This window comes from Dryobates pubescens, chromosome 3 (assembly GCF_014839835.1).
Source record: "Dryobates pubescens isolate bDryPub1 chromosome 3, bDryPub1.pri, whole genome shotgun sequence".
Taxonomy (NCBI): domain Eukaryota; kingdom Metazoa; phylum Chordata; class Aves; order Piciformes; family Picidae; genus Dryobates; species Dryobates pubescens.
This window is the reverse complement of record NC_071614.1, coordinates 33023437-33311794: the sequence shown is the minus strand read 5'-3', so window position 1 is coordinate 33311794 and position 288358 is coordinate 33023437. Positions and strand designations below refer to the sequence as shown.

At 40.2% G+C, this 288358-nt stretch overlaps 1 protein-coding gene across 4 annotated transcripts; it reads left to right on the top strand.

The window, feature by feature from the left end:
* Nucleotides 1-50170: 50170 nt before the first annotated feature.
* Nucleotides 50171-275456, top strand: RUNX2 (RUNX family transcription factor 2). 4 transcript variants are annotated; one of them, XM_054179929.1, is made up of 8 exons: nt 50171-50259; nt 50473-50592; nt 113143-113432; nt 120600-120756; nt 126428-126532; nt 169468-169641; nt 178067-178228; nt 274774-275456. In XM_054179929.1, exons 2-8 carry the CDS (start codon nt 50535-50537, stop codon nt 275454-275456), a joined length of 1629 nt encoding a protein of 542 aa, XP_054035904.1. In that variant the 5' UTR covers nt 50171-50259; nt 50473-50534. The 4 variants fall into 4 exon arrangements, with proteins under 4 accessions (XP_054035904.1, XP_054035906.1, XP_054035907.1 ...); XM_054179931.1 differs by lacking the exon at nt 169468-169641; XM_054179932.1 differs by lacking the exons at nt 169468-169641; nt 274774-275456 and adding an exon at nt 204343-204821.
* The last annotated feature ends 12902 nt before the right edge of the window (nt 275457-288358 follow it).

Sequence of the window (288358 nt, the reverse complement as noted above, 5' to 3'; positions counted from 1 at the left end):
ATCTGTGATGTTTTTATTACGAAACAAAAATCCAAACACACACACACAGAGGTTTTGTTATGAAGTCTCACTGAAATTCACTTAAAACAACAATACATGAAACTCAGATACAGCATTTCTAAGCCAAATCTTGCTATTTAAATAAGTAGCAAAGAATAAACCAGTATTTAAAAAAAAAAACACAAAACAGTTACTTCTTTTGCTCCTCATAAGAGAGTTAAGCTGTAAAAATACCTGTAGATATAATAAAATACCTAAAAATGTATTTAAAGCTATTTTCCACTGTGATCAGCTAGTTTCAAAGTGAAAATAAACGACACTATCATGTGACAGACCAGCATGAGACACGTAGCTTTAATATTGATTTGAAATAGCCATTTTCAAGGAACAGTTGAAAAAACAGGGGCTAAACGTTCAATGTTTGAAGTAAGTACTGCTAGAAATGGCAAAAAAAGTGTCAATGGAAATTCAGCCACCACACAGACTCTTCATTTTCCAACATCAATATACTGAAGAGAAGGTCTCAACTTCAATACTCACATTCAAAAATTATGTTAACAGCACAGAAACCTATGCATTTTAAATTTCTGTATTTGTTAAATTTGTTTTACTTTCTCTGCAGTACATTGCCCAGGCAGGAAAATAAAATTGGTAACCTCTCAGTGCTTTAATTTATGTTGCCACAATTCAAATCACAGCAAGTAAGATTTCACAGAGTCAGCACTGAAGTAAGACCTGTAGACACTAAATGAAACATGTATTTAAAGAGAAGAGGAAAAAGGAGATACCGTGCACAAGGTAAACTTTAAAATTAAATGAAAAATACATGCCCTTATAAATCAGGCTAAAAGTATTAATTACAGTACGTTTGACTATGAAACTCACTACCCAATGATTTTTAAATTGTAGCATCTCAGAAGAAATTTGAGTTAACAATAACAGAGTAACTTCTACAAGGAACTACTACTCTACAGAGAATTAACCTACAAAAAAACTTTTTATTCTTCACAGTAGTCTCTTATATTCCAGTGTCACACCTGATGATTAATTTTTTTCTGTCTTTTCTTCCAAGAATTTTCTGTCCTGCAATGATTCCACATCAGTAAAATGTTCCCAATCCATGCCACCATGGACACGTGGGACATTCAATTAGGAAAAGGTACAAAGCTAGTTCCAAACCACCTCCCTACCAAATAGAAGTACATTCACTTTACACCACAGTTGGATAAAAACAGTCCTACTAATAGATATCACAGCTCTAGCTTTCCATCGTTTCTTCACGTGGATGTCATGAAGGGTTCTCAATTTGGTATCTGTGACTTCTGTCCCTGCTGACACCCTAGTCCAGCTCGATAGGATCAAGTCACAGTGGAACATTAAGACCTTCTGGGGCCTGATACCCATTCTGCAGATGCAAGGCAAACCTCTGGGACATAAGAGTTATCCCTCTGGCTGTGGTCCATGCTATGCAGTTCAGTCCCCCAGATGCCATGAGGGGACTGAAAAAAACGTGGCATTTTGAACCAAGTCCATACTATGTTTAACTTTTATCAGGAAGAATCGGGTAGAATTCCCATGTCTCCCTTCCTACTCTTGTTTTTTGGTAGGAAACAGATGCCCACTTCTCCAGAAGAGGCATTTTTGAGCACATGTTGATTTAAAGCTAAATATGTTGTACACTATCATGCTAAATACAGTTACAGAGTAATTTAGGTTGGAAGGGACCTCTGATAGCCATTCAGTTTAAATTGCCACAGGGGATGGTAAACTATGTAGGTTGTATAAAAGACTAGGTAGTCTTCAAAAGCTTACAGGACTTTATTGCTCTCTGAACCTTAGGTGGATTTCAGTGTGCAAATCTCAACCCACATGGATTAAATTTTGCCTGACACTGAGATTAATTTTTCATCAATGCAATCAGAATCATCCAATGGAACTTTTAAAGGCCATCTAGTCCAGTCCCCTAATCCGTAAGTTCACATACACTGAAATTTCCATTTTTCTGCCCCAAGCATTATGAATGCCATCAATGGAAACCTACTTATCTGCACAGTCCTGTGTCCTACCACTGAAAATGAACATCAGCTATAAAATGCCAGACGCAAATGCTGTGCCTTCATTTCCAATAGAGCATAACAACAATTTGTACATTCCAAAGTCCATCTGTCTTGATCCCTACTAGCAAACCATATGAAATCCATTTTCCAGCTAAATTCCTTAAGCCTCTATTCTGGCTTGTTCTCTTTCTCAATGTTTTCCAAGTGCTGATGAAACTACTGAACATTTCTATCACTTCAGGATATCACACTGGTATTTCAACCTTTCAGCAAAAGTTTTTCCCATCATTTACCTTCACCTTCAAATTCAAATTTTCTTTGCTTAACACTCACAGTATAACTATGCCTCTGCAAAAACTTGCAACTCATTTCCTCCTGCTCAGTACCTTCTTTCTTTCCTATTCTTTCGTCAGTAATAATATTTTTCATCGCTTCCTTCCCCCAGCCATTCTGTATTCACCATTTACACACAGACTCCTGCACAATACTCTGAGTTCCAACAAACTGTTCATGAAAATAGAGTTTATTTTTATTTTGGAAGGGCATGTTACAATAAGAACTGAGAAATCACAACCTCACATCTATGGAGTGTTATACTTCCCATGAGTGACATATTTACTTATAGTTCCTTTGACAGGTGACTGAATTTTCGCCTATTTTGTCAGCTTGGACAGTAATATTTCTAAACCAAGGCATGTCATATTTTTAACAGAATGTCATAGCCTATAAAGGTACAACATAAAAATTAGGTGTAATTAGGTCTTTGTAGCTAGCCACAACAGAGAATGTAAGTGACAGGAGCCCAGAATAATGATGTCTGCTGAAGCTGAACAAGAACAGTAAAAATTACTGAATAGTTAGCACCTCTGAAGGATAGTGTTGCTTACAGAGAACAATACAAACAAACTCAGCCATCCTTTGGGATGTATATTTTTACCATGCTGAAACTCCAAATATCAGGTTTATCAGACAGTGTGGACAATTTTTACTAGTTAAAATGACTATACATGATTGCAATGAACAATTCAGAAGTTGTAAAATGGGGTGTTTCATCAAAACAATGATGCAATGTCAAGATTTTCAAGTTTATTTCCTTTTCAAATTTTATTCTGTGACCCAGAACTAATTGCAAAGGATGATCCTCACCTCAATGAAGAGGTTTATATATAAAAAATACGTTAAACTGAAAGCCCTACATTATATTCCACAAAGAACATCCTACCCTAAATGTGGAGGTGTTCACATCTGCCCTTCTTTGAAGGGTAAGCAAGTCAGACACCAAGAAAGTGAGGTGCCCCAGACTACCCAAGTCCATTTTAGTAAAGAAGAGAGCATGCAGATCATATACATATATATGGGCAGCAAAAGAAGACTCTACTGCTATATTAAATAACAGTGCAATATTATTATGAAACTTTCTAATCGTTTTAAAGGTATGTCTGATGATGCTGCAGAAAGATGGATGAACAAAGCCATACTGCAATACATACTCCTTCACATAAGCATTTAATGAATTTTGCTGTACCGTAATAAATTCAAGCAAGCCTACAACACTGTCAAAAAGCTTTAGAAATGTGAAAACCAACCTTTATAGACCAGAAAAGTGTTAATATAATGAGAGCAAGTAACTGCAGGAAGAGATTTGAAACTCAGAAGTTACATATAAATGAGCAGCATGGCTCATAATGACAGTATCTAGCTATTCAATGACCACCCAAGTACAGGGATGTTTAGAAGCGAGTAACGGATTTCCTACAACAATCTCTCTGACCACACAGACTGCATGGAAGGGGAAAAAAAAAGAAAAAAAAAAGTAAAATACTTGGGAAAACAGTCAAACTATTTGAACAAACAGAAGTTTATACATGTGTTTTATTACAAAATTCTAATTGATTATATTGAAGAGCCTGAAATATGAATAGAATAAGAAAGCCATACGTAACAGTAAAATGAGGAAAATCAAACCATTTCCCACTTTTTAATGAAATCTTGACTGAAAGGATTGAAATGCTATAATGAAATTTACTTACAAATTAAATTCAAAACTGTAACTATTAAATGCATTCTTCTATATGTCAAGCAGATCAGCCTCAAAATACACTGAAATAACTACTCCAATAGAAGTACTGTATGCAGGACATACAAGCTTGAAAATCTATTACACAAGATGCCAAAAATAGCATCTTTAAGTAAGTCTTCCTACTGTAGTAACACCCTGAACACTTAAATGGATCATAGAATCACAGAATGGTTTGTGTTGGAAGGGACCTTCCAACATCATCTAATCCAACCACCCTTGCAGTAAGCCAGGACATCTTCAACTAGATCAGGATGTTCAGAACCCTGTCCAAATTGGCCTTGTATCTTTCCAGGCATAGGGCTGGCTTTCTTGGCTGAGGAACTACACTTGTTAGCACAAACAAATCATAGCCCAAAAACCAGCAACGAAAGTTTAGGATTAAACATAACAGGAAAAAAACCATGAAAGAAGACCGATAAAAACAGATGGAAAATGTCTTGTTACCTTATCAACAGTTGTCACTAGGCATTACAGCTAGACTGGTGAAAGACTGGGTTGAAGGCTGGACTGGATGATGTTTGAGTTCTCTTCCAATCAGATACATTGTGTAATATTCTATGAACTCTGTGTATAAATATGCATGATCTTCATCTTGACTTTTTGCTGGTTTCTAGCACTTGAAATTACATCCTTTTTTACTGCAAATCTTGGAACATTTCTGCTCCTCCACCTAAATTTCCTTCATTATGTAAAAATAAGTTTCTTGGAGAATCAGTTTTGCTGACTTTAATCACACTTGATCTTCCCTCATCTGCATGGGACTTACATCTTAACGGCCAATACTATGTATCAATCTTCATTTCTTCAGTGTTGTTAAAATTACACCTTTAAATACAAGCTTTTATGACCTTAAATAAAAGGGAAGGGATGCACAAAGATATCATAGATAAAAACTGTCTTATACATACTGTAAATAATGAAGACCTTTTTAATAAGCTAAGCTTCCATATTTTAAAAAGGGTATTATAGGTTTCCAAAGTATGGTACTACATATACACAGAAGAAACACACAAAAACTGGAGTTTACTAATATTTTATGCATGCACACATGACATGGCTTTTTTTTGCAATCTGGAAGTTAGAACTACATTAATTTTCTTCTCCAGCTGTATATATTTCCATCACACTAACTACAGGCAAACACTTAAAAATATATTTCCAGTTTAGAAGTGTTTTGCGAACACATGGAAATTCCTTGTTTTACCTGCTCTGCACAGTGAAATACACGAGTAATACAGTTCTGCTACTACAGATCACATATTTACTTGAACGGCCAAGTCCCTCAGAAAATACATAGAGATACCTTTTCCTGTCAGCATTGTCTCTGTGCTTCTAAATGTTAAAAGAATGAAGCTACAATGAAATAACCCTGTATTTTCCTTCACAAAAGAACAAAATCAAAATATTCAGAATGCAAGTGTTAAAAAAAGACCTCAACGTTTTGAAAATACAAGTATTCAGCTTCCAGCCAAAGTGCATGAATATACTGGAACTCACCAGCACTTCATTTCTAATTTTTTACAGAAATGAACTTTCCATCATTCATTTCTTACTTTTAATTTCCTCAAGTCTCCCTATGCTGACTCATTTCATTGGCTACAAAAAGCAGAATATCAAGACTGCTAAGTCATGATTTTCACTTAAAGCAGGTTTTCATACTCATCTACATTTTGTGGCAAGCTTGCTGAAACTAAAAACTATTATCTCAGATAACTGAAGTGTTTGCTTAATTCAATAATCAAAATAGTTTTCAGCCTGAGTTGGCCATAAAACTTTTAACTCCTATCTAATACTTTCTGGGGACAAAAAAAAAAACCAGAGAGATCTGTCATCGAGAACTACATATTCAAAATCAAGCATTAATATACAATTCATCAACAAGATTTATGTCTTCAGGAGGATACTTTTTAGGAAAGAAAAATCTTTCACTTTGGGAGATCTTCTCTGTCTTGAAGATCATCACAAAGAACTGGATCTAAGAGGTATTGCCATCAGCAATTGACCAACATACTCAACTGTTCAGCATCACAAGGGGAAAAACTAACGACCTGTGGTGCAGTATTATCCACTTAAAATAAATTCCAGTCTTGAGCACGCCACAGCATCATAAAAATAAAAGTAGCACTCTTTATTATCTCAAAATACCCATGCGAACAGAAAGCTTGAAAGTGCTTACAGGGTGGTTTCCAAATATCCTGATGGAGGTTATTTACAGGTTAGTTAAGACTTTATTGAATGCCAAAATTTAAGGAATAGGAAAAAGTAAATAACTGAAATTTAGCAATGGCTTTCCAGATAATGATCCAAGAATGGAAATTTTGAATAATGCTTTAAATACCAACATGTTGATATGTATAAAATATAATGGTCTCTAACAGCCAGTACAAAAAGAATGGAAAAACATAATCAAGCTATGCTAAATAAAGCCTCCTGAGTTAGCAAAACAGATTTTATGTAGCCTTCAAAGGGAAGCATTGCAAGAAAGGATCTTTTATTCAGATTTTGTCAAATAAATTCTGTCTGGTTAGAAAGCAAATTCAATCATGCTTAAAATAGTTTTGCCATAACGTTCTAGCAACTTCTTGATGCAATACGTGCATAATATACACAGTTCTAGAAGGTCTCTGTTAAGAACTGATTATCACAAACATGAATTTTCATCCAAATATTAAGAATATTAACCATTTATGACAAGAGAACACCACATCCCCAGAGGATATTACAATATGTTGAAAGATGAAAGGCACCTGGTTTGAACAACTGTCAGTTCATAGAATCAATAAGGTTGACAAAGACCTCAAAGATCATCAAGTCCAATCTGCCACCCAAGACCTCATGACTACTAAACCATGGCACCAAGTGCCACGTTCAATCTCCTTTTGAACACCTCCAGGGATGGTGACTCCACCACCTCCCTGGGCAGCCCATTCCAATGATGAATGACTCTCTCGGTGAAAAACTTTCTCCTCGCCTCAAGCCTAAACTTCCCCTGGCACAGCTTGAGACTGTGTCTTCTTGTTCTGGTGCAGGTTGCCAACTCCCTCCTGGCTACAATCTCCCTTCAGAGAGTTGTAGACAGCAATAAGGTCTCCCCTGAGCCTCCTCTTCTCCAGCTAAACAATCCCAGCTCCCTCAGCCTCTCCTCATAGGGCTTGTGCTCAAGGCCTCTCACCAGCCTCATTGCCCTTCTCTGGACACGTTCAAGTGTCTCGATGTCCTTCTTAAACTGAGGGGCCCAGAACTGGACACAGTACTCAAGGTGTGGCCTAACCAATGCAGAGTACAGGGGCACAATGACTTCCCTGCTTCTGCTGGCCACACTATTCTTGATACAGGCCAGGATGTCATTGGCCTTCTTGGCCACCTGGGCACACTGCTAGCTCGTGTTTAGGCGGCTGTCAATCAGCATCCCCAGGTCCCTTTCTGCCTGGTTGCTCTCCAGCCACTCCGACCCCAGCCTGTAGTGCTGCCTGGGGTTGTTGTGGCCAAAGTGCAGCACCCGGCACTTGGACTTGTATCCTCACCCGCCCCCTTCAGACCAAGTTTAAAGCCCTCCTAATGAGCTCTGCCAACTCGAAAGCTAGTACCCTCTTGCCCTTTCCAGATAAATTCGCCCCATCAAGGTCCAGTAGGTCAGGTGCAGTTAAAGTTGCCCCTTGATCAAAGAACCCCAAATTCCATTGCTGGCACCATCCCTTGAGCCAATTGTTGATGGTGTGGGCTCTCCTACTCCTCTCAGTGTACACCCCTGCCACTGAGGGAACTGAGCAGAACACCATTTGAGCTCTCGCCCCATCAATCAATTGACCGAGGGCTTTGAATTCCTTTTTAATCATCCTGGTGCCCTTCTTATCAATCTCATTGCTTCTAGCTTGGATTACCAGCATCTTCACTTGTGCTTTTCACCTGATAAGGAGCATCCTAGTCAGTGATGCAGTGAAGATTCAGCAGTCATTATTTCTTTCCCTGTTCTACCCATCTGAAAGAATTAGGGCTATGGATTTCAGTTAGACTCTGGGTCAGGCTCTTCTGAACCAGCCTTTGCAAAGCAAGGAGCCTGCTGCTTTAGAAGAATTTGTTGTAGCCATTCTTGGTGGCCACCTAGAGATTGCTGACAAGAGCAGAAAAATAAATAAGTACTATGAAAACTGCAACAGGAACATGGAAAAGCAGTACCTACTACATTCAGGACTGAAATAGTAAAATGGCCAGGGACTTGTAGAGGTACTAATTAAAGGTAGTTTTCTGAAGTTGGAAAGTGAGAGAGATGACAAACACCCGTGGACAGACACAAGACAACAATATTGTTTCTTTAAAAACTCATTATTCTTGGTATGCATTTCTTGAAAAAAGTTCACCAGAATAAACCTTTACTCTAAGCATCCTATGAGGTAATAAGAACAAGTGCATTTCATTGTTTGGCACAAAGCTTTAAATGAGAGATTCAGACTTGGCAGTATGACATCAAACATCTGAAGGTTTGAAGATAATGCACAAAATCCTGTGAGAGAGGAAAGCCACATATCAAGCTTACCAACATTAATACCATAAACGACTTCAAAAAAAGGCCTGATGTCCAAGTATGTTAGTCAGATGATATTAATGAGTGCCAAGTTGCTGCAGCTTTCCGGGGCAATGTCTTCACAAAACAGAAGCAGCAATTAGTACCAGTTCATTCATCACTGCACAAGGAGATAAATCAAGGTTACAGAGGTAAGCTTCATTGTAGTATTGCCAAACTCTTAATGCTTCATTTTGAAATACCAATGTAGTTCATAAAATGGTTTACATGACTACATGAAATTCCTCAGAGGTCCAATTTCACTTCAAAAAAAAAAAAAAAAAAAAGTAAAAGTAGCTTATTTCACACATGAAGAGCAGAAACTAATGCTGAGAAAAAACTAACTTTTATGAAAAACCTTCTGCTCATTGTATATCCTGAACACTTAATCCAGTCACAGCATAACTAACGTTGGAAGAGACCCCAAGGATCATCAAGTCCAACCTGTCTCGACAGACCTCACGACTAGACCATGGCACCAAGTGCCACGTCCAATCTCCCCTTGAACACCTCCAGGGACGGTGACTCCACCACCTCCCTGGGCAGCCCATTCCAATGACGAATGACTCGCTCAGTGAAGAACCTTCTCTTCACCTCCAGTCTAAACCTCCCCTGGCGCAGCTTGAGACTGTGTCCTCTTGTTCTGGTGCTGGTTGCCTGGGAGAAGAGACCAATCCCCTCCTGTTTACAATTACCTTTCAGGTAGTTGTAGAGGGCAATGAGGTCACCCCTGATCCTTCTCTTCTCCAGGCTAAATAATCCCAGCTCCCTCAGCCTCTCCTCATAGGGCTTATGCTCAAGGCCTCTCACCAGCCTTGTTGCCCTTCTCTGGACACGCTCAAGTGTCTCAATGTCCTTCTTAAACTGAGGGGCCCAGAACTGGAATCAATTAGAATCAATTAGTCAGTTAGAAAGTTGCTTGATGTCACTGTCATCTAAAGTAAAGTAAGTGGAATACTGTGCAATACAAGTGAATAATGTTAGCTTACTAAAAAATTCAGCCAAATTCCATGAGGCCATGCAGTGATAAGACAGTATCTTTAGTTGTATTTGGGGGAGTAGCTGGGCACTGAACGGCTTTACATGGCGTGGGTCAAAGGTTTGACTTTGTGGTTACAGCTGTACTTTTTCATATGCACATGGGGTTTAAGGAAAAGCTTACAAAAGGTAAATTTTCTTATGCTAATTGCATTTTGAAAATAAACATTGAGCTTTAGGAGCACAGTAGGTATTTTTAGGGAATTTATATAATAAGAAGGTAAGTGGAATATTTAAAGTATTAGGCTTTTATTCTTGGCTTAATGGCAATATCCTCCAGTTTTTAAAAATATATGTCTCCAGTGCTGATGTGACTTGTATAATTAAAAACATCTACAAGACAACCCACAGACCAAGCCTAACAGTCATACTGCACTTTCTTCACAAGGTCTATAAAGACTAAGAGCACTTTCATGCATGGATGTCAGAGTATATTACCACAGGTATAGCATACTAAATGTAAGGTTTATGATACTTCATTTTATGAAAGGAGAAATAAAGCCACGTCACCATTAACACATATAGGATGTTTTACACTTGCACTGCTCAAAGCCAGCTGGACGTGAGTCAGTTCTGGTTCAAAAAACACTCACCTGCATTATCACCACTGAGTCAGGACTAGGATATTATGCCCCACAGAAAAGTGAAATAACTCAAATAGGATTGTACAGCTTATCAGTCACAGACACAGGGGGTAAAAACCAACCAAATGTTTTGCTTCAACTCTGAAGTTCTAGTTGATTTATTCATCACACACTAAATAGACCAATTGTTGTTAGCAGACTGTCTTATAGAAAAGACATAAAATTCATTAACTTCTGCAATCACTCTTCCTACCCAAAGAGGAGGGATTTTATAACTATTAAAGGTCATGCTGTATGTGCAGGAAATAGAGACTTACAGAAGTGCAAGACCTGCTACAAGCTACTACTTAACGTTTAGATGGGTTGAAAGAGCAGCTGGATAAACTCATGGAAGAAACATTCATTGAGAGCTACTAAAAACAAAGACACCTCTAGCTCAGGAAGTCTGAACTACACATAGCTAAAGGTTAGGAAAGCATCCTGTGAAAGTATCCCTCTACATTTCCCATTTTCTCATGCTCCTTCCTTAAAATCAACTGTTGGCAAGTACTAGAGAGAATATATAACAGGTTAAGTGAACCTTCGGTCTGATCACAGTACCCTGCGAGTGCCCTGGAATAATGTTTTACATTTCTAATCCTCCCTGTTAAGGGAGCATTAAAATCTATTATCAAGATCTCAAGCTGCACCAGGGGAGGTTTAGGCTAGATGTTAGGAAGAAGTTCTTCATAGAAAGAGTGATTGGCCATTGAAATAGGCTGCCCAGGGAGGTGGTGGAGTCACCATCACTGGAGGTGTTTACGAAGAAACTGGATGGGGTGCTTGGTGCCATGGCCATGGTTTAGTTGATTAGATAGTGTTGGATGATAGGTTGGACTCGATGATCTCAAAGGTCTTTTCCAACCTGGTTAATTCTAGTCTATTCTACATTTTTTCTCACAAGGATTCCTTAATATAAGCTAGCTGATAAGCTATCCCATTCTTGAGTAATTGGTAATGCATAGCATTACACTACTCAGCGGTATTTCTTAAAAGGCTTAATTCAGTTTAGTTTAGCATACTCAATCTCATGGATCATTGTGTTTTGTCTTTTTATTTGGCATTTCCCTTGTTTTAAACAAATGATGGAAGAACTGAAGCCAAGTTTTAAATCTGAGTAACATACATTGTCCACATTTATGGCAAATGAATATGGGTAAAATTTGGAGTTTGAATTTGGATTTCATCATCTGCCAAGAAATATTTGGTCTCTCAGTTTACAATGGCCCACTACCCAAATAAACTGAGGCAAGGGAACTGCAACCCTAGATAAGGTTCTCCTCTCAAATGTGCTAGAACACTGATTTTTTAATTACTGCATTATATATTATGATCAAAGTGTTTAAATCTGAGCACAGAAACAGAGCCTTCCCTTCTCCAAATGAAATCTTCATTTTATACTCATTACTTTAGCTAAATCTTTACTGAGTATTTGAATGAAGAATCTAGCAAGCTATACAAAGAATGATTGTTAAAGGTGTTTTGGAAGTAGGCAAAAACCTCGTAAACCAGCATCAAAAAAACCTTCCGTACTGTAATCCTACTTGTTAAAATGCTTTCAAACTTTTTATACTACAGAATCCTCTGTTTACTAAATAAAGTTCTCTAAATGTCAAGGATAAAGTATATTATAGCTTTGTATATTTGATAGCTACACCAGATCCAGCCTAGTTTCAATGCTAGTTACTGAAACATGCAATACTACTCAAGTGAATCATATCTTATTAATTTGAGTCAAAGGAATTGATCAATTCCTATAGACTAAAGAAAATGGCCTTTGAGGATTACAAATGTCTTTGCTAGCTCAAATTCCCAAATCTACAATGCTTACAGACACAATCTTTTTTTCCTCAGATACATGGGAAGAAAATGAAACAGAAATTAAAAACAAGAACCACAACCCAAACAAACAAACAAAAAAAACCCCCAACAACCAACTACCAAAACACAACGAAAGCTCCTTGATGTCTGTAAAAGGTGTGCCAGCAGGTCACAACAGTTAGGGTTAGAACACCCACTCATTGAAGTCACACGTCGCTGACTACCAGGAAAGAATTGTGGTGTGGTATCAATGACAGGAAGAGATCTCAAACTGACACCTTTCCTTCAGTGCCCGATCCTATGCATCAGCCTGGGTCAAGAGAGAAGCAACAGCACTACTCTCTGGAAATGACCAAGATGCTGATAGGCAGGGACGAGAGAGATAAAGGTAGGCTGAATAAGCATTGCATTGAGAGCATGACACTTTGCAGGTCTGAAAACTTTTGCAGAATCCAAAGTGAATAAGTTCCAAGGCCAACAGGTCACTGCATTTGCTGTCCAGTTTTGGCATAGAGAACTTAAACAGACTTCTTCACATCAAATACAAATATCCTTCCAAATACTATAAAAACTGTTAATAAAGGATAGGCTAGCACCCCATTGTATCAATATGATACTAAAAAGTGAGAAATTGAAAACTAAAATCTGATTTACATTTAATCCATCTTAAATTCTTTCTCCTTGCTCTCCATACTTGTGGAATGGGTTATGCCAACTACAACAGGAGCTTGAGTTGATGTGACTGACCTCGTTTAGCCTTTCGCTTGTGCTTACATGAACCTGCAAAACAGCAGTCTATCCTCTCACATGGCATCAACGTGTCTACAATCTTAAAATTACTTTTAAAATAAGACAAAATAATTTGAGCCATAAGAAAGCAGCTATTATTTCTGAGTGCACCATTCTCTCCAAATGTCAAATTGAATTAACTCCTAGTAAAAATAACTAACAAGATATATAAAGCTGATGAGAAACACCACTATGGGCAAAGAAAAAAGTTTAAGCTTCAACATGTACTTGTGATCTGCCACTCCAGAATACTTTCTTTCAACCAAAGCTTTAAAGCTCACATATCAGTTAAATATTCATGTGTAACTGAGATTTTTACATTACTTTTAAAACACTGAATACTATAATACCACAAAAATTAAGATAAAAATAGGGTTCCTTGTTACTACATTTATTTTCACGTCAGTTTCAGTTTATTAGCAGCTATCTTCCCTTTGCTCTTATCTGCAAATCGCTATTTTCCATCTCTATTTTCCCTCCTCAGATCCTCTTTAGAAACTGGGAAATTCTTTACCAAGGTGAAAGAATGTAACAATAAGAGGAAAAAACATGTTTTGCAGAAATCCATAGAGGTCCCTCTGTTGCTCTTGGTAGGACTACAGCAACACCATTGCTTAAAAAAGCAAACGTCTGAAAAAGAATAAAAGCCTATTTTCCATGGGACTTACATTATTCCAGAACTAAGCTGACTCTAAATTATTGAGGCTTTATACTCACTAACTTACCTGTGCAGTTCTTAGTCTTAACCACATTTCTTAACCTTCACTTAGATAATAATTTCCAAATCTGATTTTACATATGCTACTTGTTTTCAGACTGTCTTTTGGATTCAAGGATTCTCCCCACCACCCTGAATCTCTAAGGAAGCTTGCATGGACAATCCCAGATGTCAGTGAACTTCTTCACACCTATTTCTACATTGCTAGTTTCAACACTAGTGAAGTGGAAAAACACACAATATCCTTTACATATCTTACAGAAACATATCCAAGACACTAGGCACCATTCAAGTATATATACAAGCATATCATCATGATCAAGGTACCTACAGTGATAGGATCCACTGAAGTTTGCCATTTACCCTGAAGAAAGTAAAACAGGCAAGAGAGCTGAAAATTAAATAAACAGTGGAAACAAAATGAAAGAAAAGATAAGCATATACATGCTATTTATCGTTTGATAACTTCCAAAGGTTTCTCTCAATTTTTGTGGTTCAAGTGAGAGTTCATTAGCATCCCAAGATTTAGGACTTGTATTTGTACATATTTATTTATTTTCCTTTTCCCTCTGAACACCTTTCCTCTAACTCAAATATTTAATACTGCTTATGTGAACCAGACGGGTATTTTAACTTTGCTTTTATCACTAGGGCTCACACACTGGGAATGTTCTTTCTCTCTTGGCCACAATCTGTTGTGATCATCACTTGCTTAGCCAGTAAGCACAGTACTAACTGATTTAAATGTATGATTCATATAGAAATAAACATTGTCTTCCAAAAGATCACTTATCCTGACACTATAATTAACTAGGTTTAAATATCCATAAAGAAGTACATAAAAGTGAAAACTGACACATTATATATTACTTGTTAACAGTCAACAGCTTTACTAGTACTAATCCTACTTCCAGCTACTGCTAACTTCCTATATTCTCCTAAGTTTGAGTGCAAAGGAAACCTCAAAATGCAGAGCTTTCCAGGCATGTGCTCATGATAGATCATTATACAGTCACAACTGGGAAGGATGGGAGTATGAACCAGGAACAAGATTCTGGTTTAAAATCCAGAAGTCAAGCTCTCTTAGAGGGATGTATGAAAAAAAAAATGGGCCACTTCTTAAACTTCTTTTTCTTAAAGAAAAGTCCTAAGGCAATAAAGATGTTAACGTTTATAAAATCACCAGCTCTATTCCTGCCTAGTTTTTCTGGTCAGAACTTCCAATGTAACATATGCTGCCCTTCATTATCATTTGTTGGTACAAGTTAGTTAATATTTCTACAAGTGGGAAAGAATAGCTTCAAAAAAGTTACAGAACGCCCCCTTCACTTTATCTCCGTACCAATAACTATAAAATTAGTGAGTTTTCACCTTGTAGGATTGTCAGTCAGATCACATCATACCTGCACAACCATAGAAAACAAAACTGCCAGTCAGAAGCACTACGTAAAAGCATTTCAGCAATTTTTTTTTGTTTTATTTTTTAACTATTCCACACCTAGGTACTAGACAGTGCCTGACCACAAACCCGCCAAGTGGTGCAATTATTCATACTATTGGTAATAATCACGTCTGCATAGTTGCAGCATAAACCTGTAATTACACAGGCAGGATATCCCCAAGGCTTGGGAAACAGCATTAGTTTTACATTATGAACTTAACAAGCCAAAACTTATGCATGATCTAAAAAAAAATTTAAAAAAAAAAAATCAAGGAAAGCTTAAACCCTGCCAATTATAACTGAAAGACTAAGCATATGTTGAGGACAGAAAGAAGAATGTGAAGGCAATGCTCACATTTTTTTTTTTCCCCCCCAAGGATAAAAGGCTACAGAGACATGCAGTGGGATACAGACCTGGAGAGAAGAGTGATCTAGGAAGGCTGGCTGATTTTTTTCACCTGCTAAAGGTTCAAAAATGGTCCATCATAACGAGCAAAAAAATCAAGCAAAGGAAATTGCAAGCCTATTTGGATGAGCAAGCAGCTCCTAACTCAAACATAAAAAGGAAGCATAAAGTGGAAGCAGGAGCAGGTAATCCAGGAGCAGCAGAGACATTATGCAAGCAACAGGAAAGCTAAAGCCCATCTGAGCCATCTGGTGACAAAATGGGCATGGTCTGAAATACAGGAAATTTTACTTACACATCAGAAAAAAAAAAAAAAAGATCCGTTTACTGTGAGGGTGGCCAATCACTGGAACAGGTTGCCAAGAGATATTTATGTAGTCTCCATCCTTGGAGGTACTAAAAAACACAACTGGATGCAGTCCTGAGCAACTTGCTCTAGCTGACACTAACTTGACAGGGCTGGTTGGGTTACATTCCTTCCAAGTTCAATTTTTCTGTGATCCCACACAGACATGCTATAAAAGTTGTGGTGTTCTTTTTTTTTCTTCCAATAGTGATTAATTATACTGTGTATATCCTCTATATGGGACCATAATGATTGCTTCTATGAAGTTCTCATAAATTTAGCAAATAGTAGTTAGGGTGATTAAACACCTTAATTTGTATCCACAAGTTCAACCGTGGAATATACCTTCAGTTACAAAGCCCTTTAAAGCACTGAAATTTTGCAGCAAAACACACAACTACAGAAGAACGCAATCCGTTCAGATTCATAGCTATGCATAGAAAGTTACAGTTAAGAAAGTTGACAAGACAATAAAACAACATTTCTCTGCCAACAGACAGGTGTTTGTGTATGCACACATTAACAGAAAATAGGTTTTGATTTAGGGATATTTTGAAAAGAAAATCTACCAACGGAAGCATTTACAGGAATAAGGAATAATAGAACAAAAATGGCTCAAATTGATAAAGAATGAAAAAAGTGCTGTAAGTGAGGGAGACTAACAATTAGGAACTCAGGAACATTGATGCACATTTTCTGTATTCCTTAATAATTTACGCAATAATGCTTATAAATAATAATAATAAACCAGGTTGGAAGAGACCTTCAAGATCATCACGCCCAACCCCTCAACCAATCCAACCCACCTAAACAACTAAACCATGGCACCAAGCACCCCATCAAGTCTCCTCCTGAACACCTCCAATGATGGCGACTCCACCACCTCCCCCGGCAGCCCATTCCAATGGGCAATCACTCTCTCTGTATAGAACTTCTTCCTCACATCCAACCTGAACCTCCCCTGGCACAGCCTGAGACTGTGTCCTCTTGTTCTGGTACTGGCTGCCTGGGAGAAGAGACCATCATCCGTCTGTCCACAACCTCCCTTCAGGTAGTTGTAGAGAGCAATAAGGTCCCCCCTGAGTCTCCTCCTCTCCAGGCTAAGCAACCCCAGCTCCCTCAGCCTCTCCTCATAGGGCTTATGTTCCAAACCCCTCACCAACTTCGTTGCCCTTCTCTGGACTTCTTCCAGCAAGTCAACATCCTTCCTAAACTGAGGGGCCCAGAACTGGACACAGGACACAAGGTGTGGCCTAACCAGTGCAGTGTACAGGGGCACAATGACCTCCCTGCTCCTGCTGGCCACACTGTTCTTGATGCAGGCCAGGATGTCATTGGCCCTCTTGGCTGCCTGGGCACACTGCAGGCTCATGTTCAGCCTACCGTCGACCAGCACCCCCAGGTCCCTCTCCACCTGGCTGCTCTCCAGCCACTCTGACTCCAGCCTGTAGCACTGCATGGGGTTGCTGTGGCCAATGTGCAGAACCCGGCACTTGGATGTGTTAAATCTCATGCCGTTGGACTCTGCCCATCTGCCCAGCCTGTCGAGGTCCCTCTGCAGAGCCTCTCTACCCTCCAGCAGATCAACTCCTGCCCCCAGCTTGGTGTCATTGCCAATTTACTGATGATCAACTCAATGCCCTCATCCAGATCATCAATAAAGATGTTAAAGAGCACAGGGCCCAGCACTGATCCTTGGGGCACACCACTAGTGACTGGCTGCCAGCTGGATATGGCACCATTTACCACCACTCGCTGGGCTCGGCCCTCCAGCTAGTTCCTAACTCAATGCAGTGTGCTCCTATCCAAACATGGGCTGACAGCTTGGTCAGGAGTTTGCTATGGGGAACGGTGTCAAAGGCCTTGCTGAGGTCCAGGTAGACCACATCCACCAGGCGGGTCACCTGATCATAAAAGGAGATCAGGTTGGTCGGGCAGGACCTGCCCTTCCTAAACCCATGCTGGCTGGGCCTGATCCCTTGGCCATCCTCTAAGTGCTGTGTGACTGCACTGAAGATGACCTGTTCCATAATCTTTCCTGGCACTGAGGTCAGGCTGACAGGCCTATAATTCCCTGGTTCATCCAACCAGCCCTTCTTGTGGATGGGCACCACGATGGCCAGCTTCCAGTCTTCTGGGACCTCTCCAATGAGCCAGGACTGCTGAAAAATGATGGAGTGGCTTAGCCACCTAATCTGCCAGCTCCTTCAGCACCCTAGGATGGATCCCATCTGGTCCCATGGACTTGTAGGGATCCAAGCGGCTGAGGAGAGCTCCAACCTCCTGCTCATGGAACATAGGGAAACTATGCTGCTCCCTGGCTCTTTCTGCCAGCTCTGCAGGCCAGCTGTCTGGAAGATGTTCTGTCCTGCTGGTAAAAATTGAGGCAAAGAAGGTGTTAAGTACCTCTGCCTTTTCCTCATCCTTTGATACAACGTTTCCCTCTATGTCCACCAAGGAGTGGAGGTTGTCCCTGCCCTTCCTCTTGCTATTCATGTATTTATAGAAGGACTTTTTGTTGTCCTTCATAGCAGAGGCCAGTTTAAGCTCCAAATGTGCTTTTGCCTCCCTAATTTTCTTCCTACGTGATCTAGCAACATCCTTAAACATTCCGTGGGTTGCCTCACCTTTCTTCCAAAGGTGATACACCCTCTTTTTTTCCCTTAGCTCTAGTAAAAGTTCATTACCCATCCAGGCTGGCCGTCTGCCCAGGCAGCTCATCTTCCGGCACATTGGCACAGCCTGTTCCTGCGCCTTCATCAGTTCTTCCTTGAAGCAGGTCCAGCCCTCCTGGACCCCTTTATTTTTAAGGGCTTTATCCCAAGGAACCCTCTGAGTTAGTTCTTTGAGTAACCTGAAGTCTGCCCTCCGGAAGTCCAGAGTGAAGGTCTTCTTGCTGCCCCTCTTAGCTTGACCAAATACTGAAAATTCAATTATCTCGTGGTCACTGACCCCTAAACATCTTCCAACCACTACATTATTATTATCCTGAAGTCTGCGGCATGGGCAGACAGGGCAGATCTGACAGGCAAACCCAGAAACAGCAGCCCTCACAAGTTCTAGCTATCTAGTTTCTGATCTCTGCATCCACAAGAGGAGGATGAGGTTGAAGAATTATGGGCTAGATGAGCAGTGAGGTGGGTTGAAAGTTGTCTAAATGGCTGGGCCCAAAAGGTGGTGATCACTGGAACAAAGTCTAGCTGGAGGTCAGTGAAAAGCAGTGATCCAGACTGCATCTGACTGCTCAAAATCTTCCTTAATGGTCACCTGACTGACAATACAGATGAGCTCATTTTCACTCAGGCCCTTGGGTTACTGATTAACAAATCCTCTGAGCAGGCAGTAGGTAGATGTTAGGCATCATTTTGCTAGTGGTCAAGCCCATAGTACTCTCCTACTCATGCAATCAACAAGTGATAGTAGGAGAAAATAAAACCTGAAGCTGTGTTTGAAAGCAGAATTCGTGAGTAAGTACTCCTTGACTGACAGCAACTTTAATTTTGCTTGGTTCTCTAAACACATTTTAGTCCTCAACCAGCAAATGACCATTGCTCTGATGCAGTATGACAAAATTAATGTTTCATGAACACTTCAGTGGATCAGTGATTGGTAGATTAGTGATGCACAGGAACATCAAAACAGCACTTATCCGTGGTGGTGGAGCAAAAACTGAACCAAAGCAGCCTATTCAAAAGAGATGGAGATAAACAGATGATTAGTTTACAGCAAAAAAATTATCTAGATAGTTCAAAGATTAAAAAACCTAAATATCCTTTATCTTCCTCGGCAAGACTTGAAGTAATACACTTGTCTTCAAGAAAGGCCTATAAAGCCAACTACTTTATATACATGCAGTAGATATCAAGCAATAAGAGATATACCTTTCAGATATTTAAATGGTGCTCTGAGGTTTTGAGTGGTGTAATTCCATCAATAAGACATCAAGATTTATCAACAACCTCTGACACAGAGGAAAAAAATTGCAACATATTTAGTGTCATCTCACCTTATAGCCAGAAAACACCTTTACATAGCATATCTCTGTTTAAACAGCAGCACCTTCAAAAGCCACCACACACAGATGAACATAAAAATGTAGGCCTGTATCATTATGTGACATAATTATATGTCTGATGGTACATAAAAACTGTCCTGTTATCTTTATTGGATTCCTCTCCAAAACTTGCAATAACTAAGAAGTATTTCATGTGATAATTCACGCATAATAACCAAAGGTTACTACATGCCCTCCAATTCCTGAAGTTCAGCAGGATCCTTTAATAACACTGGTGTAACTACATTGTTATATACAGAAAAATGCTTTCATATTTCAGAAGAAATACATGATTAAAAAATGCATTCCTTCTCTTCTAAGGTGAAACAACTGTAATGATCAGAGGACTGTGAGTTTACAAAATAACTACACAACCCTATAGAATATTTCAGCAAAACCACAGAATGTTCCTAGGTCTAAATGCAAGACAGTATGTCCGATACGATTCCAAGAGGTAGAAAGAGAAAATGATCTGGAATTAACTCTTCTTTCAAAACCCGAGAAATTAGTATTTGATTTAGCATTTAAAAGATCACAAAACTATGACTTTAAAAATTAGCTTATTTTTAAACTTCATTATATTTGCCATTGAATTAAAGAAAGTACTATCTTTAACAATATATACATAACTTCCTCAATTTCTGCTTAGAGCTCAGGTACCTAGTCCACTGTAAAAGCAGACGACAACTAAATCAACATAACAGTCTAAAAGCTCTATTTATAATTATGGAGACATATCACAGTTCACAGCTCCTTTAAAGCTCAGCTCCTCCTCAAGTTTTACCATAAGATACATGGTTTGATCAGAGATGACCACAATCAGTTGAATTTTAATACAAATTGACAAATGCCACTCTGTATTTACGGGAAGATATGATGCTGTACTTCACTACAGATTTGCAGAGAAATTCACGCGTAGGATTTGGAATTGTGCTTCAAAACCAAAATCATTATGAAATCTTCAAGGGTGTGTTTCAGTACCACACATGTTGTATTTATACTTAACACCATTTATAAAACCAGATCAAAAACATTTCCAAGGGAAACCAACTTCTATAAAATGGATTTTATAAGAATTTCATTCTCACGAAATTACATAGGGAACATACAAAAAACCTGCAAAAGAACAAATTGGTCTTAGACTAGTTTTTGTTATATTTTTTTAAACCACTGTATTGATACATGAGTAGTTTCTGTTCATAGTCTGATGTTCTCCTATGCACTATAAACTGAAAATAAAACTGTTGAAGGAGCATAATTTAAGATTTAATTTTTTTTTTTAATATATATTAACTTCTTTACATTCTGTTGGGAAATTCATATCACTTCAAATCTTTAGACAGTATTGAGAGAAAAATTACTAATAATGAGTTTAAAGTATCTTCAGTATTGCTGGAAGGAAAACATACAGCAATCCTTAAGGTATTTGCTACCAAGGTTATTTTTTTTAAAGCGCTGAAGAGTTTTGAGATGTGACATGCCAAAGTGACTACTAAACAACTAAATACTAACCTACTACCACTTCCCAGCACTAAAATATCATCACAAAACCCTTCCTTTGTTATCACTTAAGTCAATATGGAAATACTCAGGAGGAAAAGACTATAAACACAGGAAGCCATTAAATGACTACCAGAGCCTACCGGAAAGGAAAGAGAAAAAAAGAAAAACAAAACAAAACACACAAAAAACACCACCAAAACAAAATAACACAAAAACACACAAACCAACCAGAAAAACCCAAACCCAAAAAAACCACACACAACAATTTTAAGCCTACAAATATAAATTTTAAGCTTTCCAAATGTTATGCTGCAACGTTTTACACTAAATACAAATACGTTTCAAAGCGGCTTGTAAGTGATTTGGAAAACACTAGAGTAATCCAAAGTTTCAGGTAGGCAATTTTTTCCTTATCTTCTCATTCCATTAGATGTCTGAGTGACTGTGAACATAAAAAATACTCCAGGTAAATCACAAAGAAACCTAACCAACTGCAGGTTTTTTTTCACTTCTAAGAAAAGTTTCTCCCTGAAGTTTCTATATTCAATTTTTAACTTCTTTTGTAAATGATTACAGATTGGTTCACTTCGCTGATCTGCAGAAATGCTGCTGCTACAGCTATGGTATAATGGCTTCTTATGGAACCGGACACTGGCTAATTTCATAAAAATGCAGAAATAGTGGTTTAGTAGACAAAGTCCTTCTTATTAAGATGGAAATAGCCAAATACAGTAGGCGTCTTGCAAAACTCTGTCCTAAACTCCAGAATGTGAAAATTTCTCTCCTGGGAATTTTCACAATTTAGGCATAAGAACAAAGAAATACATTTTGATTTCAAAAATAAAAATAAAAATCAAATCCCACTAGAGTTAACCTAATTATAAAAAAGAAGAAGAAAAAAAAATAATCAAAAAACCACACCAACCAAAACTCAGAGCAGGCACCAAGAACTTCAAATAACACTACGAACAAGGTGCTGGTCCACACCTTTTAAATACTTGTGAATATGAACTTCAACTATTAAAAACTTGAAGAAAATAAAACCAAGATTTCAAAGCGGATTTTCAAAGGGCCTTAGGGTCAATATTGAGCTTTTATGGGGCCACCAAGCTCTGCCTCTGCATGTATGTGTGTGGCACAGAGGAAGGTATCAGAGAGGAATCTGGAACTAAATAGATTCAAGATATCTTTAAATACTTATTTATGATCTCCAACTTCTAAGAAGTTGGGACTGTTGATACAGAGGGGAGAAAAATGCTGGCTTCTGAGATGAAGTGGGATGGGCTATGATCAAAAGATTTTTAGGTTAAATATAAATATTTAATATTACCTTCCTTAAATTAACAAGTTTCACCTACGAATTCAGAAAACCAAAAGGAAAAACATTAACCTCAACCAGCAATACCATACTGGGACAAAATGCAAAGATAAAGGAGTGTGCTTTTCCTTTGAAAGCAAATCTTTCTTAGCCTGGTCTCAAAATATCAAAGGTTAAAAAGTATTTCTGGGTATGCATGTATACAACTATCAAATATAAACCTCAGCAGTTTATACCATTCTTTACATAAATGATTAATTTTTTTTCCTTGCCAAATTTTGCATTCAAACCCTACTGCATGGGTCATTTGATGTATCTATTCTAAAATTACCAATGCCATCTCTTGATAATGGTCCAAGGGTACAAATACCATGAGTATAAACTATCATTTTGTACTACGCAGTTATTGCAGTTAACATTTTTGCAACATCTTAATAGCAAAGAAATGATTTGTGGCTGTGACTGTTTGGCTTATTTGAAAAAAAAAATATTTGAAGGAAACCTAAATGTGTTCAGTCTTGAGAAAAGAAGGCTTAGAGGAGACCTTATCCCCCTGTTCAAGTAATTAAAGGGTGGCAACAAAGAAGATGATGACTACTGATTGCAATGAGTCACATATGAAAGAGGAGGGGTAATGGCTAGTAGTTATTCCTGGGAAGATTTTAGTTAGAGGAGGAAAATTTTTCCCAGTGAGAACAATCAGCCACCGGAATTTTTTCCCCAGGGAAGTGGTGGAATCCCCAACACTGGGAAATTTTAATATTCAGCATGACAGGGTGCTGGGCCACCTTGTCTAGACCACAGTTTTGCCAAGAAAGGTTGGATAAAATGATCTTTGAGGTCCCTTCCAACCTGGTATTCTATGCTTCTATGAAAAGGGAATTAGATGATCTTGCTGAATCCTGTTGAGACCCAAGACTTCCTTCTTTCCAGGCTTCCCTCAAGCATACATTTTTCCTTAAGGTCATGGTCAATAACTGGCATCCAAAGGTTTGTCTCTTAAGTAACTTGCACTTCACACAATATTGCAGAAAGAATGCATATCAGGTATTAACACAATCATATGTCCTTCTGTTGTCAGAGTTAAATGACTTAAAACCAACGGAAAATTCCAACATTATTACAAAAATAGCACCTTCAGCAGGATTCTATTTTTGATGACAAAAGACTGTACAGAGATATTGTCTCAGCCCTCCATGCAAACAAAGACCTGGGGAAGTAATGGAGTAAAAGCCATAGCCCATACACATGTACAAGGGAATCAGATTGGGCCCTAAGTGTAGTTTTGAAGGCATTCATCAGGCACATAGAAGTACAAAAGTGTACAAACTAGAAGAGGTAACAAGGTGCTAGACATGAAGTAGCAACAGAAGTATGAATATTTTAGTAATGGAGCAGGAGAAAGTGACATTATAGATCTTATTTCTGAAAAGACTTAGCACTATTTTTTTCTTTTCCTTCTCTGAATGATGTGACCCTCATTCATAAGATCATTTGCTAGTAATATCTAAAAAGCAGTTCCATTTATTCACCTGAAATGTTACCTGAGTTTTATTCAAACCAAGACCTACTGGATATTTTTAGTATTGGATGCTACTACTGAAAGATACTATTATTGTTCCCTTGTTACTGTTTACGAGCTAATTCCTTACCAACCGTAAGGGCATTCATTGACAAATAGACTAAGGGACAGATGGACAACTCTGAAATTCTAAATCACAAAAAAACCCCCAAAAAATAAAAAAGGGCAACAGAAGTCTTTTCCAATGCTTTCATAATTAATTTTAAATAGTGAAAGATTACCACAGCAACAGCATCCCTACTATAATATGGTCCTGTTATCCAGGTCTGAACCTCAGAGTGCTACGGCATTAATAAGGAGCCAAAATTTGCAATGTAAGTCACATAAATTAAACAAGCACCAAGCACATCACAGAATAAAAACTCAAATGAAGAGAATAACTCAAATTGATTGAAGCACTCTCTTTTCAGTGCAATATCTATGGCAGTATTAATTACCCACACTGCTCTTAAAGGAGGTGAACATCAACTTCATGGCAAAACTATCTCAAAAAAAATTTATAATTTGTCATCAGTGAAAAATTAAATTATAACTCGAAGACTACTCCAAATTGATTCCACTTCAAACAAACAGTTCTGTTTGCAGTTTGGTGGTATTTAACCACAGAAAAGTTCATGTTTCAGAGATCATGCTGACAAGCATGAGAATTTCTGACTACCTATTTCCTGGTTATTTCCAAAACTTTAGTGTTCTCTAGATTACTCTGCAACTTGCTCATACATTCAGACTCAAGATTAGCACTGATCTACACCTTCAACAGTTTCAGCCTAGTTTTCTAAGATAGCAAAGATAAACATGTTTGTCTATCATTGTCTAACATTTGGTCTATCTGCCAGACTCTCCGTAATGACTTGTAAGCCATAAGCTTGTTAACATTTTACAAAAGGAAAAGACCCAAATAAAATTAAGCCCTTTTATAGGTTAGGTTAAAACTAACAAATCGACAGGTAGGCAAAGAAGAGATCCAATAACAGAACTCCAAAGATGAGGGGAGGAGGCTGGCATTGCTCTTTTTTACCTTATCTAAATGTTTTGGCTCACCTGCCCAAAGTTTGGTAGATAAATGTTAGATATCTGTATTTACATTAATTGTTCTACAATCTCAGCAGAGAAGATAAAGCAACTCAAGGTACTCACTTTTTAAGATATACAAATGATCTAGTAGAGGATTTCTCCCCCTTGTCATAGATCAGAGAGCAAAATGTAGAGGTATTCATTGCATTTGAGTTTAATACATATTTTACCTCATCTTACTTTAACCAGTAACCACCACTAAACAAATGCTAGTGCCTCATCCAGTTCGAATACAGCATCAGAATGCATCCTCGTGATTGTACAAACCAAAAATGGAACAATTTAAATTAATTCCATGCCATATCCTATCTGAAGCCTATTTTTTGGTCACCAACAAATGTGTTTATTCACATGAACAAAAAATGGAAAACAAGAAAAAGAAGAAAGAAAGATTGATAACTAACTTGCAGTATTAGTGAATGCAATTGTGATAGAAACTTTAAAGCTTCATGGAAATTTATAAGAGTTCAGTGCAAACCTAACCATGAATTTCACAGATACGTAAGTCACACTTCTATTGGTGCATTCTGTTACTGTGATATGGTTTGAAGTATGTGATGATCCATATAAAAGAAACATTACTTAGATTTAACTACATAAAATGGATCCAGAGAATGTAAACAAAGTTTCCTTTATTGTAACCACAGTTTGATTCTATTAAACCCAGAAGCAATATACACAGGCATACAGCTGAATAATTTACTTTGTCTTTGGAATTCCTGCACCACCTTGACCCCAAGGACCTTTCATGCAGTTCTACTTCTGAGACAACTTAAACTCACTTGCAAAAAAAGTAATTCTTTTTTTCGCCCCTAAGATCTTTGTTCAGAATTTTGAGGAATGCTGCAACTGAGACCTCCTCATGGCATTCTAGTCTTGCCTTTTGCTGAAGAATGAAGCAACTCTGGCTGTTCTCAGAGCTCCCTTCTCCACCTCTCATTTTTTACCTTCTCCTTTTCCTCCCCTCACATTTTATTTACCGCTCTTCCTCTCCATCCAGCCTTTCTTTCAACTGCTCCTGTCCTGTATCCTCTCTCACACACTGCTTCATCTACACAGGTCTACACACTGGTTGCAGGTTGGGAGACTGGAAAACCTGAAGATGTGATCAGTTTAACCCCAGCCAGTAGCTTCCCTCCAGTCTACACTGCCCCCACAAGGGGATACCATCCCAGTACCATCCAACATGAGAGAGTAAAGTCATATAACATGATGTGGATTACCTATAAAATAGGAGTCAATTTAAACAAAACACAGTTTGATATAGATCTCAAAGTAAAACTATATATTTCAGAGAAAAAAACCCACACTGCACCTGAAAAATGAACACCGCTCGAAGACAACACTGAAAAGAAATGAAGATTTAGATTAAATATTCCATTTAATAGGAGTGTCCACTACAATAAGAAGCCAAAAATGTCTAATGAAATCACCAGAACTAAGAGTGGAAAGTTATTTCACTTCCCTATGCCTCATTTTTGATACAGATATTAAAATCATATGTCCAATCTCAGGATCCATTTTTTAAATATAAAAGCAGCAAGTTACCGCCTAGAAAAATATACCAAAAGACAGAGAGAATCCAATTTGTCTACCTTCATGGGGAAAAAAGGAAGAAAAAGGAAAAAAAGGGGAAAAAAAAAACATCTTCAAGGTAAATGAGATGCAGTCTCAGTCCCAGTGAAAGCATTTTCTGGAGGAAGATACAGCAAATAATGGAGGCAGCTCAAGAAGCTGGAAAACAATAGCAGACACAAATTTAATACAACTACATCTGAATTGATTGTATCCATCATAACTTGTATTATCAACTTTTCATGGTTCAATCCAATCTGTACTACATTTTCCAAGAAAAGCTTTAGTCCAACACTCAATAACATTTTTGGTGGAAGTATGTGGCAGTTTAGGCTGGGTGCCTCCTGTTCCTGCCACCTAAGTTGCACCTCCGGTGTCCCGAGGGTCCAGCCCAGTGGGTGGACACAGGAAATAGCGTACTTCATACCCATAATGTTCTGTGCTCTATAAATCTATTGGCAAAGTCTTTCTCTTCCTCTTTCTTCCGTCTCTGCTCCCGTGGGAGATGCTCCCTATCGGGTAATGGTGGGGGAGTATCTCAAGGCCTCTTAGGCCTGGCTATGCCTAATGCTAGGAGGAGAAGCGGGAAGGGCGGTCTCAGTTCTTGGCCAGCCTGAGACTAGCCTAGCAGGGAGCAGGGGGAGAAAGAGCCCTGGGGGTCTTGGGTATACCCTCAGGTGGGGAGAAGGAAAGTGTTGGGAGGCTTTTGGGTGTGCTGTAAGGGACTCTGTATGCTTTGGGTTTCTTTAGTCAGTATGCTTGTAGCTTTCTGTAAAACACTAATTGTTTTTCCATTTAATCTTTCCATCACTTCTGCAATCCATTTGAGAGCATGTCATTCTTCTGCCCCTTGCAGGGGCAAAAGAAGATCTGCCTGGCCTCGAATGGGGAAAAAGTACATTTTAACAGGGATAAAAGGTTAAGCCATGCAAGCTAAAACAACCTTTTGGCTTAATACATAAACTGAAGGTGTGTCCAGTGGCTGAGGTAGAGAACAGAAGGAAGCCCAGAATACCAATGGATTAATTACAAGACATTCAGAATTAATGCAATATTGAAGTTCAAGAAAGTGAAATACACTATTTCTTGAGGAAATCAAATTGTACTGAGGAAATATGTATTGGCTTACCAAGCATATGCAAAGGAAGCACCTCATAAATATGGCAACTAAATGAAAAGTTGGTAATAAGGTCTCCTTTCTGTTGAGAAATAAAGATGATGCAGACTGACAATAGGAAGAACTAGGAGGATACTGCACAAGTGAAAAAAAAACCTGCTGCAAAGGTATCCTTTGACTGCAGTCACTGCAATGTAAACAATATTTCTAAACTGGAAACAGACTGCTTAAAAATCATACAAAACCCCAGCAACCAAGTTAGTTGTATCTCTATTATTACATAATAATTTCATCATTCTGGCAGATATAACAATCTGAAGGAAACATAATTTTTATTATTTGCTTTTACTTTGAAGAATAAGACTAAAGAATGTTTTTTCATATATATCTTACATAAGCAACTGTTTACTTAGTTTAAGTTTCACTGTCAAGCAAAACCATTGAACACATTTAGTCAGAAAACATTAGTGATAAAATTCAGAAGTTCCCATTAAATACAGAAGGAACTGGATGAGGCTTAAACTAAATTAAGCAAGAATTAAACCTAACAAATTAAGTTAAGCTATCTAAAAAAACTCACCAACATTTATTCTTCAAAAAGTAGTTACTCTCCTTTGCAGAACTCATTTTTAAATCTTTCTTACTTTTTAAATGTTAATGTTCATGCCTATAAAGCTCAATGAATTTGGACTCATTAGAAAAAGTGCTGAGCATTTGAAATTTGCCACAAAAACAATGTGAAGGGCCAGAGCTCCATACCTACAAAAGTCTCACCACATCTCAGTAGATGACCAAATATGTAATTATCTACCAAACTTCAGATATCCTCAACTGAAAAATGTTACTTTTGTTTATATTTCTTCTATTACATTAATTTTTGTTGCTTTGACACTGTAATTGCAGTTATTACTCCAGCATCTCTTCTATACTACACTACCCTAGGATAATCACTGGTTTAAATGTCAGTGGACCAAACTCTTCATTCATTCCAATATTTATTTCACATGTTAATACTTTTTAAATTAAATCATTCCCCCTAAACTGACATCACAGATTTAACAGTTACTTCCTGATTAGGGAGAAGATGAATAACTCAGACCTTTCAGATAGGTATGAGAAATTTTTCAAAGTATACCTCTTGAACACCAAAATCACAACAGTTAAAAAATTATGAACCAGATTTAGACACAGAAGTTTTATCATATAATTATGATGCTGATCATTTAGAACTATCCAAAATGTCCTCAGCATTTTTAAACAGCTAAGCAAAGTTATTTTTAAAATCAAACATATGTGCTTTTTTCTGTTTATGTCTTCGGAAAGAACATTCCGTATAATGAAAAACATGACTGAATTTTTCACAGTACATCACTATAAAACCCTATAATTGACTTTTTGGGTTGGTTTACTCTATATCTATTTTTGTCCATGTAGAAAACAGCAATGATGTGGTGAAAAGACCAAAATGTAGGTCCCATTGCAGGATAAGGCTCCATCCTGATTAGTGAAGAAGTATCATGTTTTCTCTGGGACACATGCCATTTTGCAAAAGGGAATTCAGTCCACATGAACTGCCTTCTCGGGGGGGGGGGAGGGGGGGGGGGATTTTAAAAATCAGTCCTTCTAAGCAGCAGAGAATCTAAAGATTGCTCTCAGCTTTAGTTAAGAATGACTCAGGGCCTTTCCATTAGAAGAATACAACTTTTACAATAAAGTTTTCCTGATATTAATTTATTTTTCAGTAACACCCTTCAAAACTTAAAGCTAAGATTTGCTTGTATTATTTTAGTTCAATCTGAAGTGACAAAATGTTAAACATCAATTTTTTACACTTTCCCAGGAGAAATAAACTTTTGGAAAAGAACACAAACAGGGGTGGCATGAATATATTTACCATTTCAATTGTTACTGAGGTGATTATACAAATAATTCGGTAAATTTGAAATAGTAAGTCAGTAACCCAATACCTGAACTAAAACAGTTTCTTAAGCGTTATCCACCCACAAATATTTTATTTACTATTCTCATTTCTCTTTGAATGTCCTTTAAACTTTTATCACAGATTATTTGCATGTCCCAATCACAGAGTGTAAGGAAACTGAAGACAAATTTCTAAAGGAGTTCATATGCCAAAGGAGAAGAAAAAAAATCTACTTCTTTCAGAATTAATTAAAATAAATCATACAACATTAAACTTTGACTTATAAGTTTGAAGAAAATACTGTTATCTTGCAAATTGCTCAACAGCAATATATGCCACAATTGCTCTGAGGTATATCCTAAAGAAATTGAAGATGACATCTAAATCACAAGCTTGGGAAACAGGGAACATATCATCTGCAATAAAAAGGAAAGGATAAGTTTGAGAGGAGAGGTAAGTTATTTCCTTAGCTCAGAGACCAAGTTAAACTGCAGCTGCAGTAACTGACTAGACTAAACTAGAATTAACCAGGTTGGTTAATTCTGCCATCTGCCCAGCCTGTCACGGTCTCTCTGCAGATCTCTCTACCCTCTAACTGATCAACACCTGCCCCCAGCTTGCTGTCATCTGCAAATTTACTGATGATGGACTCAATGCCCTCATCCAGATCATCAATAAAGATATTAGAGAGCATGGGGCCCAGCACTGATCCCTGGGGGACACCAATACTGACTGGCCTCCAGCTGGATGTGGCACCATTCACCACCACTCTCTAGGCTCAGCCCTCCAGCCAGTTCCTAACCCAGCACACAGTGCTGCTGTCCAAGCCACGAGCTGACAGCTTGGCCAGGAGTTTGCTGTGGGGGACAACGTCAAAGGCCTTGCTGAGGTCCACCAGGTGGGTCACCTGATCATAGAAGGAGATCCGGTTGGTCAGGCAGGACCTGCCCTTCCTAAATCCATGCTGGCTGGGCCTGATCCCTTGGCCATCCTCTAAGTGCTGTGTGACTGCACTGAAGATGACCTGTTCCATAATCTTGCCTGGCACTGAGGTCAGGCTGACAGGTCTGTAATTCCCTGGCTCATCCAACTAGCCATTCTTGTGGATGGGTACCACGTTGGCCAGCTTCCAGTCCTCTGGGATGTCTCCAGTGAGCCAGGACTGATGAAAAATGATGGAGAGCGGCTTGGCCAGCACATCTGCCAGCTCTCTCAGCACGCTAGGATGGATCCCATCTGGTCCCATGGACTTGTGGGGATCCAAGTGGCTAAGGAAGTCTTTAACTACTTCCTCCTGGGTCACAGGGGAACTATACTGCTCCCTGCCTCCATCTGCCAGCTCAGGAAGCCAATTGTCCGGAAGACAACCTATCCTGCTATTAAAATTTGAGGCAAACAAGGTGTTAAGTACCTCTGCCTTTTCCTCATCTTCTGTTACTATCTTCCCCTCTGTGTCCACCAAGGAGTGGAGGTTGTGGTTGCCACTCCTCTTGCTATTAATGTATTTGTAGAAGGATTTTTTGTTGTCCTTCACAGCTGTGGCCAGTCTAAGCTCTAAATGGGCTTTTTCCTAATTTTTTTGTGTGCATGACTTAGCAACATCCTTAAACATTTCACGGGTTACCTCTCTTTCCTTCCAAAGACGATACACCCTCTTTTTTTCCCCTTAATTCACCCAGAAGCTCCTTGCCCATTCAGGCTGGCCATCTGCCCCGGCAGCTCATCTTCCAGCACATTGGCACAGCCTCTTCCTGCACCTTCAAGAATTCTTTCTTGAAGTAGTTCCAGCCCTCCTGGACCCCTCTGTTTTTAAGGGCTGTTTCCCAAGGTACCTTCTGAGATAGTTCCTTAAGTAACCTGAAGTCCGCCCTCCAGAAGTCCAGACTAAAGGTTTTGTTTCTGCCCCTAGATTCGGCCAATATTTCAAAGAATCTAGGGTCTGATCTCAAAATGTAAAGTTCTAATAACACAGTTGGAAATAAAATGTTATTGTCTGCTGGGGTGAGATCTCCTTCATGGCCTGCTCATACAAATGTGGTCTCTACAAGAGATTACCCTACCTGAGCCACACCTCACTGAGTTGTTTCCACAAGTAAAGATGCTGATTTACGAAAGTGAATGCAGGATCTGTTTCAAAGATGAAACATGATGAATGTTGTTAAAGTCCTAGGACTGGCTGATGTTCATTTTTTAATTACTGAAGGAAAAAGGAAAGCTGATAAAGCTTGCCCTATCAAAATTAAATAATCTGATATTAAGGTCCAGTTACACAGCCTAGAACAGAAACTTTGACAGCAGTAACAACAGTATTCCACACCACTCTCAGAACAATTTTCAAGTACTTTAAAAACCTGACAAACTGCACAAGAAATAAGCAAAGGGCAGCCTTAGAAAAGACAAAATGGAAGACTAAAATTTCCCTTACCAATTTTATAAGCGTAACATCCACCAAAATTAAGTACACTTATTATTTAAAAAGGAAAGATGAACTCGGTGGTCTCTCAGTATCCCTCTACAGAACTGCTTGCAGTGTTAAGAAACAAGGCTTATTCCACTGCACTGACCAGCCATCTATCACATCTATACCTCTCAATTTTATCAAATTTTGCTGAAATAGGCCAATGAAATTTGTAGGTAATAGTGATGCAGGTTTTGTGAAAATAAACTGTGCTCTGAACTCTTACTTTAGTTGTGATCCAGTTCCCTTGCCAAATAAAAGCAGTAAAGACTACAGCTGGAGCTTCTGGACAAGAGAAAGGTAGGACTCAAATATCAAGAAAAATAAGTTCATTAAATAATTTGTTCCATGGTTTTATAACCAAATTCTTACATGGACAAGAATTATCTGTTAGTACTCAAATGTGTCTTGGAACCTTGAAAGCTAATATTCAAACATGTTTTGAAAGAAATACAAACCTCATGATCTGAGGTTTAAAATTTTATTTTGGTAATAAAGATTACAACGAGACCTTCTTAGAAAGCTGATTATCCCATATATCTACTGCAAAGTTTCTTTCATCTTTCTCTAAAACATGTGGTGATGCCCATAATGCAACACAATAACTCAGGTTAAAGTTGAATTAAAGAATTCCTAAATTCCTGTTATACATAACTTATGAAATATGCTTGCATTTCAGAAACTTAAATCACTAACTGCTGGTCGGGTATCCTGGTGGTTCTTTTTCCCCATACGAGCAGGCTGTAGCACAGCTGTCCTCTCTCTCAGTTCTTATACTTTCTTCTTAAGTAACCAATTCTGGCCACTGCTAGAGACAAAATACTGAAATACATGAACAAGAAGCTCAATGTGGGTTTCTTACATAACAAGCCATAAATTCCTCCTGATTAAACATGCTGTTTACATTTTAACAAAGCTATTTTCTAGCTACTTCTTGGGGGGGGGGGGGGGGGGGGGAATGTGCAATATATTCATGTGACTTTTTTTGAAACTATTAATCATGCCACACACATTCCTATGTCATGCTACTTGTTTTGCTCAGTCTTTATTCCAGTTTTTTTCACAGTATGCCTAGCTACAGCGTTTTCAGTTCTACATGCTATCACAATTGTCACACTGTTACAGCAGTTAAGCAAGCAATAAAACGTAATGGCATTTTTGCAAAATCCAAATTAATTTACTATGAAAGAGAGGGTTATGTTTGTTATTACTTTGGCTATTACAGTAACATCAGACACTTGAAAGGTCCATAAAGGCTACACATTAAAATAAATCTTATTTTTCCTTTAAAACAAGACAATTATAACAATTTCATTGCAAATGTCCTCCACAGTCACACTGCAATACCACTTTCCACTTTCACAGAACTGCCAAACATACAGATAAGCAGGCATGTACGTTGCAGAGGCTAACCCACAAAAGGTTGTCATACAACCTACCCTCTCACCCTACCCTCCCCTCCAGCCCTGCAATGTAATTTCTCAAAATAAAAAAAAATACATTTGAAAATTGCTGATCTGAATTGTGTCAATTAAAAAAAAATTACACAAAAAAAGAAAAATTGATAGATCACCTTAAGTTTTTTGAGAATCAGGGCTGTTCAAGGGCGGGAGGGAGAAGAAGAGAAGTCTACAGCTAAGGTGAAAACTAGAAAATAATAGCTCAGTTGTCTTATCACTCTGATAGAGGTCTAGACTTCTGAATAATCACATGGTAACGCACAAATCAGGCCACAAAACTGCTACCTCACAAAACTCTTTAATGGATTAGAAAGAGGAAAGGGAAGTTAGGAATTTTTACCTACAACCTCTGGAAATAATCAATATTCAGGGAAAACAGGCCCGAGTTTTATGCAACCATTAAAGAACCACTTACAATATGTGTGGTCTTTCTATAATCCAAAAACACAGTAACAACACTTTTGAACAGAGTTCTGAATATACTTTGGATGTCATTAGATACATTTGCACCAATCAATCTTTAAAAAAGAAGTTCTGATTTACTAGCTTATTGTGTTGAAACACTGGAAAAAGAAAACATTAAGTCTTTGAATATAATCATCATAAATCTGTGACGATATAAGGATAAATCAGTCCAGATGGCAGCATGATAACATTTTGTGTTTCTAATCTATGAAAAGATATATAGTATAAAGTTCACCCTCGGGCATATACAAAAGTGTGGCTGAAATTTAAGATGATATATGCTGGATGCAAAACTAAAATGAAAAAAAAAAAATCTCAAGTGTTTAATAACAGATACACACATAACAGTTTCAATATATTTTGGCTATCATGTTATTACAAATTATCATCTACACTGTTAAATTATGAAGCTTTCTTATTATAAAGCATACTTTAAGGTTTAATTTTGTTCATACCTATGGACAAAGCAGAACCAAATTTATGCCCAAAGGCTTTCATCAAAGCATACTTCTAGGAAATAAAGTAGGATAATAGTAATTACACAAGTGAATCTCTACCAAAATCCAGTCATTTTAGATAATAGAATTTTAGTAGCCTTGATACCATGAGTATTCACATAGCTTTTAATGTAGCTATTTCCTTCAGAACAGGACTACAGGATTAAATGCAGATTATTAAAACCAGCATTTTTCAGACTTTTTAAGTGGTAAGCCCTTTCCTGTTTGAATCCTCACTTTTATGATACACACAGCTATTGAACCTAGCCGTACAGCTTTCAGTAAGCCAATTCTTCCACAGGACTAGGCAAAAGTACTAAAAGGATCAAAACTGGAACACAAAGTATTGTCAGAGAACTAGGCTTAAAAACATTAACAGAATTAACCAGACATTATTGACAGTCAGCTGAATATGAGCCAGAAACATACTTGGGTGGCCAAGAAGGCCAACAGTATCCTGGCCTGTATCAAGAATGGTGTAACAAGCAGGACCAAGGAAGTGATTGTCCTGCTATAGCCAGCACTGATGAGACCACACCTTAAGAACTGTGTTCGGTTTTAGAACCCTCATTACAAGAAAGACACAGAGCTGCTGAAGTGGGTCGACAGAAGGACGACAAGGCTGGTGAAGGGTCTGGTGAAGAGGTCATCTAAGGAACAGCTGAAAGAACTGGGGGTTTTTAGCCTGGAGAAAAAGAGGCCTAGGGGAGACATCATAGCTCTCCACAACTACCTGAAAAGAAGCAGGAGCCAGGCGGGTGCTGGTCTCTCCCCTCAAGTAACAAAGAAATAGGATGAGAAGAGATGGCCTCAAGTTGCACCATGGCTGGACTTGATTATATTAAAAGTCATGTTCAACCAAACTGACTCTAAATGGTGAGGTTTGGTGGGGGGCGAGGAGGGATGATCAGGAATACAGAGAAGAGAAGGATGTGAAAAAGACTCAAGATTTATGACCCTGTTAAAGGCAAAAAATATCTTATTGTTTTAAAAATTCAGATTTAAATATTAATGCTTGGACAACCAATATGTTACAAATCAAATGAATGCTACTGAGGTTATATGTTTTTGGAAAATACTTCTAAAGTAGTACAACCTATTTACCCTTAAAAGCAATTCAAGTTATTAAATTTTGCTTCCTGATTTTTGTATCAGTTGTTCATTCACACAGTAACATCAAATCTTCGTGAAGATTTGGTGATAATTTTCCCCATAGAAACACGCTGCTACACAGTATGCAGGCACTATATACAAAACCTTCAGAACAGGGATCTGTTCAGAGATCAAGTAGTCTCTACAGAGGCTAGTGCTGAATTCTTAGGGAAAGCCCCTACTCAGTTCAACAGACCTAAAGTTTAGCCTAAAATTATGACTAGAAAACTATGTTTTATAGCTATAGATAAAATTCACTTTCATGATATTTCTTTTTAAGCTACTACAATTTTTGGCTTCTAGTACCTTGTGGCAATGAATTTATCAATTTAACAATGCAGCATTAAAAAAACTAGTTCTGTGTTCATGTTAAGCCTGTCATCTGATAACTTAATTAGGTGCCATTAATAAATAATTGTTCCCATTCACTTTCTCTGCATTGCTCAATCCTAGATCTCTATCACATTCTCCTCCCAGTTGTCTCTTTCCAGGCTTTAGCATCTTGTCAATTTACTTTCTCCTTGTACAAAATTCAATTATTTTCTAATTCTAGACTATTTTTATCATAGGATAAGCACAACAGCAGAGCTACTAGTAATGCAGTTTTCCTCATATACTCTCAACTACTTTAAACTCTAAACTTGTGACAGCTACTAAGCCTCAACTACTAAGCTTTACAAGTAATTAACTGCGAATCTCAGATCCTCTTTTTCTATGAACGCAAACAGCACAAAATAATAGTAAGAAACAGTTCACACACATCACTTAGGGTTTATCAGCAACAGGTTACACCTATTTTATCAACCACTAAATTCCATCTTTAGGCGGCTCTATACAATCAGGATTGGATTTCAGTACCCTAAAGAACTATGCCATTAGCAAGCTTTCTTACTTCTCCCAAGATTCTTGGTAGATCTCACAAGCTATTTGCTCTTGTGTGAAAATAAACTGTTCCTACCCTTAATTTTGCATCTTTTATTTAGCTGGTATCTTGTAAAAAGATCTCTTCTTTATATCCTCCAACATTTTGTGTACATTCTGAGTCCTGTACTGTGTCCAGCCCAAGGCAGCCAGAGAAATGTTGGAAGAGATCCAAAATAGGGCCACAAAAACGAGGGCTGTAACACCTCCCCTATGTGTACAGGCTAAGAGTCAGGGTTGTTCACCCTGCAGAAGAGAAAGCTCTAGGGAGACTTTATTATGGCCTTGCAGCAGTTAAAAGGAGCCTACAAGAATGATGGGGACATTATTTTTAGCAGGATCTATTGCAAGAGGAGAAGTTAAAGGTTTTAAACTAAAAGAGGGTGGATTTAAACTAGATATATGGAAGAATTTATTTGATGAAGGTGGTAAAACACTTGCCTAAGTTGCTCAGAGAGGTGGTGGATGCTCCATCCCTGGAAACACTCCATGACAGGTTGGATGAGGCTCTGAGCAACCTGATCTAGTTGAAGATGTTGCTGCTCACTGCAGGGGGATTGTATATTATGACCTTCCAACCCAAAACACACTATGATTCTGCAAAGCTACTGAAACTACTAAAAAGCCACTAAGCAATTTAAGACTAGAACTACTGAGGTTCCACATTGTGTTGAAACAATTTGCAATACTGACATTTAATTGATAATCACTCAAGCTAGACATTCAGTCATTCTTCTAAGAAACTTTATTTTTAATCAATAGTTATAGTCATCAAATAAATACTTATGTTGTTCTGCATGTGGAACAAGCAGTAATAAACTACATTGAGCACTGTTTGAATAAATTAAGTAGCAATACTTGAAAATAATAAACATTTTTGCTCTTCACATTTTTTTTATTCACAGAAAGTAAAAAGGAGCTACAGATGAATACAGGATACAAAAAAAATAAAAGGGTAATCAGCTCTCACATGATGACTGAATTTTGTGTTAAGCCAGGAGTGATCTAAATTGAAGTTACACAAACAGAAAACTAATGCCACTGGCAAACAGCCTCATTCTGTAAGGAACTATTTGAGAATCACTGGTTAAAGAAAAAGACGCTGAGCTTTGACAACGAAAGATATGGAAGATGACATCAACTTCTTTCAGCAAATGAGATCAGCGTGCCAGCTAGCTGACAAATTAGCTTCTAAAAACCACTAACAGTAGCTTACAAAGTCACAGCTGTTATCCTGCTTTGAACAACAAAATGTTGATCTCAGTTGAAATGTCTAGTTTTACAGAAGATCTGTAAGCACCCTGGTTATTTTTTCTTCTTAAAAAACAAAGCAGTAAGTTATACTGAGAAGAGCACAAGGGACAGGCAATGACTGTACTCTGATGACTCCATGGTGATGTTTAAGACAGAAATGCAACACTTGCTTATGCTCTGCATCCTCCATAAATTAGAAAAAAAAAAAAAATCCTAAAATTACAGGCTCTGTAGCCAAATAAATTTGCAAATGTACCATAGTCATTAGCAATTTCTTTAGCTAGCTCAAGCAGTTCCAAATGTATTAACTTTGATAGCTAGAAGAAATGCATCACAATACTTGCAGGAGATTTCACAAAGGAAGTTAAATCAATTAGAAAGATACTAATATTCTGCTAAACAAATAATCTACAATGATGATGAGTGGACAAAACAAACAAAAAAAAGTCATAATATTGTTTAGCACTAAGTAGTGTAAATCTTCACTGTTACAGTAAAATACCAGGCAGTTTTCTCTATTTCTCAGAGTTATAGGGAACTAAAACCTCTATTGAACACAACATAAAGAAGCTCAGTCTTAATGTTGGTACTTCTATGACTTTCATCATTGGCATCTGAACATCCCTCAAATGATATAAATGCCTCTTGACAGTAAATCAGTGCCCTAAACAGAAGCATCATTCTGGTTCTTAATCTGCATATGGTTTATTTCCAATACAGCCCCTGTGTGTAAAATATGTTAAATAATCAAGAAGTCAGTGTTGGCATCAAAGCTGCCAAAATAATCACTTAAATTTATTTTTTTAAGCAAGATACAAACTGTTGAGATGGACACACCAGCTTATTTCACCTTGCAGGTCACGTGCAAGTCATCTGCAAGTTATCCAACCACCTACATGGCCAAATGTGTCAGGAGTTTAGGCCACATGAAGATTCTGGTATTCAGGTAAAGGAAACTTGTAGCCTCAATTTATTACTTCCAATACTGTGATGAAATCACTTGGTCTCCATGAAGCTATCCATTGTGATCTACAGAAAGTTGCATATGTTCTTGGTTGTAAAAGTGGAGAAACTGAGTTCCAAATGGTTAATTTTGTGTTTGGCAAACACATACAATGAAGCTTATCTATGTACAAGAATAAACAAACATCACACTAGATCAGAACAAAACCCTGTTGAACTACACCCCCTTTTAGGAACCGATCAATAGTCAGTCATTCCTTATATAAAACATGGTATTTAATTTGCAGAAGTTCAGTCGTCATTGACTAGATGAGCTGTTTAAACTTAAAGATGCATTTTTACAGAAAGTACACCCTAGTTCTGCAGTGAAGAGTGATTTATAAGTTGAGGGGGTTAATTTGTCTAATTTTTAAAAATTTTTATTTTCTCTACTTCCATCTATGTAACTGACAGAGACAACACCCCATTTCTCCCAAGAACACTGTAAGAAAAAGAATAATTAAATATCTGCTAAATACTCTCCCAGTGTGATGTGCCACAAAAGAGCACATGAATGTTAGTAATTCTTCATAGTAGACTTTGAACAGTGTGCAGGAAAGATGGCAGAAAGCCATATAATGAGCAATGAGTGATAGAAAAATCACTGAATAACAAACTATGAAGTGAGCAGTATTCGTTCCATGCAAAGAATGAGTCAGGAGTTCTAAGGACTTAAAAAAAAAAAAAAAAGCCATCAATTAACTGCTATAATGTACCACATCAAATGAAGCTGCACTAGGGATCACTGGAAACCTTAATTCTAGCATTTCCTTGCTGGTTTCATCAATTTATTCATCCAGTGTAGAGTTTAGCTAAACATTTTTTTGGAAGATGAACACAGCTTTAAGAACAAAACAAGCAAACATATAAAAACCTCAAACTATCTGTCAGGAATGGTTGTATTTCAAATTATGTATATTTCACCTACAGGCCATGTTGTAGAAAATCTTTGCTATTTTAGTTGCATATCTGGGATGCTACTGGATGTTAGGAAGAAGTTCTTAATAGAAAGAGTGATTGGCCATTGGAAGGGGCTGTCCCAGTGATGGTGACTCCACCACCTCCCTGAAGTGTTTAAGAAGAAACTGGTTGAGGCACTTGGTGCCATGGTTTAGTTGATTAGAAGGTATTGGGTGACAGGTTGGACTTGATGATCTCAAAGGTCTTTTCCAACCTGGTTAATTCTATTCTATTCTGTCATATGTCACACCTAGGAAGAGTTGCTAATGAAAGTTGAAAAGAAAATCACTCAAAGAATTAATGTTCTGCAAAAGCCATGAATCCTATTCATGATCCATGTCTGGGTATAATAATGTCATGTAATGAACATCTGACTGAGTTTATTTCAGTTATTACAAAGGAAAAATAAGCTTGAATTACTGTAGCTCCTACACACAGATAAAACAGATATTTTCTACCCACATCAGAAAACGAGAAGACTGAATTGCATTCAGTTATGAATTGGATTTGTTCTTCGATTAAAAGAGAAGAAAAATAAATCACACTGAAGCTAAATGACAAACCAAATGCTATTCCATTGTAATTTTGTCCAAAAGACAACTAAATTTGTTATTTCTGCTACGCTTTGATCATTATGTTTAGCTTGTAAAGATGCCACTTACTACTGCAAATACTCCATTTCTGAACAGACTGGTGTCATTTTTCCTGAAACTGAAATATAAACATTCTGCTGCGAAGCTGCTTCAAACCCACACTGGGCAAAACTGGACTTGAAACACAAGAAAACATTAAAATTTTCATAGAAAATAAAAATAATTTAAAAGACTTTGAAGAAAGGACAAGAATTACAAATTCTGTAGAACAAGCAGGATAAAAATGGCAAAATAAAATTGCATATTCTGTCTTACTTCCAAATCCTAACAGTTGCTGACGTTTCCTTTTAAACTAAGAAAAGACACAGTCTACCTATACAGAAAGACACAAAACATGAAAGTGGAAGGTTATCTCATTTTACACTTTACAGACAATACAGTTACTACTAAGGCCCCCAAACTTAAAGTCCATGCCATGAGCATGAATTCTGGCTCACGAAAAGACACACTCCCTTTTGCATTGAGGCTTTTGGCAAAGCCGCAAACTGCCCAGAGAACTGCTTGATCTTACATAATGGTCTCGTAGCATCGATCTGTACATCCCTGTGGGTTCCCCAAATACATGAAGAAGTCTAGCTGCAGGGATCTCTTCTGGCAGCATGATTATAAAGTATGAAATCCAAAGGAGATCAACATCACAAATGATGTAGCTCTTGTAATCAGCCTCCCCTAATGTATTTTCGAAGAAAGTGTTAGGAATTAATCTATAATGTAGATGACACACTCCTAAAACACAACTTTCTTTAAAATACCAAGCTTATAACATACAAAGATATTTTATCATTCCACATGAATAATAACTGATCACTATGTGCTTTGACATATAAGTACACAAAACAGATTTGTTTGATTCTTGAACTGGTTTTCAGACAGTGGTAACACCTTGAGTCTAAAGTCTTTTCTGGTCCAGAATAACTAAAACAAAACAAAGCTCAAAACCAAAAACAACCCAACACTCCAGAAGTAGAACATTCTCAGGAAAGGAATTTATAAGACACTAGAGAAAAATGTTTGGTTTTCATCTGACTCTGTTGCTGAATTATCTAACAAAGCTAGTTTTTAGTGCCCATAATCCAATTTCAACTGCTGTCAAGGAATTTGGCTGCACACTTCCAAAAGCAATTCAGGTACTAAGTGTCTATTCATTGCTAGGGCCTGCCCTTATGTGATGTAATCAGTAGGCAATACCCAATAGTCTCCAGGCTGTCCATCACCATCTTTTTATATCAAAATGCAAAATTTCATCCCGTTTACCACCTTGCAACACATACAGACAAGCAGCAGAGACAGAACCTGCATTTCCCCTTTAAATGGAAATGTGACCATTCACTCTGATGTTAGGTTGGGTCTCCATGTCAAAAGTACCCTGGTTATTCAACTGTCAATATTCCACAGAGCTAGCTGGCTTGTTGTGTTTACTTGACACTTCCCTCATGGAGCTTACAAGTATACTCAGTGGTGTATCTTCTTAAACTATCATTTATCCATCTAAACAGAACAGAAATAAATGGTTAAAGTAAAAAAAAGAAACCTGACTATTAATAAAATAAAAATAAATCAAATAACATATATACTGTCTTACCCACACAGCACATTTCCTCAGAGCTTGCATTATTTACCTTAGACTTTATAGGTCTGGATTCTGACAACCAAACCACAGTGTCTCTCTAAAAGACTAGCTCTGCTTCCTCACGTTTGGAGCTGTAAGGTTAGAGGAGGAGGAGATATGAATAGTAGGAATGATTATCAGTTTTAGTATTTTCTTCATTACTACTGTCTACTTATTAAGATTTTTACTCAGAGCATGACAAAAAGTATCTTAAAAAGATTTGACATCTTATCTGAGCATGGTCTATAAAAACTGCCTGCTTTCCCCTCCAGATAGCAGAAATCAACCAACCTCACTGAAGTGTGATTCTCTTCTATTATCTTTTAGGCATATCTACTCAGGACATTTTAAGTGTTATGCAGAGGCAGCCCAACTCACTCCAAATGAGCCTGTCATCACATTGAACACAACTGCTAGGCAGCTTCCAGTATCTGAACTGGCTGTTACAGAACAAACTGGATTTTATGTTAATTGGGAGACTGGCAGGGGCAATTTTCTCCTACATGCTGTCACCATGAAAAGGCATGTAAATCTTTGTTCTTCATCCTATTTCAGGATCTTCATTTCTCCTTAACTTCAGTATACTTCTCTACAAAATGGGAGGCAAACTGTTAAAAAAGAAACTCAATAAAAGGAACAAGATTTTCTTTTTAACTCCCTCCTCATTGCAATTTTATTCCTTTATTATCCTCTTTTCAGCTCTCTCATGAATGAATTTCAGATTTCTTCAACAAAAATCCACAACACAATTTTAATTACAATGGGAAGCTGTGGAAAGAAAATAGATCTGGGTATTAGATACTTTTTTTAAATTAAAAAAACACAAGACAGATAAATGGGAGAAAAGAAAAACACCTCATTTTACTTTTTTTCCCTTTTAAACTGTTTGGAGGACTGTGGATCTCAAACTTACGTAAACATCATTAACAGCACAGAAATATTCCAACTGGCACTCACTGCATAGGGAAATGTTAGGGGGGGGGGGGGTTGCTGGTTTGTTGGGGTTTTGTTGCTGCTGGTTTGGGTTGTTTTTATTTGTTTAAAAAACAAACAAACAAAAACAGCTAGAGAAGCAACTGTGATGACCACACATCACGCTCCAGTCCAAGTAGATACCCAGATCAGCCAACTGTAGGCATAACTAGCACTCCTTACACCAGAATAGTCGAAGAAATGTAATAGAATTATAACTCACTACTCTCCCTTCTCCAAGGAGGTTCTTTGTGTATAATGAACTGTAATAAAAATGAATGATTCAGAGTTTTTCCCCTCCCTCATGTTCATACTTTTCTTAAATGGCTAGCTGCATATGTTTAATTGTATGGTCCTCAGGGCAGTGACTATTTCCTTAATTGTCTGTAAAGTCCATTGCTATTAACAACTGGACTATGCAAAGTAATGTAATAAAACCTGAGTAATGTTTCACTTAGAAACAGTCATGCATTAATTATGCCAGATAATCAGGAAAATACAGAAATAGGCAAAAACCCATGACATTATGAATTCATAACTTTAAAGCATCACTACCCAACGAATGGTTTATGATGTTCCATTTCAGTATTAGATTTAATTTCTCTTGGGGAATTTAAGAAACATCTGTTCCGAAAGTTATGGAATCAGTATTGTTTACTCAGAAATTCTACAGGGTGCAAGCCCCTTCTATGCTGTCAGTTAAACATACAGTATTTTAAATACCCATCATAGAGCCAACTGTTGAAGCAGGCACTTTGAATGCAAAGAATATGCTACACATTAACATATGCACGAAATATACTTTCCAGGAGTTATAGCATAAATCAAATGCAGATTCTAAATTCAGTATTTAATAACTATGCAATTAAAAACAAACAAAAACCCCAACATTTTGTTTTTATTACTTACTGAACTAATTTCATGTCTTGAATCTATATTGCTGCAGACTTACACAAGCACAGAAGCTACTGAAACTGGTATAATTTTAAAACCAGAAGCACATTTTTATTGCTGAACTATGCCCTTGAAAATGGGCTCAAAATGAAAATACCGACACCAAACCTGAAAAGTGTGCATCCCCTGCTTTAGTATTTTTAAAAATCTGTTCTCCAACCTTGACTGAGGCTTGCAAGTAGCGAGTCTGTATTTTTCCAGTGTCAATGTTGTGCAAAAGCTTTACAAACATAGATCTAAATCTGCAATTGCCATTACCAAAATAAATGAAAAATCTATAAGCAGCAGTGAAACTGGCATGCAAATAAAAGAACTGTCAGGACACATATTGCCTAAAAATAAGCTTACAATAACTATTTTAAAGACTGTGTGTGGTCTTACCCATATATTTTGGCAAGATGCACTTTCTCCAACCACAGCTAGATTCATCCAAAAGCAGTGGCACTGGAGAGTCTCTGTCTCACCTGTCAAACTTGAAGAACGTTGTTCAACAGACCACCACGAGGCCATGGATAGGATCCACACCACTACAGCAGCTGTTCTTGATAAGTGTTCTCTAACTATAGAGGCAAAGGCTTCAAAAATGTTCTGTAAGAAGATCACCCTTAATGTAAATGCATTTAAAAGAAAACAGAAACAAAAATATATCTAGAACAAGTCTGAGGACATCAGACCAGCATCAGTGACTTCAGACATCTGTGATACTTGGAAATAATCACAGAAGATTCAAGATTATTATCTTGAAATTTAGCTACTTTTAATTCTTACACCCTTCAAGTTAACAAATAAATTACCTAGAACCTTTAAATTTTCATATAATCCAGGAAGATGAGCCTTCCTCTTCTCAATTCCTTCCTCATGCATGACATACAAAATTTTTTGTACTAACCTATGTAAGTGGGAAGGAGGAATAAGAGGCTACCATAAAGGTAAGATTCAGGGAAAATGCCAGTTTGAAAACTATGTCTGAGAAGATTTTGATAACCAGAAAAATCTATGGAGAGAGTTTACCAGAATTCTGTCTATACAAAATAATTTTGACTGTTATTAAAAAGCATATAATCATTAATTTCCAGAGCCATATGTATATTTTCTAAAAATAGTTCACTGCTCTTAACTGCTGAGATCTGTTCTGGTTTAACCACTGGTAGCATTGTATGCTAGAACCAGGAAAGGCTCTAGAGAGATTACTTTCACTTTTCCCTAGATATATTTAGTGTACTAACTAGCATAGTTAGGATATTATTTTTCTTTGGTTTTGTCAGTAGCATGTTTGAAATAAATTTTATTAAGTGGTAGTGTATGTAACATTGCATTGTGGGTAGCAGTTTCCTGCCTTAACCTAGCCACATCCTCAGCTGTTATATGAGACAAGTTTCCCATATTTTCTTCAAGTTGACTTAAAAAAAAAAAAAAAAAAAGGAGAAAATAGCTAAGAAGTTAGGATGATCTTAAACACCATACACTAACTGTTTAGAATGCATGAATCTAATAGTCTTCAAGGCATATATTTGAGTAACACAAGTAAAGTAGCATGTGTCAGAAAAAAAACATTTGAGCAGCAAGAATAATCAAGATGAGACACATGCCCATTAAGATTTTGTTTCTTATTCAAAGCCTAATCAGGAGTTATTTCACTGGAGAATATCTTATCTATTCTCTGAAGCTGTGAGAGCTGGCAACTCAAGACAAAAGAAAAAAAAACCAAACTTATTAGCACCTGTACTCACTGGTTAACAGAAGATTATCATCCTTACAGTTTAAATACTAGTTCAGTGAGAGGTTTAATTTGATTTTCATTTGCCTGATTTCACTATACAAAAGACTAGCAATGTAACAATTATTCCCCCTCTATATGCTCAGTGGTCCCAGGCACCATCTACTTAAAATTATATGTTATTTAGAAAAACATTATAAGGCAGAGAAGAGAAATAAATCATAAGGTTCCTGCAGTAAAACTCAAGATATTCAGTGTTACTCCTTGCAGGTACCAGTCAGCAGTATTTTACAATGAAGGATTGATAAAATAGCCTTGCTGTTACAATCTTTTATTAACTTTAGCTTTAACAAATATGTGTGATATCAGCATATATAAAGCTGTTGCAGACAGCTGTGAATTTAGTCTACAAGCTATCAAAGCCTAGCAACAAAAGTCCCCAAAAATGTGAAAATATTTTAAATCAAATGGTATGTTAAGGGTATGAGCTAAGAACCATCAGAAACACAGTACTGTCCCTCGGAAAACTGTAATCGCTTCTAAGTTATGAAAAACAGAGCCAAGGGAAAAGGTTTTGATCCTAAATAAACAAACAAGCAAACTCCAAACATTAATAATACCTACCATTTATACCTGCAACTGAGGAAACTGCTTTAGGACTTTCTGTATTATAAAAATCAGCGTCTTGTTGTAACAAATATTGTAAAACTTGTAAGTGCAATTTAGAAAGTTTGTCATCATACGGCTTTTAGTAGAATATTTGTATCTGTCCAGTTGTAGCATAGAAACAAACACGTAAGTCCAAATAAACTTTCGGGAGGGTACCATACCATTTATATACTGTATGAACTTTGACTGACATGAGGCAAAACACTTGGAAATAAAAGCATGGCTTGTAAGTTTTAAAATATTTATTTTTTTTTGAAAGTGGAAGTTGTAATTATCTTTCAGTGTTGCATTACAATTGGCTTTAAATAAAATTTCATTTGTCATCAGAGATGAAGCTCATAATTTTCCAGAGAAATTCCTTAGTATAATACTTCCTTTGTAAGTGCAATTGTGACTTAAAGCATTCCCTGAGGAAGATGTAAGCTAGCTTCAGGTTTTGTAGATCCACCTTTTAAATGACACCACCAAAAAAAGGCAGTCAAGCATAATTCTGCAATCAAGACCCTGGTTTATACAGCGAATATTCAGGATTCATGCGTCTGCTTCATTAGAAGTGAAAAATACCACTGAAAGAAGCCAACAGTACCGCAGGTAGAAGGTCTGCATGAAGTTTAGCTTTATAATGTCTCTGTATTAAAAAAAAATAGCTTGCTTTTTTATTTTCCCCACCTCTACTTGATAAAAACTTCACTGCAGTGGTCTTGATCTTGACAGCACAGGTCAAATAGTATGTACAGGGAAAAAAGATGTTATAAAGGGATCATATCATAACATTAACAAAGATAATAACTTCACATAGACAAGTGAAAGAATTAAAAAGTTATTCCAGAGGAAGCCTGAGTACAGTATTTCTATGCAATAAACATTAAAATTCAGACATCTTTAAAGTTCAATATTCAAAAAATAGAGGTGTGACTAATAATAAATTTGGGAGGTTTCAAACCCAAACAACTGCATTAATATGAATGAAAACAAGTATTTAAGATCAAGAAATGAGTTACATAAATACTGGATTTTCTTACCATCAGGCAGAAGCTGATAAAATATCTACAATGTGTAACTTGTTGAATGAATGTTGTGCTTATACAAAGAGGCAGCAACCTCCAAATACTTTTGCTGCATCAAAAGTGGATCAAAACTATAAAGCACATGAACTTCTTTTTTTCCCCTGTGAGATTGCTGTTCTTTACATCATTTTTATATTCTTAACTTTTTTTGCACTGATTTATATTGTTAACCATACTGTGAAAATACAAAGTAAAAGCAATCTATCATCAGGAGAATTAAATATCAACCTTAGTTTTTCATGTGATGGGTGACCTACAGAATATTCCTTTTTCATTTTAAGGTAGAATTCCATACATTTATCAATACCTACAAACTTCTGAAGTTTTGAATCAAAACCAGTGGCATTTACTTTACAATAAATATTATTAAAGCAGTCTTTATGAACAGGGCTTATGTTCTATGGTAAGTTTATAATAAAAATCAAAACACTGTTTCATTTTAGTGAAATCTTCCTTTCTATTTTCTCTCCATCCCCACAAAACAGATATCCCACTCTCCACCCACACCACCTATTCAACTCGCATCATTCCTGGCCAATTTCTTACCGAGAAACCTGAGGACAAAGAGGAAAATTTAAAGAAGGTATGGCAGTTTCAAAGATACGTATTTCATTTTACAAATGAAAGCCAAACAGTATCTAGAACATTTTTGTTTCATTTTTTTTCTTTACATAATTTTCTGCTCCTGAAAACAGATACAAGGGGAAAAAAAAGAAAATTCTGAAATCACTCAGCTAAAAAATACAGTGCATCTGTGATACAATCAGCCTAATATGAAAAGTTCTAGGCATAATGTCCAAAGAGGCAAAAAATTAGATACTTTCTGAAAGATGTTTCCAATTTTGTTCTGAATCTGAGTGAACAAATCAAGACTACTAATACACACTGTCTGTGCACATTATTCCTTACTATACACAGCATTTTGCAATTTATTTCAAAGCCTCTATTATAAACAAAAAAATACTGCTTTTGTTAACCCACTCCATACCGGTACAGTAAAGGCTTATATTACACAATCAAAGTCAGAGCTACAATATGTTAAGTATATAAAAAATATTATACACACGTGCACACATATGACATTAAGTATTTAAATCTCACATATGCATCAAATTTATGCTTCATTTTAAAGCAAAGTGTTAACATTAACTGGTGCATAGGATTATTTATAGTCCCCCAAAAAGTCTAAGACTGTTCTACTCTTAAACACTGAAACTAGAAGTAGTAATTAATGTAAGCGCAATCAAAACCTCCCAGCTCTCAGTTTGTTCTGTTATGCAACATCTATATCAAATCCCAGTAATACCAAGATTCAAAAGCATCAGACTGTAGTACACAACTAGTTATGATATCCAAATGATGTATTTTGCCCCAAATATGAAAGAAACATAATTGCCCTTAATTTGCATTACATAAAACTGCCAAGTAGTTTTGAAGGCATGTAAAGCAAGGCAAACATGATTTAAGATTTGCAAAGGAATCCCCAGACTAACACGTCTGTGACAGCCAATTACAGTAAAACACACAACCTCAACAAGCAGTCTGCTACTAGACCTTAGAAAAGGTAAAGTTTCTTACAATGAGTTACAGATTCACAAGTATAAGAAGACAAGGAGAAAAAGTAAAACAGAAGGAATCCAGCCACCCAGCAAATATGAAGCAGACCCAAGATCGTGATACAATCCAAAGATGTAAATTATTGTAAATCATCACTGTTGTTCAGAATTTCACACAGCCACTTGTGCCAATTTTGCTCACTTTTCCACAGACACAATAATGAAGTAGGAAGAGAAAAAAAGCAAGGGGGGGGGAGGAGAAAAAAAAACAAAAAACAAAACACAACAAACCAAACAAAACACAAATGATTAAAAAAAGGAGGGGGGAAGAAGAGAGGGGGGGAACCTGAACTGAGAGTACAAATGAAGTTCTGCTGTCCATATGCTTTAACTGTACAGAAGTTTAGGCTCTTACAGCATTCTGTACTCTCTCCAAATCCTCATGAGTCACAAAAATTAAAAAGCTATATCCTTCTGGATGCCAGGAAGGGCCTTACCACGGGCCTTTTGTCAAAATACAGAAAAGGGGAAAAAAAAAAAGAAAAAAAAAAAAAGAAAGAAAAGAAAAAGGGGGGGTGGGGGGGGAAAGGGGGAGAAAGAAAGAAAAAGCCACAGTGTAGGCAGTCCTACTTGGAGTCCTCTGATGTCACAGCCACATGACTCGCTCGCTCCAGTAACAGTGCTTGCAAAAAAAGGAGTTTTAAAGCTTTTGCTTTTTTGGATTGTGTGAATGCTTCATTCGCCTCACAAACAACCACAGAACCACAAGTGCGGTGCAAACTTTCTCCAGGAGGACAGCAAAGAAGTCTCTGGTTTTTAAATGGTTAATCTCCGCAGGTCACTACCAGCCACTGAGACCAACAGAGTCAGTAAGTGCTCTCTAACCACAGTCTATGCAGTAATAGTAGGTCCTTCAAATATTTGTTCATTCTTTTTTTTTTTTTTGGTTTTGTTCCCTTGCTTTTCACATGTTACCAGTGCTACACAATTTTTTGACAGGGTAAAAAACCAACTATAGAGTCTATGCAATCCAGGAACACTGTAAAACTAAAACAAGGTTTGGCTATGGTTTGTGTTTTCAGTTTGAGGATCCAAGAAGTATTTACACCAGAAGGTGAAAGCTCTACGTGAACCAAGAGGGACTATGGCATCAAACAGCCTGTTCAGTTCAGTGACACCATGTCAGCAAAACTTCTTTTGGGGTAAGTACTGCAACATTTGAGCTTCTGTTTTCCATTGTTGAGAGTTTTCTCACTTTTACCAGTGCTGGTTGTAGTTAAGCAAAAACTTTCTGAATGGGATGTTAGGATGTTAAAACAGCTTATCTGGTTTGTAGTCTGGGGGGGAAGTCACTCTAAGTAACTTCTGCAGATTTCTGAACAAAATTGTTAGCTGACAAGCTGAGCAAAATGAATTTGGTGGCTTAGTCCTTAGTGTCGACAGCAGGTGTGCTCAGCTGTCACCTGGGTCAAGGGGGAAGATTTGGATGGGATCTAATATAATGTTATCTTAGGGGAAAAGAAAGTATTTAGTGACCTGATCAACAACAGCACAAATATCGTAAGAACTCCAATGTAAAGCTTAACATTCTCAGATGCATTCACCATGACTGGTTAATGAAAGATACTTAAGAGACAAATGATAAGATTTAAGACTGCTTATTCTCTAAACTGGATGAAAATGAGTAGCATGTAACATATAGCAGCCTACAGTACCCATAACTGTCCTACCATTGTTCCAGAAATTTTATTGTTAAGCCTATATATCAAATGAAGTTCTCAGTATGCTCTGCAGTTCTCTAGTTTTCTGTTGCTCCTATTTCACAACAAAGTACGCTTGAGAATGTATTAATTTGTAAAAGCATATTCTTCATTACACTAATTATGAACAAGGCAAAACATTAATGCAAAAAATATTACGTCAGTAAATAAAAAATAAGATTTCACATGCTGGTGAATTGAAGCTTTAATTGAAAGTAGGATTTAAAAATCTCTCTAGAAGAGCATTGCCAAATATTTACTTCAATATTCCGCACTGTAAACACAGATTCCTTTAAGAAATCATGTATGTATATTGAGGTAATTATTTATATGCACATAAAAGTCATAAACACAGTATAAAATTACACCTCTATCATTGCTTACTTTGAAAAGGTTCTTCCTGCCAGATAAGTCTTAAAACCAGCACAGAGCATCTTACTTACAAAATATTAAATGAATAAGTGATTTATCTGCAAGTAAAACAAAGTTATAATTTAAAGAAAACTCTGTATTTTGGTCACCCTTCATGAGCAGTAAGATGTATATTCAAAAGTTTTTTCAAAGCATCTTTTACCGAGAGAGATCAGGAAAATAACTGAAAACTCTGAAAGATCAATAAAAGGTTTCTGGAAACTTACAAGATTTTCTTAATGGTGTCCATCATGTTGACACTATGTTTGGACTGTAGTTAAACCTATTTATCTTCCTCCCCTACCCCCCCTTCCAAGAAAAACAATGCTAGAACCATTTTCAGCATATACATCCCGATTTAGTGTGTATTGTAATGAACTGATGACTCGTGTTTCTTACATCCCTCCTACTTCACACGCTTTGACTGGTCCCCAGTTAAGCTCATGAATAAGCTATAAGAGTGTGTAGCAAAAGAAATGAAGAGTAGTGTCTTCCAGGAGTGAGACCAATTTAATTTATGATTGGTAGATACCAGAAGAGATAACATAACCTGTGGCTGGTCATGTAGCTGTAAAACACTGAATGCTGAGCAGAAATGCTAATGTAAAACTGGTAAGCAGCTTTTCTACTGCAACTGCTGTCTTAATGAAGCAGAGCAGAAGCATAGCCAGACCACATTATCCCAGTGTTTACAACAGGAAATACAGTTTACATGTATAGGGACTTTCTTTTGCTTTTACTTCCAAAAGAGATTAGAAGAAATTTAGTTGGCTAAAATTATCAAAACACAGAGTGCTGACTGCTCAATTCAGCTACTTCTGATCATTCCTAAAGCGAGTCAGAAGTAATGTAACCTGACTAATATTTTTCCCCAAACTGCACTAGATAGGTTTGTGTACACAAATCCAAATTTGGACACAAAAAAAATTGCATACAAGGAACTACAAAATCTCATCAACTTTATCAATAAGTAAGCAATGTATCTTAAGCTTAAAATAACCCTAACTTAATCTCAGTCTTTATAAAAAGGAGACGGTGTATTTTAAAAAGAACAAAAGCCAGAAGTCCCAAGTTACTTATGAGTTTGCCATTTCATACAGCACTAGGTTAGAACATACCATCTACTCTGCCTTTCAATGCTGTCAATATCTCCCTCTGTTCCTATCTCCCATTTTATTCAAGACTGTTGAATTTAATTATGTTTCTCTTCAGAATTAACTGATGAAACATAATTATGAGTAACAATATAGAAGGCAAACAGTGCCATAGTGATTAACTTGCATGCATGGCTGCTAATCTAAACCAACTATAGCTCTGACAAGTCCTGTTTAACTCATTTTTGTCTACACGTTTTTGACTTCCTATGAAAGGGAAAACAAATAGTAAAGAGGAAAGATCCTTTCCTAGTTAATGTGAACATATACATCCCTCTACAATTTACCAAATTTGAATTAGATACTAGGTTTCACATCCAAGAGTATTTCTACTTTGTGCCAGTTATACACAAGTTTTGACTGCATCATGCCCCTGTAAACCTTCCTAAACTTTTTAAAAGTGCATTCATTTCAACCTGTAAAGGATATCATATTCATATCATCTGAGGAGAAAGAAAAAAGCTTCAAGTAAACACTATGAAAATTAACCAAGCAGCGTATTTATGTAAACAAAGGTTTACCATGTTTTCTAACAAAGTATTTCAGAGAATGAAGCATTTTTTAAGAGTTGTGGGAGACATTTCAAATTAAAAAAACAAATGAGTTGTTCCCAAGCATGTTCTGTGTATCTTCATAGGAGGATTTTACCAAAGAAATACATCAGATAAAAATTTGGCTGATAGGTCAATCAATTATTTCATGTGTTAACTTCTGGGAGCTGGTCCCCAAAACCAGACAGAGTAAATCTAAATGAAAGTCTTCAAATGCTCAAAAAAAAAAAAAAAAAATAATTACTCTGTTTCTATTGAAATATTCATTGGTATTTTTTCATTTATTCTTAAAAAAAAAAAAAAAGCCTTTTGTAGATTTCTGTTCTGAACTACTTTATTATTTGGGAAGGACTCAGTTTTTTACTTTAATCAAGTAGAACAGCAGTAATTTTCTGTTATGTTCCTGTTCTGTTTAACATATTTATAGTATCCTGAATGCTAAGCAAAATCTCAGGAATTACTATCCTTTGCATAAAGTATCACTTGAAACACTAGGTCTTCACCAAATAACACCGCAAGAATGAGTAGTCTAACGTGCATTAAGAAAGCGGCAAGCTTCTCCCAGAGGCTTTTTGTATGTGAACCCCCTAAACCATGCAGAATCGCAGTACACCACTTATAGGACTCTAAGGCAGCAAAAGGCACTGATCTGTTTAATGATCTGTCTCAAATGAACTATTAATAGCCAATATTGTGTAAATCAGCTACACTGATGTAAAATTCGCTAAGATTGAAATGTTCCAGTTTATTAGAGCATCAAAATACCTGATGGTTAAGTAAACTAAGGAAAGAAAAAAATATCCAACTCATTAGAGGCACTATGATTTTATCAAACATACAGGATTAATCTCTATTGAATAGAACCATTCACAAATCAAAACTCACTCCAATACTTTCATGCAGTGCTAATCAATTACAACCTTTTCTAGTTATTTGAAATGCATATGCTTTTAATTTGATTCACTGGTGGTCTAAAATATAATATTCAGGCAAAGCTAAGTCATTCTGTATTGCAACTTTGCTTTTTTTCAATAAATATTCATCTAGAGGTTTTCTTAGCAAAAACTACTCATATGAAGACTGTGGTAATATTTTTATACTGTACCTCCTTGTTGAAGCAAAAGGTTAGGGGTTACCTAAATACCTCAACTGTATATACAAAAAAAGGAAAAGGTAAGTATTCACATGAAAAATCCAAAGGGACTATATTATTTATTTTTGCATTTCCTATGATTAATGATGCACCAGTGCATACTTGAAAACTGAAGTCAAAATAGGGTAACACCTCAAATTCCTTTACATACTGTACAAATATCAAACTTCCATGCTGTATTAACTACTCTACCAAAAATATTTAAAGGCTCTGCCACCCCACATTAAGAACATAACAATAACACTGAAATTCCTTTCAAGCAATGTGATTTCTCACTCATGGTCAGACAAATACTAATCTAAGTTGCACCTTATACCTTTACTTTTCCCCACTGCTTTTCAGAATATAGTTGTGTTTTTCTAACAAAAAATAAGCTCAGAGCAGTCTTAAGTAAACAACAGTTAAAAATGGATCCATTCACGTACAAAGGGAAAACAAAGCAGTGAAAAAAGTCTTGCAAGAGATACTAACTATGCAGTGCAGACAATTCAAAAGTGCAGAGTTAGATGATAATCGTGTTTAAGGACGTGTCGCACCTCAGGGCACACACCCAACAACGTGGAGCATTAATAGCAACTAAGAAGTACCTTCTAAAGCTGCAGAGTTAAAACAAGGAGCTGAAAAAATACAAGCAAAATCCATCATTCTTTTATATACAAGTCCAGAACAAGCCAGTGGAAATGAAAGCAGAGAAAAGGAAGGGAGGAATTATCTTGTGCCTGCCAGGCTGCAAAGGTGCTGAGCACCCACATTTCTCCTGTCTGGCTACTACCAGAGTCAGCAGCAGCTGTCAGTGCTGGCTACCTCTTGAAAATTAGGCCACGTGTATGTTTTACTCTATGTACCTAATAAAAAAGTCAACATTGTATGTTGTAGGTGACAGAGTTGGTTCTGAAAAATCATTAAATACACTCCATTAATAAGAATTACAATAAATTGCCATGCTTAATATGCCCTGGAGTATATAATATTTTTAATTAAGACAGCCTCAAGATAAATAGTGAGCTTAAGATGGTAAAACCTGAAGTGTCTTGGGCACTGAGAAAACTGATTGCATGAAACTCTGATTAAGAAACTGCAACATGAAAATATTGTTGTTACTTTAAATAGAAAACCTTAATTTGTCTAAACGGAATAAATACATTTATTCTGATAAATGTACTCAGAAATAAATGAGTAAACTGTGCACTATTTCCAAGAGACTTTTCTTGTAAATTTTGCCAGACTTGGGAATTAGCCACAGATTTTCATCTGGAGACAGCAGACACCACAAAACACAGAAAACATCTACCTCCTCCACCACAGAATCCCCACAAGAAACTACTGTTATCGACAAGATTAATTTTTGCTCAAGTTATATACGGTGGCTTTAATTTCCATTGAACATGTTTATTCCAAACTGCCCTCCAGAGCCTTATAGGAAACAGACTAAAGGGGTCTATCTTCTCCTCTCAGGTGTTTTTGTTTTTAAGTTAATAAAGCTTAAATCTAAGAGCACATTTCCCAACATAAACATGCTCTCTTCTACAAATAAATATACGACTTCCCACTTAACATACTGAAAAGCACACCATAAAGAGAATATTTTAAAGATGAGCAGAAAGACAAAATAACTCTGGTTGCTATGCTGTAAAACAGTTGAACACTTCCAATAATAAAAAAAAATAATAAATCCATTATTCATGCATGTGTTTCCTGTACATATATTTTAGTCTGCTTGTTACCATACTGTATACTGTTCTAGCCCTTGTTATGGAGCTCCAAGTTTCCTATTTCATGTATGAACTTGCCCCAGGAGGGAAAAAAACATAGGTTTTCTCCAAACTCACTTTAACTGCTGAAGTAATTTTAATCAGAGCAATTAAATTATTCTCTGCAATCTAGTACTTATTAAAGATTTTTATATATTAAAATGAATGTTGGCATAGGAAAAAATTAAAGTGAAAAGGCCACAATTTCCTTTAAAGCACATAATGCTTTAAGAAACAAGGTATTTTTATATTTACTGTACTCTCAGTAGTTTCCTTTAAGCATATTTTTTCATATCTAACAAAGCTACCTTTATTTTTATAGCAAAGGATAAAACCAGTGTCTTCTGCTGTCTGTCTCTTAAAAATGCTACGTTCATTAATGTCAGGCAGCTCTGGAATTAGAAATAGTTTTATTATGCTACAGCTAAAAACGCTGCGGCAAAAATATGTTGGCAGAAAGTCATTCAAATATACTCTATTTCTCACAGACAAGCTTATTTTGCATATTGCATTTCATCAGAATAGCTAGCATTTCATAACGACTTAAAAAAACCTCACTTTCTCGTATAAGGAAAGTTAAAAGCAGACAACCTTACATACATTTGTTTTCCTCAGAATTTATTTGAGCCGTTAAGTGTGCCAAACCATTGTTTACTTATCCCTCATGGTTAGCTATCTTACATCTAAATCCACTCTGTGGTTTACTAAAACAGAACTACACTGCCAGTTACATAGTATTTTATTGTTCAGAGGAAAAGGACACAGCCTCAATCATAATGAAAATCATCTAGAACACTAATAAGATGTGTTTGTGTCTATATGCACGTATACACATACACACCAGCGATCGTACACAGAGTGCAGTTCTTCTGAAGGTGGCTCTGGTAAAACAAATGGGACCAGGGTGATGTTAATTGTTGAATTGAATGTCATTGTCAAGCACATTTAACAGATATAACCATACATGTAAGCATGAGAGGGTCAGTTTGGGGTGTTGGTTGTTTGTTGGAGTTAAGGAAAACCCATATAAACAAATAATTATGCCCAAATATGTTCACTTCCCAATAGTGTTAATCCCCCAAACTATCTGTAATTCATCTGAATACAAATCAGACAAGACAGAGTTAAAAAAGCATGATATTTTAATGTATCCATGTGTGGCATTAGAACAGGGTATTCTTTCTTTTAAGAAATGTTAATGAGCTGTGTATGTGCAAACACGCACATGTATACAGTTCAAAACTAATTCCTACTAATCCATACTTCCAAAATTCAGTAATTCAAGTGAGCTTCATAAACCCAGTAATAGTGTCAATTGAGAAAACTATCTAGTAGTATAATATTTTCTACCCTAAGACTGAAGCTTTAAAAGAGAATGTGCTGTTGCATTCAGATTTGCCAGCAGCACAAATGCCCAAGGAACATGTACAAATTCTCACATCTCTCTACTTACTCTGCTAATATGCGAAGTAGGAAATTGTAGCAAGGGTCTTAATACGTGTAAGGAAGAATGTCTGCTAATACTGTTATAGCGCTCTACGTAAATTATGCTAGTGATGAAATAGATGGCAGAAGCACTGACTTCGGAATACTTTGAAATATTTCAGAGGAAAGAGATGTTTGGGAGTAAGTCTCTTGGTTATCTTCTTGCTTCTTCCCATTGTCCCAATAAAGAAACTGCTTTTGTGGAGATTAGGCTGGCCAGTCTTAACTCACCTCAACTTTCAAAATGAAACCACAGTTTATACAGAGTATTCTTATCTGTAGGCCAGCTGCTGTTTTTTCACACAGTGCAATATATTTCTTTAGAAAGTGATTAAAAAAATATATTTATGTTGAAGGAATTCTGATGTGCTATGTAGAGTTGTTCTGCTAAAAAATTATGCTGCTTCACAACATTATTTTTACATATTACATCAATAATTTACTATATATATCAACCATCATCTAGAGTCAGCAAAAGTAACTTCACACAGATTAAATGGTTAGGATTCAACAGAAATGAAAAGGCGTTTTTAAGACACAGCTAGCAGAAAAACAAACAAACACACCTTCTTCTGAGGACTGTTTCAGAAGCTGTTATTCTAGTTTACGATGTCTCAAGAAGCTTTTCAGGTGGGCCATAATACTGAAGTCCCTTAGTAGCTATGTCCTTGCTGCTGCATTTGCTGTCTAAATTCCACAAGTAACTGCTTTCTTTCAAATGCATCATCTCTTCAACTGAGAATCCTCCACCTCTAAATAGAACACTTTCACGGAAAAAGAAAGTGTCATGTTCGCTCTTTGAGGGGACACACATGTTCTGGCATAGTGACTCTTTTTATTAACAAGTGTTGGATGAATTAATGGTTCTAGCTATTGTATAATACTCAAGCACAGGAGCAGCTTTGTTATAAAGTCTGCCGTATATTTACTTCCTAACCCAATCTGCAAAACTTGTCTCCTCTACGTAAAGACCACCAGTATAAATTCACATTAAACGTGTTCATCATCTATGTTTTTCTAATCAGTGGTATCAAAGTTTAACTCCACTGTGTTTGGTTATTTGTGGAATAACTAAGCCATAACAATGAATGGTTTATTTAAAACTGACAGGACCAGAAAGCAGCAACTATTTACTTAGGCAGCATACCTCAGTATACACCAGTAAAAATGTGCTCTTTTCCCAAAAGGATTTTCTGCATAAAGGGCATTCACTTTGCTTACTTCCCACCCCTCTTACATCCAACTCTGCACATTCAAAACTAAGTGCTATATTTTTCTGGCTATTCAGTATATTTTTATTTCTTCATTTCTGATTAGAAGGCATAAACACTAGAACAAATTCAGAGGGCATGCTCTTTATACGGACATTTTATTAAATAAGCCAACATTCAGAATAAGTTCAGTCATTTGTAGATGATAAAATAACACCATCTAGCCAGTGGAAAAAATTTCATGTAGAATCAAATGGGAATAAATATATCCTTTCCAGCACAAATCTTTTTCATATCATGGCAAGAACAGTTTCTTTGTAACACAATGCTGTATTGCATATTGCATATCCAATACTAGAACAACTTTCAATTTCACAATGTTTCAGAAAGAGGACCTAAATGCTATGTTATTCTGTATAGCAATTAACTCAGCCATGGCTTTGTAATGATTTAGGGATCTAAACTCATTAAAGTTAGATTTTGATATTACCTTTAAAAGCAAAAGCAGAAACTTAATTGCAGTTGAACCACCTAAATGTGTATTAATACATCTAAAAATAAATGAAGACTTGGGCTTGTCCAGATAGAAAGATAAATTAATACTTAATCAGGTACCTAAAAAAGGCTTGAAAGACTAATTTTAAAAAGTGTGTGAATATATATATAAAAAAATATTGACTAATTTCAAGGCACACATGTAGTGCACATGTGTAAAATCTACTTGATGGAGCCAGCTTACATAGTCACACACACCCCAGCTGGAATGTTCCAATTCTGATCAAAGATGTATGTAGCCGGATGTGCGGTTAATTCACTGATCAAATTTTCACAACTGAAAAACATCTTGAAAGACACACTCCTAGTTACCAGCAGTGTGCTGGTGCTTCTTACTTAATCAGACTTGCTCTTCATAATTTTACATTTTAGGACTTATCTTAGCAGTAATATAATCTCTTTAGAGAAAGAAACAAAAAAAAGGAAGAAACAGGGAATGCTAAAAGGGAACTGGTTTTCTGTTCCAGCATTCTTAAAGGGCACAGTAAGGCTGAATGAAGTAAATTTAAAATAGCCATACAATCTGAACTCTAAACTTCAGGACATGTACAGTAAGCTTGTGCTCCATAAAAACTAGAAAAATGTCAGAAGCAGATATGCTTAGTACATGCATGCAATGTTACACACAGATCTGTACTGTAACAATAATATACAGTAGCTCCTCAAAATGCACAAAAGATTTTAAAATCCATTAAATCTATAAAATAGTCTGCTGCCAGACTTCAACACTGTCTACTGGCTCAGCCAGATGTATTGAATAAACACTACTTCATGGCTACTAAATTCCATCAGATTTGTATAAAGTTAGAAGAATTTGTACTGACAAATGTTTGAAATCTTTAACCATCATATTTAATAAACTTAAGATACAGTAAATACACATGATATAATGGCTATTCCACTTGATAATAAATGCATAAGAATAATCAAACTAATAAACTGAGATGGGCAACAATTGTACTAGTCTCAACACTGATTTAAAAGAAGTCTCCTTTCTTCTTCTTTACATACCTGGTTGTTATCAATTACTGATGTCTCTTCACCCCTTCTTGTTGCAAAACTTCCTTTGAAACTTACAGCACACACAGCACAACATTTGCGACCTATATACATAAAAAGCACTTTCCCCCCCCTTCTCCAGTAGCCCATAAAATCTGAATACTTTTTAGGCTGTTACTATCTTCACATAGAAACACCAAATGTCTGCAGACAGTAAGAAGCCTTTAGTAAGCCTTTTTGCTGCACCATAATAATCTGATCCAGAAATTCAAGGGTACCTTAAACAACGGGCTACCTGTTCTAGCCATGCTTAGGAATGTGGCCAAATCATTTTTATTGATTTAACCTTTATAGGAATGCTACATATCCTCAGAGCAAAACATTTCTAATGCATTTATAATATGATATACCTCAGAGAAGTTATAAAAAAAATAATAAAAAATCCCTGTATGATAGATAGGCAAGACCCCTCCACTATTATGGTTTTTTTTTTTCTGATTTAGGCATCCATGGGCATATGAGTGTTAGAATATTTTCCAAGTTTGCATGTGTCTGTATTCATAGGATGGACTGAAAAACTGTTACACTTAGAAAGGACAAGACTAATACCTGATCTGTCTTTGTTTAAGAATGAATAAGAGCTGGTGAACTGATAGCCAAGACTCTAAATACTCCTTTCATTCTAGAGTTACACATCAATCATGTCACCTGCAAACATATCAAGTTAAAACTTCCAGAATTTACAGTCTTTTTTGAATAAACTCAGCAGCACGCTAGCTATGTTCAGAGACCTTACAGAAGGTGGTTTGTGTATCTCACCAGAGTTCTTAAAGTAGTACTTCTCAAAATCCCTCTTCATCAGAAATCTATTTTCATATATTTCAAATCAGTATTTCTTGATGTGAGATTGATTATAATTTTTTGAAGCACAGGTTAAAAAAGAAAGCATCATATTTTAGTATTTGCTGTTCTCTGGAATGTTACAAACCACTCATGAGCATTGCCAGGAGTCGCCTGTTTTTCAGAAAGTAAATGGTTCAGAGTTGCTCCCTGTGGTAAACTTCTTAACAGTGTAAAGTTGAAGTGAATACAGTGACTGAAGAGTTACTCAAATAGAAGCAAACGTACGTATGTTACAAATTACATTAGTTATATTTCTTATAAATTAAATCCGAAGATGGGAGGAGTGTTTAACAAGAAAATTATAAAAAACAACACAAATGGAAAACACCTAGTAATGAAAATTACGCTTACTCCTAATAGCTTCTAAGTAAGGAATACACTGTAACACAGATCTTCTCTTTTAATAACATTTTTTATTTTTTCCCATGAAGATGACAGGGTCTAGAAATCACTGATTCTCTCTCATCTACAATCAACTATGTCTCCCATCGACCATGAATTATGTAGCAATCCTACAAAGAAAGAAAAATATTAAAACAATTCATTAGTGAAATAAGTGCCTATCTACACTAAGGTAGACAAGTCATTACATCAAAGCAGTGAACTGGAATCAGAATGTATGGCCTGATAAAATAGGTATCTGAAAACTCTGTTTTTTCTTTGTTTCAGTAATAGCTTGGCTTGCCTTCTAGAAAATATATCCCTAACTCTGTATCTTGGAAAAAGGACAACAACAACATTCTAAAGATGAATCCATATGCAAATAGATAAACCCACAATAGACCCACACAAACTAAATGAAAATAAGACTCCAATGTGAAATGCAGCTGTGATTTTTTTTAAGGCCAGCCTAGTTCTACCTTCCACCATGTTGGCTTCCACCATTAAGGATCTGACCAGATGAGTGCCTGCATTTATGCAGTTTTACTTGGTACTGAGAGCATTGAACCAGTTCCCATATGCAGATAGGGAACAATAGCCATGAATACATAACTAGTAACTGCAAACAAGATCCTAGAAAGACTGCTAAAGAACATTAGATCATACTCACTTGATTTCACCTTTAGTACTTGTAGAACATAAGTTAAGGAGCGGGAGGAAGATAAACCAAGCTATAGATTTTAGAAAGAAAAGGTGGTCATTTGAATGATGTACATCTGAAAAATCTTTGTAATGATCAGCCTGGTGCCAAGAGCTGTATCTCTCTTCCACTATTACATTACAGGACAACACTTCTGTTGTCACTTCTTACAGTGAACCTTAAGGAAGAAAGTAAGAGCCTAGGCAATACTGAAGAGTAGTGGAATATATTATAAATGCAAATTCTGGTAAGACTGTAATGATGGAAAAAGGCCTAGCTTAAATGCAGTTACAGTAATAAAACTACTTATAAAACTACTTACAGTTAACACCCCTTTTTCTTTTTTATAACATAATAGATACATTTGTAGAAGGGGAAATATTAGCATAGTTATTCTGACAAACAATAACAGCTTTTGGTGCTACAGAAAAGCTTCTCTGTGCTGGTATGTGAAAAAGGTCAGATGATGGAAAACTAACTTCATATTCTTAACCTGTAAACTCTTTCCTTTCCTGACTACTTACAAATATCTTAGTAGGGGAGATCCACAGCTTTTCCAGGAACTCACTTAGGGAACCTTCTGCTCTGTTCCAATGGAACAGAACATGCGCACATTCACCTTCAAGAGCACTGGCCTCCATGGTAGCTCTGAGTGAGTCTGTCTGCTCTGCACAGGTTTGACATACAAAAACTGCCTCCAGATTTTCAGTTTGTACAGGTTTCTATACACACACACATATGTGCATACATATGTCTGTAAAAAGCCACATAGTTGACTACTCAAGTCTGCATACTATTAAAGAAGCAACTATGATACTTCAGGACCACTGCAACTTGATCTCAGTGTTTTGAATAACAGAAAACGAAGTAAGAGAGCAACTCTGGGAACACATTTTGCAAGGCTGTTTTACAGAGACTCAAGCAGGAAAACTGTGCAGATAAGGAAAATATATCTTTCTGACATGTGATTGGCATTATACTACAAAGAGGAGCACCAAAAATACCTGCACTTGATGACATAAACAGAATTTCAGAGATGGGAGGGTCAGGCAATGCATTATGGCATCGTATCATTTCAGTAATACAATTTGTTTTCATGACAATTCTGATAATTCTTATACACTTCCCAGTGGATTAGTTTTTTTGTTTAATGACTCTCCCCACATTTTACAATGGTGAAAGTAGTAGGAGAATGCCATCTTACAACCACATATTTTGACACTGGCAAGATTGTATCAGCGCTTTTCTACCCACCTCTCATACTTCTGACCTTTGCAATCTTACATCTTGACACTAAGGAATACAGGTCTGGCTCCACTTTCAAATCTTGGCCATTGGTCTGCTTACAAAAGTGCTTCTAATCATCTTCACACTTGTCCATTATCCTGCTGCATCTTCTATTTTCTGATAGAGCAGGGCATAGCTCACACAAGCAGCAGATTCCAAGCTTACTTGAATATATTATGACCATATAATAATATTCTACTTCTCAAATGGAAAGAATACAATCACCCAACTAAAGATTTTTCAACTGTCTTATTGTCACATGGCAATGGTTCTCAGATGATATTCAGAGGTCTTGGCCCCATATATTAAATCAGTTACCTGAAAATTCTAGACATCCTATCCCTTTATTTCTTTAGCATGAATTTTGAAGACCCTATTTTTGCTATACATTTGTTCAACACCTACAATAATAAAATACTGATCCATAGGTTTGAACCTTATATGACAATATAAGTCAATAACTTTTATAAAAACAGGATCGTCATTACAGCCTTTCTGAATCTTGTTTGCTTTTGCCCAAATTAAAGCTGTCTCCTTCAAGGTTAGCTTATTCTGATGTATACTTGAGCAATCTATTCTTAAAAAAAATAAGTAACTTTAAAAGCATACCAATGACTCACATTGTCAGGACCTGGTAATTTTGGTTCTTGCTGGAAAAACGCTTAGCAAATATTGTCAGCAAAATGCTTCCATTTTCTTTGCATAAGCATATTTTAAACCTGAAATTAGCAATACTAACAATTCTACTATCACCAAATATAGCTTAACTCTACTTTGGGTAAGATCCCAAAGGTATTTTCAACTAGAAAACTGGGTTTAGCTGCAATTAAAACAAAATCAAATTTCAAAGCACTTAACCTCACTGACTTGGTTGTGACAACAGCACCACACAAGATTCTGTTTAAAATGAAGTGATTATTGTGGGCTTTTTCCTCAGCCAGTTTCCTACAAGCACAGTTTACAATGTGTACAAACTATTGTCCTGCCTCTGGTCCTCATATAACAATGCTCCTCACTGAAACCACTGCACACCTGAGATTCTGAACAAACTGAATAGCCAAGCCATAAATACTTGCAGAGTAGCAAGGTGAGAAGATAACCAAGTGGATTAAGAACAAACCATCATTTATCAACCTGATTAATTCCACAAAAAACATGACTTTTAGTAAATGTGAAGCAGCAAAACCAAAGCAACTTGGCTTCAGAAAAATAACTCATGCTGCTTACATATTAACCAAGGGAACTTGCAAACTCAGGAGAGTCAACGTGTTGCAGCACAGTGTTGCAAACTGCAGTTGAAAACAATTACTCCCTATAAACACATAAGATGTTTTAAGAGTCCCACAGAGATATATTTAATTTTGTTTGGGTTAAACTATTCAGCCTGGATGAGAGAATATGAACCATATTTATTGCAATTTACATGACATCAAGCTGAAGGATACTCAGACATTTGAATAGAACATGATAGTCTTGATCAATTGGAGAAAGCCTGAAACCAACAGGAACAAACTAAGCAGACAAGTGTAAAAGTGTAGACTTCGAAAAGAGTCATTTAAGTAAAGGTAAATAGCATTCTCAAGAAAGAAAACCTGCCACCAGTCTTTCTAATTTACAGATTTTTCTTCTAAGTTTCCATTCTTACAGATGCTACCAGGCCTGACAAATGGTAGCAGATGGCTTCTGCATTTCTCAGTGATGACAACAGCTCACAAGAAAATTTTATTACCTCCCACAACACCCTCCCATCCTCCTTTTAAGATATGTGGGGACAGGCAGTAGAAATCCCAAAACAGTTGGGGAAAATAAGACAACAGTTTTATGACCCATGATCAATGTGTAAAGATTAAAGAAAATGCATTATTCACTACCAAGTGAATGATGATCAACTCTTCTTCGGTCTTGTGGTGAAAGACAAGTCAGGAGCAAAGGAGGTGCAAGAGGACATTTTTAACAATTCAGTATGTCATGGCTGGGTTGAAACTATGCCACAATAGGATTTGCCAGCTTGCATTTTTTGGGTCTTTTAGGTCTGCAAATCTAATTAGTTTCTAAAGCCTGTTTGCATCTTGAGATAGTATTTTTTCAGCAGTTAGGAAGTTGATGAAATACATCCTCCACATCCAACATATTTTCACATTGTATCCAGAGTGACACTGTTCCATCCTATTCTCTCAGCTACTTTTGTTGTACAAGATCCTAAAGTTATCACAATCATCATTTCCACAGAGAAACAGGGGAGTAACTATGGAGAAAATAGAAGAGGGAAGAAAAAAAAAAAAGCTCTGTGGAAACTGCCAATAATCTCCTTTACTTAAGGATTTTGGAGTAGATGAAACCACTGGCCAGCTGGCTATCAGTAAGGTTTTGGCAACACAAAATTCTGTCTCAGTGACCCTGACTGGAACAAATGGATTCTTTTAATTCCCTCCCAGCTCTATATTCTTCTATCAAGTGACTATGAAGTTACTGTCATTGATAAAGGTAAAGGCTTTGGTACATAAGCTTTACACAAGAAAAGCTGGAAGCCTTGCAGTCATTCAGCTGCTCTGAAAGAATAAACAACTTTCTATTTAGTATGGGGGAAAAAAAGCACATAGACTTGTAAATATAATAGGGTGTAAAAGGTACTACAAGCACACATCCTACTTTATCTATAGAGAATCTCTTTGTCCAATGTCTGCCGGTAATTTGTACCAGAAAATATCATGAATCTTAATATCTCCAGATTTCAGTGAAAGGTTTCATTTATAAATAGTCCTTACACAGCAGAACACTTAAGTATATGCACAACTATTTGTATCTTATTTCCAAAGTCAGCGCTAACATCCTGCTCGAAATCATCCAGATAATTTGATCACAGTCTGTTCTTGACTTGAGGTACATAAAGTGTTTCCAGTCCCTATCACTGAATTTGGTAAGTGATGCACAACTCAATTTTCTTTCAAAAAAAAAAAAAAAAAAAAAGGTCAAACAGCAATAATTTTACTTTCTGTTCTGGTTCAGAAATTTTACAAACCCTGAAAAAAAAACAAACAAATAATAAAAAAAAAAGCCTCAAGAAGCTACAAAGACAATCATACAGATACCTCTACAATAGTCTCAAAAGATCAGAATGGACACATTGACATGTGGAAGGAAAGGCTGCACCAACTCATCATTACCTCTTTGAGAAGAAAACAAACACACACACCCCCCAAACAACAAACCACCCCTTGCCTTTTCCATTTGGCAAGAAAGTAACAACCATTTATGCATGTTGTGGCATGAATTAGAAGCAAGTCCATCAGAAAAACTTCAGTAATTTAAATTCTAACTACTGTACTATGCACAGAAGCTAAACTGCAGAGTTCTAAAGTGTGCTGACACTCATTCCTTCAGTTTAAAAAAAAAAAAAAAAACCACACAACCAACCATTTTTTATTTGTTTACTGAAGTTTAAAACTCTGGAGGTTGTTTTCCCCCCTCTCCAGCAATGGCTGCAATAGGTGGACTGCTCTAACATTCTCAGCTGTCTGAGTGGTAGCTATGTCCTTACAAACAGCATATTCCCAGTATCTTCATTTCTATCTAAAAATAAAAAAAAGAGGCTTTCACCAAGCACAAACACACATATATGAATTGTACTCCTCTTGCAGTATTAAAGTAGCAGCAGCTGTTATTTGTGCTTTTATCACCCCACATTTAAAATAACAAGAGAGTACCAAAATAGCAATGACAGCTATCATCAGCTGGAGAACATGTCAGCTTTTGTGTTTAGTGTATGTGACTTGTCAGTGATAGTAGCTACCAACACTCGTCTTTAGTAGTAGATGCTTGCACAAGAAACATACGGCATGCCTGGAAAGCCACATGGCAAGCTCACATACAGAAAATAATGGTTTTGGTTTTTTTAAAGTCTAATTCCTATTTTATTTGTATTGAATAGGACAATTATCTTCATTTGCGTATCAACAGAGGAAATAGTGTTTCCAAGAGAAAAATCAGACATCCTCAAAGATATCAAATAGTACATCGCATCTATATTGAAGAGATTAGAGAAAGCTTTATTAAAATAGGTAAAGAGAAGACAAAAATAATCTGTCAAAACTAAATGGTGTCCAAGCGCTTCTGCCCGGGGCCTCAGTTTGCAGTTGATCAAACAGTGTTATGACTTCCCTCTTTCCAAAGGATCATAATAAGTCAATTAATATCTTTCCCTCAAACCCTACATTGCAAAACAGAGAAGTCTTTTTAAGAAAAGAAATAAATGCCCCACATACAGTTCCTCAACCCATGTTTAAATAAGCAATTTTCAAAATTTTGGTCTATTTTTCTGGATTAATCTAAACATTAAAAAAATAGCTTGTGGTTTGAGCTTTTGATTTTTATCTGTCTTAAGAATTCCAAAGATAAATATTGCCATCCTAACCTCAGCTCCAGAAATATAGTTGACTTTGATTATTCAAACACTGCAGCAGTTTTTCACAAATAATTCTCTAATTCATTAGAAAGAACCCCTAGAGTTTCATCTCTCCTCCTATGAACTGATCACTTATCTTTTCAGTTATCTGACCCATAGCAGGACCCCATAGATATAGGGTTGTCACTTTTAAAGTCAGCACTGGGTATATAACTAGAGCAGTATGTGAAGGGTGTCCTACCTGGGCAGGCAGAAGGGAAGATCCTGCCAGTGAAAACTCACAGGCAGAGCTTGTTTTAATGCATTTCTTTCCAAAAGAGTCTCATTCTTGAAGGAATAAGACTGGCATTTAATAGAGAAACAGAGAATACGTAAGTTTGCCAACTAGTTACAGAGCCTTTCTCTTGCAAGTCACCAGATATGCATCTAGCCCTGTTTAACATGTATTAAAGCTGGTTCAGTTTAGCTGATTTTCAGTACTCGCTACTTACCATTTCACTTTGGTAGGCACAAACAAACCTAGGAGTGCCTAGTCCAGGATCAACATAATTTCTGTAACTCTCATAATATCTCTGAATTGGAATTACTGGGGCATCAGCAAAGGCTTAGGAAGTTTGAAAAATAATTATTTTTAAGCACTAAAACCAAAGCAAACTGTTGCTATGACCATCATCAAGAAGTTCACATTGCCTTCTAGTATGCAATACAAAGAAAGCTAGTTTCTCTTCTCTCAAAGCTTGCAATATGCAGTCATGCTCAGTTCAGTGCTTCTCAGAGTCATACAGTCTTTACAAAGCAAATATATTAAAATCTTATCCAATAAATCACCCCCTTATATCAGCACACTAAAACTAGTATTTTTTCTTCTCTAAATTCTATAAACTCACAAACATGAGTACATAACCAAAAATCCACACAAAAACAACAAAAAAAACCACTACTTTTTTTTTTTTCCATACTACCTGGTACACTGCAATAAAGTCCTCATCACTGAGGCTGTAAATCAAGAGACAAAGTTACTGGGCAACCTTCACTGCTATTGATTGAACTGCTTTACCAAATTTTAGATTAAAATATAACTATAGAAGAGAGATATGGTTGAAATCAATCAGCCAACTACTGAGTTACACACTTGAAGTCATAACAGAGGACCAAAACACTGATTTCCTTAGGTAGCTTTTTGGAGGGGTAGAAGGATGTTAAGGAAAAAAAAAAAAAAAGCATTTGCACAGAACAGGCTCTTTCGGCATGCTAATGTTTTTATTCCCATCTCTCTTCCTAGACAGACAAATAGATCAATACAAACTGTAAGTCAAGTGAAATGTTATGGGTATATACATGTCTATACATACACATGTGTAGTAAGAAACAAAATTATTAAAGCATTAATAGTTTTACCCCACAAAGGAGGCAAAATAAAAGGGTAGTTTTTCATCCTTTCCAATACTTTCGCTAGTCTCCAGGTTTGCTAAAACTCCTTACTTTAAAATAGCAATTCCTTCAGAGAAACCTCCAGCAATGTAACAGTCATATAAAGTCAATTCTGCTTTTAACAGTACCCTGACATAATTTAGCATAACTACAAAGGAGGTCTGTGAAAAAGGAATTAATTTTTTGCATAAGTTTTCCAAAATTCAGAACCATAACAGTGTTAAATAGCAAGAGTGAAATCCTGTTTTTTGCAGAAAAATATTGCTGATAAAATAATTACTGATGCCTACATTTGAAAAATACAGATTTGCAGGAGCTTTATGGCCTAGCAGAAAAATAAGTCATAGGTATGGAGTCACATACTAAACTACACGGAAACATACCTTCCATAAGGAGTATATATTTTCTACTCAACTTGGCTAGTCAAAATGACTTTCCAGAAAATCAAAATTATTTAGCCATTTTAGATGATGCTTAATACTAAGCTCTAGTCTACATTTAAAAGTTTTTCCAGAGTAGCTACACTAGCTTGGCTATATCAGCAAAGACAGTTTACTGCTGCAGACTATAGCAATTACATAAAAAGCAGACTATAAAATAGAAAGTGTTTCCTCATACAGTTTTGAAGCAAGTAAGTCTGAAGCAGGTAGCTTGGACCAAACGACCTCAAAAAAAAGTCCCTTTCGCCCTAAATTCTCTGGTGCAGAAGTAGTGCCAACTGTTGAGAATGAGCGTATGTGCATGTGTGCGCGCTCACTTAAATGAAAACCCATATAAAAATATGAGCACACAAAAAACCATGGGCTAATCCTTCTGGGTTTTGATTTCCTGTGAATATTTTAGAACTATGCAACAACTAAAAACTGCAAGCTTGGTTTAGAGGAGGGATACATTATTTATAGAATTAACAGGAGCCTTTTGTAATACAAGAGTATTAACTTTTTTTAAAATAGGAAAGAATTTTGACAGAATCCATTATTTGATTTGTCCCACACTTAAAATGGCCAGTTAGGTTTATTTATACTTTGTGGAATTTGAAGTTACTCCTGTAAAGCTTTTTTACCTTTTTGTTCCAGTGTGTAAAGCTCAGCTTTTTATGCTATCTTGCTGTACTTCATCAAAAGCACAAATAACAATACTTAGACTTGTATTAGATATAATAATAATACACTGAAGGCTTCATGCACAGACACAAATACAGACTGATTCATGATGAAGTATTCCTATAGTTTCATGATGGATAGTCATGCTTTATTTGGGGACCAAAATATAATCCTTCAAGATAGTTTGTCCAAATTACTCTGAATCATAGTTGAAGAAAAACAACAACAGGACATCTGCTAGCAATATAACACTGGTACATAATTAAATGAGTACTTAACACATTGTCCTTTCCAGGGTCACAATACAGAAGAAGCAATACTATAGACCCTTAAACTTCTTCAGTGAGTGACACAGTGTCATGGCTGTTGTCTTTTTAGGTAAGAAAAAAACCCACTCATAAGCAAGCCAGTGCTTCTTCAGAAATACTCATTCTGTCTAGAAAAGGACAAGGACGATGATTCAAAACCACAACTACTCAATTTTCTAAAGGTTGTACAAATCATGTTGGGGAAAAAGGGGAAAAAAAACAATCTTAGCTAAAAATAAGTAACAAAGAAACTTTATTGTCCAGAGAAGGGTACATTAGGTCAGAGGCTGCTGCTTTTTAACACCATGAAGTACTTATAGCTTTCTGTTCTAAAGCAGAAGCAGAGAACGTCACCAAATCAGGAGGACAAATTGTTTGCTCAATGTTTTCTCTAAAGAAAAAAAGCTTAACAACAAATACATGTTCTGGGTAGTGCTGGTATTTTTAGAGATAAAAACCTCATAATGGCTAACATTAAGAAACTGCCAATATTTTGTAGAATAAATTAAAACATGACATAAAACTGCTCTTCATGCCCTTTCCTCACCTACCTACCCATTAGTCCTATTGACATTTCTGCCATCCAGTTATATCACAACTCAAGTGCATCATTATCTAAGGCCCTACAGAAACACATCAAATACTAATTTAGGGGATTAAACATTAATTTATCACTACAGAAGAGACAGCAAGCTTTAATATGCAATATATCTATTTTATATACTCAGCATTCAAATGGAAAAGTAAGAAGTATGATAGAGTCATTTATACACTTATTTATCCTTCAAAAAAAAGATGGTGTTACTTATTTATAAAGTGCTAGAAACTATGTAAGACAAGTTCTTCCATCTATTTACTTGGTTTATTGTAAATCCTAGAGCCAATGTGGGATTTGAGGATAACAAATCATCTTAGAGACCAGTTTAGGGAGAACATAATAATCTAAGTTAATATGCTGAATTCACAATGATAGAGAAACACACAAAAACACATTTCTCTAACCACTAAGGGTTATCTTGTACCTCTAAAGAGACAACCATGTACTGAGGAGACAGACTTCAGCACCAGTCCAGCAACACTTCAGAAGGATTATACAGGCTTTGTGGCTCAGGAGAAAAAGATTGGGGGGGGGGGGGGGGGGGGGGGGAGGCAGCTAAGTATTGCTCTCCAAAGCCATGGAACAGATTAGAACCAAATGAGCCAGAAACAGCACCTAGATGACAAAGACGCTCAAGAGTTAGCTATCTAGGATACAGTGCAATCTGCAGTCTGGAATGACCTCAGAAGACTAAAAAATCCTGAGAGTCATTATTGTGTCCTTACCATTCTGCACGGATGAGTAATGCTCTACAACATAGCACACTGACACGTGCAACCTGTACTGTCAAATTAAACATGACAGAAATAAACTGAGATTGCAAGTTGCTGTAGTTGAAAAACCTTCAGCAGTTAAGAACAGACACATCTACCAGTTACGGTCATAGCTGTAGTCAAAACAGATTTTCAGTTTCATTCTACTAGAACTAACGCATTGCCATTTGTTACTGGGGTGGGGCAGGGGGAGTAGAAAATGCTGAACTTGATTAATGTGTTACTTTATGGCTTAATCAGCATTTGATTACAACACATACACATCTTCATCAGGGCAATACATCTACAAATTTTAGAATCTTTTCCTTGGGTACTAGATGATAGTTTCAAGCAACTTCTCAAAACCTGAAACCACAAAGTTTCAGGAATCCAAGCTCAAAATCCTGGAACCATGTATCTTAAAATATTTCAACTCAAAACATGACGTCAAACACAGGACCTACCTGAAAAGTCATATGCAACTCACAACAAATTGAGTAGAACTGCATGCATCAATCTTCCTCTGAACTTCTCATCAAAACTGATTTCAGAAATTAACTGCAAAACCTACATTGACTTTGAATTGGCATGAGAAAAATACAGGACTAGCAAAGCAGAAGTACAACATATACATAACCCAGAATAATGCTAAACGTCAGTTAATTTTACTTGCAGTTGAAATTGTTAGCCAGATTAATCTCTCCAGTCTTTTCTCAAAAACACCCTTCATGGGTTGGGATTTTTGCAAGCTTTCTGAATATAAAAGTAATTTTTGAAGTTACATGAATGTTCCTTCATAGGTCTGTCAAGAGACTAACCAATTTACTTCAGGTAAAATACTGCCTGGGTACTATCTCATAGGTTAATTATGATCCCCCATCAACTTTTTCCCCCTTCGTAAATAGGGACAGTATACTCAAGGAGAAAAAAACCACCAAGCATTGGAGACTGACAGCAGCAAAAGATAAAACAATTGTGTTTCAGACATGATGTTGGACACTAATAATGCCAAAGGTCTGTCTTTCAAAGGAACTTTGCTACTACAAGGTAAAATTAAACTGCAGTATTAGAAAAGGGAGTTCTAAAACAACTACCTTCAAAATGTAATACAGAAAACTGGCACCCTGAAAGAAGGAATTTTCAAATAGCTTTTTTTACAACTCACTCCATTTTTACCTTTTGCATCTTTTCTTAGCAGTTCTTTGAGACCTATGAGGCCTCCTCAAAATCCCGTTGCACTAAGCACTATATACAGAAGGATCTCTGCCTTTAAAAGCTTTAAAATATCACATCAGCAACAGAAAGAGCTTCAGTGATTCCTCTCTCTAATGAATGTCCTTCCTGTACTCTGCCCTACTTAAGAAAACTAGATGCTGGACTAAGTTTTCCTTTTATGTCTCACACCACTCTTGCCTGATGTATTTGATGAGATGGTGGGCGGAGGAAGCAAAACACGATCTGATAAACAAGTCAGATTGGATGTGAAGAAGTTCTTCACTGTGACAGTGGTGAAGCCCTGGAATGGGTTGTCCAGGGAGGTGGTTGAGGCCCCATCCCTGGAGGTGTTTAAGACCAGGCTGGTTGAGGCTCTGGACAGCCTGATCTAGTGTGGGGGGTCCCTGCCAATGGCAGAGGGGTTGGAACTAGATGATCCTTGCGGTCCCTTCCAACCCCGACTGATTCTATTATTTTAGGTACCACATCTGTTGCCACTGCCCTTCCACTGTCTCTCTACTAAAAGGGAAAAAAAGATTTTTCTATGCCCATTTGCAAGGAAGGATTTCAGCTCAGTAGGCCAAACTGGTTATTTTTGAACAACGCAATCTCAGCACAATTCTGAGTTAAAATATGATAAACAAGTATGCGATAGAGAAATTCTTTACAGTCCAAAATTACAGTTTGGTTAACCAAAGCACTCCTTCAGTCAGGCCATTACTTCTGTTTTCTTCCACTGCAACCCAAAGTCAGATGATTTTACTGATCAACTTCAGAACAAAAAGAGATAAGCACAAAATCAACTGAAGCCGTAAGTTAACAGTCATACTAGGATGTATACGAGTACTATCATACCTCAAACAGTAAGATAAAATAAGTTTATATCTCAAACATACACTCACTGTGTGTTGCACAGTAAATTATAGACTTTTATTAAACCAAATCATCTAGGCTGTCTCTTCAGCATAGCTTCCTAATCATTACAATCATTTACTTGTTTCAAGTAGAATCAAGGTCTGCATGTGTTCTGCATTCCAAGCAAACTAAAATAAATGAAAGTCAAGGAAGAACTGAACCTGGCATGAGGGGAAGCCTCATATGGAATCTGGCATCTCATATTTATGCTTTATCTGCGTCACAAGGGTGAATCTAACTTACATATGTGGGTATATGTGGGTACATAACAAAACAAATGAACAGTAACAAGAAAAAATTAATCAAGGCCCCAGTTTAACTGCTGCAAATGGGACTTATCAGCAACTAAATCCATTGTCACAAAGAGATGTAGAAAAAACAAAACAAAATTTTTTGACACCTAGGATAACAAAATTAGATGTTTATCCAGACCCAAGCAGCAGGCTGACTTTAACAACTAAAAAGAATGTCAGTGATTTCTGGACAAGAGCTAGAAATCAGACAAAGAATGCATTTTAAAAGTCATCTTATTAAATCATATAATGCCACACTTTAGGTAGAACATTCAATGGCAAATTATGTCTTGCAAAGAGCACAAAACACATTATGTTTTTTTTTGCTATTGGGGTTGGTTTTGTTTGGGTTTTTTGTTTTTATTAGGTCAGGGAGTTTTTTTAGTTAGCATGTAGTCTGAATGATTCAAAGCACTTACATTAGAATTATTTTGATATTCAAAACTGGATTAATAAACAAACACAAACCAGTTTGGCAAAGTGCAGCTGTATGAATCACAACATTTCTTTAATGTTACATATGGCACGCACTTGCTCAGCAGTGAACAAACTGCCTGAACTTTCTAACTGATGAGAAAACACCATTTTAGCATGCATAAGGACTGTTGTTATCAAACAGAATTCGCATTTCTGTATCTGCAATTAAATTTCACATCTGATACTAGAAAAAATCAGTGAGATTTTCCAGAGCATTCAGTGCTCAACAAATTGTAATCCAACTCAAGTCACCAAGTGTTAGCCAAATACATCAGAAGGAGAAAACATGAAGTTCAACAAGGCCTGGGTTGAGAAAATCCCAAGCACAAATAAGTACTGGGCAGAGAATGGATAGAGAGCTGTCCTGGGAAGAACTGGGAGCGCTGGTTGAGGAGAAACTCAACGCGAGCCTGCAACATGTGCTTGCAGCCCAGAAAAATCTCTCTCCAGCTATCCTGTAGGCCTCCTTCAGATACTGAAATGTAGCTATAAGGTCTCCCCAGAGCCTTCTCTTCTCCAGGCTGAACAATGCCAAGTCTTTCAGCTTGTCTTCACAGGAAAGGTGCTCCATCCCTCAGATCATATTTCTGACCCTGCTCTAACAGTCCTATGTCCTTCCTGTGTTAGGGGCTCCAGAGCTAGACACAGAACTGAAGGTGGGGTCTCAAGAATGGAGCAGAGCGGGATAATCATCACTTCCCTTGATAATGCTTCTTTGATGTGGCCCAGGCTTTAGTTGACTTTCTGGGCTGCAAGCACACATTGCAGGCTCATGTTGAGTTTCTCATCAATCCAAGTCCTCCTCTTCAGATCTACTTTCTATCCATTCTCCACTCAGCCTGTATTTGTGCTTGGGATTGTCCCCACACAGATGGATGAAGGACATTGTACTTGACTTTGCTGAACTTCATGAGGTTGGCATGGGGCCCACCTCTCAAGCCTGTTCAGGCCCCTCTAAATGGCATCCCTTCCTTTCAACACAAATACCACATGGCTTGGTGTCATTGGTAAAGTTGCTGTGGGTGCCCCAATCCCACTGTCAGTGTCACCAACAAAGATGTTTAAACAGCACTGGTCCCACGTCAGACCCACTAACACCACCACTTATCAGAGGAAAACAAATCCACAGTAAATCAATGAAAACTTCTTCCCAATTAACTTCATATCATGGTAATTAGTATTTTTGGAAAAAGCTGAAACAGCTTAGGAAAATCAAGACACTTTACTGAGGCAGATTGTTCAACATAAGTGTTTAGTATGTCATGGTTCCCAGAAATTTGCTGTATAAGTAGTGCTTATACTGCAAAATAGAAAATCTCAAGCAAATGATGAATTTCAATGACTACTGTGACATCATCACAGTTGTGAATCTACTGGGCAGGACTGTAAGTTAACTGACCTAAGGTTAGCAGCTTGTTTGGAAACAGGTAGAATATCAGGCAAATGAAGCTATGTAAATCAAACCTCAGCAAGATGTACTAGACTTGCTGAGAAATTCTTAAATTATTAACACCTACTGCTGTAAATTCTGTGGTAACATAATAAAAATACCCAAATGCAAATACAGAATGTGGAACCAAAGCAAAATCTACGCAGCATTCTAATCTTCTAAAAGATTGTAAGATAAATAGCAAATACTTCCAAGGTCTTAACAATTAAATGTAGAACACATTAATGTGAAAGGTACTACTCTGCAAACTGACATGTTTGGGTGATCTGTAACAGTGACATTTCTGTATCCCTTTTAATGCAATCAGCATATTAAGTACTATCACCAGTTATACTATTTACACAGGCATTAAATATCATACAGAACAGACAGAAATTCATCCAAATCCAAGTAAATATTTTAAACATAGAAAACCAGAACCATCTTAGTAGTAGAAAATATGGATAATGAGCAACTTTACACATTAAGCCTCTGTTTTCAGATTTCTTTGCAAGCTTCCTATACATTTTCTCAGTTCTGAAATAAATCAGAAAAATTTGTAAACTTGTCACAGAAATACAATTCTACAAAAGGAATCAGCTAATTCCCTAAAACTGTGGTTCAAAAATAAGTGTTACATAGATAAAAGATGTAGCATATGATCAACTGCCTCACCTGAAATGGGATTACTCACAAGCTGAACATTACATATACATTTTAAGCATTCCAGGAAATCAAACCTCAACTCAAAACTTCAATGCTGCAGATAAGTTAATCAAAAAGATGCCCTCTTCACACCATGAGGCACTGTTATCCACAGACTTCCAGATCTTACCACTGCATTATAACAGGACTTGATATTCTAATTCAAATAGTTTTTCTGCCTTCCTGCTACCTTTTAAGTCCCTAAAAAAATCCAACAGCCCATTTTTAAACATCAGCACAAATCACCAAATGCCAGCCTGGATTAGCACCTGGTGTCCCTCTATGAATTATTTTTTAAATTCACCTTGCTGCACACTTTGTTGTTGTTGTTGAGAAGGGCAGGACACGTGGAAGTTACTCTTCATATTACTCCATATGAAACAGGTGATCCTACTCCACTTCACAAAACTAATCATGCAGACAGTCTCTATTGTCTTTAAGAATGCTGTTACCTTTTCTCCACTCTATTGTTGCAGCCTTTACTATTTCCCAGGATCTTAAGATGTCAGCAAGGATTTGTCATAAACTGCTTAAATGAGAGAATCTGTCACTTCCTAAATTATGTAGTTTATTAAAAAAAAAAAAAAAAAACAGCTTCTGTCAGTCTTGAAAAGTTCTTTGAAAAGGGGGAGCTTCATTTTGCAGTCCTGGCCAGAAGAAACAGCTGTCTTTTTTTCCTCTCCACATGGTTCATCCCTGGCACTTTATCATTTCAAAAGTCTTTTTCCAGCACACAATAAAAATGTAACTGTCAACGTGCTCATCACATTCAATGAGTTTCTTCTGTTCCTACTAGTTTAGTGAAACTGAGAAAACTCTTACTCTAAAGATCTGTTTGCATAGCTTTCAAAGTATAACTGCACCAGTTCTGAAGCAATAGGAAAAATGTCTATTTCTTCCATTTATATGGCCAACAATAACTTCTACATTTTGACAGAATCATGTGTATCCTGGCGGGGAAGGTAGTTTCAAAATACTTATCAGGAAGTCTGTAATTAAATAACTTTCAGGCTCCCCACATACTGATCCAAATTGATGCACAGACTTCTCTTGACTCCAAACTTAATGGCTGCTTTTTTGTTGTTGGGTTTTTTTTAAACACAGTTACAGTTATTTTCTTCACCATGAGCAACAATTATCTTTTTATCACAGTATCACCAAGGTTGGAAGAGACCTCAAAGATCATCAAGTCCAACCTATCACCCAACACCTCATGACTAGACCATGGCACCAAGTGCCATGTCCAATCCCCTCTTGAACACTTCCAGGGATGGTGACTCCACCACCTCCCTGGGCACCACATTCCAATGGCAAATGACTCTCTGTGAAGAACTTTCTCCTCACCTCGAGCCTAAACTTCCCCTGGCACAGCTTGAGACTGTGTCCTCTTGTTCTGGTGCAGGTTGCCTGGGAAAAGAGACCAACCCTCTCCTGGCTACAACCTCCCTTCAGGTAGTTGTAAAGAGCAATGAGGTCTCCCCTGAGCCTCCTCTTCTCCAGGCTAAGTAACCCCAGCTCCCTCAGCCTCTCCTCATAGGGCTTGTGCTCAAGGCCTCTCACCAGCATTGTTACCATTCTCTGGACACACCCAAGCATCTCAATGTCCTTCTTAAACTGAGGGGCACAGAACTGGATGAACAATAACTGAAAATATTTCTGTTGAAGGAGATAACTAGTATTTTTCTATCTGAAAAGAACTGAATACAGCAAAGCACTGGGTCTATAACCAAGTACTCATCTATTTTAGAAGACTCAATGCACAGGAAACAGTTTGTAATCTCATTTACATTATAGTGAAAAATACTTGTGGAATACATTCTATGCTCCACTTAATCTAGTAGTCTTGTAAGGACATTTAACTGAAAAGAAATTGTATCTTCCACTTTTGGGCAGGGAACTCTTTGTAGAATTTATCAGAGACGAGTTAATTCCTTTTATCTGTACTGCCCATATGAAAATTCAAATCAGAAACTGCTACATGGCACGAAGTGATTCTGCAACACATGACAAAACAAACAAGACAGCATTATTACCACTACTGTATCTACCTAAACTCCTGAATCTCCTAAAAGTAACAAGCAAGGAGCCAGAGAGGACTGCTAGGAACAGGTTGAGAGTGTGAGAGCAGGGAAGGTGCAAAACTTGGCACACAACATGAAGATTTACCATTTTATTATATGACATTGTCACATCCATAACTGACCAAAGAAAGAAAAATGCAGTTTTTATGCAGGTAAATAATTGCAATCTGTGGAGGCCTGAAATACTTTAACTTAGTGTCATGGTTTAGTCGTTTAGATGGTGTTGGGTGATAGGATGGACTTGATGATCTCAAAGGTCTTTTCCAACCTGGTTAATTCTGTATTCTAATCAATGTACTTTCCAATCACCTGTTCATATAAATTAGCAGTGTTTGAGCCTTTTCTTAGCAAAACTGTATTCTTTTTGGTTATGGAAGGCAATAGGTAGAAAAAATATTCATAAATACACAAAAAAATAATACAGCATTTACATTCTTCCTGTCCTAACTTTCAGCTGTAAAACAAAGGAAAAGGGAAGGAGGAGATTAGAACAATTCAGAGAAGACTATTTAAAACCTTCAACTTGCACAAAGCAATATATTAAAAGTCACATGCAAATAAATCGATATACCTTCAACAATTAAGAACCTAAAATAAAATGATTGGGATAGTATCAAGGTAGAAGTGAGGACATCTCCATAATTTTAATGAAGAAAATTTCCTTGTCATTAAAACAGCTATCTACCCATGCTGAAACTTTTCTGATTATATATAGCTGATTAAAAATTAACTTTGAAAAAAGCAAGATCACAGTGATAAAGAAGCTTTCAAATACTGAGTGTTTTCCAATGTAGGTATAAATCAGTAGCCCAGAATTCCTGGTTAAGTCCATTGCTCTTTACCTTATTCTAATTTAAACATCTTGGACAGCATTCCAAGCCAAGACTCTAGTGAAAAGAAACAATGATTAACATTGTCTTTTGAAACCATGGATTTATATCTCAGTACTCTGGAACTAGCTTTCATCTTGTGACAAATGAACACAGGGTGGAACTCTAAGATGATTTTACAAAATTTCATAAAGCAAAGCTACCTTTTATGTGCAGCTGACCTCAGCAACTGGCAAATGTGTATGCTCTCCCCTTGCTCCGTAAGTAACATTCACAATCATATTTAAATGACAAAGTATGATTTAGACATGAGGCACGACATCCCAGCTCTCCATCTGCAGCCTTAGAGGTTAGATCTCTTTAGCTCTAGTTTGAAATATTCTTTAAAGTGTTTGATAAATCTGGGGCACAAATCCACATGGAAACAAGATCATTACTTTCTTTCCCCTCCCCCTGACAGTACAGGGTCTTGGACAGACATAGAAAGAAGATAAAAAGTTTAAAAAAAAATAATCATCTGTGTAGTGGCAAGCCAAACTTTTTGATGTATGCATTGCTTTTGTACAAAAAGGAAATTCAGAGTGTAGTAGGTAACTAGTCAAGATAAAGACTTTTTCTCCAGAAGAAATCCTGCTGGTTATGCAAGACTCTCTAGGACTGACAAAACCCACCTGCTTAAGTAACATCCCCTGTTTTAGAAATTGTAGAGTACAAAATCATGTAACATCACAGCTTGGAACTGAATTTCTAAGAAACCACTGTTAAGTTGCAACAGCAAATAACACTTTTTAACAGCTTTATTTCCTATCTGCCAACATCCAGTTATTTAGAAGTGTTCCACATCTTAATTTCATCACCAATATTATGATCTCAGGAGTGTACCTCTCTGTATTAGCACTGAAAGATGTCAATACAGAATAGTTAGATAAATAAGTGCATAGGACAACAGGAAGCTTAGCTTTCCCTGACAAAATAGGTCTCTAACAAATTCTAAACTAATACTAAAATTTAATTTCTTTCACTCAGCAGGATTTTTTCTCCTTTCAGTATAGAATGTGTTTTTTATTTTCCCAAGTCACCTCTGAATTTCTGCAAATCAGAGGTAAAGCACTAACAGTTCCATCGTTAATACCAGTTTCTCCTTCTCCCATCACCCTTCTAATACATGCATTCTAAAAAACCAGTGAAAAAGGCACATACAAAATGCAGATATCACCAGATATTCTGACTGATTACTTACATCATACTTTGCAACTCAGGTGTAAAACTTGTTGATTTTCTTCCACTGCTTGAAGAGGCAACTGTTGACATTGGGCTAGCCACAGTGCTGCTCATCTGAGGAAACAAAGACAAAGCACTTAGAATACTTTTATTTTAGAGATAGCGTGCACATGTCACACTAGATATGCAAAAGGGAACAAAAGCTTTTGAGGATAGACCTGAATTGAAAGATTCTGCATGCAAAAAGCACAGCCTACTCTGAGACACTGTAGAAAACATGTTTACTCTAAAAGAACTGGAATTCAGACACATCAGTCTCTTGCTACATCCTGTTATATTCCTGCAGTATCCTCAGCAATAGTAAGTCAGATCCACGCTGTCTCAAATAAAACCTCAGAAAAAGCCAGATAAAATGATGAGCATCGAGATCAAGCTTGCTTTCTAAAAAAGCAGCTTTAAGCACGCATATTCCTTATGTCTTTAAAACATAAATGCCTCAGAGTGCAACCTGATCATCACAACACTAACATGACTGAAGGTACTATCTTCATAGAAAATATTTCACAGCTTTTCTATATAAATTTCCAATAGAGAAACTCCATTCAAAGTCCAGGACCTTTCTACTTGTTTTCTACAAAGCAATTAACGCTTTTACATTTTCCTCTTCAATAACAGACAAGTCAACTTTCTTTAAACTACCTCAATTTACTACAGAACTGGCAAATCAAAATTTATTCAATGAGAGAAATATCTAGAAATACATAATAGAGAGATCCATTTTTCCCCTCAATAATTTTTTTAACCAATAACTGCAAATACTATGTAAGTCTCCTGATAAATAGAACATATTCCCACTACATTTCTTCCTCTTCCAGTTTGCTGCACAGTGGTAACGGAGTTGTATTGTTCATTTCTTGTACTATCAGCAGTAGCAATTACAATGAAACCATGTGTTAATGTCATGAATGGTTTGAAAGGCTAAAGACAACAATAGAACAACAAAAACTAAGTTGATGCATTTAGATATAAGTTTACTTTTATCAATGCCTTCAAGTAGGTAGGTTTTCACAGACCTTTTCATCTTCCAAGTACATTCTAATTTAGGTCCCCGTCCTGCAGGCACTCAGGCACATATGTAATTTTAATCACAAGTTTCCTCCCACTGAAGTCTGATTTTAATCACAACTAGTTGAACACCACTTAAGTTTCAGTCAGATCCTGCCATAGTAAGCAGTTATCAGAGAGTCACATCAACTAAACAGTCAAATTTTGTTAAAAATGTATAATTTCAAAAGTAAAACATATCGGTAATGCGAAGGAAGGTGACAGAGTACTTCTAGGAAAGCTCCACGCACGCATGGAAGAGAGTGAAGACGAATCTCCAATGGTACTCATGTATCAGGAACAGCCCCAATATTTGGAAATACGTGCATTGTGCTGTTCATTAACTGATTGGGACTGATTACAATTAATTTTAGTATTTATACTAAATACTATACATAAATCCAATACTATACTGTATATCCAATACCACAGTACAAGTATTCTTGAATATATATTAATAAACTGTATATTCTATATTTTACCCAGACCTTAGATAAAGCAGTTCAGGGAACACCTTAATTATAGAAAATAACCTGAAACACATACATACATAGAATAAACCAGGTTGGAAGAGACCTTCAAGATCATCGCGTCCAACCCATCAACTAATCCAACACCACCTGAACAACTAACCCATGGCACCAAGCACCCCATCAAGTCTCGTCCTGAAAACCTCTAATGACGGTGACTCCACCACCTCCCCCAGCAGCCCATTCCAATGGGCAATCACTCTCTGTATAGAACTTCCTCCTGACATCCAACCTAAACCTCCCCTGGTGCAGCCTGAGACCGTGTCCTCTTGTTCTGGTACTGGCTGCCTGGGAGAAGAGACCAACATCCGTTTGTCCACAACCTCCCTTCAGGTAGTTGGAGAGAGTAATAAGGTCATCCCTGAATCTCCTCTTCTCCAGGCTAAGCAACCCCAGCTCCCTCAGCCTCTCCTCATAGGGCTTGTGTTCCAAACCCCTCACCAACTTTGTTGCTCTTCTCTGGACTCACTCCAGCAACTCAACATCCTTCCTAAACTGAGGAGCCCAGAACTGGACACAGTACTCGAGGTGCAGCCTAACCAGTGCAGTGTACAGGGGCACAATGACCTCCCTGCTCCTGCTGGCCACACTGTTCTTGATGCAGGCCAGGATGCCATTGGCCCTCTTGGCTGCCTGGGCACACTGCAGGCTCATGTTCAGCCTACCATCGACCAGCACCCCCAGGTCCCTCTCTACCTGGCTGCACAAACAGATCTGCCTTGAAGCTTTAAAATTGGTCCAGAAAGCCAACCAAATTCTAGGCTGCATCAAATGCAGTAAGGCCAGCAGGTCAAGGGAGGTGACTGTCCCCTTCACTCTTGTGAGATCCCACCTGGAGTACAGTGTCCAGCTCTTGAGCCACCAACAAATGGAACCCTTAAAGCAGATCCAAAGGAGAGCCAGGAAAGATGATCAGAGGGCTGGATCATCTCTCCTATGAAATCAAGCTAGAAGAATTGGCACTGTTCAGCTTGGAGAAAAAAAACGCTCCAGGGAGACCTGTTGTAGTTTGAGCTTTCTATTTAAACTTTCATCACTTTTGCAATCCGTTTGTCTGAGTCGTTATTTCTGCCTGTGGTGGGGAGGGGATCTGCCCCAACCCATTACAAGACCTTAGAATAGTCTTCCACTATTTGAAGGGGGCATACAGGATAGCTGGAGAGGAATGTTTTACAAAGATGTGTAGTGACAGGATGAGGGGAAATAGCCTCACGCTGGAAGAAGATGGATTAAGAACAGACATTGGGAAGAAATTCTTTTCCATAAGGGTGGAGAGGCACTAGAACAGGTTGCCCAAAGAAGCTGTGAAGGCTTCAATCCTGAAGTGTTGCAAGCCAGGTTGAAAGGGTCCTTGTGGAACCTGATCTAGTAGGAAGTATCCCCGTCCATGGCAGGGATGTTGCAACTAGATTATCTTTAAGGTCTCTTCCAACCCAAACTGTTCTATGATTCTTAAACATAAACTTTTAAGCCTTTGTATGTTAATTTTTTTAAAACTACTTACATCATTTAAAGCACATGGCTGTTTTCTTTCAACATCCATGGCAGACATTCTGCTTTATCCATGAGATCCTGTTCTGCAAACTTATGTTTTCCTAAAATCCCTGCTAACGTGGGTCAACTCCAGAGCTGCCTCATCACAGCATAACATCTGTGATTCATCTAAGTCCTATTTTGGAGTAACTACTTTTAAGGTTCCTGCCCTCCAAGTGGACAACAACAGTTTAACTAAAAAGACTTGAAAGGCTGCACATCTGTGTAAGCATCAGCAGGTTTAGGAGCTGAAAGTTTATCAGCTACTGGTTAAGTAGAAACTTTGTCTTCCTATTCCAACCAAAGGATTTAACTTTCAAATCATGCAGGTGTACAGCCTTTTCTTGACACAGAAAGCCAACAGCTTGTCAGGCTTCCTCAGACACTTTATAATAATTACTTCCACAGCCCACGTTTTGTTTGATGGTTTGGATAATTAACTTCTTCACACATCAAAGTCCCATCATCCGTATGTTCTATTTCCTTTCTTCCGGACATTAAGCGGGGGGCAGGGGGGAATAATTCAAAAGCAGAGGCACCCTCAAATCAATTTTCTTCAATAAGTACTGCTAACATAAAACTGTAAAGCCTACTGTAATCTTCAATGGGTCAATATACAGTATTTGTTTTAGCTCCAACCTGAAATGCAGCTGTTCACCATACTCTACAAACTGAATGCAGATGTTTGGATTAGGTCACAGATTATTTCAGCATGCTCTATGCTAATCATGAGGAGAAGATAATGCCCGATTAACACTATTTGGGCTACTAATTATGAGTTCCTATCAAAATAGGTACAGCTTCTATAAATTCTTTTCCGTAAGTAAAATACTATAGAAAACAATTAAAAAATAAACATTAATAAGTATATTAATATAACCATATAAAAGCACCTACTGTAATCTCAATGGGTTTTACAGTAAGGAGTTACAACAGGTAACAGTACTTGTTCCATATCAATCAGTAGAACAAGAGAGTTCTCTGTGGAGGGAAATAAATTTGAAATTATTTCTCATCAATCTTAGGCCCTTCCCTCTCAGACATTAGATCAGGGGAAAATTTTCATTCCATAGCCATCCTTCACATTCATCTCCACTCTGAAATTGCTAAACAATACCAACTCACGTTGTTGTATGTACCATCAATAAGTGACCTATATAATCCATCCATTTATTGGAGACTCAGTTGAGGCATGTTAGACTGAAATTCTACTGCTCCTAAAACCAAAAATTAATATACAAACTATACATTTAGCCAATAACTGTAGAGCACCACATGTCCAAGTGGCTTCATGTCATTTGGGACATATGTAAAGTAGTCTCATGTATAAATACAGAGTCAACAACTCCATCTTCTTAAATACAACCTGAATACTTTCACCAACAACCACTGCCAAAATGTCACATGACAGTCTAAGAGAAAAGTGCGCCCACAATCATTACAGAACAGTTCTCCAATAAATCTGTTCAATAGTTGATCTAAACATAATCAGGAAGAGCAAACAGTACTACTACTTTCATTCCACACACACACACAAAGAGGACATATAAAAGAGTAGGGGTTGGAAGGGATCTCTGGAAGTTATTTAGTCCAAGCTCTCTGCTAAAGCAGGTTGCCCAGGATCATGTCCTGGCAGCTTTTCAAAGTCCCCAGAGAAGTAGACTGCACAACCTCTGAGTAGCCTGTACCTCCACAGGCAAAGTTTTTCTTTACGTTTAGGTGGAACTTCCTGTGTTCAAGTTTGTGTCCTTTACCCCTTGTCCTCCTGCTGGGCACAACTGGAAAGAGTCTAGCCCCATCCTCTTGACCCTCACACTTTAGGTATTTCTAAGTATTAAGAAGATGCCCGCGCAGTCTGCTTTTCTGCAGGCTAAACAGCCTCATGTCTCACTGCTTCTCCTTTTAAGAGAGATGCTTCATCATCTCTGTAGCCCTCCATTAGACTCTCTCCAGTAGTTTCCTGCCTCTTTTGAACTACAGAGTCCAGAACTGGGCACAGTACACCAGATGTGGCCTCACCAGGGAAGAGAACATCCCTTCACCTAGTCACTTCTTAATGCACCCCAGGATACCATTGGCCTTCTTGGACAAGTTTAAACAAGATCAGTTTAAAACAAAAGTGGATTCTCTCAGATTTTATCTGATGTCTCTGTTCTAGGCTAAAGATGGTGCAGAACTACCCTGCAGATGGTGCAGCACTGCCCTGAACATCTTTTTTTATATTAACACATTAGAGTAGAATTACTGTTACGATGACTTAATTCAAACATACATCTCATGTGGTTACTGCATCAGCCCTCTTCTTGTCTGTCAGAAATATATTTTGCATATGACCTGAAACCATGCAAAAACTTAGAGACTGATATATTTTCATTTATATAAACCCAAACAAAACAGGAAGGAAATAAAAGCCACAGTGACTATGAAATAACACAAAAGTAAAATTCATGCTTTTGTTTTCACACCCTCTACTTCAGAGTAATTACGTTAACTAGCCTGTTACCACTGAGTATTTTACTGCATGCCTGCCCTCACTAGCAGACAAGGGAGCGTAAGATAACAGTCTTCTAGGGCTGGAGATGTAAGAACTTAAGTATAGGAAACAGATTTTTTTTTGGTTAGTGCAGTCCTTTTAAACTGTAAACCCTGATGAACATATGCAAGACTTGCTTTCTAAATGTATGCTCAAAACTAATAAAAAAGTTTAAAACACAAATATTATACAAAAAGCAACCAACAAATACTATAAAAAAAATCCAAGACTGGAGTATTACATGTATATTGCTGAGCTCCCACTTTCCCAGGAGCACAGAATAACTGAAAATTCTAAGTTCTCTCAAGCTGTTCAAACAGACTGGAACTCGAAACACTCGTAAAGAATCAGATAAGTACAATCAACAGATGGCCAGGATTTCAAAATGAATGAGCGATTCTACGTATAATGAATTCTAAGTATAACAAAAATGAAACTTCCATCATCTTATAAGGTAAGAAAAACCCACAAAAACAACGACAAAAAAAAAACCCCACACCACTCCACAGCCTCTTGTGTAACAATTAAGAATGGCTTTGCTTATAAGCAATAAGATGAATAGCTTCCGTATTTCCTAAACATGGCCTGCAAAAAGCCAAGCAGATAATGCAAAGGCATAAGCTTTTAAGCAAGAGCCAGAGTGAATCCAGGGTTAGAAGCAATCTGTGGGTAGGCAGCAACACATCTGCAACAGGTCTGCAGACAATAATATTGTTCAAAGCTAGGGATGCAATCTCAGCTTTCTTTCATTTATTTAATTAATTATCACAAAGTGGAATGCATGCACTATTCATGCTAAGGATAACACATTACATCTGCTACTGCTGCTTCCATTTACTACCTGGTAGATTAGATGCTTACAATAGATGCATTTTAAAGTGAATACCAGAAAGAAATATTCATCCAATAGCTGTCAATGCACAGCTCAGCTTTCAGCACCCAGACAAATAAGCATCACATCTTTAACTCTGACACTCTTTCTTGGAACAAAACATGCTTGGAAAGCACATATGAATGCAAGGAATACAAGTACTCATCATATCCCCCTTTCCATTTGCAAGGCAACTCAGTCATTCATGCCCATTTAGAACTTCAAATGTGTAGGCAGATTTCAACCCAAAAATAAAATACATCTTATTGATTTTTATCTTTAAAACGGTCCTGTTTGACATTCCTGGAGATAAAATAATCCTTAATGTCCATTTCTGCACCTCATAAGAAGGTATCTTTGTGAATTAATTTTACCAAAACCTCTAAATGAGCTCATTTTTAAAAGCCCAACTCTCACTGACTTTTCAGGGAAAGAAAACCACTAACCAACTACAGACTGAAGTATAACATTTTGGATCTACTCTGCATAACAACTGCTGTTCACTTGAAAGGATTCTGCATGTCGTCATATTTTAAGCTATTATTTGTCCATCCATGAGTTAGACATGACAGTTATTTAAGCCTCTTCTGAAACAGACCACAGAATGGTCTGGACTACTGGAAGACTATTAATACACAGAAGTGACTATTTATTTGAGACTGAGAAACATAAAGCATAATCTTACATGAGGAATGCCTTCACATCTGGAGATATTTACAAACACTTCTTTCAGAGTTTCTAACTCAAGTCTAATCAGAGTTCTGTCCTTCTCCAGAAACGATTTATTTATTTTTAACCAAGACAGCAAGGAAAAAGGAATCTAATGTATATGCCCACCTTCCTCTGAACTGAACATGCAGCACTTTTTGCAGAACTCTGTGCCACATATGGCAGTTAATAGCACTGCAAATTAAGCATCATTGAAATGTTTGCTTCCTTGCTAAAAATGCTTTAGCAAAACAGCAGAAAGACCAGACAACCTGTAACTAACAGCAGAAGTTTCCATAACTTCCAGATCTGTTTCCTGTAACTATAACTGTTTGGAATAGCAATTATTTTTTAAAAAATAATTATTTTAATACTATTCTGAATTTTCTATGCAAATTGTTTAATAATTGTATAGACACACAGTTCAGCGACCATGACCTTCCTGGTGTGACCACTGACAATTTTAAGCAAGTAAGGTGTGCTTGCAAGTCTTGTGATTAAAAAAAAAAAACAAACCCCAAAACACACACCCCCCCCCACAAACAACAACCCCACAAAAAAAAACAACCAACCAGCCTCAAGTTATTAGGAACATAAATAATTGACTCGAGAGTGCAAAGATGAGCAGTTCCTGAAGTGTAACTTACTATTTAGCATATTCCAAAGAATAAAATATACCTATGTGATTAAGCAGATAGTCAGTTCTGCCAGTACACTTTACTGCCCATCCACCAAGCAAATTCAGTAGTCATTGTAGTTCCCATCAACCTTTTGTTCCATCCAAAGCCAAATTCACTAATACTCTGTAAAGCACAACCAACTTCATCCTCTTTTTACCAGTAGCATTAACTCTCATTTCTCTCTAGATCTCCATCTGCCTTCATTTGTTCAACTCATTCCAAGACAGCATTATCTTCCCAGCCTATCACACTGATTAAATCAATCCTCCTCCTTTCATATCACCCTGAGCCGTGTTTAGTTCACCATTTGAAATAGAATTAAAATCAGTTCATAACATAGACCCACCCTGACCTAACTGAACATCCTGGCATATTGGAAATTTCCTATTTTGCTCCAGTGTTGCCCTCAAGTTTGGGCATCAATGTATGTATCAAAAGTTTCTAATCAAGAGTGACAAGCCACATACGTAGCTATGAATTTTCTCCAGTTCTCATTGTTGAACTGTTCCTCTCCTGTCTGAAATCACTGCTTGCCATCCCAAGTCTAAATTCTCTAGAGCAGAAAATGTCTACCTCCATTGCTGCTTACTTGCACAACATTTAACACATAGGAATTTACAGGAAAAACAGACATAGTTTCAATTATACTGAAAAAAAAAAAAAAATTAACTCCTAAGGAACAGATCTTAAGAAGTCATTCAGTAACATTCAGGACATCAACCACTTTCAGACATCTCATGGTTACACATGATGTCCAGCAGGTTTTTGATAAAATGTATTCATGTTTACCTGAGAACACACCTTTCTTTGCTGCTTAAGCACATGATTCTTTAAAGCACTCTTACACTAGAGAGCTGTATTGATAATTCTTATGATTTATCTGAGAGACAGTAGCAGGAGTCAGGCCAATGCCTAGTTGCTTCAGATAATCTCTTTCACACAAGGTTGTGGCTTCTTTTCACCATTACTGTTACTTCTCTTATGTAAGTTTAAGGAGCTTTGTGAATTGAAAACTGTACAGTTGACTCCGTGAATGTTTCATTGTAGTCAAATGAAATGCTCCAAAGGTATGCAAAATACAGGAGTAGAGAAAAGCCAAAGATTATTTATAAATTTATTCTGCCTTAGCTTGCAAATTAAGTTTATTAAGATTACTTCAAATTAGTATGAGTACATGTAGCACTATGAATGTCAAGCATCTAAAACAGTTCACGGATCTAATTAATATTTTCAGTATCTTTGACATGCAGTTTCCTGATTAGCTCCAGATAAGCTTGTAACTAATCACTACCACCTGGTTCCATGACAACATAAGCTTAACTAGTTTCCTTTTCTTCACATACTTTGTGTATCTACACATGGGGATATTTCACAACTGCAACAAGAGCATCAACTCAATTAGGCTCTATGGCATAACACTGCTTAGGCGTGGCCTCATGCCTTAAAACACTTGTGCATTAATGACACTCTCTATCTGGGCTCATTGCTTGAGCCCAGCTGGCTATGACAAGCAGAGGCTTAGCAAACAATCTAAAGGCTACCGAGTCCTGTCAAACTTTAAACAGTATTCCCAAATCCATGTAGCTGAAAATGAAGGATAAAACAACAGTAAAGTATAGAACAGTTTCTTTTTTACTTCCAGGAGCGATGACCTTGAGTTTTTCTTCCACCTTTTTAGCATAGTCTGGTTAGACCTCAAGCTCTTCTTCAGAATCATTACAGCAAATAATTTATCCTAACAAAAACTAACATTTTCACAAGACTCCGAAAAAGAGCCTGCAGAAAACCATAAATACATACAGTTACAGGTAGAAATGCTATTTTTAAAATCATAGAATGTTTTGGGTTGGAAGAGAACTCAAAAGGTCATCTAGTCCACGCCCCCCTGCAGTTAAGCAGGGATAACCTCAACTAGATCAGGTTGCCCATCTACACAGCAACAATACCAAAACAAAAGAAAAAACTCACTTGCACACTAGTAAAATGCAAATAATGAGCCAGTGCAAAGTTAACAGAAAGACTCACACTGTCTTCCAAGCCACTTGGATCTAACAGTGAAAAAAGATATGCAAAAGAGGAGCAATAGAAAGCATGCTGCACCTTGCCAATTAAGTTACTACTGCACAGGGTACTGTTAGCCCAAGGGACAGAGTGGCCTGTACTAAGGAAGAGAATGTTGTGGGAGTTAGATCAAAGACTTCTAAAGCAAATTTAAGCATATCACAAACACCCCTACAGACCTTGAAACTGATTCACTCTTAGGAAATCAAATGTCTCACAATAAATCATTAATACTAATGTCATACAGCAAACTCGGTTGTCCACAATGTCAGGTTCTTACCTGCTCATCACACAGAGATAAATAAATATTTTGCATTCATAGACTGTAAAGCACTCATTTGTGTAACTTCCACAAACTTACAAGCAGTTAATCTGTACACAGAACATGTAAAAATACAGTTAGTAGGTGGCAAAAACACTTAAACCCTACACAGGGAAACATTCTTCTGGACTAGCTGCTATTCCTAGCTTTTTAGCATTTTCCAGTAATTTCTGTAAGGGCTAGAAATTTCTGTAATTAACATTACAGAATTCTATTAATAAACCTCCATGTCTGTTAGTGCAAAATAATAAAATCCACTTCCTCCAGACTAAATAGGCAAACTATTGACATTTCTCAGCATCAGAGTGAGAAAAAATGAACAATATTCAACAGTACATAACATACTGCAGGCCAAAGCCTGACCTCCACCACACAATCTCAAGTCTAGAAACACTTTCAAGGCTATCTGCAAGCCAACAAAATTAAGAGGGCAGAGTCCAACGTGTGTAACAACACTACAGCCCATGAGAAAACTGACAAAAGACTGAAACATGGGGAAAGTTCGCTGCAACCTCCCAGCAGCATGCAAACCCATATCCAGTGCCTTCCACCGCGAATTGTGTGGCTAGGAGGCTGCAGAGCCGGGAACAAGCTAACACCCAGGTACCAGGGTTGAAGACAGGGACACTTCTCAGCATCTTGGCTTCGATACCACAGCTTTATGTAGAGAAGCCTCTTCACGTGTCTGCCGACCACACACACCCACCGCGAGTTACGCTTCAGCTGCAGCTCACACCTGGCCAGTGCAACCTACGAAACGCAAAACCCGAACGCAGACCGAGTTAGCAGGCGCCCTCCCCACCCCCCACCCCCCTCCTCCGAGCCCACAGGCATCCCCAGCTGCCCCCTCCCACAAAGCAATGCTTCACAGGTTCTCCCTGACTGAAAGCCGCGGGGCTAGTATGTTTTAAGGCCCCAAAAATGTGCAACCTCACTAAGCTAGTTAACAGAAACAGTCTAATTGCGTGTCCTTGCCAGTGACTCACTTAAAAACGCTCACCCCCGGGGACAGATGGATGATGAGGCTGAGATGTGCAGAGAAAGGAAAGGGGAAAAGACGGAAGGAAGAACAGTAGGAGCAGCCTGGCTTGGTGGTGCCCAGTTCCCCCCCACCCCGTGTGCGGCTATGCGAAAGGGGAAAGAAAAGAGGGGCAGGAACTGAACCTCGTCCCTTCCCCTCCACGCGCTGCCTGGATCGAGGCAAGAAATGAGGGGGACGAAAAACCGACGGCCTCTCGCTCTCCCGCTTCTCCCCCCACTAAGCGCCACCACCACAGCAGCTGCAGCAGCTCCGGCGTACGGAAGCACACGCTGCACCGGGGGGGGGGGGGGTAAAATGGCGCCGCCCGCGGAGGGGAGGGGATGGTTCCGCCACACAGCGGCCACGACGCGCCTCCACCTCCATCTGCTGTGTGGCAGCCGCGGCCTCCCAGGGCGAGGGGTGGAGCTGGGGCGGTGCTCGCAGCCGCTTCCTTTCTGTCGACTCTTCCCGCCGTTGGCCGTCAGTCTGCTACGCTATCGGTCACCCTCCGCGGTCTGGCTCCTGCAGGTGCTCCCTGTAGGCTGAGAGGAGAGCCCTGGCAGTCTCGTTTTCCCCTCAGCGCCGGACGCCGCGGGAGGGTAGCAATAAGAGGCTTCAGCGCCACTCTGAATGCTCAAAGCCGGGAAGGGTATGGGGAGAGGAGACCGGATCCTCCGCAGCAAGGGGGTGGCGAGGCGGGGCACGGCATTTACACAGGTGTTTAGCCTCAGTGCTGGTGGCAGTGCACCCTCGTCTCTGCATGAAGGTCTTAAAGGTGGTGCAGTGACTTCTCAGTAAAATACCTGTCTGCAAGTATTTTTTGCCCTCGGAAATAACCAGCATAGCAAGTTGTACTACTTAACTATACCATTAGTGATAGAATCGTTTAGGTTGGGAAGGACCTTTACGATCATTGAGGCCAACCATTAACTCAAAGACTGCCAAGATATCCACCAAACCATGTCTCGGCACCACATCAACGTGTTTCAAATGCTTCCAGGAACGGTGGCTGCATCACTTCCCCGGGCAACCCATTCCAAGTCTTGGCAACTCTTTTGGGGAGTAAATTTTTCATGTCAAATCTAAACCTCCCCTGGCACAATTTGAGGCTGCTTCCTCTTGTCTGTGTATCACGCTGGTGAAAAGACTGACCTCTATCTTGCTACCACAAACAGCTCAGCCATGCCAGGGCAGATTTAGGCTGGACATTAGGAAGCACTTCTTTATCAAGAGGGTAGTCAAACAATGGAACAGACTTCCAAGCCTGATTGATGTCCCAGGCCTGTCAGTGCTTAAGAGGCATGCCTCTTAATTATATTCTTTAACTTGGTCCGTCCTGACTAACGCAGTTGGCCTAGATGATCATTGTACATCCCTTCCAACTGAAATAATCTGTTCTGTACTGGGGTGGTTAAGTGCTTCAGGGTGGTCAAATACCTTTCTTCTATAAGAATGGCCTGTGTTTTCTCTCTGATGGCTGGCAATGGCATCGTTTCCTGTATCTTGTCAGCTCAACAAGTTGTTAGGAAAGGACATGACTAGGCAAGCTGGAGCATTTAATCTACCTTTCCTTTCTTCTTTTAACCCTTTCATCTAACAGTTTTTTATTTCTTCACCACCTCCTAATTGTAGATTTTTTGTAAGTTCTATTCAGTCATTCTACACGTCTGAAAGTACACGCACAGGTTCATTAGAAGACAAGCTAATTAGTACCATGGTATAAACTGGAATTAAGAAATGTCACCACAGAGGTAAATGGAGTAACTGTTAATGCTTTCTTCACCATCAAATATGTTGCTTTTCTTGAAAGTTTGCAGGATGTATAACTTCCAAAGTTGGGGTCTGTCTTGTTTTGCCTTTCTCAGTCCATCTTTAATTCAAATTCCAGAATTACTGGGATAAAATGGCTAAGTATGTCCAGTGTGAAAAACGTAATTTCAGGAGCTTGGATAGAGGCAATATAACTTGGTGAGGTGCCTGAAAACACACTGACAGGATATTTTTTTGACAATTTTGTTGCTGTTCAAAACCCTTTAGCCCTTAGTGAGAGGTTACCTGTTCAGGAGTGATTGAAGTTACTACCTGATGATAAGCTGAGTTGATGAAAGAACATTCCTCAAGTTGCCACTTCTATAGGTGATAACTCCTGGTAGAATAATTGAGCAAGACAGATAACTACAGGCTGCAATATCTTAAATAGATGAAAAAAAAATAAATTACTAGAAGACAGGAGGAAAGAGGACTGAGGAACACAATGTCCTTCCTATTACTCTGTATTTCTGTATCACAGTATAACTAAGGTTGGAAGAGACCCCAAGGATCATAGAGTCCAACCTGTCTCAGTAGACCTCATGACTAGACCATGGCACCAAGTGCCACGTCCAGTCCCCTCTTGAACACCTCCAGGGACGGTGACTCCACCACCTCCCTGGGCAGCCCATTCCAATGACGAACGACTTGCTCAGTGAAGAACTTTCTCCCCACTTCAAGTCTAAACCTCCCCTGGCACAGCTTGAGACTGTGTCCCCTGTAGCTAGTCCCCTGTAGCTAGTAAAAATGCAGCGGCTGCTCCCTACTCAAGTTTGAATCCTTACTACAGTTCACAGAGAGGGAGAAAAAATTAAAGATTTTTTTGTTATGCATTAGATGGAACCTAAAAAGGGCACATAAAAATTATTTTCCCTTTTCAGGTCACCTTTCAGATTGTAAGGTCTATAAACTGTCTCAGCACTTTTACAAACTGAAGTCTGCTCAAACCATAATGCTTACAAAGTTTCATTTTGAATAAGCTTGATTTTCTCTGTCATTTGTTTTCACTTTTTATTTCTCTGCAGAACATAAAAAGTCAGAAAAAGATTTTATTTTCCCCTACATAACATATAATTTACATCAATCATCCCAGGACGTCAGTACCACTGGGGTGTCATTTAAATACAATGAATATAAAGTAATGAAGCTCTTGCTGGAGTGGATGGCCACAATTCTCAGAGAAAGAGGGAGAGAGAGTTTCCAAAGCATGTGGAGAAAACACAACGGGAGACCAAGTGAATTCATCACACCACAAAAATGTCTCCATCCTGTCGACAAAGTCATTAAAGGAAAATGAACCATTGTTACTCTAGATGCTTGCATTCCATTGGCATAATAACCTTAGTATAGAGGCATTGATGCAAAGAGAATTTGAACACACAAGAAAAAAAAAATTAATCTACTTTAAATAAAAAAAATAAATAAATTGGAGTATCCATATTATGTAATGAAAGAAATCCTCCATGCTCCAAAGAAGAGATGGAGCCTTTGCAGAAGCCACAACTAATAAGGAACCAAATGTAGCAGTACTGGGCGGTTTCTTTTCCTTCTGCCAACAAGTCAAAGTAAATGCCAGCATGGACAATTCTTTTCAGATAACCCACAAATTATGTTCTCCTTTAATTACACAACTGTTTCTGCCCTTTGCTGATCCATATCCATCCTGGGTTTTAAGATCCTTTGTTGAGATTTCCCCAGTACCATTTCCCTTTTCGTATTCATTTACTTCCATAATTTTTTCAGTCTCCATTAAGGCAATCTGTGAGGAATGTGGGGATTAGAAAGGTTTGCTGTGTTCGATTTTATTTAATTCTTTGGCAAAGGGTGTCCAAGTAAGAGAAAGTGTCACATGCATGCAGTAAATTGTGGCATATACCAGTTTTAGAAAATACATTTTACTGCTGCATATCTCCCTCAAGGAAATACCACTTTAAAGCAAACTACCGTGCAACCCCTTTAAAAAAAAAAGGTAGTGTTAAGAAAGCTGCAGCAGAAATTCCTCTGTTTATCATAAATTATTCCATGATGTGACAAAGTTCTGTTTGCTATACTAATTAAAATAGGAATGTGCTAATAAATTATCACCTTTGTTGTGAAAACCATATAGGAATGTAAAACATAGAAATAAATAGATTATATTAATTTTTTTTTTTTAATACAAAAGCACTACATCAATTTAAGCAAATACTGAATTTTGTTGTTTATTTTTTGCAACTGCACTGGAACAGGGACCCGACTCAAAAATGAGCCGAGTGCTACTGAGGAAACACATGACAGCAAACACCAAATCATACCTGTCAATTACAACAAATATACCCACAGTCAACAGCAAGCATGCTACTTATCCATCATTTGCAACCACTGAAGTGTAGGGAAGTAGGTTTGCTGGCAAATGACCCAATTAAATGGACCTGCTATTTATTAGGGTGCTGATTAAAGTGTTCTCTGCAATATAATAGTTGAGTATGAAGTTGCCAACTCTTGTTCACTCCTGGCTCATGGATGAAAGTGGGAGAGTAGACTAGCACAATACAAAAATAATTATGTATTCTGTGTCAAAATGAATTTAAGGCAATTCCACAGCCTGGAAATTAAAGGCCTGGGGAAACAGAATTAGGTAGCACCATGGTCTTCAAGATAGAAGCTCATGTTGTGTATTACAATTGACCAAGAGTTTCAATCTGTAATATTCATTTGGCACATGTATTAACACTTCTCTCAGAAGCCAACATCACAGACACAATCTTAAGTAAGCAGCATACTGATGAGACACAAAATTTTATAAAAGCAGAGTTTTGTTCCTGACTGATCTGAGTGGATTCACTTGAAGAAAAACTACTCGGGGGGTTCTTTTCCCAAACCACTGACTTCTGCATCCTCTCCAGTCAACTGCCCTGAGACTATAGCTTAAATAATGCTGATTTCCTGTATTCTATTCAATACCATGTCTTCCACAAATGAGGTTGAGAGTTTCCACACATAAAGAAGGAAACTTATGCTAATAATTGTATGTATTATCTGAAGTAGTGCTTCAGGTTTCACTGCAGCCAAGATAACCATCACAGCAAACCAAAATCATGATTTATATCAGTAAAGAATTACCTTGTTAGCACTGATGCAAGAACTGAATAGAAGGCCCAACTGGCCATTGTCATTAATGAACTTAGAAATCTGTACATGGTTATGTTCCTACCTACATCCTACAGCGGTCACAGCATCTTGGCAACATCCTGCATCATGCCTCTGTAGCCAGACATATTGAAGGGTGACCCCTGTGATCAGAGAACTCCAGCCAAAAGACTCAAACAACAGAAATTAAGTCTTGGTGCAGTCTTTCTTACAAAGCTGAATGTGCCCAAAAAAACCATGCACATTACTCATGCTGTCCTGCCTGCCACCACTTAACTGAAACCATCATTTAAAAAAGAAAATTAAAAACAAAAACCCCCAAACAAACCAGAACCATGAAAGACAAACACACAACCAAAGAAGTAGCTTAACCTAGCTTAATCCAATAGCATAGTGATTATTCTAAGAACAGCATAGATTCTGGCAACTATGGTATCAAGAGTATGTTTTCATTACAGATGCAGTCACCTAAAATTAGGTGCCTACATGTGGTCTGTGCTTAGATTCTGATTACAGTCAATGAAAACCCAGTCAATATGGTCACTGCAGGCAAGAAACCAGTTCATTCAAAAGTAGACACCTATGTCTGGTCATTAGATTTAATCTCCAGAAGCCACTTACTGCATTTACTAGAATTCTAGTTACCTGGGCTATGCTGTCTGGCCTCCATCTGCCTTTCAAAAGAGTAAAGTGCCTGGCTTATATGTGCTTATATGAGCTTAAACAGCTAGCTTAAATATAAGCATTTACATTGTGGACAATCAAATGTCTGAACCTGGAATTCGTCTCTCTCTCCTCTAGCTACCATTTGTCCCAGGTAGACAGCATGTATCCTTTGTATCCTTAACAAAAATACATCTGGGTTCATTTTGTCATTGATAGCAGGTGGAATCCTCAGATTAAGTATTTCCAAGTGACCCATTTAGGTTGTTGCAGACTCCCATCAGAAGCCTTTGAAAGACAAGTGAGAATTTGCCAAAACAGTAAGCTTTCCTCTACAGATGAAATATAAGCAGAGGACATTAGTTCTTTCTGGATTGCATATTAATATAATCAAAGTTTCCAGAGCCACTCCATCCAAAACAGTAATTTCTTGAAATATAGGAATAGTGCCAGGAATTAGTATCAAGTTACTCCTGGGCTGCAGAATAAATAACATCAGGCACAGGTTGCTAAGGATTTAATTTCCTCAATGTGCTGAAGTAAATTCACATTATTTGATGGTGCAGAATAGGTAGAATGCTGAGTTTATGGTTCCCCAAAACTTTTTATCATTTAATATGGGTGCCCAATGTGGTAATCTCTGTACATTAGATATGAAGTACAAACGTATCAGAGCAGCTTTTTTTCCTCTGAATAAATGTTTAAAGTTTTAGGGCCAAATTCCATTGCTAAACATCTGAACACAGCTCTCTTTGAGTTCATTGGAGTTGTGTGTGTATCTAAGGGCTGAACTTGGCCCTTACCTTTTAGATTCAGCACTAAGCTTCCAATGTAAAATAACGTGTGATCTGTAACACAGGAAAGCAGTAAGACCTAGTTTTAAAGGAAGGGTACAATTACATGTTTCTGTCTTTCTTTTGAATAAGAAGCATTGCCTTCAGCAGAGCTCCTGAGAATATTCTTACCTCTTCTCTTCTCTAGACAGTCTTCCTTTTGTATGAGGTGCTTCTCTGGCAGCTTTGTTCATTTTTGTATCTGGAAAACAGAGGAGGATACTTCTCTGTTTTTCCCCTCTTCTCTCCTGTTTCCATTCTTCCAGTTTCAGCTTAGCACCATGATGGAAAATACAGAAGCATTTCAAAAGACTCTTAGACTAATGAATTAGATTAATTTGCAAAATTATAACGGAGATTTTGATTTTACACTATTGGAAATGTGCTCAGATCAGTCAAAGGGCATAGCCTGGTACCTCTTCCAATGAGCAGCTGGGATCAGCTAAAGCAGAGTGCTGGTACAGAACACTTGAATTTGGAAAGATTTTTTCCTTACCCTTGCTATCATTTTTATCCCTCTGTTACAATGCATCTGTAAAGTGACTGCTTGAGTGTTCATTTTATTTATATGGCTCACATTTACCTGACAGCCAGGGCCAGGAAAGACAAAGAATTGCTGCATGGTATTTGTGCAATATTGTGTGAATGCAGTAGGACATGTAGTTGTACAGAAACCTGTACCAATGCCAAAAAAATCCCCAACCAACCAAAACCATGTGACAAATCCCCCAAGAATAAATGCAGTGACTGACCACTCTGAAATTTCTCCAGGGTTTCAAAATTCCTTTAAAATAACTTTCTCCGATCTAATATAGCTCTGGATTTTATCATTATCAAAAAAATACACTGACTGTTAATCAACTCTGTTGAGTGTACATATATTTTTTTGAAAGTCAGGTTCCTGATGGGGATTAAAGATTTTGAGGGATGGAAGGCCTTTGGAAGATTTCTTATGAAGTTCACTGTCTACTTCAGATTCTTTTTCTGTGGTAATATGCTAATGCTAATGGCATCCAGAAGAGATCTTGCACAGTTTTTACGTTTTAAAGATGCAATTATGAGTAAGAATAAGCTGCTAGCTTCCTTTAGTCTTTTTTAAATCCTGTACAGATAGATAGACAGACAGAAGACAGATAGATTAAATATTAATCCTTCTGAAAATATTATTCCATTTGTGACCAAAATAACATTTCAGGGCTTTCATTGCAAAATAGCATCTTCTGTTATCACTTTGAAAATAGCTTCTGCTTCAGTTTCCTTCCTCAAATGCTAGTTTATTCTTTGCACAACTGCACAAATACCACAGGGAAAACAAACAAACCAAAACAAAACAAAACAAAAACAAACCAACCAATTTCTATTGCAATCCTCTTCTTTCATGATTCATCCATGGAGCTTATCAGTTATTACTGAACATAGAAGAAGTAGAGCTACTTGATCCAGATTGGTTCGACAAAGTAGTTTCTTATGCTTTTTTATGTAAAGATACAGAAGAGCACACAGCTTATGAAGGGGCTGCAAGATTCAGCATTATGCATTATGTCATCAGCTTCATGTGATGAGAATATTGATTGAATATTTTCTTCCACTAACTCTTCTATCAAAGTCAACTTTTCTCTAAATTAGGTTATATAATCTTTAAAATCACCCACTTTTGATGCTTAGCTCCCATATTTATGTAGATGGTAAGTGACAATGTATTAAAGATCATTTGACATTCTGCAAGTGTGCATCAGCATAGAAAGTTTTGGTCTATGCTGATGTTGCAGACTTTGGTGTAGCCCAGGTTTACTGAATTGGGCCTCTTAGCATCAATAGTTCAGTAGGTGTGCACCTACCCCAGGCAAACAATGTGTATTTGACAACTGTTTTCAGCACCCACTCTCTGCACAGACTTAAAGGTGCAGGAACAGGCCATCCACATGTGCTGAAAGAAGAGTCAATGAGAAAGAAGGCCACCCTGGCTGAATAGAAACATTTGGTTGCAACTTAGGGAGAAAAAGGAGAGTTTATCATTGCTGGAAGAAGGGGAAGAACATTCAAGAGGACTACAAAGTTGTCATGAGGCTGTGCAGGGAGAAAATTAGAAGGGGCAGAGCCCAAGTGGAAACTAATTTGGCTTCAGCTGTTAAAGAGAACAGGAAATCCTTCTACAAGTATATTAGCAACAAAATGAGGACTAAGGAGAATCTCTGTGCTTTGTTGGATGCAGAGGGGAACACACTGGTCAAGGACGAGGAAAAGGCTGACGTACTCAATACCTTCTTTGCTTCAGTCCGTAGTAGTAAGACCAGTTGTTCACTGGATGCACAGCCTGCTGAGATGAAAAACAGGGACAAGGAAGCAGAATGAAGCCCCCATAGTCCAAGAGGAGATGATTAGTGACCTACTGCACCACTTAGGTGTACATAAGTGTATGGTGCTGGATGACATACACCCAGCAATACTGAGAGAATAGGCAGAAGCGCTAACCAAGCCACTTTCCATCATTTACCAGTGGTCCTGGCTAACCAGGGAGGTCCCAGCTGACTGGACATTGACAAAAATGGCACCCATCTACAGGAAGGGCCCGAAGAAGGATCTGGGGAACTACAGACCTGTCAGTCTAACTTTGTTGCAAGGGAAGCTCATGGAGCAGATCATCTTGAGTGCCATTATGCAGCATGTGCAGGGTATCCAGGTGATTGTTATCAGGCACAGTCATCATGGGTTCATGAAGGGCAGGTCATGCTTGATGAACTTAATCTTTTTTTATGACAAGGTGTCCCATTTGGTGGATAAGAGAAAGGTTGTGGTAGTTATTTACCTGGACTTTAGCAAGGCATTTGACATGGTCACCTACAGCATCCTCCTGGAGAAACTGGCTGCTCATGGCTCGGTTGAGTAGATACTTTGCTGGGTTAAAAACTGGCTGGATGTCCAGGGTGGTGGTAAATGAAGTTAAATCCAGTTGGCGACCAGTCACTAGTGGTTTTTCTCAGGGCTCAGTTTTGGGGCCAGTCTTGTTTAATATATATATATATATATGAATTATCTGGATGAGAGGGTTGAGTGCTCTCTGAGTTTGCAGATAATACTAAGCTGGGAGGAAGTGTTGATAAGCTTGAGGGTAGAAAGGCTCTGCAGAGGGATCTGAACAGGCTGGATTGATGGGCTGAGGTCAATTGTGTGACGTTCAGCAAGGCCAAGTGCCAGGTCCTGCACTTGGGTCACAACGACCTCATGCAACACTACAGGCTTGGGGAAGAGTGGCTGGGAAGTTGCCCAGCAGAAAAGGACCTAGGAGAGCTGGTTGACAGCTATCTGAAAATGAGACAGCAGTGTGCTCAGATAGCCGAGAAGGCCGGAGGCATCCTGGCCTGGATCAGGAATTGTGTGGCCAGCAGGAGGAGAGAACTGATTGGCCCCCTATACTCAGCACTGGTAATGTAGCACCTTAAATACTGTGTTCAGTTTTGGGCCCCTTGCTACAAGAAGAACATTGAGGTGCTGGAGCATGTCCAAAGAGGGCAACAAAGCTGATGAAGGGTCAGGAGGGTCTTATGAGAAGCATCTGAGGAAACTGACCTTCTTGCTCTCTACAACTATCTGGAAGGAGGTTGTAGTGAAGTGGGGGTTTGTCTCTTCTCTCACATGTGTTAGAATGAGAGGAAATGGCCTCAAGTTGTGCCAGGGGATGCTTAGATTGGAAACATTTCTTTACTGAAAGAGTGGTCATTGGAACAGGCTTCCCAGGGAGGTGTGTAGTCACTGTCCCTGAAGCTGCTCAAAAATTGTGTAGACGGTCAGGACATGGTTTAATGTCCATGGTGGTGTTATGCCAATGGCTGGACTCAATGATCTTAGAGATCTGAAATAGTTCTGTAATTTTGTGATTCTATGATTTGCTGCATTAAGCAATGAACCTATCTGACCTTGTCCATACAGGAAGGCAACCTTTTCTACTACTACTTAAGTGGATCTGAGGTTGGAAAACTAGTTTTGACATCCCTCATCAAAACCAGATCATTTTTCTAGACAAGGCAAAGCCCCAGTGTCATTACATAGCCTATGTGCTGAAGTGCAATAAGGTAAGGACATGGGATCAACACTCAGAAAGACACGCACTTTTTAAAGTTCAACATACTTTCATAAATGGAATGGTATTTACTAAAGGTTCTATTGGTGACTTCACATGTGATAGTCTAAAGAAAATAAGCAAACATGGTACATCTATTAAACAAGGTAGACTTCATAGATAGCAACAGCCCTTACACCAGTGTAAATCAAGAGATGTAACACTGAAAGCCACTGAGTTACTTGCACATGAAAACCACTAATATTTCTTAAAACGTGGTATACAGGCACTTAATAAAGTTCCTTCTTCCCATTTGATTTTCATGATTGCCTTAACCAGTTATGTCTCTATTGGATGCAAAGCATAAATTGGGGAAAGGAAGGAGAGCAGGGAAGTAGCATGCCAGGTAGGCAGCTGGGAGAAGTGTCTGTCCCATTCTCGCTTACTCTGAGATAGAGAGCGAACAGTTTTCAGACTTACTAAACATTTTGAATACACTGAGAGCTCTCTGTTTATTTCAGATGTGTAAAATGCCATAACTTGCTAGTAAATGTAGCTAGGCATGCAAGTGCGTGCATGAAGATAACATATTAGTTACAAGAATTATAATTGTACTGTCATTATCCTTCCTTTCCTGAATCATAGTAGATCTGCTATAATCTAGCAAGAATCTCATTATAAGTAATGTCAGAAATGATGCTTTTCTTTTTTTCTTTCTCCCAGAGCTGCCAGCTGTCTATTTTAGACATAACATCAGCCTTTACTGTAGCCTTCCACATAAAAGCAGCATGAACAGTAACGTCTCTAAGCAAGCATGAATGATTGGCTTGCAGATTCTTTACCAAAAAGGGAGTTTATTTACTCCACACAGGTCATAAATTTCCTTAGAAAAACTATCAGTGGTAATCTCTGCGTGGTGTTTAGTAAATAGAGCTTTCCACTGATTCCCTCAGTCCATGTTCTTCAGTTGTCCAAAACAGTGGAAGATGGTTTTCTTCTGCCTAAAAATATGAATTATTCCAGCTCTTTAAAATGGTATGGAAAGGAAGAGCTGAAACACTAGGCATATTCTTCAGCAAGATAGGCATTTACATGTGGAAATGTGAAAGGATAGAGTAACCTGAAGTTGCAAATTACCTAAAGGCTTGCCTCAACCTCTCTTACATGAAGCAGCACCTTATTCCATTAAGACTCCCACTGAATTCAGTGGAACTGCAAATAAAATAAGGCTTTTCTTTCTTTCCTACCATGGGAAAAACAACAACAAAAACACTCACGTGCATATACACCAAAAAAAAGGGGAATCTGCCTTTTCATGTAATGGGCTTTTATCTGATCAAAACTCATGCTAACCTCAGGGTACCAAGCACTGTACATTTGAATGCACTCCAAGGACAAGAATAGCTGCTCTATCTTCTTCACTACAAAGGGAAGCTCAGCAGTAATGTGGCCTTCCAAGATGACTGCTTTCTCCCCTCTGAGGACATCTTACTTGTTCCTTCTGGATACTTTCAGGTTATGTCTTCCTTCTTAAGCTTAAATTAGGAAAATGTTTGAGTGATTGTCTTCATGATGAGTTTCGCCATGAAAGGACAGAAGGACTTCTCCCTTATTTTTTCAATATGTATGCATTTAATAAATTATCTAAATATTTCTAAGATAAACTAGAATAACAGGTTTTGGTGTCACCTCATATAAGCTCCTAATAGCATCGTACTCCTAATATCCTGAAGTTAGAAGTCTTATTCACATTTGAGTGTCTGATGTTAATGGTGAAGATTTTAATCGCTTACATTCCTTTTAGGAACTGAAAAGCATTTGAAACAAATAGTTTAAAACTCTTAATTCTTATCATAACTGAGTTATGAAGTGCATTGTGAAAAAAATGCCCAGAATTTGTACATGACTATTTTTTTCTTTCTGTCTCTTGAAAATAGACTATTAAAAAAAAAATCCATAGAGAATTTTGACTACTAAGCTGAGAGGATAAGCCAGATTTCAGCCTGTAAGGAATTTTTATGGTTGAATTATAGACTTCTAAAGACACAATTTAAAACTGAGCTGCTGACAGTCATTCTGATCATATTTTATAAGCTACTATTAACTAGGATGAGACCATAAAGGAGGAATAGATCCCGTATCTATCTGCTGACTCTAGAGTTTCTTATCCTTTCCTCTAAAACAGTGCAGCCTACTGTCAGGGAGAATGTTACTCAGACAAAAATTACTACAGATCCAATCCAGTTTAGCAAGCTCAGTGCCAGCTACTGCATCTATACTGAGCACGCGCAAGAAAAACCTCAACCATTTTCAGCAGCTTCAAACTCAGCCAAGTTCGGGTGGATCCTTTTGGTCAAGGGAAACAAAAGGAACTTATCTGATTTTTCTTCCTTATTCCTCTCCTAAGTAGCAAAACTACCCATCCCAGCTCTGAAACAGACATCTGTATGATTCTAAGAAATTTTAAACTGTTGTGAAACAATATGTTTTAATACCAATCTTAGAAGCAGCAGCAGTATTTCTGCTGAAAGTTTCCCAAAAATTCAGCTTTCCCAGAAATTGAGCTTAGGGCAGACTCAGGATTGAAAAGCTCATCCTGAACAGTTCAAAATTGGCAATGTTACATGAATGAAAAAAGGCCTTATACTGGAAAGTGGTAGACAAGCTCAACTGCAGATACCACTGGCAGCTTCACCTATAATATTTTTTTCTGCCAGGTCTTTGTCTTTTATTGCTAGAGAGACTCATTCCTATGATATCTAATATTTTGTCATCTGCTCTTATGGCTTGTTTTTCGACCAGTGGTGTAGCCCTGTGTGACATGGCTGCCAGTTCCACAACAGTCAATGAAAGGATTGATCCACACACACCCAACATCGTAAGGCCACACTGACTGTGGGGCATACGTATACAATGCTAAAGCATGACCAGAGTGCTCAGCATTCTCAGGATTACAGTATGTCATAGCATAAATATAATTATAACCTTGGTCTGGTCTGCCTATGCTTATTTCACCATTTGAGTGAATTTTGGGGAAAGAAAGATAAAAAATAGACTAATCTTTATAGTTTAAGAGCTGATTTCTGATATCCATTATATTTACTCAGTGTTTACCATTACTATCGGCTTTCTTCTCTTTCACACTTGCAGATTGCACCACCCCTTTCAATGCTGTATGTCTGCATCATTTCTAGAACAAGTTATCAGTGGTGTTTTTCACCTTCAAGACTCATGTTATTAAGAACAATCAGTCAGAATTTTTTTTCTGGCATTCATGTTAGATAATAGATTTACAATGGGAATTCTCACCTTTGCAATACTGAGAAAGCCAATGCGAGGATTTGATGGTGTGCTTGTGTTTGAGAGCAGCAAATCAATCTCATGGTTGACTTACACCTTGTAGTATCTTCTGTGTGAACCTTAAGGAGCTTGTATCTGGCCAGAGTGCACTTCATTAGTCTCTTAAAAAACAGCATGCAAAATCTGGGACTCTGCAAGGTTCCAAATGCACAAACCCTTTTTAATTACAAACAGTTATACCACCCACTGTCTGCACAGTTGGTCAAGGGAACCAATTTTCACTGAGGTCAACATAAAAAATAACCGTGAAGCTTCTGGCTCATGGTGGTCTTATACCTAGTGAAATAAGGAAAACAAAAACAAACAAAAAATGGAAGTTCTATTTTTTTTTTAGCCTTTATCGCTCTAGAAGAAGTGCTTATTTTATCTGCATTCATTCAAGGAAAAAAACTGAGACTTTTTCCTCATTCTGAAAAGAAGTCACCCAGAAGTTAGGAGGAGGCTTAATAGAAAGGGACAAAAGTTAGTTTTGTCATGAAAAAAGTTTGTCCCTAACTATGAGGACACTAACAACTCTGTACAGCTAATTTCTAGTTTTCATGTTGCAAGCAAAAGGGGGAAAAGGAATAAAATTTACTTGAAAAGGGCAGGCAATACACTTTTCTAATTCAGGTTTTTAGTGCCAGAAAGCCTGGGTCATACTTTCTCTTTCAAATGCTGTTACAAGATGACAAGTAGGCCCACGTTTCTTTCCTTTGCTTGACTTGGTCATTTGCTGCTTTAAACCTCATTGAAATACAAGCAATTCCAATGGGGCATAAGAGGTTGCAGACAGGGAGGGAAATGAGAGAACTCTGTGGTAGGACTGAGACCTAAGCTTGCAGCCCTCACTTATTAGAGAAGCAGAAAATACATCATTTTGGGGAAAAAAAAAGTCAGAAGCAGTACCTATTTACTTTGTTGTTTGTATAATGTGCACTTCACTGCGTGCCGTGGAAAAGCCGACAGTTTTTTCAATAGCGACATGGCAGGTTTCTTACCATCTTTCAGAATTTTTCTCTTAGTATTACTGGCATGCTGCACAGCTGCAGAGCCCTGCTAATCTGTGGATCTCTAAGAATTTAATGTGTATTTTTATATCTCAAAAGGTATATGGTAATATTTAGTATCCCATTTTATACTGAAGTAAAACTTGCCAAAAGGCTTGTCCGAGGTCACAGTGCAAGTCAGCACCAAATACTGGGGCAGAATGAAAGAGCCTCAGCTCTCAGTCCTGTACAGTTCCTACTGAAAATACTGTGGAAAAAAAGTAATATTCTCAAGACTGATTTTTGTCATGTAATCATTTTCTAGCCTGTCTCTCAAACATTTATGCTTATGTTTGTATCATGGACTATAAAGGCTAAAAAACAGTGCATGGGTGCTGAAATAGTAAATGCTTTTGACTAATTTTGGGACACAAAGAATCTTCTTTTATCTAGGCTGTAAATCAGTGGGGCAGGGCCACAGTAGTTAAACATAGCCCATAGACTGCCTATGACTGCTGTAGTTACAGAACTCATTACCACATGCCTACTTAATAGACCAAATAATGTGCAAATCTAGAGTTACTATTTGTCATACTTAAGAAAAAGCAAAGAATAGCTGGGCAAACAGTCAATTTACAGCCAAAGCGAAAGTAAAGCACTGCCAAGAGACACTGGAGCTTATCTTGCCTACTGAAATGAATGGAAATTTGGACAAAACACTCTAGCATTAAGCGTACTTAAGATCACAGAGTTTGGCTCAATGAACATTCTCAAGAATGAACAAAAAACTTTGGGAAGGTATATGTTGGAAAGAGAACATTGGCAAGTTCTTGACTATAGTAATAATTGCTGACATTGCTGTAGTTGCTCTGACTAAAAATATCCAATACAATAACAAACCCCATGAATCCATTCATTTATTCATCCTTCACAAAGGCTATTTACATATATAGAGAAGCTTGAAATAAATTCTGTATTTGTTATATTCACAGCACATTCCAGCTCAACAAACTAGCTTCAAAAACATTTACCTAGGGAACATCGTCCAGGTTGGAATCTTCCAAATCTCACAATTATTTTTCATCTTGGGCATATGATGCTTACAACAGGAGCGTGCTGGGCCCGTGTTTTGTAAATGTGAACTGGGTGCTCTTTAAAACATGCTTGTGTTTTGTCCAAAGAGAACACAATTATGGCTGTATTCATAACACACATAACACAGTTAAAACTGAAAAAGCTAAAAGACAGCTGAAATTGCAGCAACTGTAGTCCCACTAATGAAAATCCTGTTTTATAAAGGGAAACCAAGGGTGTTTTTTAAGACATAATTTGCCACGCAAGCACATTTTTATGCACATTTTTTCACTGACCTCCTGCAATTCTCTAACATCTTAAAATATGACCCATTTTGCAACCAATGCTAAAATTCCAAGAAGTTCTGAAATAAAAGCCGAGGAAAGCCGAGCAGCACGGTTGCTCTCCATTTCAGCCAACGTTCCAGATTACATATATCATGACTTTCTCTGGAAAAATCCCATCCAGCTTTTATGCAGGTCCATAAAGATTACTGGTACTTTTATTAATTTGTCCAGAACCATTTAAATAAAATTGTAGTGCTCCAAGTTCTGATCTGTTCCGGGCTGTTGTAAGTTCCTGTGAAAAGTGTAAATGTTCACCAGAAAAATATTTTTGCATGGAGACTGAAAATCAGCTCCGCCAGATACCTGAAACTTTGTTAGGGCATTCAGTGGAAAATTTTATTTCAACATTAAAAATAACCATGGACTATTTTAAGTGACCTTACACTGGTAGCTTCCAACAACTTTGTTTAGTTTGTCCTAATTAACTTTTTTATTTTAGTAGGAAGAGAGGAGACTATAAAACTTTTAGCATGTCTAATTAAAAGTGGAAATGGATCTTCTTGTTAGAAATAAAATCGCAGTTGTCAGGCTTATATAGCATTTTTATATAAGAACCTCTTGCCTTTTTTCTAGCATCTTTGGATTATCTCTGATGGCATCTGCTTCCCCTCCAGCTAAAGGTGTGTGGAGGGGAAGCAACAAACATATTGTCATAAATATTATATCAAAATAATTATGAAATAATGTCTTCTGAATTGCAATTATAGCAAACCAGAACTTCTTAATATACTAGTCATTGTAGTCGATGAGTAAATTGTCATTTGGAGATGCTTGTGGCCACTTCTGGGGGAAAAGCAGATTTCTGTGGTTGTCAGAAAAGGTGGGCAAACTCAGGAGGGGATTTCAATGTTGTACACAGTGGCTCCATTTTCACAACAGGACAGAAAACTTCCACAGCCCCTCTAACACCAGGGGACCAGGGAAAGGGAAACAAAACAAACAAGCAAAAAACAAAAAGGTGGGGTAGGGTGTGTGTGTGGGGTGTATGGAAAGAAGTAAGGGGAAACAAAACCAAAAAAAAAAAAAAAAAAAGAAAACAAAAGGGAAGGGGGAAAGGGGATAAGATACTGATCCGTGCGAGGCATTTGATCAGGGGCTGTTACTCTCCGTTGGAACCGTGGGAAAGACGGAGAAGCGAAGGCATTGGGGCAGGGAGCGGTGCCCGCCGCGACGGCCCGGCGGGACGCGGAGCGGAGGCGGCATCCGCGGTGCGCGGAGCGAGAGCTCTCCCCTGTGACCAAACATCAGATTTTTTTTTTTAGCAGGATTCTTTAAAATCAAAAACGGAAGGAGCAGCGCTGCAGCCTGGCTGCTGCCTTTGCACGCACCTTCCCCCCGTGCACAGCCGGCAGGATTCGCTCTCAGGGGGAAGGCGGGGGGGGGGGGCAAAAATTTGGGGGCAGAGGGGAAACGGAGGAAGATGGCCGGGGGGGATGCACGGTGGGCAGGGCGACGGAGAGCGCGGAGACTCCGCGGAGCGCGGAAACAACTCCTGAGGTGCATCTTTACCCACCCCACCCCCAGAAAAACACACACTCTCCCCGTGCCCATGTACGCGGGGCCGCCGGGCATCGTAGCCGGGCTTCTCGCGGAGGGGCTGGCGCAACGAACCTGGCTTTTCTGCTGAGTCTGGGTGCCGGGCTTAAAGCTTGCAAATGCTGCATTAAAAGGATACATACAACCCTCCCCAACACAGACAGACAGACACACACCGCCCAGAGTCACACACAGGCGGCGACCAAAGAGCACACATTCAGCGCCGACTTTTTGCAAGAAGGTGGAAGTAGTAAGTCGAAGTAAAGCCTTAGAAATTAGAGGGAGGGTTGTGATAGGTTGTTATCTGTCCTGGGAGGCGCTTACACTATTTTACTATTGGGTATGTAAATTGTTTAATAAGATCGGGCTTTTTTTTTTTTTTTTTTTTTTCCCTTCATTTTTCTTAAGGGAGAAAACAAACCAGACTCTCTTTACCTTAATAGTCTGAAGCGGGTTTTATAGCTTTCATTCATTCAAGGAAATGGTTTAGGCTTTAGACTACCGGAGACCTAGCGAAAAAAAACCCTTTGGCAGCAAATTATTCCTACTATTATTTTTTTTGCAAACAAGATTTTTCATGCCTTTTTTTTTTTCTTTTAAATAAACAAGCTCAAAAGTGTTAATGGAAAAAAACCCGGAGAGAAGTGGAGATCGGAGACCGTTTCCTGCTCCCACCCCCTGCCCCCCCGTCCCACTCCCCGTGGGTGAGAGCGACTTAAACCGAAGTTTCTCCTCCTGAGGGGGGTGTGTGCATTGTTTTATTTATTTTGAAGGCTGCAGAAGTCTGAGGACTGAGGCACCACGTGCTGCTGACTCTCATCAGCATAATGATCGCCCTAGCCAGAGAGTCCTGTATATATAAACCACAAAACCCTAATCATTAGAAATCCCAGCCTCCAAAAACCACACTCAGGACCAGAAAAAAAAACAACCAACCAACAAAAAACCCAACCAACAAACCTGTGGCGTGGTTTGTTTTGGGTTTGGGTTTGGTTTTTTTTTTGGGGGGGGGCCTTGGGGTTTTTTTTGGTTGGTGGTGTGTTTTCGGCTCCTTCATCTTCACCGACCTTAACTTCTGGGGACTCTAAAGAAGTTTGTTGGGTTTGGTTCCCTTTAAAAAAAAAAAAAAAACAAACCACCAAACAGGATTTTTCGGAAAGAAAATTAACTCAAACCGACATTTTCGTGATTCCCCCCCCCCCCCCCCCCCAGCTGCTCTTCGTCAAGGACGGGGGGAGGAAAAAGAAAAAAAACAAAAAACAACGATTTTGCTTAGCCTGCTCAGCTCCACGGAGTTGGACCCATCAGCGACTTAATTAAAAGGACCGGACTGTACCGAGGCTGCCTTTTCCTAGAATTTACTTGGTCACATTTTAGAAATCAGCCCAAGGAGGGGTGTTTTGGGGTGATGTGAAGCTATGCTCCCCACTTTTTTTCCCCTGGGAATCCGAAAATCCCAACTTTTCTTAAGTCCTGATCCTCCCGAAGGAACCGGCTAAAGTCTCTTTGATTCTTAGTCCTGTGACTTTCCTCCTCACCCCAGTAACCCCACTTTCTTTCCACTCCGACAACGTTTTGAGAGCGCCTTTTTTTTTTTTTTTTTTTTTTTGAGAAGGGGGAGCCACTTTTCCCAAGCCCCTTCCCGAGCCCCCGCTTCCTGAAGCCAAAGGCAATAAGCGGGGGAGCCCGGCGGCTTCTCGCCTCTGTCTCAGCGAGGCTTTTTTGTTTGCTCCTTTTTTTTTTTTTTTTTTTTTTTTTTTTTTTTTTTTTTGGTCCGGAGGAGGAAGATTTCTTCGGAGGAAATCAGGACATTCCCCTGAACACCCCCTCTCTGCGTTTGAGAGCTGCGCTCCTCTTCTGGCCGCCGCCAACAGCAGCAGCAGCAGCCCAGGAAGCTGAACCAGCAAGCGAGTTTTCACTCCCGAGACAACCTCTTGAAAATCCGAAAAAGAAAAGCGGACGGGGAGGGAGGGGAAGAAAAAAAGGAAAGAAATTCAAGCACTTGAGGGAAGAAGCGGTGGCTGGAAGGAGGGAAAAGAGCAGAGGGACTGTGCAAGAAGGAAGGAAGGAAGGAGGAGGAGAAGCAGCAGCAGCAGCAGCAGCAGCGTTTAGCAGCTGGGCAGAAGCCGGGACCATGCAGTTTCCAGCCGGGCTTTTCTGAGAGGGGCAGCCCCGGAACCCCACAGCTAGACTCTTGTCTCCTCGCTGTTCCAGGCTGCAGACACCACCAGACCGGCATCGTCCCCCGCCCCCTCCGTCCTTCTTTTAAAAACGAAAAGCCCAAAAGAAAAACAGACTGAGATTTTTTTTTTTTTTTTGGTCGTTTAATCCGCTTCTGTTTGGTTTTGTTTTTTTTTTAATTTTATTTTCCTTGTTTGCTTTTTTTGCCCCTTACCCTCACGCCTTCACTTTTTCATTCACCCCTTTTTTTCGCTTTTTTTACAACACCCACCCCCCACTACACGCCTCCTCGAGCGATCCCCCTACAGCTCCCCCCCCCCCCCGCCCCCCAATTCGCTAACTTGTGGCTGTTGTGATGCGTATTCCCGTAGATCCCAGCACCAGCCGGAGGTTCAGCCCCCCCTCCAGCAGCCTGCAGCCCGGCAAGATGAGCGAAGTCAGCCCGGTCGTAGTAGCCCAACAGCAGCAGCAGCAGCAGCAGCAGCAGCAGCAAGAAGCAGGAGCCGCCGTGCCCAGGCTGCGCCCCCACGATAACCGCACCATGGTGGAGATCATCGCTGACCACCCCGCCGAGCTGGTCCGCACCGACAGCCCCAACTTCCTCTGCTCCGTACTGCCCTCGCACTGGCGCTGCAACAAGACCCTCCCGGTGGCATTCAAGGTGAGACACCCCTCCCGCAGCTGCCGCTGGATCGGGATGCCTCCCCCCACGCCGCGCCGCTCTTCCTCCCGCACAGCCGCCTCTGCCCCCGTGGAGCGCAGGGGCTTCTCCGGCACCTCCACTCCCCTTCGGCCTTCAGTGCCCCCCACCCCGCCCCGACCCGCAGGGGCCTCTGTGCTTCCCCCCCCCCAATGTCTTCTGTCCCTCCTCCCCCCAAGTCTGCAGTGCCTCCTGTGCCCCCTCAACCTCCAGGGGCTTCTGTATGTCCCCCATGCTGAAATAGTTTCTATACACCCCCTCGGCCCACTGGGGCTTCCGTGTTTGTGTCCGGTCTTGCAGTGCCCTCGGCGCCCCCCGGGCATGCAGCGCGGAGGCTTCTGTGCCATTCGTCCTGCAACGCCTCCTATACCCCCCTCATCCTGAAATGCCTATACTTTCCCATTGTCTCCTCTACCAGCCAACCCCCCCACCCCGCAGTATTCCAGTGTCTTTCTAGCCCATCTCCGTCCTGCTTTGCCTCCTGTACCCCCCCGTCCTACGGTGTCTCAGTGCTCCCTTAGTCCTACTGTGCCGCCTGTCACTCCCGCCTCAGTCCTGCAGGAGCCTCTGTGCGCTCTCTCTCAGAGTGCCTCCCCTACCTCTCTCTGCCCTGCAAGGTGTCCTCGTCCCCATCGTAGTCCAGTGCCTTCTCTGCAGCCCCACAGTGCCTCCTATACCCACCCACCACTCCTCTCCCCCGCAGCCCCCTTCCCTGCAGTGGCTCCCGTGCCCCCCGTCCTGCCGTGCTTCCTGTGTCTCCTGTAATGCCCTCCCGCCTTGCAGTGACTGCTCTGCCCTCCTTATCCTTTCAGCGGCTCCAGTGCCCACCCCCCCCTCCCCGCACCCCTTGCCATACAGCCCTTGCCATGCACCCCTCGCCTCGCCGCACAGCGCGCACATTCCCGGCTGCATCCCCGCGGGGCAGTGCCGGTATGTCCCTAGCCGCAGCCCCTTCGCACCCTGTTACCCTCTCCCAGCAGCAGCCTTGGAGGCACCGTCTTCTCCCCACAGACCCCTTTTTGGGCTTTCCTTTGTTAAAACAAACAAACAAACAAACAAAACAATCATTTCTGCTTTCCCTCCCAGAGTAACGGGGTGTTCACTCACTAGCCAGAGCTCAGAGTCAGGGTGCGAAGTGGGTGCCCCACAGGAGAAACCAAATACCTCGCCTACCGGAGTGCCCCAGCCTCCCTCTCCGCTCCCAGGGGTGAGACTGGGGGATTTAGAGGGATTTAGGGTTTGAAGCGTGCTGGAAGGGCTGAGGTCCATGGGTCAGGCTGAGGTCCATGGGTCAGGCTGGGGTCCAAGGGTCAGGTGGAAGGCCGGGAATTTTCTCCCCTACCCCATAGACAGCCCAGTTAGAGATGCGTCTGGGAAGTGAGGGCTTCTTCGGGGGACGGGGTCTTCACTTCTCCTGGTGGACAAGCGAGGAAGCGTCTGGCCAGAATATGCTCTCCCTGGCAAGGCTTGTGCTTTTAAACAATAAATACCACCCCGGTCTGCTGTTTTTAATTGTCTGTCTGCATATCCATGGTGTGCTAATGAGAGGAAAAGATCTTTTTTAAAAAGGTAATATTAACGAGAATAATTGCATGCTTTAAAGTGAGCCCTTTTCCTCCCCTACCAATATTTGAAAGTGCTCCCCTTGGACTTTTCTCTAGGTAGGGAGTGGGCCATGTGGGGTGTCCCAGAGCCCAGGCAAGGTGTGGGGGTCAGGGTGAGGTGACCCTGCAAAGGGGTCATCACTCCTACGTCTGCTACATGAAAAGCAGTGTGCCTGGAAAACACTCAAAAGGTAGAAGAGTTTGGAAAGCAGTTGCACCCAGAACATTGCCTTGTCCTTGTGCTTCCTGATTTCCGGCTGTTTTATCACAGACGTTTATCTGGGAAAAATTAGTACAAGCAGATAAATGAGCTGGTGTTAAAGTGACTGGTGATAAAGATGAAGCTTTAATTGAAAAATGTAAGAGGGGTGCAGATGAGAGATGAAAAATGTTAGAGGGGTGCTCTTGTGTGGGAGAGCCTGGAGTTGCAGGAGGGACCCTTTGTATAGGGCGTGCTTCTGGAGGTTGTTATAGTTGGACTTAAGTAGAAATGGCAGAAAAATGGGGTATCTTCTGGTTTTGTGACTCAGTGTAGTACTCAAAGGCTCTCTAGGTGTGGATCACGGGATTTCTGATTCACAGGAGTTGCGAGGTAAGGAGGAGGAGCTTTTGGAGAACTGTGATTATAATTTAATTGAGCATTGGATTAAGTTGGCATTACAGTTACTCTTTATGGAAGGGACACAAGAGCTCTGTGTATTGTACTTGCGTGGCAGTTTTCACTTAAGCGTCTGAGCCTTCTGCTACCTTACAGCAATTCAAAGGATGTGGTCACAGTTCATCAGAGTAAGGGAAAGATCTGAACTAAATATTAAAGTAGTCAGACTATTATTATTACAATGAGAATGCTGACACGTGATAAATGGCTAGAAAATGTTTAGAGCATCTAATCTTTGTGTGTGTGTATATACACATAGGTTGCATATTTGGGCTCTACATATAGTTGTTGACAGGCAGGTGTAGATCTGACTGGTTGACTGATGCATCAGGGGTAGGCATTGCCCCCTGCACCCTTCTGCTGTGGGTGCTTCTGTGTTTTCACATGTGGTATGCAATGCATACTTTTAAAAATATTCTGAAGATCTGTAGGCCCTTATTTACTGGTAGATTAGTTTGATAGTGAGTTGAAATAATTTGGACAGTTCTAATATTCATTTAATTCCTCAAATGTACCTTGCATTCAGCTGTCCTATACTTCAAAGAATCCATGTGTGTCATACAGTGAAACACTTGGCTGTGATAGAACAGAATGGGAATTATCCCTGATTTGGGATACAGAAAACTTGGATAAAGAATAACAAAGTAAAATAGCTCACAGACAACACACTTTCTGAAGTTTTATTGGCAAGATGATCATGTTTTGAGTGGTGTGTTAAGTGTGTCATAACTCTTGCAAAGATCTCTAGTTAAAAGTGCTTTGGATATAACACTGCTTTTTAAATGGAGACATAAATCATATGCAGGAGAGGAAGTATGTTATAAACAGTTCTGTGTTACATTATATATTTTTTTAAATAATACTGGCTTAGTATTAGGTTTGAAATTTAGGTATTAATATTTACATGCACTGGGATACTAACTAATATTGTTAATGCAAACTGGGTTTGTGGGGAAGAGTATTAGATGTGTACCCATTGATTCACTGCTAGATATCTATTGATATTCTAGTATAAAAGAAATAGATATTGTGCACTCAGGTCCAAATCATGTTCACTTCTTAATGATCATCAGTACTTTTATTTGAGTAGAGTCATCAGAATTTGGTCCTTGGTTTATTTGTCTTGCAGGGATTTCTTACTGAAAGTCATAAAGACTTTTACGGTAGATATTATGTGTTCTGTACAATGCCGATAATAGCAGAGAGTCTTAGTAAACCTAAAAGCAAGGAAAAAAATAGAGAAGGAAAAAAAAAGGACATGAAGTCTAAAACCTCTCCCCAGTAGCATCACAGTAGTTAAGACTTGTTTGTCAGCATTTCCACTCCAACCCCCAATTTTCAGAGTTTATAACTCAGCTGTTTTAAATAGCTTCAAGCTGAAACCTGCTGTATAAATTGTCAGCCCAGATGTATATTTTGAAACAAAAAGTAGTGCAAATCAGTTATTCTGTTTTAAGTTACAGAACATTAAAATATTTTTAATAGTGTCAGATGCTCTTTTGGCAATCTCTGGAAAAGGCGTTTTCAGTATGGAAGATCTTACATTTTGAGGCTCTTTGATTTCAGCGTTTTGCAAGAAAAGTTGTTGAAGTGGTAGTTAGGAGTGTTTGAGAGGAACTGTTTAGCATGTACACTAGCCTTACTTTTTTTTTAACCAACCATTTTACTCTGCTGTTGTATAGTAGTTTTGCTTTGTGCTTCTAACTTCCGTCTTTAGAGTACATACTTTGACCAGTTCAAATCGCACTGGACTGAAACTGGGCAAACAGGTTGCCTAGCAAGATGAGAATTGTGTTATGCAAAAAAGAACATAGGGTTTGTTTTTGTCAACTTGTAAGAATAGGTTTGATTTTAATTTGTATACCTTTCTGATCTTTACTTTAAAAAAATCCCAAAACATAAAACAAACCAAAAAAGCAAACCCGAGATCTACCTTTAATCGGCAAAATGTGTAGGTAGTTTTGAATGAGAAATACAAATTTTTTAAAAGTAGAGATACTTGTGTTTGAAGAATAGATAAGGAATGAGCACTGTGTCTACTTGGAATTTTAATTTTTTTTTTTTTTTTATGCAGTCCTTATTCATTTCACAGTGCAGCCACAGTTCTCTTTCTAAGAATACATAAATAATTTTTGATTGATATGTGGCATAAAATTACCAACTCATGGTTTGTGCCAACAGTCTTGCAGTATGTAAAGTTACTTTTTAAAATTCTCATAATGATAGGTTTATCCTGGGGTTTCAAACATGTTTTGCAAAGATTTTTTCTAACCTGTGCTGTTATGTATGGATGCAACAATCTTCTGGTATTTTATGACAAAAAACTATGAATAAGCATTTTACCCCTGTTGTGTATCAGGGGAGCTTCCCATGTAATAGGGGGATATTTTATTAGCCAAAGCTATTTTCACCTCTGATTTCACTTAGTCTTTTCCTTCAGATGTTTAATGAGACAGTGATATTGCATCATCCTGCATGAAAAAGTTGTTGCATCTCAGTAATGGTGCAGTTCTTGTTCAGCCTAGTGACCCCAACAGTGGCAAGTGCAGTTTTAGGCTGATTTTTAAGCTGCAAAATCGAATTGGCATTGAGTGGAAAGGGTAGAGAAGAAAGCTCCGAAAAGCAGTGTGGGAGAAGCAGGGCCTTTTATGAGGTTTGGCTCTCCCCTGCCCAGGTGTCGCAAGCTATACCCATGTCTGGGAGACTGGATTGAGATGGCAGTGTGATGCCACCATCTGCTTTGTGCTCTAGTTACCTAGAAAGAAAGGGGTGAGCTAAGGCTGCAGTCATTTCGCTCCCTCTTCTGAGGCCCCTGGCAGAATCACACTTCCTCCTGTGCTCTCTGCTTCTTTGCATTTCTGGAGTTAATGTGATTCTTTTTGTTTCATGAGATATAAAAAGCATAGGTTGCAACTCCCCTGAATGTTAATGTGTGTGACAAGAGATAACGTAGTCTATCACAGACTGGGAAGGGAGTGATTTATAAGTAGTCTCAAGCCCCATGCTTTAGAGTTTAAGCCAATATCCATTTATTTAAGTTTAGAGTCAGCTCTATAATCTGTTTAGCAGATTGTTATTTGTTATTTCACTACAATTTATTATTCCTTATGCCTTGCTTTGAAGCAGTCAGACCTGATTACTGTCAGACCCAAGGCTGTGAGCTAGTGGGACCTCAGATCTTACCCACATCGGTGGTTCCTGTGTTTTTATGTTCAGAGACATTCATATCACTTTAAAGTAAGATCTTTGCTTGATACACAGAGACCTCACAGTAGTTTGTGGCAAACTCAGTTTTCAGTTTGAGGTGGTACTACCTGATGTTTCACAGAAAAAGAGAAAAGCATCCTTTTTATACAGTGTTTCATCTTTCCTTTATTTTTTCTGTTCAATATTTCTTTTAAATGAGACAGGCTGTAAATTTCAGTAATATGGTCTATTTAAAATATTTTCCGATTTTGAATACCTTTTCACTGTTTTTTATTGTTTTAGAAAAGCACTGTGCAGTGCACTGGAACATATAGTGCTCTCCCTATCTATTCGGAACTTCTCATTCTTTCCACTTAAATAATACTAAACTGCAACATGCAATTATTAGTTTCAGACAGGATCATTTATGGGGAAGGCATTTCAAGCCAGGCTTATAATAAAATGTAATATTTCAGGGGACAGAATAAAGTACTCTGAATAATATAAAAAGTCATACGTAACCATGCAGACTGGTAGAATCTGCAAGGAGACAGACTTTGTATCTCACAATGTTGTTTTTCAAAGTTCAAGCTCAGCCATGCGATATCTGTGAATCTCTTTTTGTTATAAAGTTGTTTCCAACATCAGTATTAGCTATCTGGGCAAAAATAAGTTATTTTCTTTATACTTCTGTGGACTTTTCTTTTACCTCACATGAAGAAACACGTATATTTTCATCCTCACAACTTCGTACTTCTGTTTAATTTTATTTTTACTTTCAAAAGTCACAATGCTGTAACAACAGTGTAGATATCCCTAGATTTTTTAAATTAGAAGGCAGTAGCTGTCTGCTCTGTGGCATTTATCTAATCAGGTTTTGGATCACTATGCAGCCACTAAAGCATACAAGTGAGCGTATCAGATGCTAGCTGAAATGTAAGGGGAAACACTTTGATATTTTCTGTTCACCCATCCTGGAATTTGAGGGAGGTATCAGCACTAACCACATGCGACACTTGTGAGCGCTATGAAGATTTACATGCCTGCAAGGAAATACAGCCTTTGTTTTATGTAGCATCTGCAAAGTTTAAATTCCAGTTGTACAGTGCTCCATCTCTGCGGTGTGTTGGGCGGAGAGCTTTGTCTGCTAATGCCCCTGGTGCCACTCCTGGGATGGGTACATGGGGAGTTTCTCTCTGGCTTGAAGTCTGAGGGGCTCTGGGGACAGGGTGATGGGTGCAATCATCAGAGAAGTAGAAACAAATCTGGGTGATAAGGCTGCTAAAAGCAATTCCTAATTTTCTATTTCAAATGTGTTCCTGCATATAATTTATGGATATGAGCCATGCCTCATGTTTTCTCGCTGGTTGCTAAGAACAAAGTTGGCCTTTAGGAGGCATTAAACCATACACTCTACATAAGGATGTTGAGTGTTTCTGAAGAAATGTAACAAAGAAGAAACTCCCTATTAGGCTATGAGAAAGGGAGACAATACAAGATGTTTATTTGTTTGATGTGGCACTTTGTTCTGTGTTCAGCTAATACATGACTCTTCACCACAGTGGGCTGGAGAGGCTGCCACAGAGCTTTGTAATGAGCATGGCAGCCTGCAAAACTGGGACGGTCATGTGTTTTTAAAATGTTGCTTCACGAGCTGTGGTTCTCTTCCACTTCTCACAGGTGGTGGCCTTAGGAGAAGTGCCTGATGGGACAGTGGTCACTGTCATGGCTGGAAATGATGAGAACTACTCTGCAGAGCTGCGAAACGCTTCTGCTGTGATGAAGAACCAGGTGGCCAGATTTAATGACTTACGATTTGTGGGCAGAAGTGGAAGAGGTAGGCCTCTGCATTTTACGTGTCCATAGTGAAGTAAGAATGGCGTTTATACATCACATATACTTTGCAACAAAATACTTATTAATCACTGTGGGCCTTTCATTTGGAGGGATGAATGCATGTTTTATTTGCAGACTTCAGCCTTTGTGTGAGCCAAGTTAAAAGTTTCTCTGGCTCCTCACATCTCTGGACATTTTCATCAGATCCAGGTTTTGAAAAACAATTCACGGAGTACCTGTTTCCCAATTGTAATCAGACAGCAAAGGTAGAAGAAATTGGAGGCGCTAGCGATCTAGGTTATGTCAAGTTGAAATATATCTCAGGGAAATGTATCTCGGGCAATGGCAGTGAATGACTGAGAATTCCCTTTAGCAGTAAAGCTGCTTCTGAAGTTGTTGTAGAAGACCTATAATTAAGAGGATTTTACATATCACATGTGCTATAGGTTATATTCTTTAAGGGCTTACATCTTTAAAAGCTTACAGCTATTGGTAGAAAGCTTTCTAGTGACTTCCTTGCCTTTTACAATCAAACTGCAGAGGACCTACAAAAATAAGCTGTACTTTTTTTTTCAGTAAACTGGTTGACTTTTTGTGATTTACTGGTAAGCTTGGGTTTGAACTAAACTTAACCTTTACTTTAAATGACAGGGTTACTTTCAATTTTTTATTTTTATTTTTTGAAGATGTAGAGTGCTGTCATTGTCTTCCAGCTGTTTAGGAGCTTCCTATAATCTGGAAGCTGTGTGACACCCATCAAAAGCCTTTGTAATCATTGCAAGCTTTTAAGAATTCCTCTTTAAGAGTCTTGCAGCTGCTTTCAAATTTTAGGTAATGATTGAAAGGATAGCTTGAAGGAAGCTGGCACTTCACTTTTTGCTGCAACAATCTTCAGAGGGATTTCTCATATCAGTCACTGATTCAACTTTTCCCTCTATGTATTTGAGGTAATTACTCATTATTTTAAACTAGCCTTGCATGGGGCAAACCAAAGTGGCAGAAGCCAAACAGTTATGCTGGGAAATCAACAATAAAGCTGACGTTGCTGTAATATTCTTCAGAAAACAGTTGCAATTATTCATAAGGAAAGAACGATTATTTACCCAAAAAAAAGTTAAACTTATGACAGAGGCCTAGATAATCTAGATCAGTTGGCACGTTTTCACAAGTGCTTTGTGTAAGTGAGTTCATGAGCATGGCTTACTGTGGTTATTTTTTTATTTTAGTGACCTGGCCAACAATCCTTTTTTATCATTTTACAACTTTAGAAGTATTGATAGTAAAGAATAACTTGAAAGACACAGTAATTATTGCAACAGTAACACAATGTGAATATAGAGTTCATTGCCTTTTTGGGTAAGGTGTTACCTATCTCTTCCATTTGTCTTGCTTTCTTTTAAAAAACCCACAAAAACCAGTATGCTTTGTTATTCTGCTGATGGATTAGGTTTGAAAGTTCTCCGGCTCCATCACTACTGCTGCCTTACAGTAAAAGTTCAGTAGTGTATCGGTCTTTCAGTAGTGCTGAAAAAAAGCCTGAAATGTGATGTACTGCCTCTGATCTGTGAATTTCATTTGAAACCTATGATATATACTTTTTATTAAAGCATAGGAAATGAAGCAGAGGACCTAAAGCCTCAGCAGATACGGCTACAGACACAAACCTCCTAAAATGTGGTTCTTAGAGTTTAATTTATATTTGTATCTAGCAGACTTGGAATAGGAATTTTTCTGATCAGTCTGGGTAGAGTCTATGGAAAAGTGATAGTGTACTTTTCAAACCTTCAACATATTTATTTAAGAGACTTCAAAGAAAAACAAAGGGTGTGCACTGTTTTACTATATTGGCTTTCTGAGTTTTGGCTAGTTTCCCAAATAGCAATTTTTATATTTAAAAAAAAAAAAAAAAAAAAAAAAAAAAAAGGAAGAAAAAAAGACAGACTTAACTGCTTGCAGACTTTTCACGCATGGAAGATGAAGAAAGCTTCTTTTGATGAAGTGTAATTATGTCCAAACAGAGCTGACCCCCTCCCCCTATATTTCTTATGATCTTAACGGAAGAAAGTAGGGCTTTTCCTTTGAAGCAGCCGGGACTCGGTGGAGGATCTGAAATGCTGCATTCTGCTGCCAGAGGCAGGATGGAGAAATTGGTCCAGACTTGTCTTCCAGACTTAGAACAGAGAGGGGGAGAGAGAGAGGGAGAGAAGGAGAAGAGTTACCATTAATGATAGATTTTTTAGACCTCTGCTTAAAATAGCAAGTCAAGAAAGCAGTAGTTGCAAACAGAAGTGAGAAACCTTCTTACATTGACAAGTATCAGTAGACATAAGTCTTGAAGTAGAACAGGAAAAATAAAGTAATAAAGAAATAATTTTTTGGTGGCAAGAAACTAATCCACACCTGCTCCTGACTTCAGATTTACATCTTTCTAAACAGCTTGCTCTTTGATCTCTCTATCTCTAAATATGATTGTGAAGTCTGAATCATCAGCTTACCACTTCACCTCCTCTCCCACGTTTTTTCTTGCTTCCCATGGCTCATTGGAGAAACTTGCTTTTTATGTATATTAATGTTGTTTGCCTGACAGAAGCTTCACGTTTTTGTTTATATAATTTCTCTTAAACACCTTTTCTGGATTCATAAGAATAAGTAACCGTGGCACTTTATGTGAATGCAGAAGTTGTTTATATGTGGTTTTGAGGCAGTAGCTCACTTTTACAAGCCTGATTGACAGCACAGGGAAAAAAGAATTCGTCTTCAATAAGCAAAGCATCATAACCTTAATTTTGGTGTGTTCTGATTCTTTAATCACATTAGCATCTAACTGAAAAAATATGCAACATGCACAAGCTGCAGAGTCACCTTTCAAGCTAATTTCTGAGGTTTGCCTTGTCCTTTAGCACATGTCCATCTCTTTCTCCTCTGTGTCAGCTCATATCATATGTGTGAATAACAAAGAATGCACAGTTGAGACATACTGAAGCAATAGTGCCAGATGACTTCTTGGCTGGGAAATTTAATAAAAGAGAACTACAATTAGTCTTTAGCCTCTAAAAGTGGATATTTTAAATTACTAAAGGGAATAAAGGCAGGTTATAAAAAGTTCATTAAAGGATTTCTTAGCTGAGGAGGGATATCTGTGGAAGGAATAAGCCTCATTGAAACAGAGCACCTTAAAGTATTTTGTTCTTCATCCCGTAATATGTAAATATCTCTTGAAAGCGCTGGAACCTGAGCACCCTGGCAGAGCTTTGCATCTCCCCATGATGGAGTGATGTATGGTTTTATTGAGTGCAGGGCATTCATCGGTGTTAACTTCAGTAATGTTTTGGTTTGATAGAATACCAGTTAGAGAGGAAACCCAGTTTCCCTTTCAGGTTAGATGCTTACCTGTTCATGTTAGGTTGGCTGAGAGGTAGCAGTTTAGAAGTGTTCACAGGCAAGGTTGAAATGCAGCTCTTTGTATTAAGGAATATGATTTTTCTAACCACTGTATCCTGTTGAGATGTATTTAGTGTAGGTCTTGCAGTGCTTTTCTTGTATCTGTAAAGTGATTGTTACAGGTCCTACAAGTAGTGAATTTTCCTGGGTTAGTTTTTAGTCATCATAGAATTTTACACTGATAGAACAGAATAGTGTAGATAGAATGATAGCATCAGAAGGCTAAATTCTTCATTCAAAGGTATATGGAAAGTTCCTTTAGTATTTTTGCAACCAATATCATTCTATGCGTTTTATATGAGTAATTGATCTGAATGTTATCATCACACCATTTCACAGACAAGACTTTCTGACATGATAAACTGGTACCAAAGCAAGCCTTGATCCCATCCCTCACAAATTGTATTTATCCAAGCAATTGGCTTAATTCCTACTTGAAGAGGGATGACAGGCCTGCATCATTTTCTGCCCCAAACAAGCAGACATGGAGGCACTATGTGCTTCTTTAGAGTTATTGCTGTGTGAGAAAGCTGCCTATGCACACTCTGTATGATGGAAGGACACGTAGTTTTCCTCTGGGGGTGGTGGATGGGCTGGACTGGACAAAGACTGAATATCCTACATACACCTCTTCCTGTGATGATCACTCTCAAAAGATCTGAAAAATAATCTGTTGCCTAATGAAACTGGGGAAAGACACCTTCAGACACGCATCTCCGCTGGGGTGGAATTAAGCCTCCTGAGATTCCAGCACTTCTTGTGGTGTCTTAATCTCCACCTTTCTGACCTGCATCTCTCAGAGAGGTGGGCACAGCTGGAATGCAGCTACACCTGGAAAATAATTTTACTCTAAATGACAGTTATATTTTCTGAAAAAGAAAAATAAATCCATGTCACATTCTAGTTTGTGAAAAATATAGCCAAGGCAGTTTGAAGTTGCACTCCTCGTAATAAATGGTGCATGTCTCAAGCAGGTTTGGGGGATATGCATCTTGGACCAGAAAGAAAGACCAATTACTGGGTTTGACAGCCAAAGCTCTGTTCTGTATTATGCTTTATATGTAAGCTGTTCTATATTAGGCTCAAAAAAAAAGAAAAAAAAAAAAGGGCATTAAGTTTGCCCTGTTACATATCGTTTAAGATTTGTGTCTTGATTGAATGCCTTCAAGAGTTCAGCAAGAGGAAAAGCCCTCACAGCAAAAATGCACGTCTACAGACAGGGAAGGGGGGAAGAATGGGAGTTTTAAGAGTCTGGTAAAGTAGCAGCTTAAATGAGCATGAAGGCCAAAGACTGCTGACTGTTTTATTGAGTCACTGTTGTACGCCCACCTTTTCCTGTCTTGAAACAGTTTTCAGTTTTGACTATCTGACATGACTAACCGTTGCATATCTAACAGATTACAACTGTCAGTGAGTCTCCCAAACGGGGGGCAGTACCTTGGGAGAACGTATGCTCAGGCGCAGGCAGCTCCCTTTATTTATTTCTTTTTAACATTTTCACTCAGCTAAAAGGCTGTGGATGATCTTGTGCAATCTCTGTGTGCATGTGAACTTTGAAAAATAAATTAAATAAATGCAGACTCACCATAGCAACATGTGTGCACACAACAGTTTCTCACTCTCACAGGAAATTTGGGGGCTTTCTTAGTATTTCACAGATGGAATATATGTAGGGGAAAAAGCGTGTGTTCGGGTAATAATGATATCATCCTATTATCCCTGGCATATGAAGGACAGGAGACGCTGATTCCCTGTTAAAGTGGCCCTCAGGAGGAAAATATATTCTTTCCTCATCCTACTGTAGTCAAGTCAAACAAATGAAATGATAAAACTGTGTGAAGTAAATAACATGTGGTCACATTCTGCTCTCTGTCACACAGCTGCAAAACTGGAGTAAATTTTTAAATTGTTTGACTTGCTTTGGATTTACACCACTTTCAATACAGCAAAGAATTTGGCTTGTCCTCAGCAGTGAATCACTTTTGTTCTGTCATTGTGTGATGACCCATTATTGAATAAGACACATTTAGATTGTCAACACATGGACATATTCTTGACATAGAGTAAAACTGAAGGGGAGGAAAACTCCTATGGTCAGTTATGTTTTTAATTTTCACAATTGTGGTAACGACAGGGAATAATTTTAAACGTCTCTGATTCTTTACTGAACATGCATGTGACTGTTTTCATGTTGTAATCACTCATTCCTTGTTGTTTTTTTCCCTTTGTAGGGAAGAGCTTTACATTGACAATAACTGTCCTGACAAATCCCCCCCAAGTTGCTACATACCACAGAGCTATAAAGGTTACAGTGGATGGGCCAAGGGAGCCAAGAAGTGAGTATTATATTCTTAATTTTGCACTTAATTTTTGCTTAACAGAGACCCATAAGTGAAATATATATATCTTTGTCAAACATTGGTTCTTGCTCAGCAAAATATATAAGCACGTGCTTAATTTGGAGTCTATTGGACCACACACATACTTGCATTAAACATGCACTTGAGTGCTTGGCTGAATTCAGGTGATCATGAACCTGATTCTCATTCACATCAAGGTCTTGATACATTATCTGGCAGTGTAAATGAGAATTAAACCCAATGTATTTATATATAATCTGGTTTAGGCATAATAGATGCAATCCTGCAACATGCTGAATACCCTGAACTTCTTAAGCTTCCAACTGGAGATGTTTAGAGCAAAATAGGAGACTGATCTTTCAGGATCAGTCCTAGTCGAGGGAAAGATACATAACATAGTGCCATTTTGTTTGCCCTTGAATTCTTTTGCCATCAGATAATTAATGCACCTGGTTAATCTCATCATACCTGAAATTGGTTTTCAGCTATGGGCTCATCATGGACCCCCTGGGGGCAAAAGGAAGATGAAAAAAAACACAAACAAAGCTAGCATATCAACAACATGGTCTTTGTTTCTTATTTGTGCACAGAAAAGATGTTTTATTTAAACATAGTCCTGCAGATTTTCACTTAGCAAGTTTATCTCATAGCAGTGCACCTTCCTAACTTATTAAGAATCTATTTGTAATGACTGCTGAACGTATTTTTGTGACAATGGTGTGTTTCTCATGTTCTGGCAGTTTTATTGGTAGCACTTACTTTTAGATAAAGTCTGGTTAATCTGTGATTTATATTGCTCTCTCTCCGTGTAGCACATTTAGCTGGGAACCAGTCTCACATCATATGGGTATCACTGATGAGCCATTTCTGGAGTTTTTTCTTGATCTAAGTAGAATGAATCTTTCTAAATAGATGGGATTAACCAGGTATAGCTGTGTTTGAATTACAGCTAGAGATTAAGAATTATTTGATGAATAACCACATAAAAAAAGATCCCTATAATGGAAGCATCTCAAATAATTATTTTGCCTTTGATCTGCAAATACATATGAAACCTTAAGGAGTTCTGTTAAGATACCACAAAGGGAGAAGAAGGAGAAAGAAGCAGACAGAATTCGTGCAGCTAAGTGTTTCTCGTGCTAAAACATGCTGCAGTGTAAACTCTTCTTACACTGAGAGATGGGAACTGAAATGTTTTCTATGTGAGCTGCCCAGACTGTGGAGTTTCACCTTGAATAATAGATATGAAAAAGCAAGTAGCTGTGGATAAATTTCATTACGTATGCGTTGCTGCCTGCTTACAGCTGAGGTGTCCCTCTGTCACACCAAGGGGATTTTTATTCTGTCTTTGCTCCCAAGCTGAATCAATTCCCATTTTTATTTTTCACCTGCAGCTGGTGCTCCAGGTAGCTTACTTGGAGACACTGGGCAAATTGCATTCATGGAATAAACAAAAGGGAGTAAGTTACATATCATTTGGCAATTTCTAGTTGGAGACTGCTTCCATGTATGTATTGAGGCACACAGAAAAGGTGAAATCACCCAGCAGAGGACACAACCCCCGTGAAAGAGCAGTTTGAAAATGACGTGGAGAATAGTGTGGTCTACCCTCTGCAGCACAGAAAGGGAAGCTGCTTACGTTGAAACTAACCATTTTGGTGTTCAATGGATTAAATGTTAAGCTTAACTTAAGAAGATCTCCAAGTTTATCTGGAGATTTTTAGTTTAGACATGAAAGGCCTCTCTGTACGTGATACCTCGTTGCTGTTCTCGTTGAATAGCTGAATAGGTGAACCTAGAAAAGCTCAGTAACTTAGTTCCTGTAGCCTAGGTGGAGTTACTGTGTCTTTCTTCACCTTTTTTTTTTTTAATCCACATTTGAGCTTGAGTGTCCATTTGAATTTCAATATTTGGCTAAATACTTAGTGAAACTCCACTCTGGGATTTGACTGTATCAGCAAGTTTTATTGTAGTCTGGTACTTCCAAGGCTACGTCACATCCAGCGTGACTAGTTGTTAAACATGAATTTTCAGGGAAAGGGTAGCTCCAGTGAGCTGTGGGAGTTTCAACGAAGGTTTGCTCCCTTCTCAGAGCGCTTGCACTTGTGGAGATTTATTATTGTTTGCTAGTAATCATTCAAGAAGTTTATCTGGTATTTCTGCTGCATAAGGGAAATTAGGTGGTTGGGGGCAAAGGAATTCAAGTTAATGAGTGGCTCTGATAGCAAATGTGTGTTTCTTAACAAATTATGTATCAGCAAATAGTGCCCCTCTCTGCCAGGATCTGTATTTCACTTCACCGTCTCAAGCACGTTATCCTAGTTTTCCTCTCTCTGGCAGCTCAACCAAAGCTGTCACATCACAAACAACTTTCTTCTTAATATACACATCTGGCGTTGGCAGTTGGACCAACTTCATAAGAGCACATGATCATCATTCATTACAAGATTAAAAAGTACCCCATGGCATCATTGATGTTTTCTAACTTTGATCTTTTGCAGTTGTGATTCATCTCAGTTATAAAACTTCCCTTTAAAGGAACACAACCGATGACTTATTAGAACCTTCCTTCTAAGTAGCGTAAACATAAAATTATGCACGTCTTCACAAAATGTCATTTACTTTGTTGCCAGCTTATCATTTTAAGATGTGACATCATGCTTTAGATTGTCAATTTGTACGGCTGGTTTGTAGGCAAGGCACTCTGACCTTCTGTTGGCAAGCTGACTCAAGTGAACGAGTACTGTGTGATTTCCAGGAGCAGTAGGAGCAGCAGCAATGCTATGACAGATACCATGATTATTTTAGAGCCTGACTTCGAGAGTGCTGAACAGTCATGGCATGTAGTGACACAAGTTGGATGTTTTGGATGCTCAGCACTTCAAAAAGTGTGGTTCTTAAATGTAAGTGCCATTTAGTTGTATTAAACATATGCTTGTAGAAGCTTGCTGCCTTGCCTCTCTGTTATTATTTTTAAATGTTTTAATAGAGATAGTGATGTCACGTTACCCTGTTGGGAAAACCTGCCCATTTCTATGTAAGGAGAGGTCTTTTGTGGATTTTTCCCTGGAAAATATCTATTTATTTTTAATTATCACTTTCAGTCTGTGTAGATTACCATCCAGGGACATCTACTGTGTAGCGTGTTCTTTGTGCACATTGCACTCTGAGTGATAGCATCTAGAGTTAGGGTTGTATAAGATCTTTTGAAATCAGTGGGAAATTGCACAGATATTTTTCTTCCCTCATATCCAATATGAAACCTCTGCCACATGCACATCTTAGCCAGCAGAGCTGCCTCTCATCTGGGAAACAAGGTGTTGTGAGGTCATAACTGACCAACAGGTAGCAAGAAACCTCCCTAACCTACACCTAATCCCCCCTTTAATGTCTTTTCATTATCTTATCATAAATAGAGAAATAATGATTTGTCTTTCCATAGCAGTTTCTGTCAAGTAGAAAGCATGTGCTTTGTTTTGCCTGCTTTTGGTAGAAACCCAGTCAGGAGGAAAATTGTGAGGAATTTTTAAAATTTGCAAAGTATATTTTTAAGATTCCAAAGATTTTAGTTTGTCTCTAATTGGTCTTCAGTGTCACCAACCACAATTTTCTTATCAGCATGAATGGAGGGGTTGTTCTGAGCTTTGAAATTAAGTGTTCTGTAGGAAAAAAAACATCTCTATTTCATTCAGCCCCCAAGTATTTCTCTGCTTCCATAGCTTGCAAGGTGCACACGTGGTGAAAGGTATGAGCAAACATTGCTTTTTTTTTGTCTGTGCATGCTGCACAAGCCAGCAAAAGCCAGTGAGAGGTTCAGCTCAGGCTTTGTATTAACTGTTTGGCCCACCCGGCCTATAAAAGACAGATAAGTGATTGAGATTTTTGAGATTCCATGACTTAAAACCATAACAGTTTTTAGGAAGTTCTGCCTCTTTTCTTTCAAAGGCACAGGGTGGAGGGATAAGTCTGGGGCTAGTGGAATGTAGTTTGGAGTAGAACAGCTTTAAATCTTTCAGTTAGTTTCTTTTTTTATTATTATTTTTTTAATTTTTTTTTTTTGCCTTTTTTGTTGACTGCCTGTCAGGAGCTGGGCTGGTGGCCAAGCAGGAAATGACACATGGAGAGGCATTTGTGTTGTGCAACATTTTGTGGAACTGATGCAAGGATACATTGTCTGTTTACGCATTCTTCTGCTAACAGCCTGCATGGCAGTAATTTTATTCAGGGACACATGGCATGCTACAGCAAGGAGCTAGATCCTCAGCATCTCTTTATGCAGAATTATCGCAGCAGTTAAAACTCGCTGTGTGTTCCCTCTTTAGAGTATTCTCTGGCTTGCCTTCAAAAGCGACTCTACCAGACCCTCTTCCTTCCTGAGAATATATTGATTTTACTGTGGGGGTTTTGTGTGGTGGTGAACTGGAGCAATGCAAAGAAAGAATTTGCAGACCAAAAGTGGGTTTTACAGGCAGGTCGTACTTTGTGCATTTACCTCAGACTGTAAATGTAGCATCACAGTTTTTTCAAGCAGTGTGCTGCAGACACCAAGTGCAGAAGTTTGCACCTGCGTGGTTTTGGCCCGAATGAGGAGGTTTTTAATGAAAGTTACTGCTGAATAACCTGAGATATGATGAACAAGTTTTCATCCACACGGAAGTTAGAAAATCTGTGACTCGTGCTGGCGTCTTTCAGAGTGACAAATCTCTACTGGGTTATTCTGGATTTCTCCCAGTGTATGTGGGAGCAGAGGAAGGCAGAAGTGGGCGGTCTGGCGGCTTGCAAGTTGCTCTAAATGGGTTTGTGAAGCTTAATGTTTGCATTATAATGCCCCTTTGTGAGAAATGAAGCAAAATGTGTTCATACAGCCAAAGAAATGATCAGCGTGACTATGCTATGGGGTTTAGGTTCTTTTCTGTTACTGTCATTAGCATGTCTGAGTATATCCACAGTCCACTTACAGGTTGAGACCTGACCTCCTGTGCTCAGGTCCCCAGTAAGGAGGTGTATTGTTTCTGATTTCAGTCGTACAACATTGGGTCCTTTTTGCAGTGTGAAGTGCAAGACATCATAGATTGACTCACTGCCATTTGCTGCTGGTTTGTTTTTTGCAAATATGTAATTTCACAGAACCATACTAGTTGGGGACTGGAGCTCCTTAACATTCTCTGAGTCTGTAAGAATCTGGTGGGATGATTCAAGTGTTCCTTGTCAAAGGTAACAGACTTTATATATGCCGGTGGTTTAAGTTTATGTTTGAGATAGGTGTGTAACCCACAGAGCAGGACTTCTTACAGTTACCCCAACCATGAGTCATGCTTCTGGAAAAAGTCGGCCAGGAGGCTGGTGGTGGTGGTAGCTGCATCCCAAGAACCAGTTAGTTCTTGTTTTTGCACCGCATCTAGAGAAGGGCTGCTCCATAAAAACTCACCTTCTGAGGAATAGACTCTGTGTGTGTGATCGCAGCTTTTATCTGCTGGTGTAATGTACAGGGTAAGATGAAAGTGAAACCTACCTTATTTCATGGCTTGAATTCATATGCTGCAGTTCTGAAGTCTCAGTAATCAATGTGATGCAAGCTGGCTCTCTTCATGTGAGGACATTGCTTCCCATGATGGTGACAGTGTGACCATATATTGCCCATTATGGTGAGAGAGAAAAGGCACTGAGAAGATTATGTAAAACAAATGGGGAAGTGTGAGCATAAAACCATTCTTTCAGATGTCCTCACCAATAGTAATACAGTCTCAGTTTGCTTTTGCCAACAGAACACATTGTTTCCATCCTATTGCAGAGGGAACACTCCTTCCAAAGAATCTATTCCCAGTACATTGGTTGTCTAAAATGAACACCATAGTGGTTTTTTGATATTGTAGCTATTACTGTTTGTGTTCAAAATGTCTTTCCAAGCCACAAGTAAAATCATGGCTTGTCTGTATAGCTGGGCTGCATGGTTGTATGATAAGAGATTTTAGCCCTGAATAGGTTAAGGTCTCAGTTAAAAATGCAGATGGAAAAAGAGGTTATAGCTAGAATTACGGAAATGACTTTCATTCTGTGTGTCCACATGGTATGACTATGAGGAAAGGAAAAGTGAAAGCCATTTTTATAAGTCTGTGAGTCTTACTTCATGTAGACACTGTGGAGGAAGATGGTCTCAAAAAAGGCATTATAGTAGCTTTTCTCAGACCATTATCTGAGAGAATTGGGGTTGTTCAGCCCAGAGAAGGGAGGGTTCTAGGAAGACCTTAGAGCAGCCTTTCATTACTTAAAGGTGGCTGTAAGAAAGAATGGGACAGACTTTTTAGCAGGGCCTGGTGTAACAGGGCAAGAAGTGATGGTTTTAGGTGAAAAACCTCAAGTTTAAACCCTTACCTTTATCTTTAGTGAAGCCTTTGACCCTGTTTGCCACAGCATTGTCCTGGAGAAGCTGGTGATTCATGGATTAGACAGGTGTACTCTTCATGGAGTAAAAAACTCTCTGGATGGCTGAGCCCAGAGAGTGGTGGTAAACTGAGTTAAATCCAGTTGGCAGCCAGTCACTAGTGATGTTCCCCAGGGCTCAGTTTTGGGGACAGTCTTTTTTATTATCTTTATCAATGATCTGTAAGAGGGGATTGAGTGACCCCCAGTAACTGCAGATAACACCAAACTGAGCAGGAGTGTTGATATTCTTGAGGGTAGGAAGGCTCTCTAGAGGGATCTGAAGAGGCTGGATCAATGGGGCAAGGTCAGTTTTACGAGGTTTAACAGGCCAAGTCACAACAACCCCATGCAATACTACAGGCTTGGGGAAGAGGAGCTGGAAATTTGCCCAGCTGAAAAAGAACTGGGGTGCTAGTTGACAGCTGTCAACCAGTCATCAACCAGCTCTGAACATGAGCCAGCAGTGTGCTCAGGTGGCCAACAAGGTCAGTGGCATCCTGGCCTGGATGGAATAGTGTGGCCAACAGGAGGAGAGAACTCGCTGTCTCCTGTACTCGGCACTGGTGACACCACACCTTGAATATTGTATTCAGTTTTGGGCCCCCACTACAAGAAGGACATTGAGGTGTTAGAGTGTGTCCAGAGAAGGGCAACCAAGCTGGTGAAGGATCTGGAGAACAGGTCTTATGAGAAGCATCTGCAGGTGAGGCAGGAATGCTAACCCCAGACAAAGGTGGTCCCAGACAAAACCATTCCAGGCACTTGCACTGGTCTAGGTCTTTAGAATATCCTCTCCAGTAACTTTGCACCAGGATGCTCAAACTTGACATTTCCATCCCTTATTTCAATAAGAAGGACTCCTGCATCTGAAGCTCTGTACCCTTCTCTCCTTGCCCCCACCCCAGATACAGATCTGTCTAACACAAGACATGGGGACATTAAAGCTGGATGTTAGGAAGAAATTCTTCTCAGAAAGAGTAATTGACCATTGGAATGTGCTGCCCAGGGAGGTGGTGGAGTTGCCATCACTGGAGGTATTCAAAAAGGGATTGGATGTGGCACCTGAAGCCATGGTTTAGTTAGTCCTGAGGTGTTGGGTGACAGGTTGGACTTGATGATCTCTGAGGTCTTTTCCAACCTTATTGATTCTATGATTCTATGATTCTATGATTCTATGATCTGTGGTTATTTATTATAGAGAAGAGGAGGCTGAGAGGAGACCCTATTGCTCTCTACAAGTATGTGAAAGGAGATTGTAGTGAGGTGGGAGTTTGTCTCTTCCCCAAGTAACCTGTGATAGAATGAGAGGAAATGGCCTCAAGTTGCACCATTAGATTGTTTAGATTAGATCATAGGAAAAATGTCTTTACTGAAAGAGTGGTCAAGCATTGGAATGGGCTCCCCAGAGGAATGATGGAATCACCATCCCTGGGGGTGTTAAAAAATGTGTAGACATGGACATGGTAGTGTTGGATTAATGGTTGGACTTGATCTTAGAGGTATTTTCCAACCTTAATGAATCTATGGTTTTATGAAAAGAAGTGAGATTTAGACTGGATAGAAGGAAGACATTTTTGACAGTGAGTGTGGTGAAATGCTGGCACATGTTGCCCAGAGAGATGGTATATGCCCCATTCCTGAAAACATTCAAGATAGGGTTGGATGAGGCTCTGAGCAACCCAATCTAGTTGAAGATGTCCCTGCTCACTGGAGAGGAGGTGGACTAGATGACCATTGGAAGTTCTTTTCCAACTCAAACCATTCTATGATTCTATGATTTTGTTCCATACTTTTCTCCCAAGAGGATTCTTGTATGTCTTCACTTCTGAAATGCATTTAACTTGTTACTACTAATATCCACATTTTTTTTCCCCTCACATTTCTGTGTAGCACCTCTAATACTTCTCCCTCCAGTTTCCAAAGTGAGTTAGGAAATAAGGAACAGGACAAATATGTTTGGAGACGCTGCATCAGAGTAGCATGAGTATCACAGAACAGAACAGAACAGAACAGAACAGAATAGAATAGAATAGACCAGGTTGGAAGAGACCTTCAAGATCATCATGTCCAACCTATCATCCAACACCACCTAATCGACTAAACCATGCAACCAAGCATCCTGTCAAGCCTCGTCCTGAACACCCCCACAGCGACGGCGACCCCACCACCTCCTCGGGCAGCCCATTCCAATGGGCAATCACTCTCTCTGTGTAAAACTTCCTCCTAACCTCCAGCCTAAACCTCCCCTGGTGCAGCCTGAGACTGTGTCCTCTTGTTCTGGCACTGGTTGCCTGGGAGAAGAGACCAACCTCTGCCTGACTACAACCCCCTTTCAGGTAGTTGTAGACAGCAATAAGGTCGAAAGAGACCCCCAAGGATCATCGGGTCCAACCTTTATAGGTGATAGTGTAGTTTAAATGCAAAGGCCCAGCACCCTGTCAAGCTGAGTCTTAGAACTGCCCAATGTAGAGGAATCTGCTGTTTCTCTTGGGAGATCATTCCAGTGTTCTCATTGTGAAAAAATTTCTTCTGGATTCCATTCGGAATCTCCCCAGGAATATCTTGCACCTATACCCCTTGTCATCTCTACTTCTGTACAGAGTACTTCTGTAGCTTTTCCTTGCTTGCAAACCCAAAGTTTTGGTAAAGCTTTTGTAATGATTTTTTTTTATTCTCCATATAAACTTTGTTCTCCACTGAAATGTGGTCATCCCAGAAATGAAACACAGATGCTGATTTAACCAGACAAGGAATGAAGAAGAGGAAATGAGGAAGAATATCATACTTAATTGAAACTTCAGGGGAAGAAACCTAGTAATGATCTCAAGCTTCAGTATGTTTGGGACACCAGAAACCTCACTTTTATGAAGAACTTGATTCCTTAATGTATGTGTCTGCTCAGACACATTGTTACATACCTCATCTGCAGTAGACCAACTTACTCAACACCAGTGATAGCACTGTTGACTGAGGATGGCTTTCAGCTCTACAAAAATTAGAGATGTGGGGTACCTTTCCTCTGAAGTGAATGAAGAAACAGAAACTTGCAGAGAGTAATTCATGCCACCTATCTTAATGCCCATCTTAGAGTGCAGTGAAATGACCTTTAGAATTATCCAACCATTTCCATTGATTATAAATGGAGGGTAGATGACTGGCCTAGACAAGGCACCATGTTTTTGAGACGGCTGAAATCAAATGAGATTGTGAAATTAAATAGTTCTAAGGGGAAGCTAATGAGTGCTGTGAAATTCAGGCAGCCTGAGTTAGCTTTAAAGTAGGTAGCTTAGGTAGTAATAGCATAACAGTCACAGATAACATGGAGTTCAGCATGGGTTTGCACAGCATCTTGGGTGGATGCTTTGTCTTCAGCTGAACTGTGAACAGGCCATACTACATTTCTGGCAATGTAATAAATAGTTTAAAGCTGACTTTGAAGTGTCTGAACAGCTGCCATAATGAGTGCAGTACTTGTGTTCCTTAAAAAATGGTGCTATCTACTAAGACATCTTGAAGGGATTTGGTAGTCAAGTACTGCTCAGGTCCTACTCATTTTACCTTATTATTGTTGGTGTAAATATTTGTTGCTTTCATCGCTCTACAAACTCTCATCTGGTAAACTTTGCTCCCACTTTAAAATACCTGTTGCTTTAGGTTCTCTGCTAATTTAAATTCAGAATGTCAAACAGGTATTAATCAGGGTGCTTTCAGGGTGCTTCCAAGTGTAGAATCTGCTTCCTGCCTCTCTGTAATCCATGTGAGTAATGCCAATTACTTGTCTGCTTCCTGAAATCTTCATACACTTTCTCATTCTTGCATTCCTGCAGTTGATGGTATTTTGTTTAATTGCTCTTAGAGCTCAACAAGAAAATCATCACCTCCACAAGCACCATGGAAGTGAGCTGTGCAAGAAATGGACAAGTGCACCTCTTGAATTTGTACCTTAATTTGATAGAAAACAGGGACCTAGCTCATTATATTCCAGAGTATCACTTCACAGGTCATGAGACAGGTAGGCAGTTTTTTACAGCAGTTTCACATTGGTGCAGCGTCTTCATGGGAGAGAGTAGGCATTCACAGGCACTGATGTAATACCAGGTATGTGTTTGTTTACATATGGTAAATACTTGGTTAGATTTGCAAAAGAAGCCTGATTTTAAGTGATTGTATTAAAATGGATCTGAAATCCAGAGGCTACCCATCAGTAAGGGATGGTGCTCCCAATTATTTGTTGTGTTTTGAAAACCAAGCCTTGTTTCTCAGTAGTATGAAAGTTGGAAAAGAATAGAGACCTGGAAATAAAATACACAGTCACTGTGTGGTACAATCCACTGGTTAGGAGTATGGAGGCTATTGTACATGGACTAAATGACTGATATTTGTTTTCTTTACATGCATGCATTGGTAATCAAGGACACAGATTCTGATTTTTACCAACATACTTCAATTAACTCAATTTATGTAGTAAATTTATCAAACACTGTAGAGATCTGAAGTGTAATAGAGTTGGTTCCAGATTTCTAGGGTATCAGTTAAATTAACTTAATTTTCAATTCCTCAAGCCTCTTATTCACCATAAACTCTAGATTTGTGGAACATACTTTTTGCATTCACATGGGACATTCTTCTGCTTTCATGATCTGGGCTATGGGTCTACTCCTATCTTTTCTGATGTTTTTGAACAGTTGTTTGTAAACCCAGTACTGCACTAAAATTACCACCTCTGTAGATAGAAATGTTAACTGCAGAAAAGGGCTCAGCAATAGAGTTGTGTATGTAAATTATCCAATGTTTTAATCCATCAGCTAAGCAGTCAAAATGAAAATCCTTTTAGTAAAGGGATATATGGGTAAAGTTTCAGAGACATGGGATAGATTGACTCTCCTTAACTGTAGCTGTCTAAAAGATAGATATGGTGTCTCAATGAGTCATCTCTAGCCCATTACAGTCAATAGGAAGATATATGTATGTGTTAGAAGCTGGTTTATCCTACTCTAAGTATCTGCAAGTGTCAGTTTGAAGATGTTTGGAGGTGAGTGGTGGTGAACATTGAGTGCAGAAGGAATGTGAGGCAGTGTGGACCACAGGGCTGAAGCTCAGTGCTGTGCAGAAACTTGCATTGGTTTTAGCCTGGAGAAGAGAAGGCTCAGGGGAGACCTTATTGCTCTCTACAACTACCTGAAAGGAGGTTGTAGACAGGTAGGGGGGTGGTCTCTTCTCCCAGGCAACCAGCAACAGAACAAGAGGACACAGTCTCAAGTTGCACCAGGGGAGGTTTAGGCTCGAGGTGAGGAGAAAGTTCTTCACAGAAGGAGTTACTGGCCACTGGAATGGGCTGCCCAGGAAGGTGGTAGAGTCACCATCCCTAGAGGTGTTCAAAACAGGATTGGACATGGCACTTGAAGCCATGGTTTAGTTAGTCATGAGTTGTTGGGTGATAGGTTGGACTTGATGATCTCTGAGGGGTTTTCCAAACTTATTGATTCTGTGATTCTATGATAAACAAGCTACCTGGCTTACCGGCAACTGTAGTAGCACACAGCTTTGAAATGATTCTTTATACTCCCTTTTATCATTCTTTAAGTCTTTCAAAAGGGGGTTTAGTGTCTGCTTTTTCAAAAGCCATGTTGAAGGTCTGCTTTCTGAAGTTTGTCACAATTTAGGATGTTAGTGAACCTCTCCTCATTAGACATAAATAGCCAGTGTGTGACCTTTTGTTCTTCCATACCTGCTTGGTTGAAACTCTCAAGCACTGACTACAGAAATACCCATCCTGTTTTAATATATCTTCCTCCATGCTAATATGCTTGCTACTGTTCCTCTCCCAAAGGCTGTGGCTGCTACAACTCAGCAACAGTCTGGGTTTTATACGATTCTCATTGGCTTTATGGCAAAGTCAGACAGTTTAATTAGTCTTTATCTTTTGATTTGAAAGAGTGAGCCCAGGGTACACCTATTAGTGCCATGAAGAGGTCTCATGCAGCAGTATTCATTGCCTGTAGTATGACACCCAGTCATAAGCATCCCTGAGAATTAGGACAGCAGAATTACCACACATGAAGAATACTTAGGTATCTAGGTAGTGTTTGTGCTTTGCATGTATACAGACTTACCAATCTATGTTATTAGTTTCAGTCTTCTTGATCTTTGCTGTTTCTGAAAGATGGCAGCAAAAGAGAAACCTGATAGCAACTGGCTTGTAGAGATAGTCTTTATTACAGACAAGCAGGGGAGTGTAGTAAGGACTTGGTGCTCACAAAATCCAGATAACAGTGACTCTTCATTAGATTCAGCAGAAGGATGAAAGAAGCGCTCAGGAAGCTGTGTTTACTTCTGTGGGGGAAGCAGCATAAACGCCTCACTAACTATACATGCCTTGCAACATTAAGAATTAAAATGAGAACTGTTTTTCTCTGGTGACTTGGTGTAAAGGGCATAAACAGTGTATTTAAGGTTACAAGGGGATACTTACACATCAGATAAATAGTAACTTGTTGACATAAATGAAATAGATCTGTTTTGAGTAAAGGGCACATACCTCTAGCTCTAATTCTTACTTTATGCATATTTTACAGACAAAAATTATAGTAGGAAAAAGCCATGTGTGAACACTCAGAACTGGGACATGCCAAGACTACATTTATCAGTGCAGATTTAATTTATGGCTGTCATGTGTGTGTCAAAACAGTCCTTCACTGTGAGAGCATGCACTGGTACATCCATATGACAGCAATGTCTTGTGGGATAGAGAACACCCATTTACTCTTACTCTTATTTTTTAGAGATCTAACAATATGTAGTGCTTTATATGTTCAAAATGCCACTTTCAGGTTATGTTAATGGTGAACTGTCAGTGCTTCTGAACAATGAATCTGAAGGGTTCATACCAAGCACTGGAAAAAGTATGAACACAGAGTGATTATGATTTGTGAACACTGTTTTAAGCAACTTAACTACTGTCACAACAAAAATACATGTAGTGGGAGCGTAACATCTGTGAGCCAGTAATCAGCTCTTTCAACTGATAAAATCTAAGGAATTTACATTCTGTGAAATGTTGTGTTTCAAAGTTCTACAATTTTACCAAATCTGGATGAGGTACCATAGAGATGCTGAAAAATAAAGAGCCAACCTACTGAGCCAAGTTTCAAATCTCCACTCCAAAATCCAGCAACAAAAAAGAGCTCAAGAAAAGATTGCCAAAAATGTTTTTTGAGGTGCTACGTTTTCCCTCAGCTAACTAATTTCCAGGAATGTCTGAGCCATTCTGGTTGAAACTGAAGAAATGTGTTCCCAACTCATGCAAGAAAAAATGGAATGCAAACAGTCAAAGTTCAGTAAAGTTGCAAGCAACTGAAAATTGTTTCTTATAATGGGAAACATTGGGCAGCTTTTATGATAGGAGGTTCTACCAGCTCCACCTCTAACATATTTAATCCTCCATGGTATTAATTTGCCCTGAAAAATAATCCATTAGCTTCGGTGGAAATCCTGTATAAGAAGTTAAATTGGAAGTTGGCAGGGTCTCCTCATGGGCTGCAGCAGCTCCAGCATTGACTGGTCAGGTCAGGTCTTTGGCTTGTAACTGGCAGGCGATGAGTGAGGTGGCATCTCCAGTAGCACAGGAGAGTGCTATATGACTCCTGCATGTGTGCCAGGGACATGTTGGAGGAGGCAACAACCTTTGTAGAAGATGAAAAAAGGGCCAACACAGCCTGCAGGACCTCTGGAGGCATTGCAGGTTAGAAGGCAGCATGCCTCCAGGCACTGGTGTTTGGCAGTACTCTTCTTCCCCACCCTTAGCCTCCTCAGAGGGATAATTTGGTGTGCGTACACTTCAATGGAATTGGCACAGTCCACACAGGCAGTTCAGTCTGTAACACGCATGGGGTGTGAACCAGGATTGCTTTGGGCCACATACTGGGACTTCTCCAGTGTCCTTGGAGTGTGAAGCTGGGCTTCTTCACTGCCATCTCTGGCACCCCTTCATCCTGATGAGAGTCAATGTGGGCAATGGTGTATCTGGAAGGCAGTATTTTAAGGCAAAATCCTCTTGTGTTTAAGAACAACCACAGAAAATCAGTATGGAAAAAAGCCCCAAATTCTGCCCTAAATAGCTTGCAGTGCAGCTGTGTACTGCTGAGTCCCCTTTAGCTGGGGTAACAACCAACCACAACCTGTGTCCAGGCACCCTCCAAACATCAGGGTGGTCAAAAGCTAGAACCAGTCTCATTGTTGAGGTCACACTGGAGTCAGGAAACATGGAGAAAGACACTCTGGGCTCCTGAAAGCCTCCAAGGGAGGGTGTAGAACTATGTAAAATCTGGGGAAAATGACCAGTCCTTCTGCAGAAATAAGAGTGGGTGATAGGTGCATCCAGAAGAGCAGGCAGTGAAAAAAACACTTGTTGTTGCCCTCTCCTCTTTCTATGTGACTCAGAGCTGCTGAGGATGCTGAGCCCACTTAAAAACAGCAATGAATGTTGTTTTAGTAGATTTGTAAATTGGAGGAGATGATCAGAAGCAGGCAGTGTTGCAAGTCATACTTGAGATCTTCGCCCGCATGGAAATCTTTCCCTCCTTCTGTGCAAAACACACACTTTCTTATTTGAGTCTGCCTCAAGAACTGGAGCTGCAGGGAGTGCACTCCTTGTTGGGCTGTTTCTCATTCACTGGAGGGATGAGCAGTCTGCTGTGTGGTTTTTGATTATAAGTTAAACCAAACTTTTTTGGAATCAGGTTTGAGTGCTGAGCAAAAGGCACCTTCACAAGCAGTTTTATTCCCCTCACTACTACAACTTTGTTTAAGCTTTTCCCCATTTCTTTTACTTTCATGGTGTTCCCATCTTTGGAAGCCAAACAGCTTGAGAGCTGAAAGGGAAGTGTTGTCAGGAGGGTGATTAAAAAAGGGATTGATGCAGCTGGGAGCCAGGGTTCAGCCACCTCTCTGGGCCTCTGCATTAGTGTTACGTCAGACACAGTAGCTTTACCATGCGCAGCAAGTTTATGTGTTTTTTTATTGTCATGGGCTGCCAGAAAATGTTGACCCTGAAATAGCTGCACCCTGTGAGCAGTCAGCGGTGGAGGGCAGTGCGCTCTGCAAACCGTTTACACTCCCTCTTTAATTTGTCACTTATGGTTCATATCTTTTCACATTTACATTTTAAAATTAGTTCAGTGTGCCCTGAGCTTAATTTCCAGAATCCACACTGAAAACTTCCCAACTTTGTGAGTTATTAAAAAAAATCTGACTCTCTCACTTAATTTATGTTCAATATAGAGAACAATATAAAATTATGAGAAGGATTCACAATTTTATAAGAATATGGGTTTGTGGAGAGATCAGCTTTTGGGGCTCATATGCAACATGGAACAATTTTGTCTACTTCAAAAAGGATACTGTAAAGTGAAATTTGGCTCAAAATTTAAAAGAAAAAAAGAAGATGATGATGATTTTGGCATAAACCCCAATCTGGTCAAAATAAAATGGTTTCTCCAACATAAATTCCATTAAAAGTAAAGCCAGACTCAGCAAATGCTTGAGATCTCCCATATGGACTGAAGAATAGTTTTGCATTGGAGCACAATGCAGATTATTGGAGTGCTTTTGAGACTGCTCCTGTTTTGGAAGCTTTCTTATGTCTTGTTTGAATGATGATTTAGACTGTATATAGCAAAATGCAATGTTAGCATGTCTGGAACGTCAACATAAAGGCTGTATGTTAGAAGAATGTTTCTTTTTGAAGAGAATAAAATACTCCGACACAGTGCCATTTTTTCCCCCTTTAATTCTCATGTCAGTTTTGAAGACCAGCTCTCTGTGGCCGCACGAGTAAGGCAGGGATGTTAGAGAATGGCTCAGTGGCTGACGTATTTGAACATGGATCCCTCACATCTGTCATCTGCCTCCAATGTCTTCGTGACATTCATGCATTTGAAAATCCCTTTAAGCAGATATCCAGACTTAACTGATGCCAGTGGAAATTTGGTACTTCTTTCTCATAGCCTCAATTCCTCTTGCGTGAAATACAAATAGTGGTACTACCCTGTATGAATATGGGCAAGCAGTGAAGATCGAAGTATTTGTTTACTTTACCTACGTTTTTAAGGTATATTCCCATCCAAGGTGTATTACAATGTGAGTTAGAAAAGCTTCAGTTTCCACTGATAAATGGGAATACCTTTATATATAATTTTAATTTATTTTGTCCATCCTGAAGATAGGAAGAAATGTGCTATTCTTCTCTATTCTGTTAGCTTTGAGTTCACCTTGCTGCACCATATTGCTGTGTCAGAATAGCTGTGTTCTCTTAGGCTCCAAATCGCAATTGCTTCAACTGCTTGAAGACATTGCAGGAGGTAAAGGTGGCTTGTAGAAGTGAGCCTCTCATTAGACCAACCCATACTCAGAGTTAAAATACCTGGTGCTGCTTTCAGAGAATGACAAGTACCAGGCTTTTGTACTTCCTGCTTAGAAGCTTTATCCTAATACAGCCAGAGAGACTAAAACCAGACAAAATAGAGTCTGAAAAGATGAAATTCCTAGATGGATAGATATTTTTTTCATATTTATTCAATACCACTGACTGTTGAGTGACCGCAATCAGGCATGCATGCATGCTTTTATCAACCATACGCTTTCTGCCTTTAGGAAGTGAATTGGCCACTTTTGTGCTGCTGAGAGGAGGAAGCTTTACAGCCAATGTGGTTGCCTCTGTGCACGTGTGTGTCTTGAGGGATGGGGAAGGCAGCCATCCTTAACCAAACATTTGCAACCTGCTGTTTTAGCTGAAATAGGAAAACCAGCTTGACAAGAATGAACAGCTTCACCAAGCGACATTCAGGGGAGGTTGGTGGGATTTTAAACAAATCTCCTTAAGCAAGCATGAAAACAAGCTATTTAGTGCTCATTAATGTCTCAGGTTAAACTCTTGAATAATTTGTCATGGTTAGGCTCTTTTGGTTTCATTGGTGTTTTTCTAGTGACTAATGAGATGACAGCTACACATGCTCCTTGGTATGCCACTGTTCACAATAGGGTTTAAAGTTGTGTATTTGTTATTGATGTCATTAAAGTGATGGATTTGAGCTTGGTTTCTGAGGCAGCCGACTGGGTGGTTAAGACTAATTTCTAGCAATGGTTTTGGAGGTTGAAACCAAAGTGTGTATAAAAGGAAATGTTTCTTCTTTTAAGCAAATAATTTGAACCCAGATGAATGAAATTTAAGCAAGTGGGCATCAACTCTCAGTTAATTTTGACATAGTTGTCTGGAAATCATCACCAATTAAAATATTTTTATGAGCTCGAATGTAGTATTGTCTTTTGGTGCTTATGTAAGAGAGGAACAAACTGCTTGTTTAACCCCAAACTTGAGACTACTGGCCAGAATGTATGACTGAATTCGTAGCCATCTGGATCTGCATATGCCTTTGTGATGGTTTGGCCCTGGCTGGGGGCCAAATACCCACCAAAGCTGCTCTATCATTCCCCTTCTTAGATGGACAGGGGAGAGGGGAAAATATATAAGAAAAGCCAGTAATAGGATGGAAGCAATTTAATAATAATAATGATAAGCACAAGCAAAAGGCCATGCACGGAAGAAAAGCAAAGAGAGATACTATTCTCTACTTGCCATCAGCACACGGTAGTCAGTGACTCCCAGCAAGCAGGGTTCTGCGCATAGTGGTTTCTCTGGAGGACAGACACCATGTACAAATATATCCCCACTTCTTTCTTTCACTTAGCTTAGATACCTGAGCTGATGTCGTATGGCATGGAATACCCCTTTGGACAGTTTGGGTCATCTGGCCTGGCTGTGTCCCCTCCCAAGATCTTTCCCACCGTCGGCATACTCTTAGGGCAGGGAAGTGTTGGAAAAGCACAGCCTGGATGCTTGTTCAACGGTAGCCAAAACACTGGTGGGTTATCAACACTTGGTTACAGCAAAACACTGCACTAGAAAGATGCGTTGAGGAGAATTAACTCCAGCTCAGCCAAACCCAATACAGCCTTGGCAACCCTCGCTTTGTCAGGGCAAGGAAATTTCCCTATCTGAACTACAAAAATTAATGGAATCAGAGAGATCGCTTGCACCTGTTAAGATTTTCAGCTCATTTGAATAATGAATCTCACCAAATAGATTTGTTATTTTCAGAGAACAGTTGCTAATAGAAAAAAACAAACATAGCTATTTGTAACCATCTTTGTAGTAAGGGAACATTTCTCTAGCCCTGGGGCTCCTGCAAGAGTCCTGCAGAAGTCACTGTGAGTCTTGGATGTACAAAGAGGACAGAAGCAGCCTGAGAATCCTGATAAAGTTTAATCCTTCGGGTTGTTACAACCAGTTTCTTTCATGTGCTCCCTCAGACAGAGCAGCTAGTGTGGTGGTTCCTTAATGTGTGTACACACCTTTCACACCTGCACATAAAGAAAACTTTTGATGCTGAATGCTTGGTGAAATAACAAGAAGAATATGTGCAGAAGTAAAAGAATCCACAAATATTCTCAAATATTTTTATTGCTTTTTAGACTGAACATCTAAAATAATATTGAATATACTGCCTGATGTGAGGAGCAGTGTTTGCATTGTGAATTTGGCCTTTAATGAGAGGACCATTGGGGTGTTTGCTGTTGTTGTTTTTTCTTTTTTTAGCATTGCAAAGAGCATTGAAATGTTGAAGACCTGAGTATAAATATGGGTTGCTGTGTTTATATCCACAGTCTCACTTACTCACAGACTTCTAACATTTAATTTTTTCTTATTGGTATTTATTGAGTTATGCTCATATGTATACACACACAGAGATATATACATGTATACATAATGGTACTGTGTGCTTATGGTGCAATTTTGTGATTTCCATTCCTTATTTATTATAATGTGATTGTTGAGCAGTAGTGCCCTTCTGTTATTCAGGCTTCTAACGCTGTAGACAGATGTTCAAATATCGCAACACAAACAAAACTGTTTATATTAACTTACAGAATCATTATACCTTTGGTATGTATCTGTGGAATTTGCCCTACTGTGAAGTGTTAACACTAGACCTGTACACCACTTCAGCCTGGAAGAAGGTGGACCTGCAATTGCACTTAATTTCAGCCTCCAGTTGAGTTCAGACTGAGAAAGTTTCAGGGCTTAGACACATGATCAAGTTACAGGGGACGTCTGTGTTTCCACATGTCAGCTGAGCCACAGCAGCTGCCCAGTAGGTGTTCTTGGCCCTCCATAAATATAAGTTGATTTGATTTAGCTTAGCCCTCAATAAAAGAGACTTAAGATAAGTAGAATCACTGTACACTCTGACACAGAAGGAAAGCACATGCGCAGATGGTTATTATTCAGGTCCCTAGACACTGTAACCCATTCCACCCCAGCAACTGGCTGTGTCTGTATGATCCTGTATTTGCAACAGTTAATTTTTAGATCAGCACTTGCATTCCCTTTTAAAAACTAAAAATTGTCGAATCCCTTAACGTAGCTGGGTTAGAGACAAGGAACTACTTGTTCTTTGCAAGAGAAACAAAGAACCACTGGAGAGAGTCCAGTGGAGGACTACAAAGATGGTGAGGGAAATTAAGGCTGAGATACCTGAGGCTGCTTAGCCTCGAGAAGAGAACTGAGAGGGAATCTTCTCAATGCTTATAAATATCTAAAAGGCAGGGGTCAAGAAGTTGGGGCTAGACCTTTTTAGTGGTGCCCAGTGATAGGACAAGGGGCAATGAGCACAGACTGGAACACAAAGACATTGGAACATGAGGAAAAACTTCTTTTGTTTGAGGGTGGCAAGCACTGAAACAGACTACCCAGAAAGGTTGTGGAGTCTTCTTCTCTGGAGATCTTCAAAACCTGCCTGAACATGATCCTGTGCAACCTGCTTTGGGTGAAACTTCTTTAGCGGCAGGGTTGATCTAGATGGTTTCCAGAGATCCTTTTCAACTGCCGCCATTCTGTGATTGTATGATTCTGTTAAAATGCATAAAAAGAGTTTGTCAGTTCTCTCTCATCCCCACAGTCATTGTTACTTACAGGAGAATGGAATTTTGATGAGCTCATTCAGAACAGAAATGATTTTATTTCTTATCCTGGTTGGGAGAATACTTCTTTTGAGGGACTTTTGACAGGTATTTCAGGCCCTAAATTTTACCACACTTGACTTCTCATATATTCTGGATATGGAAAAATAGCTTTCGTTTGCCTTGATCTCCGTAATTAGCACAGTCTATAGTATTTCATATACAACCAAGAGCTGATTTAAGAAATTTGATTTTGAAGTCCCTTGTGTCCTCCTTTGCTTGCTGAGTGGGACAAAGTTGCAACACTTCTCTGGGACATAGGCAAGTGACACGATTCGCTCCATGCAAGAGAGCGAGACTGCACCACGGGCAGAATGTAAGCCTGGCTCAGTAAGTCACAGCTTTGCATAGCTTGTAACTTCCAATGTGAATGACAACTCATTCAGTCAGTTCAGCTAAGAGTAAGTATCTATACTTGTGCCTCTGGATTTATCACAACATATCCTTAGTCTGTTCTTCCTTAACATGTTCTGGCCCTCCTTGACAGAGGATTTGAAAAAGTAGTAAGTTCGGGTTTCCACTTTCTGCAGCCCCTTTGAATAAATAGGATATCCAGTTCTTCAACTTGTAATCCTCTGGGTCATTCCTCTACTCTGTATCTGCAGTGGCTTAGCAAGTGTTTTCTGTCCCTGTATTAACTTTTGGAGTCCCTAATAACACTTGATTCTTATTATATGCAAATGCAGGCTATCCATGAATGTCTATAAACATGCATGTCCATGGGGAAGCTTTCATTTTTTTCCTGTGGATTAAGATAATACTTTTTTATGGGAGGAAAAGAGAAGAAAGTAGGTCTGTTCCTTAGGTGGACTTTACATTCAACATTTCTTAGGGCCATGCCTACTAGGGGAAGCTGATAGCAAAACATTCTGCAAATACAGTAGGGAAGGCAGATGGTGTCAAGGTGGAGGCTTCTGGTGTAAGTACCTTAGCCTCCTTGCAGGTCTCCAGGGAAACTGGTACGTTTGTGAGCTCCATAGATCACTGTGACAATCAATCCTTGCTAGGGAAGGTACATCACTTTGCCTTGCACATCCTTTAGCAGGAGGAATCCCAGGGGCTGGACAACCTGAGAGCTCCTTTGGTGACCTCTTCCAGCCACAGCTGTGCTGTCTAAGAAGGACACCTTTCTCAAGTGGTCCTCTAATCAGCATCAGTCAAAACAAGTCAGCTTAGCAGAGCGCTACTGCAGATTGGCAGTAGCTGTAGTCAAAGATGAGTGATTAACAGCAGAGAGAGGCTGGGCAATAACCTGTGTCAGCTGGCACAGCTGCAACCTGAAGAGGCCCCATGAAAACAGCCTTGATTGTGTCAGGCTTGGGTGCTGAAGGCACGTCTAAACTTTGTGATGAATAGCAGGGCCTGCAAAGTGGACAGTGACCAGGTTGCAATTAAATATTTTGCTGAGGTAGACCTACATTTTGGGAATGGAAAGTGAACTCCAGAAAAGTTAGTTCCCATTAGCTGAGTGCCTAAGTAAGAATTATTTAAAAAATGTTATTTATGGTTTGTTAGACAAAAAAAACTGTTAGTCTGAGTGAGCTCTACTACAGTGTCAGAAAACCCTGAAAACAGAGGCTTCTCCTGGAAATACTGACAGTGTTGCAGCCATAAACCTGATGCTGCAAGACCTAGTTGGTCATTCCTCCCCTAAGGGGGAGAAAATAATTGCGATCTATTAGAGGGTAGAAAGCCCTCTAGGCGGTTTTAATCTGGAATTCTGCAGCCTGACATTAATGAGAAAACTCCTTTTTTTTTTTTTTTTTTGGTTTTGGCCAATTCATTTCTGCATTACAGACAGTAATAAAATGTCAAGTTGTTTGTGAAAGGTTTGGCTCCATGTATTTCTAAATGCAAGGTACCAGAGCAGTCACTGTGAAATCCCATTTAACTTTGGCTCACAGTATTGCAATGACTTTTTTTGTTATCTTTTGTAATTAAGAACTTAACTTTTCTGTCATTTCTCCATGCTGCCCATATAAATATTTCTGAAATAGAGCCTCTTGCAGTTGCTGACCTCATATTTTGTTAGTGACAGTGAACACATGGAAGTCATTTGGCATGCCAGGTGTGTGCTACTGTTCAGCACTTCCCTCCTGTTCATCGATATGCTGCAGTAGAAAAGCCCAGGTAGAAAATAAAACCTGTGGAAATGGTAAATTCTCTCCTGTTTTGGCTGTGTTAATTGTTAAGTACACCAGCACAAGCAGTCCGTGTCTCTGCTGCTCCACATACTGTCCAGGTTACAGGCATAGAGTGAATGGTACCTGGTATAGCCAAGAAATAAATATTTTTCCAGCATCCCAAAATGCATGTACAGCAAATGTCAAGAGAAGGAGGGGAAAAAGGAGTGGGAGACATCAAAGAGGAAATGTTTGCTGTTGGTTTATTTTCTGGAGGAATCCACCAGAAAAGAAAAAAAGGGGACAAAAAAAAAGTATTAGATTTGTAAAGGATCAAACATGGGAAAAAACTAGGTAAAGAAATATCTGAATACTACTTATTTGAACTGCTGGCTGATAAATTATTTCCCTCTTAGTTTCTTCATTAAAAGGCAAACAGCATGTTTTGAATTACTATATTGATAACATTGATACATGTTCAATTATTATTGAGGCATTGGAAAGAGCATAATCTAGAGACCTCCAGAGCCTGATAATGAACTCCGAGCAGTGCTGATGGGAAGGGAATGATGTTTTGTGACACCATAATTTTGAGAGCAACTAATGAGATGTCCCATGAAATTGCCTTTTCTGGTGTTGGCGATTTCTTGTAGACCTTGGCATGGGGCAAGTAGACCTCTTTCCCTTCTTGAGAGGATTTTGGTTGTCCAAAAGTATTATCCATTCATATTGGAGTATTATGAGTCATGTATTTGACACAATTTCTCCCCAGTCAGACATGGACAAGGGAGTCCAGAGCTGCATGTAGTAGTCAGGCAAACAGGAGTCCAGTGCCTTCAGGTACGGGGAAAAAAACTTCAGAGGTTCCATTTTAAAGAATTAAGATGAGTGGGAATCCATGTCATGATAAGGTACCAACAGTCTGTGCCATTTCTGAAAAGACCAAGGGAACACTGGCATTTCCCAAAGTTTTGCCTCCAGGGAGTGGCATAAAACTAAGGTTGTTATCATTTGTGGTCAGAGATCTCATTGTACATTCACCAGCACGTTAATGTTGGCCCATGAATGCCAGCCATTATAAACACGCATGTAGGAGTTTTCACTGCTGCTCCTTGTGATCAGCACTTTTTTACGTGGCTGCTGAGTTCCTGACTTTTGTGCAAAGTCCCCAAATGACCTAACGTTGTTCGTTGGTGAGGACAGCAGTTCTTGCTGGTCATTTGTAAATCACTGGTGCTTATTTCTATTGCAGAACTAAAATTGAATTCCATTAGGTATTCAATGGTACTGGCTGTTGAGCAGATTTGATCATGCTTGTCCATGCCAAGCTGGCAAGAAAGCATGTTTAAAATATGTGACTTACAATATTCCAAAATTAATTGATAATACTTCTGGAAAGCTAAAATCTTCTCAAGGAAGAAGACATTTCAGCTAAATGATTTCAAAGCAAGGTTGAATCGTGATAAACCAAGTTGCATCTTTCAACTTCCAATTCAACCGTCAGAAAGCTAAATGAATTTGTAGAAAGAATCAGTGTTTGAGTGCAGTTTTACTGTTGTTTGGTGGGTTGGTTTTTGTGTCTGTGTATGTGTCCTTATTTAAAACCTGAAACCCACCATGGGTAATTTCCCCAAGATCGCTTTAGACATTTGTGGCTGTGGTCGTTTGAGGCTGTGCCTTTAAGAACAAACACTGCTGGAACACACTGGCTAATGTTTTCGGTACTAGAACCAAAACATTCTGATATTCTAAACGAATTTCATTGGTTGATAAACAAAAATGCAGCTTTAGATTGTAGAGCAGTTGGAAATTTTTTTTTCCTCAGTTCAGTTCGGTTTGGGGAGTTGGGGGAGTTGGAGTTTCAGCCTGTTCTCCCTGCCTGCTTCTTCTGCGAACTGCTGGAGTTGGCCTTCAGATAAGCAAACACTAATCCTGCATGGGCTTTTGAAGCTTACTAACAGCTCTTTTCCTTAGTAACTTGCCTTTCTCTCTCTCTAACCCCCTTTTTGGGGAAAAAGGGAGGTAGGGGGGGAGAGAGGGGGTTCCAAGGAGGGGATCCCTTCCTCGGGGAGGGATTTTTGTTGTGTTATTTGTCTTTGCTGTGTATTTCTGTGTATATATTGTAAATACCTGTATATATTGTGTTATATATAACCTGCTTTCCATATATGCTTGTAAATATATAGCTTGCTCTTCGACTGGGCTAGTTGTAGTTTCTTACTCTGTGGAGGGTGGAGAGCTAAGCCCTCTCTCAACCTACCACAGTGGCATGTAGAGTGAAGAGTACATTCAACTGGTCAAACCCTGGTACTCTTACACTTTCAAGCATTTTCCTTCTCTTTTCACTGAAGAGCATGGAGAAGCTGCTGCCCCTCTCCCCAACAAACCCAGTGACTAACTGGAATAGCTGTGTCAGCCCAAATCTTGTTTCTCTTAGTAAGTGGGAGTTTTGCCACGAACTCGGAGGAGAGTTGGATCTGGCCATTTCTGCTGGGTTTAACCTCTGTTCCCAATTGCCACACCTCATTTGACAAGCAGTTCTTCTGCTATGGAGCTGAGGGACCTTATCAACAATACAAAACTCACAAGTACTGTTTAACCACAATGATCACTACAGGAAACGTTGGCCCAAAATTTAGGCTTTGTTTTGAAAACAGAAGGTTTGAGAGGAGAGAGCATTGTTAAATCCATCTGGGACAAAAGTGTTTGTAGCTTTTTTTAGAGTGCCGCAGAAAGACAGTGCTGTCACTGATGTCTTCAGTTAATTCTTTGCTTCAGTATTTCTTCACTTTGCATTTTGCTCAGGCATGCAACCTAGAAAATGCTGTTGACTTAACAAACCAACCTTACTTGGTTGTATTAGTAAAGGAAGCTTTGATAATGGTCATTACACTTTGACACTTTTATCGCGGGTACAATTTCCTAGTACTAAGATGTATCTATGCCACAGCTAGGAGAGAGATCTTTCAGTACTGTGCTTCTCAGACTTGAAATGGGAGAAGATTCCTCCCAAGCTTAGAAGGTCAGGGATAAAACATGGGAAAGAATGAGAGAGGAGGCTACTTTATGTTTTGCACCATCAGGACATGAGCAAAAAAAAATCTCTGCCCTGTAGCAGAGCATCCCGTGATGTCATGCTTGCAGAAGCCTAAGGTGGTACAGATGCAGGACTGAAGAACTGCAAACTGGATTTTACTGTTTACATTACCATAATTTTTCTGTAGCATAATGTTGAAATTGCTACTAGAAAAAGGTTATAAACATGTTTCCTGCTCATTTTTCTCACTGCTCAGGCCACACACATGTGGAGTGTGTCATTAACCATTGCAGAGTTCCCATGCCTGGCAGAGGAAAGTGCTCGTTCAGTAGCCTCAAGCTGCACCAAAATTTGCAAACCATCAAGAAAAAAACCCTGTGGACCATCTGTTTGTGTCCTGTGGTTTGCTGCAAGTATATACTTGATTTCTGATTTGATCTCGTAGTCCCAGTAATTTTTTTCTTTAAATTTTAATTTTTTATCTGCAGAGTGTGAAGAATGTGAAAAATTCTCCAATCCTGTGGCAAAACTTCTTCCCCTTCCCTCACCTTTTTGCTAATGGGAATTACTTTCCTAATACCATAGGCAGATTGGCACACTAAAAGTATGTGTATGCTTTTTTCTGATTTAATTGGATTTGCTGGTCTAAAATGTGCTATGTTTGCTAATTCAAGAAACTATCTACTGTAACTAAAATCAGACACAGTTACTAAACACACCACCCCCCACACCCCCCACCAACATAACCCAACAAAAAAACAGATTGCATTTTGGTCTAAAAGGAATATTTCTGTACTTTAGGGTGGTCTCCCTTCTCCCTTTAAATTATCCTTTAATTACTGTGTGCCTTGGTTAACAATCCTGTTTTTACAGTATTCCTGTAGTTTACATTCAAAGTTGGATCGGTGATGCTTTAATACACATTTTATTATTTTCAGTCAAGCAGTTTCATTTTGCCTGGATTTTTACCCATTGTTGATTGAAAGGTTGGAATTTTTACACTGTGATCAATCTAGTTGGAGGGAAAGATCAGCAGCCCAGGGTGACTCTGAAAAAAGTTCTCAGCAAAGCCTCCTCATTGTGCATAGCATAGCATAACCCACGCTGAAATTTAAAGCTGTGTTTCAATTTCCTTCTACTTAATGTGTGGCACACATTTGTCCTTAAGTTCTGCCAAATGTGGGAGGTAAAATAATTGCATAGGAAACCTCAGCAAGGGGAGAAGTTTCCCTCTGTAGAGATATGGCTGATGCTGTGCTGCTCCATGTTTTGGAGGCTTCATCACAGTTTTGCCGTCTGCCAACTGAAGGGAATTAATGCAGCAGTTAGAGGCAAGCTTTATGCAACGTGACAGGTGCTAATCTTCCAGGAAATTCATCCTACATCGCACCCATTAAGGGAATTTTATGTAAAAATGGTTTAATGTCTCTTTAAAGGTGTCAGCAAGCTTGTGAGGACCACACAGCTTGGGTTCCACTGAAAGTAATAGAGTGAAATTGTCTGCATAATTATTTTAGTTGGATTGAGAATCTGCAGTCCTCTCTTGCTTCAGGAAATAAACCTCTGTTAAAACCATATGGCAGTATTCTCAAAAGAGACGTGATTACAGGGCCACTTCTCTTTCACATCTCCAGGCAGAGTTAGAGAAAGTTGTTATGTTTGTGCATAATTAATTCTTCATTTTCCTTGTGAGGAGACACAGAAATGTCATTTTTTAGCATATGTGAGGCTGTTGGTGTGTTTGTTTGCATACACGCATACGCTTGCTTTTTGGTGTAGTGAAGCAGTAATAAATGGTGCTGCCTCTGAACAAAATTAGAAATGCATAAGGAATGTACCATCCTGTAGCAAAACTGCATAATGGAGAAACTCATCAGAATGAGGTTTAGGGTAAGCAACAGTACTGGTAGAAACTACAGCCAGTGGAAATGATGTTACCTTACTTTAAATGAGGCCACTTAACTTACATGCACACACAAAATCCCAAGGACAGATTTTAATTGCAGTGCACCTCATCCTTCTCCCTGGCATATCATCTCCTGCTACTTTTACAAGGAACTGTGGGGTTGCCTTGATCTGAGGCAGTGGAGTTGAAATGGACAGAGGCTGACTCCCGGTGCTCAGAATACCTGAGCAGCCATCCCTGCCTGAGTGTGTCAGAGAGCTGCTGCTTACAGGAGAAGGCCTTTGACTATTTTTTTGTATTGATGTTTTTGTGAAAGCAGAGAGGGAAACATCCAAAGACTAAGTATGAAGGTGTGAAAACCACAGAGCTTGGTAGAGGTACAGTTGTCTTAACTGCCAAGTGTGTGAGTCTTGACTTTCACTTTAAATTCAGTCGTCAAAATGCTCTCTTACATCAGTTTTCTACCAATGTGCATCTTTTGTTTTAGTGAAGATGTATGCCAGAATCAACAAAAAAGGAAGAAGCATTACCAAAACATTAGAAAACAGTAACATCAACCATTCTCAAACACTATCAAAAAACTTATCAAAGAAAAGCAGAACAAGAGAAAACTCTTTTTTTGCTTTCAAATCTGAGTTAAGTAAGGGATGTAAGTTACCACAACATCTACTGAGAGTGAGTGTTGGGAATAGATGTTCTGTTGAAACAATGCAGTGAAGTATCAGTATCATGGAGAAAGGAATGTATTTTCCCTACTTTAAACAAGACATAAGTAATTTTTAACCAATATCTTGTTGGAAATGCTGCCAGATGCTGGGGGATAAATTTGACAGTGGATTGCCCTTGACAGTAGTTTGGCTATTTAAATCCATCAGGCATTAGAAATTGGGTTCAGTCCTAGTCTAATGTTGATCCTTTGATAAAGGGAAATCATTAGCACACAGCCTTTTGTCAAGGGGGGAATAACTTGTTTGTGCACAAAAACTGGTCAGTGATCTCATGGAATCACAGAATGCATTGCGTTGGAAGGTACCCTCAAATGTCATGTTGTCCAACCCCCTGCAGTGAGTAAGAACATCTTCAACTAGATCAGGTTGCTCAGGGCTCCATCAAGTTTGATCTTGAATGCCTCTAGGGATGGGGCCTCCACCACTTCTCTGGGCAGCCTGTTCCAGTATTTCTCTACCCTCATTGAAAAGAACTTCATCTTAATATCCAATGATAGGGACATTGACAGCCAAAAGGAGAATAATCCTAGGGGCCTTGTGGGAATTTGGAGTAAAAGGTCAAGGAATGAGCCATCGTACCTAGAAAAGAGTTAAAACCACATTTCTTCCTTTGTTATAGTGCTGAGCTGTCTGTAGACTTTCACCAGAAAAAAAACCAAACACAACTTTTTTTTTTAAGCTTAGATTTCTCTCACAGTTTGTGTTGAACTTGGAAGAAGTTTTCCATCTCTCTTTTGTGTTGTTGCCTTTTTACTTATGTTAAATTAATTAAAACAGATGAGTTTTATTTGTAAGAATCCCAAGGCAATGCACCACTAAAAGATATCCAATTTCTTCAGTATCACGAGTGTTGCTTGTTTTGCTTTTCTTGGACAAAAGGGGAAGAACACTTTGTGTTCTATTTTCCGTCATACTTTGATGGAATGAGATCAGGATTGTGCTTAAAGAAAAAGGAAACTCTAATATGTATGTGTTGTCCTCTAATAAATGGTGCCAATATGCTTTATTTTCTCCATGGCAAAGAGGTAGCAGTAGGGCAAAAAGGTAGACTGCTTATCTTGTATCTGAAATTCCATACCCAAGGGTTTAAGTTTTGCCTTGCAGAGGCTGTAACCATTTCAGTGGAAGCAACTACATTATTCCTTAAAGTGAGTCATATGACATTAAAAACAAGGCAAATAATAAAATTCAAATTTGTGCAAGCTGCAAAGAATTCAGGGCCAGGATGTCTCCCACTGCAGATGGTGGCAAAGCTCTAGGCTCTAGGAAATGCTTTGGGCCCCATATAATCCCATTTTTCCAGTTGTAGGTTCATGCTTTTTTATCCTGTGAATTAAATAACGATCTGCCACCCGCAAAATGAAACCCAAAGAAAGAAACTTGCTTTAAACAGAGTGAGCAATTGAGGTGATATTAATAGCACAGGGATGATGAGTATTTCCAGAATTTAAGTACTTTAATGTTATTTCTGCCTGGTTTAAAAGGGCAGAATAAAATATCCCTGCCACTCTTGCATTGTTGAGATGTTTTCCATTGGTGCACTGCAGTGGGCATCCAAAATTAATGACTCATCAAAATAATAAGATAGAGATTGCTCACATTATGTGTCAGTGATGTTCCAATGTGTTCTAATGTGTCTCCAAGCTCTTCAAGCATATATTTATACACATGCACATACACACGTATATACACCTATATATGTACTTAGGTAGGGCAGCTTGTATGTGCTTGTGTACATATTTGAAAGCTATCAACTTCATGTCTGCTCATTTGAACAACTTGTGATTTAGCCATTTACAGTTTCTGTTTCTTTGCTTTCCCTTTTCTGGCTGAAATGGATTTCTGTTTAGCAGTGAAATAATGGAGTAGTTACAGCAAGGTCAAATTAAAGCCTGTGAACTATAATTGTCTTTAAAAAGTGAACTTGAGGGAGGATTGTGCAGCTCAAGGGACTGGTGATAAGACAGAGGATTCCCTGCGTCATATGCTACATCTTGTCTAGTGTCCAGAAAATTAATGCACTCTGAGCAAAGCCAGTGTGAGGGCAAGAGAGACTCCTGAATTCAGAAACACAAATCAGGTCCTGTTTGGACCAATTTTCTCTACCATGCCTTGAGGAGAAGCCCACTTTCATTTAAAGGTGATGTAACTGGAAGCAGTAAAAGAAGTAATTGGGATTTCTGTGGGATAAGCTCTCTGCAGAATCAGCCGCAGCAGTTGTAGGGGACTGCTGTAGCCCCAGCCTTTCTCAGACTTTCCCTGGGCATTTGTCAGCACAGTATGCTGCACCATGAATGGCATCACCCGCTGCTTGTGTTGGCCACCCTCCAGCTCTGTCTTGCAGGCGCATTTCCCCCCCACCTGCATTCCCAGGGATTTGTTACCTTCTGGTAGCCAAAAGCACAGGCAACTGGGGCAGGGGGTGAGATTTATTCTCCAGGATTCTGTTTTCCTATTGTTTTTAGGTTCACAGGAGGCTTCCCGTTACTAAACAAACTTTACAACTGTCGGCAGAAGGGTCAGCCCCCTACCAGAACGCTTAAGAAAAATACAGCCAAGTGCAGTTGTGTCACTCACCTCCCTCCCTGCTGTCCCTCCTGGGGCTTTCCATGTAATGCATTGCCCATGAGCAGGTTAAATTCTTGGCTTAGGCACTGAATTGACAACCTGCAAAGCCTGTAAGGACAGGCTTAACTTTGGCCAACAACTTGCATCTCATGCACTGGCAATGCATTGCTCAGTTTTGGGCATCACGTTATTAAACAGCTGGTCCAGGGTAAAGGCAGTCAGCCTTAGGGTTTGAGAGAGTTTTAAATAAGATGAATGTATGTAGGGCTGCAATTTCTGTAGCAAGGATGAAATTTGTGTTTTTGTAGCTCACAGCGGGATGCAAATTTCCTTTATTTTCTCCACCAAGGGAAAGCAATAAATATCGAGTGGAGGTAGTTTGGTGTGAAGCATTTCCAGAAGCAAGTAAATAATGCAAATAATGAGGCTATCCTATTGGAAAATCCCAATCCTTACTGCATTGAGGAGTACCCTACACTCTCAGAGAAGACACAGGTTGTTCAAAACATTTGGTTCTAAGCTTAGTGTGTTGGTTTTTTTCCCCACGAAGTTTGTAATTTTGATGTCCCTTGTTCATAATTTCTTATAAATGTGTTAAAGGTGGGTATCAAGAGGATGGGGTCAGACTCTTCTTTGTGGTTCCCAATGACAGGGCAAGGGGCAGTGGGCACAAACCAGAACCCAGGAAGTTCCATCTGAACATGAAGAAAAAATTCTTTCCTTTGAAGGTGGAACTAGAACAGGCACTGGATCAGGCTACCCAGAGCGTTTTTTGAATCTTCTTCTCTGGAGATCTTCGAAACTTGCCTGGACATGTTCCTGTGCAACTTACTTCTACGTGAATTTCCTTTAGCATGAGAATTGGACTAGATAATCTCCAGAGGTTCCTTCCAACTCCTTCCATTCTGTGATTCTTTCTCTGGCATGGAGAGGAGCACATAAGTTTTGGCAGAAGAGGATGGCCAGGGCTACTCTTCATGGAACCATGTCTCTTCAGTTAATGAGGCACACAACAACCAAAACCAGTTGTGGACTAGTAACATGTTAATGGTCTTCTGGACCATCATCTGGGATTGCAGGAACACTCCAGTGTTCTCTTTATTTTTTTTCTGTCTTCCCTGAAAAGCTGTGAAATTCAGAGTCATAATTGCTAAATTAATGGTGAAATAAATCTTGCAATATCCACTGTGAGGCAAATAAATTACGGTTATTCTGAAGGTAGAGCCATAAGAAACTGGTGCAGAGTGGTTGAGACCAGCATTTCCAAATTCAGATCCCTTGTGGTCTGGAATACCTAAGCAGACACGTCCTCCGTTTCACTCTACCCTTTCATTGCAGCTGGAGATGCTAAACTCTTTGAGCATCAGTCTCACAGTTAGCATGAGCTGCCTGACTTGATGCACTCATGTTAAAAATATTGTGTACGTGACTTAACCAAGCACAGACATTCACTCAGTCCTACAACAGTAGCGCAAAAAGAAACCTCAGGCGACCTACTCCATTTTTTTTCCTTAGAGGAAGCATTATATATACTTAGATCATCACTGACATCTGTCCAAATACTTAAATCCTCCAATACTGGGCCTTCCACTTATTACCAGGTCTGGTTTTTATTTTTTTTCTTTTATACTTAAAAAGGAATTTGCTAATATCATACATTAATCTCTTAAATCTCCTTTCCCTCAAATGAAGCCAGCTTTTTCTTGTTCTGTTCTCATCTGACACGGAGATCAATTGATTACCATTTTCTTTAGAAAGCGTTTTAGTTTTATCTTGTCCTTTTCCACTCGCCTATTTTCTAGACTAAACAAATGTATTTCCTTCAACTTTTCCATGTAGGTCATGCTTTCTAAATCTCTTATCACTCCTCTTGCTCTTCTCTGGATTCTCTCTCATTTGCCTGTATCTTTCTCAGAGGGCGGTGTCCCAAACTGGATAAAGCAGTCCAGCTGATGTCTCACCACTCTCAGCAGAGCATAACAGTTACCTTCTATGTCTTCTATGCAACTGAACCATTAATCTTTTAATCTTTCCCAGAACAGCATTTACCTTTTTTTTTTCCTTTTTTTTTCCTTTTTTTTTTTTTTTAAAGACAATTGTATTACTGAGTCACATTCAACTTTCATCTCCCTGCTATCTCCAGATCTTCCTTCCCAGTACTGCTGGCTAGCGAGTTTGTCATCTTGCATTTGAGCATTCAATTCCTTTCTCCAAAATATAGTACAATGCACTTTTATTGCATGCTGTTTTACTAATGACATGGCAAATAACTACTTCTCAGATTTGCTAAGTTCATTTTGAGTTCTGACCCCTTGCTCCAATGTCTGGAGGACTCCTCCCTGTTGGAGGTCATCTCAAGATTTTATAATGGTGCTTTGTATTGCATCATCCGAGTTATTAAATAAAAATAAAAAGTATTAGTTGGCTAAAGATGTAAAAAATACTTCCCATTTCATTATCAATAGCAATAGTCAGTGGACAGCTTTGTAACAACAAACTCTTATCCATGCATCACCTCTGTGTTTGTTTTTAACCTTTAAATGACACTTTCTTTCCCTCAAAGACCTGAAAGCAGGGGTTAATCCATCCCAGCTTCCTCCTGAGACAGAAGTGTCCCTCCTGGCACTGGCAGATAGAGATGGAGCATAACAAAGGGATATGAACTGCAACTCACTTCCAGTATTGCTGGCAGCATCTTCAGGCCAGTGTTTCTTTTCTAAGTCCAGCTGCATAATTTCTATGCTGCTTAAGGCTGTCCATCTACAGAACTTGTGCATTGTGTAGGTTCTTCTACAAGTGCTCTGATTACAACAGAAAGTTCAATGATTTCTGTAATGTGAAAATTGTTCCAATAAACCTACTCACTGCCAACAGTACAAGACTTTTTTTACACACTTGAGTGTATAAATCAGAGCAAAGAATGTCACTAAGCATAGTTTTTCTGGAGCAACCACCAAATCTTTATACCTTTCAGGAGGAATAATGAGAGGCATCCATCAAACTGTCATTACAAATTTGATGCCACAAATGTAAGCTCATGGAGCCGCCAGGAATCTATAAACCTTTCAGAGGGATACGCCTGTTTTTGACATTCAAAATAAAAAATCTTCATAGATTTTTGTGGAAAACACTGATGGGCCAGCAGCTAAATGACATTTCTCAACAGTCAGACAGACTCCACACAAACTGAATAGATGTCCAGTTTTAGAAGGACAGGTTAATTACTTTCTGTGCTATTCCCAGGAACAAATAATAACTTGTTCTCTTTTACTTGCTGAGTGGGAAAAGATGTTTGAGGGTGTGTGGGTGTTGGTTTTGGTTGTTTGTCCTTTTTTTATTTTTTTGTTTTCCTAAAGGCTACTACAGCCTGTGTTCTGCCTCCATATAGCCTGAGTGTAGGTGCCTTTTATGTAATAACTTGATACTACTCAAAATACTTGGCGCTTCAAGCAGGGGAGTGGAATGCAGCAAGAACACTTTAGCAGGTCTGAGGGTGAGTAAACTCCAGCAGTTTTGGAAGGCAAGGGTAGGGTTTTCAGTTTATGTCTCTCTTTTACTTGGCATTCACAGACAACAAGAATACAAGGATTAACATAGTAGACTCCATTTATTACACTTGGGTGGATAAAGCAATTATCTGTCTATCATGGCTGTAGTAAATTGTGCAACAGCATTAACATGGGTGGATACATGGATAAATGCTGCTCTGCCACAGAGGGTGCTGATACACAAGATAATCCTTCAAGTCGAACTTGTAAAGACTGTTTTCTTTTGGAGTATATATCATGTTACCCCCCCTCCAGTGTAGACTGGAATGGCATCTTTTTCATTTTTAACCACATTTTCAGGTTTCTTTAGCCATATGAATTTTATTAGTAAGGTTATTTTAGAAATGTCCCATTTTAACGGAGTTTAAACAATCTGCTTAAAACCTGCTGCATGGGTATAAACACAGTAGTCTTCTAACACAGCAAAACAATCTGTTGAAAGATAGAGTGCAAACATGCACATATCCATCTATTATTGCTTAACTGTTGTTTCTTCCATGCCTGAATTCCCGTTGTAACCACAGAGTTCAGACTGGAACGCACTCCTGGTTTTGGTAAAAAAAACAACAACCACCAAAAACTAAAATGAGAATGCACCTTATTGGTGTCTAGAGAGCAGAATAGTGCAGCATCAGAGACCTCTGAGACTAGATTTAAACAAAGCGCCTTAAATCTGGTTTAATGGCTGTGTTTGCTTCCCCTCCCCCCTCCTTGTTTTTGTTCTTTTGAAGTAATTAGGTTTTGCAAGTGTTAAGAAAACTATCCCTTCCTGTAGGCTGGAGGGAGGCCAGATCAAGAATAATCTTTTTCTCTCCCCCACTCTTGCCCCCTTCTTTTGCTATGATCTTCATTGTCAGTCACTTCAGCAAGCAATAGGAGTTGGTGGGCACTTACTGGATAGCTATCTTTGGAGGGGGAAAATCCCTTATTCCTCACAAATATTAGTGGGTTAGTATGAGGCTGATAAAGTCAGAATGAGGAGCTCTTGCACTTCTGCAGGACAGCCCTTTCTCTCCATCTTCCCCCTTCTGCTAAAAAAAGGGGGAGGAGAAGCATAACAGATACCAGCATGCAGAGGGAATTAAGGCAGGGACCAAGGCTTGCGTGACAGTCTCTGTTTATACGAGTTGTCTTTAATGTCTCCAAGCAGCGATGCTAGCAATGTTTAGCTGGTTTCCTGGCACACGTGCACACAAATTCCTTTATATTCATGAAGGATGGATAAAGGTGAAAGCAAAGCGTTGTGGCACAAGGGAGTCCCACCTGCTCCCTCCCCGACCTGGATGGTTTGTGCTGATGTTTATATGGGGTGTTGCTCAGCTTTGTAGAGCAATCTCAAGATCCAAGTTAGAACTCAAAAGCTTTTTGAAAAGAAAAGAGAAAGAAAATAACCCCACAACACTAGAGCAAGGGAAACTGTACTCATTTACTGGTGAGCTGAAGCCATGCCACAGCAGAGGGACAGAGCAGAGTGGGTCCTGCAATGCTGCAGTGAGTTGAAGGGCTGAAGGGAACGAGTGCAAAAGCAATCCCACTCAAGACCCTTCCTCATCTGCTTGTCTTTTCTTTCAGAGCACCATTTCATTCCTTAAAGATTTGCTGCTTTATCACTGCTTTCCCTGTGCATATGTCCTGGTCCACTTAGCCCCTGCCACATGCCCTCCATCAGTCGCTTGTCTGCCAAAGGAGCAGCCTGGAACCTTGCTATGAACGGGCGTGTTTTGCTCCTCTACACAGAGAAATTTTGAGAGCGAGAGGCTCCGTTGCAGCTGTGTCCATTTGCTGAAAAAGTCCGACCTCTGGGGTCTGTCTTTCAGCTGGATACATGCTTTACACAGACCCCAGCTGGATTTTAAAAAGCTCCGAAAACACTTGTGTTCTCAAAGGCTTTGCAGTGGTTGGGTTAAGAGCCATTCCCATGGGCACAAAGGGACCACAGGTTCCACACCCATGGGACTATTTCCCCTCACCCTTCCTGCCCCTTCTTCCCTGCTGGAAGCTCTGGCTCTGTCCTGTGCCTATGATGAGCTCAGTCAACATTTGCTTTTGCTCACAGTAAGTCAGTGGGGAGATGACCATCAACACCAGAGGTGCTCCACAGGCTTGACCTCTACACAAAGATTCAAACCTGCCCCCAACTCTGCACACCCTGTGTTGGAGCCACAGCTCCTGGAAGACAGTAGCATAACTGGTTCCCCTGGGAGCTGGATATGGCCCTTTTGGAGCTATGCACCAGTTCAAAGACGTTTGCAAAAGCAGGGGTCAGGGAGGAGGAGCTCCTTGGGATTTTGGCAATTGGCCATGCTGGATCTGTTGTATAGGAACTGAGGCTATCCTCAGTGTATGTTCCTCTGTTTTTATTTCTGTTTCTCTTCAATAGTTTCAGGTATTGGGCTTACCTGTTTTGGGTCAAAAAATATATCTTTTTTTAAGAAAAAAAAAGAGACAGTCTTGTTTTCTGCCCGAGTCTGAGTGACTCCTGTTGATGCTAATGGGTCTCTGTGTACAGCGGCAGAATAAGCTCTCTAGTCTAGTGCAAACTGGTGCCCTCAGCAATTTAAAAAACAAACATTTTTTTTTCTCCATTGAGTGAATTAACTGCAGTTACTGCACCTATGTAGCTCCTTGTTTTATGAACTATAAGAACCTTTCTTATGCACAGCCTATGGCCTAATTATGTAATTATGTCTCTTGGGTGGATTATATTTTTCTTCTCATAATTGTGTCTTTGCCCAGGAGACTGGAAGGGTTCCAAGCTTTCCCCTTTCTTGGGTAAAAATTGTTTGGCTCTTTTGTATTTAGGACCTTTTTTCATGAACTTTGGATTGGGTGCATTCAGTGGGACTGCATGAGGGGAAGCCGGCCTGGGACTGACAGTTTGTCACAAAACAAGGGACACAAGAGGGACTCCTGTGGCTTGCTTCAGAGTGTTTATTTAATTGCGGAGACCTGATGTGCATCTTCAGGCTTTTGCAAATTTATGGCACTCTTATTTTTACCTCCAGTGCATAGGCTGACGCTGCTTTGGAGCAACATCTTGTTGCAATGATGTCTGAAAGCTGTAACAGAATAATGAGTATTTTTGCTTCATGCTGAATTCTCAGCATTATTCAATCCCTGCACAACAGCTGTTAGGAAGCCTTAGGCTCAGGTCTCAACGCCTTATCTAAATGTGGCTCCCTTGACTTCAGCTTTACAAGCCTGTAGCTAAATTCACATTCAACCCCATAGCAGTCTTTTCCAGTTATAGATGATCCATAGGACCAAGTGGGATGAAATGCAGGAAGATGTCTAATGAGAATTTAAAGAAAATTTGTGATGACATGTGATGTGAAATAGTCTTCTACAGCATGTACACAGAAATAAGACACTAGTGTGCTAGCATTAAAGGAGACCTAATCACTGTTTGTCTCAAAGATGTATAACATTAGTAGGGAAAATATGCCAGTTCTTTACACTTTTTTAAGCCCTTCACTTTTGGACAGAAGTGGGAATAATCAAAACTTGGGTTCTTGGTCTCTGTTGTGCTTCTGTTGAAGTCAGGGAAAGCTTGGGATGTATAGGTTGTAAATTCATCGCTTGTAAACTAGGTGATTCTTCTTTCTGCTACTCCTTAGCCTGAAGGAAAGTCTCTTTCCTATTGAAGTTTTCTTCTTTTTCAATCTCAACACTGAACCTGGAGCCTTAGAAAGCCTGGTGTTCAAAGGATTTTTATTTTGTTTGCCCTTTCCAGCTGTAGTCACTCCATGGAGTGACTCTCCAAACTTCACCAGTAGGTGATAAGCAGACTCCTGAAATACACCAAACACAAAATGTGGTAGCATTTCATGTTGGGCTGTCAACCTCCATTCTGCTTGGGATATCCCAGCAAATACGTCCCCAGCAGGTGAAAGTCCACTTTTTTACTTTCATGACCTTTCTGCTTTCCCTTGGCACTTTGAAGAAGACACCTGACTCCCATGATATTTCTTGTTGTTAAGGCAAATAAAAAAAGATAGAACTGGGCAACAACGGAAAATAGGAGACCCACTTGAGGGTAACAAAGGCATCTGTTGAAAATCTGGTAACCAGATCCCCTTGGTACCAGAAAGAAAAAACACACACACCCTGGTGGGTGGTGTACACGCTACAAAGAAAGGGAGTCCCTGAGTGTCAGCATCTGGTGAGGCCACGTGTAGGATAATCTGATTAGTTTTCAGTTCCACACCCACAAGCTGAAAGATAAAAACGCACACCCCTCCTCCCTGAGGAGGTAAAAATCTTCAAGCATCAACACCACATTTACATTCTGCAAGTCAGCCTCTTCCATGGCCTGATTTACATCTTGACTTCTCCAGTGGAGTACTGGAAGTTCAGTGATGAGAGGCGAACTCACGTCCCTTTCCAGTTACCACATCCAGCAAACTCAAGATTGCCTTCCTTTGATCTGGGAGACATTCTTTCATTTAGTTTAAACTGAACTGATTAAGCTGGAGATGAAGCTTCCTCACATCTTCTGCCATGCCTGGGATGTGATAATTGAACATTAGCTTCTATGGGCCATTTTAACATGTTCCGAGGCTGTGCTGGACTGACAAGCTAAGCAGCAGTGCAGGCACCATCTGCTTGAGTGTAGTTTGCGCTGACTCTGTTGAACTCTCATAATACTATTTTTTGGTTTTGTCGGGGTGGGTTAATGACTATGCTTTTTGTATTTAATACTTGGGTGGGTGTTTGGCTGGAAGTAGCTGAGTAACTGAGAGAGATCGTAATTGCTCATCATTTTGGAGCTAATAATGGATTTCTAATCTCTAACATTTTGTGCTATGGCAACAGACAATTCGGAACAGCTTGTATAGCTTCTGTCTATTAACTCGCAATTTTTCTCATCTTTTGTCATCTGATATCTCCCTATCCTTAGCTGTGACCTGATCAATTGCAATGTCCCCTGGGCCCCATCCTTGTTTACTAACTCTGTGACACCCTCAATCTGTTTGACTGCATTTCATATCTAAGTCTGCCTGTGTCAGTAACCATTTTGTCCCCCTCCAAGCCAGACTGGTTCCACAAAATCATCTTTATAACACTAAATGTAGTGTTGCAGGCATTGGGATAGCTGCAGCATTATTTTATTCCATTTTTCATGTTGGTTTTATATTTCTTCTTCAGGTACTTGCTGCTGCAGCAGATCACAGATTCTGTCTGAGCTATCCACACTTGCTGCCCTAATCTTTTTTCCTGAAATAAAATTACACCTCATGACTGAGACCAAGGAATACAGCTTTTCTTAGCATGCTCCCCTGGGATCGGGAATTTCTCTGTCAACAGGCACATATATCAATGAGAGATGAAAAGCAGCTTGTGGAATGAGTTTTAAACATGTATCACATATTTTATTGCTGCTGCTTATGTGCTACTCAGAAGGCCTTTTTAGAGTATTTTCAGCCCATACCTCATGGCTCCTCTGTACTTAATAGGATTTTTTTTTTCTGAACAGCAATCAGGGCAAGACATTTATTTAAGTTGCCTACACTTCTTTGTGAGCACCTCCTGAGTATGAAGTTTTTTGTTGAATTTCCTGCTTGCTTTCAATGTGAGCACGTCTTAGCTTTTATCAAAGCTAACGTGTGAAGCTGTAATGTAATCTGGCTCACTGGGACATTTCACTGGGGGAGTGTGGCTCCTTCTGTAGGTCTCTCTGTCACAACATGACTCCGTGTTACAACCCTAAATTTTAAATGTCCAGAAGGGGAAGGCAAGTCTGCCTTTGGCCCCTTGCTGGTTTCTGGGGACTTGCAATTCCATTGATGCCTGGGGTCTTCCAGATGTGCATATAGTTCTCTTCCCCCCCACCCCTTTTTTTGTTTTTGGTGGGGTGGGAGGTGGCAACACCCAAACCCACACATCTCTGGATCATTTTGGTTCAACCACATGTGGAAATCTTTCTTCTTAGGCCCCCTTTTTTTCCTTCTTTTTTTTTTCCCCTGCCTGCACCAAAGTGCACTGCTGTCCTGCTGAACTTTGTCTTCCTGTGATAGACTGAGTTCATTAGAGTAATAATACATATAATTAGGCTCTTTTCTAGCAAAGCTGTGCACAGGCGGAGTGTGATGAAAACAAAGCTGGGGTTATTTGGTACAGGTTGGTGCAGGAGTGGTGACCTATATAACAAGTGTTTGCTGAGTTATCTGAAGACAGTAAAAATGTGTATGGTTAGTGATTGTTTAGCAAGAAGTGCACTGTATGAACATTGCAGAGGATTTTTCTGTGTGTGTGTGAAAGTAGTTTCTTCAGATTTAGCAGCACCCATCTTGTACAAGCTGTAATTTCAGTTGAAAAGATAATCCTAAAAATTCCCAGGTTAGATGTTATCCTGTTAATTAAACTGCCATTAAGAACATTTTACAAGCTTACAAAAACATTGTTGCCCTTTTAAAGTGACTGATACCTCCTGAAGAGAGGAATAGCCACTCATGTCAGCTCAAACACAGAATAGCACCTTCTCCTTAAGGAGAAGTCTCCTGCCTACTCTCTGCTTTTAGACTGAGTCATCCCACAGAGAAAAATCTTACTTCAAAGTACAAAATAATGGACCAACTAATTAATTTTTAAACTTGCTAGAGAATCACAGAATCACACAAAAGTTTCTCCAAAATTAAATTCCATCCATTTTCTTCACATATCCCAACCTGAATCCTTCACTTCTCTATCTAGAACCATGATTTTTCCAAATCTAATTTGAATTTATCTGTCCAGTACTGACATCACTTTGCCTGTATATCACATAGGCACTGTGGTCCCAGCTAGATGATGTGAAGCCAGGTACTTCAGTACTGTGGTGAGAAAGGTATCATCAAACAGCATTTTTTAAACGTGTGGTAGTCTCATAGTTCAATCTCAAGATTCACTGACTGTGTTTGTGCTTTTAAAATTAATTAACCAGTGCCAGAACTGGTACTCTGGCCATAAGACCAATGCAACAGTCTGACAATGTCTGCAGAGCTGAACTCTTGTACCTTCCAGATAGTTGGCTGTGTTCAAACTGCTGCTGGATAAGGTGGACTATCTCAAGCCACTGGGGATCAAACCTGGGTACAAACCCTACCAGAGAACCTTCTTACTGTAAAAAGCATAAAAATATCCTACCCAGTTATTACTTGTGCCCTGGTACTGCTTACAGAGATGGAGGCACACATGGTTCTGGGTTGCAGTTAGGGGATCTGAGCTCCCATTTCAGCTCTGCTAGAGGCTTTTTTTATGACCTTGGTTGGTAACTTAGGATGAGATTCATTCCATTTAATGTTGACTAATGGTGAGGCTGTCTAATTAAACTAGTCATGTGTGCTCCCTCTCTGCCCAGAGAAGGAAGAGAAAGCAAATTCAGAAGGTGAATCACCATGTTTTAAGACTGGTGTCAGAAAGAAATGAGATGAATTTGCCTCTGGAAGTAGTTATTTCTTTCCATTAACTACAAGGGAAGTCTACATTAGAAGAGTTTACTCTAGATGCCAGATTTATGAATGGTTAAAGTTAAGTAAAATTAGTCCTGACCTAAAGTTCTATGCATGCCTGTTTCTCCATATGTTGAATGATAGAAATAGCACCTTCTGCACCTTGAATTCAAAGACAATATTGGACAAGGAGCATCCTATAACTACTTCGGAAAGAGATTAACTTAGGAACAAAAATACAACAATTAGAGAAGTAAAGCCTCTTGAAACATCTCAGTGGCAGTATGAGCAGGACTACATGGGGCATCCTGTTGCTTTTGCTGTTTTCCAGGTTTGGATTTTGACAATCAAGCGCCCATAAATGAGGGTTTCCAGTGCAGTCATATGGCATGAAGGCAGTTAGCTTGTTTTGAGGGAGAGAAGTAGGAGCACTGAGGAAGGCTGACCACGTAAGGAAGTGTGGGACCCAGTCCTGGCCAGCAGCTTAGAAGGTTTTCCTTGTGATACTGCTCTTCTCAAGTGACAGTGACTATTTACTTTTTTGAAAACTTCCTAGGGGAGTGGAAGCTAATGAGTAGCTATGACAGAGTTAAGGGGAAAAAAGGAGAGAGGAAAAGCTTGCATTTTCATAGCAGAAATCCACAACATATAAACCAGGCAAGGAATAATTTTCCCAATTGATAACTTGTACTTAGATATGAGACTTCCTTTTGGAAAACGAAGTTTACCTCTTTACCTAGTGTAGTTAAAACAGGAGAAGGAAAACAAAAAAAGGGGCAACAACGAAAAAGACCTTGTGTGGGTGTCCTCATGGGTGCTCATTTTGACCCAAATAACAACATTACACATCCATATGTGCACAGTTCTACTCGACAAGGCTTTCACCAGCACAGCCATATCCAAAGCACAAATTCTCCCACCAATGTCACTGTTACTTGGGGTAGCTAAGATACCAGCAAGTCCGCTAAATCTAATACTAGGTCCTTAGAGTCCATTTTGGGGATTTTTTGGGGTATGTTAAATTACTAAATCTTGTTATTAACACTTTTATTTTATGATTTGCTGTTTCCAGGGCACAGACAGAAGCTTGATGACTCTAAACCTAGTTTGTTCTCTGAACGCCTCAGTGATTTAGGGCGCATTCCTCATCCCAGTATGAGAGTAGGGGTCCCGACCCAGAGCCCACGGCCCTCTCTGAACTCTGCACCAAGTCCTTTTAATCCACAAGGACAGAGTCAGATTACAGGTAAGAGACAGAACCATAGGTTTGTCTTACACAGGCAACGGTAGTAATTACTTATGGATATTTGTGTCTGAACTGCAGTAAAAGAGGCTGTTACAGAGTGAGAGATGTGTTCTGAGAAAAGCTAGGTGGGAAGTGCATTTTTGAGGAGAGTTTGAAGCTGAAAATGTCTTTATTTTTTAAGGTATCTTTTTGCCATAAATAAAAAATAATCCAAAATAGTCAAGAGGAGTAAACTGAGTAGGAATCTGGTGAAATTTTAACTGCCACATTGCTCTGCTTTCTCCTCCATGTGTGCAGTAGTATGTATTACTGTGTAATAGAGTGAACATTTTTATCCAGCCTTTTTATTTTGCACTTGTGTTGAGGGAGGTGGTCAGCATTTAATGGTTTTTCTGTCAGAATAGTGATACAGTCTTCTCACGTGGTGGATTTCTTCCAGCATCAGTGCTGACCACTGTTACAGTAAATGAACTGGGTTATGGGGAAATCTCCAAAGGTTGTTTGTGAGGGTTGTATGCAACATTTATGATTGCATGCTGAGAGACAGATTTCATTGTGCTGAGAGAAATCACAAAGTACCATGTGTCCCAGCTTATAAAACTGAAATAAGATGTTTAACTGCGGCTGTGCCAGAAGCTTGCCACAAAACTGAGGAGAACAAAATAAACCAATTTTGTCATTTTTCTAAATTCAGAGCTGGTTAAATTTTTAAAAAGAGTTTCAAAACAGCCTCCACCTAATTTTGGCTATTTCTACACTCAAAATTTATACAGACATATTTGTGTCTCTCCAGGATGTGAAGAGGTGTTGCCCCAAGTAGTTCACTTGCTTAGAACTATTGGAGAACTTCACCTAGATACAAGACTGTCAACAAAACCCTTGGTTGAATTTACTAGACTGATTCCAAACTCAGTTTTGCTGCTACAATTGTATCTACACAAGGAGTTCTTTGCCAGTGTACTATATCAGTATTCCTTTACTGGTATAGCACTCCTAGTACAGACATAGTCTTTGAGTCAACCTAGGAAGATTTCTGGTTTCGTGTTTCAAGTGGTTTTGACATGATACCAGCTGAAACTCAGTGGTTTTAACAAAGTGTTGTGGCTTTCTTCTTCTTTCTTTTTCTTGCTTTTTAAATTCAACTGGTTCATTAATTTGCAGTAAGAAAGAGAAGTAAGCGGGTTAATTTGAACCCGAAGCATTCAGAGAATTGAAATAAGAAAATAATTCCCATTGTGACAAAGTTCTCCCAGATGTAGAAGTCTAGTTTTAACTTGTCTGAAATATTTATAATGTATTAAATATATTGATCGTGCCCATTACATGGTATCTGCTTGCCCATCAGCCTTCTAGAGCAGGCATTTTTCCCCGGGCTTATTGTTTTGTTCATTGGACATGTGAAGTCAGGGCTCCGGTGCATATCATTTTTCGGCTAAGAACTGCCCAATATTTTTTCTAACCTACTGTTTCATATCTGGTGGTGTTTGGGGACAGTTCCCAAGAAAGCAAGAAGAAAGCTGGGGCTATAATCAGCTTTATTCCTTCTTCCTTGTGCTTCCATAGTTTACCTATTGTGCAACACTATATCTAGGAGAGAAGGAGGGTGAAATTCTTCTCGACCCCATCTGGTGATCAGCTTATGCCCTGAAGCACGAGAACTGAGATCCCCTTGTAATTTTCTTCCTAGTTAAGTGTAACCTCATATGCTGCTTTCATTCACATAAATGCCTCCTGTAGAAAATGTTGTGCTGGGTTTGATTAATAGAGTACTTCTCTGCCTCATTATGAATAAGCAGCAGCATTTACAGATCCGGGAGGTGAAAACTGCAGATGAGCTTTAAATAAGCCTGTCTGAAAACAAAGCTGTGTGGCATTCACTGTCTTTTTTCTGCAAATTTAAGTCATCAGTTCAAAGCACTGGCTGGGACTTCATTGAGAGAGCGAAGATGTGGTGATGGTAGGGCTGAATCAAGGAAGGCAGGCTGACTTTCCCATCCATTGTGGATTATGTGCTTTTCTTGCTAGACAAATTCATGCTCACAGGATACTTTAGAATCTCAAATGGCTCTCATTTCCCTGAAAACAGTAAGAACTTGACTTCTTATTAAAGTTTATAGTGCATAAGTAGTCTGATACAGAGTTTTCCATGTTATTCCCTACCCTTGTTCTCAATTTAGAAAAGACAAACATCCAGCCTTCAGAGGCTACTCCTTCACTTTCTGGTAGCCCTCCCCTTTAATAAGGTGAATAGCATGAGCGTGTTACATTGGTGTAAGCACTGTTGATTGTGCTGGTTTTTCCAACAAAGATTACAAATCTGTAAAGCCCTATGTGTTTTGATGTTCCACCAAAGTGCTGGGATGCTTTTTGCAGACAGTCCCTCTGAGTTCTGCTGGGGTGAACAGATTCTTGTTGCCACACAACCTGCCAATGAGAGACAAAGCTGGTGCCAAGATGAGGCACCTCTTTGATCAGTGTTAGGTTACCATGGGAAATTGCTAAATGTCCATGTGTTTGGTGTGGCAGTAGGGAAAAAGCTGTTTGGGCTGTCCATCTCCACCAGTTTCCTTGTTGTGGTGTGATACTCAGCGTGAATTATCCACTGGCTTCTTAACATGGTCACTGGGCTGGTATGGCTTGAGTATGTATTAATGGAATGGACCCTTGTCTGAAAAACAAGGGTGATTTTTATTACTTCTGTTAGAATTAACCAAGCATTCCTTTAGAAATACCTTTGTTTCTTAATATTTTTACCTAGTAACACAGGGAAAATAATTAATTCCTAATAACTTTAACAGTAAATACTGGTTTCCTATGACAAAATCCATATTGTTGCTAGTAAGCACATAAACTGTTGCTGTTTCATTCCACTTGAGGCCTTGCATAGCTATTGCATGATTAAACAGAAATAATATTTAAAGCCTGACTCGCCCACACCTGAGCCTGAAAGAACTCAGCACTTTGAGCTTCATTCTTATGTTTCTTTTCTCTGTCTAGGTTGTGTTTATTTTCCTCAAGTATCAGAGTACAAGTTGTACAAATCACACAGTCCCAAACCTACCCCAGGACCAGGCTGTGGCTGTACAAGGCACAGAGTTGCCCTTATTCAACATGGCATTTTAACTAGGATTCTGCGAAAGCAACATTGAAGGGTCATTAAAAAACAAATCGTCCAATAAGCAGATGCCTTTGCCGAGGCAATGCAGATTCAATTTGAACCCTGCTTGCTGCCCATAAATCAGGAATTCTGTCTGTTAACATTTGGATACTGGTATATTTGCCTTTCCCCCCCGCTTCCCCACACGGCACTCGCATAACTCACGTATCCGCTTACATGCCCGTTTAGACACTGATCTGTTGCATCAGTGTTTCAGCATGAAACGTGGAAAACTGTTGTTTCTCCACAATGCAACTGGTGAGAATTAGCTTATTTTGTCCAAGAAAAGCCATGGGTGTAATGGCAAGAATGTGGTCTGCATGAGGACCCCAGCAACTGGGCTGTAGGAACTGTGAAGTGGTACTTAAGTGAGGTTTCATGCTCCATCACCACTGTGGCACCGTCTGATCTATAAGCAACCTGTGACTTTCATCTCTGAAATAACAGTGCTCAAAAGCAGATTACATGTCTTTTTTTTCTTTAATCCCTTTTCTTCTTCCCCCCCTGCTATGCACTTTGGGGACATTATGCTTGTTTCTTATAATTTTTAGGGTTGTAGGAAGCAGGTTTAAAGGCTTCAGAGCTGGCTTACCTGGAAGTTAGTGAGGAGGCCCTTCTTCACTAGCAGACAAGGACTGGTTTCAGGGACAGTGTAAACTTCAGTTTGCTGGGAAGAACCTTGGGCAGAAAGCACCTTTGACTCTCACATGGAGGATGCAGAAGGTACCAGCTGCAGGCAGTGGACTGGATGCTGCCCTTTTGAAGAGTCAGGGACAGGGCAGAAAGCTGTGCTCATCACTGTGTTGTCCTGGGCTCTGGATATGAGGCTGTGTAGCATCTGCCTCAGAGACCAGTGTCTGTTTTCTGAGATCAGGTTTGAAGCAGGAACTGTAGCTATTACTAGATCAGCACTATGCAAGTGCCCTGCCAGGGGTTGGCTGTGTTTCACCTGGAACCTGAAGCACACACGACTTTGTAGCTGGTGCACGTCAATCTGAGAGGACAAGACAAAGCACAGGGTTGGCTGGAACAGATAATTTAGAAATAGCCCAGTAATAACAGCCACAAGACTCAGAAGATGAGGTGGCAGAGTTGGGCTTTCTGCTGCCATGGACACAAGGGTGGCTGCAGTCTGCTGTATTTTATGCAAATTGATTGAATCCTTCAGGCAACTGGAGAGTTGCCACTGAGAGCCTCCATTTGGTGAAGCTTGTGTCTCTTCTATTAAAGTGTTCTTTTGACTTTACAATGCAGTTGTCCTACTGGCATGACTTGTTAATTTTATTTTTTTTTCCTTTGGAAATGTGACTCTTTGGGGGGTGGGAGTAGAAATAGTTTTAGAGGTTCTTCAGGCCAAAATCTGGTCTTAATTATGCTTCTTTACATTGGGGTGTAACATCACTGGGTTTGACTTCATTGATTGAACTGGGCAATTCAGATCAAGCCCTGGGCTTTTAAAGATGTCTAAGAAATAGAGAAGAGAAGGAGGCTGAATTTTGTTTTTGTTTGGCTGGGGGATGTGGTGTTACAACAATAGTTGGGTTACTCATGCAGAAAGTCATCTTGGCTTTGTTAAGATCAGAAGTGAGAATAATTGCTTTAAGTGTTTACCAAAGATAGCTCCAGACAGCTTGTTTTTTAGTATGGACAGCAGCACGAATATGATCATCAACAGCCAGTGCTGGAGCTGATGGCTGGATTTAAATGGAGGTGGTTTTGCAAAGTGTGTGCACATGTGTGATGTTGTGGTGTTACAGATGGTATGTGGAGGAGCTGTGAGACTGTGATCATTCTCTGATCATGTAACTCATCTTGGGAGATGGGAAATGTTTGGTGTTTTTTTTTTTCTGTAGTAAATCTATCTGCTTCATGATCTAGTGCCAAAGGAGTGGAAAAACTAGTTCTTCAGGGCTATTTATGTTTTGGGCTTTTTTCTTCTCTATTGACACTTCAGAACATTCCCATTGAAGGAAGAAAAGCCGTGTTGCTAGAGAGCCAATGTCGTCAGTGGGAGAACAGTCACTAGAGTCTTTATTTTCTTTCCCTTTCTTTCTTTCTTCCTTTCTTTCCTTCTTTCTTTCTCTCTCTTTCCCTTCCTTACTTTCCTTTCCTTCTTTTTCTTTCCTTTCTTTCCTTCCTTTTTCTTATTTTGTTCTTTTTCTTTCTTATTTTTCTTTTTCTTATTTTTTTTTCAGTTTTAGACAGTGCAGCAAATTTCAGACTAATTTTAAAAACCACTTATTGTCCATTAAACATCAGTGCCCATTACCCCTAGATACAGTCAATCACAGACCACAAGAGTCAAGAACCACACATATCTCCCACTGACTATAAATGTGGCAGTAAAACCTATTCACAAAATAATTTTCAATACTCAGTATTTCCTGCTTCAGCAAGGAAGAGCAAACACGACAGTGCTGTTTGTGCATTAGTTTAGACCTCGCCCCACTGACTTGTTTCAGCCAAGCTGTGCCCAGGCTTTCTTAGTATACACATGGCATGCCCTGTTGTGAATGAATACACTGAAAGCCACGCTGTTCTTCACACCCACGCAGCATAACAGAAATGTTTACAAAAGGAGGACTGCTCTTAGTAATCACTCACTCCAAAATTTTCAAGTGCAAATGCCAACTCAGAATGGCCTTCTGTCTCCTTTGCTATTGTCAAATGCTGTGCTAGTCCTTCCCCATGGTTGCCCTATGGAAGGATGGGGGACTTTATCCCAAGTGGTTTTCTGTACTTCTATATTTGTGTTTTCCCTTGGTTTGGAGGGATTCCTTTAAGGAGGAGTCCATATTCGCTCTGCCTCAGGGCTTTAAGCTTTCTCCTGTGTTCTGGGCAAACCTTGGCCATTACCAGTCAGCAGAGGTTGGTTTTAGAGCATTTATTCTGAAATCTGGGGGAACTTGTGTCTTCAATTTATGGTTTCCTAATGGGCAAAAGATAACTCTAAGCCAGTGAGCCTCAGGGCAAAACTCCCCACCCTACCTCAACCATGACCTCAGCCGTGTCTTGGTGTGAAGAAATCACAATAGCCCTCCAGCCTGGAGTGTTGTGATCTTCTCCTCAGTCACTGAGCTCTAATGTTATCATCTGATGTTCAAATTGGTTGAGGGTTTTCCTCTTTTATTATTTTATATTCCCTGAGAAGACATAATCTGAGTTACTTGGAGTTACTGAGTTGCTTGCATTCTAGTTTCAGAGGGGCTGATGTTTGCACCTGTGTATTTGGGTTGAAGTCTTCCAGCCATGATAAGCACCCCAATTTGTGAGTGAAGTGCTCAGATAGTGCCTGCACCTTAAAGAAATGATTGGTTAAACATTCATCCTTCTTGTGTCCATACAGGCATTCACAATTACTGGATTAAGGATGTTAGGCATAAAATCAAGTCTAGCTTGGGTGTTCAAAGTGTTGAGTTCTTCTCATGTCATAAGCAGTGCACTACCAGAAGTGGCATGAGCCACCAGAAGGCAGCTCCTTTTCTGAGCTTATCACCATCTTGCACCAAATTCCTGTAAAAACATCCTCTGCTGTGATTTAGGGTTTTTTTCAGACTTTACTTGCTATATAACTTCCTTTCAGTATTTGAGCTGACCTAAACCCAAAACTTTAAGGGACTCTGTTTTAGATTTGGAAGCAGAGATTGAAAAGCTCTTGGAGTTTGAAGGAGCTTGGATTTGAGATTGTGCTCCTGACACATCATTAATTTTAAGATTGTTTTCCCAGCAAACCTAGGCTTTCCGTTCCCAGTTGAAGATCATTTAGCATTGACTGCATGGTGAATTATAGTAGTGGAATGAGGCAGAGAAATGTGTCGATATCAGATGTAACAACAAGCGGTCAGTCAGGTTTGAAACTGTGCCAATCTATACAACTCCAGCCCTGAAATTGTTAAAACAAAGAAGTTCATTACATTTAATGATCAAGTGTCCTTTGGATTTCTGAGGAGTTTATGTTAACCATTTATATTACTCAGCTCTAATATAAATGACAAACTCCAGGAAAATCCTCTTAAAATTAAACTGGAAATTTGGGAGGTGGGTTTATATATTTCTATATAGTTATTTTGCTTCAAGGAAATACCTGCTTTCCAGACATTTCTTCAAACAAATCATGTCTGAACAGAAAAAGCAAACAAGGAATAGCAGAAACTACAAGGTTTTGTTGTGTGGAAGAGCAGGGAAAGGGGCTTAAAAAAGAAAAAAACCAAAAGAGTTGAATTTCCTGAAGAAGTGCCTTTGCTTATGCCATGTGGCTATCACATTACTGTCTGCAGAGCAGACCTCTAGCACGGTGCTCTCTTGCAGGAGATTCTCTAAGAGAAGGGACCTGATGTGCTTCACTGAGAATATTATGGAAAATTTGGAAGGATAGTCTACACTTTCTGAAGCAGTGCAAACTTGGAGGTTGAAAGTGCTTTGTTTTTACCAATGTAAAGAAATAATAATTTATGAGTCATTCAGTGGTATCTTTATCACCAGATATTCACTGTGAGCAAATCCAGCCACCAGTAAGTGAAAGTAGGCTTCCCTGTCTCTCACTTAGGGCAGTCCATCAGTACGTCAGCAAATGTAAACAGTATTTATCCTTAGAATGATTTCCTCTATAGTAAGTTGTAGAAAGTACATCAAAAGGCCTCATTAGCTTCTGATAGCTATCCCAAACCATTTTCTTTCATATTGTTGTAATTGAGGTGACTCAGGTAGTTGGGCCAGCATCCAAATGTGACATTTTTGGACGGATGCTGGTAAGATTAATGACATTTTCCGTCTCAGGTAGTATTTTCAGAGCTAAAAACACTATTGTGTAGTGTTTAAACAGGATAACAACAGACGTGCCAAGTGCTGTCTGGAGTCTCCCCACCTCTGAAGTCCACTTCCTAAGCTCAGACCTTGGTCTTGTACTTGCTATCTGCTTATCTGTCTGAATCCTCAAGAACTGGCTGGTCTTAGTATAACAAACTGTTAGACTTGGAGGAGAGACACCATGAATTTGTGTCTCACAGCTACTAGATCTTTTAAAACTGCTCACTGTTCTGTTCATTTCCCCAGAAAAACGTTATGGAAGGGGAAAAGCAGAGCAAGGCTTGAAGGGGTTGAGTCTTAGAGGAGCAGGCTGTGTTTCATCACATTCTCATTCCATATAGCACTGATGTGTGTATGTTCAGTAATCCCACCTCTTTCAATTTAGTCTGCAGATGCCCTAAAATTTTTATTCTCTTTTAAAAAGTGTTCTCGTTTTTGTTTGTTTGTTTGTTTCTTCCCTAGACCCTAGGCAGGCGCAGTCATCCCCACCATGGTCCTATGACCAGTCTTACCCATCCTACTTGAGCCAGATGACTTCACCGTCCATTCACTCCACAACTCCCTTGTCCTCCACTCGAGGTACAGGACTTCCAGCCATTACTGATGTGCCCAGACGCCTCTCAGGTAAAGACTGTGTTTTGCCTAAAACAGTTATACACATAGGAGCAGGAGCGGTAGAGACCTCTGTGGCCTCAGACAAACCTTAATAAGAACAAAGTTCAGTCGATGCTAACAGGGTTACTGCATGGTGGGTGGGGTCTGAAAGTCCCTCTTTTTCCTAAGTGGAAGAGGTGCTGTGTTGGTCTGAGCATGTATCGTTTGAACGTCTCCAGCTCCATATCAAATCAGACTGTTTTTAAATTGTGAATCTGAGTCTATGAACAAACTCTCTGGTTGTTGTGGGGTCGTGGTTTTTTTTCTTTTTTTCCCTCTTGTAAGGGAATGTTTACTTGCATATTTCAAAGTAATTGTGATATTCTCAATTTTTTTGGTGCTTTACTTTAGTGGCGTGTGTGACATTACGCATCCTGACAGATAGATGCTTCTATTTCTTCAATAGTTAAACCTAAAGTTCATGCTTCTGCATTTCAATACAGTAGTTCAAGAAAAGCTGTTTCCTTAGTTAATGTGTACTTCAGATGACTACCAGAAACTATCTGAGTCACTTTAGAGTAAAGATTGGACAAATTGTGCTTTGGAATGATGCAGGAGAGAGGAAATATATTTTAGGAACATAGGTAAGACAGTAGTGAGGAACAGAGACTTTTTTATCAAACAAATGTACATTTACATACTGTGCAATTCATATCTAATGGTCTCAGTGATAAAACCATCTGTGTGAAGTAATCTGATTGCCCCAAAGTAAGATGGAGCTTGTCATGGCACACAGTCACCTTGTATATCTTGCCAAAAATGAGGAACCTGAGGGAAGGGAGGCTCAGTTTAAAAACTTCAACCTTGCAAGTGTGGTAATATTAGAAGCGTATGCCAAAAAAGCATGTGTAATATAAAGAAAGCTTTTATGATTCATTAATGAAAATGAAAGAATCAGTCTTATTACATCTCTTTTTTGCATGTTTGCAAGATATTATAATAATCTTGGGTGCTGCTGCCATACACCTGTTTGACTTGCAGCCAGGTGAATTTCTTGCTGTTGTATTTTGCTCCTCCACCAAGCTCATAGTGCTGGAAATGCAGATCACTCTACTGAGCTGCATTACTGACAAGCTGAACTTCAGCCAACAGATGTGTAGGATTTGATTAGTGCAGACTCCTTGATTTCTTTCATCTTGGAGGAGGGAAGGTTTGTTTCTCAAACAAACAGCTGAAAAAACCTCTGTGGTCCTAGCATGCTCTGCCTCCTCAGAGATGCCAAATATCTCTATGTGGGCTGAGGGCTGGTGGAGGGTGGTGGAGCAGGTTCCTGCGGGCTCTCTGTGCAATACGCTGACTTGGTTCAAAAAACTTGACTGGCTTGATGCTGAGGAAATGCTTTGATTGACCCCAAACAGGTTCCCTTTGAGTCAGAGTCTCCTGATGGTCTGTGTTGTCAAATAGGTTATTTTTGCAACTGTGCCCCCAGCAACACCTCCAGGAGAGGCTCGACTGGGACCTCAGCAGCTGTACTGCTGCATACTTGCCCTGCAGCCCTTGCTTGTCTGTGTGTATTCAGACATGAGTGCCTGGCATGTGGGCACAGGCAGAATGACTAAAAGACTTGGCTGTGTACATTGTGTGGCTGTGGACTGAACTTTTCTGCTACCCTGCATCTTTTGGGGTTTGACTAGTGCCTCTGCAGTGTAGGGATCTTGCTTCCAGTTATATTCAAGATTGAAGAAGGGGACTTTGATCTTCCACAAGTACCAGAGGTTGCAGTGTTTGCTGACATTCAGAAATACAGATTGGTGTTCCTGGGGGGAGGACAAGCACTGATGCTGAAGCTACAAGAGGCACATTGCAGTTACAGAAGCAAAACCTGCAGTTCCTCTCAAGGGTTTCAACCCAGCAGTCTCAGAGGAGAGAAGGCCAACCCCTTTTGTTCATAAAGTAGTGAGAGAAATGCAAGTTTAAAACTTCTTACAGCAATGGGTTTATCCCTCACACAAGGAGAAATATGAATTCTCTACTAACTTACTCAATACATATTTCAGAGGAGAACAGAGCTTTGATGGGGGAAAAAAGGGACTGCTGAGGAACGCTAAAAATGTTAGAAGACTTCAGGCACTTCCAGTGCATGAGGGAGAGATTAGAGTTTTACAAGATCTTGAATAAAATCAAACTTTTCTTTCCATACAGTGGCAGAAATCTGATTATCAAGGCTGTTAAAAATATACAAGGTAATGTTAATGAATGCCATATTTACTGCCTGTTACTCAACATCGTGCAGGAGGAAAAATGGGTAAAGCTTCCCCCTTAGGCCTTGGATGTCACACCTACAGGAACAGAGCTTCCTACCTGCCACAATTTCACAGCACCCAGTCTTTCCACAGGCCACCTTGGCTGTGATAACTGCTTGAGTTGTGGTCACCCAGATGTTAAAAACATACCATCTAATAAAATAATTTGTCCTTTTAAAGGATGGTTACTAGTCATATTGTCAGTGGCAGCCCTCAATAGTTATTTGTGGTGGTGTGACCATGCCCAGAAAGACATACATCCCATAGCCAAAACAGTGGTGTTCCTCCCTGTCCTGGTATCGATATATTTCTTGGTGATGAGGGCATCTGTGTTGCAATCCCAGATTAGGCTGAGCATCAAGAAGAAATTTTGGGGCTATAGGACAGGAGGTGACAAGGGACTGCTATAGCAGTTTGTGTTGTGCTCCATCCCACGGGAAAGGGGAAAAGGGCATCAGGCTGCAACCCTGAGGAGTTATTCAGGCAAGCTGGTATGATGTGGCTGAACTGGTCGTGTCAGTGTCTAGACTGAGTTCTCAAAAAGTTTGCATGCATGCTGCAGGCGCGTGCAGATGAGTGCCCGTGGCTGTCAAAATTCAAGTATTTGGCTTTTATTCTCTGAATGGGGATCAGTGCTGTATTTACAGTGTCATGCAACTAATTAATCATGTGTCACACATATTTAGGCAGTATTCAGTGGCAGTAGCTGAAAAGCAAAGAAAGAAAAGGATTATCTTGTATCTTTCATGCAACTTTTGAACCAATGATCCCTCTGATGGGTATGCCTCCTCCTCATCAAAAAGAAATAAAAAAATAAGATCACAGGCCATGCAATTGACTTACCTTATTGCACCAACTTAGTCATAAAAAGAGCATGATTCTCCCTCATATTTTATTAAAATGTCTGTCTGCCCAGATTCCCCCAGAAGACGGTGAAAGTTGGTGGCCTGGCAGATTAATATTCTTAATTAAATTATATTGTAGTGGAAACCATGGGAATATAAGAACATGGTCATTATAGAAAGAGTTTTGCCTGAAGGATGTAGTCTTCTTGTATGATTCATAGTCAATGCACTCAGGTTTTGTGTCCTATGTATAACCAAATTGTGTGTGGGATGGGGAGCATGGGTGTCTATTATGTAATTAATGTATATGATTCATATAAATGCACATCACAGCCATTTTACATAAAGCTTTGGGGCTGATCCAGCATGTCCTCGACTCATGCAAGGTTCAGAGCAGGGATGACAGGTTGGGTTGTTCCTACAGTCACAAGAGGACTGCTCTGTAGCACGTGAAGGACATACGGCTATAGCTGTCCCCAGGGTAGACACCCATATATGAGACAATTGCATTCAGCTCCCTTTTGGGTCACTGGGGACAAACTGACATTTACGGGACTTGACCAGTCTGCAGAGGAGCTGTACTGGTCCGTGTCAGTGCCTTGGAAGAGCCTGTTTGTCTCCACAGGCTCTAAAGCAAGTCTAGGTGAGTCGTTCAGCTACAGGCATGTCTCATCAGATAGGCTGCCTTTGGTGGGGTAATTTATGAGATTATTTAACTGTCCCATAAACATATCCATGTGACAGCCTTGTTACACTTCAGTCCTCGTTTAATGCTGCAATGGTCTGCCTCACCTGAACCTCTATCTGCTCTACTACTGCAGGCTTTGAGCTTGAATATAATATTGTTGAGAATACTGAGAATGGAGATGAAGAGGGTTCTGCTTCCCTTACAGTTTTCCTGGACCTCCTCACCCTTCTGTGCAAATATAGTCTCTTGCTTTTTGCTTCATGTTTGAGAGAAACTTGCCAGGTCAAATTCTTAATGTGCTGGAGGACCTGCCCTGCAAGTGTGACATGAATGTACTCACTGCTGGCTGTGGAAGAGCCTGTCCTATGCAAGTGTTTTTGACAAATGTCCATATGACAATGGAGAATGTTAAAACTGAAGCCAAATAGCAGGACAAATCACCAAACCTACCTTCCCAACCCCAGACTCATACTCTTTCTAGAGATTTGTCATCTGCAGAGGCTGGACTCATACGATCGTGCCCAGATTCTCCTGTCCCATACACTGGGGTCCCTGAAGTGTTTAGAGTGGATTTTTCTTTATATATACTGTGGCGTTGAATAGGGACATACTAAGACAAACGAGGAACACAGTAGGCTCAGACTCTAAACAAAAGAAGTTTGCAAACCCATCCACGTGAAGTAAAATGTCCAGAAAGCAGTCTCTTTACCAATAAATCATACAGTGGTAGGGCCTGGGATGTTAAATACCATTACTGTTAAATTGTCGGTGAGGTCTGTTTTGAGCGGGGTTGGCCAGCATGGTTGCAAACAGGTCCCAGCCGTGGTTTGGAAATGAACAGAATCCCAAACCTGTTTCTGTGGGCAGTTTGGAAGCAGCCACCTTGTTGTGGAGGTTAAAAGGATTTACTATTACAGGGGTGGCCAGACCATCACAGCTGGGTTTAGAGCCAGACCCTGGATGTTTGATCATTCAAGAGTATCCAAACTTTCCCATTAATTTGTCTTGCTCTGAGATGGCATCTCATCATTTTTGGATCATCCTGGACCTTGATCAGATATGGAATTCAAGAAACATTCTTCTTGTCCCAGCTCACTGAGGGATGGCAAGTACAAATGCAACCCTGCTAATTCTAGCCATGCCATAATCAATGAAAATACTGTTGAATTCACAACTGAAATTTTATTCTTGAAAGCCTACAAATCTTAAAATAAAAAACCCACATATGATGGAAGCAGCTCCAGCTGATCCTCTTCATTTAGTGTTTGAATATTAATTACTCACATCAATGGACTATTTTTTCCTGAGTTCCTGTACTGATTGTCATCTTGGGTTTCTAACTCTAAATGGTTTCTAACTCTCTTAGGAGAGAATTGATCTTTAAAAAATACTAACTTCGAGAAAGAAAAGTTGTTTATTTTATAAGGAGCTCAGAAAAATTTACAACCACTAAGCAAAAACTATGATGATGTGAGGTAGCTATTCTTGCAGTCCCTAATTTCTGGTAACTTAATAAAATAGTAACTAACTTAATTGTGGATAATAAATACATTTCAGGATAGATCCCTTAAAAAGAGCAGGCATTAGTGTTATCTCCAAAATGGAATTATTTTCACCTTTACATGCTCTGGGGAAAAGAGAAATGGTTAATACTGGTTATTGCCAGGGACAGGTTTGGAGTTAGCAGCTCCTGAGATGAATGAGCAGTTCACTCTTCAGCAGTATTGTCTCAGGCTTTTGGCAAATCCAAGAAGCCAGCTCTGTTTGTAGTGTGCTCATGCTGTGATATTCTCCTGGTGACCATAACAGTTTTCACTTTCTCTTTTCTCTTTTTTTCTTTTATTTTCTTTTTTCTTTTCTTTTCTTTTCTTTTCTTTTCTTTTCTTTTCTTTTCTTTTCTTTTCTTTTCTTTTCTTTTCTTTTCTTTTCTTTTCTTTTCTTTTCTTTTCTTTTCTTTTCTTTTCTTTTCTTTTCTTTTCTTTTCTTTTCTTTTCTTTTCTTTTCTTTTCTTTTCTTTTCTTTTCTTTTCTTTTCCCCTTCCCCTTCCCCTTCCCCTTCCCCTTCCCCTTCCCCTTCCCCTTCTCTTCCCTTCCCTTCCCTTCCCTTCCCTTCCCTTCCCTTCCCTTCCCTTCCCTTCCCTTCCCTTCCCTTCCCTTCCCTTCCCTTCCCTTCCCTTCCCTCTTTCCCTTCCCTTCCCTCTTTCCCTTCCCTTCCCTCTTTCCCTTCCCTTCCCTCTTTCCCTTCCCTTCCCTCTTTCCCTTCCCTTCCCTCTTTCCCTTCCCTTCCCTCTTTCCCTTCCCTCTTTCCCTTCCCTCTTTCCCTTCCCTCTTTCCCTTCCCTCTTTCCCTTCCCTTCCCTCTTTCCCTTCCCTTCCCTCTTTCCCTTCCCTTCCCTCTTTCCCTTCCCTTCCCTCTTTCCCTTCCCTTCCCTCTTTCCCTTCCCTTCCCTCTTTCCCTTCCCTTTTTTTAAATGGAAGTTGAAAGACTCAGGGCTGTCTGTGTCTTCTAGCTAGATTCTAATGCTTTCCTTGCAAGGTGACACCGAGCTAAGGCAAAGCAAAGAACTTGGAGGATCTTGGATCTTCAGAAACAACCTGCTCATTTTGCTAACTTCCCTAGACTTTTAACTTGTCTTTTTTTTTTTTTTAAATTATTATTTTTCAGTGGTTCTATTTATTTTATTTACCACAGGATTTCCATTTTTAGTCTCCTGCTCACTTGGTGCCACCTGGGAATCTAAGCACCTTGGCACTCATCTGTGGGGTTTCAGTACCAGCCTCTCTGCTGGGTAGAATCTCTCATTGGAGCAATTGTCCAGAGGATGTGTTGCATGATCCCTACCTCAAGGACAACAGCCAAGTTTTTCTAGCATGGGTGGCCTCAAATTAGGCACCTATACCTATATTTAGGTGGTAAAACAAGTGGGCTGATTTTCAGATGTTTTAATATTATAATGCTTGTCTTTAAGACATTTTTGCTTACTTAAAACGGCTGTCAAGAGAGGAAATAAACAGGAAAATGAAGGCAGAGGGAAAGAGGTTTATTCCTGAAATAAGGGATTTTAAAAATACCAAAAAGAAGCAAGTGGAATGTTTTTAAATGGAATAAATTCATTGCTGATACAGGCAGGAAATAGCACACTGAAATATATGTGGATGTATAGATATATTTTTATCTGAGCTTTTTTTTGCAATGTGTTTTATATTTAGGACACATATCAAGATTTGCATCTGTTTCCAGAACTTGCTGCTAACAGTTAGTAATGATGCCAAAACATACTTTAGTTTCAGCTTGAGACCAAATGATACTCAGGGCTTTTTTTTCATTACTAATTTAGGGTCTGATATTAATTAAGGAAATTTTCCATAAGTGCCAGGCCTTTTCTGAAGAACTCATTAAAATTATATTAACTTAAACCGGAATCACAGTCTGAGCATGTTTTGTAATGATTATTCTTACTGACTCTGCTGGGTTTTGTAAACAGAATGCTAATTGGTAGTGGGGCAATGAGGCACTCGATTCCAGACTTTCAGAAGGCCAGATCCTGAGCCATTACCTAGGTGTGTGCTCCAAATAAAGTCAATAAGCTACTAACAGCAAGGCTGTGGGACCAAACTTTGTTTTATCCTTGTGATTTTTGGATTCTCATGATAGAATCACCACTGATTTTCTGTCTAGGATAGAGTCAGTGATGGTGGCTGATGCAGGACCACATGTACTAATACAGAAGGGGAGTCTAACTCCATATATGAAGCATTCTGATACAGATTGGGTGATTAAGATCACTTAGTTTGCCCTTAAGTCTCCTTGGTCTTGAGTGCACTGAATTTGGTTTGATTAATCGCACAAGCTGAATTTATGAAGGAGTTTCATAAAACACAGGTCTATATGGTTCTTCTCAGACTGTGACTGTTTGGTACAAGATAGGGAGAAAATTATTCCAGGCTCTCCAGGAAGTATATGGTTTAAAAGGACCAATTCTGCAAGCTTTACACTAAAAAGTACAATTCAACAGGCAAAACCTGATGCTGGTAGAAATAGCTGGAGCTGCCTTGACCTTCAGTGAACTTTCCTCACATTTCTGACCATGTGGGATTCAGCCACACTGAATTTGGTCAGGAAGGGAGAGTTAGAGCCTAGCAGAGATTCACAACACCTTTCTGAAGTGTTTTAATAATGGTTGTTGGCCCCATTTTACAGATGTCCATATCTCTTCCCCTCTTGATGGATGTTTTAGCAGAAAATCATCCAGTGTCATGCCAGCTTGTCTGTTATGGCATTGACATTGGTGATATTGGGATTATACTGGTGACCAAAACAAAAAGGTAAGAGCCATGCAGGCGGTTCTGGCTTTCTTGGTTGTATGAATGAAAATGTAGGCAGTGAAAAGAGAGGAAGATGAATGAGATCAATTGAAGGTTCTCTCTTTCACGTGGCTCATAAAGGATGTTATTAAGAGAGAAGGAACTATTTTGTATGCATAAAGGGGGGGTATTTGGGGATGCTAATCTGGAAATCTCAATATCTGCTTTCAGACCTACTCAAAAAAGAGCAAGGGAAGGGATCAAAGCAAGAGATGCCTTCCTGAGCTTGGGACAGGTTCTCCATGTCCGCATGAGTGGTGTGTGGGTGATGAAGTCCCCTAAGGGGAACTCGACCCTGCACCCATACAGTGCTCAGTGGTGCTTCTATGTCCAAGAAGTTTTTGTGGAGGGCAAAGATTTTTAGCAATGGTGGAGCTTTGTCTAAAAAGTTTAGGGAGGAATAATTTGATGTGAGAAGTTTTCTACATATATTAGATTCATAGGTTATTGTGAAGCCCATGTGATTTTACCAAATTAGCTCTCATTTGAACTTGTGGATAAACTTTGAGAAAGAAAAAAACCAACCAAACAAAAAACAAACAACAAAACTCAGTTGATTATTTAAAAATATCCAAGGAAGCAGAATCCACCATAACCTGTGGTTACAGATGTTAATTAAGCTTGCTTTGGGTCTTGTTACTAGCCTGAATTTGTCTAACTTTAGTTTCCACTCATTTGAACTTGCTGTAATTTTGTCTGCCAGATTGCAGCACTTATTTTTATTTTTTGAGGTTCAAGTGAGTTCCTGTGGTGGTGACAAATATAACAAGGAGGTAAGTATGAAATGAGGTGCCTGTGGTGGGTCTCAGGGAGATGGCAGAAGCCACAGGGAACTGGACGGTGTGGGACACAGAACTGGTTTGACTTGCAAAGAGACCAGAGGGGCACGGTGCAAAAATATTTTGGTCATCTAAGTTTGCTGTGGGTTTACTGTGATCTATCAAATAGTGGAAATTCTCTTCTCTAGTCAGTCAAACTCCTACAGTGTTCACTGAAAATGAGTTATTTTTGGTTGAGTTACTAGTGGGACTCTACTTTTCCAACTCACCTGAGAAAATGCACTGAGAAAGCATTTTTTACTGACTGTGCAATTGCTTCTGCAATTGCTTCAGGAAATTTTCTGCTTTTATATTTGCCCAATTGTAATGTCCCTCACATTTTTTTCTAACAAAATGAAATTAATTCAGCACCCACTACCCTAGACATGGATACAAGAATAGGACAACAGGATGCTCATTCTCACCCTGGTTTTTACCTTTCACTTTTAAGAAATGCAACCAGATTTAGTTAGCATTTGCTCTGTCAGAAGCAAGGACAAGCCTGCAGTTCAGAGCTCAGGCTATGGACCTGCTGAGTACCAGACAATCAGTAAGATCAGCTTCTTTACTCTCGATGTTAATAATTATTCCATGGACTAATTTGTGAATAGAGGGTTGAAACTGTGTTAAAGCCTTGAGATTACTTGGACCAGGCAAGGCTGTCATTGCATGAAAAAGTTTAGTTCTGGTGAAAGAGGTAGCGTGCACTTAATGCAGGGCATTTTGTGGCATTTTAAATGTTCTCATGGAGGTCAAAAAGAATCAGTGTACTGTGTCTCTGGCCCATGTCACCTCCAAGCTTCCTGGTCTTTTTTTCCAAAGGTCTCTTTAACCACCCTTTTGTTCTGTGGTAGTTATATATGTTTGCTGTGTTACATTATTTTGTAATACAGACTTGCTGAGTTTAAGCATCTGGAGGAAGCCTCCTTGGGCTCTTGTGTGAAAGATGAGCAACAATGCGGAGAGAAGTGGAGCACCAGTAGAGAAAAACAGCCTGAAGGATTTAAAACAAAGATCAATTCTGAAAGCAACATTTGAGGGATAGGGCATCTTGTGTCAGTCTTTCTGCCTCAACATCACATTTCTCTGATGATGAGAAGTGGAAGGTGGTATGCTTGGTTTAGGAGCAGCACCCACAAAGACCCTTTCATTTAACAGAGATGAAAAGTCCTACTCAAGCTCTAGTGATACCACATGCATAGTTTCCACTCATTATTTTTAACTGTTATTTGGGCTATTGCTGTCTGATCCATACACATCACTGCTATTTTATGCCCTTTTCTATTAGACAAGTTGTGTCTAGAATTGGCAGACTACTATGAAGTCAGCAACTTGTTTTAATGTATGCAATTTTTCTGCTCAAAGGGTTTGCTTTGAAAAGGGCATTGAAACATAGTACAGGACCAAATGTATAAGGCACATCATGTTTAGTCGCTAGTAAAAAACATAGCTTGTCATATTTAATTCTGTGCTGAAATTGTGTTCTGTGTTGTGTTGAAAACAATGTCAGGTTGAAAGATTTTTCACAAACTGGAGATCAATCCCCTTGCCAGTCTGCTTGACGAGGCTTTGTGTGAGGTTTTGACTTTAGCTGAAGCACCTAAGTTTGGCTGCTGCAGGCGGTGTGGTTCAGTGATCAAAGTACTGGTTGCATTTGTGACTAGCTGACGGGCCTTTGCTTGAATCATTGCTGACCACACGATAGGCAGAAACCGCTAGTGTTGTTTGTGTTCCAATAGCATCTGGAAGTCCAATCCCATTGCTAAAGACTGCACAATTAAAGAAGAGGAAGAAAAGGTAAGAGGTCAGCCCTGTCCTCTATGAGTTTGTGCTCTTAAATACAGTACTACTGGTTATAACATGTATAACAGTACAAGATGGAATTGAGGAAACATGACGAGAACCAGTGAGGTGATAGCAGTGGCTGAAGCCTCACCAGAGCTGTGTGGTAGTGAACATGGGTCAGGAGGAAGTGTAAGGATGATGTTTGGAATAGGCTCTTCACCTCCTCCCAAGCTTCAGGGGCATCAGTAAAGAAAGCACAAAGCTGCTCATTATTGCTTGTAATAAGAGGTAAACAGTGCCAGCCAGCATCATCATTGAAAAAGATGAATGGAGTGGAAGACTTGCCCCACCAAGTTAGACCAAGGGTCTATCCAGGACTCATTTCTTTCTCAGCATGGTCAAAAGTGGTCACTCAGTTCCCCTGGAGTGAAAACCAGAATATGTATGTGTTCCCAAGCTACAGAGATGTCCGAAGTTGGGACAGTCTGTCTGGGCCATTGTATTCAATAGCTGTTGATCTGTTGATTCTGTGAATCTGCTTAGCTTTATGTAGGTGGGAATAATGCCAGGTTGCTGCTGGATCAATTATTCTATTTTCTATAGGTCTGTAGTGTCATAGATATATAGGACAGACAAGCACCTCTTGAGATTGCATGAGTGCTGCCCCTCTGCAGAAATATGTTTGAACATCTACAGGTCACTCCTGTTAAGTTTAGCCAACTAGTTATGTGTATTGCTGCCACTGAAAACAAAAATAAAACTGTGTCCCATAGAGGGAAAAGTCCTAGCCAAAAAACTTCATTAGGATTGAAAAACATCATTTCAGTGCAGTTAAATGATTTTTAGAAAATAAACTCAACACCCCAGCCCATCCCCTTCCCCCCCCCCCAAAAAAAAAAGCTAATGTTATAAAAGAATATAAGAATAATTGCTTGAGAAGTGTTGGAGGCTTTATGAATGCATCTGGCCATTAAGTGGGAGTCATCCCAGCAGTCTGATGAACAGATGTAGAGCTGCATAGGGTTTGTCAGCAATATTGGAGGGAAGGTATAGAGGAGAAGCCTCTGTGAGAAGCAGCATAAACATTTAGATTATGTCCAGGGTGCAGATTGAAAAGGCTGGAATCTGGACAAGGGACTGAGGACTGAAAATTAGACTTTCTGCAAAGGTGACTGATTTACCAAATAGGAAGGGAAGCAAGTGCCTCAAAAACCCCAGGAGGGCTGTTGATCCAAAAATCTCTGCAACATGAGCCTGAGATGAAATGGCTCATTGGAAGAGGCATCTTGCAGAAGCTCTTCAGAGGAAGTCCCTGGGAATGGTGATGTGGATGCTGGCATGGCCAGAGGAGCCACAGAGGAATCCTGGCAATGGGAAAAAGGCACCTCTTTCCCTTTCTTCCCTCTTCCTCTCTCAAATATCTCCCTCTAAAGGGATTTTTTGTTTGGTTTTGTTTTCATTTTGATTCCTGCTAGAAGCCAACCCATGTTGTTTTTTTTCATGGGTGAAAGGGAGCACAAGGGAGGATCCAAGTACCACTGAAACCTAATTAGGAGCCATCGTATTAGATTCCAAAATTAGATAGGAAACTGGGTTTAAGGTTTGTCCAAACCCAACCAGTTCCTAGTTTGGTCTGGCCCACATAGGTGGGCCAGACTGGTTTGGAGCTGTTTTGAGGACAGGCTGATTGCCCATGGAGGAAACTGTTCCAGCCACAGTGGAGCTGGAGCACAGCGCCTGGTCCTCAGCTGAGCCAGCTCCTGCTCTCACCAGCCTGTTCTGCAGATGCAGTGGAAGGGCGTGTAATTTAAAGCAATTCTAGCTGTTGCTTTCTCAAGTAGACAAAGACAACTGAAGGCAGTAATTCAGGCTGACTTTGTATGCCTCCTTTTTATTTCAGGTATCAGGATTGCATATGAAATTTGTATTTTAAGCCAAGTTCTTTTTACTCTGACTTCCACGTTTTCTGTATCTTCACCTGTTGAAGAGCTTAGAAAAAAATGTCTGATAGGTTTTGCTTTTAACCTTTGTAATGTCACAACATCTTCCAACAAAGGATTTCATCATTCTTTCCAAATTGGTCTGCTGACCTTTGTCACTTGACTAGTGTGAAGCATTAAAATATCCCTGTTATAGCCAGCAAGATAGAATTATATGCCCAAAGTCACAAAACAAATCAGCAGCAAGACCCAGAAAGCAATACATCACGTATCTCCTTTTAACAGCTTTAGTGGGTAAGTAGGCTTTGTAAACTTCTAAACAACATGCTGGGGTTTTTTTGCCAATATGCAATTATCCTGTGCAATATCTCCATGATACATTTATTTTTTACCGGCCTAGTTATCATAGGATGTGAGGGGTTGGAAGGGACCTTCAAAGATCATCAAGTCCAACCCCCCTGCCAGAGCAGGACCATAGAATCTAGAACAGAAACACATCCAGATGGGTCTTGAAAGTCTCCAGAGAAGGAAACTCCACAACCTCTCTCCAGTGCTCTGTGACCCTCACAGTGAAGAAGTTCCTCCTCATGTTGAGGTAGAACCTCCTGTGCTGTAGTTTATATCCATTGCCCTTTGTCCTATCACAGGGTGCAGCTGAGCAGAGCCTGTCCCCTCCCTCTTGACACCCAGCCCTCAGATATTTATAAACATTTATTAAATCCCCTCTCAGTCTTCTCCTCTCCAGACTAAAAAGCCCCAGGGCTCTCACAGAATCACAAAGGTTGGAAGAGACCTCAAATATCATCAAGTCCAACCTGGACTCTCAGGCGCTTCTCATAGGGCACATGCTCTATTCCCTCAATCATCCTGGTATTGTCTGCTGGTATCCAGGGGAAAAAAACCACTCTTGGAGAACATTTTGTTGTTGTTGTTAAAACTTGTTATCTTGATCTGAAAAGCACAAATTTTCCTGCCAAGAAAAATTATAATTATGGAAAGATTTTATTATAATAGCTACCATTGTGCTTTATTTTACGAAGTATTGGTGGGTTTGTTCTTTTTGCATGGAGGCAAAGCAAACCATGAACTGCAGTTGTACATTATGAAAGATTTATGAAAAGTAAAGTTATTTTAAAATCCCCTTCTTTCTCCACCACCTCCCCTTTCCCACCATATCTGCCCCTTTTCCACCCCACCTGCCCCATTTTCCCCTCAAATCCCAGAGCACCTGGGCTCTGTTGGGCTCTCCTCCTGCCCCAGGTGTGGCCATTTGGCCCTCCCCGCCCACTCCCCTTTTTAATCTCCCCAGGAAAGGCAGAAACCCTATGCTGAGTCCATCTGGGCTGACGGATCCTCCTCTCATCACTGGTGAGTCCCTATGGTGCACACTGGGTGGTGGTGGCAGGAGACAACACATTAAGGCCAGGGGGGGCCTGGTGGCCCCCCCTGGTTAGGTAGGAATAGGGTTGATGGCACTTCCAATGTCGTTCATGTGTGCTGGCTGGGCCTCTTTACTGGGGCTGAGCTCCTCTGTGTGGTATCTTGGCTCATTGAAGGTCTTGCCCCTGGCTCTGGGATAGGTGTGAAAATGGTGGTGGTGGAGCAGAAGCTGTTTAGAATTACAGCATCAGCCAGGTTGGAAAAGACCTCTGAGATCATTGAGTCCAACCTATTTAGAAGTTGTGCAAGCTATCTTTTGAAACAAAGCTAATTCAGAGACTAGTCAGGTTATCCTGACTTAATTGCAAGCTTAGACTTTGGTAGGAGTGTGCATTTCTACGACCTATGGTAAGCAGAAGGCATTGAGTCTGAACTTAATTCTCTTGTTACACAAGTGTAGTATCTCACATTTGCCATGAGCTGTGGCCATTCAAGTGACTGTTACTGTGGTTTATCTGAGATGTAGTAGCTTGGATTTTAGGTTGGGACCATCAATAGTGATTTGGGCTGCTAGTGATACAGCCTAAGTTGCCATACAGCAGACAGCCTAAAGCATGTTTGTAATGTGAGCTATTACAGACCAAAGTCTGTTTCTCATCAGTTTCCTGGGAGGATAAAAACCATATTCAGAGTTTACACTATGGCGAAGAAGCATTTATTTAGAGGTGTTCAAAGTTGGGCTGGTTTAAGCCTCAGTTTAGCTGATGAATGGAGATGCTGTGTGGATGAGCTTATAATGGATTGAAATTTAGCTTACAGTACTTTGCCTTAACTTAGTAAGGAACTCTGCCTGGCTCTAAAATGAATGAAAAAATACACGGCGGGCTTTATACTGCTTTTATTAAATGAGATTGAAAATCGCTTATTGTTGAAGTGGTACAATGCTGAATATGTAAAGGGATACAGTGTGTCTAGTCCTGCCATACAACTGCATTTAGCTATGTGTCTCCTAATGGAACTTGATGGTGGTTTGGTATCTGATTGGATATTGAGTGCCTAAATGTATGAATTGAAACCCTTGTGGCTCTTTGTACTGATCAGCATTTTTGACTCTTACACCTAAGAGCAGAAGCTCTGCTGCCAACAGCCCAGCAGTTCCATGCAAAGATTTCCTCTGTGTCCCCCAAGGCTCGTGGTAACTTGGGGCAGGCTGTATTGCATGATAGTGAGTCCTGCTCTGTGGCTTGTCAAAAGCCACATCTTCACTCCTGTGATGCTGAGGGTTGTGGCATTCAAGACCTGCTCTCTCTCTGCCCCATGAGATGGGCACAGCAGTTTGGCTTTGTGTTTGCCCATATGTCTCCCCACACAGGCTCTCTACACCTTGAGGCCCCCAAAATTCCTTTGACCAGTGACTTGAGTCACACTATGTTTGACAATTTTATCATGACCTGCTATTACTGCTCTTGATGCTACTTGGGTAAATGTATTCTCAGTGTAAGGGGAAAATATTCTGGCCAGCATGGGGTGAGTTATTTTCCACTGTTTTCACTCCAATGGTGTTAATTCACCTGCTGCTAAAATCCTTAACAGACGATGAAAATGCCTCCCAAGTATCTCCTCTTTCCTTGAGTACTCAGAAGATCTCTGTGGGCTGAGCACCTTTATCCTCTTTGGAGCAGCTGCTCTCGTGGGCTCCCGTGCAGCTCCCACTCTGTACATGAGCAGCCACTTTCCATTTCTCACTTGTAGGATGAGGTGTCTGTTTACCTGCTGGGGACACAGGGCTTTATGCTGGAGAGGAGAGACTGAGTCTGAAAGCCTCCTTTGAAGGGAAAAGCTATTTTGAAGGGGAAAATGTGTTTTGAATTGTTTGGAGGAGGGGGTTTTATGGATGTCTGGGGGCTGAGGAGGTCCCTTCCTCCATTTATGATATTGTTCAAGAAAAAATAAATTGGACTGCCTAGGTTGGTGAATTTAAGTTTTTTTGGCTAGATATGTAACAATTTGTAGGGTTTGATTTTTCTCTGGGAAAAAATAAAAAGCAAAAGGCATTTTTGAGAACAAGGCCTGGGTAACCAAAATGTGTTTGTTTTTGTTTAAATCACTCAGCAGAGAAATCGTTTCTTGTCTATTGTTAAGAGAAGTTTAAATCAAAGGCAAATTCTACATATTCTAAAATATACAGACAAGTCTTTGAAAGCAAAGCCAAGCAAAACTTTAAAAGAGACCTTCTCCTTGACGCAGAAGTTTTCAGTTAGTTTACTGTGCTGAGGCTTGAGTGGAAAGAAACAGCCTGAGAAACAAATCACAAGTCCCCATTTTGGAGGTGAAAGTCAGGGAGAGCGTTGTATTAATGGCACGGGAGACCTTTCCACAGAGCTTCTCGTCTGGGGCTTTTCCAGCAGCAGCAAGGAAAAGCCTTTGCCATTTGTGGGGATTTTTGTGTTTGAATTTGGATGTGGAAGATTTCAGAAAGCTGCAAAGTGAGGGAGTGGAGGGCCTGATCCTGTCATGTTGGGTGGTCCCTCCTACCACAAATAACCCTACTGGAAACAGAGGGAATATTTGTGGAGTCATTTGTTTGTCAGGAAAAGTAGGCTTTGTAGGATACGGCCCCAATTAGCATTCAAACTCCTGGTTATTTTCTTGTGATAGAAACACTGTCACAGAGATGCACGTGGCATCTCTTTGGTTCCTGTTTGAACTCTTGCCACTTGCTCCATGCTTCTTCCAGCTTCCTCAGCCATGAAAAAATTATTCCAACACTGTGCTAGCTTGGTTGAGCTGACTGCTTCCCACTTGCCCAGCACTGACGTGGCCTCCGGCCCTTTGCCATGCCATTTGGGATAAGCAGGGATTGGGCTGCATGCTCCTTGGCTCCTGCTCAGTGGTACCTGTCAGTGAGGGCACCTTTGGCTCCTGACTGCTGGAGCACACTAGGGAAATGGTATCTGCATATATAGTCTGACATTACTGCCTAAAATTCATGCCCACCATAAATTCTGCCTTAACATGACCCAGCTACAGTCAACCTCATCCAGAGGATGTCCCTCTCAGGAGATCCATTTACAAAACAGTTTATCACCAAGGTGCAGTTTTCAGAAATGCTCTTGATTGCCCAACTGGGTTATTGGAGAGTGGGTGCCCTTCCTGACCCATGTGCACTGGCACAGGCAGGATGATGGCTATGCTGGACTGTTGTGAGCTCAGCATACTGATGGATGCCAGGAGAGCTTTTGATAGCAGTGCCATTATTTGAGGGAGGGTGAAACGCTCTCCTTAGCAGTATTTTCTTGTAGCTCTCTGTTTTGGTAGACATAAGTCATTAGTGTCTTTTATTTATTAATTTCCTTTTATCCCCCCTTCAACTGAAATAAGGATCCCTGAAAGGGTAGATCGGTTCTTCTCTTACACTCGCTCTCTTCTTCCCCCCCCCCCCCTTTTTTTTTTGGCTAATCTGAGGCACACTGCCACATCTGAAGCCACTTGGCTTATTATGGATTTCATGGAAACTGATTCCCTGAAAGTGTTTCCATATGTGTGTTCCCAATATATCCTATCCTTTTCTAAATGGGAGTACAAACTTGCACACGAGCTGGAAATGGCTTCAGGATGTGACAGAGAAGTCATATGACTGGAGTGGCACTGTGTGTGGCCCTCTCTGAAAGACACGGTGTCCTGTGTGCTGGCTCCCATCCTACACTAGATCCAGTTTCAAAGAATATCTTCCTTCCTGGCTTCTTAAAAACTCTTAATCAAGAACCAGCAAGGAATCCTCTGTCCTCAGGAGGGACGCGTAATAGTTGAATGAGATTTGAAAGGAAGATTTGGATGGGGAGGGAGAAAAGAGGGGCTTAAAGGGTGAAATTAAAGAGCAATGCCAAGGTCTTCCTCCCCCTCCTCGCCCCTGCAAAACAGTTTCTTTGTGTCTGCCTGGGGATCAGATGGTATTTCTGAGCTGCTAGCATGCAGTGGAAAAGTACAATTCATGACAGCATTGGAAACAAATATTTATACTGGATAGTTAAGGCACATTTTCTAAAAAACAAAATAAAAATTCTCAAGTAGACTGCCCCAACGTATATTTTATCTTCCCATTCAACTGGATTTATGCAGGATTCCTGTACTGATGCTTGCCACCTCTGTACATGCATTGCAGCTCTTAGTGTTCTCCCCCCTGTGCTGTATACAATGCCACTGAGGTTGCTATCCAAGAAAAGCCTCAGATGTTCTTTCTGATGCGTTTCTGCTGGGGCCGTTGAAAAACAGCAGTGGTTGGAATTCAGACAGGAAAAATTGGGGAAAACCACACCAAGAGCGATACAAGCCTCTGTGTGTGTGTTTGTGCCTTGCAGTGCTTCAGGGCTGCTGGACTTCTTACCAGGAATCTTTTACTTTTTGCTTCCAGTGTAGCATGTAGATGGCCTGAGACTTTCAACATGAAGGGGGATTTTGATGTGATACCAATTCCCTTCCACCCGAATCACTTGTGAGAGTTCCGGAGTGAAGTCACTGGGATGATATAGCAAAGATTGAGAAGTTCAGATGCTCCCCATCATGCCAAGTCAATGGGCATCCACAGGTGGCAGCTCAAAACCCACAATCCAGGAACCTTTTTCTGTAATGTGACCATTTGTCCCCCTCCTGTGGTTCTCATTAGAAAGGTTTAGGAGTCCTGTATAAGTGGAATTTCATGAGGCAACATCTATAAATGACAGTGATGACCATAGGTTTCACAGCTGTATTTCTGCTCCTAACAGTCCATGTACAAGGAGCTCGGTGTTGCTATTTTCTACAGGAATGTGGAGGAATTCCTGCCCATTGATGTTCCTAAATTTAAAATGAGCTACTTCTTGAGAGGCAGCAAGCACCCGTGTTTAGATATGTGGTGTTGCTCATCAAGACTTAGGTGCTTAAAGAAAATCACCATCTTCCAACATAGTTCATCCAGCAGAAAAAAATTTGAGCTGGGCAGGTAATGAAGATGTCAGGGCTGGAGGATTGAAGAGACTAAATTTTGCCCTTAAACAATATAACAGCTCTTCTTGGGAAACACTCTCCTTTACTTGCATGAGTGGCAAGTTAATGGCTGCTGCTAATTACCTTATTTATGGGGTGTTTCTCCTAGCAAAGGGCTTAGGTGCTGTGCCATAAATTCAGTGAAAAGATCTATCTGCACATTAATCTATGATATTTTAGGTTCCAGAATCTGGTGACTTAAATACCAGAAGGCGCAAGTGTATGGTTTACCATGTGAACTGGGGTACCAAGGGGTAGTGACACAAGATGTGTGTGAGGCTCTGTAGGGGTTAAAATGTTCCTTCCTCTGACTTTTGTGAGACTGCTGTGCTTAATAATGTTTCTGTTTAAGAGGTCCCAACTAGGCCTTGAAGTTCACACCTTGTTGAGGTGAAGGAAAGAGGAATGGGGGCCAGTTCACAACTCTTCTGCTGTTGTTGAGAGACCTGATTGCTGGTGTGCAAGGGTGACACAGGAAAAAGATGCAAAAAATGGACGTAAAATAATTCTTTTTTTATTATTATTACCTTGAAGTCTTGGTGTTTTCATTGTTTTACAATATTTTTTAAAACTTTTTTCTGAAGTAAACCGAGGGAAAGAGCATTTGAAAATCTAACATTTCCTGTGATAAACAGTTGCAAATATCCAGATGATCTCTGGGGAGGAAAAAGCCCCGGGCATTATTTTTGCAGTGCTGCAAGACCCTCCTGCTGGCAGTGTGTAGACACATGCTCTGGAACAGATGTGTGGGAGGAGTATCCCTGAGCACCCAGTGCAGGTTTGTGGGATCAGGGCCTAATGTCTGCAGCAATGAGGTGGTTTGGCATCCCTGGGAACTGTGGTCTCAGGCTCCGTGTTGCACTGGCATCTGGAGTGAGGGTGGTACAGCAGCTTTGGAGAGTCCTCCTGGAAGAAGGCAGGAGAATAATCATGCACAAGAACTTAACAAATGAAAAGCAAAATAACACTCTCCAATACAGAAATCCAAGTAACAAATAATCACTCCTCCATCCAAACACCTTGCAAAGAATCCTTAGGATTGCAAAATGAAGTGCTCAGAAATTGGGAAATCTCAGTACTAATGTTGCCTATGCAACTTTAAATCAGCCTCATTCTGCTTATGTGTTATATTACAGATTATAATTACAGGATCACATGATACTTTTCCCACGGGATTCTTGTCTCATTTGATGCACAGGATGGACAGTGTTAAATTAATGAGCAGCTCTTCAATATGTTTTCTTCTTGTTCTTTGCATTTCCTCAGGCCTTGCTTATACCAGAGTGCTAAATTCTCCAGTGAAGAAGGAATTTCTTGATGGGCTTCACTCTTGAAATTTCTGCTGTAGTATTTGGATACAGTTCATTGCAGTGCAATATTCCCAAGAAAGAATGCACAATTTTTAGAGTACTGAGACTAACTTGGAGGTCTCCTGTAATCCTGTGCACCTTCTGTGCCTTGGCTACAGTATGAGGTTTTTTTCTTATTTTTAGCCTCATGTTCAGACCTGAGTTCCTATTTGCTTCAGCTACAGCTGTGAATATTCATTACGGGTGCAAATCAGAAGCTAGTATCTTTGCTGGAGACAGAATGAGAGCTGTTAAACTATCATTTGGAGAGATTTTAAGTGAGTCACATAAGAGTAGTACAGCAGAAATACATATAAAGTCCAGTTTGCTCAGTGCCACTTTACCCCTTCTGATTCCTTGCAGCAGTGGATTTGGGGGAATGTATAGACAATGGTCGTCTTTATTTTTCATCTCTGTTACATCTCCAGAGGAAGTCAGCTTGTGTGCTGCCTGCAGGAGAGTTTGTGTAAAAGGAATAAGCATCTTCTCCTGTAATTGAATGCTGTATCATAGTGCATATGCAAGAGTAACTGGAATGCTGATATTTCCTAACTTTCTCACTCTTCACATGGTACCCTTAATTATGTCCTTTTGTTCATCTCTGTGTAATTCATAGTTTCTCAGATTTTGAAAAAAGGCAAATCCCCAAGTAATCCAGTCTTCCCCATTTTTTCTTTTCAGTATCATGTAAACATTCACATGGACCAGCATTTAGTTCCTTTTATGCAGGCTCCAGTGAATGGAACCACTGATGGACTAATTCTTCATCGGGACTGCCATGGGGATGGGTGGGGATGTCTCCGTGTTTTAGCAATATTTGCAGAAAAAATGCTGGGACTTGAAACTCCTGAATTTCATTGCAGTCTCTAGACAAGTGCCTTTGTAGGGGCACAGACTCTTCTGCCCATTTTTAGGCAGAATGCTTGTGATTTGTTCATATTTGGCTGGATTTTCGTGACCGCGTCTCTCACACAAAAGCTACTCCTGTTCCAAAGTTCAAGTCACTACTTCAAAGAGTGGAACTGGTACAGCTTTCCAAAGGAAGGCTCCTCAGAGTTTAAGATTAGTAGAACAATATATTTTTCCCAGCAGAAGAGTTTCAGCTGAAATTTTAAAAACAAATAAATGCATAAATCACAATTTAGCCTGAGACAGACGCCCAGCATGGACAGTTTCAACCAGAACATTTAAAGTCTGGCAAAGCTGTAAGAGAATGAAAATTGTCTCATGTGAAGTGTGTGGCATACTTCATCAAGGCGATATTATCAGCTGTAAGTAATCCAAGCTGCACATATAATTCATAGACATAGATGTTAGGGAAGCAAAAAACCATTTCAATAGATCAATTAATGGCACTGTTGAACAAAACTCCACAAAATCTAATATCTAATTCAGCAGATGTCTTGATACTGAAGTTCCCCAAAACACAGGTGAATCATTTAGCTACTGGTAAATATCTTTCACTATATATAGCTGAATTTCTTGATGCAGACTATTCTGCAACTTTCAAATGCAGCACTATGCTGCTTTCTTGCATCCAGTGATTATGGATTGACTTGATGTGATAGAAGTTTCCCTATCAATAAGCAAAGGGGACCTTTTTCTTTGGTGACCTTGTAGCATAAAATGATAAAGTAAATTGCAATATTTGTACATTATAAAATTAAACTATAGCCTTTCAAAGTAGGCATCAGCTTGGAGTTAACCCACAAGGAGTTAATCTATCTACAATACATTATGACCTTTAATAATTGGAAGTGATTGGCCAAAGTGCTGTAAACCTGGCAGAAATTTGTTGCCTTGTTTTCTGCAAACCACAAGCACAGCTTATTAATTGAAAGATGAATGTTGACCAGCATTAGCTGGCATCTGTAAACTGAAAGAGAGAAATGACCATGGTATGCATTTAGTTGTAAATGGTAGAGCTGCAAAGCTGCAACAGGTAAAATTGGGTTTTAGGCACGAATGCAAACCCCTTTTAGTTAGCTGCTGGCAAATGGCCAAGTCTAGGGTTTTTAATGAGGCTTCTGCATCAAAATAAGTAAAACCACATGGAATTTTAATTGTTCTTGGTCTAAATATGAAACACTGGAGCAGTATTCTTGAATCTAGGATGTTAGCATATATATAGGCATATTAACACGACCCCTTTTTATTCTAAAGGTATAGCTCTCAGAAAACTTGAGTGCTAGGGTACATTAGGAAGGAATCAGCATAGAAGAGACTTAAACTATTTTAACTTAGATGCTGGTTTTGGGGGGGTTTGTGTGTGTGGTGGTGGTTGTTTGGTTTTTTTTTTTTTTTCCAAGCACAGTGATCTAATCAGGCTGCATAGGAAAAGATTACTTGCTGTGCTTGTTGCCTTGTTTCTGTTTTTGATGGCACAAAATAAAGTCTGTTCACAAAAGTGTGGTTTCACAATCTTGTGGTGATGACGCAGGGTGGAGGGTCTGTGCTTCACCCATTTAATATGAGCTATCATGAGGGTGGGAATTCACAGATGCAAATTTTCTTGCACTGATGGAGGGAAAATTGGCATAAATCTTTAATCTTGTTAGGAAGAGGAATAAAATTTACTCGCACTGTCATGTTACTGAATTGCTAATCAACATCGCTGTTTGTATGCAACTAGATATACAAAGGTGGGTGCCATATCTAGAAGAGCTGTTTATTTTCCCAGTCCAGCAAAGAGCTGAACATACATAAATGAATGTGCATCTGGTGTTTGCAAGTTAGAACCAAAACTGATCTTAGCACAACCTTGTGAAGGTAAGAGGTAGCACAGAAAGAGGCAGTAGAGTGAAAATGCACCAGTGAGGTTGCATAGCAGTGAGGATGGCAAGAAGCTGAGTTTTAGAGGCAGCTTGTTAAAGCATTTCTGGATTCACTTAGAAAAGAGGCTTTAAAACAGGCATCACACAAAGCTTTCTGATCTCCCAAAGTACCTTTACATGATGGAGATACAGAGGTCTGGGAACAAATTGTGAGTTATGGCAACAGCAGAAGTTGTTGGACAAAAGAGTTTGGAGAAGTGTGTGCAGGAGCTGTGCAGACACAGTCATGGGTGAGATAAGAAAGGATTATGGTTGTTTGGCCTTTGGGTAAATAGGACTGTGCTTTACAAGCTACAGTAAAAACAAACAAGTGTAGATTTACTAGAGTATGTAAGGCAGTCTGTAGCCCCATATTAGAAATGCCTACGTGTGGTGTGCACGTTCCCCGTCATTTGACACACACATGATCTCTTGGCAGCATTTGAATGTGTAGAAATGCATGGATAGTTTGTTACTAAGAAAAAAAAAATTGCTTCCAAAGAAACAAAAAATGCCAAAATTTTTCTATACCCTTAAACTCACACCAGTTCTAACTTTGATTATAGAAGTTATTTGGCTTCTATCAGAGTAAACCAAGAACAACTCTCTTCATCTTGGGAGAGTTGCAATAACAATACTAAAATAAAATAAAAAACACAAACCAAAAAACCCCAAACCTCCAACAAAAAAAGGGAAGTATAAGCAGTAGCAGATTGAAACTAAGTATTTTGAGCAGCTGGGGAAATTATGTTCTAACCGTATATTTCCAGATATGTATCAGACCTGTTCACAATATAAAGGATAGTGTTCCAAAATTACAGCTTTGAATCTGGGTGGTATCGCCCCTGGCTATTGTTTGCAGTTGGGAATGAAAGAAGTTGCATCAAGTAGTAGAGTGTTTGCTGTAAAGGTACAAGTTATATTACATTCCATGGGACTGCTGTTGGAGGGGTTGATGTTAAAGACAGACCCGTTCACCCGTAGGTCATTGATTCAGTTCCTGATAAAGATAATAGTAATCACATTGTCATCAGAGTTAAAAAATGTCTTTTACTGCCCATTTGAAGTTTTCTACAAATATCTTTTGAGATGGGAGATTATACTCCCTAGGTTTCAGGCTGCATGATTTGGATGCTTGACTAGCTCTGGCCCAGAACCTCCAGCCTGAACCAAAGCTGTGCCTGAGTTTTGACCCCACCCCCCTACCCCACCCCCCCTGCTGCTTTTTGATATCATAGAAGGTGTGGGTTAAACAAGCTGGTAGAACAGGACAGAATAGTGGTCTAAATCACAATGTGCCACACAAGGCAGCAGGATCTGTTGAATCTGTGGCTTATGGTAGCAGTCACTGTTGTGGGTGCTGTAGGGAGTAAAGGCAGAAGGGCTGGAGGGACTCTCCTGCACAGCAGTATAGGTAGGTCAAATTCAAAGCTTGTCTGCAAGGAAAAGCATTGCTGCAACTTACATTGAGGATACACAGGGTGTTTCAGTGTTTAGCATGTCAGTTTGGCATCTAGAAGGCATTGTATTTTCCTTCTAGGTGAATCAGATTTAGTAGGCTGTCAAAGTGACAGATGAACCCATCTGTAAAGCTGTAGAAGTGTCCCTGGGAAGTACAGGGAGAGCTAATTTGATGATTTTCGCCCCTTTATTTATACCTTGCTCTTTCCAGCTATCTCTCTATGAGAATGTTTGTACCTGTTGTATGCTGGCCCATGCATTTGTTTCTTGCACTGTACTTCTACATTAAGCTCTTTCTCCTTGTCCCTTTTCCCACACTCTTTTTGTTTTCCACTTTTCTGGCTCTCAATGTGAGCTTTCACCATCTTCTGCTCCTGTCCATCCCACAGTCTCCTAAGCAGATCACCAAGCTACTAATGCTTACTTTCCAGTTCTGCTCCAAAACTGTGGGTGTTTGATGTGGGATTAGAAATTAGGCAAAATGAGTTTACCCATCCCTGTTTTGCGTTAGACTCCAATTCACAGCGTTACCATCCAGACGTTCACAGTAGTCATAGGCTGTGTGGTCTTTTTTGCAACCAGTCTGCCCAGACTACATATGAAAACAACTTTTTTTTTTGGTTGGCAAAAGGAGTGTTTGGCTTGTAATTTTCCATCGGCAGCACTGAAAACTGGCATCTTCGCTATCAGCACAGTGACCTTGTCCATTCTTTAGATAAATCAGATAGTAGTTTTCATCTATAGGAAGTAGCTGAGTAGATCTTCACTTAAATTGGTTGAGGCAATAAGTGGGGCGTAGTCACCTCTGGTGTAACTCTCCTGGTGTCAGTGGTGCAACTAAATTTGTGTTGCCAACTCTTCTAGTTTTACTACAAGTTGCATGGTAATTTCTGCTTGTTCTCAAGACCCCAGATCCTGATGGCCTGTGCTGAGATGGGAATCTCAGCTCTCATGTGCCACCAGACCCAAGTTTCTCCAGAGGCTATAACAAAAACCTAAGACACATAACCCTCAAAGGTCAAAAAACAGAAAAGAAATCAACTCCAAATCTCAAGTTTTTGGTTCTTTTTCAATTTCTTGCCATTTTTTTATTTATATTTTTCCCAGCCTGACCTTTGACATTTGAATGCTTCACGTTGGCAATGCTGCTCCCTACATTGGCATTGGTGGAGTTAAACCAGGGATGAGTTTGGCCCAACGCATGTAGAAGACAGGTGTATGACTTTTCCTTGCAATGTATTAATTGATGTGATCTGCTGTTCTCTTGGGGGCCAGAAGAAGTGGGCTTTCATAGAAAAATAGAATTCTATCATCACTTGGTACAAAAAATGGTATTTACAGAAATCTTTTCCCCCATCTTCTGTTATAATTTTTTAGGTGCTTCAGAGCTGGGCCCATTTTCAGATCCCAGGCAGTTCACAAGCATTTCATCCCTCACTGAGAGCCGCTTCTCCAACCCACGAATGCACTATCCAGCCACCTTTACTTATACACCGCCAGTCACCTCAGGCATGTCACTGGGTATGTCCGCAACCACTCACTACCATACCTACCTACCACCACCCTACCCCGGCTCTTCCCAAAACCAAAGTGGACCTTTCCAGACCAGCAGCACTCCATATCTCTACTATGGCACTTCGTCGGGATCATACCAGTTCCCCATGGTGCCAGGAGGGGACCGCTCCCCTTCCAGGATGCTTCCTCCATGCACCACCACATCCAATGGCAGCACGCTGTTAAACCCTAACTTGCCCAACCAGAGTGACGGTGTGGAGGCGGATGGCAGCCACAGCAGCTCTCCAACCGTCTTGAATTCTAGTGGCAGAATGGATGAGTCTGTTTGGAGGCCATACTGAGATTTCTTCTGTAGCCGGCCTGACCTCTGCAAGCCAAAAAAACCCCAAACCAAACACATGGTCGACTAACTACAAAGTGCCTGGGTTTTGTGTTGTTGTTTTTTTTTGTTTTGTTTGTCTCGGTTTTGGTTTTGTTTTTTGAAAAGAGATTTTACCAATACATGCAACTGTGCAGATGGGATGATATTGGCCACAAATAACAAGAGTCACCAACGTACCACAGTGTTTCAGATTGTGGATCAAAGCACATATATATATATAATATTTTTTTCCTTGAAACCATTTTGCCTTGTTTTATATTTAAAATGTACCTTTAAAGCACAGACACAAAAAAAAATCACTCTTTTTTTCTTATGTTTTTTCCTTTTTTATTTTTTGGGGTTTTGTCTAGAATGTTGTGATAACTAGTGAGTTCTTTTGCCAATGAGGAGAGAACAGACTCCCCAGGTATCAGGAGAAGCATGGTGATGCAAGGCAAGGGCTGCATTCCCCTTTATTTTTTAATAACTCCCCGCCCAGCCATGAACTCCAGATACAGTTGCAATCATACAATGTATGGGACCCTCTTCATACCCGCAGTGCAATTCAACTGGCTTGTATTGGTGCACATAAAAAGAAAGCAAAGATTGAGTTGTTTCCGTTTTGCCATGATACATTCAGGTGAAAACAGCTGTCCCAAAAAAGTGTGTCTGAGCCTTGCTGCAGATAATGGTTGGAACTTCTCTGTGTTCATTGCCTTTTATGGTTTGTTTTTGGGTACTTAAAGAGAGCGAGACTTCAAGTTAGGCTGCACAACCCTGGGATTTCCTTTTTGCTTTTGTATCCATTCATTTTGCCTTTGATTAGCCAAAAACCAAAAAGAACAACCAAAACCTTTAGAAATGAAAAACAAAATGTTATTACTTATGCAAAATATCAAAATGGCAATATATATTATTAGAGCCAAAATGGTATACATAGTATTTGTGTTTGGCTATGTTATTTCCTTTTTTCTTAAATTATAAATGTGTAAAATTTGAGGTTGTTTGCTAACATGAATCATCATATAACTTTAAAAAGAATATTTATAATTATTTAATGATGTTTGGACCCTTTAAATGTTTCTTAATGAAATGATATATTGACTTCGGTCTCTAAAAGTGTTTTTGGGTTTTTTAGTTTTCTTTTTTTTTTACTTATTACATTTCTGCAATGGTGTAAGCTTCAAATCTTTACCCATCTCTGAAAAGCAGTTCCAGTGGGAACCAGTTTACAATGTGATGTAAAAATGACAAACCCAGCCCAAATGCATCCATATGATTTTGGATGTAGTTTGTTATCTAAGTTATGAAGGAAATACTGTGTTTACAATATTTTTATTAGCTGTCTGGTTGCCTTCAACACAGTCTTGCCTTTTAATCAGTAGCTGTGGAGATGCTGAAAAAATGGTACGAAGGAAGAACTATTTTCCGCCCTTCCCCTAATTTCTTCTTCTCCCAAGAGTTTTATCAGAATTTAGAAATCTGAAAATACTCATATTTAAAACTTTCTCTTTTGACAATGTGATTTGAATTTTGACAGGATTTGTTTTCTTTTCTGAAGAAAAATCAAAATAGTTTCAAAGCCCATGTTTTACAAACAATATCTCAGAAGTGGGGGGAGAATTGGTGAAACTTCTTCCCCTTCTTTTGTAATTTCAGCCCACTTGATGGAACAAAAAAGGTCAAAACCTGAGACAAACTGCCTGGTAACACATCACTGCACATTAGCATTAAATGCTAGAGCCATAAGGGTGCTGTGTTGACTTTGAAGCTGATGTGGCTATTGTACTAAAGGAACAAGCCCAAGGGCCCCAATACTTACCTCTGCAAATGTTGAAGATAAAAAGTCACCTTAAAAGCCACCTTGGGGCTCCCAGGTGTCATACAGGGAGAGCAAATTGCACCCAAAACCCTTAACCATTCTGTCCGCTGCCAGACTCTCCAGCGGAGAGTACCGGAATAACTCAGCGGTGAGCATAGCCATACAGAGCCCGACAACACCATCACCACTGGTTAACAGCAAAGCTGTTACACGAGTTGACATTAGCGTGGTATGTCCCTCCAACTCACGTGATGACGTGCTCTTAAAAGTAATAAAGTCTTTGCCTTCTAAAGGTTGTATACCAAGTATGCTTAAAGTATAAGTAAGACACTTTTTTTTTTCTTCTTCTAATACTTAGTTTTCCTTCAAAGATGGAAGCTGTAATTGATTCTATTTATTGTTGGTTTGTGGTAGCTTGAAGCATACCACTATCCATTTATTTGTAACTGTAAAATACGTTTGTTAGTCTCAGCAGCACTTAAAAAGCCAGTGTCTGGTTACACATTTCAGTTTTGTTTTTTGTTTAGTAAGCAAGAGAAAAAGATGTACTGCCAGTGCAAGCTGTTTCCTATTTAATAAAAGGTACTATATTTGTACATTATTTGTTATTGCTGAGAAGGGCTTTTTAAGGTTTACTGTATGCATATTAAGTAATTTTTAGGGTGCTTTTGTGTTGAAATGTTGTTGAGCGTGGCTGCAGGCAGCAACCCAGATTTTTTTTTTTTAAAGACTTTGTTGTAAAATTCAAGCACTTGTTTTTTGGTTCTGGATAAATCCAGCACAGACCAGAATTTTGGTTTGCTCAGTACTGACAGGACTCTGTTTGTTTTCCCATGGTTTCTCAAATGGACCATTAGAGACGGACATGGAAAATGTTTTCTCCTCCTGGTCAAGGTGTGCATGCCTGATCGGTGCCCTCATCTTCCCTGGTTGTGTGGGCAGGCGTCTGGCTCAGCCTGCTTGAGATAGGAAGGAATGGATTTTCTAATTGCCAATGGACAGAGCAGCACCAGCCCCTGGACATCCAGCAAACTCCCATGCTCCTAAGCCCTCCTGGTGCCTTTTGAAAATCTTTCAGTACATCAGGCTGATCACAGAGGGAGCTGTACAGGCTGAGGCAGAGATGCTCATCAAAGCTTTCAGAAAATGCTTTCAAGTTTGCTTGGAAATGCTCTTGAATCAGGATTTCAGACCAAAAAATGCCCCAACCAGCAATATGTAGCTAAGCATACCAGATTATTTGATGTTTTCTGAGGTGCTTAGCATCAACAGAAAGGAGTTTTGTCAAAGGAATGACATCCTTTCCCTTTGACTGGTAGTCTTTGGCACCAGTCATAGATTGAAAAATTACCTTTTATTTTATTTTCTAGCTCTCTTTATACTACCAAAGATTTACTTCCAGCACAACAGGCACGATATCCCTTTTGCCAAACAGAGGATTAGATTGTTCTCTACTTCCTCTTAAGGGTAATCGGTTCAGGGTCAGCAGGTCGGGATGGATGAGTAAAGCAAATGGTTTAACCCACAGCATCGTTCATGTGGTGTTGATCGTTTCTTTTGAAAGACCAGCTACTGTGTCTTTCATAGCATTGAACTTTTTTTGCCAGCAGTCCCCTTAGCAAATATTTCACAGTTTTTGCAGGTACCATCTTAAGTGGAGAAAATTTTGCACTTTCACACTTAGCAAAGCAAAGCTCAGTCCTATGCTGTGCTGCACATGGCCAAGAAGGCATGAGAAAAAGCAATAATTAAAACCTGGATCAGCCATGAGCTCAAAGAAGCCCCATTCTCTGAACCCCTGAATTTCTTCTTGTTTTTAAATAGAATGCATTTCAACATTTTCTGAGAACTTTTTAAGATGTTTGTTTAATTTCATGTTTACAGATAACCCTTTGTCCTTTTTTTTTTGATGCAGTACTAAGTATATCAACCAAACCCATACTTTTACAGTAACTTTTGGTTTAGGTAAGATGAGTGACATTCCATTTTTATTTTTTTTTTTTGGCTAAATATGCTTTACCAGTCTTGAATCTCTGCTGGAACAAAATATTTGTAGCATTTTGTGTAAATACAAGCTTTATTTTTTTTCTTTTTGTTTTTATTTTTTCAAATGCTGTCACCCAAGATTTGCTTTTCATGCACATATTGTACAAACACTCTGCTTTATGCCACAGACTATGATTGTGGATCAGTTTACTTCGACTTCAAAGGGACTATTTGTATTGTATGTTGCAACTGTAAATTGAATTGTTTGGCATTTTCTCATGATTGTAATATTAATTTGAAGTTTGAATTTCATTTTCAATAAAATGGCTTTTTTTTGTTAATGTCCTTCTATGCTTCTTTTGCTTCTGCTCTCGCCTCTTAGCACCAGGCAGGGTAAAGTACATACACAGTAGGACATGGTGCCAGCCCTTCTGTGGTGGCCTCATGAATTTCCACAGCCATTTATTTTTCAATTAACTAGAAAAGACAAGTTCCCAGACCTATGGATGGTAAAGGACACCTTCTAAATCTCATCCTGAGTGTTGCTGCTTTTCTTCAGACTTCAAACTATCAAAATCTATGTCTTAAAGAAGTGCAAACTGCTCAATTCATTTTATTAGACTGTTACCTCTGAAACCTAACAACTGACATTAGAATGGGGTGTTAGCTAGGACACTGTGGTGTTATGGTGCTGTGGGCAGAGTTGGAAGTATAGGGAAAAGCTGCAATAGATTTCCAAACCGGTGAGGGAGGGATTGGGGTTTATGGCCCATTTCCAGGAAGGGGGTTGCATTATCCCCACCTCTTCCTGGTCAGACCTGAGGAATGCAGTTACAGATGATCTGATTTGCATGGCTTGAGGCAAGAACAGTTTTCAAGTAGCAGAAGATACATGTATGGATAGGGAGGAGAGTGGGGGAGGAGGCTATTTTTCCTCCAGCCTAGTGACAAGGACAGAAGGAGATGCAGCTAATAAAGGTGAGGTTGAGTTCACCCAAGGCTGCCTGCAGGAGGAGAAAAGTGGACAGGAATTGATTGCAAGCTTGTTCCTGATTTCATTGTGTGGTGGTTGTAGGCTGTGCCACACATAGTAAGTTGTTATCCTTTTTAGCTCTTTCTTGAGTGTGCGAAAGTGAAAGAGTAGCACAGACAGGCAAGAGATTCTGATCATTTCAAGAAACCTTTAACTTTGAAATCCAAATATCACTAACACTGATTTTTGTGAACTCTTCTTGCATTATCAGGGACCTACACTTTTTTTTTTTTTTGCATGGTGGTTAAGACTGAAATAATGTTTGGAGGTTTTCAAAGGTGCTTTCATTCCAGTCCATAATCTGAGATCTGATTTTAGTAAACTTTATCCATGAGTGAGGCATCAAGCAAATGAGTCAATTTTCCATAGAGTAATTGCTATAGAAGTAATCTGGGAGGTACTTACATGAAAATATTGGTGCTTTTTTGCTGCTCTCTGGTACACAGGTTAACCCATCTCAGCTAGTCAGAACACAGAAGGATATTCATTATGTTTTTGCTTTCATGGTCATTTAATCCAGATGCTCATAAAAGGAAATAAACATTTTTTTCACCGTTTTGTATGATCAAGTGGTGGAACAGAGACCTATGGGGGTTGTGCCACCTTTGTTCTAGAAGGTTTACAGGACCCAAATGGGTAAAAGGTGAAGCAACCTGGTCTGACCCCAGAGCAGAGGATGCTTGAGATGAAGGTTGGGCTGGGAACCTCCCAGCATTTCTTCCAAATTATCCCATGGCCCTGTGAGTCAGGCCAGGAGCTATCTGCTACAGATTGTTGTCTAAGCTAAAAACTGTTTATGTGACTGCACAGATAACACTTATTCAGTCAAACCCAATTTGAATAAAGAGGTTTAATAGGGTGAAATTCTCACACAGACATGTTATTGAGGAGTTACAGTGATCCTTCTATCTTTTGTTGGTTCCTGGCACATTTCTCTGGGATATTTATGGCGGGCATAATCAGCATAAGGGCTGGAGGAGCCAAACTAATCAAATTGTCACTGATCCAGGACAGGTATTTCCATTGTACCTCATGCTGGGGGCGTTGCTTTAGATTTTGTGATTCATTTACCCCTTTGCAGCTTAAGGAAGGTGGGTTCTCTTGCCTTAGCTAGAAACCAACCACTCTTGAGGCAAAATGACTACCACTGGGCAGCATGGAGGATTGCCTGATATGGAGATGTGCAGTGGTGAGGAGAGATCAAACTCTTAAGTATTTGTAGGAGATAAGATTTAAAGGTACTGCTTACAAGGAGGATGAGCATTGTCTTCCTCATCTTTTCATGTCAGTAACTAGCTACTTGCCTTTGGATTGTGAGGACTGAAAAGCAACTCTGGATCACAGAAGTTTTAGGCCCTTGCTACTTCTATGTAGTATGCATGCAGCAGGCAGCATCTTGCACTACCTTTTCCTGTTGCTGTTTTAACTTTTTAATTTCCTGTAGCTGTGAGCAACACTGAAGGGGTTCCGAGCAGCCAAGGCCTAAATCAGCCTTTTTTGTGTATCAAATAAGTTCTTGGGGAGAGGTGGGGGAGAGAAGGAGCAGAGTTCAGTACTAAGTCCTGTACTGGCACCAAATAAAAAATTCATCAAGCTGTTTACAAGGAAACAGGAGAAAATAACCTCAGTTATACATCCAAGGATTGACATGTACCATCAAGTTGCCTTCTGCATGATCAGGAGGAGATTGAATAGGTATTTTGGGGTGAAAACTCTCCCCTGGGTGACCACTTGCAGATGGCCACAGCAGTGTTATGCATCATTTGGGGGGTCTCACTAGATCCTATAGTTGAATAGGAAAGGGCATGGTGTGATGAGGGTGACCAGGTTTACAGCTCAGACACTTGGCTGAATGCTTGCAGAGAACAGCTCAAGAGCATTATTATCCAGAAATATTTGTTGGACAAGTTAAACATAACGGGAAAATCCACTAGAAATTCAGATTTTTGGGACAGGTGATGGAGATAATTGTGATGGATAAAATACCGAGAGCAGGTTGAGCATTTCTACTCAACATCTTGAAGAAAAGTTTTAGCATGAGCTTAAAGCAAAAAATTAAATATTTAGCATTCAAAAGGGCTTCTGTAATTACAATCTGCTGGTGCAATACTGGTCTTGGATGTGTGGAGAAGTTCCCATGTGGTCTTTCTGTGATACATAACCTTGGAGTTGGGGAGATACTGGCATTTATCCCTCTGGTAACAGGAAGCCCCAGTAACAGATAATGTTGTGAGATACAAAAACGATAAAACCCTAAACTTCCAAAAGCATCTAGTGATGCAAACAAATAACTCTGTGACATCATTTAAAATTGAAACTCTCAGGCCTACCCTGCAACTTCCATGCAGATGAACTGCATATATTAGTTAGGGTAGATGCAACATGCATTTCTAGTATCTAAATAACAAGTGCATTTTAGTTTCCCTTGTTGAGAATTCAGGTGGACTGGAATTACCTACTGCAGTTCAAGTGAGAGAATAAAATAAAATTTCTATAGATATATTAGTAAGAACTTGTAAAGATAAGACAAATTAGGTTTTGTTCTGTAGCTGGGAAATTTCAGCATTGTATGTGGCTTTTCAGGCAGCTTCGGACTCCTCTTTTTATGCCTCAGTTTCCCTGAATATAGAACATGCAATTTATTATTTCCCTTCTTTGTTAGGGAGCCCCATGGACTCAGTGTTTACAGAGAGCTTTGAACTCTTGTTGTTGTTTATCTCTTTTTACTACAAATCCAAAGTCTGGTCTCACACCATTGGATGTTGTCCTTTGAAACAGCACATTTCTAAACCACATGTTTAGAAAAAATTGACCCAGTTTCCAGACTGCTGATCTGGTCAAAAAACAATGCAAAGTTAAGGCCAAGTTGTACTGTCTCAACAGACTTACTCGAGATTTGCAGTGGGGCAGGACGAAAAGCAGAGATCGCTGCAATCCATGGAGGCAACCCTTGGCCACTCCCTCCTGGCAGCTCACTTGGGATGAGCAGCTGGAGCTTGTGGGATGTCCCAACACTTCAGAGAAAAGCAAACAACCCATGTTAAAGTTGATATGCCACAGCAACTCGCCGCTGATTAATTTTCACCGCTAGGCCAAAGTCAGATGGTGATTACACTAGTAAAGATCAGCTGAAGTCCCTCTATTAATAGCTTCACAGTTTTGTATGCATTTTTTAACCCATGAAGGTGGGTTATCAGTGAAGGGTCACCAAAATGTGGTTTGGAAGGTCTTCTGGGGCAAGTGAAGCTTGACACAGGAGCACTACCACCACATCCACTCAGCATGTCTTGGTATCTTCCAAATGTGGAGATGAGGCTGGGGCTTTGTCAGAGCATCCCATCCCCACACTACTCCTAACATTCACCTCCCAAAGTGCAAATGGTTTTTCCCCCAGCCTCTGTGTTTGTTTTTCCTTCTCTGCCTCTGGGTTTGGGCACAGGGTGCAGTAAGGGTTTAAAACCCCGTTGCACATCTATAGGAATTTAGTGAGCTCTCCTTTCCACAACTTCAGTTGTATTCCCCAAGGCCATGACTTTGGAAGGCTATTAAAAATAGTCAGAACCTGAAGATCAAGACAGTTCCTTCTTGCCCCCTCCCACCTACACCCCCCGCCTCCCCCCCACTTGTTTACTTTTACATTTCCACAGTTGGATTAAAAAGTCCTTAGTAGCTGAAAATGGTGCTGCTGCATCCAAATGCTGTGAAAGACCTATTCCCAGGAAAGCAGAGTTTTTACCTCTTCTCTGGGGTGTGCAAGGCTGGCTAGCAAATGTGAGGAAATAGGAAGGAAAGGCTGTGACAGAAGGGAAAAAAATCCTAAATAATCCAGACAGATCTTGAGAAACCTGGGTGTGAAAGATCTTTGTCCTTTTATTGCCAGTAGTGATGTTCTCTTAACAGAGCAGAATGTTCTCATCTTTTAATAATAGCCAGGCCAGATGCTAAGATCTCTTTTGCAAATACTGTATAAGTGAGAAGCCGAACAGCTGATTTCTGTTAAGATGAATACACTAGGAGAATAAGCCAAAAAAAAGTATGAGAAATCTCCAGAGGCCTGTTTTTGCAACATCGTTTGGCAGAGAAATCTCAAAGTCCGGGGCTGAGAATCCAGCCTGCGCTTGTGTCCTGTTGCTGATCGGTCACCACATGTCGAGCAGCAATTCCTGCGCTGCTCAGGGATTTGGAGCAGTGCTGGTGGGGATTTCCTCGTGCACTTTAAAGAGCAGCAAAATCTACAGTCTCTACTTTAAAGGTGCTGTAGAAAGTACCAGAGGATGAGCAATTTGATTGACTTGCTCCTTGCCATGGAAAAATATTATGTGCTGAGTTGAGGCAGTGATTTTAAATGGCATCTTTTTCCCAGTTGTGGTTTGTTTTGTTTGGGTTTTTTTGTTTGTTTTTGGTACTTTCTCCTCCACTTTGTTTCTTTGGTCTGTTTCATTTGTCTGGAGGAGATAATTCAAACTACTAGACAGAGGCAGGATTGTTGCTTTATAAGGCATTGTATTGAGCATTAGAAGGATGCATCTTACTCTCTTCACACTACCCTTCACAATCATCTTTTCCTTATGTTCTGCACAAAACCTGCATTTCCCTCTGGGTAGGGTTCTTTGAAGTCACAGTAAAATCACTCACATTTGTAGTGTACTTATAGGTATAGGATGGAATGTGTTAGAGAAATGGAATGTACACGGTGATGTACACGGACATTTTGTTTCCGTAATGGGTCGATGTCCAAGAGTAAAAAAGAATGAACTCTGTATCATGATTACACATTTGTCTCATATGCTGAATGGCAGTCCTCAAAACCAGTTCCTAGAAAACAGAAAAACACCCATTGTGAAATGGCCAGTATATAAGATTGTTGGCTAATGACTGCAGATAAAGGTATTTATGGAGAACTTGTGCAACCATTTTCCTTGCCAGCGAGGGAAGGTTTTAAAACCTTTTCATGTCCACCTGACCAAGAGAATCCCCTCAATTGCTATTCTCATAAGTTTCCAGTTAGGAATGGATTTTGGTTGCTCCATTTAACAGGTTGCAAAGACATATTTTTTGTTTCTGTGCATTGATTTATAAAAGATCTGGGAGATGGTCACGTTAAGAATGGCATTTTCTTTGATGTGTGCATGTGCCCTGGAGCAGCTCACCAGCTCCTCCATGACAGAAAATGCCAGATAACATGCTGATGAACTCTTAAATTTACTTATACAACTCTTAAATTTACTTAACACAAGCATATGTGGCACACAGGGACAGATCCTCTGCCCACTCTGTGTCAGCAGCACCTGTCATGAAGGATGGAAAGAGAATCCCTTACTCATGGCTGAGGGCTTATGCCCTGTGCTGGGTTAATTGTCTGATGAGACACACCTGCCTGTATTAGACTTTACCATCTGGAGAAAAAAAAAACGCAGAGAGAATAATTTAGGTCATCTGCAGCATGACAGCCTAGAGACAGGAAAACACAAACCACTGGCTTGAGCAGACTGTGGTTGAGTGGAGCTGGCACCACACTGAGTCTGTTCAAGTCCAGTTAGAGGGGGCTCATACTCGTTCCAGTGGGGCTGTGAGGTGAAATCCTGACAAAGGTGGATAAAAGAATGCATACCATAAAGGAAAGGACTCTCAGAGGCAAATCTCCATGCTCACATCTTGTCTTTCTGAGGAGGTCCTGAAGGCACCTCCTAACACCCTGTTCCAGTTTCCCCAGAAGGTTTTGGACATCTAGAGTCAGTGTTCACATCTTGCATTTGGCTCTTTGTTTCTGCCAGTAAGCAAAGCTACAATCAGATCCTGTCTGTGCTTTGGGGAAGTGAAGATTTGTTGAAGTCACTGCCACTTTTAATATCCCTGTTGGCACTTTGGTATTTTAATTACTGCCTCACTAAAATATTTTAATTATCAGCTCTTTCTGACCTATGGGAAACAATAGGAACTGCACAAAGGGATACATCTATAAGTGTGCAACCTGAACCCATCAGTGGGGCACACAGTCCTTCTTCCACCCTGTTGTGTCCTTTCAAACCCACACTGGTGGTGTGAACCAAAATCAGGGAAAATTATAGAAGCTTGGATACTGCCCCTTGAAAATATACATCCAACAGACAAAAGACAATACTGAATTTGCAAAGGCCTGCTGCTAGGGTCAAGAATGACCACAGAACTCAGGCCTTACAAGTGAAATAACAATCATTTGTTTAGTGCTTCTTTGCCATAGCTATAAATAAGAAATTGAACCTCAAAGATGTAAGACATGAAGCTTAGGAGCATGCACATACATGCAATATGAGAAAGGGAAAAAACCAAATATTCCCCATGTATGTATTTATGCAGTATTGTAGTACTTACATGATACTCAAATATTTTAAAATGGAACATAAGAAAACTCCAGCTTCTCTGCTAGGAGAGGTACCCTAAAATGAACCTTTAGGCTTTGGGAGCTTTAGCTTTATGTGTATATGAAAAGAACAGCACCTTGTGCCTGGGCATGTTTAGGGGTCTGTGTGTGTGAGAGTTGGGACAAATTGGCCTTTCCAAGAGAAACAGGTGAAAGAGATGGGATTTGCCTCTGGTTTTGCATAGGAAAACCCAGTGTTTTTGCAGAATGAATTTATGTTTCCTAGGAAAATGAAGAATTTTGGCTTCTAGATACATAGATTTGAAGGTCATGTCTGTAATTAAGTAGTAATGATGCTGACAGCTTAATGTTATACTATTAATTGACAGTGTTTTGGGATCCTCCTTTGTGCAGAACCCCATCTAGACCATACACCCTCAGCCCAAAATAATGTGTATGATTGGAGGTTTCCAGATAGTTTTGAAGACTTTGGAAGCTGGAGATAGTCTTATTCTCCTTTGGTCAGTGGTTTGGTCCTTCGAGTAGTAATGTATCACACTGCTACTCCGTAAAGTCCCATGTCTGATGCCACTGTTGTTGATCAGTGAGACAAACCAGTATCTTTATTGGATCAACCAACACAGCTGGAAAAAAAATGACAAGTTCTTGGCCAAGGCATTTTTCAGACTCCGAATAAAAGAAGAAACTGGGAAAAAATTGCACTGAGTTTACTGTAATGTTATAAATTATATGAGACATAAAAGTAGAGCAGAGAGAGACCTTGCAGTGAGAGATATGAGGGAAAAGATTAAGTGCCATAAAAACATTATTCCTATTGCATCTATAATGGTTACTATCTAGTAACATTATGAATTTCAGTTCTTAGATTTGTCTTGCACTGATCTGTTGGGATTTTTTTTTTATGTCCTTGTAGCCTTTAGCTGTTGGTTTTGAGAGCTCATAGTCTATCAGTTGGTCTAATCAACTGCCTCAAAATGCCCTCTCTCCCCAAGCCTGACTGTTTCTCCTCCAACAAGTCTAAATCTTTGGACTCCAGGAACTTGAAGTCTATGACCTTGTACTTCTCAGTATGAAGCCAAAAACTGATCCCCATTACAGCAAGAACATACCAAAACTTACAGTCAATGGGTTGTTTGTAGAGTTCAAAGCGATCTTTCCCATACCCAGCAGACAGCCAGCTGAACATGAGTCAGCAGTGTGCTTGGGTGGCCAAGAAGGCCAACAACTTTGTGGCCTGTATCAAAATAGCATGACCAGAAGGACTAAGGAAATGGTTGTACCCCCACTCAGCCACTCAGGTGAGGCTGCACCTCAAACATGGTGTTCAGTTTTGGGCACCTCATAATGAGAAGGACATAGAGGTGCTGGAGTGTGTCCAGGAAAGGACAACAAAGCTGGTGAAAGGCTTGGAAAACAAGCCATTCTTATGAGGAGCAGCTAAGGGAACTGTAGTTGTTTAGTCTGGAGAAAAGGAGGCTGAAGGGAGTCCTTATTACTCTCAACAACTACCTGAAAGGAAGTTGTAGTGATGTGGGTATTGACCTCTTCTCCCTAATATCAAGTGACAGAACAAGAGGAAATGGCAGCAAATTGCACCATGGGAGGTTTACATTGGATATTAGGAATTAGCATTTCTGTCATTCTGTAACTGGTATGTTGACCACTATTGACAAGTTTTTGCAACTATCTCCTGCAGTAGAAGAAATTAAATACAGTCTTCTGCTTGATGCAGAAAAGCAGAACTTCCAGGGAAAATCAGGTGTCCTAGGCTTTGGGCCATGCTAATGGGTGTGATATGTTTTTGAGCAGATGCTCCCTCCTGCAGCCAGCACCTCTGAGTCCCACCTGTGCAAAATTTAGCTACTCTCTGGGTTAGACTGAGCCCTGAGAAAGCTGGGAGATACTGCTTTTCATGCTTGATGCAAAGGAAACAACCCCTGTTTTTTTGACACTTTGACCCCCTGTTTTCTTATCTGCCATCACAGTGGTGTGGCAAAAATGCTGAAGATAGCAGATGAAAAGGGTTGAACCACATGAAGTTAGTTTCATTATTTGCATTTCATTTGCTCTGACTACATCTGGGCTGTCACTGTCACATCCTGACTGTCTTGCATATGTAGAAGTAACTTCTATGAATAGCTGCTGTCCCTCCAAGCTGTTCCATGAACAAGGGAGCTCTAAGAACACAAGGCCCAGATAGACAAGAAGTGATTTTTTAAGGAAGTATGTCCTTCTGTCAGTTTGAAGGATTAACTTAAACATTTTGGGGGTGTTTATGTTTAATTTTCAGCCCTTTTTGGAAAGAAACAGAACTACTGATATTATGCTGTGCTTCCTTGTTCCTATCCAAGCATAGGTTTGAGTACAGCCTTTATTAAGCAGCTGAGGACAACTAAGACATGCTGTAGTACAGAAGAGTAAGCTCCTGTACACATCAACAAAGCTGGCTTGCTCTTCATGCAGTGACCTCATTGCCTGATTGTTGAATATACTGAGAACTGGGGCAGCTCTTCAATGTTCAAAGATGAGTGAATTTCAAAGACTGAGTCCATAGTAGGCAATATAAGTGCTCCATAATGCCCTTTTCCTCTCCAATCAGCAATATACAGAATCACAGAACTGTTTTGGTTGGAAGACCCCTTTAAGTTTATTAAGTCCAACCGGCAACCTTTAACATTTGTGACTTGGGCACACTCTTGCCATGTCGCAACAATTTTTCTGGGAGAAAATTTGAGCTTAGACCCTTTCACAGTATCACAGTATTACTAAGGTTGGAAGAGACCCCAAGGATCATCAAGTCCAACCTGTCTCGACAGACCTCACGACTAGACCATGGCACCAAGTGCCACGTCCAATCCCCTCTTAAACACCTCCAGGGATGGTGACTCCACCACCTCCCTCTGTATCTGGACCTTCTTTAAAGCTCATATAGGCTGGACAAACGCACAGTGTATCAGTGGGTCCCCAAACAGGGTATCAGGCAGACCAGTACTACCCAGCTCTCGTATGTAGGCTTAGCTATAGATGTGCCATGTTTCTTGGTTCCTTCTTATAAAATCTGGATGAATTTTTATTATGTAGAAAACTAAAAGCCTGTGAAGAGACTTTGGTCCCACAAATACTTAAATAATCACAGAATCACAAAATTAAAGAATGGTAGGATTGGAAGGCACCTCTGGAGATCATCTAGTCCACCTGGTTTACCCAAAACAAGGTTGGCTAGGACTGCATCCAGGTGGGTTTTGAATCTATTCAGAGAAGGAGGCTTCACAACATCTCTGGGCAGCCTTTTCTAGTGATCTGTCACCCTCATAGTAAAGAAGTTTTTAGTGCAACTGTAAAACTCAAATGGTGACTACCAGCAAAAGTATTCAAAGCCCAGTGAAAGAGATTTCAGGATTATGTGTTTGGCCTTATGCTTGCAGCTCAGTGTGCAGAACCTGTTGGTACAGTGAGGCTGACACTGTGCCACTCATTGAGCTGCAGTGACACAATTGTGTGCCTCAGCCCTCTGATTCTGCAGAGCAAAGGATAAAGTGTTTATCAGATTTGACCTAGATTTAGCCTTGATTTTTAAAGGCAGGCTTGTTGCTCTATGAATAAACTCAGGATGTTGAACATAAACACCTAGGAGAGAATGACTCTTCTCACTCAAGCCCTTAGAACCAGAAAAGGAGATAATTAAGATTTTAAAAGAAAAGTCCCAGCAGGGTAGAAGCAAGATGGGAAGATGCTCAATTTAAAACAATTTAAATTCCCACTTTTCATATCCTCAGGAATGTGATATACCTGGACCAGCAATGGCCACATTATGCATCTGTTCACACCTTGTTCTTCTCCTGAGTTTATTCCTGAAATCGTCTGTACACTTGAGATAAAATTTGAGTCATAACTGGAATCATGGACTAGCCTGAGCCCTCAATACGAGACAGGCACTGTAGAAAACAGGTGTCACCCTCTTCCAGGAACCCAGTGTGGGGTGTTTTCAGAGAAAAGGTAGAGCTCTCTCTTTCCATCCACAAAAATCAACTAACTGTTAATGCAGGCCTGGCTATTTTCTAAAGGTTTTTTGCTGTAGACCAAACTTCTAGGTAGGAAAATAATATAGAGAAAGAGTAGATCTTTCCTTCTGGCTACTAGTTGTTAGCAGAAGCTTTTCTTTTTATCTGGATTGCCCAAGTGGGTGCTACCTGTTTGCACTTTGGGCTTCTTTGTCTGTCCTTTGCACTCCTGACTCTGCCTGGACCTTCACCCTGGTGCGCTGACCTCCTAACATGCAGAGGTCATTTGACCTAGCTGATCATGGAAATTTGTGGTTCCCTTCTGCCTGAGCAACCTTCTGATGTTAGGCTGCAAGTGTGGAAACGAAAAGTGAGATTTATGAAGCCTGGGAGAAAATAAAGTGGAAAGAAACGTGTATCAACAGTGATGCTCCCCTGGGAGGAGAAAGCAGTGCATTTCCATCTTGGTTTTTCTGGGTGTGAATCTTTCCTGGACATATATCACTGACTAATTAATGCTCACACATAGCATCCACACCCTCAAAATCCAGCCAAGGGTAATGATCTATTTGGGAACAACTGCTGCAAGGAAGGCAGGTCCTGCATGACAAACCTGATCTCCTTCTATGATCAGGTGACCTGCCTGGTGGATGGGGGCAAGGCTGTGGATGTAGTCTACCTGGACCTCAGCAAGGCCTTTGACACTGTCCCCCACAACAAACTCCTGGCCAAGCTGTCAGCCCATGGCTTGGACAGCAACACTCTGCGCTGGGTTAGGAACTGGCTGGAGGGCTGAGCCCAGAGAGTGGTGGTGAATGGTGCCACATCCAGCTGGAGGCCAGTCACTAGTGGTGATCAGTGTTGGGCCCCATCCTGTTCAATATCTTTATTGATGATCTGGACGAGGGGATTGAGTCCATCATCAGTAAGTTTGCAGATGACAGCAAGCTGGGGGCAGGTGCTGATCTGTTAGAGGGTGGGAGAGCTCTGCAGAGGGACCTTGCCAGGCTGGACAGATGGGCAGAGTCCAACGGCATGAGATTTAACACATCCAATTGCCGGGTTCTGCACATTGGCCACAACAGCCCCATGCAGAGCTACAGGCTGGGGTCAGAGTGGCTGGAGAGCGGCCAGGCAGAAAGGGACCTGGGGGTACTGATTGATAGTAGGCTGAACATGAGCCAGCAGTGTGCCAATGTGGCCAAGAGGGCCAACGGCATCCTGGCCTGTATCAGGAATAGTGTGGCTAGCAGGAGCAGGGAGGTCATTCTGCCCCTGTACTCAGCACTGGTTAGGCCACACCTTGAGTCCTGTGTCCAGTTCTGGGCCCCTCAGTTTAGGAAGGATGTTGAGTTGCTGGAATGTGTCCAGAGAAGGGCAACAAAGCTGGTGAGGGGTTTGGAGCACAAGCCCTATGAGGAGAGGCTGAGGGAGCTGGGGTTGCTTAGCCTGGAGAAGAGGAGGCTCAGAGGAGACCTTCTTGCTGTCTACAACTACCTGAAGGAAGGTTGTAGCCAGGTGAGGGCTGGTCTCGTCTCCCAGGCAACCAGCACCAGAACAAGAGGACACAGTCTCAAGCTGTGCCAGGGGAGGTTTAGGCTGGATGTTAGGAAGAAGTTCTTCATAGAAAGTTATTTGCCATTGGAATGGGCTGCCCAGGGAGGTGGTGGTCACCATCACTGGAAGTGTTTAGGAAGAGACTTGATGGGGTGCTTGGTGCCATGGTTTAGTTGATTGGAAAGTGTTGGATGATAGGTTGGACTCGATCTCAAAAATCTCTTCCAACCTGGTCTATTCTATTCTATTCTATTCTATTCTATTCTATTCTATTCTATATTAAATAAATTGCTACCAGAGCCCAAAGAGGTTATCTCACCTATATCAGGACAGACTTCCACATCTGGGCTAGTTAGCCTGTGTTTGCTCCCTTTGCACTCATTAGAGGGAAAGTACTTTGTACTTTGATTTGAACCAGTTTAGTTGCCTGCTTTATGATAAGGGTCATGAGGAGTTGTAAAAATTGGTGGCCCTGGAGCTGGTCTAGCTGTAGATTTGATATGCCTCATATCTGCAAAATAGTTCTAGATGTCGATGTCCAAATTGATGTCCAGTCCTTTAAGCGGATGCATTTAAACTGATGGTTACCCACAAAATAGTGAAAGAGACGTCATTTTGAACAGGAAAGTGCTTTTTTGTAAAATGTCAGTTCCATGCACTACCCCAGGAGATTTTTCAATTCATAGTTAGAGCCTTTGAATAGGTCTCAGTGAGCGACACGAGCAAGGAAGACCTGAGACCTGACCCATTATCTCCTTAGCTTAGGGTGGAATTTTCTGGTTATCCTCTTAGTGGCTAATGGGAGATTGCTTCAGGAATCAAGTGAGAAAGGAGGAGAAGGACAATTTCTCCTGAATTTGGAATGAGTAGTAATCTTGCTGCTGTGGCACATAAATTGGGTACAAAATCACTAACATTAAATAAATGCACAAATGGTAACTGAGCTGAGAAGACAATTCAACCTCACAAAAGCTTCAAGGATCCTTCAAACAGCTTTGTTGGAGCACTTGGATGCTTTCCAAAATGTAGCTAAATACTTTGCGTTTGCAAAAAAACCAAGTTGGAAACCTCCCAGGAAACTTTTCCTGAAAGGTGTCTGAACCTTCCTCCTCTGATGGGGATATAAACATGCTGGGACAACCCTCACTCATGTTGCAGCAGTTGAAAAGGAGCGGATGGCAGGTGGCCACAGGGCAGCAAAAAGGGATAAAAAACAGTCTTGGAAGGGTTCTTCTGCATTTCAGCCACATCATTCCTGATACTGTGCAGAGAAAGGGAACCTAAAAGTAATGAGAAGAAGATTCATATGCTGGAAATAGCAAGAGCTGTGGCTTGGGTGCAGGTGGCACCCAACCAAGGCTCTGGCCAGGCTGTGTATTTCCATAAGCAGTGGGAGGAGGGACATCAATCGGCTGCACAAAGAGTCTTTCTGGATGTGGGGTAATGACAAGTTAGAAGCACTGCTGTCCCCAGCTGTGTCACGTAGTCAGTCCCTTGATGCCAGGCAGGCATTTTATATTAGCTGGCTGCACTGCACACTCAGGTCCCCACCATCAAAGGCAACACATGTGCCTTCCAGAAGGAGATATTCTCCATCTGTGCTCAAAAATTAACCAGGGTAATGCTGGTGGAGATGCTGCAAGGGGAAACTCTGATTTTGGGGAACCAGATATCACTTACAGCTGGTGTGTGTCCAGGCTGCCCCTGCATTTGCTCCTACCTAGAAAAGACTGTGTACCCAGGCAGACATCAGCAGAGATTAGCTGTATTTTGCTTGAACTGTGTTTTGGGTGGTGTTGCCCTGATTTGTCTCTGGATTAGGAACTCAGCTGTGGGTGCCAAGGATTGGCACCCCTTTGCCAAATGACACCATCATCAGTGACACACAAAGTATTTAGTTCCTATTGTGATCATAGAAATCAGGTGTCATTGCCCAAGACCATAGTAGGCTTCATCCCTGAAGTTGAATGAACCAAACTGTGCCTGGGTCCAGGTTGTGTTGTTGGAGCCACTTTGCTTTTTATTTGTGTTAGATCCATAACACTTACTCTCAGCCCCTAGAAGAGAACAGCCATGTCCAAAAAGCCCATTCAGATTGGTCCTTGGCTTTGCTAACATGTGATCTATGCCTGGAAATGGCTTGGGAGAGTGTTACTTAACTGTACCCATGCTGTATGTGTTCTTGTGCCCATTCCAGCATGCCAGGACTGTTTAATTTACTATATATAGCCATAGCATGTGTGTACTTGAGTATATTCTCTCTACAGCCTGGTTCAATGTAGAGGTTTCATGTAGCATACACTATAAAAAGTTTCTTTTTCAGATTTTCATCTTGACATGAAAGTGCATTACAACATTTGCCATCAATAAAACACAATTCCTTCCATGTGAAAAGCATTACAGCCACGGTATGGTTATTGAGTGATGATACCTGGATGACGGAAATACACGAACAGGAAAGTGTACATAGGGAAACTTGAGAAATGATGCCAAGTTGTTTTTCTTTAACAAACCCTCCGGTGTCTGATAGCAATGCAGATGAGTTTGGAGAATTCAGTTCAGTTGTACTCAGAAGACAAAAAAACAAAAGAAAGGAAAGAGAAAAAGGCTGAGCTGAAAGAGCAATGAAAACAAGGCAGGGAAAATTTTCACAAATGAGTAACTGAGGATACTTGGAAACCCAGTGAAGACACATGTGAAGAACAGATTGCTTTCCTCTTGCTCTGTGGTTCAGTCTTGGGCCAAACCGCTCATGACCAGGCATCAGGGTTTTCAGGAGTTCCTTTTGCTCTCAGCTTGTCTCTCATGCCCAGCATGGTGTCTAGTGATGAGATGATAGAGACTGAAGGTACCATTAACATTAGCTTTGACTTTGAATCCTAGAGATAGGGTCTCCAGGTCAGGCTTGAGGACACTGGGGAAACTAAGTGGGAGATTCCTCTGTCTTAAAGAGTCTAAACCTAAACTGAGCAGCTAACTCCAAAATTGCTGAAACAGAGGGAAAAACCCTCATGACTTTGTAAAGAACCTGTGTCAAGACAAGATACTTCTACTGCCTCTAAATTTGTTTTTTATTAAAATGTTCCCATTACCACCAAAATAAATGCTATCTGTTTTGGTTTTAGGAAAAGTTTAACTTTGAGGGAAAAAACCCCCATGCTGATTGACTTGTTAAATAAACTCATTAAGTATACATCTCCAAATCTCCCTGAAAGTAACATAAATCACTGGCCCTGGGTTCCCAAGATGCAAGGCAAGTTGCTTGAGTTTGGAATGCATAAACATTCGGTGGAAGAAATTGTGACTTCAGAGAAAGTACAAACAAAACAGCCTGTTTGTTTGTGTGGCTGCTTTCTCGCAGGAGAGCGACTGAGATGCACGGAAAGGCTAGAGTGTCCTCAATGGTCCATGTTTGTAGCTGTGATCCAGAGGGGGAAGAACCAAGACTTTCCTATTTGTAGGAAACCCAAAAGTGATGAAAAGGCACAGTCTGCCATTGTTGAGGCTTCCAAACAGAACACAAACCATGGCTTATCAAAGAGCAGTAACAAAAAGGGATTTTGCTGGGTGGAAAAAAATGGTGTTTTCCCAGTGAATCCACCATCCCACACAGCAATTTTTTTCTGGATTGGTCACACTTCATCAGAGCAGTGATTACAGATGGAGGGAAGGTGGGAGGAGAAACACATGTCTACGTACGTGTGGAGGAAGTGCCTAGCAAAACCCACGGTCTTATTATTTCCATTTTGCAGAAAATGCCAATACAATTGGCAATACAATGCCAATACATGTCAAACTGTCATATGACATCACCAAGAGGCTAGATTTTGATTTAAGGAATAAGATAAGCTCTGCTGTTGGTGCTAACAGCTGCTTTTAATGTTTGTTAAAACAACAAAACCCCTACCCTGAAACGATATACAATAAATAAATAGGCTATTTCATCTGCTCTACCAGGTCTTATTCAGCATCTTGCCACAGTATCAGATTACTTCATCTCCCTGATGTGCTATATTTACACTTCTGCTGAGGCATTAGGAAATCAGAGATACTCAAATACATTATAAAAAGAGCAGTTGTAATGTGACACATTTCTTTTTTTTCCTCTTAAGTAACAGAATTTTTCTGAAAGAGATTATTTTGTTTCAGGAAAGTGTCTTCTTTACATCAAAGATTTTTCTCAGGGTAAAAAAATAAAAAAAAGAAAAAAGTAAAAGTTACTTTGAATTAAACTTCCTGACAGCAAACCATTTTAATGGATCTTTTTCCAGTTCTAGCTCTGCTTCTGCCCTGAGGCTTCCTGGTACTACAACAAACCCACCCCATCTCCGGAATCAATTGATTATGCAGCTGATAATGCTTCAAAAAGCAGTATTTATACCAAAGTGTCTGTAATCAGTAGCAGAAAGCCTGATTAGGACTTAGCTCCCCTTTTAGCTACTCATTTTGCATGTTTCAGTGTCACAACCTACTTTGGGAATGCAGTGCTCCTCAACACAACATTGCTGTTAACTAGACTGCACTGGTTTCTGGTCTCCTGAGAGGATTGTTTTGGGCATGTTACTGGGGTGTGTTACTGGGAGGTGGGAGTGCTGGAGAAACCAGAGGTACCACCGGTGGTGTTAGATTTAGGAGGTAGGCAGGCAGGTGCTTGGTTGTAAAGTGCCATGTTCAGCATGGGAAACAGAGGAAACACAACAGTTCAGCAAGTGATGAGACTTGGGCAGGAAGGAGCTGAAAAGCTTGAAATGTCCTGCTCACTAATGACCTACTTCAACAGAGCTAGACCCACCTAACCCATTTGTGAATATGGACCACTCAATTTGTGAATATTGAGCCCCTCAATTTAAGAAGGACATTGAGACTCTTGAATGTGTCCAGAGAAGGGCAACAAGGCTGGGGAGAGGCCTCGAGCACAAACCCTATGAGGAGAGGCTGAGGGAGCTGGGATTGTTTAGCCTGGAGAAGAGGAGAGAAGGCTCAGGGGAGACCCTATTGCTGCCTACAACTACCTGAAGGGAGGTTGTAGCCAGGAGGGAGTTGGTCTCTTCTCCCAGGCAACCAGCACCAGAATAAGAGGACACAGTTTCAAGCTGCACGAGGGGAAGTTTAGGCTTGAGGTGAGGAGAAAGTTCTTCACAGAAAGAGTTGTTAGGCGTTGGAATGGGCTGGAGTCACCATCCCTGGAGTTTTCAAGAGGGGATTGGACATGGCACTTGGTGCCATGGTTTAGTAGTCATGAGGTCTGTGGTGACAGGTTGGACTTGACGATCTTTGAGGTCTCTTCCAACCTTATAGATTCTATGACTTTCCAACTGGAAGACAGGACTTTCCACATGAAGATGACGTGTTGCCATTGCCAACTTAGGGAGAAACGTCAAGGATAGAATGGGACAGGATCTCTTGGAAAATTGTAGTCAGAAATCTCTATTAGGATGATTTGACATGAGATAGTTGCAGAGGTTATTTACATTTGTGCATTTGAATAAGAAGGAAAGGTGAACACCTTTCAGGGAGAGAGGAAGGAGCTGTATAAATATATATAAATTCATGTGAAACAGGCAGGTCCACCTTAGAGCATGCCACCTTCACAGTGGCTGACACTTCTTCTCCATGCAAGCTCCTGATACATGGGCAAAAGCTGGTTGTCAGAGGGAATAAGAGTGTGTATGAAGTTCAGATGGAGTCAAGGTGAGATAAAAGGAGAGTGTAGTCTTAAAGGGCATGACTGTCCAGATGTGCCTTCTCACAGCCCAGTCACATGCCTGGGCTTGTATCAGCAATAGTGTGGCCAGTAGAAATAGGGCAATAATTGTCCCCCTGTAGGTGAGGCCTCTTCTCAAATACTCAATACAAGATAGACTTAGAGGTGCTGGACTGTGTCCAAAGAAGGGCAATGAAGCTGATGAAGGGTCTGGATGTCCTGCGTTAACACAGCCCACTCTCACAAGCCCCTCTCCCCCACACAGAAGGGAGGGAAAGTAATATAATAATACCCTTTGGGTTGAGATAAAGAGTTTACTGAGATGATATACTATACAATTACTTAGCAAAATCAGAAGCAGCAGCAGGAGCCAGTAATAAAATGGTTTCTCCCCACGCAAGCACACAGTAGCCAGCACAGTGGAAAAGACCAACACCTCAAAAATCGGAGGCAGCAAGCGGAACAAGAAGCCTCCCTGAACTTCAAGCCCCATGTTACTTTGCTGCAGACAGCACTTTCATTTTGAAGCTGGTATGATGGCAGCATAATACTGAATACACATCAGCAGATACAACTCAACTCATGACACTGGAGAGCAAGTCTTATGAGAAGCAGCTGAGGGAACTGGGGTTGTTTAATCTAGAGAAAATGAGTTTCAGGGGAAACCCTCTCGCTCTCTACAATGAGGTTGTGGTGAGATGGGGGTTGGTCTGTTCTCCCAAGTAGTAAGTGATGGGATTACAGGAAAAGGACTTAAGTTGTGCCAGTGGAGTTTAGGTTGTATCAGGAAAAGTTTCTTCAGAGCAAGCAAGGGCTGTCAAGCCCTGGAACAGGCTGCCCAGGGAAGCAGTGGAGTCATCATCTCTGGAGGTATTTATGTGTAGATGTGGTGTTGAGGGACATGGTTTAGTGGTGAATTTAGCAGTTCTGGGTTCACGGTCAGACTTGACATTCCTAAAGTTCTCTTCCAACCAAAACAATTCTGTGTTTCTATGATTCTACGACAAAGTGAGAGGCAACCCTGAGAAAGCAAAGGCAGTAGCTAGAGGAACCCACTGCAGGTACAGATGGTACTGAGTAAAGGTTTTGCTAAGGTGAAAAAACCCTGTATCACAGAGCACACTGAAGGAACTCAATGTGTTTACATGCACAGAGTGAACAAATTTAAGAGAAAATTAAAGGGAAAACAGAATTCAAGCTATCAACCTCATTTACCCTTCCTGCAATTTAATGAAAATTGAAGCAAACCAGGTTAAAATTTATGTTGTCTCTCTCCAAGCCACTTGTGGGTCTGGGGTTTATGAGAATTATATGGACAGGACAAATGTGAAGGATCTGTCTTGCTCTGGGTCTGGGCTGTGAGCTGGCTCAGTGCTGAGGCACCCAAAATCGGATAAGTGTAGTTAAGCTCTTTACCTCTGCCAAGGGACACAGTGGCAGAGACTTCAAAAAAGATTTGCTAATTCCCTCAAAGCAGACCTCAATTCTTCTGGTTTTACTCTCACTCCATTGTGATCAGGTGGAGCAAGGATGAACCTGGGCAAGAAGCAGCAGGCTCTCAGATCCTCTGATGAAAATCACTCTTGTTTTCTTTAGATTAGGGAAGGAGGTAGGGAAGGGGGGAAAAGAGGTGGTCTATCTGGGAGAGAAGGCAGAGATTACATGAAATAATTGATGCCATATGATCACACGGTAGCATTTTCTTGCAAATATCTACAGCACTGAGCCATGATGGGCAATGGAAAGATGACAAGAAAGATGGTTATCCAAAGAAAAAGCATTTCAGTGGTGAAAGTCAGTCTGAAAGGACACAATTATACCAATAAATTCGGTAGTTCAATGGACACAATGATCATTGTTACTAGTATGGGCGTGCCCTAACAGAATCATTAGAAGGAGGTCTGGCCAAGCTTTTGGCTTGGGTTCTCCCATACAATGCCTCGTGCAGCTCAACAGCCAGGACAGGCCAAGGACCATTCCCAGTGGTCATTTTATATTTGATTACCCTTGTCTGGAGGCTAAATTATATACCATGGACATGGGCCTGTTGGCCTTCCATCCAAAGAATGAGCCCTAGTCCCTGTTTTGTTGTGTTGGGTTTGTTTTGTTTTGTTTTGTTTTATGTGGCCAAGCATATTAATTTTGTTATCTTTCCAAAGCATTTAGCTGCACCATGACATCACTGTGTCTGCCTGCTCCCAATCCATGATGCATTTGCCTTTGCAACCCATCTGGTAGGTAGGAGAGTGCTATTAACCTTATAGAAGCAAGGGGGAATGGAGGTGGAAGAAATTCTGTCTGTACACCAATGCACAGCAATGTGGTCAGACAAAACTGGCTTCAGAAAAGTGAACAGTTAACAGACAGTTAACATCATAAATACGTAGCATGGACCCTGAAAATGTAGTATATGCTTGTTTCTTGAATCGATTCATAGATTTCCAGCATGGTAGCTATGGTTTCGTGTCTTCAGTGTGGTTTTGACCCCTGCTAAGCAGTGGGTGTGCACTTACCCATGTTGTGACCACATCAGTGCTGAACTGGCAGTGTGGAAATACAAACAAGTTGCTGCAGGGTAAATAAGGGTGTGAGCTTTCTCCTCCACCTCTGTACCTGTGTGTGCTTGCTACCCCAAGGTACCAATGGTGAATATCAGGTACCAATTACCCATCCCCTCTGCTACGGAGGAACAGCCTGCTCCCAGGGCATCAGATGATGAAGAAACACACATTCAGAGGTGGAGATGATTCAGCTGGAGGTTCCACTGTAGCTCACTCTGTGAGAAATAGTTTATATGCTTGTATAAAGAGACTTGCCCCCAAATCACCCCAAAAGACTGCAGGAGAGCTAAGGGTGGGACCTGTCTCCACCAAACCACCCACCTTAACCGCTGAGCTGCCTTTTCCCGCTCCTCAGTTATTAACAAGCCTATTTCTTAAGCACCAGCAGTGTGTTCATAGCTATTAAAAATATAAAGGAGTTATAAGCTTTGACCTGTCCTCCGTTCCACCCATGTCAGACAGCCACTGAAATGAAGAGGTGTTTATTTGCCTGAAAGTGTGGAGTCTTATGTCAGCTCCCAGCACAGGAAGTAATTTTGCTGGGGGTCTGATCCTGCCACGGGGGAAGGGGCTGGAGTTTCTTTTACTCTGAGCATAGTGCCTGCACTCTTGGCATACCTGGAAAATGATCCTGCTTCGCAGCCAGTGCCGGTTCCTGGCCACCCCTGCTACACACCAGGCTAAATTGGGAAACTAACCTTTTTTTTTCTTTTCCCCCCCAATGTATGGCTGGCCTCCCCACCTTGCCACTCATGAATGCCTTTCTGAGTTAGCTGTGATTTGGAAAATTAATTGACTTGGAACCTACTGCTGAAGCAGCCTCAAATGCAGAACACCCAAGATGCGGTGGTAGCAAGGTCAGAGGAGGTGGGAAATACTGCAGGAGAGGCAGCAAGCAATAAGCAGAGCAGAATATGGGCACCAGTGGAGAAATGTAAAAGGAAACCATTCAGATCAAACACAACCATGGGAGACAAGGCAAAGGGACCTTGGGAGGCTTTTGTATTTACTGGGGGAGCTGTCAATGCCTGTGGCAGGGAATGCCTCTGGCTCACTGTGGGAGGTGAAGGTCTCCAGAGACCCCTTGCCTCTAGCCAAGACATGTGAAGAGCACCCTAAGGACCATCTTCTGTGAGTGCAGAGAGCAGTGTCTTTACTGTGTGAAGAAATCTTAAATTATGTAGTTTATCTCAAGCATGCCATCTGCTTGGGAGTTAGTCCCTTGAGAGAAAAAAGAAATGAGGGCCAGGTACAGCTCAGTAAGGGCTCTTCTCCTATGACTGCAATGCTTTTTCTCTCATTTTATGAATCCTCATAGAAAAAGTGTTCTTAGAGCATGCCTGTTTTATGTGATGCAGAGAGTATAACAAAACTTTGGCCTGTCTTGTTATCCTGAGGTTCAGCTCTTCAAAAGTAGCTGGGGAGTGAAATCCCATGGAAAACCCTTAGTTAATAAAGCAGTGCTGCTCTTCAAGGCCCACCTATGCAGCCCTGAACAGGTTGTGCAAACAGCAGAGTTCAGACAGGCAACTGTGTGCTGGCAGTGAAACCTTTCCCATTCACAGCCAGCTGACAGATTTGGGATGTACTGCAAGTGCACTTTCATCTGCCTCAACTCATGAGGTGAGGTGACACAGCCTAACCCTCCCCCCGCAGTGAGCAAGCACGTTCAGCTAAATTGTGTTAATTGCCATTTGAGGTGGCCCAGGTGCCCATGCACAGAGGCTCAGCTGATAGAAAGATGATTTCTTAAGTTGCTGTCACTCTTGTGTGCCTTTGAATTTTCCCTGCCTGCACTATGTGGAGGATGCTGACATTTCTGAGCTTCACAGCATAAAGGAAGGCATTTGGGAGAGCCAAGTAGGTGGTATTTGTGAACACCAGCTCTTGTCATGGTTAGCCCACACTGCAGGTGCTAGGACAAGTGGGAAAGCACATGATATGCAAAAGCTGATGTCTTATCCTGATTTCCTTTAGGAAAAGGAGCTGGAGGTGCTATGGCAGGAGCTGAAAAATAGGATGGTGTATGCTACTGTTGAGGCTCAGGAATGGATATTTGCCCAATGAGAAAAAAGTTTGTTCCAATATATTTGATTTAATTACAGTTTTGAATGGTATTGTCACCAAGCAAGTGTCAACCAAGTTATCCTCAGAACACCTTGCCATGGTGAATGAGAGCTCACTCTCTCTGGGGCAGGAATACTGAATCAACCTGCTTCAGATAAACCTGAGGATATGCATAAAAAATGGGAACAGACCTCTGCTTTTCCCAGGTCAGAGGAGCTGAGCCAGCAGGTGCTCTAGGGTGACAGCAATGAAGTAACATTTCCCCTCCTTATCACATTGTCTGGGTCAGATCTTGTTTCTCAGATGTGGGGAAAACTGAGGCACGGGATGAGTGAAGGTGGCTTGGTTGGGTGTTTCTGCTGGTGTTCAGTTTGCCGTTGCCTGGAAGCTTTGTGGTACATTTTAAAGTTAAATTGTGCAAATGAGTTTGGTTGCTATTACCATTAAAAAACCCCAAAACCCGTTTGTAAACAGCTACCATGCTGCTGAATCCTAGTGGCATCATGTCACAGAGCAAGCCTGCAACAATGCTGGCAATCAAGCCCCGCTCCTGGACTCCCCACCTAGTTTCTATTGATTGCTTGTTTAGGATAATGAAGAGCAGACTGAAGGAATTGGGGTTGTTTACTTCAAGAGACTCTTACTGAAAAAAAAAAAAAAAGGAAAAAAAAAATCCTACTGCAATCTAATTTTGGCCTGGGCTGTGAAGAGTAATTTTCCTGAGCATCTTTTGCCTCAGAAACTTCCCAAAATCCACAATGTTATGTACAGGTTCCTATTTTATATCTAAGTTTTAAAGCAATTAGTATCAAGCAAATGACCATGAAATAAATTTTCCCCTGCTGCTGTACCTGTGATATCCACAGCAGATCTGTGCCTGGTGAATCTGGAGGAGCAGGCTGGGACAAATAGCCCCTCAAACACTCACGATCATCGTTCTCTTCACTTTCCCAATTGATTTCCTCATAAACAGCCTATGCCAAAGCCTTTATGAAATTCAAGTCTGGCTTCACATTTCACTGAAAAACCTTTAAGAAAAGCCATTTTTCATACTTAAGACTTTTTCAAATCTCCTCTAACCAGTAACATTCTGCATTGTATCTTTTGAATTTGGCTATTGTCCAACGACAATCCTTAAAATCCCTTTACAGTTTTAAAGGAAAATACAAGCCCTCATTTACCACTAGATCCAGCCTGAAAATAAAGCTTAATGCCTTGACAGGCCTGGATATTTTTTTGGGTCCTAAGTCTGATTTATGGTGGTAGCCAGCAAACCAGGCTGGTGAAATATTTGCTGCTGCTCGCAGGGATCTGGAAAAATGAAGTGTGAAGTTCTGAAGAGAGCAGGCAACAGTTCTCCAGTCACTAAACACTTCCAACGAGTTGGCAGCGGAACAGAGCTGTGGTCTGAAAGATGAACCTCAAAGGAATAGGGGAGGGGAGCAGTACTGCACACAGTGTCAAAATACTGCTGCAGCCTAAAGCTTTCCATACATTCCTGACATTGAGAGGGAAAGAGAAACATTTTCTTCATTATTTATTTACTCTCTCTCTCTCTCTCTTTTTTTTCCCCCCTCTCTGCAGGGGTTTCACCCAACGTAGGGAAAGAAAAAATAAAAGCAACAACAGGAGCATAGCAAGCTGCATAAGCCTTCCCTAAAAATGTGCTGGTTACCAAAAAATATGTGATCTGATTAGGGGCAATTGTTGCTTATGCTCACTCAGTGAGTGAGGCAGTGGTGAAGCAGCATCTCTTAGCCTTTCAGAGTGCCAAAGCCTTGCCATCTGTGGGCGTGGGAGCTGTGATTTTCATTCCCATGAAAAGGGAATTTCCTAGAGGTAAAAGTGAAGTGGGGATTTTTCAGAGTGTTCTTGGAATGAATCACCCCTGCATACGTTTGCCAGGTAAAACATGTGGCTGCTTCACTTTATTTTCTTCAAAGGAAGTTAATATTCATCCCTATCATGTAGATCACATGGAAACAAAGATAGGCTGATAAATGAAGCATATTTTAGTACTCAAGGTTTCAGTGATCTGCTTTAGCTCCTATGAATTAACTGGAGTTTCAGTGTTCACACTGAGTAAAAAGGGCAGCAATAGGTGAGTTTATTGGAGCAAAATAGAGATGATCTATCCTTGAAAAGCTCTCTTTGACCACTTGCAGCTCCTTTTTATTCATGTCTTAATCCTGCTCCAACAGCTGGGCATGCCGTGAAATAAAAGATCCTCTCCTGTCCTCCCTTGTCCAGCAAAGCCTGCAGAGGTTTTATTGCCTCCATGCCCAGGACAAATGGACTTAACCTATCCGTGTCTCTGATGCACATACAATGTAACCTTCTTGGCACTGGCAGTTACAGAAACAGATTGTCCAGAGAGGTGGTAGATGCCCTGTCCTTGGAAACATTGCAGGTCAGACTCTGAGCAGCCTGATATAGGTACAGATGTCACTGCTCACTGCAGAGAGGTTGAACTAGATGACCTTTAAAGGTCCCTTCCAACCGAGACCCTTATATGATTCTAGGATACATGAAAATGACAGTGACAAAACCAGGGGAAATAATTCTTCTTCACATTCATGGAAATGAAGATGGGCTTATTTCTGTTGGGCTGAATTTTTTTCTTTAAAAAAAAGAAAAAAAAATGGACTAACCATTTTTTATTTAAAGGTGTCCAAGGTCAGAAGTCATGACAATATCATTAAGCATTGCTTGTTTCCAAATACAAGGTTCTGGTTTGCAGAGGAACAACTGCATGTTCTGGTCATTTTTATAGCTGAGAAATGTTCTGCCTCTGCTGTGGCATGGACCAGGCTGGTAGCCACCTAGGTACCAGCCTGCAGCCTCCTGCCTCAACAGGCAACACATCACATTATTATTTTCTTGTTGTTATGAAGCAGTTCCCTTTTGCAGTAGAAGCATTTACGGGACATGCTCACAGACAAACTTGTCCATACCACAGCCACTCAGCCCCAAACCCACACCGTCTGTCACATACAGGCACTCTGTGCCACCAACGCTTCTGCACAGCCACTACGCAAGCAGGGCTTGAAGCTCGCACGGGCTCACACAAACTGAAACCCACAATCACCGCCGTACGCCCACGGAGATGTAGCCAAAACAGGCACCTTTTGTCTCACATGTCCGTCCCACCCCCGCCCCCCCTCCCCCAGGCATCAAAGGAGAGAAAAATACAGCCCGAACTGCTCTCAGTTTTGCAGAGCTTGTCTCATTCAGGATCCTTACACCCCTGCCCAGGGACTGGTTGTTTTACTTCACAAAAAATCAGCAAAATATGGAATAAATCCAACTCTCTGAAGAATGGGATCTTCTGGACCTTTCACCCTTCCTATGTCAAGTTCTGGTTTTGCAGGACTGTGAAATCCTAGTGGTCACCCTTTGCTGTTTTTAGCAGCTGGAGTAAGGGGCTGTTTTCAAAGTCAGTCTTAAAACATGACTAGTGGCAGTAAAAAATCTCCCCTGCTTGTTTTAGGGTGGGGAGATAGTGAACTTTGTGCTGGGGGATGCTTGTAGTGAATTCTGCAGGGTGCAGACGAGGGATGCTGTCAAGCAATGCTGGCCTGTCTGGTGGCCACATTGGCCTGTTCCTCATGATAGTCCAATCCCATTCCAACCACTTGATCTAGAAAGCAGTTACTGATGCTGATGAGCAGCAGGGCACTGTGATGCTGTGCATGCTGCTGTGGTGTCTTTGAGGGTGCACCCTGAGATGTCGTATGAGATCTGTGGACTCTAAGGAGGCACATGGGAGCACAGCATTGCTGCTGCCCTAGGAGCATCCTCCAGGCTGTAGAGTGCACCATCCCACCAGCACTGCCTGCCTGAGGGGTTCCTCAGGAGACCTGCTTGCTTAACTGTCTCCAACACTAAGACTTCCCCACACACTGGTTTTCTCTTCAAGTTTTGCTTTTCTCTCCTTTCCAGGGCTTTGAGGCCTCTTTCACCCCACCATTTACAGCTTCTGAGCTGCAGTGTGGTATTTTCTGGCTCTGGGAGTGCTGTAGCATATGGTTCACCTTGTAGTTAGCGAGCTCCCTACAGCATTAGGCACAGGAACACACTTCCCTCGAGGTGGCCTCAGGACTCAGCATTGTTGGAGGCAGGGCACTACCCCAAGTGGCATCAAGAGGACCCGGGTGACTTTCTGTGCTAGACAACCTCAGCAGGCATTTAAACATCTCCAAAAGTAATGTCCTGGGTTTTAGTAAAGCAGCAGCTGTAAGCTGTAAGCCCTGAAGAGGCTACTCAGTGCCTTGATGTGTACAGAGCAGAGACATATCCACCCCTGAATCAGAGAGGATTCAACTCTGAGCCATCTACTCCCCATATCATAATATTCCTGCAAAGCATTTATGTGGTGCTTTATGGGCACCAAAGTCATGGCAGTAGCAACGATCTACTGCAATGTATGGTTCATAAAGTTCATGCCACAAATGGCTAAAAACATATGCAAAATTCATCACGTGCACTTTAATTCTTACTCTTCACTGGCACCATTCCAAAGTGCCTCATAAGCTTTGCAAACCAAATTGCATTTCTTTTCCCTGCTGCAAAGGGGTGGTCATTGTGGAGGCAGAAAGTGGCCAAAGATGATGAATACTTAATGACATTACTCAAGTGTCCACAAGAGGAAATGAAACTGCCTACTCTGAATTAAATCTGGATGGATAATTCATATATGAATACTACTGACTGTGTTGTTTAACCTTGTAGCTGTGAACTGTAGTTTTGGTTTGTATAGGATTTTATTTCAGTCACTTTAAATGTTAAACCCTCTGCCTGATGTGCTACAGTTAACCTGAACTGAGACCAGGCTACAGAGGTGTTATGTTAATAACACCTGACAATATGATATGGCGTGACATGACGCAACACGACATGACATGAGTTGGCAGTGCATGTGCATGGCCCAGGAAGGCAATCTTATTCTGGGTTACATAACAAGAAGTGTGGTCAGTAGGTCAAGGGAGGTGATTCTCCCCCTCTGGAATAGTGTATCCAGCTCTGGGTCCCAAATACAAGAAAGAAATGGATCTGTTGGTGGAGGTTCAGAAGAGGGTCACAAAAATGATCAGTGGGCTGAAGCACTTCTGCTAGGAAGAAAGGCTGAGGGAGTTGCAATTGTTTATCCTTGAGAAGGCTCCAAGGAGATCTTACTGTGGGCTTTCAGTACTTACAGAGAGCTTATAAGAAAAGTAGGAACAGATTTTTTTAGTAGGACCCTACTAAAAATGAAAGGAATAAAGGTCAATGGTTTTAAACTAGAGGATTAGATATAAGGAAGAGATTTTTTTATAATGAAGATGCTGAGACACTGGCACAGGTTGCCCAGAGAGGTGGTAGAAGCACAATTGCTGGACATGTTCAAGATCAGATTGGATGGGGTTTTTCATCAATCTGATCTGGTAGAAGATGTCTTTGCCGATGGCTGGGGAGTTGGAACTAGGTGATGTTCAAAGATCTGTTCCAACTCAAACCCTTCTATAATTCTGTGGTTCTCTGTTAGCTCATACCATGCCTGGGTGACACAAGTGCAACCTTCCTGCTTAGCATAATTACTAAACTTTGTGTGCAGAGGATCACCAAATAACATCTTTTTCACAGAGCTCCTGAGGCTAACATATATTCTGAGCTACCTGTTTCTGAGTGGATGGGAAATTAAATGCTGTACTTGAGTTTGGGTTTCTGTGAAAAATTTGAAGGGAACAATTTCCTGTGAAAACATTGGAAAAGGTCTTCTTCCTGTAAACAATTTCCAGCAGAGGTGCTCCTGGCCCTCCTTCATTAGAACATCCATCCTGAGCCTCACCCCAAAGAAAGACGCTTTTGTTGAGCAAAACAGTGTGGCCACGTGAGGAAGTGGGATCAGCTACCACTCACAGGATAGGGTTTCTCTCACCCAAGTTTAGCTGTCTAAACCCAAGGTGTCCAGACTAAACCCATCATTCAGTATTCTGCTAATGACCCCAGAGAGATGGAGACACCTTCTCAGTGCTGATCACTCTGTCTTTGGGCAAAACAAATGGCTCTCGGGAGGTGACCAGCTCTCCCATGGCTGGAAGGGGAGCCCACAAGACAGGGTCTGTGCAGACTGCTGGTGTGGCAATGGCTAATTAGGTGAGACAAATCCCACCCCAAGGAAATCAAGGGAGCTAATGAGTTGCTAGAATGTGTGTTCACTAAGGGCTTTTCTGTACAAAGTGTGACCGTGCTGGGGGCTCTTTGGGTAGCTGTAAAAGATGAGGACTGAAAAGCTGAGTATTGCAAGCAAGTCTTTCTTTTATTATGATAGCCATACCGTGCTGCTTTGGTGATGATGATCCACCGAATCATCTTATTACATCTCATTTTACACCTAAATGGTAAGATACTGGGAAATTTTAAATATGTGAGAAATCAGGTCATTCTCTAACTTACTTTTTTAGATATCACTAGGCTAAAAATCAAGGAATAACCCTGTTTTGCTCTGAAATTCTACTGAAATCAGGAATTTACTATCTAATCCCAGATAAAACCCTTATGTTTTTTCAACAGCTTCAACAGGACAGAACTGCAGTGCAACTATGAAATGTTCAATGGTTTTATTTTAATTTGCCTTCAAAATCACATAATCTGTCTACTTCTAATTGAAACAGGACTTATCATTTTAGGAGAGATCCGGTGTTTGAGCTTTGGGGTTATTTGGGGGTTTGTTTTGGTTTTATTGGGGTTTGTTTTGTTGTTGTTTTGGTTTGGTTTGGGTTGGGGTTTTTTTTGTTCTTTTCTCCACAAGTGCAGGTTAATCTAACCTAATCAAACATGTTGACCTTGGTCAAATGTGTCTGCTTTCACCACATCAGGAGCTCTGTCTTTAGAGTCTGGGGCCATGCAGGATTTAACAAGCAGCTTGTCAAGCATTTGTTAGTTCTTCTAAAAGGTGATTATTGCCAAATGCACATTAAATGCTTTCACGTGACAAATCCATGCAACATTTTGTGCGTATGAACCTAGGGCTGTCACCATTTAGAACAAAATGCTAAATATTTACTGGCAAGGCAAGCTACGAGTATAAATATTTATACCAAGGTACAATAAAAAAGTACCATAAAACTGATATGTTATAAAGAATTTATGTGTTGAAACAGTCGAGGCTGTTACAAAAGATGTGCTATTTCATGATTATATTATGTGCAGAGATTGCAGTGTTTAGGGGCTTAATTTACTGCTATCTGGCCTTTGCTATTTGGCTCATTAATCTGTCAGGTGAAGGAGTCCTAATTATATTTCTTGTAACCTGGCAAACTACAGAGAATCATGCTCATATGGGGAATAGATCTTGAAGATTTACTGGTCTGTTGCTAATGGTCCCACAGGGCTCAAAAATGGAAAAGTGTACACAAGAGCAGAAAATGTTTATAAGAGGAATCTGTCTTCCTAACTGCACTGAATGTATCCTATTGTGCTCAGATAAGAGGAGAATAAGCAATGGTTTATATGAAACTACTTGCAGGATACTTTTGAAGCAGTAATTGATTTGGCTGTGTGCAGGCTGCTACACACATCCTGAAATGCAGGGTCCAATCAAGATGACAAGGAGCCTGTCACTCCCTGCTCTGTCCCCACTCCACTGTGGTCCTTACCTGCACGCTACCAGGTCGCAGCCAGCACCTTCAGTGTGATGAGATCAGGGCACATAGCAATGGCCCTTTTTTCTAATTTTTACCATTGTTTTGGATTGCCACAATGCAAAGGTTGATGGGGAGTTAGTAGAGATCATAGAATGGTTTGCATTGGAAAGGACCTGTAAAGGTCTTCTAGTCCAATCCCCTGCAGTGAATAGAGACATATTTAACTAGATCGTGTTGCTCAGAGCCCCAGTCAGGGCTGATGAGACATTTGACCTAGAATGTTTCCTGGGATGGGGTATCTAACATCTCTCTGGGCAAGATATTCCATCATTTCACCACCCTCACTGTAAAAAAAACCCTTCTATCTAGTCTAAAGCCTATCTAGTCTTTTATTTTAAAACCATCACTCCTTTTTCTGTCAAAACCAGTTCCGCTAAGACAACTGTCCCTGTCTTTCTTATAGGACCCCAAGATAAGAAATGGTTAGCTTGGGGCTAGCATGAAAAGATGCAATCCAAATTTTGCAGTTCCTGGCTTATATGGACTCTGTGGATTAACAGTTGCCTTTACAACAAAATGTCCCAATCCACCAGCTCCAGTATCCTGGGGAAATACTGCAATTGTCTTTTCTTATGCTAGGCATCACTGCTAGCCAGTGCCCAAGACTACATATTGCACTAGATGGATCTTACCTGTGATGTAATTTATATATATATATATATGTATACATATTTATATATATATATGTGTATATATATTTTTATATATATATATATGTAAGTTCTGTATGTAAAAATCATCTCTGCTGCCAGTTCAATAGCAAAGTATGGGGTTTATATAAAGAGACCAAGAGAGGAAAGGGAAAAAGTCAGGATGAGGAGAAAATCTCTGGATTGTCACTTGTGGTCTTGGATCACACCAATGTTGTCTCCCTTCTAGCTTAATAAAAAAAAGACATATTGCTTGACAGTGCAGACACATGGGGTCTGTCTGTGGGATTATGTTTTTGTAGATAACAGGTGTAAAAAGAACATAGATATCCTGTTGATGGGATATCATGAAAGTAAGCAGAAGTGCAGAAGCAATTCCTACCTGTTGTATGTACCTCAGTCTTCTCATATCTTCTCTCCTTGTTGCTTTGCACTCGTGGGGAACACTCAAGGGTGGTGGGAGCAGCTGATGGATCAACACAGGTGTTTGTGAGCTAGTGAGACTGGCAAAATTTCAGGTCCTAGAAGTACACCATGCTACCCACAAAAACAAACAACCACCCACCCAAATCCAGAAGAATAAGAAGTATTTAAAAGCCCCAAGATTGAAACCTCTGAGAAATTCCTTCCTGACCAGAGCTCTGACATACAGTTTCATTCTTAGGATCTCAGTGTCATGGTTTTACAGTCAGTGATGAGCACATCACGCAGAGAGCGCAATGGAAAACAGGTGCAGGTACTAGTGACTTCAGCAATAGCAATCCTTCTGGGGGTAGGTAAAACTATTTCTCCTTCAGTATATGGAAGTGAATATATTAAAACAGCCCATTGTAGACAGGTGTGGAAATCCCTGCCTCAAACAACTTACTAATTCTTTTACTCTGATATGAATATGAAAATGAAAATGCAGAGTGTCTAATACACAGATTTTGTCAAAATAGCCATCAGTGTAAAGCCTGTGGACTAGACATTCAGCCAATATAAACTGAAGTAGAGATAGTGAACTATTCCATTTTACACCAGTGAAGGGTCTGATTCTACTATTTTCTGATTTTGACCAATGTTTTCCTCTGGCTCAGCATTTGATTAATATCATGGACCAGCCCATAAAGCAGACTTTGGAAACTGCAAGATATGATCCATTTAATCAGTTTGTCAGTTTTAATTTGAAGGCTTAATGGGAAAACAAAACCCTCTACGTAGTTATTGATTTAATATGCTTTGCCTTGTATTCCCATGAAGGCAAATGAATAAATATTTCAATTGCATGAAGTGCTGGAAGAGCGTTATCTTCACGTTTGGGAACAATTCATGTGGGAGGACTGTAATGTGTACTATCAGTGTATTGTTAAGTCATTTTGACTCCTAGCAATGAAACAGACACTAAAATTACACTAATATGAAAACAAGTACAGAAACATACGCTTGCATTTACACAAACATACCTCTGGGAGCTTTTTGCATTGTATTTGTTTTCAGAGCTGTTTAAAGATATTATTGTTCCTCCATAATCAGTTTTTCTATCTTAGGCTGATATGAAACTGGAAATGTTAGATTGAAGCTTATATAAAAAGTGTCAGTTTGGGCCCAGGTGCTCCCAGTGATTTTTGAGGAGAAGCAAGTGAACCTGCCAAACATCAGAGAAAAGCTCTGCTAACCCAGTTTGGGAACAGACACAGTATTGCCCTGAAAACTGGAAAGTTTTAAACACACTAATGTATGGAATAGCAATATCAATTTAAAGACTGAGTTGGACTCTGGTCTGGGTGACATTCGTCTCAGCCATAGCTATCTAGATCACTGCTACATCTGAAACAGTCCCGGCAGAGAAACTGAGACTGCAGGCTTGGATCAAGTGCTGGTTTTGTCAGATGGGATGAATTGTGCTGCTGACATGCCCATTCCTTTCCCAGGGCAGGTCAGAGAGCCCAGGCATGTGCCTAGCTTAATTCTAATTTACATTTGAAAACACAGTGTTGCTTCTTCTAGAGGGAAGGGTATGATTAAATAAAGTGAGAAAATTGCTGCAATCAGTTGGCAAGATACAGTGGTACAAACACTAAAAAATCTCCTAGTTTTCAAAAAATGGAGCTGTGGCAGCTTCATACAGCTTATTCTACTTTCATTTAAGGTGCTGGGAGATGAATTTTTACATTTACAATACAAACCCAGATTTATAATTGCTTTTGACTTAATCCTATTAGTCTACCTAAACAAAGTTTTCATTTGAATTCATACTGGTTTAATGAAGTCATTAAAATAATGCAACTTTTGATGGAAATTGCTCACAGAAGATTATGACACAAAAGCAAAATCTGTGTGGATTCCTGAAGATAAGCCTAGCAAGTTCTGCTTAAATTTCTGTTCCTTTTTGTCCTGTAGCTTAATTTATTGCCTGTTCACTAACAGGTTCTGCAGACCTCCCCAGTGAGACTCCTCTTAATTTATAGGCGCTTACCAAAGCCAGTAGCAGGGCTACTGAGAGTGAGGATGGCAGGAGTGAACAGGCTTTGTGGAGTTACCCCCTGCTGATTTTAGATTGCCAGATGGACACAGCTGAAATGGTGACTGGAAAGAAAAAATAATCCAGATGATTAGGGGTAAAGACTGCACTGTAATGAGATAACATCAACTGCCTTTTGTTACTGCAGACTTAATATTACTGTTAAGGCTCATACCTTAGTAGTGTCCAGACACTGAGCTCCAGTGATACCAAGTGAGATCTAAATAGAAATTAGGTGCTCACATGACTCTGACCTGGTCCTGTGTGTCTTCTAGAATCTCAAAATGCTATACCTTAAGATTAGAAATTTTAACATATGTTTGCAAAAAATAACTTGTGTAACTTTCTAGAGCATGCTGGAACAAAAATCATACATATTGGTAGGCAGATATTACATCTTTTGCCTAATTAGTATGTTTTCCTTAAAAGTTATGATTGCCTCAGTGTAAATTGTGGCAAATCAGAATTTGCGTTCACACGAGCGCAAGCCAGCTGCAGAGAAAGAGTTGCTGAAGACAGCATATGGTTTTGGTGTGTCCCAGTTTATAATCTTAACCCTACCTTTTGCACCTGTCACCAGAACAGGCTTTTCTTATTGTTATAACGCCATGTTCAAAGAAATTAAATGTCTTCCTAGCACGATGTCATCGCAGGCATGACAGCTGTTGTTAGCATGCCTGTGTGTTACGTGATTGCCTTGGGAAGGGTGATGGACCACGAGGAAATGCCTTGCTGGGAGGGTAGTCTGTACTAGGGACAGGACGAAGTACACCTTAAGTGATCCTTATGGTCACTTTCCTTGAGTCTCAGATGGTGAGAAGCCAATTTAATGCACAATGCTGACATAGTTTAAGACAGAAAATGGAATTTATTGCCCTAGTAGATTAAGTAACATAGGAATGGAAAATAATTCAATTGTAGGCACACAACTGGAATTTGGGCAGCACATCAGACATAACCTTTTCTCACAAGCAATTTCAAATTTTAAAATTATGAAAGAAAAACTATTTACTCTGTTTCTAAAGTGTTTGCCTAGCACTGTGAGCAAAGGAAATCTTTAAAGATAAAAATTATTATTTGATTATTAAGGAGTCATGCCCACTCCAACAACACTGATCCATCATATGTAACAATCCTAAGGTGCACAAAAGCTCCATTCAGACTCTGGAGGATGAATGCCTTTTCCTATATATGTGGGATAAAAATTTCCTGTGAAATATTAGTAGTGTGGCACGCCCAAGAGCGGTCTGTGTGACCCAATATTATTGCAGCACGACCCACAAACAGATAGATCACCTGAACACCATGGAAGAGACAAGGGCTGGTTCAGGCAGTATGTGTGGGGATTTAGGAATATGACCTGCTGCAGGGAACCTTCATGATAAATGATATAGGTATTTGAACTAGCTGTGCTAAAATTCATTGTGTTCCCTTGTCTCTGTAGCTCTGTATTCAGCAATTCTGAAGTTCTACTTTAGAAATTGTCTCTGTTCTTCTTTGTCATATTCTCTACAGCTCATTTTTATTATCCCCTTTCAACCTTATGCTCCGAGATCTCTCTTGCTCTTTTGCTTTTCTGTTCAGACTTGTTTATTATAATCATAATTGTAATATCTGAGCAGTGAAATGTAAGTTGACTAGATTGCCCAAACTGCTATTTTTAATTAAAAACACACAGTAATTTAGGATTTTCCCCCTCCTATTGCCTTGTACCTTTATCCTGTACCTTTTATTTCCTGTGGCTGCTGAAAACTGAAACCCCAGTGCTTTGGTAAGGTAGTGGGGCACTTCCTCAAAATTCATCAGTGTGTTCAACTTAGAGCTAAAGATGTGTGTATGCTCAAGAAATACTTTTACTTGGTATTCTCTTTAAGTGCTTTTTGCTACCTTGTCCAGGCAAAGTCGAGTTCTGTAATTCTAATTCTACCTAATTCCACATTTCTTTATTTAATTTATATTTAGTAAATGACATCTGGAGTACAAACAGGGCATTTTAGGCACAGAAATCATTACAGGAGCAAGCTCAGATGTTTCAGAGCAAAACAACTGCTTGCATTTCTGCCTTTCTACTGCACTCAAAGAAACAGGGGTTTGTGTGCATATTCCATAGTTAATCCTTAGTTAAACAGGATTACACTCAAGAAACAGAAAGTTTTCTTCTAATAGAAACAGATCTTCAAAAGTCCAGGTATTAACTAACTGTTCAGGCCAGAGCAGCTGTCCTTGTTTACATGTATTGTCTTCAGATGAGATTTTCCCACTGAATTTGTCTGGAGGCTTGTTATCCTGCAGACAAGGCTGGGACATTTTTGTGGTTAGATGGTGAATCCACAGTTCTCAAAGCTATATCAAACAGTTTGAAATATTATTATGCTTCATACCTCAGGGATTAAAAGGGTCTTTTGTTCTTGAGATATTGGTTGCAGTCTCTAGAAGGAGGTCAGGGCTGACACACAGTTTTGTGTACTTCAGGAGAGCTACATCTCTCACAGAGGTATGTGATACTGACCACTGTCTGAGGCAGGATTTTGTGCTTGTTGAACCTCAGGTCTTCAATTCAGTGTGACAATGCTTATGTTCCTGACAGCAGTCTGTATATGCCACATATCTAGGCAAGTACAGGAGAAATATGTTGCCTTCATAAATAGGAAGCCTGGATGGAAAAGACTTCTCCTGTCTTTCTGCCAACCTCCTTCTCAGAGTAGATGCCCAGAAACGATAGTAGTACCCAGACAGTTGTCTATTCCAGTTCAGAAGTTTCAGATTCACCAGCCTCATTCATTCCAGATCCCAACAGCAAGAGGAGTGGAGATGTGCCTGCTCTGAATGTCTCCTTCTTTCATTAGTTTATGTCTGAATATGTAGGAACAAATAGTATTTGTCCCCTGTTGGTGGCTGCTGTTCCCGTTATGCATTGGCTGGTGGAGCAGTTCTTGGGTTAATAAGTAGCCCTTCCCTTGAGCGTGAGATCCCTGGTAGTTCCAGACCAGGGAAACCTCTGATACAGGACATGGTAAAATGCAAAACGTGATTACATTTGTTTCTATTGGTCCATTTAGATTCCTTGGTAAGGATTGGCTTTGAACGGTATCATCATCCAGAACTTGTTCCACCTCCTTCTGTCGCCAACACTTGTCATTTCTTCCCTTTTGACCTCACCCAGAGCTAGCAAAGTAATTCAAACAGAACAGCTTTAGTTGGCAAAGTCTGTTTGCTGGTGATAAATGGTGCACGTGATGGATGGCTGTGGTCTTGAGGATGATAGAGGTGAACAGCAGGGTGCTGCATGGTGCTAGCAGAAACATTATTTAATACCTTTATTAATGTCCTGGAAGGAGGTGTAACCAAGTACATGAACTAGATCTGCATAGGACACTGCTGGAAAGAACTGTGAAGAAGTGAAGACAGAGAAATAACACTAATGAAAGCAGAGGTTTGAAATATGAGCAGGAAACAGAATAAGATTCTGTCTGGAAAATGGCAAACCAATAAAGCTGGGAATAATAATCCAAAGCACAGACACTTAGCAGGAGGGTAAGAGATCTGAAAAAACATTGTCATCCTAAAAGAGCTAGTAATGATGGTTAAGAGTAACTAGGCAATGACTCTACAGTGTGAAAGGGTAGGAAAAATGCAATTTTGGTTTGTAGAGTAAACCCAAAGGCATCTTGCCCTGGCAAAAGGGCTTGTCCCTCCTTATGGGCACGACTTTCTATAGTACTTTGAGCTCTTATCTGCAAGCTTTATCTGTGAGTAGAAGCTCACCAGTAGAAAGCTCTATTTACAGCTGACTCTTCACAGAAACACAGATCTAGATGGCATCTTCTGGACCATGCAGTCCTGAGTCTGCTTATTGTGAGAGCAGTATTGGTTCATGGAGCTCTACTGTCCTCTCTGCTCAACCCTTCTACAAACCTGCTAGGAAGGTGAACCATGTCTTTGATGGTAATTTTGGCAAGTGGCAATTCTGACATCAAGAACAGAAAAATGTGAATGAACACAAGTTAATGAAACAAAATTATATATTTGATTGCACATTGGAATGGGCTGCCTGGGGAGGTGGTGGAGTCGCCATCACTGGAGGTTTTTAGGAGAAGACTTGACGGGGTACTTGGTGCTGTGGGTTAGTTGCTTGGGCGGAGTTGGATTGGTTGATGGGTTGGACGCGATGATCTTGAAGGTCTCTTCCAACCTGGTTTATTCTATTCTATTCTATTCTATTCTATTCTATATGAATGGGCAAGGAATTAATTGTAGGTAACATTTTCTGACACCTGTAATGTTTGTGTCAGTTAATTCCATAGCATAAACTGAAATCAGCAGTCAATGACATGTAGAAATGGATATTTGCTGAAGGAGAACTTAAAAACACTGTAGGAATTCTCAAAAGGGACAAAATAATCAAGGAGTTTACTAAATAACCAAGCTTAACCTAAAATGATTTGTGCTAGACTGCTTAAGGGTCTCAAAAGCATGTGATCATTGCAGTCACCCATTCAGCAGTGTGCTGATGTATGAGCAAACCTCAGAGGTGTGATGAAATATAAAGGCAGATGCAGCAAGGTGGAAATCTGTCCCATATGTACTCACTGGGGAGCAACCATCCCTCACCCATGAGAGCTTTTAGCCCTGAGGGGAAGGAATGCTGTGAAAGTGCTCACTGAGATTGCAAGTACAGTATGAGCACAGAGGTCAGTCTGCTGTACCTCTAAAAATGCTTCCTGCTGGGAGATCGTGCTCTGAAAATGGCAATAAAATTATTTTAAGTATTAAATTGTTCTTGGTATTGATTATAAGATGAGTAAGATGTGTGTGCCTGAAATACAGCTGCTATGAGTTGCCTCTCCAGAGGAATTATTGTCTGTGTGAAGAGCTGGCTGGTACAAGCCAGGAGTTCCTGCTTTTCATAATGAAAACTTATGATCATTTCTCCTGTGGGACATAATTAGCAGTAGAACTAGTTGTACCCTTGGCCAGTGGCATCATTCCTTGTAGAAAGATTGTCTTCTCATGCTGGAACCCATCTGGGTTGCTCCCAACCTGAGGCATAAGAAAAAGGAGAGGTGGGATCCATGAGCTCAAATCCTCCACTGCTGGTTGGACACTGCAGTATCTCAGAGTTTTTTGGTTTATTTTGGTTTGTTTTGCTTTAAATGCCAATTATAAAGCAAGCTGTGAGGATAAGAGGAAGGGTACATTTTAGTTTACAAAAAGCTCAAACATTCTCTCAATAATTCATCTCAGAGGAAGAATTAGGACAATCTCCTATTTAGCTAAAGCAGAACCCAAATCTCTTTTCACACATAGCAGAGAAACAAAAGGGCCAAGCTGCAACATATATAAAAAAATATTTATGTGTGTTCACTAAGTCTATCAAAAAGTTCTTTCCATACTGAGAACCATGTACTCTCCTGTACTTTAGGGAACCTCCACTGCAGGCTGGGGAATTGCTGGGTGTAGGAGTGAAAAATAAAACTATCTAGCCCCAAGTAGGCATCATCTGCTTAGTCACACAGTAGAAATGCAGCTACCTCTAGGGTGGTCAGAGAAACCATCTGGTGAGTTTCACTGCATTAGTTCTCCAGGCTGGAGCTTTTCATACAAACCTGTCATAAAAAAAATGTTAAGTTATAAGGAACTGTGTTAGTGTCAGCATGCAACTACCTGTACAGGAAAACTTTTGTAAGGGTATTTTCCTTCAGTCAAATCTCTTTATTCCTAAAAGTTCTCTGATACAGATACTAAACTACTTCAATGCTCTTTGTAATAGTAATTCCAGGGGAAAAGAATATATGGGTGCTGTATGAAACCCTGGGTGTAGCACATGTTACTAATTTTGATGAACCGTTTCAGTCTGTCATAAACAAGAATATCAGTTAGAAACAAGCAACATAAATGGTCCAGTGTAGGAGCTCAGTTGTTAAAGTAATCCTCTATCTGTGTATCCCTAGATGATCTTTCAAAGAAGGAAAAGATTCTAAATGAGAATGTGAAATTTAAGAGGAAAAAGAGCAGGACCTTGTATTATTTTCCTGGCTTGAATAAGGAAAATGAAGTGATTGGCAGGACTGTGTTTATAGCTCCCACACAGGAACCACTAATCCCTGTTAAATCTCATGAGAAACAGGTGATCCTCATGGCAGCTCACAGGTCAGTGGAAACTGGGAAGCTGCAGGATACAAAAATCTTGAACCATGTCCTGTTAACTAATAAAATCCTGATTTAAGCATTTCCTTCCAAAAGAACTTCTTTTCTTTCTTTTATTTTTTTTTTCCTTCCTACTGAATAAAAGGGAATATAGCTCTGGTTGGACGTCTGATCTCACTCAGACCTGGGAACGTGAGTCCTTTGATGCATGCTGAAACCAGCCATGCAGCTTGGGGTGTCCTGTTCCTGCTGCAGCTCTGAACTAGAGCAGCCTGTACCTAAGTTCTCAGAGCACTGCAAGAAGACTGTTAAGGGCATATAATTACCCATGTGAGCATGTATTTTCAGAATCAAGGCCTAACCCTCTAGCTACTGGGCATTCTGGGGAACCAGTATGCCGCAGAGCACTCACTTTTCAGAATACGAGCAGCTTAGAGAAAAATCCCATCCCTGGGCTTCTGAGATGAATGTAGAAGGTTAAGCTGAGGCACATGGGTTAATGCTTCCTAGAAAATATGGAGACTGCACTAAACCTGGGTTATTTTAGCCATTTCTTTTAGCTGTAGCTGAGCTGACTCTAAGCCTAAATTAGCAGCTCACATATGGGCACCTACACTGCAGCTGTCCACTTTCCATTGCGTTTTGGTCACTGGATGTTAGGAACAGCACCTGAAACACCATGAACAGGCAGCAGCAGAAAGCAAAACCTTGAAGACAGCAACTAATGGGCCATGCTAGTACCTGGAAGGACTATTAAAGGTCTCAGAGGTGGGATGTGAGCATTGATTCAGCTCCTCTAAGCTTTGATTAAGCAAGCCACAAACTGTCCATGACATGCTCTTCTTATGGAAAGGTGCTTCTTGCTCATTAGCAGGAGATGGAGAAGGCAGAAAAGAGAGATGCCAGGCAGTTTTCTAACGCTGGAGACCTGGAGAGTAGAGGTGGCTTCCAGAACCCCTACAGAGGGTTCTATCTTAACTTCAGTTAGGACCTCCATCATGTCTCTGAGATGGTGGTCAGACATCTGTCACAGGGCATTGTAGGGCACAAGGCTCATCCCATCTATCTTTGAGAACTCCAGTCTGATTGAAGTGCCTGATCCACTTCAGCAGTGGAGGAAGCAGCTACTTTTTTGATGCGTTCAGATTCTGGTCTCATCTGTCCTCTAGGATACTGCTCCCTTTCCCACTGGTTAATGAAGTGGGATACTGGAGACAGGGCTCTTCATTTTTGTAGTCTAAGGATGAAGATGAGTTGAGCTCTTCTGCTTTAGGGCTTCCAAATGATTTTAAAGTTGACCACAGATATCAGTACAGACCAGGGAATCCTACAACATACTAAAATGTAGAGAAATTGTTCATGCATGGATTGAACCTAGCTCCTTGCTCCTGCTGCACAACAGGAGATAGCCTTTCCATACCATGCAGCCCAACATGTACTTTCAGTACATGCTGTAACTGTGCCCTGTAGAGTGGGATTTGGGGGTGAAAAATAACCTTTGATATCCATTAGTATAAAAACAGCCTCCAAAATTTTGTCTTGGTGGTCTCTGCCTGTAATCTGCCTCCTTCCTATGTTCAAAGCAAATCCATTTCCCTTACCCTTACTTAAACTAATTGCTTCACAACTTAATTCAGCAGCTACATCTGAACTAAGTATACTTATGGCTCAAAAATGGAAAATTCTAGCCAAAATCAACTGCCATTCACTAAAATATATTGCAATTTAAATAGCAGAATTTGATCCTGATCAGAAGCACAAGAGTCCATATCTCAAGGTCCACCAAAACATCCATTTCTCAAAGCAGGACTTCTTTTTTCCTATATTCCCCAACATGCCAGGCGGCTTGCAAACCTGTCCAGCATCAGGGCATGTATACAGCCTGTATATGATCCACGCTCAGGTCATACAGGTTACAGAAACCCAGCACTGATTTTCTACTGCCCCCAACAGCTGCAGGGAAAAATAACATCTGCATCAATACCAAGCAGAAACCTCAGGGAGACTGATGTGCTTCCCAACATCAGTCCCTTGGTACTATGTGACACATTGCTGAGTTTGAGAGGGATCAGATAGTCAAAGCCAACTCTTTGGAAGACACAGAAAATAAAAGCTGAGTGCAAAGTTTATGTGTGTGAACATACATGTTCTATTTCTAAAATTTCCCTTCACTACACAATTGGATACACAAGCACAGAGGAATCACCTATTGCTTCCTGGGGGGATGACTGTGAAGGGAAGAATCTTTGTAGCTTGTTATCAAAGCAACAGACAGACAGCTGTGGAACATCCACATCTGGGTGTGCTGGTACTTTATTGCATATTGCATTCCATATAAATTCCATATGGAGTAAAAATCATTTCAGACTTTTACATCCTCTAAGCCACTAGCTTAATTAGGAGTGTTTTGTTTTGTTGTTTTCCTAAAGGAGAGCTGCAGTCCAAGAGCATTATTATGGGTTTACACATACCTGTGCTCTTAATATCAAAGCTTTCATGTGGCTGGAGGCTTCTTTCCCTGTGGGGGAGGGGTTGCTGTGTGAAGGTTGTAGGTTACACAGTATTTTCCCAACAGAAAAGCAGTGCTCATGAGTTGGAGCCTGTTGCGATAACACACGGGAAGAAGTCAAAAGCAAGTCTGTATGGTAAAGGGAGCCTCCAAATGAGATAACACGAAGAGTCTCATGAATGTAACTGTTTTAGGTTGCAACCTGATGGCAAATTCCTGTATTCCTATTAGAGCAAATAACGGGAAATCAGATAAAATAGAAACATTCATGAGATGTCCATTTACAGTTACAAAATGGCCACTTTGATGATAGAAATGTTCATTACTGGATTCAAATGGCCATCTTATTGAATTCATTGCATGTGTTTAAGTAGTGCTGAGTGATCTGAACTGGGTGTTATACTTGTATGTAGTCAGAAAAAGGCTGCCCAGAAATGATGTAACCTGAGTAAAGAAGAATAACCTGAGGAAAAAAAAGAATATTTTTGTTGCCCAGGTTGGAGATAGTAAAGATAGACTGTGTGGCTTTGTCTTGGTTACATGAAGCTGAGAAATAAATCCAACCTATCCCAGATTCAGGCCACTGTATAATCCTTCTTCTCTGGAAAATGAGTGTAACTACCAGAAGAAGGTTCCTGACAGTGGTTTTCAGTTAGCCAGTAGAATAGTCTCTCAAGGGAAGTAACACTCTATCTGCTGTGTCTTCTGCTATTAATTCAAAATACTGGTTTGGGCCATGCAAATGCAATGAGGCTGACACCAAATTCCTCTCCAGATTTGATCTAATATTGGTTATGCTCAATAGGGATATAGTACATATTGTTAGGATGGGTTATTTGCATGAAACAGTTGTAACAATCAAAATTGCACATTATGAGTGGTGAAAGACATCATTCTTTGTTTTCTCACTCTTTCATCACAGCCATAGGAATCCTGTCCATATACACGTTTGCCTTTGTTTTACCGTGCAGAAATGGGATGCGAGGAAGTCATGCAACACAAGCAAACATCCTTCACCAAAAGAGCAGTGCTGAGATATTGATTGTGTCTTCATTTAAATGTGCTGTGTGCACTTTCTGTACCACCCATATGCTTACAAATGTCTGCACAAGAATGGAAAATCTGACAAGCCTTTTTCTGTGGGGACATAAGAATGCAGGATGGAAACCTCTAAGCTGCGTGGTCTTTAAGGAGCAGTCATCCATTGAAGTAAAGATATATCAAATATTACAGCATCTTGCTGATAGATGACATAAAACAAATTTGTTACTTCGAGAGACATGTTGATTGGCTTCATGCTGGGTATGCATGGAGAAAGACATCTAGACTCTCTTTTATCCAGGTGGAATTCCTAAGTCAATCAAATACACATAATAATAATAAGGCTAATCTGGTCTTTACTCATTCGAGAGAGAAAAGCAGAGATGTGGATCTAATTAGGTAAATATTGTAAAATCCGTTTGCATTTATCTCTTTCCACATCTCCTGGTGCAGTCCTGGTTCAACATGCTTAACACAGTCATTTTTGGTCTGAATGATTTAATTCTGGGGCTGAAACCATTCAAGATTTGTTTGAACAAGAAAATCTTGTTTTCTTTGGAGCATTTTGAAGTAGGCATAATTACAGTGTTGCAAATGCGATGCTCTGCTTAAGGAGCTGTCAGCATTTCCATATTAAACCTCTGTTTTTGAGGGTTAAAAGAATTGCCAGAAGAAAAGGAAGGGGGAAAAAAAAAAAGAAAAGAAAAAATCAGAGAGGGAAAAAAAAAAAAAAGAGTGGAAAAGAAGGGTCCATTATGGCCTGAAACTCGGTGTTTAGGTTTTTAATCCAGGAGGGAGGTTTTGAAATCAAATTGTGCAAAATTAATTTGCACTGTGTGCTTGCAAAACTGCTCATGTCACTTTTTTCAGGCTTTTTTAAAGAAAAAAAAAATCAGCCCACAATAAAGCCCACTTATTTTGCTTGCTTCTACTGTACACTGCTCTTTAAAGTTAATGTCATTTCCATACAATACCCCCAATGTAATGTGCCTTAGAGGCAGCATAGATTGAATAAGGGACTTGGAGCCAGGGACTCCCAAGTTTATAATTTAGCCGCTGACTCACTGTGTGGCCTCAGGCAAACCACGTAACTTGTATGTCCTCATCTATGGTATGGTCTCAATTTTCCATTGTGTTGCACAACATGTAAGGAGCTCTGCTCATATTCAATAGGAGCTTAACCCGATGGTAAGTGGGTTACTGGATCCCTGTAGAGGATATGAGACTTAACGCAGCTCTCAGGTTTTGTCTATTCAGTTCAGTCTGCAGATCAATCTTCAGCGAGCTGGTCCCGGTAACATTTGGTGGGGTGTCTCCATCTGTGATTTTAAAGTCATCAAGAACAGTCTGTCTTGGTGCTGGCACTGAAATAATGTTCTTTGAAACCTAAGTAGAATAACTAGGAGGTTGTTTTGACTGAACGCGTAGGCTACTCTGACTGGACCTGGTGGAAATTCTGCTGATGTTGACTCTCTGTAGATCTTCAGCTCTTTATGTGTTTCTGCATTGTGCCTTTATGTATGAGTTTCCACCACCATAAAGCCTATTTACTTTTGAATACAGTGAAGAGCCAAGCTCCTGTTACATATTATTCTAGTCACATGGAGAAGAAAATATAAACAGATTGTTTAGACAGTTGATGAGAGAACTGAGAGACTTTTTCCTGAAGAACAGCAGTCCCTAAGAAGTAGGTCCTTTAGCATTTAGGCAGGATAGGGAAAGGCCCATTTGAGCAAGTACTGGCCCAGTGTTGACCTTTGTGAATTATAGTGCATTTGTGGGATCATGACAGTAGAAACATAAATTTAGAATAGACCATTTTAGTTATCACTTCCAGTCCTCCATGCTGCAGGCAAATGTACACTGTTGGTGAGTTCAGATGTGCCTGCAGAACATTTGCTTCCCAGGTCACAACACACCCCATATCTCAGCCCCTATAGCCATCTACAGATCTATAACAGAAGATCAAGACTAGCAGTAGAAGTGTCACAGAAGTAAAACTCAATGGGAAAGAACAGACACGGTAAGACTGGGAAGATCTAGAGAGACAGTGGGGGTCACAGCCAGCCTTCCCTTCCGTGAAGTGACCTTTGTTCAGCCAAAGAGGATCACAAAGAACACCCTGACTTCAAAAACATTCTCCCTCTTCCTCACGCTCTGTCAACACAAACTGCCAGTATATGATCATTGTTTGACCTCATGCAAACATCTGTCTTGTACAGTATCTTTCAGCACAAGCCCTGCAGATTTGCTGCACATTTTGTGATTGATTTTTTTTTTTGTTTATTTTTTTATTCTTTCACTTCACAGTTTCATGTGGTGCTTTTGTGGTCTTGTTCTGGAAGACAGCTTACCTCAAAGGGAATTTTTTGTGATAGAGTTGTGGGTGCATGTGGTCCCACTCTCCTATCTGTGAATATGAATGATAGTGTACAATATCATCTAATATACATGGGATTATTAAATACAAGAAACCCACCACAATCCAGCATTTCCTGCCACTTAACAAAATGGTTCTACATCTCTGAGCAGATGTGTCCCTAGAACAAGAACCTGAATTTGTGTCATACGTTTAAGCATTCATATTCATCGTTAATTTGAGTCTCAAACCAAACAGCAGGAAGCTTATAACAGAATGAGATACTTGTAGATTTAAGAAAAATATTATTATTTTTTTGTGAATGTGGGAACTATTTTGAAATATTTTGTTTGTTTGGGCTGAGTCAACACTAAGGTGTATTTACAGTTGTTCTCCACTGACCGTGTGGAAGTTGTTTTTTCTCTGGTTGTTTTCGTTCTGACTGGACTTCCTTGTTGGAGTGAATGTCCACTGCTTCACGATGGATATACAAATCTCTCCATGTATGTGTTAAGTCCAGCTAGAGCGTATTCATGTCAGGCTGGCTTGACCTACAATAATTTTAATTTGCTTAGAACTGAAACAAACCATTTTCAGATCACAATAACCCAATGTTTCCTTTAGCTCTTCTGAGAGACGAGGAAAATATGTAAGGAAAATAAAGCTTGTTGTAGGGCCAGCACTGTCTTTGTACACAAGAAAAATTGGTATTAAAAAAAGAAAAAAGAAAGAGGAATTTATGGGTGACTCTATGTGCTCATCCTCTTGATTTGATTTGAGTGCTGTGGAGCTACACTGCTATATCAGAAAGAATACCATTCCAATCCATGGGAAACAAGAATGTTTGAATTCAGCAGTACACTAATAAAGGGTTTTTTCTTCTTCATCTAGTCAATATTAGCCAGCCTGACAGGTAGTCTAACAAAGTGTGAGTCAAGTCTTGTAAAATCAGCCACTTCGCCAAAATCAGAGTAGCCCTAAAAATGAATACCTACAAGGCAATGTGCAGCTGGGCATCTGGTAGAAACAAAAGCCATGCTCCTTCTTACTGGAAGACATAAAAATGACACTGTGCACCACATTTTAAATGGATTTGTAGGATTTACAAGATCGACTGCAAGTACTACTTGCTAAATCAATACCTCTGGGTAGAAAAAATCTGCAGCAATGAGGAAGAGCAGTGTTAGCTGTTCAGGATTGACTCTTTGGGATGACTGTGGGGTGAATAAACGGTGATGTGGTTTCATTGTCAAATGCAACATTAGAGGCAGAAGGGTGGGGTGGTTTGGAGGATAAAGACATTGCTCATATTCAATGCATGGATGTAATATTGAGAAAAATTGAATGTGTGTAAAGCTCAGGTACTGACTTTCTGAAGTAGCAGCTAGCAGATCTGAACCTCATGAAAGTGACAGCAACATTTGTGTACTGCTGCCTGGCTTTCATTGAAGACCTTTGTAAGTCACTGGACATGTAGCTGGACAGACTTTTGAAACATAGTATTTTTTTTATCTATCCCCTTTGCCAAAGTTATTTCCAGAGGGCATCCTAAACATTTCCCTAAAGCCATTTTGGCATATAGTTAAATTCAAGTGTACTTTCCCCTGGAGAGATAAGGTCACCTGTGTGGCAGTGCTGCCAGCTATTTGGGCATCAGCTGGCAGCTGCTGCTGATGCTGTAAGAAATTATATTCCACCACCACTGCTTCATGGTTCTGCCTTTATGGTATGTTCATATCCCACCAACCCAATGACACAAAGGGACCAGAAGCACAGACAGCCCAGAGCTTTGCTCATGGCCACAAGGATGTCTCCAAGCCACCTGGCCTGCTAAGAAAAAAGATGACTTTCTCCGTAATAACAGATGGTGGTAGTGAGACATGAAAATTAGAACATATTTTTATTTGATATTGGAATATCATAAGCATCAGTTATTTTGGGAAGGAGTCCAAAAAATACTTGGAGAGAGTCTAAAATTGCAGATGAATCCACAGTTTTATTTTATTGGGTGATTTCAGTTCTGCCAAATATTTGTAGTGTAAAGAAATCATAAAAATTGCTGGTGGTCCTCGCCTGGCGGGTACTTCTCACATATTTGAGACAGTTGTGCGAACTGTGACAAGAATGTTTGATCTATTAGCTTAAAAACAAATTAGAGTCTTCAAGAGAAATAAATAAAGTATAGATGGTAGAAATACATTTCTCTTATCTTGGAGAGACCAGGAATTTTTGCCCCCAGGCTTTATTTGCATTTAATTATCACAGTTTGGGTTTCCTCTACTGCATACATGGAGGTTTAGTCTGCCTCATTCCGTCTTCTGTTCTGAAATAACATTAGTACCTGTTAATGATTATCATTGCCAATTATGTATTCTGGTTACATGCACGTTATAAGAAATATCAGTTTGTTTTAATAAATCTTCAAAAGGCAGCCTCAACCCGTGCCTTATCTCCTTTCTGCTTTGTAATTTATTTATTTTTATGGTTGTGATGTATTAAAGGCAGGGAATGCTCCCAGGGACTGTGAATGAGCATCTACTCAGCACTTGAATAGTGAGATGACAGACAGAAAAGGTTTTATTTGACATGACTTTCCAAATGAACAGAGAAGGATGTGTATCTCAAAGATGCACAGAGAAAGAAGTGAGGAATTGAAGTTTAGAAATCCAAAGACTCAGCTGTATGCATAAAAGACAGAAAACACAGATGCACTGTGAACCCATAGCAGGTTTAGCATGTTGCATGCTAAGTTGCAGAGTAGCTGATGCTCACTGTGTAGCAGTTATTCCTTTTCTACCTTAAATTATTCCTTGCTAGGATAATAATTTCATCATAGTCCTGGTCTGGCAAAAGTTCGATTGCCTCCCTTCCCATTGGTGTGCTGGGAGCAAGGATAGTCCATATAAAAAAGGTTTTTACTACTTTTTAAAGGAGGATTTTGTTTTGAGTTGTGCAAATTTGATGTTTGTGCTGTTTGCCCATGCAAATTTTCATGATTATTTTCATTTGCTGGACCAGCACCAAAATGTCCATTCCAAAAGGAACTCTTTAACCAAGCATTCTTTATGTGGTCTTCAATTAATAAACAGGAATACGCCTTTCGAACGCTGTGGGTAATGATTTTTCTGTTTGCAGCTACTGTATGTAACCTAAATGAATGGGGCATTTATAATACTGTTCTTTCATCTGGCATATCAAAGCACTTTATAAATATGAACCAATTGGTCTGATGTGCAACCACTGAATTGTGGCCTTCTCAGAGGTGGCATGCGGTTGACATTCTGGCTGGCAAAGCACATATGAACACCAGAAACTGTTGGTTTTCTCATGTGGGACAGACTTAGAGGTGGAGGAATGCAAGACTATCTGAATTCATCTCTGACACATACCTGCCCCAACACTGGGAAGCAATGCTACTGCCTGCTTTCCACCTAGGTTAAAGTATGGGCTTAGCTAAAAGGATGACCAAAGCATCTTCTGTCACTGGATCACTAATTTTAATTCAGCCTAAAATAGTGGCTGTCAAAAATTATTATTATATGGTAATATGGTAAATTGCCACAAGAAAATGAGCTTGGTGGTCCAAAATTAGTTTCATATGGACAGGTGTCTACACCAAAAAACCACCATCATAACTGCTATTAGCTGTTTGGTTCCAGAAGGGAGGTCCGGGACTGAATAGGCAGTGGTAACACAAGTGATGCTTCTAGAGGTGCAATCTTGAGACCACAGAGATGAGGCTGTTTGTATTTATTGAGGTATTTCTTGACATGGATGACCACTTCAGTTTCCTTATCTGTCAGCTAGCTCGTATGGTGCCCTCCCTCGTTATTGTTGTGGGAAGTGGTTTCTATTACCTTTACACAGAGGCCCTACCCTCCCCTACTTCTGCCCTGTTAAATTGATGGAATAAAAAATTTCAGCAGGGAGTGTGTATCAAAAGTGTTAAGTTCAGACCACACAAGTAGTCTTTAACATGTTTGGTATGACTTGGAAGAAACCTCCATGAACACAGGACTGGAAGAACCTTCTGGGTCACTGATCCCAACCTCCTGCTGTTGCAGGCTTTCGCTTTGTAAAATCCTTTTGAAAAGCTGAGTAATCTCCATAAACGTGGACAATCACAGGAAAACTTGTAAGGGTGTCAAATCTACTTTGCACTTCTCAAACACATTTCACCCAGAACTAGTAATGAGTTTTGCAAACAGGGAGTTAAGAATTGCCATGACAGTGGGAGGCAACAATTATTTTTGCTGTATTTGGGAGAGAGAATGTGGGAGATGGCAAAACTGTGAAGGAAACAACAATTCTCATTCTGACAAAGCTCTTAGCATCTTAAGGACTCTAGCTGCAGTGGAGATACCCAAGTTATAGAATCATAGTCATACAATTGTTTAGGTTGAAAAAGAACTTTAAGATTATCAAGTTCAACTGTGAAACTGATGCTGACAAGTCCATGAAACCCACTAAACCATGTTCTTAAGCACCACACCTACACTTCTTTTAAATACCTCCAAGGATGGTGACTCCACCAGTTCCCTGGGCAGCCTTTTCTAATGCTTGACAGCTTCTTTTTTTTTTTTTGGTGAAGAAACTTTGCCCAATATCCAACCTAAACCTCCTCTGGCACAACTTGAGACTGTTTCCTTCCACTTGTAACTTGTGAAAAGAGGCTGACATCCACTTCACCACAACGTGCTTTAAGGGATTTTGAAGTAGTCCATAAAACCAAATCAATTATACAGGCAGGAATTGAAATTGGAGTTCCTGATGCTCTTTTAACTTGCCTTTTAACTACTAAAGTATACAACAGCTCAAGATTTTCCACCTGTCACCCTCACTATTTTTTTTCAGAACAAATGGATATTGCATCCTATTTCTCCTTTAAAATAAAATCAGCATCACCATATATCACAGTTAAGTATACTCCAGATGGGCAGGTGATTCTGTTATAATGAAGGAAGACTGTCAGCAGCAGTTCTTTTTATCTATGGAAGACACAGGTGAACTATCAAAGAGAGATGATCTTCTTGCATTTCCACATCATGAGAAGAATGTAACCGAATTAGTCTTGAAACCCACGAGAACACACATTCCTTTTGCAGGAAGAATGAATCCTGGGAAATGCGCTGTGTTATGTGTGTCAGGGAAATGTTTCACTTGCATCTCTGAGCCAAATTCTACTCTCAGTCCCGTTCACTCTTGACTGAATTTGACCTCACTGATTTGCTAGCACATTTTTTAAAGTTACAAGTGTAATTGATGGCAGAGTATGGCCCTGGGGCTGTTTATGTATCAGGAGATCATGGTATAATTGTAAGGAATTTCATCAGCATTAGGAAGTGGAGAAACTAGTCTCCATGGCCTTGAAGCTCCACTGCTTAGACACTGTTTCAGATTATGGTGCTAAGAGTACAGGTCCACCTTTGATCAATGTGTCTTACAGGGTTTTCTGAAAACTTACTTCTTTAGGGATTGATCTCACTCTACTGCACAGTAGATAAAAACATTATTTACATTTTACAAGACATTTAGGATGAATTGCAAGTTTGCTAAAACAATCTAATTCAGCAATGGAGAAGGGAATGAATGCACGCCTTATCTCTTGCGCAGATTCAGTATTGGCAAAAGTTGATAAATTCGTGCTTGCAAACTTGTCCAACAGACATTTGGAATTGAGGGTTCCTGGGAGAAAGAAGTGCAGGGGTCAAAGGCTGATACAACCAGTTGCCCTGAGAAGGATCAGCACCAAAGGTTTGCAAGACCTGGAATAAGCAACTAGGAAGAGTAGCTAAATACCTTCTTTGCTTCAGTCTTTACTCCTAAGACCAGCCCCTATAAACTCCAGACCCTGGATGAAGGAGAGAAAGTCTGGAGGAGGGAATAATGACGACTGGGTTTGGGATCAGTTACACAAATTGAATATACCATGGGCCCTGATAAGATGCACCCAAAAGTGTTGAGAGAACTGGCTTGATGTTGTAGTTCTAACACTCTCCATATTTTTTGCAAAATTGTGGCAAACAGAAAAGGTGCCTGAGGACTGGAGGAAAGCCATTGTCACTTCAATCTTCAAAAAGGGCAAGAAAGAGATTCTAGGAAACTGTAGACCAGTCAGCCTCACCTCCATCCCTGAAAAAATGAGGGAGCAGCTAATTCTGGAGGTCATCTCTGGGCACTTGGAAGAGAAGAAGATGATCAGGAGTAGTCAGCATGAATTTACCAAGGGGAAATTGTGCTTGACTAATCTTATTGCATTCTATGATGTTTTAACTGAATGGGTAGCTGCAGGGAGAGCAGTGGATGTAGTCTACCTTGACCTTAGCAAAGCTTTTGACGCTGTCTCCTATAACATCCTTGTGAGTAAGCTCAGGAAGTGTGGCATAGAAGAACAGACAGTGAGGTGGATTAGGAACGGGTTACACAATAGAGTGCAGAGAGTCGTGATCAATAGTGTCAAGTCCAGCTGGAGAGCTGTAACTAGTGGAGTCCCCCAGTGATCAGTGCTGCATCCAGTCCTGCTCAACACCTTCATCAATGACACTGATGACAGAGAGTCTGCTCAGCAAGTTTGCTGATGATACCAAACTGGGAGGCTTGGCTGAGATGCCTGAAGGCTGTGTGGCCATTCAGTGAGACTTAGACAAACTGAGAGCTGGGCAGAGAGGAACCAAATGAGGTTCAACAAAGATAAGTGCAGAGTCCTGCATCTGGGGAGGAATAATAAACTGGAGAAGACTTAGAGGAAATCTAATAAATGTATATAAATATATGAGGGCTGGGTGTCAACAAGGAAGGGACAGCCTCTTCTTACTTGCACCCTGTGATAGGACAAGGGCGAATGGATGCAAACTACAGCACAGGAAGTTCCACCACAACATGTGGAAAAAACTTTCCTGTAAGGGTCATGGAGCACTGGAACAGGCTCCCCAGGGAAGTTGTGGAGTCTCCTCTGGAGACTTTCAGGACCCTTCTGGATGCATTCCTGTGTGACCTGTACTGGCAGGGTGGTTGGATTTGATGATCTCCAGAGGTCCCTTCTAACCCTTAATGTCTTGTGATCCTGTGAACTTCAGGATAATGACAATGTTGGTGTATGCATTTCAGTTGACTCACAGCATTGCTGTGCTTTTGGATATTTCATTCAAGCCCCATCTTGTAACCTCCCAAGTTCAGTGCACTGTGTATTTTGTTCCAAACCTCTGCTGCTATTAACTGAAAGCATTACCTGTACTGCAAGCTATGCAAGGATGATTTGGGGCTCTTCTAGTAATTTCCAATGGCATATCCACTTTCCAATGCCCAGAGAAACTGAGCAGCAGTGTTGTCTCAAAATGGTTTCCTTCTCTCTCTGATTATATAGTTGATGTCTATGGAACAGATGAACACAGAGTGGGGTGGGTTTTTTGGGTTTTGGTTGGATGTTTTTTTGCCTTGGAAGACTTAATTCTTTCCCTTCTAAGACAGGATCCTGCATGAGTTTGTTCATTGAGTCATTTATGGGCTTCAACAGATGCACCTCAGCTCTTCCACATTGCCACTTAGCCATCCTGTCTCTCCTCACATTCCTGATGGCGTCCAGGCTCCTTCTGATCTTGGTTTCCTAACAGTCCAGGGCTAATGCTGGCTGGGTTCCTGACTCACAGTCCTTGTTAAAGACAAAATGCTGTGTTTTTACAGCTCATTTTCTTTCCATAAAGTTAATCAAGAAGCCCTCTTTTTACAAGGCAGCTGACCCTTTAGTCTTTCTTCCTTTTGTTGTACTGCATATTCCTAATGCTGCCAGAATCCCACTCACTCCCCTTTTTAAGGACGTCCTGTAGTAAAGCAAGGAGCTCCCACATAAAAGAGAGAAGCTTCTTGGCGTACAGAGGAGCCATCCCCGACAAAGTGCACGTATTTTGTCCTTAGAAAACTTCCTCTTTCTGTTAAAATACATTATTGGAGATATCAGTGTATTTCAGTTAGTGATGAGTCCAAACCACAAGGCAGGATCCAAACTTAGTCAAATCATGAGGGGAGTACGTCTCGATGTGTCCTTTTTAGCTTGAGCTGGTCTCTTCTTTGCACACTGTAACACAAAGCACATCACTATGTTGTTGGGAAAGATGTTGACACAACTGAGAAACTGAGTGGTAAAACCTTGTCTCCAAAATCAACAAACCTGAAGGTAAACAGGAATCTGGTGGCATAGAGTGATTGTGATCCTCTACCCAGCACTATGGAGCAAACTTTCTTTTCTCAATAATCACCAGGTTTTATGAAAGAAAAACAACTGGTTGCACATGAAGCACGGAGCAAAATTTCCCGGCATTCTTCTAACTGAGGAAGAAGAAAAGTCTCCTTTGGACTTAGTCTGTATACATCTTTGCAGTGTACCAGGCTGCAAACAGTGGTCTCTCATTTCATTAATTGACAAACACCATCCCCTAAACATTTCCAGGCACAGTCATTCTCTTTTCTCAGATTTACTCAGTGGTTCTTACAGAGGTTTCTATTTTTCCATCCGTTGTGCTTGAGAATAAACTTGCCCTACAATCTCATCTTTTACACTATGGGAAGTTCTGATAATGTAATTCACAAACAACAGCATTTGCTGGGTCTTTCTCTTTTTGCATCTCTCCCAGCTTTGGCTATTTATGCCTCTCTTTGCAGCAAACTGCCCTATTTCCCAAAGACCGCAGGACTTAGAACTGCAGCATTTCATTCCATTTGTCTCTCTTTTTAAAAGGCTGATCTGTCTTAAAGAAATTTTTCTCATTTAAAAATAATTTTGCTGTGGTTTTCCAGTCAGCATGGTTCCCCCCCCAAAAAACATAGAAAAAGTCTCTGTAGGAGTATTTCTTCTCCTTCTCCCACGATTACATTGGCATAATGACACTGATGCCAATGGAATTATTCCTGTTTTACAAAGGTATATCTGAAACTGAGCTTTGTAGGATTGGATATACTGAACAGCTTCACAAAATCATGTTGAGGACTGGACCAGAAAAGTATCTCCATCTAGCAAAAGGGATCTCAAAATGCTCTTTCATCTTCAGTCTCTCGAGCAGAGAAACATAATCATCCATCAGCAGGACTCAACAACCCCCAGGGTGAAATCTAGCAATACGTTTATCATGGAGAACCAGACAAAAGCAGCACAACACAGCCCTTTAGGAATGTAAGCAAGGAATACAGTGTCCATCTGAAATTAGTCTTACTATTTGCCTTGTGGAAATGCCTGGGAAGCTCAGACAAATTCAAGGCTCCAGTCTACTAGAGCAGCCACAGTGGGGGCAGTCTCTGTTCTCCAGCGATGGCAGACCCAATGACAAATAGCAACCAGACTGCAGGCCAGCAAGAAGTTGAGCCAGGCAGAACTAAAATATCCCTGTTGGAGTGCAATCCCCTGAGGCTAGTGTTATGTCTTACCAGAAACAAAGAGAAGAGCACAGTTCCAGTCTCAAAAACTTCTCTGTCCCATTAAGGAAAACTCCAGACTACAATTAGGGGGGAGGGGAGGGGAAGACAAACAAAAACCAAACACAAAATAAACCCAAAACAAGAGCAAGAGACACAGCCGCAGCATGCCAGTTTGCATCTAAAATGCAACTCCCCCCCAAAAAAAAGCATACTTTCAGGAGAAGGCCTGATGGCTCCAGCTACCTCCACTCAGGAGAGTGGGAACGTGACCCCAGACAGAGAATCTTTCCCCCAAACCCTGAACCACTGGGTAAAAATTAACTCAAAGCAAGGGGTGTCTGAATCACTCCTTCCTGCCCTGCAGAGGTGCCTCCTTCCACCCAAAGAGCATCCAATCCAAGCCCACCGTGCATAGCCCGAAATATCAGACAAGGGTTGGTACAGGTAGTGATCAAAAAACTTGGACTCATATGGAGAGACAAGAGTAACTCTGTGCAGACCTGACATGTGTGTTTGCTCTCTGAGTGGGTGGGTGTCTCCTCCAGTTAGTTATTCAGGTCATGTGGTGGCAAAGGTAGGTAGGTGGAGGGATGAGGGACTGGTGGAGCTCCTCGTGCTGTTTGTCTACCTTTGTCATGTGTATGACACCACAAATTCTCTGACTTCTGGTACACAGCTGGTAAAGGTGTTGTGCCATACATAGATAATGGTAAAGCAAGGGTCTGGGTTCACAAAATCTCTGTCCCAAGGTGCATTAAAGAAACAGGAGTTTGTACAAAAGAGTAAGAAACAGTCCAGCGGACTCAGTCATCCAACTGTTGACAGCTGAGGATTCAACCACAGGGTGACAAGATCTGGATCACATACCTAGATCTATTCAGTTCACAGTCTGAGTGTATTAAAGTAAAGCACAGGGAAGACCAGGGAGCCATGCGGTAATGACCATGGACTGGAATTGTGAGTGGGTGTGATGAACATTTGGGTGGCTGCTGGCTTGTGTAATTGAACTGGATGCAGAAGGCAGCTGAGTTCACTCTTGCAGGTACAGGTTTGGGTTTCATTTCAAGTCTGCTACAGATTTCCTAACTGGATCACTATGCCAGCCTGTGTAACACAGAAATGGTATGTTCCTACTTCACTGAGCTGTCAGAAGGCTCAAGGCTTGAGGAATTTGAAGCTGATTGAACATCTCCAAGAAAAAGGGCTTTGTAAAATAGAACATGTGCTATGGATCTATCTATATGCTACATTATCAAAACACTGTATTTATATATTTCAAAACTGGGCACTGGGTTACATTTTCATTCCCCAGGACAAAGGCAAATACATTCCAAACAAAGCAATGTTTTTACAACACAGCAAGGGTTGAAATCTCTCCAGGGCTTCATTCTGTCTCATTTAGATCAGGCATAAGATCTTAAAGCAGAGTTTAGTGGTCGGCTGATCATGTTCCTCTGGGAAATGGCAGAGTGGTAATTCAAAAAGAGTAGTGAAGTACAGCATTGTCTTGGTCTGCAGGACTGTTCTTCAATAAAACCAGTGGCTTACCCAGCTTACAGGAGAACATTTTGTTCCAAAGGAGCTGTGGCTCATCATTAAACAAAAGAATTCACCTCCGGCTAGACTTGGGTGTAAAATGAAAATGTTATTTGAGACAAAATGTTTTTTGTGAAGACAACATTTCCATGATGCCTGCCATGATTGCCTGGGCATATCTAGCAGCTGAAATGAAAATTAGGATGAAAGGTACATCTCTAGGGCACCAACTCTGCACATGTTAAAAAATTCATTCAGGCTTAAGAGTTGTTTTTGATTCAGGCCAGTAACTCCAAGGAGGGGATAAGCAGCCTAGGTTCTTTATGGCCAAGGGCTGGCACTCACCTGTGTTGCAGTGAGGACACAGATTTGATCATGATTCCTGAAAGCCTTTCTTTGGAGTAAACAAGTTCTCCCAAATCTGACAGAAGAGAGAATCCCAGGATATCTAAAATAAATAAAAAATAATAAATAAAATAGAGGTATACTTCCTCCCCTCTGACTCTCCTGGCACACTTGGGGGAGTTCACAAACAACAAAGATGCAGTAGGGTCACTCAGGGAAATATTATTCATGTCCAGACTGACATAGCTCAGGTGTTCAACTATGGCTCTCTCCCACTTGGATTAAGTCTGTAGGAGAGATGTAGCCTGTGTGGTTGCTCAGTGTATGAAGAGGAGAAAAAGTACCTCAGGCTGTGTAGTTTCAGTTTTGTTACAAGGTTATTTTCCTAAAAATGGCACCATGTCTCTGAGGATGAAACATACTGGGAAATAGATGAAAATTTAATGAATTCCATGAGTTAGCTCCTATTTTTCTTGCATACTTAAGGCAAGATCATTCCCTTGTCATCTTAAGTTTATTTAGGGACTCTGGAATTGTGCAGAGTGCCCACCTATAGCTTGATGGGCAGATTACGGCCTGCAGATTATTAGGCAGTGCGACAGCCAGGCTCGTTTTACAGAGACACTCTTTTGTGCTGTGTCTGCCCATGGTCTGCTACTCAGATTCTCCCATTGCTTACCAAGGAGAGCAAACAGCCTTGTTTCTGGCTCAAGACACTTCCTACACTCTTTTTCATCATCTCTTGCATTTAAGTACTGAGTTTCCAGAGCCCGAGAAATGCTACAAGATAAGGATTACTGGTCTGCTATGGTATAAAATTCTTACACAGGCCATAAGGCTAACTGAAGCGTTTTGCTGAGGCAGCCAGATGAAAAATATCTAGGAAAAGATATAGTCACTGTGTTTCAGTTGAGAACCCTTCTGTGACAAGTCTCTGAGAGGGACAGTCCCATCTAAAGCATGACATAAGTTCAGGGTAACCCAGCCTGGATGCAGTTTGTTTCAGTCAGCCCAAGAAGAGCTATGTGCTACAGGCAAGAGGCCTGTCCACTGCTGACTGTATGATGTCCTTTCTGGGCACTCTGTAGGAATCTGAAATCTCATTGACTCATGTGTACTGAATTTCCAGACTTGACTCATCGGCTACTAAAACCGTGCGATTGCATGGTGTGTCTCATATCTTTCCTGGAAAAAAGGGCAGGTTAATATAACTACATTTGGTTATTTAACATATGGATCTGTTTTGACATTTCCAGAGCGTATCTGTAAAGAAATTAAACTCAAACCAGCAAAGGAAAAATTGCAAGATGTCTGGAACCTCAGGATTTCTTTCTATAATGCTCATGGTTGCCTCAAACCTTGAACTAAAGGCAAAAGGTACACGTGCTCTGTCTTCTCTTTTCTGTTGCTTTGCTGTATCTTTTGTGTTAGTTTTGAGCCACTCACTACAACAAGGACAGTGAGGTACGGGACAGTGTCCAAAGAAGGGCAAAAAAGCTGGTGAAATGTCTAGAGCACAAGGCTTATGCGGGGTATCTGAGGGAACTGGGTTTGTTTAGCCTGCAGAAAAGAAGGCTGAGGGGAGATCTCACTCTCTACAACAGCTCAAAAGTAGGCTGTAGTGAGACGGGTAGTCAGTTTCTTCTCCCACATAACAAGTGACAGGACAAGAGGAAATGACATGAAGTTGCACCAGGAGAGGTTTAGGTTAGATATTAGAAAAAAAAAAAATCTTTACTGAAAGGGTTGTCAAGCACTGGAACAGGCTAACCAGGGCAATGGTGGGGTCACCATCTCTGGAGGTATTTACATGTAGGTGTGGTGCTTAGTGACATGGTTTAGTGGTGACTTGTCAGTGCTAGGTTAATGGTTGGAATCTGAACTCAAAGGTCTCTTCCAATCAAAACCATTCTGTGATTCTATGATTCTTAGTACCTACTGAACTTCATGTCATCACAGGCTTTTTCTAGGGCAGGAAGTGCTATTGAGAAGGGCACAAGGTGTAGATACGCAGGTGGTTTCAGAGAAAACACTCTCTGGCTAGTTAGTGTACAAAAATCTGCTTTGTAAATGGAAAACCTTCCTGACATGATGACAACTAACCTGAGAAACTCATCAATATAGGAGTTAATCAAAATTAAAGTCTTGACAAAAACCAAGAAAAAAACCCCAAGAAACAGGATGTTTACAAAGATAATAAGAACATAATAAGGGCATTTAGAAACACAATAGTACTTATTAAGGAAAGAAAACAAGATTCTCAGAATTAAAACATGTTGGAAAGGGTATCTGCTTCAAGACAAGAAAAAGCTTTTGCAGTAGCTACTGGTCAGATTCAAAGAGGTACTTAAGCACCAACTCTACTTTCAGCTGTAGTCCATATTGTTGCAGTCTGTTTAGAGCCTAATCTTACATCGAATTTATTGGCCTGATCTGTATAAAAGGTGGTCATAGACAGTGGAAGCATATGTCCTGAGCCAAAAAACTGATTTATTAATAGAATGTTGAGAAAATTTTCTGCAGCAGGTGATGGCATAACTGGAACTGAAGACTGTTTCAATAGTTTCCTTTGAGGCAGCATTTACTGACCACTGATGTGGGAAAATTACAAGACAAAATGGACAAAGTGACTTGCTCATGGTAATTCCTTCTTTTCCCTACTGCTTCTTTTTGGCTATCCAGAAGTAATTGTCAATCTGATTTTATTTTTGGAAGACTTAAACACTCTTCAGCCACTTCTCTGTCTGCAGTAAGTTTTTGGGAAGGAGAGTAAATGTGGATGGAGAAGATGTTCTTGCATGGCTAGAGTGAGAGCTGGGATGTCAATCTCCTTAAACAACACAGGTTTTCCTGCTGTGTATTAGTTCTGTGCTGTAAAGGGGAGTGTAAAAGAGGCTTCCCCAATTTAAGACAATACATTTGTAGGGGAGCAGGGTGAAGGAACCATTGGAGAGCTGTATTGGCAGTGTCAGTTCATAGGGAAGATGAATGTGACTTTTGCTCCTAGCTCCATTATAGACTTCTGTCAAGGCATTTAATTTTTCATGTGTTTAAGTTGGGCCCCCATAAAGTGTAGCCTGTGTGAGACTAGTCTGTGCCCTGCTTTGAGCACAGTGGGAAAAATGTGCTAGGCAATGAATATTGTCATGAGGAATTGCCTGCTGCCCATCAGAATTACCTCTCCAACATACCTACCTCCCTTTTCCCTATTGCCTCTCCATTCTGAGATGTCAGGGCATCCTCAAAGGCTGTTCTTCTTTAGAAAATCACAGGAGCTGCAAAGCACTTCAAAAAGTCTGGCTTTGTCCCGTAGGTGTCAAAGGACCTCAGGTTCTTGGAAAATCATGTCCCAGATGAGTGTAAAAATGCATATTTTGTCAGGAAGTGAATAAAATTTCACTGAAATTAAGCCAGGGACGAAGATGAAAAAGCAGATGGCCCATGACAAACTGTGAGAACCAATTTGTTCGCATGAGAGGGGAGTAAGTACATACTCATAACAGACTATTACTCAAAAAATTTTGAAAGAGCACACCTCCACAGGAGTCATAATGTGATTAGTCACATAAGGCCCAGTCCAGCTAGGCCTGGTGTATTGTACCTCAAAGAAGAGAAACAGACCCCCAAAGAGACCACAATTTTAAAAAATTAATATTTTGAACACTGTGATCTGTTAATGTATTTTTTCAAGTTAATATTTTGTTCAAAACTCCTGAGCTTGGGTGGGCATATTAAATTACATGAAACCCCCATCGTCCTTGGAGATTGCAGCATCTTGATCTAGACAATATTTCGGTGCATTTCCATGTATGCAGAGAAGAGTGGATTTCTAGGATATAAATGTGATTTGCTTTATCTGAAAAACAATGAACGGTAAGCTTGCCAATTACTTTTATGCATTTTCTATAGACTTCCACTCAAAAGAGACTGAGTGTTCATAGCTAGTTTGGATTCATAGAATCATGGAATGGTTTGGGTTGAGAGAGATCTTTAAAGGACATCTAGCCCAGCCCACATGCAGAGAAGATGGACGTCTTCAACTAGCTCAAGTAGCTCAGAGCCCCATCTAACCTGACCTTGAATGTTTCCAGGGATAGGGTATCTACCAGCCCACTGGGCAACCTGTGCTAGTGTTTCATCACCTTTATTGTAAAAAACAATCTTCCTTATATCTAGTCTAAATGTACCCTCTTTCAGTTTAAAGCTATTACTCTTTGCCCTGTTTCAACAAAATTCATAATTTGTACAAAAAAATAATAATTAACAAATAGATGCTAGACACAATTTTTAGAATCAAATCCCATTTCTGAAATCATACAAGTGCAAACCAGTTCTGGAGTATGCACACTGATGGTTTTATTCATATCTATCTTAATGTAATACCTGGTAGTCTCTTTGTGCTATAATTTAATCCTTTCTAAACTCAATTCACTGCTAGGAGCTCTTCTAAACTCCACTGAAGGCCAGCAGTCTGTACTGGAATCAAACCTGAGCTGCATTGGAGGGATGCCTTTGGATCCAATTTTGTGCAAGAGCAGTAGCGCCCTTCCTTACACACACATTACCATTGGCCTTTTGTTTATCACAAGCTGTTAGGACCTCAGTTTCACTTCTTACCAGAAAGAGGAGGCAGGCATATAGTTAGACTTTCTTGGGAAGCAGCTGCAAAAAGAAGTATGAGTGTGTGCACACACTCTGTCTCACAGGCACACATGCAGACGCTGCTGGCTTTACAGCAGCTTCAGAAACAGAAAGGACATCGCACAAAGGGCCTCATGCAGTTTACTGGGACTATGTTACTCATTTCATCATCTCAATACCCTTATTGTTGACATAGGTTGTTTGTTCGGTGCTGACTCACTTGAAAGATTATTGCCTTCTGAACCACCAGCTCATTTCTTGAAGCACTCTCAGGGCCCAGGTTTTCACTGTTTTGCACCTTGCACTTTATCTCCATGGGTTTGTGCCTTGCATGGGAACACAGACAGCCTTGCCCAGCTACTGATTTGATAGCAAATTACTGCATCTGTATATAAGGTGGGGAATTGAGCTCACCCAATGTCACTCTGAACCTGAGGAAACACTTCTTTACTTTGAGGGTGACAGAGCACTGAAGAGGGTGCCCTGAGAGGTGGTGGAGTTTGTGTCTGTGGAAAAATTCAAAAGATGCCTGGATGTAGTCCTGTGCAACCTGCTCTGAGTGCCCCTGCTTTAGCAGGGGTATTTGGACTAGATGATCTCCAGGGGTCCATTCCAACTCCTGCCATTCTATGTTCCTGTAACTTCAGCCATTTAAAAGTTAGTGAGCCTATCTAAGATATTTGACCTAATCGGACAAGAAATGTTAGAAAGGGAGGGACATTGAAGAGCATGATCATCCATCCCTTCTTGGAGACCTGATAGCTTGAAATGGCTTGTCCCCAGAGGTGCTTCTTTCTCTGCTGGAGGCAGGATGACTATTTTGCACTAGATACCAACTGAAAGGCTAATGTTAGATGAGTTGAATTCCGTGCAGTCAGTCTGTAGAAAGTCATGCCCTTGCTTTTCCCTCAAGGTTTCTCCTTCACAGACCTTTCCCTTGTTAGCTGACAAAAGGCTAAGAAGTTACAATCGGAGGCAATTTGGCTGCAAGGCGGATAAAATCAGTAGTCAGACAGAAGCAGCTGAGATAGCCAAGCCTGCCTGAAAGGTTAAATTTTTGCTCTTCTCATACAGATGAATGTATTTAAAATAACTTTATTTTCCCCATTCTCACAGGGCAGCCCATTAATTCTGTGGTAACATTCATCATCACAGGCAGGACAAGTACTGGGAAATTCTCTCCTGGAGGTGCTCCTCAGCTCTCATTACTCCATCACCTTGTCTATTTACACTCTCTTTACAGTCCTGTCAGTTTTTAACACCCCAAGGTCCTCTCGGGGTGGCAGTGCAGAAGGATTCCTGATTACCTGCAAACAGATAACACCTAGATGTGAAACTGCTTCCTCTTTGGGAGACCCAGAGTGTAGCGCTGTTTCCATCTTTTTTTCATGCACCCGGTAAAGGAGTTTTCTCTTGAAATGTAGACATTTTCAGTACATGGCACCCACATTCAAGTTAGTTATTCTACATTACTCCCAGCAAAGAGATGAGGAAAAATATTTCTCATTCTAGCAATAAAGAAGTAAATGCTTCACTGCGCTTAGGATTTCCAAAATCTGGGGCTCTCTCAAATGTATCCTAGCAATTTTTACCATGGATCAAAACTATTTATGCTAGCTGACACTGCTTTGAATGGAGGTCATAGCTAGACAGTTTCCAAATTTCCTTTCCGTCTTCAGCAACTTTGTGATTTCTGCAGTTTTCACCATCAGTTTGGGTCATTAGCTATTGAGGAGTTGAGTCAAACCTCATCCAGAGAAGCAATTGCTCTGAGTGCACAGACTGCACTGTGCCAGCTGTGCACATATCTGACTGTCAAACTGAGGAGTGCGATGGGTTCCATATGTCCTGGATGTGTGCTAGGCTCCCTGCACGGGTGCTCAGACGACCATGTGGAATTTCTTAGGTGGAAGCATGGGAGCCTGATCAAACTGAGCTAGATCTATTTAAAAGGCCACATGGCATAAATAAATCTTAAGGGGGATAAGGGAGGTGACAAAGCTGTAGCTTCTGATAAGGAAGCCACACTGTTTGGAAAGATTGCGGCTGAGACAGGAGCCTTTGAAGACCAGATTTTAGTCTCTATTTTTGTCTGTATTAGTTACTACTCCTTGTATTTACCCAATTACCTAATTGCTATTTAACCATTTCAGAATCATTTTTGGCAGTTATTTGTCACAGTGCTAAACCAGATTTCCTCAGGATTTGTTGAGCTTCCTCTGCTCTCCAATGTATGGAAAAATGTTTCACTTAATTTGGTTTATTTGGCCAGTGTGGACAGGGATTAGCTATGCTATATATGGACCATAAACACTGCTTTGATTAACACTCCAGTTGAGCCAAACCTGAACCTCTTTCATCTCACCCTTTCAAACTTCAGTGGTTTGGATGGAAATGGAACCTGTATTTGAACTATGCTTTATTTTTGTTTTTGTTCTGAAAAACCAAGGCCCAGTCAATAACACTTTGGAAACTCAACATCCAGCATCTTTAGCCCATCTCTAGTGAACTAGGATTGAGTGCCTGTGCAGGCAGAGATTTTGTGTTGGGAAGAAAGCCAAGAGACAAGGGAAGGAAACTGTTTCAAGGAACCTGCAGTAACTTTCCATAAAAATCTCAGGGACATAAAGGCATGCTGAAGTTTCTGTCATAATCCCCTCCAACCAGCATGTGTGTTTGGTTAGGCAAAACATGGTGGTCCCATGTAGGACAAAGATGGACTTTTGCTGGCTGCATGTCCAATTAGTTAGTTAGAAATGACAGGGGAAAGCTTTCATTTGCTTTCAGTTTGCTATCTGGAATACCAAGCCAGTCAGTAATGAAAATGGGTTTCTCACATCAGATATTTTAGATGCCAGGAATAATAATAGTATGGTGTTAACACCTCAGTACTTGGCTTTCTCTAAGTTGTCTTACCCTAGATAAATCTATTAATTTGTGTCTTTGTAGCCACAGCAGTGCCTTAAAAATTGCTCTTAATTGCAGTAGCAGTAGTTTTAAAATCCATCTGTCTTATACTGACCATTTCTCCAGCATCTCACTTTCCTTCTGTATAATATGTTCCAACACTAAAATAAAAATCAGTGACATGGTGTAGTAACTTTTTGAGGCTAACATTTCCTATTACATTTCTGGTTTTCAGAATTATTGTTAAAATAGGATCATTCTTTCCATGCAGTATTTACTAGCTGAACACAGTGGGTAGAGCACCTTGGGCCATAGTGTGGCTCTCCAAGACTTTGCATATTCCCCAGAGGCTTCCTTGTCATCCTACACTGTTGGACTTGGGTCAGGCAAGCATCGTTCTAGTGACTTCAGTGGAATGAAGTCCACTGAACTTTTTGCAAGACAGCATAGGTGTCAAGCTGGGATGCCTAGTGATAACAGTTTCTTGCTTTGTCTTCTTTGTTGGTGTTCATAGCTGAAGCTGATAAATATCTATAGGCAGGGATCTACATCTAAGTTTAATTGTATTGTGATAAAATTGCTTCAACATAAAACATGAAATTATTGAAGAGTTTAATCCACCGACTAGTTCTTACTGTTTCTGATGTTGACCTATCTGTTCAAACCAGAATGATGAAAACTGGAACCCTTATGAAACAGCAATTAACTGCTCTGGCAGCAGCTGTCCAGCCCTCACATCTCCACAGGAGATCTGAGTCAGTTAGGACATTACCACCATTCCATGACTGGCCAGGAAAACACAGTAGGTAATTCACTAGCTAATGCATACCTCTGAGATGTCAACCAGAAAAATGTTAAGGCCTGTCCACAAGCTTTAGGAAGAAGGAGAGTGGAAGGCTATTTTAGATTTATGACATTACTTGTTTACCTACATAGGCTGTCTTTGAGCAGGTCTGTTAGCTTCTGATCGGCCTGCAGAGAGTATCAATACCAGCTGATTAAATTCTTCCTTGAATCAAAAAGATCTGGTCAACACTGAAGTGACAGCAAGCAACAGTCCTTGTAGATAAGTACATACGTGAATCAAGGCTCATGATATGTCTTCCTTGCAGATTCAATCCCTTGCACGCCTGATGCACCACCTGCTGCCACTTCACCACCAACCTCTGAAGAACCTGGACCTTTTACAGCTTCAGCATCACCCTCCGCTTCCTCTGACACTGGTACTGCGTCATTTTCACCACCATTACCTGCTTGTGTTGCAGCCTTACATCCCAAACCACCTCCTATTCCACCATCAACATCAGCTTCTGCTGCCACTGTTCACCCTAAACTCCCTTGTCTTCCTGCACCACCTGCCTCTACTCCATCCCTTCACCCTGGACTTTATTTGCCAGTAGTCCCACCTGGCAGTGCTACCCACCTCATCAACTGGTTGCCCTTCCTTGCTTCTGCAACACTTGCCACCATTCAGGGGAAGGAGGAAGACCAGACACCCATAAGAACAGGCTCCCTGGAAGGCATGAAGTGCTGCAGTAACACACCCCTACACTCCTCCCATGATGAAAATACCCAGGAAGCACCTATGGGAGACAGGGTTCTGGGGGCTGCTTCATCACCACCAGCTGCCCATGCTGTGCCTCCAAGCTCTGAGCAGTCATCTGCAAATGTGGGTGACATCCTGGCAGAGCTACGGACAATGAACAGCCATCTCTCTGTCATCGCTCGAGCCTTGACACAGCTGGCATCATCCCTGGCACCTCAGCAGGATGCACATAGCACCCCACCTCCTTAGTGCTGGGCCCTGCACCAGCGCACCCTGCTCACAGGGGCCAGAGCTGGCTGGGGACAGACCATTGCAGAGGTATGGTGGAGGAGAAGAACCCTAATGAAATCTGCCCATACCATCAGTGCCAGTTTGCTGTGCTCTCTGACAGCAATCACATCTCCCTGGTTTGTTTCTGTTTGTTTGTTCCTTGTAAATGGCTGCATATATTAAAGAATAGTTTTGTGGTCTTTTTAATAAAATTGTTTATAATTCTTGTATTCCTTTCAGATGTGCTTGCTCCCCACCTCTCACCCATTACCCACATGAGCACTGCTAGGAATCGGTGAGGTCTCACACAGAGAATGCGGAGAATCTGAAGTGGTGAGAAGTTACCCACGATAAAATTCTTGAGGAGGTGGCAAAACCCCTCTGAGCAATGTGGGAGGAGATAAACAGGAAAGAACACAATAAAATTCTGCAAAATTCTCCTATTTCTCTCCATCCATGCTGCATGTCACAGCTCTGTGGAGGCTGGAGCCCTTCCTGGTGCACTGAACCTCAGGGCTAATTGTAGTTACTGATGCAGGTAAGCGTCATGATAAATTGCTCAAAATACAATGCAGTTAGTTGTCTAAGCAGTACTTGGCCTGAACAGCTACCAAACAGCTTCATCCACCTCTTGTCCTCTGAGAGAGTGAGAACTGAAGGTGCTTAGCTGATGCATGTGTATTTTACTTGCCCATGGTGCCTGGGGTTCTTAAAGGGCATAAGTGGGACAAGCTAATTTAAATCAATTAGCCAGACACACGTGGACAGATTCCAGTATTTCACTACCTTCTTGTATTGCCAAGATGCAGCAGCTTGCCCAAAGGTGGCATTGAAGGTGTGAAACCTCAAACAATCCTCTTTGTGGATGGCAAAAGAGCTCTTGGGCATGAATCCAGGATGCATGACCTGAAGAGCAGTTGGTGAAGTACCCTTGGATGCTACTTGGCCTGGCAGAGGCACCAGAATTTGGAGCTGAAAGCTGGGATGTGCTCCTTGCTCTGGAAGAGCCCTAAGAAAGAGGAGTCACAGTTCTTGCAGCAAATTTTGTGTCATAAGTGTCATCAGAGGGATAAAACATCTCTTCTATGAAGAAAAGTTGAGAGAGTTGAGATTGTTCAGGCTGGAGAAGAGAAAGAGAGAAAGAGAGACCTGATTGTGGCCTTTTTGTGCTCAGAGGGGGCCTGTAGGAAAGCTGGGGTCAGAGTTTTCAGCAGGGCTTGTTGTGACAGGACAAGGGATAGTGGTTTTAAACTAAAAGAGAGGAGGTTTTCATTAGGTGAAAGGAAGATTTATTTATTTTTTAAATGAAGGTGGTGAAACACTGGCCCAGGTTGCCCAAGAGATGCTAGATGTCCCATCCTTGGAAACATTCCAGGCTGGGTGGAACTGAGCTCCGATCAACCTGATCTCATTGAAGATGATCATGGCAAATGAGAAAATAAAGGCCTCTGTGAAGCTGGGTATGAGCTTGCCTTAATTTAGCCATGTAGCCCCAAAATATCAGGATCTGAGGACATCTCTAAGAAAAACTGAGATAAACAGACAGATTGCTAGGTAAGATTAAAGAGGAAGCATTCTATTTGCAAATATTTCTGTTACAGATGAACCTAAGTCACAAAGGTTGAATGAATATACAGAATTCCCTAAAGCTCAGGTATATTTGAATTTGAGGTTTTGGTTACTGCATATCTATTTATATATAAACCCCTCCCTGTTTTTTGAATCTGTGCCTGAAAGAAAGCAATTGTCCCGTACAATCATGGGTTTTACTTAAGGGTTATCAATTTTTTTCCCTCTGATCTGTATAGCAAAAAAGTGGGGTGGAAAAAAACCCAACACATTTCATAGATGGCCTGTACTACCTTTTAGTTTTATGTGTTTCAACAGAGATAAAAGGAGTATCTGAAAAATGTTTTGGCTTTTGATTTGGCTATAGTAGTTTCCATAGACTAAAACAGAAAGAGTAAAGCAGTAAAGAGTAAAGAATAAAGTTTATCACTTTTCCTCCTTTCATTTCAAAATATGACAGGAAAGAAAGATGAAAGCTCTATGATATATATAAAAAAACCTCAAACAACAAAAAAATATTTTTCATTTCTACCCATCTTTCCCTCTTTCCATTTTGCATGGTGGTAAATAAATAGCATGTTCTTCCACTCTATAGTTTTATTTGGTTTATCCTGTTGGTTTTGAATAATAGCCACTCATTGCTTAATATTGATGAAAATCTCAGTGGAGTTTTCTGGATCTGCGCAGTCATATTCTGCAGATATGTTCCTCAGGTACAGATAAAAATTTTACTGTGCAGTTGCTGATGCTTTATGAACCAAGTTGGCTTCGTTTATGTGTCTAAGGGATTTGGGCATGCCAATCCAGAAAACACCTGAAAATGTTGTTTCTAGTATTAGATATTCAGCTGCAAAGCAATGCTCTTCTTTCTCTAATATACCATGAATGTCATCCAGCTGGCAGGTGGAGAAAAGCGCTGTTCCTGAGCCTCATCCTAAAGAAGCAAGTTTGCTGTGGTCCCACAGTCAGAGATAATAGATGGTCAACACCCTTGCAGTCTAGACTCCAAACTGTCTGGTCCTGTGGCATCCTGACAGCAAGGCAGGATGAGAGCCCATAGCCAAGACTAGCTACTTTCAGATTCACTTGGTAACCACTGCTGGCTCTCAGATGGGTGCAGGAACTGGCTCCAGAGTCGACAAGACAGACAGAGGCTCTCTGTGGGTAGGGTCCTGCTGAAGTAAGTACATCAATCCAGACCAAACTGAGCCAGCCTGAGCCTGGCCAAGGGTTTGCTAGTGCTGCAGCCACAGGGTCCATTTCTGCAAATTTACATCCAGTGTTTGTGGGCAGCCGATGCTGAGCTCTGTTAGCAGTGCCTGAGCCAGGTGGTTAAAACCCATCTCATGTATGTCTGGGCAGCCCTACATATGGCACAAAAGGGTTTCTCTGCTGTGCAAAGAGGGGTCCTGCCCACAGGCATCTCATTCAATAATGTGCAATATTCTCTACTCAGTGCATTCAGCAGACTCATGTACTTTAGAAATTTTTTATTTGTTCAACTTAATTAAACCACTTAAGCACTGCAAGAAATGAGTGGCTGCATTGCTTCAATAGCAAGAAGGCTGCCTCTGTCTCAGGTTTTGTTTGCTCTTCTTGGCTTTCATCTGCAACCATTCAAACTTGGCTTGGCACTGCCAGCCCTGCTGCCTCCTGATTGCTTAGCAGCATTACTTGCATTGCTGAGCTGCTGCTGCACACATGATACTTCACTGGTCAAAAGCTGGAGCACAGCTCACAAACAAATGTCTCCTGAAGCAGCTGAAGCTGGCAGCAGAGAGCTGAAGGACAGAAACTCCAGTGCAGTTGGTGCAGTTGGTACTGTCTGTGCACCATGTCCCCACACTCTCTGCAGAGATGGCATATCCAGGGCCTCATAACTCACAGAAAACAGTTCAGGAGACTTTCCTCATTTTGGTTTGTTTTGATTCACCTCAGAGAGCAAAGGCCTGAAAATTAAAATGTCATAGTCTGTGTTTGATATCCTGTGTAGAAATAACCTCATGGGCTTACACTGTAATGGCTGTTAAATTACCTAAAATCCCATGCTGGCCTTCTCTCAGGACATCTTTAGTCCCTCCTTCTTCCTCTTCTATAGCCTTGTTATTGGCAAAGGCAGCAATTTGTAGGGTAAGATTAATTTTATAATTGACAGTTCTTTAGTTTTGTGTTACAAATCCTGAAACAGTCTGGATGAGCAAAATTTATAGGCTAGAGGCCAGGATAGTTACTCTTAGAGTCAGCATGAGTGATCATCAGAACCTTTTCTATCTCCACCGTCAAAATCCTAAGTGCACAGATCTCATGTTTCACAGTTGCTTTGTAAACAGGTATCAAGGGTGGGTTTCAAGTCACTAGGTCCTCTACAGCCATGGGCAGGCATGTGATTCATCCTAGCCTAAGACAGTTTTTTTTAAAAAGGAGGAAAGCATTTGACTTCTTGCATTGTCCATTCCTCCTGCCATGACTGTAGACAACTAGTTTAAGCCAGATGCTTGACTTGTAGATGGCTGGAAGTAAATGGAATTAATACTCTGTTTGAATAGAATAGAATAGAATAAACCAGGTTGGAAGAGACCTTCTTTAGCCAGATTTAGCCAGATTTGGCAGCGACGGAGGTTATTGGAATCAATACGGCCGACCAATATGATCAGGTACTGATTCTTTATTGTTCCACTATTGCAGGCCTATGGTGCAGGCCTATGGTGAAAACATGGCACAGTAAAGTAGAGCATGGAAGGAGAAGAGATAGGACAGGCAGAAAAAGAAGTGCGTAGCAAGGAAACTGCTACAATTTATATAACCTTGGCGTGCCTTGTTGGCATGGACTCATTGATTCCCTATGAGTGACCACACATCACAGTATTATAGATTATTGGTCCAACTACTGATGACACGCGAGGTTTGTTGATGCAGGTGCATGTCCTGTTGTCCCAAGATAACTTGCTATGTTTCTAGCTACCAGCGTCTTGTTTTAGTTACAGTGCTGCAGGCACAGCACTGTTTTGGCATACTGGTAGCTGGCTCTGCACTTATGCTGAGCATGGCCTACCACCATGTCAGGCTCTAGGTCTGCACCGCCAGATTGCTCACACTGCTCGTTGCTGTCATTCCCACAACCTTCAAGATCATCGCATCCAACCTATCAACCAATCCAACACCACCTAAACAACCAACCCATGGCACCAAGCACCCCATCAAGTCTCGTCCTGAACACCTCCAATGACGGCGACTCCACCACCTCCCCAGGCAGCCCATTCCAATGGGCAATCACTCTCTCTGTATAGACCTTCTTCCTCACATCCAGCCTGAACCTCCCCTGGCGCAGCCTGAGACTGTGTCCTCTTGTTCTGGTACTGGCTGCCTGGGAGAAGAGACCAACATCCGTCTGTCTACAACCTTCCTTCAGGTAGTTGTAGAGAGTAATAAGGTCACCCCTGAGTCTCCTCTTCTCCAGGCTAAGCAACCCCAGCTCCCTCAGCCTCTCCTCATAGGGCTTGTGTTCCAAACCCCTCACCAACTTTGTTGCCCTTCTCTGGACTCGTTCCAGCAAGTCAACATCCTTCCTAAACTGAGGGGCCCAGAACTGGACACAGTACTCGAGGTGCGGCCTAACCAGTGCAGTGTACAGGGGCAGAATGACCTCCCTGCTCCTGCTGGCCACACTGTTCCTGATGCAGGCCAGGATGCCATTGGCCCTCTTGGCTGCCTGGGCACACTGCAGGCTCATGCTCAGCCTACCATCGACCAGCACCCCCAGGTCCCTCTCAGCCTGGCTGCTCTCCAGCCACTCTGACCCCAGCCTGTAGCTCTGCATGGGGTTGCTGTGGCCAATGTGCAGAACCCGGCACTTGGATGTGTTCAATCTCATGCTGTTGGACTCTGCCCATCTGCCCAGCCTGTTGAGGTCCCTCTGCAGAGCCTCTCTACCCTCCAGCAGATCAACTCCTGCCCCCAGCTTGGTGTCGTCAGCAAATTTACTGATGATGGACTCGATGCCCTCATCCAGATCATCAATAATGATGTTAAAGAGCATGGGGCCCAGCACTGATCCTTGGGGCACACCACCAGTGACTGGCCGTCAGCTGTAGTTCATTTCAAACTGGTGAAGCACCAGTATATCATGTTTATTTGGGCCCTGACAGATGTGTCAGGAGCTGAAAGAGGGAAACTGGGAGCTCAGGAGAATATTACTGACAATAAAGCTGGGACCCCCTGCAAAGTATCCAGATCCAGCCCCACACCATGAGTTATCCTGTGCCAGGAAAGCAATGAGCGGGACACCCAGGTCATTTCCTTCTCCCAGAGATTAATTTCTTCATGGGATTTAAGTGATGTGTTCAGTGTCTGCTACTCCAGCAGGAATTATTTGAGGAGGCAGCAGGCTGTACAATTCTGTATTAGACTGCAACCCAAGAAAGTGGGAGAAATTAGAGGTTTACCCAGGAGGAATAGGAAGCCTGGTGGTTTTTTCACTTTGTTTTCTCTAGCACATATTATTCTTCCAATATTTGTACAGATATTCACATGTAACAACACTCAAATCCTACAGTAAAAATAGTTAATAAAGAAGCATTGATAAGAAGCACATTCCTTTGCATTAGCCCAGCTGCAAGCTGTCAGTGTGGAGAACCTCAGAGTGAGCTCCCCACTACAGACAAGATGGTTATTCATCTCTGGCTGGGAAGCATAAAGCAGGTGCCATCTGCCAGATGCCCCTGTGGACACCCATCTCTGCCCACAAAGCCATACAGCCTGTGTGCCTCCAGCTTCCTCCCAGACCTTTCGCTGCAGCATTTTGCAGAGTTCTTTGGGTTTCTTTTCACTTTATTTCAGTCCACGAGCCATTTTCCAGGACACCTGGGTCAGGATATTGCTTGCACTCATAACCATATTCTGAATACAAAGATGGCAGCAGCTGAAGCCACGTGCTTCATACCCATCCCATGGGTTGGGAAACCCTTTGCTTATGTAATCCATGGGATACATGGAAATACAGAGAAATACAGAGTCTGTCTGGCTTCAGATTAATTTGGAGACCACTGTGCCAAACTGAGGCAGCACCACTCTGAAGTTGCACGGAAGCTGAATGATCCTGCACATAAGGGCTTTCCCAGCTGGTAACTGAGCTGGGAGACCTTGCTCTCGCATGACTCCATGTGTGAGTTCAAAGGCACAGTATTTTGTGTTTGCTTGGGTGCTTCAGATTATCTCCCATACAGAATTTTCTTTCCACTTGAAGGATGCTGAGGTTCTGTTCTTGTCTTAGCCAGGAAGAATTAGGCTGTAAGACACAAGGCAATTGGTACTGGTTTCAAAAGAAATAGAGGTAACATAATCCAGATTATGTTAATCCATAAACCAGGTTTTCAGATAGCGTGAATAAAAGAGACACTGTCTTTTCTCCTTGATATGCCCAGACCACTGCACTAAGCAATGCTGTTCATTTGCTTCTCCTTAGTCCTAATGGTTCTCACCCTCTATTTGTTTTACACCTAAGTTGTACCTTTTAAGAGCAAGGAATATGTTTTTGTTCTGCCATCATGCAAAGTTTAGCATGGAAGGAGATGTTAAGCACTGTAACAGCACAAGTAATCACTAGTAGCAAGCAATATCAGGAAACTGAAATCACTCTCTCAACAAAGAGGAATTCAGTAATGCAGAAGTTGAAAACACAAAAGTATACCACAGCAACCTCTTGTTGTGTTCTGCTGCAGAGTCTCTCTCTGAAATAAGCTGGGCAGAAACAGTAACTTCTCACTACTGCTTTTGCTTGTGGAAATGGTTCCCAACACTTGTTGTACATTGTATGTTGTCAGCATCTGGTTTGATCCACATCGTTCCCATTTAGTGCTCAGTATTTCCCATTTATCTTGAACTCTGGTTTCAATCCTATTTTATTCAGAGACAAACCTTCTTGCAACAGCCTTCATAAAGAGCTGTACTTCTTATAACCATCATTCAAAACATATTTTGAACAAAACACTGTCAGTTTGGCCAGCTGAAGCGTTTGATGATTCATGGTGATGGCAACAAACTGGTTTTATAACAGAACAAAAATAAGAGGCTCCTCTGCAGTCTGAAATATGCCATAGACTGTTTCTGTTTCTTGATTATTAGGTTTTTTTTGTTAAAGATATTAAACCCATGACAGTAGTTCAAGAACTGAAACATTTTGTTTCCTCTGCATTGCTGCTTTATCAATTTCCTCAAAATTTTTGAGAGTATTTATTGTGGGTCAATAAAAAATGACATTTCTGTCATCAGGATTAAAACATCAGATACTCATGTGGCCATGATGGGAGAATTCTTAGGTTAACTTGACTGTAAGCTGAAATTGAAACTTCACATTTTTTTCCATATTCTCCAAAATGCCAAAAATCTTGGTGACACCAGTCTGGTGTCCCATGGTCCATGACATATGTCACCAGTGAGGTGATATATAGCTCTGTTCCCTAACCTTGATTGGAAAGGGAACTCACAAGTCTTAACGTTACACATTTCCATGGGACTTCTAGCTTTGATTGACTAGCCAGAGCAATTCGATTTGTCCCAAATGGAAACTGATTCAAGGTGTTTTAGCAAATGGTGGTAGATGTTGGATTTTCAAGCCATGCCAACCTACATGTCATAAAAGCTTCCACAGGCTTATTCATTTCTTCCATATAAAATAAGGCAACCTTAGCATTTTATGCTAATTCTATATTGACTATCAGTCTTAGGAGGTAAGGATGTCATTATTTTTTAAACACACAGGGTTTTACTCAATCAGACTCATTTGTTTCCTCTAATGGAAGAAAAGGGCCTGAGGTAGAAGTTAAGAGCTGACTAGGAGGTTTTAACTGAAGTGGTGGGATGAATATGAGCCAAGGAAAATTTAGGCTGCACATCAGGAAAATTTTCCTAACAACGACGTCCATTAGTATGTGGAATGGTCCCCCCAGGGAAAAGGGGGAAGCTGACTAGACAAAGCAATGAAGAACACATTGTTGGGAGCAACCTTTAAAAAGTTGGGGAATGGACCAAGTGACCTAAGTATGTTTTCCATCTCTAATTTCTCTGACTCAACTATTACAAGGGTACACTGTAGACTACATGACTTCTGTGCTCTCCCACATCAGTACTGCTTTGAGAAGACTTTCCACAAAGCCATTCCTCAGGATGCAAAGGACACCAGTGCTCTGATCAGGCATTTTTGCTGGGGCCGACCAGGCATAGGTCTTGCTGGGAACTTTGGCTACCCATAACACTTACTTGGGGGCACAGAGTGCATGAACTCAGGCCATTTTGGAACTGCATCTTTTTCATTCTTCAGCTTCTCTTTCCTTTGCGTTTTCCCCCCCTTGGCTTCTTCCTCTTGTTTAACAAAGGTTTTCATGCTTAGAAGCTAAGTTGCTATCACATTTTTCTCTAGGAGTCGGTTAAAGTTTGCTCAACCACAGCTTTAGAGGCAAAGTGAAGCTATGCAGAAATTTGACACAAAGGTGGATTTTCCCAACATCCCATGATGCTCATGTAACAAGTAACACATCTAGGATCAAACCAGGAGACTTGAGAGCAAAAAGTTGAACTTAAGATACTGAAACTGCTTACTTTACAACTGTCATGTACTCATTTTCCATAATGAATCAGACTGAGCAAGCCAAGGAACAGATGCAATCTACCAATGGTTTTACTTCAGTCACAGGAAATGACAAAAAGTTATCATTCCAATTCTTGAATCCTTTATATTTAAACGTTGAGGGCTTTATGACCAAGTTATTCAAAAGTTTTTTATATGTCTTCTTTAAAGTAAAGTTGTTTCATTAACAGCCAAAAATTTCTGTGGGAAAGACCAGTTCTATCGCATTTCTCAAGGAAAGTTCACTCAAAATTTTCAAGTGATTGTACTCCAAATGGCATGTTTGGGCATTTTTTAAGAAGAAACATAATGCATTTATTTTTGTTTCATTAAAATCAGGTTTTCTTTTGAAATTTTAACTTGTTGGAGCAAAGTGGAAAACACTCTTACTATAACTTGGGGAGCTGCATTTTCAAATTGTTTTTTTTCTTTTCTTCTCAGAATAAATTGTTGAATTTGCCCAACTCCAGCAAATTTGTGTCTGAGTATTCTTATTTCCTTTAAAAGAAACAAACAAACAAAAGAAGTTTAAATTATCAACATTTCCTTAGAAGAGAAAAATGCCTCCCTTTTTGGCTTATTTATTGTCTGATCAGGAGTTGGTTGAAAATACATGCAGGATAATGAAGGATATTTTATGCTATGCCTGTGCTGGAAAATATGCATTTATTCTTAGTTTAAATCTGACCCTGAGAACACATGTTTTTTTAAAAAACAGTAAGTATGGTATAGGACAAATTCAGCATACCATGGATGAGGCCAGAGGAGCTGTGTAGATTTCTGACATAGATTTTACTTGTGCAAATTTGATGTACTTTTTCTTTCCAGCAGCCTTCAGCAGCATTTAGCTCTGTAGTCTCAATTCACATCTATTTCTGCTGTGTTCTAGGTGTATGCATGAATGTCCAGACATCTAACAAAAAAGGAACAGCTTCATGGAAGAGCTCTTTATTCAGTGAAAGCTGACTGCAGATCATAAAAAGTAGATATGTGAATACAAAGAAGAAACAGTCGAAAAAGGCTTCTAGAAAAACTGATTACTTCTACATGATAGAGGGAAAAAACCCCAACAAACCAACAACAACAAACAAATCAGCAGAGTAAATAGTTAAGTAATGACTTTAAAAAACACAATGGGACAAGACAGGGCAAATATAATTTACAGGGGGAAAAAAAATCTCCATGTCAGTAACACCTCCACCATCACTTTCATTTTACTAGTTCCTGTCTAGCCAGGAACTAATTTCTTTACAGTTGCTGAAGCAGAGTAACCACAAATCAAATAGTAGGAAAATGATAACCTGATGAACTCTGTAGAGGCCTCTTGAGTGGGTTTGGTGACATTTGAACTCTGCATAGACATTTGTAAAATGTCTAATGTGGGTCAGTCAATCAGGCATTTACCCTGAAGTTGTCATTTCATGAGACAAAGTAGGAATAATAATAAAAAAAGAATCACAAATATTCAGAAAAGCCAGAACTGTTAAAAATTATTTATGAGCAAAAGCTGAAAATTTCTTGGAAGGTGGCATTAGAAGCCTTTAATATATTATGAGAATATAAGGCATGAGAGGGAGTATAAAATACATGGAGACACACCGTTCACAGTAGTTTTTCAGAGTTATGTTCTGTTGGCTCATGCTGCACCTTACTAAAATGTAACTTAACAGACCAATAAATATCTCTCTGCTGAGGAAAAAGAAGAAGAAATCATGTTAAACTCTGGTTATGCTGACATCAGCTGGCTTATAAATTATCACTCAATAAAAACTATCAGGATGTGAACAAAAATATTCCAGATCTGCATTTGGTGAAGAAAAAACATCTTGGAGCTTTTGTATGTATACACACTTCTTTTTTGTTTTCTTTTTTCTTTTATTTTTTTTAATTGTGACCATGTAAAGGTGTATCCATTTGGCCAGCTTCATCCCTAGGCTTCTTTTGCACTCATTGTTTTCTAGAAGAAATGTTCTATTTTTAGGAAGTTCTTTCTTGATCACCTTTAATGCCTGAAAGGTATAATAAGAGCTCTGGCCCATAGCCTTGACTAGTATAAATCACTGAGTTGCACCAAAGTCCAGGTATCCAATATAATTTACCTTAGATAAACATATTGCCCTGATTTTTATTTTTATTTTCATAATTCATTCATTGCTATAGACAGCTACCATGTAGGCTTGCCAAGGCTACACTGGTTTTAGAAAGCTATGAAAATTTTTGCTGCATGGAGGTCCCCTCTCAATAGAAAAAATTATCTGGGAGGTATTTGGTATCTCTTGGAAATCCCAAAGGATGTCTTTCTCTGTTGCTTATGCCTCTGTTTATATTGCTTTAAAGTGGACATTTCCATGAACATGGAGGATTATTCTCTACAGCAGCAATTATAGAATCATGGAATGCTTTAGGTTGGAAGGGATTTTTAAAGGTTATCTAGTCCAACACTCCCAAAGTGAGCAGGGACATATTAAACTAGATCACATTGCTCAGGGACCTGTCCAACCTGATCCTGAATGTTTCTAGGGATGGAGCATTTACCACCTCTCTGGGCAACCTGTTTCATTGTTTCACCACCATCACTGTAAAAAGTTTCTTCCTTATATCTAATTTGAATCTCCCCCCTTCTGCTTTAAAACCATTGCCCCTTGTCTTACTGCAACAGGCCCTATTAAAAAAATCTGTCCCCCTTAAGTACTTAAAGGCCATTAGGACTTAGAGGAGTCCACATGATTGAAATGGAAGTAGAAAAGACACAAATATGATTTCCTCTTTTTAGGAGACCCATGCTGGTAGGTGCTCCTAGAGCATGGATGGAGAATCCTCACAGTACAGGTTGGCAGTGATGGCTTCTGTTCTGTGTAACAGGTTGGTGACTAAAGTGCTTTTCTGGGGAATAAAACTGAGCTTCCATCCAGGCTCAGCCTGAGAGATCACATCTCCCTGAAGCTTCCAGTGGCTTTAGAGTATTGGAACACAGATGCTCTCTGTGTCTTGTATTGAAGAGAAGAAGCGAAAGGCTATATAGCTTTTGTTTAGAACAGCAGACTTGTTATTTGTCTTGCTGCTATCGTGGCTTAGATTGCTTTAAAAAAAAAAAAAGAAAGAAAAAGTGGGTTTTAACAGCTTTTTGTTTCATGCCCCAGACTTTTGTTCTCCTAAACCCTTTTGATTTCCCCATTGCAAGCCATGCAGTGATGTGTGCCCTCTAACTGGAGTTAGGCAGCCAATCTTGTACTATATCATCATAGATCCAGCCATAGATAGCCATGGTACAGAGTAGATGCCTCTTGAATAGATAGGGATAATAGTGCAGCCTAGCAGACTCTTTTAGTGAAACTTGCCATTTTTTTGTCCAGGAACTGCTAATTTCATGATCAGTTCCCTGAATTGATAGTTTAAAAAAAAAAAAAAAATCATACTTACAGGAAAACAGATCATGAGAACTCAGATTATGATCTGTTCCCCTTGTCTCAAATATGCTATATCTGTCCCACCCAAGCCCTCCTGTCACCAGTTTAGGTGATGACTGGGAGCAGCACTAGCTCTGACTGAGAGTCTGCCACCTGCTGAGTCACTGGTACTGCTTCCTTTTGGCACCATCCTCCTTAGTACCTCCCTCACTTCTGAGAAGCAGAGAGAAGTGATATGTGTCACCTCACAAGATTACCTGCTATATTCTTCTCCTGTAATCTTG

Bases quoted from the DNA above. Each gene is read 5' to 3' on its own strand.
- RUNX2 (XM_054179929.1), top strand. From the start codon at position 50,535: ATGGCATCAAACAGCCTGTTCAGTTCAGTGACACCATGTCAGCAAAAC. The intron at 120,757-126,427 runs GTAGGCCTCTGC...TTCCCTTTGTAG, and splicing joins TGTGGGCAGAAGTGGAAGAG to GGAAGAGCTTTACATTGACA. The intron at 169,642-178,066 runs GTAAGAGACAGA...TTTCTTCCCTAG, and splicing joins AGGACAGAGTCAGATTACAG to ACCCTAGGCAGGCGCAGTCA.